Source organism: Haliotis rufescens, unplaced genomic scaffold (genome assembly GCF_023055435.1).
Source record: "Haliotis rufescens isolate VD_foot unplaced genomic scaffold, xgHalRufe1.0.p SCAF_105, whole genome shotgun sequence".
NCBI classification, from domain to species: domain Eukaryota; kingdom Metazoa; phylum Mollusca; class Gastropoda; order Lepetellida; family Haliotidae; genus Haliotis; species Haliotis rufescens.
The window spans coordinates 190,525-470,088 of NW_025963786.1; the positions used below are offsets into that span (position 1 = coordinate 190,525).

Sequence of the window (279,564 nt, forward strand, 5' to 3'; positions counted from 1 at the left end):
CTATGTCTAAATGGCTTTCACTTAGTGACCGCCTCCGTGGTCTAGTGGTAGAGCGTCCGCCCGGAGAGCGGAAGGTCCGGGGTTCGATACGTCATACCAAAAAGAAGTTAAAAGATGGTACTTGTTGTTACCCTGCCTGGCGCTCGGCAATAAGGGGCTAAAACAAGCACTGATCGGCTCGGAGTCAGTATACTGTGTCTGAGTGGGGTATTCATGTTAAACTGCGGCATGGTATCTCAGTGTGCTAGCACTATAAATCGGCATCAGTCCGGACTAGTCCAAGCAGCCACACACAAACACGTGCATGCACGTCGCTATATAAGTGCAATAATCTTGGACGCGACGTTAAACCCCATTTCACCTCACCTCACCTTTCACTTAGTCTTTTCTTACTTACACTTCCGAGTTGTTTACTTCTGGCATTATCCAATACATAGATGTGGCTACATTGAGTGAAATACGCCTATTTTCGAACTTCAAGAGTAAAGCGTATCCTGCCCGTTCAGTGTTACCGTCACAAACACATGCAAGGCAAGTCAACTGTTCACCTGCAAAAAGCGGGAACATATGGTACAAGTCAATATAGGGTATTGTATCGGACATCGTGTTGTTATTGATGCGTCAAACTTGGTGATTCCCTCCACATGACTTAATAAAACTTTTTGAAAGCTTTATTGTACTTGAATCCTGTAACCTTGATCAAACAGCTTTTGAGACTCGAATTATGCTTGTTACGACGTAAATTGTGATAAAAAGGTAAATTGTAATACTTGCAGCAAATTGTAATAATTTTGACCTAAATTGTAATAACAACGTAAATTGTAATAAAATTTGACATAAATTGTAATACGCAAATTGTAATAAAAATTGACGTAAATTGTAATAAACTCAACTTGCGGTAAAATGTAATAACTTTTTACGTAAATTGTAATAACCTTATAAGTTTAGTGAGGTCGTTATCGTACATTGTTGTATAATTATATGTATATATAAACGCATTGGAATTTCATTTCTATGGTTCTCCAGAAGAGGATTGATTACTAGAATGTACTTAGTTTTCTTATTTATTTGAGAAATACTCTGTGTGTTTTGTACTTAATTGTAATATATCCTATTGACGATTTTCATCATAATTGTTCATATCTAACCTAATTGAATCATATTTCAATTGGTAAAGTAGGTAGTAATATACACAATGGAATAATTATAACGTAACAAACTTACACAAATATATTGATGTGTAAATGTGGAAAGTCTGACTTTTACTGACTGAAGCAAATCTATTTATTTTACAACTGTATATTTGTTCATATTTTATGCGGAGAAGGGTTTACTAAGTTGCAAGAACTTGTCCCCAATACAGTTCTCATTTTGTTCTGTGAATAAAATATGTTTAAACTAAACTAAACTAGCAAATGGATGACATGTCATTCTGCAGTAGTCTGTGTGCAAGCTGATTTATACATGTTCATATACATAATATCAATTTATTATTATTCAAGTTTCAATTATTTTAACGTTGCTCGGAGGATGTAAAGCAAATAATGACAATGTCCTGGGCGATGTACATGTGGGTATGTGAACCCGCAAGGACTACCTTTATCAATTATTTTACGTGCAGCTTGTGTCATGTCTGTATTGTTAGAATGATACTCTAGCAACTGTACACATCGAATTTATGACCGAAAGATCCATCCTCGGGTTAAAAATGATGGATTACATTAGGTACGTCTATTCGACAAATAGGTTAATGGATTTATCATCCAATAGTAGCTTAGCTAGGTGTCCATTGCAATAACATTGAGTTACGAGTTACCGAAGAGAGCTCTGTGCAACCAGACCCTGAAATTATGTCGATTTGCATTGGAGGTTTACTTAATTTGATAAGGAGCACATGGCCGTTTCCTTGAAACAAACGAGACAATTCAATCGTTTTTATACATTATATTTTGACGAAGAATTCAAATACAACAGATGAGTGACAGATCTCCTGTCCAATGTCAAAGGAAAAAAAAACAGTCGTCAGCAAAGGCAGCATAGATTTTACATGCATGGGAAAGGAGAATACTTAATACATAACATTATATACAATGCTTTTATAAATATCAAAAGAGGGTCGTGGATATTCTTTACCTACATTGCATTTACTATTAGATATTGTGTATTCTCGATCTCTGTGAACTTCTCACAGATAAAGAAATAATAATAAATAAATGCAAACCATGTTAACTTATGCAATATTTGTAGCAATGTATGATTAACATATGGATCATTAATATAACATAAAATATTTCCTTTCATAGGAAGAAGTATATTTAATGAAATAAATGAATAAAAGTAACTGTCTGGATTCCTTTCATATGTCATGAAGAACTAACAACAACTTACTGACAACTTTTGCTGGGATAATAACTGCTTGCCCCAACAACAAAAACAGAATCCATCATGATAACGGCACGAAATCATAATTCAAAGCATACACAAATAATATCCGGTATCTTCGGGCATGTCTTGTTGAGTTTCAAAGAGCATCAGAATGTATGATAAATTTGTTGCAATCAATCATTGCTGAAATATATCTGTTTTGATCAAAATTGAAAGGATGGAAAATCTATAATGAAAAGGGTTTTGTCACTAACGTAAATATTCTCTTTGACCTTATACGAAGAGTATTCTAAGATCATTAAACTCGGCAATCGTTGGTGGATTGCGCCAAGCAACCTTGATACCAAATTTGGTACCTCACGTGTAATGCGGTACATAATTTTCGAAACAGATAATTACGTTTTTCATAAGTTATCACTAATTTGTGACATATATACGGACCAAAATTACCTCAGAGGATAATCTTCTCTGGAGGTTTAAGAGGATTAAAATAATTCCAGCTAACATCAAGCACTGTAATAAAATATTGAAATTATAGCATACCTTCTTAACATTCCAATGAAAGGAATAGTGACTAACTAAGAAACCAAATTATATTTATCTCCGATACTCTGCCCTCATCAGCACACACACACACACACACACACACACACACACACACACACACACACACACACACACACACACACACACTCACACTCACACACACACACACACACACACACACACACACACACACACACACACACACACACAAACACACACTCACACACACACACACACACACACACACACACACACACATACACATAGGTATGTATGTATGTGTGTGTTTGTGTGTGTGTTTATGCATGAATGTATGTATGTATGTATGTATGTATGTATGTATGTATGTATGTATGTATGTATGTATGTATGTATGTATGTATGTATGTATGTATGTATGTATGTATGTGCGCGCATGTAGGTGTGTATGTAATGAGCTGTGAGCTCTATGTCATTGGTATCACATATATGACTGCACTTCTACATACTCTAGATGACAGTATCATGTACGTAGATGAAAGTATGTAAGTGGACGATAGTATCTTGATGGCATACTATCATCTACGTAGAAGATACTATCATATACGTAGATGAAAGTATCTTCTACGTAGATGATAGTATGCCATAAACAAGTGTGTCAGCAGAAGTTGAAAAGAGCGATTCAGCATGAAACCAAATTTGAAATGGGGTAAAACAGTTGTTACATAGTGTATGAAATACCCTCTGAAGACATATATTGCAGTCTCAAATTTAGAAGTTTTAACTCAATTTCAGAAAAAAGTGATAAGGGTAGGCAATTAGAACTAGGTTAAAAAATCGGAGCAAAATATAATTTGACTTTTTGGTAAGTCACCAGTCATTTCATTGGAAGAGAGTATGTTATTACAGTGCTTGATGTTAGCCCAAATTACTTTAAACCTCTTAATCGTTCAGAGGAGGTTATGTTTTCACGGGATTATTGTACGTATATATTCGTATCAAGGTTTCTTGGCGCAATCCATCAACGATTGTCGAGATTAATGATCTTCAAGTACGTTTCAAGGTCAAAGAGAAAATATACTTTAGTGACAAACATATTTTCATTATAAATTTTCAATTCCTTTCTAGTTGGATACAAGCAGATATATTTCAGCAATTGATTGCAAGAAATTTATGATAATTCGTATACTCTTTGAAACTGTACAAAAGTTATCCGAAGATACCGGATGTTTTTTGTGTATGCACGTGATCTGTCAACTCATTTGTTGTATTTGAATTCTTCATCAAAATAAAATGAATTGTATAAATATGATTAAATTCCCTCGTTTGTTTCAAGAAAAGGATCATGTACTCCTTATCAACTCATATAGCGTTTCCACTGCAAATCGACACACTGGTTGACCAGCCTGTGTTTGTACCCTTCGTCATCACTCGTTCAGTCGTGTCGAACTGGTCAACGTACTGTTGAAGCAAGTCATGCAAAAAACATCTTGAATAGCCTTATAAGAGTATTGAACAATATGTCACAATTAAGTTATTTGTCGAATATACGCTTGTGTAACCCATCATTTTGAACCCGAGGATGGATCTTTCAGTCATGTAAATTTATCGATGTTGACACCACCCTTTAATTGACGATTGTACGATAAAGCCTATACCAACCATCCCTAACTTAACAGTTTTGTACGTTTGTCATCATACACAGTATTTCTCGAATTGTACATGTAAAACGCAAGCTCAACTGACAAAGCTCATTTCTAGTCAATTGGCGTCTTGGACACTACGGTAGTAAGGTTATTACAATTTACGTAAGAATTTATTACATTATTTTGCTTCTGTCAGTAAAAGTCAGACTTTCCACATTTACACATCAATATATTTGTGTAAGTTTGTTACGTTATAATTATTCCATTGTGTATATTACTACCTACTTTACCAATTGAAATATGATTCAATTAGGTTAGATATGAACAATTATGATGAAAATCGTCAATAGGATATATTACAATTAAGTACAAAACACACAGAGTATTTCTCAAATAAATAAGAAAACTAAGTTCATTCTAGTAATCAATCCTCTTCTGGAGAACCATAGAAATGAAATTCCAATGCGTTTATATATACATATAATTATACAACAATGTACGATAACGACCTCACTAAACTTATAAGGTTATTACAATTTACGTCAAAAAGTTATTACATTTTACCGCAAGTAGAGATTATTACAATTTACGTCAATTTTTATTACAATTTGCGTATTACAATTTACGTCAAATATTATTACAATTTACGTTGTTATTACAATTTAGGTCAAAATTATTACAATTTGCTGCAAGTATTACAATTTACCTTTTTGTTACAATTTACGTCGTAACAATGCTCTTTGAAATCATGGTGGACAGATCCGAGCATGCTCGATTGTACCTTAAAAGTTGTGAGATATAGACACCACAGGCTGGAGCTGCTGAAATATTCTACATGAAGGGAAAGGTGACTATTCGAAAGTTGACATCATCCCCCTTTTTCATACTGTCTTGTAAGGAGTATTTTGTTTTTCTTAATCTATATCAACTATGTGAAACAAACGAGGAAGTCTCACCGGCCCCCTTTATTTCTAGTTCAGGCGGGTACATAAGTTCAAGGAAATATGCTATTTGATGGTTATTAATCGATATCAGATCATCAACATGCCTGAAGATTAAGATAAACTTAAGTGAGCGAATGTGGTTAAACGCAATATTCCAGCAATACAGTGAGTGAGTGAGTTTGGTTTAACGCCGCTTTTACCAGTATTCCAGTTATATCACGGCGTGTCAGCTTAATGTGGGAGGAAAGCCCGAAGTGATGCAGGTTTCAGACGTTTACCACTTCGGTGAAACCCAGGAGCACGGGTATGGTGCTGACAAACCTAGAAACATACTCGGGGCGAACCGGGATTCGAACCCACAATCATAGGTTTCTGGCGTGCCCAAGGGACGCAACTCTGCATAGCGATTCGCGGCGCCTTAGACGACTTGGCCACACGTGCCCCCAGGAATACAGTAATCATCGCAGCTATGTGTCGGAAAATAATCGAATCTGGACCGGGGAAGCTATTCACTGAAAGCATAAGCAAAGATCTAGAATCTCACCAACCAATCCATTGCAATCGCCTTTTACGATAAACATTGGTTAATTGAATCAGTTTTTCACTTTTTGATTTTGGCTTCAATAAATCGTTCATAAAACATCAGTATGTCTTGATTTGTAAATGTTATTGCAGTCACGAAACGATTGTTTTTCAGCTCTCTAAGATGGTATCAGCTGACAAAAGTATGAGCTGAGGATGGTTAAGGATGACCTTTTTTTTTTTTGTGTGTGTGTGTGTGTGTGTGTGTGTGCGTGTGTGTGTGTGTGTGTGTTCGGGGGGGGGGGGGGGGGGGGGGGGGGGGGGGGTAGTTACTGTGTGAAAGCTCCTTGTCGGGAATCGAACCCCGGTCTTCGGCGTGACGAGCGAACGCTTTAACCACCAGGCTACCCCACCGCCTCTGATGACACTAGTACCAACTGTGACAGGACATTGCTTTCTTAAACAACAACCACGTCACAAAGATAAAACACGAGGTACATTGTTAGTGAATTAAATCGATTTATTGAATGCCGTGTTCAACATTATTTTCCTTCACAGATCTGAAACAAAATACAAAGTAATTTCTTATCTTAAAGATTTGTAAAAATATGGTCAAATAACGTCTACTCAAGTCTCGATTTAAAAATGGATTGTGCCTTCACACTTCCCAACTAAAATATCCTCTTTGTTTTATTGCTGTATGGATACTTATATACATTTTTAGGAAGGCTTCAACCTTAACAAAAATTCGTTATAAGGATACACCTACTGCTGTATTAATTACCGAAGAAAGATAAATTAACTGTAAATAAAATATAGACGTACATATAAAACGCACCATAGCATATCTGTACATAAGACACAGCTATAGGTCAACCATGATGGCGATGACGACGGTGACGTCTGTGACGATGGCGACGACATCGGCGATGACGATTAGCATCAGTCAAGTCAAATGCCAACAACGATCCTGAAAGTAAAACAAACATAATTTGGAGCTAGATCTGCAGGGTAGCAGTGTGCATTTAGGTAAAACGATGAAAACAGCAACCTAGAGTGGTTTTACGCCGCTTTTAGCAATATTCCAGCAATATCACGGCGGAGGACACACATTGTACCCATGTCGGGAATCGAACCCGGGTCTTCGGCGTGTCGAGCGAACGCTTTAACCACTAGGCTACCCGACCGCCCTATTTGGAGTTAGATCTGCAGGGTAGCGGTGTGCATCTTTTAGGTAACACGATGAAAACAGCAATCAACTTCATGTACTCACCCAACAAAAGCACCACTAACAGGGAAGATATCTTCATGTTGAGCAGAATAAAGCGTTGTTTGACTCAAACTTCAGGTTGGTGTGTTTAAGCTACCACCAAATACCATATATACCAGTGAACTCGGAAGTTATTAGAAAAATATTTTTTTTATCTTTTTATATCTATCATTTGGGGATTCCGTGCTGTTTGTTGATACTAACGATCATGTTAATTTAGTCGGCATGTCTTTCTGAAACAAGCTGGTCAGTGACAGTTGACGATGTTGGTGTGATGATGAAGATCAGGCACTGGGACGCTGTCGGTGTCGCTGATTCACAGCAGAGGTCACACCACGGAGGTCACGTGAAGTGGATGTTCAAGCAGCGTGGTTGCCAGCGTTAACAGGTAGAAAGTAGCCGTGGAAGGTATAGACACAAAAACGTTGGAAACAACAGATGAACGCCGAATTGTATGGTTCGAACTCTATATTTGATCCTGGTAAATCTATCAATTGCAATATGTTTTACCTCTGACAAGTCGAATTCACCGTATCAACCTTTGCTTGTTTTAAAATTATTTTGAAGTCGCAAATGGCAAATTAAGTACAGATTTGTCGTGTGCGAACCTATCCGATGTCAAAATCCAAATGCAAAGTTCCAACGGTCGAACATAACGGTGCTTTACAAGCTTGGACGCACGGTGTCGGGATAATGCTACTCAGACAAGTACTCCGTCATCTAGCTCAAGACAGAATATATACATAGTTGTGTCCCTTGGGCCTGCAAGGAACTGGTGATGGCGATGCCGGGTTCGAGTCAGATCTGCCATGACCATGTTTCTAGGTTTATCAAAACCATACCTGTGCTCCGGGATTGCACCAAAGATGTTAAGGTCTAAGAACTGCATCACTTCGGACATTCCTTCCACATTAAGCTGACACGCCGTGATATAACTGGAATACTGTTCAGAGCAATTATAACACCCAACAAACACATCCAAAACAGAATACTCATATATTTATAAAAACAAAACAGATGAAGTTATCCTCCCTGATGAAACGACTGGGTGAGCGGCTACTTTCCATAAATCTTTTGTAGTTATCTCACGATACAAACATTTTAACAATTGAGGAAACCAATAGCGACCCCATAATACTGAGCACAAAAGTGTTAATCAACCTCCTTTAGTCAAGCCCTACACATATTATGAACCGTGGACGTTATATGTTCACTATTGCCATTTGACCAGACGCCTGGAACTCATCTTCACCGAAGTAGTCGTCGCCATCATTACAAGCGTCTACGTCGTCATCGTCACCACTGCTGATTTGTAGAGGATGGATGACAAAAGCAACAACTGGAAAGGTACTGTACAGTAAAAAGTCCGTGTGGAGTGGATGTTACGCTATGACGACAACGATGACATCAAAGCTGACGTAAATTGGTATTCCAGGGCGGCTTCAGAAAAATGCTTCCGGGCTGGAATTGAAAAGTGTATTAAAAAGCAGGGAGATTATGCTGAAAAATAAAAGTAAAAACACGCTTCCACAATTGTTGGTTTTATTTGTTAGGCTTTTTGTCCGGCCCTCGTACATTGCACCCTGTGGTAAGTCTGGGTTAGTCCCCATCAGGCTATGCTGATCGTAAGAGACGGCCAAATGGATCGGGTGGTCATCTTCAGTGACTTGGTACCCCGACGGCTTGTATGTGTGGTGACAATATCAACCACTGGATTGTCTTGATCAAACTCGGTTATTCACAGGCCGCCGTTTGATAGCTGGAATATTGTGCACAACCTAAAACAAAAATACAAACAAAACTAAAACCGGTTTCAAATCAATCGGATAGGATGCTGTAGGAAATTATGTCACATGGAATTTGGCTTAAGACTCAGTTGATGACATGAGCAGAAAACAAAGTTGGCGATGGTGTGCCGTGGTCGATCACTTGCGACTGCAGCTGCTCCTTCAGAGACAACTTCTACAAACATTCTACGCACTATCTACCATAATCTATCCAATTTCAATCACCCCTTTCTGAAGCTTGATGATGATGGTAATATTTGAAGAGTTTACGATCGCTTCCAGTTGACCAGATTTCGCATTCGGCGTATACCAAGAAACATATAAATGAAATGATGAAACGTAAGTTCACTTGTATGGCCAAATATAACTACAGAGAAGGTGTTTATGGGAGTTAAGGATGTAATCTAATAACACAAGACTAATGGGGGAAATCGTGAAATAGGGACCTACGACGTTTACACTGAGGTGACGTATCTACATTGTTTTATTGTCTAGGGATGGTGTTGTGTTAGTTTTGTTAAATCCCACCATATAATTTTGATTTGATAAGGAAATTGGCTTGGTGGTAGTAGTTGGATGATTCAGTGAGTAGTTGCTGAATTATAGTGGTAAATTGTGCCAGTTTACGAAGGAGATAGTTTATGGTGTAGTATTTTCACTGAAATATCACGTGGTTAATGATCATCACTCAAGGGGTTATGTGTGTTTCGGGGTGGGTGGGGTGAGAGGGGCAGGTCTGGGGCTTACCTGCCATCTTGAAGCTTCTGTCACTATAGTCACAACACTCCGCTCAAAGCTACGTTCGTCGCTTTATGGCTGAAATAATGCCGATGCGACGTTAAATTTTAACTCACTGACTCACTCAAAAGCTATGTACCTAAGTCCGTCAATAGAAGTACAGAACTTAAATTTGATGTATTTGATGTTTAATTTGTATTTGTATTTGTAGAAGGAAATTGCCGTCTTCTTGCTCTTTCAAAGACCAGCAAAAGACGACAAAATTAATTAAAGCGTATTGAATTTCCAAATACACTTTGGTGTATTGATCAGTGTCAATAATCCTAGATAATTCCCTTTCAAGGTGGCCAGGTCGGTTAAGGTGACCAAATTTGCTGTGCACACCAATGATCGTGGGTTCGAATCCCGGTTTGATCTTATTATGCTTCTAACCCCAATACCTCTGCTCATGGGTTTCAGCGAAGCCATTGACCTTTAAGACCTCTTCAAGATGACACATTGTTGTATAACTGAAACACTATTCAAAGCAGCCCTTACCCAAACTCAGTCATTCACATCAAAGTAACATTTCTGTCCCAGTCCCATGTGCCGCCATTCACATATGGCCTATATAGGAGTCTTGTTTGCATCACATCCGTGCAAATGGGTACTGGTTCGAGCTCCCCTCCAACACTCACCCGACGCGCCTCGATATAACTCAAATAGTACCTCACTACCCCACTCAGTCACACACTCTTTTTCACTTCACATTTATGTCCTGAGTGAAAACCTCCTCAGTGAATATTCACCCATGTATATTTTGCATCTAGGGTAATAACTGTGTAATGTGAGTGAGTATGGTTTTATGCCGCTTTTAGCAATATTCCAGCAATATGACGACGGGGGACACCGGAAATTGGCTTCACACATTGCACCAATGTGGGTAATCGAACCTGCTTCTTCGGCGTGACGAGCGAACGCTTTAACCACTAGGCTACCCCACCGTCCCGTAATAACTATGTAATTTCATAAGGTCAACCATTGGCCAGGGTCCCTTCACCCTGTGAGGATGCAAGCATGGTTGATGGGTTTATCTGAATCCGTAATCCACGTTGATTAGGAGCCATGATCGTAATATATCCTCTCTGGGTACAAACCTTCTGCTATTTCCCTTCCATATATCTTGTAGTAGAACGTCCGCCCCGGGAAGCGAAAGGTCCGGGGTTTGATCCCCGTCGCGCCTTGCAAAAAGACGTTATCATATGGTTCTTGTTGTTACCCTGCCTATCGCTTGGCAATAAGGGGCTAAAATAAGGGCTGGTCGGCTCGGAGTATACTGTGTCTGAGTGGGGTATTCATGTTAAACTGAGGCATGGTATTTCAGTTGGGATAGCTCTATAACATTGGCATTAGTTTGGACTAGTACAAGCAGCCACACACACACAATAACACACTCACACTTCCATCAACGTCGCTATATACGTGCAATAATCTTGGACGTGGAGTTAAACCCCATTTCACCCCACCTAACCCAACAAAATGAGCTGAAAAGGCTAAGACTGACTGACATGGAGAAAAATGAAGAGAATAAGTGAAACTGTGACAGTACCTAGTTTACTCAACATGAAAACACATTGTCAGTCAAAACATGGTACGCTTAGATATGTTTTATTGAATATGTACATGTACATTGATCCGATGTATATTTAGAGTTCTTTTCGGACGAAGACCTGAAACAAACAAAAAGAAATATCTGTCAATATTGAAAAGGCAATATGAAATATGACTCCCTAAAATCCAATATAAAGATCTGCACAACTGGATGTTAATAATACAATGCCATGACTGGCATAGCGGACCTTCTTTTATACCCTCCCCATGATCAGTAATATACGTCCTAATTAAACGCCAATGTAGATATTTTTGTATTATGCTTTTAACTCTTCATGATTAATCGCGTCAAAGGCGTGTACGAAACTGTGATTGAGTGAGTGAGTGAGTATGGTTTTACGCCGCTTTTAGCAATATTCCAGCAATTTCACGGCGGGGCACACCAGAAATGGGCTTCACACATTTTACCCATGACGGGGATCGAACCTTGGTCTTCGGCGTGACGAGCGAACGCTTTAACCACTAGGCTACCCGACCGCCCCTGTGCCAAACTGTAACGATTATCTTCCAAAGTACTTACTGAGATGTACGTGTGAGGTGTTACATATGGAGTATGCACCTATAAGTCAACCATGGTGTCGATGACGACGGTGACGTCTGTGACGATGGCGACGACATCGGCGATGACGATGAGCGCCTGTCATGTCAAATGCCAACAAAGATCCTGGAAGAAAAATAACCTAATAGAAGAAATATTTTCTGAAGTAAAATTTATGTTGTTTTGTGAATGTACATTAATAACTTACAACAAAGGAGGGTTTATAACTCCACGAATCAGACAAGTATTTTGCCTTGACAAATAAATTGAAGGACCATATGAACCAGCACAATCTTCTTGGACTACTCGCCCATCAATAGTACGAAACAATGTCACTTCAAGCAGATAAGAGATCTTCAAGTTTGATCTATGGGGATTCAGATTTTAATTGTATTGTTTTCAATGTACTGGAACTACTCACCCAACAAAAGTACCACGAGCAGATACGAGATCTTCATGATGGAAAGAAAGAAGCGACTGAAGACGGACTGACTGCAGATTTGCCCCTGAAGACCCTGATAGTGTTTTGCCTACCACCTGGCCTTTTATATGCAAGTAAACTCGGAAGTTCATCAGGAAAAAAATGTATGGATGCCCTCTTGGTTGTTATCTTGGGACTACTTGCTGTTTGTTGACACTAGCAACCACGTCAATGTTCATAGACGTGTCTCCCTTCTACCAGCAGGCTAAAGGCGGCTGTTGCCGGTGTCGGTGTGATGATGTTAGAGAGTTCACGGGACGTCGTCGGGGGCACTGATGCACAGCGTGGTGGTGGTCACATGGCGAGTACATGCTCAATAAACGTGGTTATCAACATCAACAGTCGGCAGGCGTTATGAAAGCTATACACACGTATACTTCCAGGCAGTTTTGTATATATATAAAGTGTTTGTGAGGACATAGTATACCTTCACAACCTCGTCATCTTGTTCTATTAACGTTCAGGCAGCAGGATAGTTTTAGAAGTACAGGATGAAGATATCTTTCCTGATGGTACTTCTACTGCTGGGTGAGTTTAATCTGGAGTTAAATCTCGCATATTTGAAAAGACTGTAATTAACTCACTTCAATCAAACGATGCAAGCATTATTAACAGCAAAGAATGTAGCCATGAATTGTAAACTTAAGAAATCATGACTTTGTTTTCTTTATATTGAAGGTTCCCTCTTAGCATTTGACATGACAGGAGCACATCGTCACCGGAGATGTCGTCGTCATCGCCATAGGCGTCGTCGTCACCACGGATGATGATCAATGATGGATTACAGCCCTCGAGGTAGAGCACGAGAGCCATTTCTTATGCTTCGTATAATTTCTGTTACATATACCTCACTATTCTGAAATCCTAAAGGGCCATCATTTACAGAACCTTGTCCACTAGTATTAATGTATGGAAATAAATACGGATGTTCAAATCCACACAATATCGAGTTGTCACGTGGGTCCCAGTAGTTGAGACCATGTGTCTTATTGTACTTAACCTCAATGATAACCTCAATGGTAACCTCAATGATAACCCCCAGCTTGTAGAGCGATTACATGTCCAAATGTTCATCATGAATGGTTGATGATAGTTATTAGTTCAAATAAGCAGTTATCCAACGTTATAGGACGTGATGTTTAACGGTGATATTCTTACATTTGTCGATATAACTTATAGGGCGATGGAATAGCCTAATAGACAAAGCATCAGTACACCACACTGGAGATCAGAGTTCCAGCCATTTCACTGGTACAATGCATAAAGCCCATTCCCGATATCATATGGCCGGAGTTCTCTAATAAACTTCTGCGCACACACTAATGTATCCTATGTTTCTGTTTCAGAGGAATGATCTACACCAGAGCACCAACATGGAAATGAGAGAATGCTTTTAATAAATCATCTATAACAAATCCTATTGTGTGTTGATTTAACCAAGAGACTGGTAAGGTCAGGTCGATATTGAATCATGTAAAAATGAGTGAGTGAATAGAATTATATTTTAGGTATTTTATAGAACAGACAACGGCTGAAGACTTTGGGAAGCGATAACACTGACATAAGCAAGGTCACACATTGTAAGCACACGATTCCAATGCCCAAATATAAGTAAAAAAACGCTTCCACAATTGTTGGTTTTATTTGTTAGGCTTAGGACTTTTTGACCGGCCCTCGTACATTGCACCCCGTGGTAAGTCTGGGTTAGGATATGTCCCCTTCAGGCTCAGCTGATCGTTAGAGGCGGCCAAATGGATCGGGTGGTCATCTTCAGTGACTTGGTATCCCGACGGCTTGTGTTGTTGGTGACAATATCAACCACTGGATTGTCTTGACCAAACTCGGTTATTTACAGGCCGCTGTTTGATAGCTGGAATATTGTGTACAACGTAAAACAACAAACACACAAAACTAAAACCGGTTTCAAATCAATCGGATGGAATTTTGTAGGAAATTATGTTACATGGAATTTGGCTTAAGACTCTGATGATGACATGAGCAGAAAACAAAGTCGGCGATGGTGTGCCGTGGTCGATCACTTGCGACTGCAGCTGCTCCTACAGAGGCAACTTCTACAAACATTCTACACACCACGTACCCACCATCTACCCACCATATACCCACCATCTACCACAATGTATCCAATTTCAATCACCCCTTTCTGAAGCTTGATGATGATGGTAATATTTGGAGCTTTTACGATCGCTTCCGGTTGACCAGATTTCGCATTCGGCGCATACAAAGAAACAATTAAAATGAAATGATGAAACGTAAGTTTACTTGTATGGCCAAATATAACTACAGAGAAGGTGTTTAGGGGATTTAAGGACGTAATCTAATAACACAAGAGTAATGGGGGAAATCGTGAAATAGGGACCTACGATGTTTACGCTGAGGTGACGTATCTACATTGTTTTATTGTCTAGGGATGGTGTTGTGTTAGTTTTGTTAAATTCCACAATATAATTTGGATTTGATAAGGACATTGGCTTGGTGGCAGTAGTTGGATGATTCAGTGAGTAGTTGCAGAATTATAGTGGTAAATTGTGCCAGTTTACGAAGGAGATAGTTACGGTGTAGTATTTTCACTGAAATATCACGTGGTTAATGATCATCACTCAAGGGGTTATGTGTGTTTCGGGGTGGGGTGAGAGGGGCAGGTCTGGGGCTTACCTGCCATCTTGAAGCTTCTGTCACTATAGTCACAACACTCCGCTCAAAGCTACGGATATGGAGGAGGATCAATCCGTTAACAGAGGTACAGAAGTTTAATTTTATGTGGGGGCACGGGTGGCCCAGTTATCTAAGGCGCCGCGATTCGCTGTGCAGAGTTGCGTCCCTTGGGCACGCCAGAAACCTATGATTGTGGGTTCGAATCCCGGTTCGCCCCGATTATGTTTCTAGGTTTGTCAGTACCATATCCGTGCACTTGGGTTTCACCGAAGTGGTAAACGTCTGAAACCTGCATCACTTCGGGCTTTCCTCCCACATTAAGCTGACACGCCCTGATATGACTGGAATACTGTTAAAAGCGGCGTTAAACCCAACTCACTCACTCACTCACTTAATTTGATGTATTCATGCAATACTGGCGAATAATTTGTTAAATGAACAAGGTCGTGCAGAAATTATTGTGAAAGATTGACTTAAATACAATATTTCCTTATAGCGTAGCATTAATATTGACTGTTCTAATGTTGTTATTGACAGCTGGAATGCATCTAAGATTTGCATCATTTAAGAAAAGTTTGTTACAATGACAAATAAATGTACAAAGGTTTAGTATAATATCATACAGAGCTTACATTAGTTAATAATGTTTCGATTCAATCACCAGGTTAGAAGAGGCTGAGTTTAGATCTGACAACGGTAAACAATCATGTGAGTCACAAATCCGGGAAGTATGAAGATCAGATTGTTTGTTTTGGTTTGTTTGTTTGTTTGTTGTATAGCGCCGCACTCAACAATAGTCCAGCTATATGAGGGCGGTCTGTAAATAATCGAGTCTGGACCAGACAATCCAGTGATTGATATCATGAGTATCGATCCACGCAAATGGGATCGATGACATGCATCAACCAAGTCAGCGAGCCAGACCACCCGATCCCGTTGGTCGCCTTTTTACAACAAGCATACTCGCCTTTTACGGCAAGCATGGGTTGCTGAAGACCTATTCTAACCCGGATATGAACACAGATGAATGGCTTGAGAAAGTCTCGAATTATTTTGGGGTACAGGTAAGGAAATGAGATATTACATTTTTTTGGACATTCGGTCTTACGTCGGTTCCATATGTATTTATTGTCGTGACTAGGCAGTTTATATAAGAATTGGTGGTACGGGTTTTTTAAAGTTGTTGCTTTCCTAGTTAATGGAATTTTGTCAAATACGATGCATGTGGAGCTTAGTTGAACAGTCAACGGTTGTGATAACCTACATGAAGTGTGTTTTAATACGCCATCTTCATGTACAATGTACTACTGCTTCTTCTCAATGTGCCAGTTTACGCGAGCAATAAATGCTTCCGTACAATAGCCTTCTGTTACACATAGATACTGTTTTGATTATAACTGGTGTACATGTATCTAAAGAGTATCTTACTCGCGTTGTCTCCATTAGGGACTGTAAATGCACACGTATATCACAACAAAGGGTTCTAAACTTTTCTTTCTATTGACGGCACTCATAGATACTTGCGATGCAATAACTGTCACATTATTATTATTCAAACAGAGAAAAAAACAAATTAAGTATTCTCTTAACTGCAACTTTTAATATGTCACTCTTTTATCCATGTATTTGTATTTAGAGGGGGAAATTGCCGCCTTCTTGCTCTTTCAAAGACCAGCAAACGACGACAAAATTAACCAAAGCGTATTTAATTTCCAAATGCAATAAATGTATTCCAGTTATTCCTCCTTAATTTCCAAATACACTTTGGTGTGTTATTCAGTGCCAATAATCCTAGAAAATGTCCTTTCAAGGTGGCCAGGTAGGTTTAAGTGACCACATTTGCTGTGCACACCAATGATCGTGGGTTCGAATCCCGGTTCGATCTTTTTATCCGTCTAGCCCTATACCTGTGCTCATGGGTTTCAGCAAAGCCATTGACCTTTAAGACCACTACAAGGTGGCGCGCTATTGTATAACTGAAACACTGTTCAAAGCAGCCCTTACCCTAACTCAGTCATTCACATCAAAGTGACGTTTCTGTCCAAGTCCCATGTGCCGCCATTCACATATTGCCTATATAGGAGTTTTGTTTCCATCACATCCGTGCAAATGGGTACTGCTCCCCTCGAGCTCCCCTCCAACACTCACCCGAAGCGCCTCGATATAACTCAAATAGTACCTCATGATCACTACCCCACTCAGTCACACATTCTTTTTTACTTCACATTTATGTCCCAAGTGAAAACCTCCTCAGTGAATATTCACCCATGTATATTTTGCATCTAGGGTAATAACTGTGTAATGTGAGTGAGTATGGTTTTATGCCGCTTTTAGCAATATTCCAGCAATATGAAGACGGGGGACACCGGAAATGGGCTTTACACATTGCACCCATGTGGGTAATCGAACCTGCTTCTTTGGCGTGACGAGCGAACGCTTTAACCACTAGGCTACCCCACCGTCCCGTAATAACTATGTAATGTCATAAGGTCAACCTCACCCTGTGAGGATGCATGCATGGTTGATTGGTTTATATGAATCCGAAATCCACGTTGATTAGGAGCCTTGATCGTGATATATCCTCTCTGGGTACAAACCTTCCGTTATTTCCCTTCCACATATCTAGTGGTAGAACGTCCGCCCGGGAAGCGAAAGGTCCGGGGTTCGATCCCCGTCGCGCCTTGCCAAAAGACGTTAACATATGGTTCTTGCTGTTACCCTGCCTATCGCTCGGCAATAAGGGGCTAAAATAAGGGCTGGTCGGCTCGGAGTATACTGTGTCTGAGTGGGGTATTCATGTTAAACTGAGGCATGGTATTTCAGTTTGGATAGCTCTATAACATTGGCATTAGTTCGGACTAGTAGAAACAGCCACACACACACAATAACACACTCACACTTCCATCAACGTCGCTATATACGTGCAATAATCTTCGACGTGACGTTAAACCCCATTTCACCCCACCTCACCCTACAAAATGAGCTGAAATGGCTAAGACTGACTGACATGCAGAAAAATGAAGAGAATAAGTGAAACTGTGACAGTACCTAGTTTACTCAACATGAAAACACATTGTCAGTCAAAACATGGTACGCTTAGATGTGTTTTATTGAATATGTACATGTACATAGATCCGAAGTATATTTAGAGTTCTTTTCGGACGAAGACCTGAAACAAACAAAAAGAAATATCTGTCAATATTGAAAAGGCAATATGAAGTATGACTCCCTAATATCCAATATAAAGATCTGCACAACTGGAAGTAAATAATACAATGCCATGACTGGCATAGCGGACCTTCTTTTATACCCTCTCCATGATCAGTAATATACGTCCTAATTAAACGCCAATGTAGATATTTTGTATTATGCTTTTAACTCTTCATGATTAATCGCGTCGAAGGCATGTACGAAACTGTGAGTGATTGAGTGAGTATGGTTTTACGCCGCTTTTAGCAATATTCCAGCAATTTCACGGCGGGGCACACCAGAAATGGGCTTCACACATTTTACCCATGTTGGGATTCGAACCTTGGTCTTCGGCGTGACGAGCGAACGCTTTAACCACTAGGCTACCCGACCGCCCCTGTACAAACTGTAACGATTATCTTCCAAAGTACTTACTGACATGTACGTGTGAGGTGTTACATATGGAGTATGCACCAAATAGTCAACCATGGTGTCGATGACGACGGTGACGTCTGTGACGATGGCGACGACATCGGCGATGACGATGAGCGCCTGTCATGTCAAATGCCAGCAAAGATCCTGGAAGAAAAATAACCCAATAAAAGAAATATTTTCTGAAGTAAAATTTATGTTGTTTTGTGAATGTACATTAATTACTTACAACAAATGAGGGTTTATAACTCCACGAATCAGAGATGTATTTTGCCTTGACAATTAAATTGAAGGACCAGATGAACCAGCACAATCTTCTTGGATTACTCGCCCATTAAAAATACGAAACAATGTCACTTCAAGAAGATAAGAGATCTTCAAGTTTGATGTATTGGGATTCAAATTTTAATTTTATTGTTTTTAATGTACTGGAACTACTCACCCAACAAAAGTACCACGAGCAGATACGAGATCTTCATGATGGAAAGAAAGAAGCGTCCAGGTTTGACTGAAGACGGAGTGACTGCAGACTTGCCCCTGAAGACCCTGATGGTGTTTTGCCTACCTACTGGTCTTTTATATGCAAGTAAACTCGGAAGTTCATCAGGAAAAAGATGTATGGATGCACTCTTGGTTGTTATCTTGGGACTACTTGCTGTTTGTTGACACTAGCAACCACATCAATGTTCACAGACGTGTCTCCCCTCTACCAGCAAATAAAGGCGGCTGTTACCGGTGTCGGTGTGATGATGTAGAGAGTTCATGGAACGCCGTCGGGGGCACTGATGCACAGCGTGGTGGTGGTCACATGGAGAGTACATGCTCAATAAACGTGGTTGTCAACATCAGCAGTCGACAGGCGTTATGAAAGCTATACACACGTATACTTCCAGGCAGTTTTCTATATATATATAAAGTGTTTGTGATGACATAGTATACCTTTAACAACCTCGTCATCTTGTTCTATTAACGTTCAGGCAGCAGGCTTATTTTAGAAGTACAGGATGAAGATATCTTTCCTGATGGTACTTCTACTGCTGGGTGAGTTTAATCTGGAGTTAAATCTCGCATATTTGAAAAGACTATAATTAACTCACTTCAATCAAACGGTGCAAGCATTATTAACAGCAAAGAATGTAGCAATGACTTGTAAACTTAAGAAATCATGACTTTGTTTTCTTTATATTGAAGGTTCCCTCTTAGCATTTGACATGACAGGAGCACATCGTCACCGGAGATGTCGTCGTCATCGCCATAGGCGTCGTCGTCACCACGGATGAAGATCAATGATGGATTACAGCCCTCGAGGTAGAGCATCAGAGGCATTTCTTATGCTTCGTATAATTTCTGTGACATATACCTCACTATTCTGAAATCCTAAAGGGCAATCATTTGCAGCACCTTGTCCACTACTATTTATGTATGAAATAAATACGGATGTTCAAATCCACACAATATCGAGTTGTCACGTGGGTCCCAGTAGTTGACACCATGTGTCTTATTGTACTTAACCTTATTGATAACCTCCAGCTTGTAGGGCGATTACATGTCCAAATGTTCATCATGAATGGTTGATGATAGTTATTAGTTCAAATAAGGAGTTATCCAATGTTATAGGACGTGATGTTTAACGGTGATGTTCTTACATTTGTCCATGTAACTTATAGGGCGGTGGGGTAGCCTAATAGTCAAAGCATCAGTACACCACACTGGAGATCAGAGTTCGAGCCATTTCACTGGTACAATGCATAAAGCCCATTCCCGGTATCATATGGCCGGAGGTCTCTAATAAACTTCTGCGCACACACTAATGTATCCTATGTTTCTGTTTCAGAGGAATGATCTACACCAGAGCACCAACATGGAAATGAGAGAATGCTTTTAATAAATCATCTATAACAAATCCTATTGTGTGTTGATTTAACCAAGAGGCTGGTAAGGTCAGGTCGATATTGAATCATGTAAAAATGAGTGAGTGAATAGAGTTATATTCTAGGTATTTCATAGAACAGACAACGGCTGAAGACTTGAGGCAGCGATATCACTGACATAAGCAAGGTCACACATTGTAAGCACACGATTTCAATGCCCAAATATAAGTAAAAAAACGCTTCCACAATTGTTGGTTTTATTTGTTAGGCTTAGAACTTTTTGACCGGCCCTCGTACATTGCACCCCGTGGCAAGTCTGGGTTAGGATATATCCCCATCAGGCCATGCTGATCGTAAGAGACGGCCAAATGGATCGGGTGGTCATCTTCAGTGACTTGGTACCCCGACGGCTTGTGTTGTTGGTGACAATATCAACCATTGGATTCTCTTGATCAAACTCGGTTATTTACAGGCCGCTGTTTGATAGCTGGAATATTGTGTACAACGTAAAACAACAAACAAACAAAACTGAAACCGGTTTCAAATCAGTCGGATGAGAAACTGTAGGAAATTATGTCACATGGAATTTGGCTTAAGACTCTGATGATGACATGAGCAGAAAACAAATTCGGGGTTCGGGTGCCGTGGTCGATCTCTTGCGACTGCAGCTGCTCCTTCAGAGGCAACTTCTACACACATTCTACGGACCATCTACTAACCATCTACCATAATCTATCCAATTTCAATCACCCCTTTCTGAAGCTTGATGATGATGGTAATATTTGGAGAGTTTACGATCGCTTCCGGTGGAACAGATTTCGCATTCGGCGCATACCAAGAAACATATAAATGAAATGATAAAACGTAAGTTCACTTGTATGGACAAATATAACTACAGAGAAGGTGTTTATGGGAGTAAAGGATGTAAACATATAACACAAGAGTAATGGGGGAAATCGTGAAATAGGAACCTACGACGTTTACGCTGAGGTGACGTATCTGCATTGTTTTATTGTCTGGTGATGGTGTTGTGTTAATTTTGTTAAATCCTACCATATATTTTTGATTTGATAAGGAAATTGGCTTGGTGGCAGTAGTTGGATGATTCAGTGAGTAGTTGCTGAATTATAGTGGTAAATTGTGCCAGTTTACGAAGGAGATAGTTACGGTGTAGTATTTTCACTGAAATATCACGTGGTTAATGATCATCACTCAGGGGTTATGTGTGTTTCAGGGTGGGTGGCATGGGGTGAGAGGGGCAGGTCTGGGGCTTACCTGCCATCTTGAAGCTTCTGTCACTATAGTCACAACACTCCGCTCAAAGCTACGTTCGTCTCTTTATGGCTGAAATAATGCCGATGCGAAGTTAAATTTTAACTCCCTGAATCACCCAAAAGCTACGTACCTCAGTCCGTCAATAGAAGTACAGAACTTAAATTTGATGTATTTGATGTTTAATTTGTATTTGTATTTGTAGAAGGAAATTGCCGTCTTCTTGCTCCTTCAAAGATCAGCAAACGACGACAAAATTAACCAAAGCGTATTGAATTTCCAAATACACTTTGGTGTATTGATCAGTGTCAATAATCCTAGATAATTCCCTTTCAAGGTGGCCAGGTCGGTTTAGGTGACCAAATTTGCTGTACACACCAATGATCGTGGGTTCGAATCCCGGTTTGATCTTATTATGCTTCTAACCCCCATACCTCTGCTCATGGATTTCAGCGAAGACCTTTAAGCCCACTACAAGGTGACACGTTGTTGTATATGTAACTGAAATACTGTTTAAAGCAGCCCTTATCCAAACTCAGTCATTCACATCAAAGTGACATTTCTGTCCCAGTCCCATGTGCCGCCATTCACATATTGCCGATATAGGAGTCTTGTTTGCATCACATCCGTGCAAATGGGTTCTCCTTCGAGCTCCCCTCCAACACTCACCTGAAGCGCCTCGATATAAGTCAAATACCCCACTCAGTCACACACTCACTCTTTTTCACATCAAATTTATGTCCCGAGTTAAAACCTCCTCAGTGAATATTAGCCCATGTATATTTTGCATCTAGGGTAATAACTGTGTAATGTGAGTGAGTATGGTTTTACGCCGCTTTTAGCAATATTCCAGCAATATGAGGACGGGGGACACCAGAAATGGGCTTCACACATTGCACCCATGTGGGTTATCGAACCCGCTTCTACGGCGTGACGAGTGAACGCTTTAACCACTAGGCTACCCCACCGTCCCGTAATAACTATGTGATGTCATAAGGTCAACCATTGGTCAGGGTGACCTCACCCTGTGAGGATGCATGCATGGCTGATTGGTTTATCTGAATCCGAAATCCACGTTGATTAGGAGCCTTGATCGTGATATATCCTCTCTGAGTACAAACCTTCTGCTATTTCCCCTCCATATATCTAGTGGTAGAACGTCCGCCCGGGAAGCGAAAGGTCCCGCTGTTCGATCCCCGTCGCGTCTTGCCAAAAGACGTTAACATATGGTTCTTGTTGTTACCCTGACTGGCGTTCGGCAATAAGGGGCTAAAATAAGGGCTGGTCGGCTCGGAGTATACTGTGTCTGAGTGGGATATTTATGTTAAACTGAGGCATGGTATTTCAGTAGGGATAGCTCTATAACATTGGCATTAGTTCGGACTAGTACAAGCAGCCACACACACACAATAACACACTCACACTTCAATCAACGTCGCTATATACGTGCAATAATCTTCGACGTGACGTTAAACCTACAAAATGAGCTGAAAAGGCTAAGACTGACTGACATGGAGAAACATGAAGAGAAAAAGTGAAACTGTGACAGTACCTAGTTTACTCAACATGAAAACACATTGTCAGTCAAAACATGGTACGCTTAGATATGTTTTATTGAATATGTACATGTACATTGATCCGAAGTATATTTAGAGTTCTTTTCGGACGAAGACCTGAAACAAACAAAAAGAAATATTTGTCAATATTGAAAAGGCAATATGAAATATGACTCCCTAAAATCCGATATAAAGATCTGCACAACTGGATGTTAATAATACAATGCCATGACTGGCATAGCGGACCTTCTTTTATACCCTCTCCATGATCAGTAATATACGTCCTAATTAATCGCCAATGTAGATATTTTGTATTATGCTTTTAACTCTTCATGATTAATCGCGTCGAAGGCATGTACGAAACTGTGAGTGAGTGAGTGAGTATGGTTTTACGCCGCTTTTAGCAATATTCCAGCAATTTCACGGCGGGGCACACCAGAAATGGGCTTCACACATTTTACCCATGTTGGGATTCGAACCTTGGTCTTCGGCGTGACGAGCGAACGCTTTAACCACTAGGCTACCCGACCACCCCTGTACCAAACTGTAACGATTATCTTCCAAAGTACTTACTGACATGTACGTGTGAGGTGTTACATATAGAGTATGCACCTATAAGTCAACCATGGTGTCGATGACGACGGTGACGTCTGTGACGATGGCGACGACATCGGCGATGACGATGAGCGCCTGTCATGTCAAATGCCAGCAAAGATCCTGGAAGAAAAATAACCCAATAGAAGACATATTTTCTGAAGTAAAATTTATGTTGTTTTGTGAATGTACATTAATTACTTACAACAAAGGAGGGTTCATAACTCCACGAATCAGACAAGTATTTTGCCTTGACAAATAAATTGAAGGACCATATGAACCAGCACAATCTTCTTGGACTACGCGCCCATCAATACTACGAAACAATGTCACTTCAAGCAGAGAAGAGATCTTCAAGTTTGATCTATGGGGATTCAGATTTTAATTGTATTGTTTTCAATGTACTGGAACTACTCACCCAACAAAAGTACCACGAGCAGATACGAGATCTTCATGATGGAAAGAAAGAAGCGTCTGAAGACGGACTGACTGCAGATTTGCCCCTGAAGACCCTGATGGTGTTTTGCCTACCTACTGGCCTTTTATATGCAAGTAAACTCGGAAGTTCATCAGGGAAAAAGATGTATGGATGCCCTCTTGGTTGTTATCTTGGGACTACTTGCTGTTTGTTGACACTAGCAACCACGTCAATTTTCACAGACGTGTCTCACCTCTACCAGCAGGCTAAAGGCGGCTGTTGCCGATGTCGGTGTGATGATGTAGAGAGTTCACGGGACGTCGTCGGGGGCACTGATGCACAGCGTGGTGGTGGTCACATGGCGAGTACCTGGTCAATAAACGTGGTTGTCAACATCAACAGTCGACAGGCGTTATGAAAGGTATACACACGTTTACTTCGAGGCAGTTTTGTATATATATAAAGTGTTTGTGAGGACATAGTATACCTTCACAACCTCGTCATCTTGTTCTATTTACGTTCAGGCAGCAGGCTAGTTTTAGAAGTACAGGATGAAGATATCTTTCCTGATGGTACTTCTGCTGCTTGGTGAGTTAAATCGGGAGTTAAATCTCGCATATTTGAAAAGACTGTAATTAACTCAGCAATTAACAGCAAAGAATGTAGCCATGAATTGTAAACTTAAGAAATCAAGACTTTGTTTTCTTTATATTTAAGGTTCCCTGTTAGCATTTGACATGACAGGAGCACATCGTCACCGGAGATGTCGTCGTCATCGCCATAGACGTCGTCGTCACCACGGATGATTATCAATGATGGATTACTGCCCTCGAGGTAGAGCACCAGAGGCATTTCTTATGCTTCGTATAATTTCTGTTACATATACCTCACTATTCTGAAATCCTAAAGGGCAATCATTTGCAGCACCTTGTCCACTACTATTAATGTATGCAATAAATACGGATGTTCAAATCCACACAATATCGAGTTGTTACACAGGTCCCAGTAGTTGACCCCATGTGTCCTATTGTACTTAACCTCAATGATAACCTCCAGCTTACATGTCCAAATGTTCATCATGAATGGTTGATATAACGGTAACGCTTTTTTGCAGGGCGTTTCCATTTGCAGTAGCCCGAGGTCTTCCATTAACTGCCTGACGAAGGAGGGCAGTTGAAAAGACCGAGGGCTTCTGCAAATGATAATGCCCTGAAAAATAGCTTTACCGTTATTATAGCTAAATTGGATAGAATTTGTAATCAAATAAAAATAAACAATATCGGTTTTGAAACATTTAGTGCAATCAACACGAATTTCACTGACCAACTTTTACAAATATGGAAACGTCCTAGAACAAATCAGATGACGTCACTATTGAACGTGACGTCACCTTTCCTATCCCTGTGACGTCACCTAACAACGGGCGTGATAATGGCCCGTCGTCAAGCAATATGAGGGCATTATCAAGTTACAGTGGCCCGCTCATTTGTGATAACATGCGGGCGTTTTAATGATAATTCTATCCATTTTAGCTATAATGGTAGTTATTAGTTCAAATAAGCAGTTATCAAACGTTATAGGACGTGATGTTTAACGGTGATATTCTTTCATTTGTCCATGTAACTTATAGGGCGGTGGGGTAGCCTAATAGTCAAAGCATCAGTTCACCACAATGGAGATCAGAGTTCGAGCCATTTCACTGGTACAATGCATAAAGCCCATTCCCGGTATCATATGGCCGGAGGTCTCTAATAAACTTCTACGCACACACTAATGTATCCTATGTTTCTGTTTCAGGGGAATGATCTACACCAGAGCACCAATATGGAAATGAGAGAATGCTTTTAATAAATCATCTATAACAAATCCTATTGTGTGTTGATTTAACCAAGAGGCTGGTAAGGTCAGGTCGATATTGAATCATGTAAAAATGAGTGAGTGAATAGAGTTATACTTTAGGTATGTCTTTCATACAATAGTCAACGGCTGAAGACTTTGGGAAGCGATAACACTGACATAAGCAAGGTCACACATTGCAACCACACGATTCCAATGCCACTCAACTCATATGTGATGAGGGGGCACGGGTGGCCTAGTCGTCTAAGGCGCCGCGATTCGCTGTGCAGAGTTGCGTCCCTTGGGCACGCCAGAAACCTATGATTGTGGGTTCAAATCCCGGTTCGTCCCGATTATGTTTCTAGGCTTGTCAGCACCATACACGAGTTCGTGGGTTTCACCGACGTGGTAAACGTCTGAGACCTGCATCACTTCGGGCTTTCCTCCCACATGAAGCTGACACGCCGCGATATAACTGGAATACTGTTAAAAGCGGCGTTCAACCCACCTCACTCACTCACTCATATGTGATGAGAGACTACACGGACATGTCTTTTGCGGCAGTCAGCACCAATCTAGCTATGTCACGGCGATTTGTAAAAAAGTAGACTGGGACCAGACAAAACCAGTGAGGTGAGATGAAATAGGGTTTAACGTCGCTCCAAGATTATTGCACTTATATAGCGACGTGCATGCACGTGTATGTGTGTGTCTGCTTGTACTAGTCCGGACTGATGCCGATTTATAGTGCTAGCTCACTGAGATACCATGCCGCAGTTTAATATGAATACCCCACTCAGACACAGTATACTGACTCCGAGCCGACCAGTCCTTGTTTTAGCCCCTTAATGCCGAGCGCCAGACAGGGTAACAACAAGTACCATCTTTTAACATATTTTGGTATGACGCGGCTGGGGATCGAACCCCGGACCTCCCGCTCTCCGGCGGACACTCTACCACTTGACCACGGAGGTGGTCAGACAAAACCAGTGGTTGATATCATGCCCATGGAGTACGATGAGACGCAACAATCAGTCCACCTCTTACGCACTTTAGACACATCTCAAGATGACGACTTGCAATATTGCCGGGGACCACAGTTCAACTGAATAACAGCGTGGGCCAATAATCTTGGCGCACAAACAGTTCTGTGTGTTAGGTGATCTGAGGTAACGTCGCGTTTAAGGTTATTGCACTTGTATAGCAACGTGGTGTTAGGTAGTCAGGTGTACATATATAAGACAGATATAACGCTTTTCATATTCATAAGAAATCTCTGTCGAGTGTACGATTCCGACTACATCATAAGCATGTGTTTATGAAACACTATTAAATAGTGATAATACTAGGTTTTCACGAAAAGGTGAGCGTATCCTGCCCCACCGGTGGCACCCACCACACACATGCAACGGCAAGTCAATTTTCACCTGTAACACGGGAACATATGGCACAAATCAAAACAGGGAATTGTATTGGACATCATTCTTGCCACTGATGCCTAAAATTTGGAAATGTGCTCCACATGTCATAATTATTTTTGAAAGGTTTACTGAGGCCTTGAATGTTGTAACCTTGATCAAACAGCTATGGAGCAAGAGTCTAATGACGCCCTTTGAAATCCTCATAGAAAGAGCATTCTCGATTGTACCTCGAAAGTTGTGAAATGTAGACACCAAATGTTGAGGCTGCAGCAATATTGCTCGTCATAAATGAAAAGTTGAAAATTAGAAAGTTGAAGTCATCCCTCTTGTCATACAGTATTACGGAGAGTGTTCTGTCACTCTGAATCTTTATGCACAGATGCAAATGTGTCACTGATGAGGCGGTCTCACTGGTCTCCTTTATTTCTAGATCAGGTAAGTAAATCAGTGGAAGGGAATTGGCTATTTAATGGTTATTGAGGGATATCATATTATCGATATACCTAAAGCTTAAGTTAAACTTCATGGCCAAATTACCTCCTTTTGACTTTGCCAATCAGAGCAGAAATTCCGATTCATATTCATAAAGAAACATATGTACGGAGTGGTAATATATCGGCGATATAATTGCTTGTCAATGCAAATCTCCTAGCATCAGTAAATAAACGTCGTGGTTAACAACTGGAAGGGAATAAGGTGGGCCTCTGGAATTGGTTTAAGTGTTTAACTGTTGAAATCAAGTCTTAGTTTGATTTAGTACTAAGTAGAGGACGCAGGCTTAAAACGTTTAGGACTAACAAGTTCTTTATTGTTTGTGACGACTTTTCAAGGCTATTTCTTGCCCTTCATCCGCTGGAATCTTGACCATTAGTCAGCTCTTTGATATCACACCCAGCTCCATCACCCTGAGGGACAGTCGGGTAGCCTAGTGGTTAAAGCGTTCTCTCGTCACGCAACACGGGTTCGATTCCTGACATGGGTGCAATGTGTGAAGCCATTTCTGGTGTAATATTGCTGGAATATTGCTAAAAGCGGCGTAAAACCATATTCACTCACTTACTCCATCACCCTGATCGCACTACTTCACTATAGGCTCCCCTCGTTAATCATAGTGTGCTTTATATTTATTGCTGTCTTATAATTGTCAAGGACGGGTTAGGACAATGGGCCATTTTGGCCCACTGAAAATGTAAAATTTTAAAATTAAAAGAAACACTAAAAGATTAAAATATAAGTTATGTTCAAATGGCTTTCGACTAGCCTCATTCTTTCTTGCGAGTTGTTTACTTCTGACATTATGAAGTAAATAAATATGGATTAATAGGCCTCTTTTCGACCTTCAACAATAAAGCAGAAATTCCATGGCCAAGGATGTTTCCTGCCATATGCCTGTTCTGTTACTACCTAGACTCTCTAAGAAACTCAACGTCAAAGCCTTGCTCATGTTCACGTATTAGAAAAACGCTGCTTGAAAACCTCTAAAATCAACCTTTTTGACACATGTTAGCCTTACCTATGTACTTAGTGTTGTAGTAAGGCCCATACATACAACTCTTTCATTCTCATTGCAATTCTCTACTTCTAATTGATGTGATCAAATCTCATCAGTATAATGATGATGTGCAAAAGTTTTCCTCATTTTTTAAAATATGCATATGACTCTAACCCTACCCTTCTTTTTTATACTATCCCGTGTGGACCGCCTCCGTGGAGAGCGGAAGGTCCGGGGTTCGATCCCCAGCCGCGTCATACCAAAAGACGTTTAAAGATTGTACTTGTTGTTACCCTGTCTGGCGCTCGGCATTAAGAGGCTAAAACAAGGACTGGTCGGCTCGCAGTCAGTACACTGTGTCTTGGTGGGGTATTCATGTTAAACTGCGCATGGTATCTCAGTGACTAGTACAATCAGCCACACACACACGCGTGCATCACGTCTTGGACGCGACGTTTCACCTCACCTCACCTATCCCGTGTTAATATATTTACGGGATATTACAGGAACTCCAATTTACTATAAAGTGTTTTAATGAGTGAATTAATCTTCACCTTGCCCGAGTAAACATTCAGGCCAAACTGAAAATTATTTCTCGAAGGACATACAAGTTGATATTTGATTGTAGTTTGTGGAAATTTCTATTTATTATCAGAGTTGTCATTTCAAGATGAATTAACAAAACAGTTTCAGTACCGGCAGTACAGTAACTGAAAGAAAGGCCGATGTTGTTTTACCAAACCACGGCGGAAGTCAGTGATGTCATTGCGCTGTAGGGGCGGTCGGGTAGCCTAGTTGTTAAAGACCCGTGTTCGATTCCCGACATGGGTACAATGTGTGAAGCCCATTTCTGGTGCCCCCCCCCCCCCCCCCCCCCCCCCCCCGTGATATTGCTGGATTATTGCTAATAGCAGCTTAAAACCATACTCACTCACTCACTCACTCACTCACTCACTCATTGCGCTGTAAAAAATAGTTTCCCAAATTATATGTTATTGTCAAATTAAAAGGCCCTATTTGTGTTTTTTTAAATGCAGTAAGGCCTTATCATAACTGTGAAAGCGCTTATCTAACAAATTTAAATTGATCGTAATATCTCGTAAATGTCGCACTATGAACACGTACCTAAAGGTCAGGGTTCACAATGAGAGATATGTGCACCGATATGTTTTGCGCCATTGGTAATAAATGCATGGATATTAACTCAACATGCATTAGGTCAGTCATCGTCTGTTCATGCGTGTGACGTTTTTCACCATCTCGACAATTTTTTCAAGCAGTAGGTTTTGACCTCCAAGTGTGATGTTCAGGCATTGTCTCCCTTTGGTGAACAATTGGTCGCAAATGTCGAAATTTGGTTAGTTGTGTCACTTCTGGTTGTGTGGTTTTGAAACTTCAATTTTCCGTAAATTGTTATTTAATGAAGCTCAAGATGAATTAAGTAAAGCGAAATCAATGTTATTTACTTTCTTTACAATGTTATAACACTTTCTGATTCTGGTACTTTTTGGGGTTGAGTCCACCAAATATAACATTTGTTACATTTGACCACTTTCTAAATGGCATTGTGTGTTCATAGCTTTCGGCCATGGGAGCCGTGTCAATTTTCACTCGTCAGAGGGGTACACAAAGGACGTGATCTAGACTACCAGTCAGACTTTCATTTTTTTATTCAAGCCCCGGAGACTGAGTTGGTTAGATCGCTGACATTGTGTGCTGTCGATTGATGCCTCACTCTGGCAGTGTGGGTTCGAATCCATATGGGATTTAGCCCCCCACAAAGTAATAGAATCTGTAATTTACTAAGAAAGTGTTTTCCCAAATATATCATTTGATACATTTGACCACTTTCTAAATGGCATTGTGTGTTCACAGTCAGGAAATTTCAAGAGACCCACCCGACGGGTCATGATGGCTTCCCCCAAGTCACGCATCGTAACCTAAGGTCCCCATCACCATCTCTGGGATACTGTGGACCTACTTGTATTATTCTCGCTGGATAAACAAGTGTCGGCTCCATAAAAATATAACCGTCAGTAACATGTTGTCCGCGTTATTGCATGTGGCTCAAATCACAAATTCGCTTTAGTGTATTAAACAGTGTTTCTAATCCTTTATGCTTTCACATCAAGGTTGGGGCACAGATGCTCACAATAAATATATACTCAGTGAGTGATTGATTGATTGAGTGATTGATTGAGTGATTGATTGAGTGAGTGATTGAGTGAGTGATTGAGTGAGTGAGTGAGTGAGTGAGTGAGTGAGTGAGTGAGTGAGTATGGTTTTACGCCGCCTAAAGCAATATTCCAGTAATAATAACGAAACTGTGACAGTGTCTTGTTTACTTTAGAACGATTCTTAGTCCACATTATCTCGACAAAACATGAGACACTTAGATAGTTCAGTCTCTTTATTGAATAATATGTACATGCACATGAATCCGAAGTATATGGAGAATTGTTTTCTTCCGAAGGCCTGAAATAAAACCAAACTAATCTTTGAAATGATGAAAAATTGGAAAATATATCAAATATTAAATGTATTGATCATTAGATTTTCCATATATAAATATGTTCGCTGGGAACTTAATGAGAAAGGTCATAAATATATTTCTTTAATACACATTTCAGTTCATTTTATAACCAATGTAGGTATTTCATTTCTGGAAAATATACTGAAAGCGTTCAACCATTACTCGCAACGAAGGAGGGATTCAAGATTACCTTGGCTTGTTACATATACATATACATATAGAGTATGCATATATATGTCAACCGTGATGTCGATGGCGACGGTGACGTCTGTGACGATGGCGACGACATCGGCGATGTCGATAAGCTCCAGTCATGTCAAATGCAAGCAAAGATCCTGAAAGAAAAATAACCCAAATGAAGAACTATATTCGGGTGTCATTTCGTGAATTATGTACTTGCAGCATAAGACGTTTAATCAATTGCAGCATATATAAATTGAAAGTTTATCCAGACTGAGCGAATACTATCTACTGGGACTATTCGCCAAACAAAGTCACCATCAGCTTACAAGAGATCTAGAAGTTTAACCCGCGAGAATTTAGAATTAACATCAATCATCTGGAACGACTCACCCAACAAAAGCATCACCAGTAGATAAGAGATCTTCATGATGGACTGAGGGACCCGTTTATGTTTGATTGAAAGATCAGATTGTGTTGTTCTGGCTAGCACGATGTCCTTTATACACAACTAAACTCGGAAGTTCATCAGGAAATTACTTCAATCGATGCCATTTTGGTTGTGTTAAGTTTGGACTACTTGCTGTTTGTTGATCCTGAGAACCACGTCTAACTTCGTAGACGTGTCTCCCTTCAACCAGCGAACTAGCGGCGTTTGTTGATGGTTCTCGTTGTCAGCAGGTACCAGTGCGTCGTCGGGGACACTGATGCACAGCGAGGAGGTAGGTACTCGGAGAGTACGTGGTCAATAAACGTGTTTGTCAACATCAAAAGTCCGCAGGCGCAATAGGAGCGATACACACGTTTTAACTGGCGGTGTTTTATATATATTTTATATTTTATTTTAATTATTTTGAACATGTATGAACTTACTGTGAACGCTAAGCAGACATTCGCTACCTAGTGAGTAGGTTGTGAGAACATTGTGACTGCAGAATATTAGTACAGGATGAAGATTTCTTATCTAATATTTTTTTCTGCTGCTGGGTAAATTGTAACTGCGATTAAAATAAGTACCACACTTGTATCTATATAAACTCAGAAACAATATTAATCAACTTACATTCAAACGATGCAAGTATTATGAACATTAAAGTTTGCAGTCATGAATTTACAAAACTTTGGACTTCAATATTATAGGTTTCTCATTGGCATTTGGCATGACTGGAGCACATCGTCACCGAAGATGTAGATGTCACCGCCGCCATCGTCACCACGATTGAATTCATGATCAATGATGAGAGCTAAAGGCTATACAAATTCTGTTAATAATTTCATGGTCATCATTCTCTACGTTAAAGAAACATTTACCTAATTCTTCAGGCAATACTATGGGCTGGATTTTTTAATCAATAATCGTTCCCGAAAATACTTGAAAATATAACTTTTACCACAGTTTTACGTAAAATAAAAAAATGGAGGAAAGGGTAGTCATCTCATGTCCACTGTAGTTAAACGAACGTTATATGTAGACCACAGAAGAAAGATTCGGAGTGACAACCTCGACAAGATATGGCTGAAATATTGCCGATGTCATTCATTCAGAGTGACGAACAATTCTTTACAAGGCTGACTGTCAACGAAAGATGACTACAACATTCCAATAGTCAACTTTCCCTGTATTCATGCAATTCCAGCTCATGGCCACTACATTTCACAACTTTTGAGTTACAAACGAGCATGCTCTTTCTATGAAGTATGAACAGGATTACAAAAGTCCGCGGATACGCTCACCTTTTCGTGAACAGATTGTATCATCACCATTTGATAGTGATTCATAAACACATGATCATGATACAATCGGAATCGTCAATTCAATTTTCTTCATTCAAAACGATGAATATCATTCAGTTTCATAATTATTATTGTAACTACCTGATATACCTAAGATCCATATATATCCTTACTCTTTTTGCTTTCTGTCTCATTGGGTTGTCGAGTACAAACAATATGAACATCTTTTCACCTCCAGAATGGTAGGCATAACAGTAAATTCATATTTCCTACTTAAGAAATAAACGACTTGTGGTCGTTGTTTATCGTACAATAAAACACTGCAGGGAGAACTAACCATAAGGGGCGCAGCCCCGAGTAGTATATTCTCCCTGCAGTGTTTTATTATCAGGTAGCAACAATAATACTTATGAAACTATTTAAAGGTGTTTATAAAATGTACAAGCTTTAAACAATATTTACCCAAATTGTATTAATGATGAATCCCTGAATAGAATCCGACCTGGGAAATTTTAAAAGTCCATTTTAAGATGGTTGGTTAAGTTTGATTTTTCCCACATGTTCTCACAATAATCACGTCGATAATCTGTATCTTTTCTCCTCATGCCGATTGTCATATCTCTCCCACTCTTGGACGCCATCGTTCGGCCACTGCTATGTACATGGAGGACAACCTACTAGACACTGCCCTCTCAAAAATAACGTCGTCCAATATATAACGTCATCACGTTGCGAGCGCATATTCGAATCATCAGAAACGTTCACCACTGCTTTGTTCTTCGTTGTTCCTTGCGATTTATCGTGTAGCTATCCTGTATCCATACATCATCGACTGATAAGCAATTATATAAACATTGTTGCTTTCGGAAACCCGTTGAAGACATTTATTTCCCCAGTTGTACGCATTTGAGGTGAGTGATTGAGTATGGTTTTACGCCGCTTTTAGCAATATTCCAGCAATATCACGGCGGGGGACACCAGAAATGGGCTTCACACATTGTACCCATGTCGGGAATCGAACCCGGGTCTTCGGCGTGAAGAGCGAAAGCTTTAACCACTAGGTTACCCGACCGCCCCTACAGTGCAATGACATCACTGACTTCCGCCGTGGTTTGGTCAACAAACATTTGCCTTTCTTTCAGTTACTGCACAGACGGTACTGAAACTGTTCTGTTAATTCCCCTTGAAATGACATCTCTGATAATAAATAGAACATTTCCACGAACTACAATCAAATATCAAGTTTCATGTCCTTCGAGAAATAATTTTCAGTTTGGCCTCAATGTTTACTCGGGCAAGGTGAAGATTAATTCACTCGGAACACTTTATAGTAAATTGGAGTTCCTGTAATATCCCGTAAATATATAAACACAGGATAGGTGAGTTGAGGTGAAATTGGGTTCAACGTCGCGCCCAAGACGTGCATGCAGGTGTGTGTGTGGCTGCTTGTACTAGTCCGGACTGATGCCGATTTACAGTGCTAGCTCACTGAGATACCATGCCGCAGTTTAACATGAATACCCCACCCAGACACAGTGTACTGACTCCGAGCCGACCAGTCATTCTTTTAGCCTCTTAATGCCGTGCGCCAGACAGGGTAACAACAAAAAAACATCTTTAAACGTCCTTTGGTATGACGCGGCCGGGGATAGAACCCCGGACCTTCCGCTCTCCGGGCAGACTCTCTACCACTAGACCACGGAGGCGGTCCACACGGGATAGTATAAAGAAGAAGGGTAGGGTAAGATTCATCTGCATATTTTAAAAAATGAGGAAAACCTTTGCACATTATCATTATCAGATGTGATCACGTGAATTAGAAGTAGAGAATTGCAATGCGAATGAAAGAGTTGCATGTATTGGCCTTAATTCATAGGTACATATAGTACATAGGTAAGGCTAAAATGTGTCAAAAAGGCTGATTTTAGAGGTTTTCAAGCAGCGTTGTTCTAATATGTGAACATGAGCAAACCTTTGACGTTGAGTTTCTTAGAGAGTCTAGGTAGTAACAGAACAGGCATATGGCAAGAAACATCCTTGGCCATGGACTTTCTGCTTTATTGTTGAAGGTCAAAAAGAGGCCAATAATTCATATTTATGTACTTCATAATGTCAGAAGTAAACAACTCGCACGAAGGAATGAGGCTAGTCGAAGCCATTTGAACATAACTTATAATCTTTTAGTTTTTCTTTTAATTTTAAAATTTTACATTTTCAGTGGGCCAAAATGGCCCATTGTCCTACCCCGTCCTTGACAATTATAAGACAGCAATAAATATATAGCACACTATGATAAACGAGGGGAGCTGTTAGTGAAGTAGTGCGATCAGGGTGATGGGTTGAGTGAGTGAGTATGGTTTTACGCCGCTTTTAGCAATATTCCAGCAATATTACGGCAGGGTACACTAGAAATGGCTTCACACATTGTACCCATTTCAGGAATCGAACCCGTGTCTTCGGCGTGACGAGCGAACCTTTTAACCACTAGGCTACCCGACCGTCCCTCGGGGTGATGGAGCTGGGTGTGATATCAAAGAGCTGACTAATGGTCAAGATTCCAGCGGATGAAGGGCAAGAAATAGCCTTGAAAAGTCGTCACAAACAATAAAGAACTTGTTATTCCTAAACGTTTTAAGCCTGCGTCCTCTACTTAGTACTAAATCAAAATATAAGACTTGAATTCAACAGTTAAACACTTAAACCAATTCCAGAAGCCCACCTTATTCCCTTCCAGTTGTTAACCACCACGTTTATTTACTAATGCTAGGAGATTTGCATTGACAAGCAATTATATCGCCGATATATTACCAACCGTACATATGTTTATTTATGAATATGAATCGGAATTTCTGCTCTGATTGGCAAAGTCAAAAGGAGGTAATTTGGCCATGAAGTTTAACTTAAGCTTTAGGTATATCGATAATATGATATCCCTCAATAACCATTAAATAGCCAATTCCCTTCCACTGATTTACTTACCTGAACTAGAAAAAAAGGAGACCAGTGAGACCGCCTCATCAGTGTCACATTTGCATCTGTGCATAAAGATTCAGAGTGACAGAACACTCTCTGCAATATTGTATGACAAGAGGGATGACTTCAACTTTCTAATTTTCAACATTCAAGGCCTCAGTAAACCTTTCAAAAATAATTATGACATGTGGAGGACATTTACACATTTTAGGCATCAGTGGCAAGAATGATACCCAATACAATTTCCTGTTTTGATTTGTGCAATATGTTTCCGTGTTGTTACAGATGAAAATTGACTTGTCGTTGCATGTGTTTGTGACGGGTGCCACCGGTGGGGCAGGATACGCTCACCTTTTCGTGAAAACCTAGTATAATCACTATTTAATAGTGTTTCATAAACACATGCTTATGATGTAGTCGGAATCGTACACTCGACTCTGCTTTCGACAGAGATTTCTTATGAATATGAAAAGCGTTATATCTGTCTTATATATGTACACCTGACTAACTAACACCACGTTGCTATACAAGTGCAATAAGCTTAAACGCGACGCTACCTCACGTCACCTAACACACAGAACTGTTTGTGCGCCAAGATTATTGGCCCACGCTGTTATTCAGTTGAACTGTGGTCCCCGGCAATATTTCAAGTCGTCATGTTGAGATGTGTCTAAAGTGCGTAAGAGGTGAACTGGTTGTTGCGTCTCATCGCACTCCCTGCTCATGATATCAACCACTGTTTTTGTCTGGTCCCAGTCTACTTTTTTACAAATCGCCGTGACATGGCTAGATTGGTGCTGACTGCCGCAAAAGACATGTCCATGTAGTCTCTCATCACATATGAGTGAGTGAGTGAGTAAGTTGGGTTGAACGCCGATTTTAACAGTATTCCAGTTATATCGCGGCGTGTCAGCTTAATGTGGGAGGAAAGCCCCAAGTGATGCAGGTCTCAGACATTTACCACTTCGAACCCACAATCATAGGTTTCTGGCGTGCCCAAGGGACGCAACTCTGCACAGCGAATCGCGGCGCCTTAGACGACTCGGCCACCCGTACCTTGCTTATGTCAGTGTTATCGCTGCCCAAAGTCTCCAGCCGTTGACTTTTCTATGAAAGACATACCTAAAATATAACTCTATTCACTCACTCATTTTTACATCATTCAATATCGACCTGACCTTACCAGCCTCTTAGTTTAATCAACACACAATAGGATTTGTTTAAGATGATTTATTAAAAGCATTCTCTCATTTCCATGTTGGTGCTCTGGTGTAGATCATTCCTCTGAAACAGAAACATAGGATACATTAGTGTGTGCGCAGAATGTTATTGCAGAACTCCGGCCATATGATACCGGGAATGGGCTTTATGCATTGTAACATTGAAATGGCTCGAACTCTGATCTCCGGTGTGGTGTACTGATGCTTTGACTATTAGGCTACCGCACCGCCCTATCAGTTATATCGACAAATGTAAGAATATCACCGTTAAACATCACGTCCTGTAACGTTTGATAACTGCTTATTTGAACTAATAACTATCATCAACCATTCATGATGAACATTTGGACATGTAATCGCCCTAAAAGCTGGAGGTTATCATTGAGGTTAAGTACAATAGGACACCCGGTGTCACCTACTTGGGCCCATATAACAACTCGATATTGTGTGGATTTGAACATCCGTATTTATTTCATACATTGATAGTAGTGGACAAGGTTCTGTAAATGATGGCCCTTTAGGATTTCAGAATAGTGAGGTATATGTCACAGAAATTATACAAAGCATAACAAATGCCTCTGGTGCTCTACCTCGAGGGCAGTAATCCATCATTGATAATCATCCGTGGTGACGACGACGTCTATGACGATGACGACGACATCTCCGGTGACGATGTGCTCCTGTCATGTCAAATGCTAAGAGGGAACCTTCAATATAAAGAAAACAAAGACATGATTTCTTAAGTTTACAATTCATGGCTATATTCTTTGCTGTTAATAATGCTTGCATCGTTTGACTGAAGTGAGTTAATTACAGTCTGTTCAAATATGCGAGATTTAACTCCAGATTTAACTCACCCAGTAGTAGAAGTACCATCAGGAAAGATATCTTCATCCTGTACTTGTGAAACTATTCTGCTGCCTGAACGTTAATAGATCAAGATGACGAGGTTGTGAAGGTATCCTCACAAACACTTTATATATATATATACTAAACTGCCTCGAAGTAAACGTGTGTATACCTTTCATAACGCCTGCCGACTGTTGATGTTGACAGCCACGTTTATTGACCAGGTACTCTCCATGTAACCACCACCACGCTGTGCATCAGTGCCCCCGACGGCGTCCCGTGACCTCTCTACATCATCACACCGACACCGGCAACAGCCGCCTTCAGCTGCTGGTAGAGGGGAGACACGTCTGTGAACATTAACGTGGTTGCTAGTGTCAACAAACAGCAAGTAGTCCCAAGATAACAACCAAGAGGGCATCCATACAGCTTTTCCCCTGATGAACTTCCGAGTTTACTAACATATAAAAGACCAGTAGGTAGCCAAAACACCATCAGGGTCTTCAGGGGCAAGTCTGCAGTCAGTCCGTCTTCAGTCAAACCTGGACGCTTCTTTCTTTCCATCATGAAGATCTCGTATCTGCTCGTGGTACTTTTGTTGGGTGAGTAGTTCCAGTACATTAAAAACAAAAAAATTTAAATTTGAATCCCCATAGATCAAACTTGAAGATCTCTTATCTGCTTGACGTGACATTGTTTCGTAGTATTGATAGGCGAGTAGCCCAAGTAGATTGTGCTGGTTCATCTGGTCCTTCAATTTATTTGTCAAGGCAAAATACATGTCTGATTCATGGAGTTATAAACGCTCCTTTGTTGTAATTAATTAATGTACATTCACAAAACAACAGAAATTTTACTTCAGAAAATATTTCTTCTATTGGGTTATTTTTCTTCCAGGATCTTTGCTGGCATTTGACATGACAGGCGCTCATCGTCATCGCCGATGTCGTCGCCATCGTCACAGACGTCACCGTCGTCATCGACACCATGGTTGACTATTTGGTGCATACTCCATATGTAACACCTCACATGTCAGTAAGTACTTTGGAAGATAAAAGTTACAGTTTGGTACACGCCTTCGACGCGATTAATCATGAAGAGTCAAAAGCATAATACAAAATATCTGCATTGGAGTTTAATTAGGACGAATATTACTGATCATTGGGCGGGTATAAAGGAAAGTCCGCTATGCCAGTCATGACAATTTATTATTAACTCCCAGTTATGCGGATCTTTATATTTGATTACAAAAGGTAGTCATATTTCATATTGTTTTTTCAATATTGACAGATTTTGAGATCATTTCAAAGATAAGAGATTTCTTTTTGTTTGTTTCAGGTCTTCGTCCGAAAACAACTCTAAATATACTTCGGATTAATGTACATGTACATATTCAATAAAACATATCTAAGCGTATCATGTTTTGCCTGAGTATGTGTTTTCATGTTAAGTAAACTAGGTACTGTCACAGTTTCACTTATTCTCTTCATTTTTCACCATGTCGATCAGTCTTAGACATTTCAGCTTTACATGGCAGGGTGAGGTGGGGTGAAATGGGGTTTAACGTCGCGTCCAAGATTATTGCACGTATATAGCTACGTTCATGTGCGTGTGTGCGTGTGTGTGTGTGCGTGTGTGTGTGTGTGTGTGTGTGTGTGTGTGTGTGTGTGTGTGTGTGTGTGTGTGTGTGTGTGTGTGTGTGTGTGTGTGTGTGTGTGTGTGTGTGTGTCAGTTTGTACTAGTCCGAACTAATGCCAATTTTATAGAGCTATCCCAACTGAAATACCATGCCTCAGTTTAACCTGAATACTCCGCTCAGACACAGTATACTCCGACCCGACCAGCCCTTGTTTTAGCCCCTTATTTCCGAGCGACAGGCAGGGTAACAACAAGCACCATATGTTAACGTCTTTGTTAACACGTTGACAAGACGCGACGGGGATCGAACCCCGGACCTTTCGCTTCCCGGGCTGACGTTCTACCACTAGATATATGGTAGGGAAATAACGGAAGGTTCGTACCAGAGAGCATATATCACAATCAAGGCTCCTAATCAACGTGGATTTCAGATTCAGATAAACCCAGCAACCTTGCATGCATCCTCACAGGGTGAGGCCACCCTGACCAATGGTTGACCTCGTCACGCCGAAGAAGCGGGTTCGATTACCCACATGGGTGCAATGTGTGAAGCCCATTTCCGGTGTCCCCCGTCGTGATATTGCTGGATTATTGCTAAAAGCGGCGTAAAACCGAACTCACTCACATTACACAGTTATTACCTTACATGAAAAATATACATGGGTGAATATTCACTGAGGAGGTTTTCACTCGGGACATAAATTTGATGTGAAAAAGAGTGAGTGTGTGACTGAGTGGGGTATTTGAGTTATATCGAGGCGCTTCGGTTGAATGTTGGGGGGGAGCTCGATGCAATATCGGCAATATGTGAATTGCGGCACATGGGACTGGGACAGAAATGTCACTTTGATGTGAATGACTGAGTTTGGGTAAGGGCTGTTTTGAACAGTGTTTCAGTTATACAACAATGTGTCATCTTGAAGTAGTCTTAAAGGTCAATGGCTTCGCTGAAATCCATGAGCAGAGGTATGGGGGTTAGAAGCATAATAAGATCGAACCGGGATTCGAACCCACGATCATTGGTGTGCACAACAAATTTGGTCACCTTTACCGTCCAATATGGATTCGAACCCACACTGCCAGAGAGAGGCACCTAATCGACAGCACACAAAGTCAGCGATCTAACCCCATCAGGCTCCTGGGCTTGATCAAAACAAATGAAAGTCCGACAACTGGTAGTCTAGATCACGTACTTTGTGTACCCCTCTGAAAACTGAAAATTGCCACGGCTCCCATGGCCGAAAGCTATGAACACACAATGCCAGTTAGAAGTTGTGAAATGTAACAAATGTAGTATTTGGTGGACTCAACCCCAAAAACTACTAGAATCAGAAAGTGTTATCCCAAATATAACATTTGTTATATCTTACCGTTATGTAAATAACATTGATTTCGCTTTACTTAATTCATCTTGAGTTTCATTAAATAACAATTTACGGAAAAATGAAGTTTCAAAACCACACAACCATTGTCGCGTTGCCGTCCTTAGAAAAAAACAACCAGAAGTGACACAACTAACCAAATTGCGACATTTGCGACCAATTGTTCACCAAAGGGAGACAATGCCTGAACATCACATTTGGAGGTCAAAACCTACTGCTTGCCAAAATTGTCGAGATGGTGAAAAACGTCACACGCATGAACAGACGAATGACTGACCTAATGCATGTTGAGTTAATATCCATGCATTTATTACCAATGGCGCAAAACATATCGGTGCACATATCTCTCATTGTGAACCCTGACCTTTAGGTACTTGTTCATAGTGCGACATTTACGAGATGTTACGATCAATTTAAATTTCTTAAATAAGCGCTTCACAGTTATGATAAGGCCTTACTGCATTTAAAAAACACAAATAGGGCCTTTTAATTTGACAATAACACATCATTTGGGAAACTAGTTTTTACAGCGCGATGAGTGAGTGAGTGAGTATGGTTTTACGCCGCTTTTAGCAATATTCCAGCAATATCACGGCGGCGGACACCAGAAATGGGCTTCACACATTGTACCCATGTCGGGAATCGAACCCGGGTCGAACCCGGACGAGCGAACGCTTTAACCACTAGGCTACCCGACCGCCCCTACAGTACACAATGACATCACTGACTTCCGCCGTGGTTTGGTCAACAAACATCGGCCTTTCTTTCAGTTACTGTACAGACGGTACTGAAACTGTTCTGTAAATTCCCCTACAAATGACATCTCTGATAATAAATAGAACATTTCCACGAACTACAATCAAATATCAACTTGTATGTCCTTCGAGAAAAAAAATTCAGTTTGGCCTGAATGTTTACTCGGCTAACTAAAAATTTATTCACTCGGAACACTTTATAGTAAATTGGAGTTCCTGTAATATCCCGTAAATATATTAACACGGGATTTGTGAGTTGAGGTTAAATTGGGTTCAACGTCGCGTCCAAGACGTGCATGCAGGTGTGTGTGTGGCTGCTTGTACTAGTCCGGACTGATGACCGATTTATAGTGCTAGCTCACTGAGATACCATGCCGCAGTTTAACATGAAGAACCCACTCAGACACAGTGTTCTGACTCCGAGCCGACCAGTCATTCATTTAGCCTCTTAATGCAGTGCGCCAGACAGGGTAACAACACAATACCATCTTTAAACGTCCTTTAGTATGACGCGGCCGGGGATCGAACCCCGGACCTTCCGCTCTCCACGGAGGCGGTCCACACGGGATAGTAGAAAGAAGAAGGGTAGGGTCAGAGTCATATGCATACTTTAAAAAATGAGGAAAACTTTTGCACATCATCATTATACTTATCAGATGTGATCACTGAATTAGAAGTAGAGAATTGCAATGAGAACGACAGATGTATGTATGGGCCTTACTACAACACTAAGTACATAGGTAAGGCTAAAATGTGTCAAAAAGCCTGATTTCAGAGGTTTTTAAGCAGCGTTTTTCTAATACGTGAACATGAGCAAGCCTTTGACGTTGAGTTTCTTAGAGAGTCCAGGTAGTAACAGAACAGGCATATGGCAAGAAACATCCTTGGCCATGGACTTTCTGCTTTATTGTTGAAGGTTTTGACCTTCAAGAGGCCTATTAATCCATATTTATGTACTTCATAATGTCAGAAGTAAACAACTCGCAAGAAAGAATGAGGCTAGTCGAAAGCCATTTGAACATAACTTATAATCTTTTAGTTTTTCTTTTAATTTTAAAATTTGACATTTTCAGTGGGACAAAATGGCCCATTGTCCTACCCCGTCCTTGACAATTTTAAGAGGGCAATAAATATGGTGTCTACCTTTTCCAACTTTTGAGGTACAATCGAGAATGCTCTTTCTATGAGGATTTCAAAGGGCGTCATTAGACTCTTGCTCCGTAGCTGTTTGTTTAAGGTTACAACATTCAAGGCCTCAGTAAACCTTTCAAAAATAATTATGACACGTGGAGCACATTTCCAAATTTTAGGCATCAGTGGCAAGAATGATGTCCAATACAATTCCCTGTTTTGATTTATGCCATATGTTCCCGTGTTTTTACAGGTGAAAATTGACTTGTCGTTGCATGTGTTTGTGGCGGGCGCCACCGGTGGGGCAGGATGCAATTACATTTTCGTGAAAACCTAGTATTATTTATTTACTATTTAATAGTGTTTCATAAACACATGCTTATGATGTAGTCGGAATCGTACACTCGACAGAGATTTCTTATGAATATGAAAAGCGTTATATCTGTCTTATATATGTACACCTGACTACCTAACACCACGTTGCTATACAAGTGCAATAAGCTTAAACGCGACGTTACCTCACATCACTTAACACATGTACACAGAACTGTTATTGGCCCACGCTGTTATTCAGTTGAACTGTGGTCCCCGGCAATATTTCAAGTCGTCATGTTGAGATGTGTCTAAAGTGCGTAAGAGGTGAACTGATTGTTGCGTCTCATCGTACTTCCTGCAAGTGATATCAACCACTGGTTTTGTCTGGTCCCACTCTATTGTTAACAAATCGCCGTGACATAGCTAAATTGGTGCTGACTGCCGCAAAAGACATGTCCATGTAGTCTCTCATCACATATGAGCGAGTGAGTGAGTGAGTTGGGTTGAACGCCGCTTTTAACAGTATTCCAGTTATATCGCGGCGTGTCACCTTAATGTGGGAGGAAAGCCCCAAGTGATGCAGGTCTCAGACATTTACCACTTCAAACCCACAATCATAGGTTTCTGGCGTGCCCAAGGGACGCAACTCTGCAAAGCGAATCGCAGCGCCTTAGACGACTGGGCCACCCGTGCCCCCTCATCACATATGAGTTGAATGGCATTGGAATCGTGTGGTTGCAATGTGTGACCTTGCTTATGTCAGTGTTATCGCTGCCCAAAGTCTCCAGCCGTTGACTATTCTATGAAACATACCTAAAATATAACTCTATTCACTCACTCATTTTTACATGATTCAATATCGACCTGACCTTACCAGCCTCTTAGTTTAATCAACACACAATAGGATTTGTTATAGATGATTTATTAAAAGCATTCTCTCATTTCCATGTTGGTGCTCTGGTGTAGATCATTCCTCTGAAACAGAAACATAGGATACATTCGTGTGTGCGCAGAATTTTATTGGAGAACTCCGGCCATATGATACCGGGAATGGGCTTTATACATTGTACCAGTAAAATGGCTCGAACTCTGATCTCCAGTGTGGTGTACTGATGCTTTGACTATTAGGCTACCCCACCGCCCTATAAGTTATATGGACAAATGTAAGAATATCACCGTTAAACATCACGTCCTATAACGTTGGATAACTGCTTATTTGAACTAATAACTATCATCAACCATTCATGATGAGCATTTGGACATGTAATCGCCCTAAAAGCTGGAGGTTATCATTGAGGTTAAGTACAATAGGACACCCGGTGTCACCTACTTGGGCCCATATAACAACTCGATAGTGTGTGGATTTGAACATCCGTATTTATTTCATACATTGATAGTAGTGGACAAGGTTCTGTAAATGATGGCCCTTTAGGATTTCAGAATAGTGAGGTATATGTCACAAAAAATATACAAAGCATAACAAATGCCTCTGGTGCTCTACCTCGAGGGCAGTAATCCATCATTGATAATCATCCGTGGTGACGACGACGTCTATGACGATGACGACGACATCTCCGGTGACGATGTGCTCCTGTCATGTCAAATGCTAAGAGGGAACCTTCAATATAAAGAAAACAAAGTCATGATTTCTTAAGTTTACAATTCATGGCTACATTCTTTGCTGTTAATAATGCTTGCATCGTTTGACTGAAGTGAGTTAATTACAGTCTTTTCAAATATGCGAGATTTAACTCCCGATTTAACTCACCCAGTAGTAGAAGTACCATCAGGAAAGATATCTTCATCCTGTACTTGTGAAACGATTCTGCTGCCTGAACGTTAATAGAACAAGATGACGAGGTTGTGAAGGTATACTATGTCCTCACAAACACTTTATATATATACAAAACTGCCTGGAAGTATACGTGTGTATAGCTTTCATAACGCCTGCCGACTGTTGATGTTGACAACCACGTTTATTGAGCATGTAACCACCACCACGCTGTGCATCAGTGCCCCCGACGGCGTCCCGTGACCTCTCTACATCATCACACCGACACCGGCAACAGCCGCCTTCAGCTGCTGGTAGAGGGGAGACACGTCTGTGAACATTAACGTGGTTGCTAGTGTCAACAAACAGCAAGTAGTCCCAAGATAACGACCAAGAGGGCATCCATACATCTTTTTCCCTGATGAACTTCCGAGTTTACTTGCATATAAAAGACCAGTAGGTAGCCAAAACACCATCAGGGTTTTCAGGGGCAAGTCTGCAGTCAGCCCGTCTTCAGTCAAACGTGGACGCTTCTTTCTTTCCATCATGAAGATCTCGTATCTGCTCGTGGTACTTTTGTTGGGTGAGTAGTTCCAGTACATTAAAAACAAAAAAAATTAAATTTGAATCCCCATAGATCAAACTTGAAGATCTCTTATCTGCTTGAAGTGACATTGTTTCCTACTATTGATGGGCGCGTAGCCCAAGTAGATTGTGCTGGTTCATCTGGTCCTTCAATTTATTTGTCAAGGCAAAATACTTGTCTGATTCATGGAGTTAAAACCCTCCTTTGTTGTAAGTAATAAATGTACATTCACAAAACAATAGAAATTTTACTTCAGAAAATATTTCTTCTACTGGGTTATTTTTCTTCCAGGATCTTTGTTGGCATTTGACATGACAGGCGCTCATCGTCATCGCCGATGTCGTCGCCATCGTCACAGACGTCACCGTCGTCATCGACACCATGGTTGACTATTTGGTGCATACTCCATATGTAACACCTCACATGTCAGTAAGTACTTTGGAAGATAAAAGTTACAGTTTGGTACACGCCTTCGACGCGATTAATCACGAAGAGTCAAAAGCATAATACAAAATATCTGCATTGGCGTTTAATTAGGACGAATATTACTGATCATGGGGCGGGTATAAAGGAAAGTCCGCTATGCCAGTCATGACAATTTATTATTAACTCCCAGTTGTGCGGATCTTTATATTTGATTACAAAAGGTAGTCATATTTCATATTGTTTTTTCAATATTGACAGATTTTGAGATCATTTCAAAGATAAGAGATTTCTTTTTGTTTGTTTCAGGTCTTCGTCCGAAAACAACTCTAAATATACTTCGGATTAATGTACATGTACATATTCAATAAAACATATCTAAGCATATCATTTTTTGCCTGAGTATGTGTTTTCATGTTAAGTAAACTAGGTACTGTCACAGTTTCACTTATTCTCTTCATTTTTCACCATGTCGATCAGTCTTAGACATTTCAGCTTTACATGGCAGGGTGAGGTGGGGTGAAATGGGGTTAACGTCGCGTCCAAGATTATTGCACGTATATAGCTACGTTCATGTGCGTGTGTGCGTGTGTGTGTGTGCGTGTGTGTGTGTGTGTGTGTGTGTGTGTGTGTGTGTGTGTGTGTGTGTGTGTGTGTGTGTGTGTGTGTGTGTGTGTGTGTGTGTGTGTGTGTGTGTGTGTGTGTGTGTGTGTGTGTGTGTGTGTGTGTGTGTGAGTTTGTACTAGTCCGAACTAATGCCAATTTTATAGAGCTATCCCAACTGAAATACCATGCCTCAGTTTAACATGAATACTCCGCTCAGACACAGTATACTCCGACCCGACCAGCCCCTGTTTTAGCCCCTTATTTCCGAGCGACAGGCAGGGTAACAACAAGCACCATATGTTAACGTCTTTGTTAACACGTTGACAAGACGCGACGGGGATCGAACCCCGGACCTTTCGCTTCCCGGGCTGACGTTCTACCACTAGATATATGGTAGGGAAATAACGGAAGGTTCGTACCAGAGAGCATATATCACAATCAAGGCTCCTAATCAACGTGGATTTCAGATTCAGATAAACCCAGCAACCTTGCATGCATCCTCACAGGGTGAGGCCACCCTGACCAATGGTTGACCTCGTCACGCCGAAGAAGCGGGTTCGATTACCCACATGGGTGCAATGTGTGAAGCCCATTTCCGGTGTCCCCCGTCGTGATATTGCTGGATTATTGCTAAAAGCGGCGTAAAACCGAACTCACTCACATTACACAGTTATTACCTTACATGAAAAATATACATGGGTGAATATTCACTGAGGAGGTTTTCACTCGGGACATAAATTTGATGTGAAAAAGAGTGAGTGTGTGACTGAGTGGGGTATTTGAGTTATATCGAGGCGCTTCGGTTGAATGTTGGGGGGGAGCTCGATGCAATATCGGCAATATGTGAATTGCGGCACATGGGACTGGGACAGAAATGTCACTTTGATGTGAATGACTGAGTTTGGGTAAGGGCTGTTTTGAACAGTGTTTCAGTTATACAACAATGTGTCATCTTGAAGTAGTCTTAAAGGTCAATGGCTTCGCTGAAATCCATGAGCAGAGGTATTGGGGTTAGAAGCATAATAAGATCGAACCGGGATTCGAACCCACGATCATTGGTGTGCACAACAAATTTGGTCACCTTTACCGTCCAATATGGATTCGAACCCACACTGCCAGAGAGAGGCACCTAATCGACAGCACACAAAGTCAGCGATCTAACCCCATCAGGCTCCTGGGCTTGATCAAAACAAATGAAAGTCCGACAACTGGTAGTCTAGATCACGTACTTTGTGTACCCCTCTGAAAACTGAAAATTGCCACGGCTCCCATGGCCGAAAGCTATGAACACACAATGCCATTTAGAAGGTTGTGAAATGTAACAAATGTAGTATTTGGTGGACTCAACCCCAAAAACTACTAGAATCAGAAAGTGTTATCCCAAATATAACATTTGTTATATCTTACCGTTATGTAAATAACATTGATTTCGCTTTACTTAATTCATCTTGAGTTTCATTAAATAACAATTTACGGAAAAATGAAGTTTCAAAACCACACAACCATTGTCGCGTTGCCGTCCTTAGAAAAAACAACCAGAAGTGACACAACTAACCAAATTGCGACATTTGCGACCAATTGTTCACCAAAGGGAGACAATGCCTGAACATCACATTTGGAGGTCAAAACCTACTGCTTGCCAAAATTGTCGAGATGGTGAAAAACGTCACACGCATGAACAGACGAATGACTGACCTAATGCATGTTGAGTTAATATCCATGCATTTATTACCAATGGCGCAAAACATATCGGTGCACATATCTCTCATTGTGAACCCTGACCTTTAGGTACTTGTTCATAGTGCGACATTTACGAGATATTACGATCAATTTAAATTTCTTAAATAAGTGCTTTCACAGTTATGATAAGGCCGTACTGCATTTAAAAAACACAAATAGGGCCTTTTAATTTGACAATAACACATCATTTGGGAAACTATTTTTTACAGCGCAATGAGTGAGTGAGTGAGTGAGTGAGTATGGTTTTACGCCGCTTTTAGCAATAATCCAGCAATATCACGGCGGGGGACACCAGAAATGGGCTTCACACATTGTACCCATGTCGGGAATCGAACCCGGGTCTTCGGCGTGACGAGCGAACCTTTTAACCACTAGGCTACCCGACCGCCCCTACAGTGCAATGACATCACTGACTTCCGCCGTGGTTTGGTCAACAAACATTTGCCTTTCTTTCAGTTACTGCACTGACGGTACTGAAACTGTTCTGTTAATTCCCCTTGAAATGACATCTCTGATAAAAAATAGAACATTTCCACGAACTACAATCAAATATCAAGTTTCATGTCCTTCGAGAAATAATTTTCAGTTTGGCCTGAATGTTTTCTCGGGCAAACTGAAAAGTAATTCACTCGGAACACTTGATAGTAAAGTGGAGTTCCTGTAATATCCCGTAAATATATAAACACGGGATTTGTGAGTTGAGGTGAAATTGGGTTCAACGTCGCGCCCAAGACGTGCATGCACGTGTGTGTGTGGATGCTTGTACTAGTCCGGACTGATGGCCGATTTATAGTGCTAGTCACTGAGATACCATGCCGCAGTTTAACATGAATACCCAAATGGGCACAGTGTACTGACTCCGAGCCGACCAGTCATTCTTTTAGCCTCTTAATGCCGTGCGCCAGACAGGGTAACAACAAAAAAACATCTTTAAACGTCCTTTGGTATGACGCGGCCGTGGATAGAACCCCGGACCTTCCGCTCTCCGGGCAGACTCTCTACCACTAGACCACGGAGGCGGTCCACACGGGATAGTATAAAGAAGAAGGGTAGGGTAAGATTCATCTGCATATTTTAAAAAATGAGGAAAACCTTTGCACATCATCATTATACTTATCAGATGTGATCACTGAATTAGAAGTAGAGAATTGCAATGCGAATGAAAGAGTTGCATGTATTGGCCTTAAATCATAGGTACATATAAGTACATAGGTAAGGCTAAAAAATGTGTCAAAAAGGCTGATTTTAGAGGTTTTCAAGCAGCGTTGTTCTAATATGTGAACATGAGCAAACCTTTGACGTTGAGTTTCTTAGAGAGTCTAGGTAGTAACAGAACAGGCATATGGCAAGAAACATCCTTGGCCATGGACTTTCTGCTTTATTGTTGAAGGTCAAAAAGAGGCCAATAATTCATATTTATGTACTTCATAATGTCAGAAGTAAACAACTCGCACGAAGGAATGAGGCTAGTCGAAAGCCATTTGAACATAACTTATAATCTTTTAGTTTTTCTTTTAATTTTAAAATTTTACATTTTCAGTGGGCCAAAATGGCCCATTGTCCTACCCCGTCCTTGACAATTATAAGACAGCAATAAATATATAGCACACTATGAACGAGGGGAGCCTATAGTGAAGTAGTGCGATCAGGGTGATGGGTTGAGTGAGTGAGTATGGTTTTACGCCGCTTTTAGCAATATTCCAGCAATATTACGGCAGGGTACACTAGAAATGGCTTCACACATTGTACCCATGTCGGGAATCGAACCCGTGTCTTCGGCGTGACGAGAGAACGCTTTAACCACTAGGCTACCCGACTGTCCCTCAGGGTGATGGAGCTGGGTGTGATATCAAAGAGCTGACTAATGGTCAAGATTCCACCGGATGAAGGGCAAGAAATAGCCTTGAAAAGTCGTCACAAACAATAAAGAACTTGTTATTCCTAAACGTTTTAAGCCTGCGTCCTCTACTTAGTACTAAGTCAAACTAAGACTTGATTTCAACAGTTAAACACTTAAACCAATTCCAGAGTCCCACCTTATTCCCTTCCAGTTGTTAACCACCACGTTTATTTACTAATGCTAGGGGATTTGCATTGACAAGCAATTATATCGCCGATATATCACCACACCGTACATATGTTTATTTATGAATATGAATCGGAATTTCTGCTCTGATTGGCAAAGTCCAAAGGAGGTAATTTGGCCATGAAGTTTAACTTAAGCTTTAGGTATATCGATAATATGTTATCGCTCAATAACCATTAAATAGCCAATTCCCTTCCACTGATTTACTTAACTGATCTAGAAAGAAAGGAGACCAGTGAGACCGCCTCATCAGCGTCACATTTGCATCTGTGCTTAAAGATTCAGAGTGACAGAACTCTCTCTGCAATACTGTATAACACGAGGATGACTTTAGCTTTCAAATTTTCAACTTTTAACCTTTTACGAGCAATATTGGTGCAGCTTCAGCATTTGGTGTCTACATTTCACAACTTTCGAGGAACAATCGAGAATGCTCTTTCTATGAGGATTTCAAAGGGCGTCATTAGACTCTTGCTCCATAGCTGTTTGATCAAGGTTACAACATTCAAGGCCTCAGTAAACCTTTCAAAAATAATTATGACACGTGGAAAACATTTCCAAATTTTAGGCATCAGTGGCAATAATGATGTCCAATACAATTCCCTGTTTTGATTTGTGCCATATGTTCCCGTGTTTTTACAGATGAAAATTGACTTGTCGTTGCATGTGTTTGCGACGGGTGCCACCGGTGGGGCAGGATACGCTCACATTTTCGTGAAAACCTAGTATCATCACTATTTAATAGTGTTTCATAAACACATGCTTATGATGTAGTCGGAATCGTACACTCGACTCTGCTTTCGACAGATTTCTCATGAATATGAAAAGGGTTATAATTTCCTTATTTATGTACACCTGACTACCTAACACCACGTTGCTATACAAGTGCAATAAGCTTAAACGCGACGTTACCTCACATCACCTAACACATGTACACAGAACTGTTTGTGCGCCAAGATTATTGGCCCACGCTGTTATTCAGTTGAACTGTGGTCCCCGGCTACATTGCAAGTCGTCATGTTGAAATGTGTCTAAAGTGCGTAAGAGGTGAACTGGTTGTTGCATCTCATCGTACTCCCTGCTCATTATATCAACCACTGGTTTTGTCTGGTCCCACTCTTTTGTTTACAAATCGCCGTGACATAGCTAGATTGGTGCTGACTGCCGCAAAAGTCATGTCCGTGTAGTCTCTCATCACATATGAGTGAGTGAGTGAGTGAGTTGGGTTGAACGCCGCTTTTAACAGTATTCCAGTTATATCGCGGCGTGTCAGATTAATGTGGGAGGAAAGCCCGAAGTGATGCAGGTCTCAGACATTTACCACTTCGAACCCACAAGTATAGGTTTCTGGCGTGCCCGAGGGACGCAACTCTGCACAGCGAATCGCAGCGCCTTAGACGACTGGGTCACCCGTGCCCCCTCATCACATATGAATTGAGTGGCATTGGAATCGTGTGGTTACAATGTGTGACCTTGCTTATGTAAGTGTTATCGCTTCCCAAAGTCTTCAGCCGTTGACTATTCTATGAAAGACATACCTAAAATATAACTCTATTCACTCACTCATTTTTACATGATTCAATATCGACCTGACCTTACCAGCCTCCTAGTTTAATCAACACACAATAGGATTTGTTATAGATGATTTATTAAAAGCATTCTCTCATTTCCATGTTGGTGCTCTGGTATAGATCATTCCTCTGAAACAGAAACATAGGATACATTAGTGTGAGCGTAGAATTTTATTGGATAACTCCGGCCATATGATACCGGGAATGGGCTTTATGCATTGCACCATTGAAATGGCTCGAACTCTGATCTCCAGTGTGGTGTACTGATGCTTTGACTATTAGGCTACCCCACCGCCCTATAAGTTACATGGACAAATGTAAGAGTATCACCGTGAAACATCACGTCCTATAATGTTTGATAACTGCTTATTTGAACTAATAACTATCATCAACTATTCATGATGAACATTTGGACATGTAATCGCCCTACAAGCTGGAGGTTGTCATTGAGGTTAAGTACAATAGGACACATGGTGTCAACTACTGGGACCCATGTGACAACTCGATAGTGTGTGGATTTGAACATCCGTATTTATTTCATACATTAATACTAGTGGACAAGGTGCTGTAAATGATGGCCCTTTAGGATTTCAGAATAGTGAGGTATATGTCACAGAAATTATACAAAGAATAACAAATGCCTCTGATGATCTACCTCGAGGGCAGTAATCCATCATTGATCATCATCCGTGGTGACGACGACGCCTATGGCGATGACGACGACATCTCCGGTGACGATGTGCTCCTGTCATGTCAAATGCTAAGAGGGAACCTTCAATATAAAGAAAACAAAGACATGATTTCTTCTGTTAATAAGGCTTGCATCGTTTGACTGAAGTGAGTTAATTACAGTCTTTCAAATATACGAGATTTAACTCCCGATTTAACTCACCCAGTAGTAGAAGTACCATCAGGAAAGATATCTTCATCCTGTACTTGTGAAACGATTCTGCTGCCTGAACGTTAATAGAACAAGATGACGAGGTTGTGAAGGTATACTATGTCCTCACAAACACTTTATATATATACAAAACTGCCTGGAAGTAAACGTGTGTATAGCTTTCATAACGCCTGCCGACTGTTGATGTTGACAACCACGTTTATTGACCAGGTACTCTCCATGTAACCACCACCACGCTGTGCATCAGTGCCCCCGACGACGTCCCGTGAACACTCTACATCATCACACCGACACCAGCAACAGCTGCCTTTAGGTGCTGGTAGAAGGGAGACACGTCTATGAGCATTGACGTGGTTGCTAGTGTCAACAAACAGCAAGTAGTCCCAAGATAACAACCAAGAGGGCATCCATACATCTTTTTCCTGATGAACTTCCGAGTTTACTTGCATATAAAAGACCAGTAGGTAGGCAAAACACCATCAGGGTCTTCAGGGGCAAGTCTGCAGTCAGTCCGTCTTCAGTCAAACCTGGACGCTTCTTTCTTTCCATCATGAAGATCTCGTATCTGCTCGTGGTACTTTTGTTGGGTGAGTAGTTCCAGTACATTAAAAACAATAAAATTTAAATTTGAATCCCAATAGATCAAACTTGAAGATCTCTTATCTGCTTGAAGTGACATTGTTTCGTAGTATTGATGGGCGCGTAGCCCAAGAAGATTGTGCTGGTTCTTCTGGTCCTTCAATTTATTTGTCAAGGCAAAATACTTGTCTGATTCATGGAGTTATAAACCCTCCTTTGTTGTAAGTAATAAATGTACATTCACAAAACAACATAAATTTTACTTCAGAAAATATTTCTTCTATTGTGTTATTTTTCTTCCAGGATCTTTGCTGGCATTTGACATGACAGGCGCTCATCGTCATCGCCGATGTCGTCGCCATCGTCACAGACGTCACCGTCGTCATCGACACCATGGTTGACTTATAGGTGCATACTCCATTTGTAACACCTCACATGTCAGTAAGTACTTTGGAAGATAAAAGTTACAGTTTGGTACACGCCTTCGACGCGATTAATCATGAAGAGTTAAAATAATAATAGTATTACAAAATATCTACATTGGCGTTAAATTAGGATGTATGTTACTGAGGAGGGTATAAAGGAAAGTCCGCTATGCCAGTCATGGCATGTAAATTATAAACTCCCAGTTGTGCAGATGTTTATATTGGATTACAAAAGGTAGTCATATTTCATATTGGGTTTTTTTCAATGTTGACAGATTTTGACATCATTTCAAAGATAAGAGATTTCTTTTTGTTTGTTTCAGGTCTTCGTCCGAAAACAACTCTAAATATACTTCGGATTAATGTACATGTACATATTCAATAAAACATATCTGAGCGTATCATGTTTTGCCTCATCATGTGTTTTCATGTTAAGTAAACTAGGTACTGTCACAGTTTCACTCATTCTCTTCATTTTTCTCCATGTCAGTCAGTCTTAGACATTTCAGCTTTACATGGCAGGGTGAGGTGGGGTGAAATGGGTTTAACGTCGCGTCCAAGATTATTGCACGTATATAGCGACGTTCATGGAAGGTGTGTGTGTGTGTGTGTGTGTGTGTGTGTGTGTGTGTGTGTGTGTGTGTGTGTGTGTGTGTGTGTGTGTGTGTGTGTGTGTGTGTGTGTGAGTTTGTACTAGTCCGAACTAATGCCAATTTTATAGTGCTATCCCAACTGAAATACCATGCCTCAGTTTAACATGAATACCCCGCTCAGGCACAGTTTACTCCGACCCGACTAGCCCCTGTTTTAGCCCCTTATTTCAGAGCGCCAGGCAGGGTAACAACAAGAACCATATGTTAACGTCTTTGTTAACACGTTGACAAGACGCGACGGGGATCGAACCCCGGACCTTTCGCTTCCCGGGCGGACGTTCTACCACTAGATATATGGTAGGGAAATAACGGAAGGTTCGTACCAGAGAGTATATATCACAATCAAGGCTCCTAATCAACGAGGATTTCGGATTCAGATAAACCCATCAACCAAGCATGCATCCTCACAGGGTGAGGCCACCCTGACCAATGGTTGACCTTATGACATTACATATTAGTTATTACGGGACGGTGGGGTAGCCTATAGTTAGTGGTTAAAGCGTTCGCTCGTCACGCCGAAGAAACGGGTTCGATTACCCACATGGGTGCAATGTGTGAAGCCCATTTCCGGTGTCCCCTGTCGTGATATTGCTGGATTATTGCTAAAAGTGGCGTAAAACCGAACTCACTCACATTACACAGTGATTACCCTAGATGCATAATATACATGGATGAATATTCACTGAGGAGGTTTTCACTCGGGACATAAATTTGATGTGAAAAAGAGTGAGTGTGTGAGTGAGTGGAGTACTTGAGTTATATCGAGGCGCTTCAGATGAGTTTTGGAGGGGAGCTTGAAGCAGTACCCATTTGCACGGATGTGATGCAAACAAGACTCCTATAACGGCAATATGTGAAGTGCGGCACATGGGACTGGGACAGAAATGTCACTTTGATGTGAATGACTGAGTTTGGGTAAAGTCTGCTTTGAACAGTGTTTCAGTTATACAACAACGTGTCATCTTTTAGTGGTCTTAAAGGTCAATGGCTTCGCTGAAACCCATGAGCAGTGGTATGGGGGTTAGAAGCATAATAAGATCATACCGGGATTCGAACCCACGATCATTGGTGTGCACAGCAAATTTGGTCACCTTAACCGACCTGGCCACCTTGAAAGGGAATTATCTAGGATTATTGACACTGATTAATACAATAAAGCGCGAACTCTTTGGTGTTAGCAAATATACTGAGTGAAGCGGCATGGATTGAGTCCAGTGTTTTGAGTGGGTTATCGATCTGAATTACGGAATCACCGAACAAAATATGGCGCTGTATATACTCAGGCAGTTTGTTACACCGCAATACTTCACTTGAACATATGACAGGCATTGAAAGCATATAAGCACGGCAACTTTGTAAGCTAAAATGAGGTGGGCATCCCTTAAGAAAACAAAGCAAGCTTTGCAAGGCTTTCACTTTACCACTCTCCTACCCAGAGTTCCATGCGGCCGGCAGCCAGCTGGCATAGTACCTCTGCCACAGGCCGGCCCATGTGACGATTCTTATGCTTTTCATACCGTTTCATGTCTACACATTTTCATAAACAAATGTCAAAGAATGGTTAACTTTCATTGAGAAAGTATGCAAATACGTAAAAATCTACTTGTTTTTGCGTAGTTATCCTATGTTTACATTGGTTGTACGGCTCCACGTGCTGTCATCGAAGCCCAACAGATTGAAAGGGGGTTTATTGTGATTTGATAGCCTCTGATTGACCAATCAGTGTCGAGTAAATTCCAAATTCATGGTAGAATGTAATTGAATAAATATTAATATTGTTTCTGAGTATATTTAGATGCAAGTGTGGTACTAATTATAATCGCAGTTACAATTTATCCAGCAGCAGAAATAAAAAAACATTAGATAAGATATCTTCATCCTGTAATAATATCCTGAAGCCAAACATACGGGGTAGAGAACGTCTACCAATTGTTCATAATAAATTATGTATATTTATAAATACAATCCAGTTATGTCTATCTCCAATAACGCCTGCCGACTGTTGAAGTTGACAACCACGTTTAATGACCCTGTCTTGTCCGTGTGGCCACCACCTCGCTGTGCATCAGTGTCCCCGACGCCGCACTTCTTCCTGCTCACATGAACATCATGAACAACCGCCGCTCGTCCGCTAGTTGAAGAAAGACACGTCTACGGAACATGACGTGCTTGTCACGATCAGCAAACAGCAAGTAGTCCCTACATAACACATGTCAACCAAAATGGCATCAACTGAAGTACTTTCCTGATGAACTTCCGAGTTTAGTTGTGTATAAAGGACATCGTGCTAGCCAGAACAACACAATCTGATCTTTCAAACAAACATAAACGGGTTACGCTGTCCATCATGAACATCTCTTATCTACTGGTGATGCTTTTGTTGGGTGAGTTGTTCGTAAAGATTGGGGGACACGAGTGGCCCAGTCGTCTAAGGCCCTGGAATTCGCTGTGCAGAGTTGCGTCCCTTGGGCACGCCAGAAACCTATTTTTGTGGGTTCGAATCCCGGATATGTATCTAGGTTTGTCAGCACCATACCCGTGCTCGTGGATTTCACCGAAGTGGTAAACGTCTGAGACCTGCATCACTCCGTGATATAACTGGAACACTGTTGAACGTGGCGTTAACCCCAACTCACTCACTCACTCACTCACTCACTCACTCACTGAAGATTGTATTCACTCAGTCTGGGTCTCACTATTTCCTTCACAGAGAAAATCAATTTTTGATGTCATGGATAAACCATTTTAACTGCAGGTAGGTAAACAACACAAGTTTTACTCCCGAACATATTTCTCGTTTGATTATTATATTTCGTTGCAGGATCTTTGCTGGCATTTGACATGAGAGGCGCTCATCGCCACCGCCGATGTCGTCGCCATCGCCATAGACGTCACCGTCGTCATCGACACCATGGTTGATATATATGTGCATACCCTATATGTATATGTAACAAGCCAAGGTGATCTTGAATCCCTCCTTCGTTGCAATTAAAGGAGAACATAAATATTTTGGTTTTGCTCATTCAATTATTGGTAAAGAGGTTTTAGTTTATTTTCTTAATGCAAAATACTTATGTGTAAAATAGGAAAACACGAACTGAAATGTGTTTTCAAAGAAAGATAATTATGACATTTTCTATTGAGCTCCCAGTGGAGCATATCTCTGAAAATATAATGATCAATACATTTGATATTTGATATATTTTCTAATTTGTTCATGATTTCAAAGAGTTTCGTTTTGTTTTGTTTCAGGTCTTCGGAAAAAAAACAACTCTACATATAACTCGGATTAATGAACACATTATTCAATAAATAGAGTGAACTATCTCAGTGGATCATGTCTTGTCGTTATAATGTGGACGAAGGGTCGTTATAACGTGGACCAAGGGTCGTTATAATGTGGACCAAGGGTCGTTATAATGTGGACCAAGGGTCGTTTTAATGTGGACCAAGGGTCGTTATAATGTGGACGAAGGGTCGTTATAATGTGGACCAAGGGTCGTTATAATGTGGACGAAGGGTCGATATAATGTGGACGAAGGGTCGTTATAATGTGGACGAAGGGTCGTTATAATGTGGACCAAGGGTCGTTATAACGTGGACCAAGGGTCGTTATAACGTGGACCAAGGGTCGTTAAAACGTGGACCAAGGGTCGTTATAATGTGGACCAAGGGTCGTTATAATGTGGACCAAGGGTCGTTATGATGTGGACCAAGGGTCGTTATAACGTGGACCAAGGGTCGTTATAACGTGGACCAAGGGTCGTTATAATGTGGACAAAGGGTCTAACCAAAGCACCATCATTGTTTCAGTAATTCAGGGAGGGCACGGTTGGCCCAGTCGTCTAAGGCGCCGCGATTCGCTGTGCAGAGTTGCGTCCCCTGGGCACGCCAGAAACCTATGATTGTGGGTTCGAATCCCGGTTCGCCCCGATTATGTTTCTAGGTTTGTCAGCACCATACCCGTGCTCGTGGGTTTCACCGAAGAGGTAATTATAAACGTCTGAGACCTGCATCACTTCGGGCTTTCCTCCCACATTAAGTTGACACGCCGTGATATAACTGGAATACTGTTAAAAGCGGCGTTAAACCCAACTCACTCACTCACTCAGTTATTCAGACGTTTTCAGACGTTTTGCCATAGAAGCTTAACGCAGTTCCAGCTTAATATGGTTGGAACGCAAGTGGACATTAACCTCTGGTGAAACCCACAAGCACGGTTATTGGAGCTGACGAACCAAGAAACATAATCAGGTCGAACGTGGATTCGAACCCACGACCAAAGGTTTACGTAGAGAATTACAATTACATGTTTTAGACTTGTAGCACTGAATACATAGATAAGGCCAACAAGTGCAAATAAGGCTGAGTTTAGAGGTTTTCAAGAACTTCAAAAAAAATCGAATATAAATTATGAGCACGAGAAAATCTTAGATAATAACAGTTCGACCTTATGGCAAAAATATCACCTTTGGTCACGACCTTGTTCATATATTGCTTTGTTCAAAAGTACAAAAATAGGCCTTTTCACTCAGTTTAGCCATACTAATGAATTGATAATCTTGATAATTTCAAAAGTAAAAACTCGCATGTATAAAAAAGTGAAAAGGCTAGTTGAAAACCATCTGAACATTACTGATAAAAGTTAGCTTCTTACAACTCCAACATTTGACACTTCCGGTCAGTCAAACATGTCCAACCTCGTTCTTAACAATGATCAGACGATAATCAATTGGAAACACACCAGGATTAACGGGGGGAGCCTATGAAGACGTATTACAAACAGAGTGATGTAATTGGGTGTGATATTATAGGACTGAGAAAGGGTCAGAAAACTCCAAAACCTCTTTGGATGCAGTTGGATTTGAAATATTCTAAGGTTTCAGTAGAGAATATCACAGATGTACGCTATGCGTCAACAGCCTTGATGTACTGCGGAGTTTTTTTATTGATTTTTTTTACCAAACGTAATTCGCCAGTAATTCGCTATGCCGAGTCACGTCCCTTGGCCAGGCCAGGATCCTGTGATCGTTAGTTCCTTATGATTCTAGGTTTGTCAGGACTATACCCGGGCTTGTAAGTTACATCAAACTCATAACGTCAAAGACCTGCATCACTTAGAACCTTCCTCCCTATTTAGTTGACGCATGCGAAAATGGATGGGTTCCATACCATTGTATTACAACACTTGTCAATAGGGCGTTTTCACGGTACCTCATGTTTGTTGTAAGAGTCGTAGGGACAACAGGTGGTCCAGACGTCTTAGGTGTCGCCATTCGCTGTGCAAAGTTGCACAGGTTCGGCATAGGTTACAAAGGACCTATTTGTTTACCCGGAAGCCCCGCTGGTTCTACATTTGTGGAAGTCATGTGGGTTTTCCTGTTAATGTGTTCATGCAAGTCTACCAAAGACTCAGAACAAATGTCGGTGTAACATTGCCTTGACATGGTCTTGAAAAGATCATTTATATATGTATAATATACCTTTCCTAAAGTGGATAAGATTCACACTAGAGCGACAACAGCACAGTGATATGTACGTGGGCCTTTTATATACGGGGTCACGGGTGGCAAAGTTGTCTAAGGCCCTGGAATTCGCTGTGCAGAGCTGTGTCCCTTGGGCACGCCAGAAACCTATGATTGTGGGTTCGAATCCCGGCTCATCCCGATTATGTTTGTTGGTCTGTCAGAACCATACCCGTGCTCGTGGGTTTCACGAGGATGGTAAACGTCCGAGACATCCATCACATCGAGCTTTCCTCCCACATGAAGCTGACGTTAAATTAAACTCTCAATCACTCACTCACTCAGAAAATGTGGATCAGGTCATCCACAACATGAAACGTAAGGTTTTCGTTTTCCGGAACACGTCTGGATAACTGGATAATTTTCAATGGCGTCGTTTCTTTCTCTGATGTTGCGTTTGAGATTATTTAATGCCCTCACCATGACCGGTAGTGATGTTTCTAATCCGCCTCTATCTGTTACGTAGTCTATCTACATGCAACATGGCGACTATATACTTACGACACAAAGTAGTCACCATTAAACGTATCGTACTGATTTTGGTGTTACTCTTTAACTCACTTACATAAATAAGACAGATGACCCAATGTTAAATTGTCGCGCTTAACAACATGTGTCGTTGTTGTTGTTGTTGTTGTTGCTGTTGTTGTTGTTGTTGTTGTTGAGCGCGACTTCACAACATAACTTACGAGTAACTAGAGCGAGCGACCATAATGACTTTTATGCACTGTATCTACTAATGTATGAAAATTCCGCGTTGCCAATGTATGGATGTGTGAGCTTAAATAAAAACTAATATTTACTGTTACAATATATTCAGATAAGACAAATTGAATGCAACCTTGAAAGAAACATTTGATTGAATTTAAGGTCACAACAATGTAATAATGTCATAATTAAAAGAATATACTTTTCAAATTTAGTATATTTTGATTACTGTTTCATATTTCATAATCTATCTATCTATCTATCTATCTATCTATCTATCTATCTATCTATCTATCTATTTATTCCTAAAACAGGATATTTACCATTCCCAAAGACACAAGAGTGATAACCTCTTTATCATATAATGTCATTCTTCATTTCTGTACTCCAAAATCGCTTTCCATCTCGCACAAACATTACCTAAACATTGCAATGCTTCCATGAATGTGCGCATTAATATATATTACGTCAGAAGGTACGTGATGTGTCAGTCGGACAGTGACAGTAGCCAATATAGTTCCAACAGAAACCTGTTTCTTATACAGTGGCGTAACTACATATATGCAAAACAACAATTGCCTACACAAATTGTTTTACTTGCCTTTCGTGGCAATCCATCGGTCTGTCCGATAGAGTAACTGTCCTTTATCAAAGAGAAGCTACTCTAACCCTAGTCTATGAGACGTCACGGCCACAGTCTGACGTTGTTGACTGTCGGCCTGTCCGGTCATAACGTTACCAAGTGCAGTCAGATGTACACACAGCGATAAATCGAAACAAGGTAACAAATTGAACATATTTCGGCCAAATCCAACTGATTTAATTTGTGGAAAAGGTTCCAAACCGCAGAGGTCTACAAACACAGATATGGATCCCGGAAAGTGATCCCGCTTTGCTAGTGCCCTCGCTAAATTGTTTCGCAATTTATATATCCAAAGTTGCCAAAACTTGTAAAATACCTTAGTTACGTCACAGTTAGACACTGTTTTTCAGTATATTAGACTAATCTTTTCATAATGATAGCAATTATCCCAGCGGTTCTCCAGATTCCCGAGGGATAATTCTGACTCGATCACCGAATGACAAGGGCTACGCCATGTGTGTTTATAAACCGTGAAAGTTTGACCTTATATTTGCATCTCTAGCCGCATATGACCCCAACGGATATCGTTTTCATCCGTTGGCTTTATCCTGCCGAGAAACACACCCATTAGTCTAATACATGCCGACTGAACAAAAACAGTTATGTTTTTAATTTAACCTGAGACTAAATATCTCTTTTTATCTCATCTTGACACATGTATTTTTGTGGCAGACAATGTATTTTTCTGACAATAGTCTGAAGCATAGTATATCAAAAATATCAAATGTTCCGTCCCTATTAAGCCTTTGTTCCTTATAACCGGTATAACCAGCCGCTAAAAACACTTTCCATTAAAAAACAAATGTTGGCAGGGAGAGGAAGTGCGGAAGCTCCATGGAGGCCACACCGTGGGAAAGCATAGCCCATCATGTTGACATATTTAATGTCATATTTGATAAATTCAATAGAATGTCCGTCATGACTGTTAGGCTCGAGTCATTAATAACTGTCATCCATCACGAATATCCTACTTCTTACAATTGACATTGTTATCCAACAGAGACATAGGTCACCATCACAGCAGGCCAAGATTGCTATATTGTAAGATCATGGGCAGTCAACGCAGCTGCCAACATCTACAAACAGCAAGCAGTAGATTACAAACGCTTAAGGAATTAGTGAGTGAGTTGGATTTTATGCCAGAAATATCATGGCGAACTCATGGGGGGAATCGAACCCGGGCATTCGGCCTGACGAACTGTTGCTTTAAACCTCTAGGCTACCCCATGCCCCTCATTTAGGGAAGGTACAGATGGTCACTTGAATCAAATAAAATCACTGCTCAGAGCAGAGTCCATTGTACGAATTATGAATCACTCAAAAAAAAATATGATACCAGGTGTTCGCACAACCTGACACACGTGTTTGCATCCGTCACAAACACATGCAAAGGCAAGATAAGCAAAGAGATATATGGCATAAGTCGCGACTCGCTGTATAATAACACACTGACTAGCTGAGGAAATCCTTTCTCCTATTATTGCGGTCGGGCGGGTAGCCTTGTGGTTAAGACGTTCGCTCGTCACGCCGAACACCCGGGTTCGATTCCCGACATGGGTACAATGTGTGAAGCCCATTTCTAGTGTCCCCCGCCGTGATATAGTTGGAATATAGTTAAATGTGGCGTAAAACCAGACTCACTCACTGTTATTGCACATGGTTGTGGATAGCAACCGTCAAAGAATTAATACATATTATCTAAATGGATACAATTTAAGTCATTTGTGGGGAAGAAGTGTTGATGATATCACCTGATTAACAATTATTATTTTTTAAATATGCCTCGGATACAGGCTTCCCTTTCATTATGAATAATTTGATCAACATTGAGTATACGGTTATTTAACAAGATCATACCCTTAGTGGATTACGAATCAGAATGGCACAGTACAAGGACAAAATAGTTGGGTTCCCGAGCGTCTGGTACCCGCAAACACACGGATAGCAGTCGGGTATCCTGCATTTCGGGTAACTATCCAGTGGTGTCCACCCAGTGACCAGCTGACGGAAATCACCCATTGTCGTGCCGTGTAGGTTCCCAGTGCCCCAAGCCTGTCGGAAGAGCCGACTAAAGTCGGAATGGGGTGGTCAGGCTTTGCGATTTGGCTGGGTCATCTCATCTCCAATGCGTGCTCTCATCCACTGGTGTTCAAGCCAGAGCACAAGTATTTACAAGTATAATGGTATGGGATGGTACTGAGATACCATGAATTAGGCTGAATATGGGATTCAAACCCATCATCATCTGATGCTTGCTCGCCTAAGAGATTCAACTCTTCACAGCGAGGTCCCGTGCCTTCATGGCAACCGGTGCTATTTCCTTTACACGTATACACAAATGGTAAAATAATTAAGACAAGATGAGATTTGTAATAGATGATTTATTTCAACACTATCATAATGCGCCGCTGCAGATATAAAGGGTGACTATTTGCATGCTGCTCGCCTTAATCCCTGCTCTGAAAAAGGAAATAACAAAAGATGAATCAAAGTCATCGTGTCATATACTCACAATGTTTCAATAGGGACAGTCGATATATTTGTGTTAATGTTTGTTCTGGCTCCGAGATCTCACTAAGGATGTTCACGTAGGATATCTTAAGCCCATCCTAGTCATCCACAGAGCCTGTAGGGCAGTTTCATGGGGAAAGTCTTGATGAAGTTTATGCAATAATGTTGTAGCATGAACTATAAAATTGGTTGTATACTTAAATGCTAAAGGCAACCAACAGCGTTAATTACGCTAAACTTCAAGCAAGGTAATCTACCTTGACTATGTTGCAACAGACACCTTTCACTGATATTTCAGCCGTGGTGACGATGACGACGATGACGTCTGTGGCGATGACGACGGCATCTCCGGTGACGATGTGCTCCAGTCATGTCAAATGCCAATAAGGAACCTAGAAGATCAAGAATTCCATTCATTTTAACGAGTTGCCTCCTCATGCTTGCCAGAAATCTAATAGTATTATCTTAGGTTCGAATCACAGTTCGACCTTATGTTTCCAGGCTTGTCAACACCACACGTGTTCGTAGGGTTCACCAAAGACCTGCTTCTCTCCCACATCAAGCTGTGACATACCTTACCGTGACTTCCCATATTTAGGCCCACGCGGAAATACGCTGGTGGACTTAAAAACGGAAAAAAATCGTATTAAAGGCCATGGGCTTAAATTCGGCAATTAATTTGGAGTCATAAAGTTATTCCTTACACCCTTCGAAAGTTAATACGTTGCGATGCACTACACATGGCAAAACTTAATATACATTCAACAATACGTTTTGCATTCTATGAAGTTACTTCCTGTTCAAACGTAAAATCCATGTATTATATTTTCTCCTTTAAAACAACTTTCTTTTAGCAAAGGTCGTCCCCTATTTAGGTAGGAAAGTGTAAGCTTCCGAAATTGAGCCCTCGGCTTAATTTCGTATAAAATATTTTTCAAGTGAGAAAGTGGTTTTTTCCGTATTTAGGCACCGTAAATATTGTTTAAAGCGCAATTAATCCAAACTCGCTCACCCAGCAGCAGCAGAACCATCAAATAAGAAATCTTCATCCTCTTTCTGTAGAAACAATCTGCAAGGTGTATGATGCACAGATAGAATGTGTCAGTCTCAGGGCCTATAATAACTAGATATCATATATATATATACGAAAGTGCTCGGAGGTAAACGTGCGTATACCGTCCTTAACGCCTGCCGATAGTTGATGTTGACAACCACGTTTATTGAACATGTACTCTCCATGTGAGCACCACCACGCTGTGCACCAATGCCCCCGACGGCGTTCAGTGCTTGCTCTACACCATTACACCGACAGCATCATCAACAACCGTCACTATTGTGAGGGTGACACGTCTGTTAAACTTGACGTGATTGTGAGTATCAACAATCAGCAAGAAGTCCGAACATAACAAAATTAAAATGGCATCAATTGAAGTATTTTAATGATGACTTCCGAGTTCACTTGAATATATAAGACCTGTTGTCAGTCTACAGTCAAACATAAACAGGTCTGTCTGAAGTCTGTTAGTCTTCAATCAAAACTTCAACGCTTCTTTCTGTCAGTCATGAAGATCTCTTTTCTGCTGGTGGTGCTTTTGTTGGGTGAGTATAGTTTAAGAAAATTGCTGATTTCGATGTCATCTAGTTTTGTTTCATAAATTATCATTTTAAATTTCAATTCATCTTTTTATGTCATTTTCCGTAGGCTCTTTGTTGGCATTCGATTTGGGTGATGCTCATCGTCATCGCCGATGTCGTCGTCATCGTCACAGACGTCACCGTCGTCATCGACATCATGGTTGAGCTCTGCATAAAGGTCAATTTTCAATTAATGTTTTTACTGTCTCTTTCCACGAAAACTGGGTTCCAATCCGCAATTCACTGTGCAGAGTAACGTCCTCTGGGTCATCACTTTCCCTTCGTATCATGGTCCTACAATCGTTGATTATGAACCTTGTTTTCTCAGCTCCATTCCCTTGACGTTGATTTCACGAAAGCAATAATGTTTTACAGACTCCATCACTTTGCGATTTCGGCCAATATGAAACGGACACTCACTCACTCACTCAGTCACTCAGTCACTCACTCACTCACTCGCTCACTCACTCACTAGCTCACTCACTCACTCACTCACTCACTCACTGGTTAAAGCCCTTTTATGTCTATGTGTAATAGGTGCAAAAGCCTGTCATGTAAATCTTATAAGTTTTCATGATATTAGTCAAGACAAAGTGACTTTCTTTTTTTCAGGTTGACGAGAAAACGTCACTGCTTCGGCTCGATGTGTATTTGACTCAATAAACTCTGTTAGTTCAACGGCTACGTGTCTTGTGTTTTGCCTGTATTTGAACTGAACAAGGGGCAGGGGCTAGTCGTACATCACACACGTACAAGTGACGGTATGATTTATCGCATACCTTTCCATAATAATCGCATACCTTTCCATGAAGATAAATTCCCATTACCATAATAATAAGTACATCTATGCACGGATGCATGTGGGACGTTCATACATTTTTTTGGCAGATGTTAACATTTTATCAACTTAATTATTGATCACAAATGATTATAGGTTTCTATTTTACATTTTAGTATTTGTCACCTTGTTTTGCCATAGTGTAACGTTTAGTTTGGCTATTGCCATTACGGCCAGGATGCCGTACAGTTGGTTGGTTAGTTTGTTGTTTAATGCCACACTCAGCAATATTCCAGCTATATGACATCGGTCTGTAAATAATCGAGTCTGGACCAGACAATCCAGTAGTTGATATCATGAGCATCGATTCACGCAATTGGGATCGATGACATGCATCAACCAAGTCAGCGAGCCTGACTACCCGATCCCGTTAATCGCCTTTTACGACAAGCATAGTCGCCTTTTAAGGTAAGCATGGGTTGCTGAAGACCTATTCTACCCCGGAATCTTCACGGGTCGGATGCCGTACAGCCACAAACATCTGGAAATAACGAGGTGATATATCAGTGACTGGTCTCGTGATAGATTGGCTCGCACGTGCGACTCGCACTATATGACTAATTTGTCTAAAATGTCTTTATCCATAAGGCTAGCGCGCCGTTTCACGGACATCTTGACAGCTAGCGACGATGTTAACACATCCAGAGTTATCCCCCTTACATTACAATCGGCTATCATCGATTAAGTTCGCTAATCTATATTTGACAGGTGTTCAATATCGAGAGTAGAGTATCCATGTAAACATTGCCGCATGGTATCAAAGTGGGCGTGCATTTTAAAATCGGCATTAGTCCGGGCCCCTGCAAGCAGACTCAAGCACTCACTCACGCACACACGAACTCATGCACTAAACTCACTCACGCACTCACTCACTCACTCACTCACTCACTCACTCACTCACTCACTCACTCACTCACTCACGCACACAATTCGCTATATGAGTAAAATGATCTTGTAAGAGACGCTAAACTCCATGTTACCTCACCTGTAAAATATGTATAAAGAAACTCGGTACTTTGCATAGACGATGTTATAGAATGAAGTGCTTATAAAATATAGTAGCTCAACCTGACCCACGTGTTTGCACTCGTCACAAACACATGCAAAGGCAAGATAAGCACAGCGAGAGATATGGCATACGTCGAGACTCGCTGTTTAAAAACGCATTGACAAGCTAATAAATTCCTTTCTCCTTTCATTGTACATGGTTGTGGATAGCAACCGTCAAAGAATTAATACATGCTATCTAAATGGATAAAATTTAAGTCATTTCTGGGGGAAAAGTGTTGATTCTATCAACTGATTATCAATTATTACTTTTTAAATATGCCTCGGATACAGATTTCCCTTTCATTATGAATAATTTGATAAACATTGAGTATACGGTTATTTGACAAGATCATACCCTAAGTGGATTAAGAATCAGAATGGCAAGCACATGGGAAAATAGTTGGGTTCTCGAGGGTCTGGCATGGTATCCGCAAACACACGATACCAGTTGGGTATCCTGCATTTCGGGTAACTATCCAGTGGTGTCCACCCAGTGACCAGCTGACGGAAATCACCCATTGTCGTGCCGTGTAGGTTCCCAGTGCCCCAAGCCTGTCGGAAGAGCCGACTAAAGTCGGAATGGGGTGGTCAGGCTTTGCGATTCGGCTTGGTCATCTCATCTCCATTGCGTGCTCTCATCCACTGGTGTTCAAGCCAGAGCACAAGTCTTTACAAGTATAATGGTATGGGATGGTACTGAGAAACCAAGAATTAAGCTGAATATGGGATTCAAACCCATGATCAAAGAATGCTTGCTCGCCTAAGATATTCACCTCTTCACAGAGAGGTCCTGCGCCTTCATGGCAACCGGTGCTATTTCCTTTACACGTATACACAAATGGTAAAATAATTAAGACAAGATGAGATTATTAATAGATGATTTATTTCAACACTATCATAATGCGCCGCTGGAGATATAAAGGGTGACTATTTGCATGCTGCTTGTCTTAATCCCTGCTCTGAAAAAGGAAAGAACAAAAGATGAATCAAAGTCATCGTGTCATCATTTGCGTTAATGTTTATTCTGGCTCCGAGATCTCACTAAGGAGCCTGTATATCCACAGAGCCTGTAGGGCAGTTTCATGGGGAAAGTCTTGATAAAGTTTATACAATAATGTTGTAGCATGAACTATAAAATTGGTTGGATACTTAAATGCTAAAGGCAACCAACAGCGTTAATTACGCTAAACACTTCAAGCAAGGTAATCTACCTTGACTATGTTGCAACAGACACCTTTCACTGATATTTCAGCCGTGGTGACGATGACGACGATGACGTCTGTGGCGATGACGACGACATCTTCGGTGACGATGTGCTCCAGTCATGTCAAATGCCAATAAGGAACCTAGAAGATCAAGAATTCCATTCATTTTAACGAGTTGCCTCATCATGCTTGCCAGAAATCTAATAGTAATATCTTGGGTTCGAATCACAGTTCGACCTTATGTTTCCAGACTTGTCAACACCACACGTGTTCGTAGGGTTCACCAAAGACCTGCTTCCCTCCCACATCAAGCTGTGATATACCTTACCGTGACTTCCCATATTTAGGCCCGCGCGGAAATACGCTGGTGGACTTAAAAACGGAAACAAAATCGTATTAAAGCCAATGGGCTTAAATTCGGCTATTAATTTGGAGTCATAAAGTTATACCTTACCCCCTTCGAAAGTTTATACGTCGCGATGCACTACACATGGCAAAACTTAATGTACATTCAACAATACGTTTTGCATTCTATGAAGTTACTTCCTGTTCAAACGTAAAATCCATGTATTATATTTTCTCCTTTAAAACAACTTTCTTTTAGCAAAGGTCGTCACCTATTTAGGTAGGAAAGTGTAAGCTTCCGAAATTGAGCCCTAGGCTTAATTTCGAATAAAATATTTTTCAAGTGAGAAAGTGCTTTTTCCGTATTTAGGCACGGTAAATATTGTTCAAAGCGCAATTAATCTAAACTCGCTCACCCAGCAGCAGCAGAACCATCAGATAAGAAATCTTCATCCTCTTTCTGTAGAAACAATCTGCAAGGTGTATGATGCACAGATAGAATGTGTCAGTCTCAGGGCCTATAATAACTAGATATCATATATATACCAAAGTGCTCGGAGGTAAACGTGCGTATACCGTCCATAACGCCTGCCGATAGTTGATGTTGACAACCACGTTTATTGAGCATGTACACTCCATGTGACCACCACCACGCTGTGCACCAATGCCCCCGACGGCGTCCACTGCCTGCTCTACACCATTACACCGACAGCAGCATCAACAACCGTCACTATTGTGAGGGAGACACGTCTGTGAAACTTGACGTGATTGTGAGTATCAACAATCAGCAAGAAGTCCGAACATAACAAAATTAAATTGGCATCAATTGAACTATTTTAATGATGACTTCCGAGTTCACTTGAATATAAAAGACCTGTTGCGAGTCTACAGTCAAACATAAACAGGTCTGTCTGAAGTCCGTTAATCTTCAATCAAAACTTCAACGCTTCTTTCTGTCAGTCATGAAGATCTCTTATCTGCTGGTGGTGCTTTTGTTGGGTGAGTATAGTTTAAGAAAAGTGCTGATTTCGATGTCATCTAGTTTTGTTTCATAAATTAGCATTTTAAATTTCAATTGATCTTTTTATGTTATTTTCCGTAGGCTCTTTGTTGGCATTCGATTTGGGTGATGCTCATCGTCATCGCCGATGTCGTCGTCATCGTCACAGACGTCACCGTCGTCATCGACATCATGGTTGAGCTCTGCATAAAGGTCAATTTTCAATTAATGTTTTTACTGTTTCTTTCCACGAAAACTGGGTTCCAATCCGTAATTCACTGTGCAGAGTAACGTCCTCTGGGTCATCACTTTCCCTCCGTATCATGGTCCTACAATCGTTGATTATGAACCTTGTTTTCTCATCTCCATACCCTCGACGTTGATTTCACGAAAGCAATAATGTTTTATAGACTCCATCACTTTGCGATTTCGGCCAATATGAAACGGACACGAGATACACTCACTCACTCACTCACTAGCTCACTCACGCACCCACCCACTCACTCACTAGCTCACTCAGTCACCCACCCACTCACCCACTCACCCACTCACTCAGAACAGTTACAAACGATGAAACTACATTTTGGCTTTTGGCCTTGGATACGAAATCAATGTAAACTGGTTAAAGCCCTTTTATGTCTATGTGTAATAGGTACAAAAGCCTGTAATGTAAATCTTACAAGTTTTCATGATATTAGTCAAGACAAAGTGACTTTCTATTTTTCAGGTTGACGAGAAAACGTCACTGCTTCGACTCGATGTGTATTTGATTCAATAAACTCTGTTAGTTCAACGGCTACGTGTCTTGTGTTTTGCCTGCAAATGAACTGAACAAGGGGCAGGGGCTAGTCGTACATCACACACGTACAAGTGACGTTATGATTTTTCGCATACCTTTCCATAATGATAAATTCCAATTACCATAATAATAAGTACATCTATGCACGGATGCATGTGGGACGTTCATACATTATTTTGGCAGATGTTAACTTTTCATCAACGTAATTATTGATTACAAATAATTATGCAATACTATTTTACATTTTAGTATTTGTCACCTTGTTTTGCCATAGGGTAACGTTTTGTTTGGCTATTGCCATTACGGCCAGGATGCCGTACAGCCACAAACATCTGGAAATAACGAGGTGATATATCATTTACTGCAGCTGGTCTCGTGATGGATTGGCTCGCACGTGCGACTCGCACTATATGACTAATTTGTCTAAAATGTCTTTATCCATATGGCTAGTGAGCCGTTTCACGGACACCTTGACAGCTAGCGACGATGTTAACACATCCAGAGTTATCCCCCTCACATTACAATCGGCTATCATCGATTAAGTTCGCTAAACTATATTTGACAGGTGTTCAATTTCGAGATTAGAGTATCCATGTAAAATTGCGGTAAGGTATCAAAGTGGGCGAGCACTTTAAAATCGGCATTAGTCCGGGCCATTGCAAACAGACTCAAGCACGCACTCACGCACTCACTCCCTCACTCACTCACTCCCTCACTCACTCACTCACTCATTCACTCACTCACTCACTCCCTCCCTCACTCACTCACTCACTCACTCACTCACTCACGTCGCTATATGAGTAAAATAATCTTGAAAGAGACGCTAAACTCCATGTTACCTCACCTGTTAAATATGTATAAAGAAACACGGTACTTTGCATAGACGATCTTATAGAAAATATAGTGGCACAAACTGACCCACGTGTTTGCACTCATCACAAACACATGCAAGGGCAAAAGAGAGATATGGCATACGTCGAGACTCGCTGTGTTAAAACACATTAACTAGCTAATGAGTTCCTTTCTCCTTTTATTGCACATGGTTGTGGATAGCAAACGTCAAAGAATTAATACATATTATCTAAATGGATAAAATTTAAGTCATTTGTGGGGAAGAAGTGTTGATTATATCACCTGATTATCAATTTTTTTTTTAAATATTCCTCGAATACAGGCTTCCCTTTCATTATGAATTATTTGATCAACATTGAGTACACGGTTATTTGACCAGATCATACCCTAAGTGGATTACGAATCAGAATGGCATGCACACGGAAAAATAGTTGGGTTCCCGAGGGTCTGGCCTCGTATCCGCAAACACATGATAGCAGTCGGGTATCCTGCATTTCGGGTAACTATCCGGTGGTGTCCGCCCAGTGACCAGCTGACGGAAATCACCCATTGCCGTGCCGTGTAGGTTCCCAGTGCCCCAAGCCTGTCGGAAGAGCCGACTAAAGTCGGAATGGGGTGGTCAGGCTTTGCGATTTGGCTTGGTCATCTCATCTCCAATGCGTGCTCTCATCCACTGGTGTTCAAGCCAGAGCACAATTATTTACAAGTATAATGGTATGAGATAGGGTACTGAGAAACTAAGAATTAGGCTGAATATGGGATTCAAACCAATGATAATATAATGCTTGATCGCGTAAGAGATTCTACTCTTTACAGCGAGGTCCCGTGCCTTCATGGCAACCCGTGTTATTTCCTCCACACGTACACACAAATGGTGACAAAATCAAGACAAGATGAGATTTGTAATAGATGATTTATTTCAACACTATCATAATGCGCCCCTGGAGATATAAAGGATGACTATTTGCATGCTGCTCGTCTTAATCCTTGCTCTGAAAATGAAATCACAAAAGATGAATCAAAGTCATCGTGTCATATAATCACAATGTTTCAATAGGGACAGCCGATACATTTGTGTTAATGTTTATTCTGGCTCCGAGATCTCACTAAGGAGCCTGTATATCCACAGAGCCTGTTGGGCTGTTTCATGGGGAAAGTCTTGATAAAGTTTATGCAATAATGTTGTAGCATGAACTATAAAATTGGTCGGATACTTAAATGTTGAAGGCAACCAACAGCGTTAATTACACTAAATACTTCAAGCAAGGTAATCTACCTTGACTATGCTGCAACATACACCTTTCACTGATATTTCAGCCGTGGTGACGATGACGACGATGACGTCTGTGGCGATGACGACGACAACTTCGGTGACGATGTGCTCCAGTCATGTCAAATGCCAATAAGGAACCTAGAAGATCAAGAATTCCATTCATTTTAACGAGTTGCCTCCTCATGCTTGCCAGAAATCTAAATGTATAATCTTGGGTTCGAATCACAGTTCGACCTTATTATGTTTCCAGGCTTGTCAGCACCACACGTGTTCGTAGCATTCACCAAAGACCTGTTCCCTCCCACATCACGCTGTGATATACCTTACCGTGACGTTCAATATTTAGACCCACGCGGAAATACGCTCGTGGACTTAAAAACGGAAAAAAATATCGTATTAAAGCCCATGGGCTTAAATTCGGCTATTAATTTGGAGTCATAAAGTTATACCTTGCCCCCTTCGAAAGTTAATACGTTGCGATGCACTACACATGGCAAACCTCAATGTACATTCAACAATACGTTTTGCATTATATGAAGTTACTTCCTGTTCAAACGTAAAATCCATGTATTATATTTTCTCCTTTAAAACAACTTTCTTTCAGCAAAGGTCGTCTCCTATTTAGGTAAGAAAGTGTAAGCTTCCAAAATTGATCATGAGCCCTCGGCTTAATTTCGAATAAAATATTTTTCAAGTGAGAAAGTGTTATTTTCCGTATTTAGGCACAGTAAATATTGTTCAAAGCGCAATTAATCCAAACTCGCTCACCCAGCAGCAGCAGAACCATCATATAAGAAATCTTCATCCTCTTTCTGTAGAAACAATTTGCAAGGTGTATGATGCACAGATAGAATGTGTCAGTCTCAGGGCCTATAATAACTAGTTATCATATATATACGAAAGTGCTCGGAGGTAAACGTGCGTATACCGTCAGTAACGCCTGCCGATAGTTGATGTTGACAACCACGTTTATTGAGCATGTACACTCCATGTGACCACCACCACGCTGTGCACCAATGCCTCCAACGGCGTCCAGTTCCTTCTCTACACCATTACACCGACAGCAGCATCAACAACCGTCACTATTGTGAGGGAGACACGTCTGTGAAACTTGACGTGATTGTGAGTATCAACAATCAGCAAGAAGTCCGAACATAACAAAATTAAATTGGCATCAATTAAAGTATTTTAATGATGACTTCCGAGTTCACTTGAATATAAAAGACCTGTTGCCAGTCTACAGTCAAATATAAACAGGTCTGTCTGAAATCCTTCGTCGGGCACTTAATGGAAGACCTCGGGCTTCTGCAGATGACAATGACCTGAAAAATAGCGTTACCCTTTATAGTATTTGTCGCCTTCTTTTGCCATTGTGTAACGTTTTGTTTGGCTATTGCCATCACGGCCAGGATGCCGTACAGCCACACACATTTGGAAATAACGAGGTGATATATCAGTGACTGGTCTCGTGATAGATTGGCCCGCATGTGCGACTCGCACTTTATGACTAATTTGTCTAAAATGTCTTTATTCGCATAGCTAGCGAGCCGTTTCACGGACATCTTGACAGCAAGCGACGACGTTAACACATGAAGAGCAATCCCCCTTACATTACAATCGGCTATCATCGATTAAGTTCGCTAAACTATATTTGACAGATGTTCAATTTCGAGAGAAGAGTATCCATGTAAAATTGCGGTATGGTATCAAAGTGGGCGAGCACTTCACAATCGCCATTTGTCCGGGCCACTGCAAGCAGACTCAAGCATGCACTCACGCACTCACGCACTCATGCACTCACGCACTTACACACTCATGCGCTCACTCACTCTCTCACTCACGCACACAACTCGCTATATGAGTAAAATAATCTTGAAAAAGACGCTAAACCCCACTTTACCTCACCTGTAGAATATGTGTAAAAAAACACGGTACTTTGCACAGACGACGTTATAGAATGAAACGCTTATAAAATATAGTGGCTCAAACTGACCCACGTGTTTGCACTCGTCACAAACACATGCAAAGGCAAGATAAGGACAGAGAGATATGGCATACGTCGAGACTCGCTGTGTAAAAACACATTGACAAGCTGAGGAATTCCTTTCTCCTTTTATTGTACATGGTTGTGGATAGCAACCGTCAAAGAATTAATACATATTATCTAAATGAATTAAATTTAAGTCATTTGTGGGGAAGAAGTGTTGATTATATGACCTGATTATCAATTATTATTTTTTAAATATGAATCGGATACAGGCTTCCCTTTCATTATGAATTATTTGATCAACATTGAGTACACGGTTATTTGACAAGATCATACCCTAAGTGGATTACGAATCAGAATGGCAAGCACAGGGAAAGATTGTTGGGTTCCCGAGGGTCTGGTATCTGCAAACACACGATACCAGTCGGGTATCCTGCATTTCGGGTAACTATCCGGTGGTGTCTGCCCAGTGACCAGCTGACGGAAATCACCCATTTTCGTGCCGTGTAGGTTCCCAGTGTCCCAAGCCTTTCGGAAGAGCCGACTAAAGTCGGAATAGGGTGGTCAGGCTTTCCGATTTGGTTGGGTCATCTCATCTCCATTGCGTGCTCTCATCCACTGGTGTTCAAGCCAGAGCACAAATATATACAAGTATAATGGTATGGGATGGTGCTGAGATACCATGAATTAGGCTGAATATGGGATTCAAACCCATCATCATCTGATGCTTGCCCGCCTAAGAGATTCAACTCTTCACAGCGAGGTCCCGCGCCTTCATGGCAACCCGTGTTATTTCCTCTACACGTACACACAAATGGTGAAATGATCAAGACAAGATGAGATGTGTAATAGATGATTTATTTCAACACTATCATAATGCGCCCCTGGAGATATAAAGGATGACTATTTGCATGCTGCTTGTCTTAATCCTTGCTCTGAAAAATGAAATAACAAAAGAGGAATCAAAGTCATCGTGTCATATAATCACAATGTTTCAATAGGGACAGCCGATACATTTGTGTTAATGTTTATTCTTAATCCGAGATCTCACCAAGGAGCCTGTATATCCACAGAGCCTGTTGGACAGTTTCATGGGGAAAGTCTTGATACAGTTTATGCAATAATGTTGTAGCATGAACTATAAAATTGGGTTGGATACTTAAATGCTAAAGGCAACCAACAGCGTTAATTACGCTAAACACTTCAAGCAAGGTAATCTACCTTGACTATGTTGCAACAGACACCTTTCACTGATATTTCAGCCGTGGTGACGATGACGACGATGACGTCTGTGGCGATGACGACGACATCTTCTGTGACGATGTGCTCCAGTCATGTCAAATGCCAATAAGGAACCTAGAAGATCAAGAATTCCATTCATTTTAACGAGTTGCCTCATCATGCTTGCCAGAAATCTAACAGTATAATCTTGGGTTGGAATCACAGTTCGACCTTATTATATTTCCAGGCTTGCCAACACCACACGTGTTCGCAGGATTCACCCAAGACCTGCTTCCCTCCCACATCGAGCTGTGATATACCTTACCGTTACATCCCATATTTAGACCAACGCGGACATACGCTCGTGGATTTTAAAACGGAATATATTTTCCAATTAAAGCCCATGGGCTTAAATTCGGCTATTAATTTGGAGTCATAAAGTTATACCTTACCCCCTTCGAAAGTTAATACGCAGCGATGCACGACACATGGCAAACCTCAATGTACATTCAACAATACGTTTTGCATTCTATGAAGTAACTTCCTGTTCAAATGTAAAAACCATGTATTATATTTTCTCCGTATAAACAACTTTCTTTTAGCAAAGGTCGTCCCCTATTTAGGTAAGAAAGTGTAAGCTTCCGAAATTGAGCCCTCGGCTTAATTTCGAATAAAATATTTTTCAAGTGAGAAAGTGCTATTTCCGGATTTAGGGACGGTAAATATTGTTCAAAGCGCAATTAGTCCAAACTCGCTCACCCAGCAGCAGCAGAACCATCAGATAAGAAATCTTCATCCTCTTTCTGTAGAAACAATCTGCAAGGTGTATGATGCACAGATAGAATGTGTCAGTCTCAGGGCCTATAATAACTAGATATCATATATATATACCAAAGTGCTCGGAGGTAAACGTGCGTATACCGTCCATAACGCCTGCCGATAGTCGATGTTGACAACCACGTTTACTGAGCATGTACTCTCCATGTGACCACCACCACGCCGTGCACCAATGCCCCCGACGGCGTCCACTGCCAGCTCTACACCATTACACCGACAGCAGCATCAACAACCGTCACTATTGTGAGGGAGACACGTCTGTGAAACTTGACGTGATTGTGAGTATCAACAATCAGCAAGAAGTCCGAACATAACAAAATTAAAATGGCATCAATTGAAGTATTTTAATGATGACTTCCGAGTTCACTTGAATATATAAGACCTAATGTCAGTCTACAGTCAAACATAAACAGGTCTGTCTGAAGTCCGTTAGTCTTCAATCAAAACTTCAAGACTTTTTCTGCCGGTCATGAAGATCTCTTTTCTGCTGGTGGTGCTTTTGTTGGGTGAGTATAGTTGAAGAAAAGTGCTGATTTCGATGTAATCTAGTTTTGTTTCATAAATTATCATTTTTAATTTCAATTCATCTTTTTATGTGTTATTTTTCCGTAGGCTCTTTGCTGGCATTCGATTTGGGTGATGCTCATCGTCATCGCCGATGTCGTCGTCATCGTCACAGACGTCACCGTCGTCATCGACATCATGGTTGAGCTCTGCATAAAGGTCAATTTTCAATTAATGTTTTTACTGTCTCTTTCCACGAAAACTGGGTTCCAATCCGCAATTCACTGTGCAGAGTAACGACCTCTGGGTCATCACTTTCCCTTCGTATCATGGTCCTACAATCGTTGATTATGAACCTTGTTTTCTCATCTCCATACCCTCGACGTTGATTTCACGAAAGCAATAATGTTTTACAAGCTCCATCACTTTGCGATTTCGGCCAAAATGAAACGGACACGTGATACACTCAGTCACTCACTCACAAGCTCACTCACTCACCCAACTACTTACTCACTCACTCACCCACTCACTCACTTACTAGCTCACTCACTCACTTGAACAGTTACAAACGATAAAACTAAATTTTGGCTTTTGGCCTTGGATACGAAATCAATGTAAACTTGTTAAAGCCTTTTATGTCTATGTGTAATAGGTACAAAAGCCTGTCGTGTAAATCTTACAAGTTTTCATGATATTAGTCAAGACAAAGTGACTTTCTTTTTTTCAGGTTGACGAGAAAACGTCACTGCTTCGGCTCGATGTGTATTTGATTCAATAAACTCTGTTAGTTCAACGGCTACGTGTCTTGTGTTTTGCCTGCATATGAGCTGAACAAGGGGCAGGGGCTAGTCGTACATCACACACGTACAAGTGACGGTATGATTTATCGCATGCCTTTCCATAATAATTGCATACCTTTCCATAATGATAAATTCCCATGTACCATAATAATAAGTACATCTATGCACGGATGCATGTGGGACGTTCATACATTATTTTTGCAGATGTTAACATTTCATCAATTAATTATTGATTACAAATAATTATGCAATACTATTTTACATTTTAGTATTTGTCACCTTCTGTTGCCATAGTGTAACGTTTTGTTTGGCTATTGCCATCACGGCCAGGATGCCGTACAGCCACAAACATTTGGAAATAACGAGGTGATATATCAGTGACTGGTCTCGTGATAGATTGGCTCGCACGTGCGACTCGCACTATATGACTAATTTGTCTAAAATGTCTTTATCCATATGGCTAGCGAGCCGTTTCACGGACATCTTGACAACTAGCGACGAAGTTAACACATCTAGAGTTACCCCCCTTACATTACAATCGGCTATCATCGGTTAAGTTCGCTAAACTATATTTGACAGGTGTTCAATTTCGAGAGTAGAGTATCCATGTAAAATTGCGGTGTGGAATCTGTCTGGCCGAGCACTGTATAATCGGTAATTAGCACCCCAGATTATAAGTAAAATAATCTTGAACGAGACGTTAAACACCAATTACCCGACCTGTAGAATTAGCATAAAGAAACCCAGCTCCTTTACATGGGCGATGTGGGGCGGTCGGGTAGCGTAGTGGTTAAAGCGTTCGCTCGTCACGCAGAAGACCCGGGTTCGATTCCAGACATGGTTACATTGTGTGAAGCCCATTTCTGGTGTCCCCCGCCATGATATTGCTGGAATATTGCTAAAAGCGGCGTAAAACCATACTCTCTCACTCACTCACTACATGGGCGATGTCATAGAATGAAGCGCTTATAAAATATTAAAGTTGACATAAATATACATCTCATTTAACAACAACTCTTGTTATTAATCGTTGCTAGGGTTTTCTGTCTGTTCCGAGCTGATGGAAGACAGCCTGTTCACCGCCGAATGGGAAACGAACTGCGGCAAGAGAGAACACCACTGAACATCGTTAACGGAATTTTGAGAGCTGAGCGTTGCATGCATGACAGTCTTAGTCCGATTGGGGTCGGTCGGGTAGCCTAGTTGTTAAAGCGTTCGCTCGTCACGCCGACAGCCAGGGTTCGATGCCCCTCACGGGACAATGCGTGAATCCCCCACCTTGATATCACTGGAATATTGCTAACATAACCCACTCACTCTTATGAACATTACCTATACTACTGAACTGGCATGATCAGGGTAAAGCGGTATCAGAACAATGTCTGCTTTAATGATTACGGGCGGTCGGGTAGCCTAGTGGTTAAAGCGTTCGCTCGTCACGCCGAAAACCCGGGTTCGATTCCCGACATGGGTACAATGTGTGAAGCCCATTTCTGGTGTCCCCCGCCGTGATATTGCTGGAATATTGCTAAAAGCGGCGTAAAACCATACTCACACACTCACTCACTTAGTCCGATTGTCGCACTATTTCAACAACAGCTACCACGTGGTGTTCTTTATCAGCATGACAACGCGTTGCCGTGGCCTGCACGCTCCCCAGCCTTGTCCCCCATAGAACCCCTGGGATGTCATGGATCGCCGTGTTCGACTCCTCAAGGCAACCGACAAGAACTAGTCCAGACCCCCAAATAAGAATGGCGACGTATCCCACGTGATGTCATCAGACGACTGACTGTTTCACTGCACCGGGGAGCTTTTGCATGTTTTCTGGCAGGGGGTCGTCACATACGCTGTTAATGTGACGTGTCATTCAACTTCAGCGATTTTAGATGTTTGTGCCCTTTGTCCATTACACTGTAAGCTTGTTTTTGCCACCCAGCCTCAATTCGGGCAACTGTCATGCCAATATCGGAAGCTGTATGACGGTCATTTTAAATCATGTTGATTTTGTTGAGATTTTGATCTGCTCAATATATTTTACTTCATGCATCTATCTTTTGTAGTTTTGAAACTAGATTGATATAAAACTATGGTACAGTTTCTTTTGGCCGTAAGTTGACAATATGTGAAGCCCATCTGTGGAGTCCCCACTGTGATATTGCTGGAGTATTGCTGAAAATTAAGTAAACAATGCTCATTCATCATCAATATCGGTCGCGTCGTAATAACATTTCCTGTTCATCTATATCACTCCGAAAAGCAGTTTTATACGCCCACGCACACGCACACGCACACGCACACATACACACACCCATACAAGAATACTCCCCCACACACATACACACACACATTCACATAAACACACGCACGAACACACATGCACACAAACACACACGCACACATACACAAACCCATACAAGAATACTCCCACACACACATACACATTCACATAAACACACTCACACACGCACGAACACACATGCACACAAACACACACGCACACATACACAAACCCATACAAGAATACTCCCGCACACACATACACATTCACATAAACACACTCACACACGCACGAACACACATGCACACAAACACACACGCACACATACACAAACCCATACAAGAATACTCCCGCACACACATACACATTCACATAAACACACTCACACACGCACGAACACACATGCACACAAACACACACGCACACATACACAAACCCATACAAGAATACTCCCGCACACACATACACATTCACATAAACACACTCACACACGCACGAACACACATGCACACAAACACACACGCACACATACACAAACCCATACAAGAATACTCCCGCACACACATACACATTCACATAAACACACTCACACACGCACGAACACACATGCACACAAACACACACGCACACATACACAAACCCATACAAGAATACTCCCACACACACATACACACACACATTCACATAAACACACGCACGAACACACATGCACACAAACACACACGCACACATACACAAACCCATACAAGAATACTCCCGCACACACATACACATTCACATAAACACACTCACACACGCACGAACACACATGCACACAAACACACACGCACACATACACAAACCCATACAAGAATACTCCCGCACACACATACACATTCACATAAACACACTCACACACGCACGAACACACATGCACACAAACACACACGCACACATACACAAACCCATACAAGAATACTCCCGCACACACATACACATTCACATAAACACACTCACACACGCACGAACACACATGCACACAAACACACACGCACACATACACAAACCCATACAAGAATACTCCCACACACACATACACACACACATTCACATAAACACACGCACGAACACACATGCACACAAACACACACGCACTTACAGACACGCGCTTACACACACACGCACGTTTTCAAACCAATACTCAATATGTGTACGTTTAAGGAGTACCAGTTAATGAAATTATTTCATATTTTACATATTTTTTACATTTGAATATTGTAACGAAATTGTATGTTTGTAATTGTAAACATTAAATAAGGATGACTAACTGAAAACACACAAATCATCCCCCTACAGTTATTTCCCCTTAATCCATGTTTCAAAATGACCAAAAACGTGAAAGAAAAATAATTCAAGCAAATATTCAAAATGTTTCATTTACAAATATGATTCTTTTGAAGTTTTTACATCAAGTCAACCGTTTAGAAATATATGTCTTAAAGTACCTCCTGGTTTTGGCATTGACCAAAAACGTTTAATCAATAACTTCAACTTTCGTGCTTTCTATTAATACCCTTTGCGCAAGACACTACGTATGGGCGTCAACTGATGACGCCGCTGTTTTATGGATGTGTGAAACCTGCGAGAGTTGCCATGAGAAACCTACCACGTTGTATTTATCACACGATAGTTGCTATGGAGACCACACATTTTGTCAACGGAGTTGTCTCAACGGTAAAAATATTTCTGTAGAAATAAACAACCAAAGGACCATCAAGCTGGCAACAGCCACGGATATCGCAAAGGTAGGTGCGGGAGTAGCGTCCATAAAGGAATGTGAATCTTAAGAGGATATTCATCAATATCAAGTGATTTCTTAGTATTCGAAATTGTACTGTAATAATATTCTACAGTGGTCGGTTCTCTCAATTTTCTTTTCACTCAGTCAAAGTTTTCATTGTCTTCCTTTTTATAAAATCTCACATGAGGTAAGTTGAAATGGGGTTTAACGTCGCATTCAAGATTGTTGCACTTACATAGCGACGGGCTTATAAGTGTCTGTGTTACTGTTTGTCCAAGTCCACTGAAATACAACGTCGCTGTTTAACATAAATACCCTACTCAGAGACACTCACTCGGTCGGTTTGTTGTTTAACGCCGCACTCAGCAATATTCCAGCTATATGACGGCGGTCTGTAAATAATCGAGTCTGGACCAGACAATCCAGTGATTAATATCATGAGCATCGATCCACGCAATTAGGATCGATGACATGCTTCAACCAAGTCAGCGAGCCTGACCACCCGATCCCGTTAGTCGCCTTTTACGACAAGCATAGTCGCCTGTAACGGCAAGCATGGGTTGCTGAAGACCTATTCTACCCGGAATCTTCACGGGTCGTACCTCACTCGGAGCCGACCAGTCCTTGTTTTATTCCCTTAAGCCGAGCCCAAGAGACATGGAATGATTGGTTTGGGATTCACGTCTCTGATCAAAACAGTAAATTTGTGCCTATAATTTACATGTTATTTAGTACGTAAGTCGCGTATGTACTTTGTATGTAAAGGACAGTAAACACGAGAGGCTAATGGGAATTAATACAATGTATTCCTCTTCTTGGTAACAGATATTACGTGTCTTATTTAATCATTGGCGGCTAGGAGTGGGCATGTCTTTAGTCTCGCTACGAAGATGAGGGGAAAACCACCTAGATTGGGAAGAGCAACTTTAAGTTTCTTCATAGTCATATATGTACAACTGATTCAGAACCAGGCCTTAAACACTAGAGTGAGTGAGTATGACTTTTACGCCGCTTTTGGCAATATTCAAGCAATATCACGGCGGGGGACACCGGAAATGGGCTTAACACATTATACCCATGTCGGGAATCGAACCCGGGTTTTCGGCGTGACGAGCGAACGCTTTAACCACTAGGCTACCCGACCGCCTGTAATCATTAAAGCAGACCATGTTCTGATACCGCTTTGCCCTGACCATGCCAGTTCTGTTCATACGAGAGAGTAGGTAATGCTTTAGGCGGCTGTTAGCGATATTCCAGTGATATCAAGGCGGGGGATTCACGCATTGTCCTGTGTGGGGCATCGGACCCTGGCTGTCGGCGTGACGAGCGAATGCCTTTACCACTAGGCCTTACACTAATTAAACTGTGTTCTATATTTGTGTATGAATTGAATGACTTTGATACCATTCAGAGGATGCCATGGACGGCCAAATGGGGAGCGAGAGTAGGAACGACCGACAACACGGAGGGAGACACGGGTTCTCTAAACTCATCCCAGCTCAATCTGGCAATACGGGACATGCTACAGATGTACCCGGCGCGAAACCAGTGCGAACAGTTTTGTCGAGGTGAGCCTAAAGATGTTTTCAAGAAAAAGACTGTCAGTACGGGTCATTTAGAAAAATGTAATGTTAACGCTTTTGTTTCAAAGCCATCACTATTTTTTGGATTCTGTCCCATATTAACAACTGTTTTAATATAACACTACAGAAAGCGTCGGCATTCAAGGGAAGAAGAGTTATCTTTTCTTGTTGCCATGATAACGAATTTTTTTCTATTTGTTTGTTTGTCGTCTCTTGCTAAACCGGAGTTAAAATGAGATTTCTGCTTTTTATCATATATTTCAAATCAAATGAATACGAGTGAGTGAGTGAGTGAGTGAGTGGGTGAGTGAGTGGGTGAGTGAGTGAGTGAGTGAGTGAGTGAGTGAGTGAGTGAGTGAGTGAGTGAGTGAGTGAGTGAGTGAGTGAGTGAGTGAGTGGGTGGGTGGGTGGGTGAGTGAGTGAGTGAGTGAGTGAGTGAGTGAGTGGGTGGGTGAGTGAGTGAGTGAGTGGGTGGGTGAGTGAGTGAGTGAGTGAGTGAGTGAGTGAGTGGGTGAGTGAGTGAGTGAGTGAGTGAGTGGGTGGGTGAGTGAGTGAGTGAGTGAGTGAGTGAGTGAGTGAGTGAGTGGGTGAGTGAGTGAGTGCGGAGAATCGAACCCATGCCTTCCGCGTGGCAAACCAAATGCTTAAACCACCAGCCTACCTCATCGTTCCTATTTGGAAGAGAATTCATCATGTCAAAACATATGCTATGCAACCCTGGACTTTAATCGCTGTTTATCAATATTTCTTAATTAATTAGTAACAATACTATTTCGATATTGGTTTCAGTAATATTTCTTACACCATTACAGATATAATTAATTAATTCAGTTACAATGCAAAATCAAGACATTGACAAAATTGTTTCAATTGACTTACACTAACAATCGTTATTATTGCTTCAACAGACAGCCAAGCCCGGATCGCCGGCAAACCCAGACAACTGCTCAAGACAATTTCAATCGTCATCATCCCCGTTGCTGTGCTGACAGCCCTCATCGGCAACACTTTCTCCCACACGTTCACAAGGTACGTGCAGTCGTTCGGTATTCGCGCCACTTTGCTGTACAGTGTCGAACTGGGGACGGTCATCCATTCCCTTCAGGAAGAGCGGGACATTAGCGCTCTGTACCTCAGTTCCATCGAGGAAAAGACAAAGAGTCTACTTCTTCGTCGGTATCCAGAGACTGATAAGTCACTCGAGAAGCTGACATTCTGGACAACTGGTCCTACCCTCGTCCTTCCAGAGTTCCAGTCTAAGGACAAGTTCTTATCTTACCTCAACAGACACAGGTATGTCTAACTGTAACACAGTTCGCTTTCTGCTCAGATAGAGAGAGACGGAGAGAGAGAGAGAGAGAGAGAGAGAGAGAGAGAGAGAGAGAGAGAGAGAGACATAGAGAGTGAAAGGGAGAAAGAGAGAGAGAGAGAGAGAGAAAGAGGGAGATGGAGTGAGTGAGTGAGTGAGTGAGTATGGTTTTACGCCGCTTTTAGCAATATCCCAGCAATATCACGGCGGGGGACCCAAGAAATGGGCTTCACACATTGTACCCATATCGGGAATCGAACCCGGGTCTTCTGCGTGACGAGCGAACGCTTTAACAACTAGGCTACCCGACCGCCCCGAAAGAGGGAGAGAGTAACAGAGCGAGAGAAAAGAGAGAGAGAGAGAATCAGAAAAAGAAAGAGTCACACAGAGAGAAAGAGAGAGTCACACAGAGAGAGAGAGATTAAGAGAGAGACAAAGAGAGAGGCGAGAAAGAGGGGAAGAAAAAGATAGGTTTAAGGCGCCTTTGTGTGAGTCAGTATAGTTTTACGCTTCGCGAAGAAGACCAGAATGGGTTTCACACATTGTACCCATGTTGGGAGTGGAACCCTGACCTTTTGCGTGAGCCGCCATATAGAGTGCGGAGTGTCGGTCTGGACGTGGACATTTACATATAGTGCGACCAAAATTAAGAATTGAATAACGCTGTCTCAATGTGATTTCGAAATGATATATTAATACAAATATGAATCAGATCTACATTCATTATACATGATTCGAAATATAACTAGGCACTTGTTGCCCAGTCCCTGTGTAGAGTTGCGTCTCTGGTCGCGCCAGAAACCTATGATTGTGGGTTCGAATCCCATTTCGCCCCGATAATGTTTCTGCGTTTGTTAGCACCATACCTGTGTTCGTGGGTTTCACCAAAGTGGTGAACGTCTGAAACCTGCATCACTTCGGGCTTTCCTCCCAAATTAAGCTGACACGCCGTGACATAACTGGAATAATGTTAAATGCAGCGTAAAACACAACTCACTCACTCCCAAAATAACATGGTATACCAAGACCACGATTATGAAGAGAACAAAGATGACCATTTGCTGGGGCTTTTTTCTTTTTTGATTACCAAAGGTACGAGCTAGATACACTCAATCAGACAGTGACGATGGAGCTGGAGATGTACACCTCGCTGATCAGTGTGTTCATCTCGTGGTTGTACGACGCCGTCACTGAGGACCACTCAGGTGCAATCTGGAGAAGCTTGGTGGCCTACCAAGAGGTCATTGTGGCTAAGGAGTACATGGGGCTGGAGCGAGCCCTGGGCACAGTCTTCTACGCTACAGGCAGGTTCCCGTCCAGGGAAGCGCATCTGTGGTTCTCGGAGAGCCAGGATGTCACAAATGCTACTTTCCTGTCGGCTAGGCGATACTCTGGATTAGTTCATGCTTTGTACGAGAAGAATATCCATGTGAGTGGTTCATGATTCTATATACACAGTTATGGTATTTTTAACAAACTAAAGGTTTACTATCACAAGTGCCCCTTTTGCCAAATTCCAAACAGCAAAGTTGTGGAAAACTTTCACATTTATGATAAAATTATCTTTGAAATGACTGGCAACTGAGAATGTATTCTACCTCTTTGAAGTCTGGGACTTTGGAGCAATTCTTACAATAAGCAAAGATATGACCCAGGAGAAATCTGAATGAAAATGAAAATGAAAATGAATATGAAAATATCTGATCACCTTCTAAAAAGACTCAAAGGGGATCATTTAATGTGATAAGCTGGAATCATATGTCAGTGTACAATCTCTGAACATAATTTGCGACATTCTCTACTTCTGTAGAATCATACATCAATCATGACTGCAAATGTTAGAAGCTGGATAAAGTGATATTTACATACCTCCTAGCCATGGCAACTAGCATAGTAATTCCAGTCTAACAGAGACCTACATCTTTTACTGCAAGGAGATTGCTCAATCATACACTTCGCTGTCATGTGCTTCCACTGTGAAACGTAGCATTTCACAACACATTAATCTTTATGAAGCATGTCCAATGAACGATCTTTTGTATGTCAACTCTGAGGAACAAAAAAAAGAAATCCCAACCCTCACCCTCAATATCAAAGTTTCAGCCCATGAAGATGTTTAACCATCAGGTATTCTTCGTCACAGGGTAATGAGATGCTTCTGGACGTCTTGGGCAGGATGAGGGCCGAGATTCGCCGGAACGATCTGATGGGCAAGGGTTCGGTGAAGATGGCCCAGTGGTGGTTCAACAACATGACGATGTACATGGACCTTCTGCTGACGACCCAGACGGACTTGTCAGAGGAGATCACGCAGATCATGGACGAAGGACAGATCTACACCCTCAACAGAGTCATGGGGATTTCCTTCGTCCTTGCCTGTGTCTTCATCCTCTGCCCTGTAATCATCTACACCATGTATTCCCTGACGAACGAGATACAACAGTACTCCACGGCCCTAACTAAGAGGTAGGGCCAGAGTTTGATTGATGTTTTAGATTAAACATATGTTTTAGATTTAAACTTTTAATGTGAAGTTTACACAACATATAGGTTTACCATTGGACGAGAAGGCGATAACATGACCGCGAAACGATACTGCTGTGTTTGTTATCCGTGCCACGATCAGCTCTTAGGTTCGAATCCAAAAGTCGACAAATTAGGATCGATGGTCTGCCTGCACCAAATCCGTTCTTGTGAGTTTCTCGACATTGGCAACGTCAACTCCAATCCTTCCTGAAACATTAAGCTGATAATATTTATATAACTGACATACTGTTACGAGTAAATTCATCCATCCACTCTTCTCTTCAGAGCAAGAGCCCTGGATAAAGAACAGAAGCGAACCGAGATGCTGTTTTATCAAATGATCCCGAAATCCGTGGCCGAGAAAATGAAACATAATGAAATAGTTGGAGCGGAACATTACAGCGAGGCCACCATCCTCTTCTCTGACATCCAGGGTTTCACACTCATCACAGCCAGGAGTTCCCCTGTGCAAGTCGTGAACATGCTCAACAGCCTATATCTGTGTTTTAATGAACGCATAGCCAAGTATGATGTCTACACAGTGGAAACTATTGGAGATGCATACATGATTGTCTCGGGTTTGTTAATACAGTAAACTACGGTTATAACGAACTCAAAGGGACTACTAATTTTAGTTCGTTATAACCGTAATTCGTTATAAGCATATATACAGCATAACTACAGCATATAGTCGGGACTAAAAAGTTAGTTCGTTATATCCGTTAGTTCGTTATAAGCGTGTTCGTTATAACCGTAGTTTACTGTAGTCCAAAATATCCAATCTCGAACAAGAAGTTACTGTTGTATGTTGCAAGTGAGGTTACAGTAGCTGATACAGAAACGGAATGTTGCATTTGGGATCGCAATCTGCAAAGCGATATAATTAAATTTTCGTTGTGTTCATTGAAATTCCTGCATTCTGATAAGCTGAATTGGTCTTGGTTATTGCATTCATTTCCCAAATGAATGTACAAAATTAAGCCACGCCCAACGAAGCGGACTACTTTTATTACTACTGAATGTCGGGGAATCCAATATTACAGTCGAGGAAATTCCCTCTCTGCTCACGGGTATCGTCATTCACAGGACATTCAGTGAAATTAGTGCAATTTAATTGTCCAAACTACCCTTTGGGACCGAAGGCCGAGACGGAATGAAACAACAAACGTGCAGGCTCGGTCGACTGGGTTTTTCCCCCGCTCGCCTCGGTTCCACAACTTTCATGTCTTCGGGTTTCATTTCTAACTAGCATTTTTCCTGCTGTATCTTCCCGTTCTCTGGGAACTAATGTTCGAATCTGGCGGCGGAATCATACAGTTTGCACATCGTTTTTTCGATTCATACCTCAATGAACCGAAAAAAATACACAGTCAATCTTAATTGCATTTACCTGGTCACATATAAGCTACCTGTTTAGGAAAATATTAAGAATCTTTATAAAGGTATTGTGCACCTCTGCACCCCCTTCTGGATCCATATATGCTTTATTGGTCATTGGAGAAATATTTCATTATTCGCCATTCGCGTTTGAGTTACTAAATGATAAATGTCAAACTATACTGAACCGCAAAAGAAACGTCACCCCGAGTAACATTGCATGAAAAGTTGTCATTTTAATATCTGGGTAATTGTTGTCAATTTTCTCAATTTTAACATTATTTTGACGGAAACATGAAATTTGATGATAAAAAAACAAAGCAGATGACAATGAAACCGATCGCCCAAACGCATCACGGCAACGGCCATAGTAACCCGATGCACGTGAGTTCCGTGCAAATTGAAATGCACATGCGTGCCCTATAAAAATCCACCCAGATCGGATAACATTCATTCGTTATTGAATTGCTACCACATGCCAAGATTGACACGAAATTAGCGATTGCAAGCTGGACACACCGCCCGGCAAGTAGCCAATGCATTTCAAGTCCAAGTAAGGACCATATACAGGCTCAAGCAACGGTACCCGACCACCAACACTACAGATGACCGACCACGTAGTGGAAGACCAAGGGTCACCACCTGACGTCAGGATCGTCAGATTGTGCACAGAGGGTCGGCCCTGTGGTCTTCCAGAACATCGGTCCAGGGAGAGGCAATTGTGTCACAGCAGCTCGGTACATTGATCAAGTCTGGAGACCACACTCCATACCTCATTTGGCACGTCGCCGCAACCACGAGTTTCAGCATGAAAACGCCCGTGCCCACACAGCGAGAGCAATAAGAGACTTCCTCCAGCAGAATAGCATCAGACCCATGCAGTAGCCTGCCCTCAGTCCCGATTTAAATCCCATTGAGCACCTTTCGGACGGCATTCAAAGACGGCTGAATGACGTCCGACCAAGGCCGACAACTGCAGCTAAACTGCGTCAGGCGTTCCTCAGAGTGTAGGCTCAAGTGCCTATGGCCTTCATCAACCGCCTCATCCATTCCATGTATCGACGTTGCACGGCAGTCATCAATGCACATGGCGGACACACGAGTTACTGACTTGTGATGCCATTTTCTCAGAGACTAGTGTTGTGTTTAACTTTAAGAACATTTGTCACTTTAATTTCAACCTCGATGATCAGTTTTGCCAAGTTTAATCTTTTTAATATGTCGCAAAGTATGTTTACAGTGTTTGGACAAATAAGGTTTCTCATATATCTATCCATGGTGACGTTTCTTTTGCGGTTCAGTATATTTCATCGACATAATGCAACTTTCTTTCGTCCTCAACTGTTCTCTTTTACCACAGACAGTGATCCGCATGTACATTTCACAAAAATCATCCTCTAGTATCTCGTCTCAATACTGAGACGGTAACGCCAGATACCCCTGACCTTAAGTATATACCTACTAGGGGCGTCCGGGTAGCCTAGTGCTTAAATCATTCGCCCACCACGCCGAAAACCCGGGTTCGATTCCCGACAAGGGTACAAAGTGTGAAGCCCTTTCTGATGTCTCCCGCCGTGATATTGCTGGAAAATTGCTAAAAGCGGCGTAAAACCAAACTTACACACTCACTCATATACCAACTGCAAAACGTTAAAAAGACGAACACCGACATTACCGAGTGGCAAAGGAAACTATGCTTTTAATGCTTTTAATGCTTTTAATGCAATTGAAAATTTAAAGACCTGTTGTTAAATTTGAGTAAGTTTATTTAACCATCACTCATTCCTGCAACAGTTTGATTTTCAACGATAAGATGTCTAAGAAATGAATCAGTAGTTATGGATAATGCGGATGTTGTTTTTGAATTTTTTAAAGTTTTAAAACAAATGATAAAATTTAAAAATATAACCATGCATCCTTTAAGTGCTGACTAAGCGCCAGTAAGGCTCTGGATATAATATCGTTAACTAGCTATTTTCAACTGAAAATCAAACATGACAAATTTAGCTGAGAGGAATAGTTTCATTTGCTCATCAGTCTGGTACGTGATTCGTCTTTTAATTCAAACGTAATCAAACACACTATGCAGGTAAAACCAGCATAAGTCCAGACAATTACAAGCAGCCACACACTACTAACGGGGTCGGTTGGTCAGGCTCGATGACTTGGTTGATGCATGTCATCGTATCCCAACTTCGTGGATCGATGCTCATGATGTCAATCACTGGATTTTCTGGTCCAGACTCGATTATTCCAGACCGCCGTCATATAGCTAGAATATTGCTGATTGCGGCGTAAAACAACAAACAGTGTGGCGTTATATCCCAGTTCATCATACCTCATCACCTTAACGTGTTAAAGGTAGTGATTTATCCAGAGGGAACATGGCGTAACGCATATATACTTATGAAAAGAAATGTAGGAACATGTAAAATTACCATACTTGTATGCAAATATGCATTATTCTACCATGACTTTAACATACTTAATTCAGATTTGTCCATCAGAGGTTTCAAATAAAATTGAACACCTCTGAGTGAAACAGCTGATTTGAAAGTTTAGCTTTAGTCCTTGGTGTTTCGTTATTACAATGGTCAAAGTAAGTGTTGCATAAAATCGGTTTCAGCTGAAAGCACTCGTTTTCGTGGATTAATTTTCCGTCCGTACTCCTGAAAACTTCAAGACACTAAAGTAGAAGCAAAATTAGTGTGTGTTTTTTACATCCACAACTCATTTGGTACCTTTGCATCTAATGAACTTGATATACAGTAAAGTACGGTTATAACGAACTGAAGTTCGTTATAACCGTAGTTCGTTATAAGTATATATACAGCATAACTACAGCAAATAGTCGGGACCAAAAAAGTAAGTTCGTTATATCCGTCAGTTCGTTATAAGCGTGTTCGTTATAACCGTAGTTTACTGTATTTATTTTCCTAGTATGCCCCACGAATATCAAATAGTCCGCGTTTTCTCATGATAATGAAAGACGGTTTATACTTCTTGGTTGTCAGGGATACCGAACCGGAACGATCACAGTCACGCGGCTGAAATTGGCAAGATGGCGCTGGACATCATGGGTAATGTCGGACAACTTGAAATCCCTCACTTGCCGGGCACAAAGTTTAAACTGCGAGTGGGATGTCATACTGGTAAGCTATTATTTCATTCAGTTTGAATATACAACTCAAATGTACAATCAGACACTGACGCGAAACCAAAACATCATAAAAATGCAATTGAGGAAGCCAATGTATCGTGATGTATGAAAGCCTCTCCCGGCGCTAACCGACTGCAGTAAATCTAGATTGTCCAATGCAATACGTTCTTCTAAACATCCGCTGTGGTTGGGGTGGGGGCGTAACTCGAAATTGATTTATTAATTGAAGTCCATGGGCTAAAAACGAAAATAAATATTTTTGTACAGTGTTTTAAGCCGGTAGTTAATACTATTTCACATAGCTTTAAATCGTCATAGCGCCTAGAAAACAATGTGACTTGTGATAGAGGTTTTCATAGAGATCACGGCGTACCAGTTCAATACGAAAGGATACCTTTAAATGGCAATGGTGGTTAACGCTTCCGTTTACTCCACGAGCACGGGCACATTGAGTGAGTGAGTGAGTATGATATTGCTGGAATGTTGCTAAAAGCGGCGTAGAATCAAACTCACACACTCACTCCTCACCTCACAACATAAATAAATACAAATTACACTAAGGTTGAGTGTTAGTTCTTAGAAGCAGCATTTCTTAGTAGATGTCCAAATGGAACCAGAGGCGGTGCGGCAGCCTAGTGGTTGAAGCGTTCGCTCGTCACTCACTCACTCACTCGCTCACTCACTCACTCACTCACTCACTCACTCACTCACTCACTCACTCACTCACTCACTCACTCACTCACTCACTCACTCACTCACTCACTCACTCACTCACTCACTCACCCAACTGGAAGATAGATCCCAATAATGCCTGTTTTATCATGTTGTCAAAAATGTGTGTCCTGGCTGAAGACGAGGATCGAACCTGACCAGGGGCACGATAGTTCTTAGGCCGCCGTGATGTTACTGGAATATTACTGCGGTGTGAAACAGCATTTACTCACTCACTCACTCCACATTGCAGGTCCATGTCTTGCTGCAGTGGTGGGCCCGACCATGCCGAGATACTGTCTCTTTGGCAAGACTATCAGCATAGGAGCCAAGATGGAGTCACTCGGGAAACGTGAGTTGAGGACGCCGCTGGTCTGTAATAAGATCATTTAACTTTTTCTCAGAAAGGTCTTTTTCTAAAAGCTTTTATTAAATCAGCTGTCTAACAATAGAAAGACGGTAGTACGTGTGCATTGTTTTGCAAGGCGACTGAGTGCTCTCGTCTTTGCTTGTCGTTAGAGTCGACTAACGGGATCGGGTGGTCAGGCTCGCTGACTCGGTTGATGCATGTCATCGAATCCCATTTGCATGGATCGATGCCCATGATGTCAATCACTGGATTTTCTGGTCCAGACTCGATTATTTCAAGACCGCCGTCACATAGCTGGAATATTGCTGAGTGCGGCGTTAAACAACAAACAAACATAAACAGAAAGACAATCTCCACTATCGTTTCGTATCTAGTGCCGTGCTAAATCTCCATGAAAATATGCAATACTTGAAAAGAAAATAAACTTTCGTTTTAGACTACGAACATCAATAGTCTTAAGCCAATAACTGTACAGTGAGGAAAAGTAACTTTGTGACCAGATTTCTTTTCAAATTTGCTGCGGAGACAGAAAAAGTGGAGAAGCGTTGTGAGCACTTTACTAATCTCACCATATTTCGCATTCCGAAGCACTGTATAAAATATGAGTTACGCGATACTGAAGCTGAGATGATAGGGGTGATGAAGGATAAAACGTTGATCTTGCGCACTCATCTTTGACATCTTAATTCACGGTCGAAAAACACTTTCTCAGAACCATATATGGTCCCGTTGCCCGAAAGAGGGTGAATAGTGAGGGACCATATACACTCTTCAAAAAAAGAAACGCACAGGTAGTATATAGTTCATTGAACCTGACTACACAAAAAATCTGGTAAATACATTATATTGGAAAATGCTGGTGGCCTGATATTTGACAAACGGTGCGTCAAAACGCAGCCATTGGCGATTTGCAATGTCTTAAACGGCATTGTTTTCACACTTGTTCAAAATGCCATGGAGGAAAACAGTAAAGCAAAATGCAGGAGCACGTTATGGCATTCATAGCTCGTGGTAGTTGCTATAAAAAAGCAAGCATAAGCCTATAATTTGTCATTCAATTGTCAACATTTTTCATTTTGAAAATGCCGAGAGTCAGCGCTGCCAATCGGAACATCGCCATGGGTCGTATCCAAAGAGGGGAATCGCAGTCTTCTGTTGCGCTCCACTTACGTACACCACAGCACCATTTGCCGCCTTTTGGACTGATACACACAGTTCAATTCCACTGCAGACCGTAGACCTTGGAATTTCAGAAGCTGGAGACGAGTGTGGTTTTGAGATGAATCACGATTTCTTATTCACCGGCGAGATGGAAGACAACGTGTTTATCGTCTTCGAAATGAGCGTTTTGTCCCACATTGTGTACGTGAATTCGGCAATTTCGGTGGCGGTAGTGTCATGGTGTGTGTTTGTGTGTGTGTGTTGGGGGGGGGTGGCGTATCCTGCACCTCGAGAGCTGACTTGATTGTGGTTCTAGGAAATTTGACAGCTCGTGTCATGGTAGACTACCTTCATAATGCCCACATCAACGTCATGCCCTGGCCGTCGAGATCTCCAGACCTCAACCCAAACGAACACATCTGGGATGAACACGATCGACGTGTGCGTCAACGTCAGAACACGCCGCAGACACTCCCATAATTGGCAAACGCGTTACAAGCAGAATGGCTCAGAATTCCGCAGGACAGAATTCATACACTTATCCAGTCAGTGCCGAGGAGATGCAGAGCCGTGGTTGTTACCCGGGACGGTCACACGAACGAGATACTGAGTTCAGCGCAACCTTGTGGCCTTATGTGACATGACAATGAACAGTTTTCAATGCATTTGTACAACGACAACATGTGACTATCGAGCCCCAAAATTTCACATTTGTATCAATGATATTAAATAAAATATATCGACATTAGTAGGTACAATATATTTACTAAAACTCGACCTGTGCGTTTCTTTTTTTGAAGAGTGTATGTCGAGTGTTAACCCTCTTTCTGTCACCGAAAAGTGTATGGTCACTTACTAAGTGCACTGTTCAAGACACAACGCCAAGGTTCCACCAATCATAACATGGTTTTTGAATGTATATGTTTATAATTATTAATACGTATTGATTTGTTCAGGGTCAATGAATTAAAAAAAGCGTACACTGGCCTATATTATAGGGTCGATGATTCACATAAGCCCAACCACACACGATGCGCTGCACCTCACTGGAGGTTTTGTGACTGTGGAGCGAGAGGACCGAGTTGCTAAGGTGAGTTGCTGCTTGTTAAAATTAATTTATTGTTTCTCATGACTCCCACCCGTGAAATTTAAAAAAAAAATTTTTCAGGACTGTTAAACATTTTAACTCAAATTTAATTATTTCAACATACAGTAAACTACGGTTATAACGAACTCAAAGGGACTACAATCTTTAGTTCGTTATAACCGTAGTTCGTTATAAGCATATATACAGCATAACTACAGCAAATAGTCGTGAGTAAAATGTAAGTTCGTTATATACGTCAGTTCGTTATAAGCGTGTTCGTTATAACCGTAGTTGACTGTATTGCGATATTGTGGACACTTTTATAATATGTCAGTAGTCTGTATCACTGACCCTGAATCCTATCATTTTCCGTCCCGCCAGCTGTATATTATAGCTCTATATGAAGCAAGTCTAGATCTGAAACTCCCATCTCACGGGGGGGGGTCCATTTCAATTTAAATGTAGTTGCTTATTTCCATGAATAGTATTTATTTTCAGAGGCTAAGCGTTAGTTTAAGTGTGTCAGATTGGGGTGTGTGTGTGCGTGTGGGGGTGGGGGGGGGTGGGGGGTGGGGGGGTTAACCAAGCCATGGTCGTATGACCTAGGTCCCGCCCCTTCACAGCTGGAGCCGCAATGGGTGTGGCCAAAGATGGTCACGCGGTACGTTAGGGTTGTACAAGAATCACGTTTGGTTACATGCACAAAAGACATAAAAAGAGAAAATAATTTCCACCCGTACACAGACAGTTTTGGAAAAATAGTAATTAGAAACAGCAAAACATGAATGACAATTAAGTATTTGTTATGTATATAGATAATTAAGCGTACTTCCCAATTAGCATTTATGAGGGCTAATTTTTCACTATACCATACGTTTAGTTTTCTCGAAACTCAAATGATGAAGAATGAAGCAAGCGTTATATTTATGGTTTGAAATGATAGCTACTTAACATATGCTATCCGGCCCGCGGACTGTTAATGCATAATATACGGTATTCTCACGATAGACAATGAGATGAGCTTATGCCCACTTGATGACCCCAGCAACCCAGTCTGACGTCACATGGCATGGTTTCGCCGAAGGATCTTGCAACAAAATTCCACAAATTACGTCATCGGGTATTGTGACGTGATTGTAAACTTTGAGGTGCAAGGCCCCGTTCCACAAGGCGATCGTACTGTAGCGCAACGACAGTCGTTGGTCTAAGTTAAAGTATGTGAGTTGCGATAACCTTAACGCTACGATAATTTTGTGGAACGGACGCCTGAATTCTAAAGGTGGACGTTGTATGGTATTAAATTCATACGTTTCAACTTTTGACGTGTTTGAAGTATTACTCAACTCAATCCAACTCAATTGGATTATGCCGTGGATCGTGTAGGTGTCAGTCTATTCACACTCGACAGTATAATTCTAAAAATGTTATAAATGGCAAGTAATAAATAAAATACTAAACTCGCTCCCGTGTAATACCAATTTTATGAAACTCGTGAATACTTGTGGTATCTGACTCACTTTCGCTCGTCAGATACCACAACTATTCACTCGTTTCATAAAATTGGTATTACACGGACGCTCGTTTAGTATTCTATATATATCTCATTATATATATAATAACAGCATGGGTAAATCCCCAAATGAAGCTTTTTCAACATGCGTACAATGGAGCTAATTTCCGAAACACAATTAACGATCTAATTTACTTTCCGAATCAAGCCTGAAGGAAGAAGCCTTATATACGTCTAAAACATCATTAAAATTTATTATTATTTTGAAATCTCAAAACGTTTACTTATTTTGGACAAACCCCAATAGAGTGATTAAGAGATGAGTGAAAAAATATTGGTGACCCTATGAAAAATGTAATAACCCAATTTACATAGCGACCATCGAGTAAAAACTGAATTGCTCAAAAAGTTATCTGGAACTCTGGCAACTGTCGTGACCAGTAACAGGATTCCAAAACTTCAATCCTAGGCGATAAAACGTTGCACCTGCCATGACCAATAATAGAAGTTATTATTATTATTATTATTATTATTATTATTATTATTATTATTATCAATATCGCACAGGATGACTGGGAGTTGACGACAGTGTTCGGCGGTCGCATCAAGACCTACTGGCTCACCGGCCATGAAGACATACAACCGATCAACAGCAGATCAGACTCACTCAGTGACCTGTCGGATAAAGAATGTCACAATGATGACGGTAAGGTATTGCTGAGGGGCGGTCGGGTAGCCTAGTGGTTAAAGCGTTCGCTCGTCACGCCGAAGACCCGGGTTCGATTCCCGACATGGGTACAATGTGTGAAGCCCATTTCTGGTGTCCCCCGCCGTGATATTGCTGGAATATTGCTAAAAGCGGCGTAAAACCATACTCACTCACTCACTATTGCTGAAGTGCCGGGGCAAAAGAAAGCATACACTTGAAGATACCTGCTTCACTCTGCTCAATACTGTGTACCGTGAAATAAGTATTTTTCAAGTTTTTTCTTTGATCGGAACAACCAGTTATGGTGCATGTTTCGCGTACACCTGGTACACTAATTTTCAGTGATTTCTGCATAATATTTTCACCGTCATTTTGCTTTCTAGCCCAAAGGAATCTGTTTCGGCATGTAATCAAACCTGATTAGTCTCTGGCATTGACGTTATATAGATCCTTAATATTATTCCTTTGTGCATAATTACACAATATCCGCTGATATTGGTCTTTTTTGTCACAATTGTAATGTTTAAATAGTATCATGGCGAATCAAGGCGTTCATGTCATTAACCCATACCTGTCCTTCAAGCATACACATACCTGTCCCTTACACATACACATACCTGTCCCTTAAGCATACACATACCTGTCCCTTACGCATACACATACCTGTCCCTTAAGCATACACATACCTGTCCCTTAAGCATAGACATACCTGTCCCTTACGCATACACATACCTGTCCCTTACGCATACACATACCTGTCCCTTAAGCATAGACATACCTGTCCCTTAAGCGTTCACATACCTTCCCTTAAGCATACACATACCTGTTCCTTAAGCATACACACACCTATCCCTCAAGCATACACATACCTGTCCCTCAGGCATACACATACCTGTCCTTTTAGCATACACATACCTGTCCCTTAAGCAAACACACACCTGTCCCTTAAGCATAAACATACCTGCTTCTAAGCATAAACATACCTGTTCCTGAAGCATACACATACATTCCCTTAAGCATACACATACCTGTCCCTTAAGCATACACATACCTGTCCCTTAAGCATACACATACCTGTCCCTTAAGCATACACATACCTGTCCTTTAAGCATACACATTACTGTCATTTAAGCATACACATACCTGTCTCTAAGCATAAACATACCTGTTTCTAAGCATACACATACCTGTCCCTTAAGCATACACATACCTGTCCCTCAAGCATACACATATCTGTCCCTTAAGCATACACATACCTGTCCCTTAAGCATACATATACCTGTCCCTTAAGCATACACATACCTGTCCCTTAAGCATACACATACCTGTCCTTTAAGCATACACATTACTGTCATTTAAGCATACACATACCTGTCTCTAAGCATAAACATACCTGTTTCTAAGCATACACATACCTGTCCCTTAAGCATACACATACCTGTCCCTCAAGCATACACATACCTGTCCCTCAAGCATACACATACCTGTCCCTCAAGCATACACATACCTGTCCCTCAAGCATACACATACCTGTCCCTTAAGCATACACATACCTGTCCCTTAAGCATACACATACCTGTCCCTTAAGCATACACATACCTGTCCCTTAAGCATACACATACCTGTCCCTCAAGCATACACATACCTGTCCCTTAAGCATGAACATACCTGTCCCTCAAGCATACACATACCTGACCCTCAAGCATATACATACCTGTCCCTTATGCATACACATACCTGTCCCTTAAGCATACACATACATGTCCCTTAAGCATGTACTTACCTGTCCCTCAAGCATACACATACCTGTCCCTCAAGCATACACATACCTGTCCCTCAAGCATACACATACCTGTCCCTTAAGCATACACATACCTGTCCCTTAAGCATACACATACCTGTCCCTTAAGCATACACATACCTGTCCCTCAAGCATACACATACCTGTCCCTCAAGCATACACATACCAGTCCCTTAAGCATGTACATACCTGTCCCTTAAGCATACACATACCTTTCCCTTAAGCATACACATACTTGTCCGATAAAGCATGTACGATTCGACATCGGTCTCTTAGCAACAGTTTCACCAAAGATGTAAAAGCATGCACCTGTTCGAGCTTCGTCTCGCCTGTAGCTAATTAACACTCCGTGATGTAACTGAAATAGTGTTCAGAGTGACGTCAGTCCCGACAGGCAGTCACGGAGTCCTTGTTGTTTGCAGGTGATGACGTGGCGAGAGGGAAAACTGCCGATATCCTTGGCGGGCCGTCCATCAGTTCTGCGAATATGTTCTGGCTGAAGCAAGAATATTCTGATGGTAATGCGGGTCACGAGTGATGAAGTGCGATTTCTTACAACTTACCTATATCTTGGCGGAGATGAAGATTATATGTGATAGCTTTGCTGAGTATTTGGCTGTGGTTGGTGCCATGTATGTACAAAAGCACTTAAGAAGCATGTTGTTTGCAAATTGTAGGCGAGTGTAACTAAGCACCACGTTATTCTTCTTTGACCATTTTATCGTGGAGTTTTATATGGTTGCCGTCAAACATATTCGAATGGTATTTGTCATTTGCACAATTGTAATGTTTAAATAGTATCATGGCGAATCAAGGCGTTCATGCCATATACACATACCTGGTCAAGTTGTACAAGTCTTTATATTTGCTTTTCTCAAGCTAAAACATACCCTAATGACAATTACCTTAAAAATCGAGAAACGTGTTTTCAAAACATGCCCTTGTATGACAGTTATATTGAAAATAATATTCCAGAAGTCCTTATTAAATACTTTTGGTGACTAAGTATACCAGAGAGTGTTTATTGAAAAGTGAGTGAGTGAGTTAACATTTAACGTCGCGTCGGCATTATTTCAGCCATATAGCGATTGTTGAAATGTATATTTCGTGTATCAAACAATATGTTTTGCATCGTTGTTTTATTGTTCTATGAATTTGAGGTAACATTGTCTTAAATGACATTTCAGTTTGAATTGTACACCTGGTGATAACAAAAAAACGCATAATGTGAATAAAAAATGTCCACTTTATTGTACATATGTGACAAAAATATGTTATTTCTTTTTCACATTGTATTTGTAAAGAGCTCGCATATATGATTATTGTGTTTTAAAATTGTAATTTCTGTAATTCATCTATCATTATGTTTAAGGTACATTTTTACAGAAGCTATGCCTATCGTTCAAGCTCGAATTCCAAAGAGATAGGAATTGGAACACGCCATAGATTGGTTTGGCTCCACATTCCATGCTTACATGAACTATTATCGCCTCCGCTCCTTCCACTCTTTGCTTTGGGCCAGGATATTTGTTTGGTCACTGCTTCAAAATACGCACTTTTTTGTTCGTGAGAGAATGAGCCGAAAATTTTGTTTTTTTTCACAACACATTTCTTTTGAGGACATCCCACATATCCAGAAAACATTCCATTTTGGGCTCAGATTTTTTTTATTAAAACGACAAAAAGATTTGTCAAACCAAAAACGTCCGCTATTCATATATTCAGTGTTTCTACAAGCTGTGATTAGTGTTAGACACGAATGGACAGTGTCCATTAAGTACTTCAAGTGCTAAGGCACTGATATCAACAATCGATATTTCAATCTTTCATCGGTATATTACCAACTGACATTACATCGATCAAATAGTACATCCGTACCGTATGTAGAAGTGAAATATCGGTATATCGAACATGTCCGGCATTTAAACATCTGAAACTATTAGTTGCGATTTGCAATTAAATTAATATCGGAAACACGAAGTGAAGCATGCTGGTCGAATTTGTACCGAGTTATATAGATATGTTAAACACGACTGTCCTGTTTGCAATAGGTTGTTATGTGATGTGTCAATTACCCTTCTGTGCGTACTGCTTATCCTTCATTCATGATACCTGGGGGGGGGGGGGGGGGGGGGGGGGGGGTTGGTAGTGTACGGAGATGAGCATCCAATTTTATAAATTAATGGTTTCTTCTGTTCTGGTTTGGTTTGTAATGAATATTTTGTTGCCAGTTGTGACAAATAAGAATGGTTTGTTTTTGTAAAAAGTGGAAACAAAAAAAAAAGGTTGTTTAATAGTAAAAATGAATACATTGCTTCATGGTGCTCAGTAAAAAATAGTTTGCTGGATATAGCTGGGGGTGGGGTCGGGGTCGGGGTGGGGGTGGCGGGGGTGCGGGTAGATTGTTCTGACACCCAATAATACGAATGAAATGGATGCATCCTTGAGGAGTTTCAGATTCTCTGATCTAGTTTTGATTGCTCGTCTTCATTGGTAACGCTTCCAGGTTCTAATGTGTTTGGCCCAGACTCGGTTATATACGGGACACCGTGCTGAAGGTTGAATCTGTTGAAACGCATGTGATATCTATTTGGGGTGACAGATGTGACAAACTACTGTTGTTTGTATGTTTGTAACAATGCAATATTTTTTCTTTGGAAATAAAAAGTATGTCATTCGTTTCTGAGTTTAATCTAGTTGACTGTTTATTTTTCGTTCCGTTGAAGGCTGTGGTTTGGCTCTCAGAAACAGGTACAAGCCATGCCAAATATCATATTGAAAGTTACAGCGATTGACATGTACTATATCTGTATTGTCGTACTGTCCAGGGCCCACTTGCACAAAGCGATCTTAGCGCCATGACTTTCGTAAGGCTATGTTAAAGTATGGGTCAGTATGGGTAAAGTACGGTCACCTCAGGGCTAAGATACCTGTACACACACACACCCCTCCCCCCCCCCCCCCCCCCGCCACCTCCACCCCCCCACCCCCCCCCCCCCCACCCCCCCCCCCCCCCCCCCCCCCCCCCCACCCCCCACCCCACCCAAAGCCCCCTAGCTATTGTTATAAAAAAACATAATTGCGAACCAGTAGCCCCAATCTTATCTTTCATCACCAGTTTTCTCTGAAGCCGTCTCCTCAATTAAATCAATCAAGCAACATGACTGAGCAATCAGAAAGTCCGATGCGGTACAGAACAAGCCATTTGGACCGACAACATTATTTTAATCTGTCCTACCTTTATCAAACTGATATATGTTTCAAACATATTTTCGGCATTGTCACTCAGAAACATCAGTAATGTAACATGATTCATTGTAAGAAGTATGCAGATGTTTCATTCTTAAATACTAATATATACTAATTCATCCATATCGGCAGGGGTGATGTTATCTACGCTCTGGCGATGGGTTAATAAAAACGCCTCTGTGAGTTCCATTGTCAGATCCCCTGTTGTTAAGAGTGCATTAAGAGCAGCGAGGGTCTAACGAGCAGAGGGGTGGTCCCATGGAACAGCACAGCTTGACGTCGTGCCACTGGCACTCTATAATGTCTTCTAACGACACGGGAATACCGGCACTCTATAATGTCTTCTAACGACACGGGGATACCGGCACTCTGTAATGTCTTCTAACGACACGGGAATACCGGCACTCTATAATGTCTTCTAACGACACGGGGATACCGGCACTCTGTAATGTCTTCTAACGACACGGGGATACCGGCACTCTATAATGTCTTTTAACAACAAGGGGATACTGACACACTATAATGTCTTCTAACAACACGCGGATACTGGCATTCTATAATGTCTTCTAACAACACGGCGATACTGGCACTCTATAATGTATTCTAACAACAGGGGGATACTGGCGCTCTTTAATGTCTTCTAACAACAGGGGGTTACTGGCACTATACAATGTCTTGTAACAACAGGGATATACTGGCACTCTATAACGTCTTTTAACAACACGCGGATACTGGCATTCTATAATGTCTTCTATCAACACGGCGATACTGGCACTCTATAATGTATTCTAACAACAGGGGGATACTGGCACTCTTTAATGTCTTCTAACAACAGGGGGATACTGGCACTCTACAATGTCTTCTAACAACAGGGAGATACTGGCATTCCATAATGTCTTCTAACAACAAGGGGGTACTGGCACACTACAATGTCTTCTAACAACAGGGAGATACTGGCACTATACAATGTCTTGTAACAACAGGGATATACTGGCACTCTATAACGTCTTTTAACAACACGCGGATACTGGCACACAATAATGTCTTCTAACAACACGCGGATACCGGCACTCAATAATGTCTTGTAACAACAGGGGGATAGTGGCACTCTATAACGTCTTTTAACAACACGCGGATACTTGCACACAATAATGTCTTCTAACAACACGCGGATACAGGCACTCAATAATGTCTTCTAACAACAGGGGGATACTGGCGCTCTATAATGTCTTCTAACAACACGCGGATACTGGCACTCTATGGTATCTTCTAACAACAAGGGGATACTGGCACTCTATGATGTCTTGTAACAACGGGGAGATACTGGCACTCTATAATGTCTTTTAACAACACGCGGATACTGGCACTCTATAATGTCTTCTAACAACAAGGGGATACTGGCGCTCTATAATGTCTTCTAACATCAGGGGGCTACTGGCACACTATATTGTCTTGTAACAACAGGGAGATACTGGCGCTCTATAATGTCTTCTAACATCAGGGGGCTACTGGCGCTCTATAATGTCTTCTAACAACAAGGGGGATACTGGCACTCTATTGTGTCTTCTTACAACAGGGGGATAGTGGCACTCTATAATGTCTCCTAACAACAGGGGGATACTGGCGCTCTATAATGTCTCCTAACAACAGGGGGATACTGGCTCTCTATAATGTCTTGTAACAACAGGGGGATAGTGGCTCTCTATAATGTCTTCTTACAACAGATGGCTGCAGGCACTCTAATTATGTCTTGTAACAACAGGGGGCTACTGGCACTATATTCATGTCTTGTAACAACAGGGGCCTACTGGCACTATATTTATGCCTTGTAACAACAGGGGCCTACTGGCACTATATATATGTCTTTTAACAAAGGGGGACTACTGGCACTATATATATGTCTTTTAACAACAGGGGCCTACTGGCACTATATTTATGCCTTGTAACAACAGGGGTCTACTGGCACTATATATATGTCTTTTAACAACGGGGGACTACTGGCACTATATTTATGCCTTGTAACAACAGGGGCCTACTGGCACTATATATATGTCTTTTAACAACGGGGGACTACTGGCACTATATTTATGCCTTGTAACAACAGGGGCCTACTGGCACTATATTTATGCCTTGTCACAACAGGGACCTCCTGGCACTATATTTATGTCTTGTAACAACAGGGACCTCCTGGCACTATATTTATGCCTTGTAACAACAGGGGCCTCCTGGCATTATATTTATGTCTTATAACAACAGATGGCTGCAGGCACTCTATTTATGTCTTGTTACAACAGGGGGCTACTGGCACTATATATATGTCTTGTAACAACAGAAGCCTGTTACAAATAGTCTATGCATTACAGGTGAAGTGACTTGAAAGGGGCTTTAACGTCGCGTTTTTTATCCTTGCACTTATATAGCGACGTGATTGCGCGAGCGCTTGCTTGCTAGCGTGCGTGAGCGCCCTTGTATGTACTTGTACAAGACTGGACTTATGCCGATTTCATAGTGCTAGCCCACTGAGATACCATGCCGCAGTTTAACATGAATACCCCCCTCAGATACAGCAAACTGACTCTGAGCCGTCCAGTCCTTGTTAAATTTAGCCCCTTCATGCCGAGCGCCTTGGTATGATGCGGCCGGGGGTCCAACCACCGACCGTCAGCTCTCCGGGAAGACGCTCTTGATCACAAGACCACGGAGTCCATCAAAGGAGATATAATACGAAAGCAAATATCCTTGGTGGCTTCTCTGTGAGCCCACGGACCGAGCATTAAAACCTCTGGGCAGACGGGCCAGGGAATTCTATTTGAGACGGAATACGTTTATCCATTCACCTCAACACTGAAGTTTTTGTTTTATTTTTTGCTTTCGTTTTGTTGTTGTTGTTGTTGTTTGTTTTGTTGTTGTTGTTTTGGTGTGTGTTTGTTTGTTTGTTGTTGTTTGTTTTATTCTGTTTTTAGGGGGGGGGGGGGGGTATTGTTGTCAACGCCGCACTCAACAATATTCCAGCTATATGAGGGCAATATTTAAATAATCGAGTCTGGACCAGACATTCCAGTGATTGATTTCATCATCATCGACCCATAATGGTATATGATGACATGTATCAACCAAGTCACAGAGCCTGACCACACGATAAATTAATTGCCTCTGACAACCAACATAGGTTGCTGAAGTCCGATTCTAACATGATGTGGGAGAAGAGCCCACAATCACTGGTGTGGTTCTAACAAACCAGGGGGCACGGGTGGCCCAGTCGTCTCAGGCGCCGCGATTCGCTGTGCAGAGTTGCGTCCCTTGGGCACGCCAGAAACCTATGATTGTGGGTTCGAATCCCGGTTCGCCCCGATTATGTTTCTAGGTTTGTCAGCACCATACCCGTGCTCGTGGGTTTCACCGAACTGGTAAACGTCTGAGACCTGCATCACTTCGGGCTTTCCTCCCACATTAAGCTGACACGCCGCGATATAACTGGAATACTGTTAAAAGCGGCGTTAAACCCAACTCACTCACTCACTCACTCTAACAAACAAACATTCCTAAAGGCAACCGACCAGGCTGCAACCATAGCCCCAGCCACAGCCACGGCCTACCCCACCGTCCCGGTAACCACATCTTCCCGAGGCAAGAGAGTTAACTGACTTTAAAAGTCCAGTTTCCACCCTTGCCGAACTAGGCTGCAGTCATGGAGTTACATTTTGGCTGGACTAACGAGTCTATGCATAGTCCAATCAAAATCGCGCACTGAAATCGAAATCCGGTTCGTAAAGAGTCATGCAGATTTCGGTCGACTGCAGGATTTGCAAGCATGTGCACCGCTAACTCGTTGTCAATAGATATTTTCTAAATCTTTTCATGTTTTTAATCACGGTGCTCATGTGATTTGATGTACTTCGCGATGTGAGACTCGTTTTATCACAATATAGATCTTGATTATCGATCAGATCGTCTTGACTGGGCGCCACCGTTTTGTTTGAAGCAAATGCAAGTGATACGAGAGGTTGAATCTGATTGGTCAATAGGAGAGGCATAGAAAGGACATAACTCGTAATAGCCACTGGTGGCGCTACGATCGAGCCAAGGAATTCAAGCCTAGTTCGGCAAGGGTGGAAACTGGACTTTTATAGTCAGTTAACTAACTTGCCTCGGGAAGATGCGGTAACCAAGAGGGGATGCAACTTGTCAGTGTTTGTGTGAAGCTAGCACGGTGGTGGGTGCGATTGTTGATCACACTGAAGGTCCGGGTTCTACACCAGTCATGAGGCTGCTGTATGATTGGAGGGAAATCAAAGGCCCAAATTCCCACTAAATTGATTTGTTGACAAGAGCGATTTAACACAGAAACGATATCAATAAATTTATTCTTTGTAAATGTACACAAAAACACATTCAGAGACAGCGAGAAAGAAAAATCTTATAAATAAACACATCAAGACGTGATGAATTCTGGCGGTGAATGACAGCACAGAAGTCACGGAGCCTTGGAGCATGGGTCACCCGTTCCGTCCGTAATAGATGGATAATAAGTTTCAGGCTTTGTGACAGGGTGCTTCAACTCATTACATATACCAGATTACACCCTTTATAGGACACGATTATCGTACTTGGGTGCCGTTGTACAAAGAGATCTTAGCGCTAAGGCGAACGTAACTCCTATACCTTAACACAGACTTACGACAGTCGAGGTGCTATAATTGTTTTGTACAACGGCACGCTGTCCGCACTTCTCACGATATATTCCTTGCTGTATTGAGACCACTTAACGTTCTTTGACAATATTTAACAACAAGGTACATAACCGTCACTAAATAAAAGCAATCTATGTTAGGACTATTATAAACGTGATGAAAGATATGTTCTATCGTCATAATTGTATTTGAGATTACACAGTGCCATTAAAGAAAGACATCAAGCGATAACTAAAATCTGGACGATCTACTGCAACACGTGACCAAAATACAACAGAATGGAATTCCCTGCACAGGACACCAGTGTTATAACTACCAGTTAGGTCTGATTAGCTGAGGGGGCACGGGTGGCCCAGTCGTCTAAGGCGCCGCGATTCGCTGTGCAGAGTTGCGTCCCTTGGACACGCAAGAGTGTGGGTTCGAATCTCGGTTCGCCCCGATTATGTGTCTAGGTTTGTCAGCACCATACCCGTGCTCGTGGGTTTCACGGAGGTGGTAAACCTCTGAGACCTGCATCACTTCGGGCTTTCCTCCCACATTAAGCTGACACGCCGTGATATAACTGTAATAATGTTAAAAGTGGCGTTAAACCAAACTCACTCAACTCTCATGAGTTGAAAAATACCCCTGCGCCCAAAATAGCACTTTATTGTATAGCTCGCCTTGCGATAAGCAGCGACTGGGATGAGCGTTCGATGACTACCTATCAGATCGAGTGTTGTGTTGTTAATATTGACCTGATATAGTATTAGTCGATACAAGATAACCATTTGCCAGTCTCGTTCACGTTTTTACCTGTTATTTAAATACATGTAGAAGCTTTGCAGTTAACGTTTTATGTTTGAGTGAATGAGCGAGCTGGGTCTAACCCCGTTGACCTGTATTCCAGTTATATCACGGCGTGTCACCTTAATTAGGGTGGGGGGAGCCCGAAGTGAAAACAAACCGGGCCAAAACCTAGAAACCGGGATTCTGACATACTCAAGGTACGCAACTCTTCACAGCAAATTGCCTACCCGTGCCCCGGTATATGTTTGAAGGTGTAACGTAAAACGTACTCCCAATAAAACACATTTGCCTTGTTTGAATTATGAGCATATGTTCATGCAGTCTTTCAGAAATGGTCGCACTATACTTAAGGACTAAACACACCCAAGGACCAGGAAACAAGAAACTGTTCCAATAAAATGGAGTGAGACAGTTACGCTTAACACTGCTTTGAACAGTCTTGGGGTGAATCGTCATAACGTGACTGGAAAACCAAATGTGAGAGATCGCAGATATTTACTGCTTTGGTGAAACAACTCGAGGTCGCACAATGACTAAGATGGCGTGGCTACCTATGTCCTGTTCCAGAGGGTTTCTGATGCACTGGTTCTTATCATTGTTTCGTGATAACAGATCAAACGCGTGATGCCTTTAGTGAAACTCGCGGGTATGGTGCTGACAATCAAGAAAGTCACAGCGAATCTGGGTTCGAGTCCTTCCTAGAACTCTAAGGGACGCAACTTTGCACAACGAATAACGGAGCCTTAGACGACTGGGCCACCCGTGTCCCCCGACAAAGGAGTGATCAATGCAAGGCAAAAGGACCCGAACCCTTCGACGGTCCGACCTGCGGCCTCGGTCAGGTCCGACCACCTCAGGGGTTGGGTCCTCTGGTCCTTGTTTTCATTGGGTCCTCCGGGTCATTGATCTCGTCTGGAGTAATTATTTGTACAATGCTGATTTACTCTCTACTCAATACATAAACATGTCCAGGTTGGCATGGCCATTCGTGTACACAGTCTGTACATATGTCCAATAGGTATTCAACAAGATCAATTTTAATATAAATTATTTAAATGTACAGACACCACACTACACTACATCAAGTTATTTTTTCATGTACTTATACCACGAAGATATGACATTTTCAACAAACAGATACGTGACGTGTACACCATGAAAGATCTCTTCCAAAAAATGATGTGTAATTACTTCTCCTGCAATCAAAGATCTGATTGCAATTTTTAAAAACATTATGTTCAGATACGATGAAATATGTTGATGTCAATTTAATCCATGTCCGTCTTTTAAAACTTTGTCCGCGGCGTCTTCAGACAGTTAAAGGCGAAAGAGGCTCCTGGGTCAAATAATAGTCATTACAAGATGGATAAAATGTCATTCAAACTTTCAACTGTAATTATTATTATCATAATTGCAAAGCGACACCTCGGAGTTCGACACATATCACTGACTGCAATGTACTATAGACCTTTGGCCTCATAAGTACCATGAATAAAGATTGATTGACTACAGCTTCTGGACTCATGTTATTGGGCAGGTCCCCCTATAATGAGCACATGTATCATGGAGAGCCTTGTCTTAAATACCACTCCTCATTTAACATTCAGTGTGTGTATACCTGTTCAAACATCTAAGACTTGCCTGATAACATACACGCACACACGCACACACGCACACACACACGCACACAGACACACACACACACACACACACAAACACACACACACGCACGCACGCATGCACACACACACAAACACACACCGTTTGTATTTAAGTCATCAATAAATATCAAGGGTCATCGGCTACTAAACTGTTACTGATCAACATGCTGAGCTGGCGTTGTCTGATTCTGGGTCGGGAGTTGACCTCCAGAGCATTCAGAACCGTCCTTGAAGCCCAGCTGGTCAGCCAGCTTCTCCTGCAGGTGACCCATGGAAAACATCTCCAGCTTGCCCGCCTGGACCTGGGAGGGATAATACTGCTGTATCTCCCCCGGAAGCTCCTCGTTAGCGTCGCGTGCGTACGTGTTCTCGTCGTTCGCGGGGAGCTCGTCCGAGATCTTGCTGTCTCCGTCACAAGTGCCGACAAGCCAGAATGTCTTCATTGTTCCTTTGCCCTGCAATTATCACAAGTAACGTTACGTATTGTTGGCATCTATGTTAGTACATACGGCTAAGGGGACGGTGGGGTAGCCTGCTGGTTAAAGCGTTCGCTCGTCACGCCGAAGACCCGGTTCAATTCCCGACATGGGTACAATGTGTGAAGCCCATTTGCGGTGTCCCCGCCGTGATATTGCTGGAATATTGCTAAAAGCGGCGTTAAACCTCACTCACTTACTCACTCGAATAGCGACGTGTGTGTTTGTGTGTGTTTGTGTGTGTTATCTTTTAACGTTCTTGATATTGTGCGACCAGGGTATCCAACCACGGACTTTTCCCTCCCCGGGCAGACTCTCTATCCACGACACCCAGGAGGCGGTGTACTGACTCTATCCAGGGGTCCGACCATAGAACGTTTGTGTACTGTGTGTGTGTGTCTGTGCGTGCGTGTGTGTGTGTGTGGTCCATTGTACTAGTCCGGATTAATGCTAATTTAAAGGTGCTAGCCCACTTAGACACCATGCCGCAGTTTAGCATGGATACCGCACTCATACACGGTATACTAAGTCAGAGCCGACCAGTCCTTGTTTTAGCGCCAAGCAGGGTATCAACAAGTACCATCTATAAACGTTTTGGTTTGACACGGCCTGGGATCGAACCACCGACATTCCGTTTTCCGGGCATACCACATAAGCGCTCGTATGGACCAAGAATGCTTGTAATTGGCACTCGACAGTTGTTTGTTTGTTTGTTTGTTTGTGTGTTTGTTGTTTAACGCCGCACTTAGCAATATTCCAGCTATATGACAACGGTCGAGTCTGGACCAGACAATCCAGTGATTGACATCATGAGCATCGATCCACGCAGTTAGGATACGATGACATGCATCAACAAAGTCAGCGAGCCTGACCACCCGTTCCCGTTAGTTGCCTCTAACGACAAGCATAGTCGGCTTTTACGGCAAGCATGGGTTGTTGAAGACGTTTTCTACCCCGGATTTTCACGGGTCCACTCGACAGTGGAGCACAGCTGCCCTTTAAGGAAAGACAAAGTTTTTTGCAAAACAACCGCATATGGTACCCTTAACAACGACAGGGTGGTTGAATGACAAACATATTGATTCCAATCGTTATTGACCATCTTGTCATTCGTTGCATACTCAACCTCCTAGCGAAGATCCGGGTTAGAATTAGTCTTTATCAACCCCTGCGTGTTCCCCGTGAAGATCCGGGTTAGAGTTTGTCTTCATCAACCCATGCTTGTCGCAAGGTGACTAACGGGATTGGATGGTCAGACTCACTGATGTCAGTCACGTGATTGTCTGGTCTAGACACGATTACATACAGACCGCCGTCATATAGCTGGTATATTGCTGCGGCGTTGAACAACAAACACACAAACCAACAAACAAAACATAAACTCCTAAATTCTCCAAGATCGTACCTTGACTTGTATGTTTCCGCGATGTCTCATGACGAATGTTCCGTGTTTCTTCAAGGAACTGTGCGTGCTGGAGCTGATGTGAATCTTGTTGGCTGAAAGTGTACGTATTCAAACATAAAGTCACGATGCTTCAAATAGTTTGTTGTTTAACTCCGCACTCAGCAATATTCCAGCTATATGACGGCGGTCTGTAAATAATCGAGTCTGGACCAGACAATCCAGTGATGGACATCATGAGCATCAATCCACGCAGTTGGGATACGATGGCATGCATCAACCAACTCAGCGAGCCTGACCACCCGATCCCGTTAGTTGCCTCTTACGACAAGCATAGTCGGTTTTAACGGCAAGCATAGGTTGCTGAACAAAGCTGTCATATTGCGTGCTACAGAATATATGCTAATATTATTTCAACTATTATAGAGATCTTTGCCTATGTGTCTTTCACAGTGGTAATTGGGTGCTGATGACATTAAGTCGTACACAAAAGCGAAAAACACTTTCCATATTCATAAGAAATATATGCTAAAAGCAGAGTCCATTGTACGATTCCGACAATGTTATGATCATGTGTTTATAAATTACTATCAAATAGTGACGACACCGGGTGTTCACGAAAAGATTATTAAGGTGGTAATGAGTTAATAATGTTGCACTTTGTACATGAATAAAAGTTGTGGTATGTGAATCTTATTCTGCAAGTCCTCCACGATGGCAGTTTGGTCTTTTAAATGTGCCGTTGACAATTTTTCATGTTGGTTAATAAAAGTATTACTTATTCTCTTTAATATATATAAAAACTCAAAAGCTTGGATGACAGGTGAAATATTCACTGATTGGATTCGTGATCTTGATATGAGCATGGCCAAACAAAAGGGTAACTTTGTTTTGGAAAATGTAAATGAATTTAATGTTATTAAATGAATGTTATAAATTGTTAGCAATTGAATGATCACTGCTAATACTAATCAATGCTGCAATTACGTGTATTGTGTTTTTTTTCTTATCCAAGATGGCGGACGTTTCCGAGCGAAAACGTGTATAACGAACAACGGATATAACGAACTGATTTCTCTGGTCCCTTGTAGTTCGTTATATCCGTGTTCTACTTTCTACTGTATATATATATGTGTGTATATATATATATATATATAGAGAGAGAGAGAGAGAGAGAGAGAGAGAGAGAGAGCGAGAGAGGGAGAGAGAGAGAGAGAGAGGGAGAGAGAGAGAGAGAGAGAGAGTGAGAGAGAGAGCGAGAGAGAGAGAGAGAGAAAGAGAGTGAGAAAGAGAGAGAGAGAGAGAGAGAGAGAGAGAGAGAGAGAGAGAGAGAGAGAGAGAGAGAGAGAATAAGTAATACCATTATAACCAACATATACCATCCACAATCATTATTCACAATTTTCGAAGCATGGACATGTGAGTTTTGGCGTTTTTCAAGATGGCCGTCGTTCATCGTAGATTGTATAGATACTTACGCAGTCCGTAACTTTTCATTCGCGATGCGGTGTTAACTGTGTCGCCGAACAAACAATAGCGGGGCATGATTGTCCCGACAATACCAGCCATACAGGGACCTGCAATAGACAAACAGTGTGTGAGTGAGGGAGTTGGGGTTAAGGCCGCATTGGTTAGTGTCACAGTTATATCTCGGCGTGTCAGCTTGATGTTAGAGAAAGCCCCATGTGTTGCAACGATTTCATTGACACACATTGAGTTAGGGACCCTCCGTTTGATATTCGTGGGGAGGGGCGGGGAATTAAAACTGTTCACCTCCCCCTTTCAGATATGTCTTCAGTGAGTGAGTATGGTTTTACGCCGCTTTTAGCAATAATGCAGCAACATTACGACGGGGAACACCAAACATTGGCTTCACACATTGTACAAATGTGGGGCTTCGAACTCGGCTCTTCATCGTGACAAGCGAACGCTTTAACCACCAGGCTACTCACTACCCCATCTTGAAACAGTGGCCGATAATTATGTTATCTGTTATTATTTTATCTGTGTTGATGCCCCCAGAACTCGTCCCTCCTCCTCACCTGTGTTGATGCCCTAGAAGTCGTCCCTCTTTTTCACCTGTGTTGATGCCCCAGAACTCGTCCCTCCTCCTCACCTGTGTTGATGCCCCAGAACTCGTCCCTCCTCCTCACCTGTGTTGATGCCCCTGAACTAGTCCCTCCTCCTCACCTGTGTTGACGACCCAGAACTCGTCCCTCCTCCTCACCTGTTTTGATGCCCCAGGACTCGTCCCTCCTCCTCACCTGTGTTGACGTCCCCACAAATCGTCCCTGCGCCTAACCTAACCATTGTTGATTCCCCCACAAATCGTCTCTCCTCCTCACCTGTGTTGATGCCCCAGAAGTCGCCCCTCCTCCTCTACCCGCGAAGATCCGGGGTAGAATAGGTCTTCAGCAACCCATGCTGGCCGTAACAGGCGACAATGCTTGTCGTAAGAGGCGACTAACAGGATCGGGTGGTCAGGCTCGCTGACTTGTTTGATGCATGTCATCGTATTCTAATTGCGATGCTCATGATATCAATCACTGGATTGTCTGGTCCAGATACGATTATTTCCAAACCGCCATCACATAGCTGGAATATTGCTGATTGCGGCGTTAAACATCAAATAACAGCAAACCTTCTCACCTGTGTTGATGCCGATACGAAGTTGAATGAGTCTCTCGCCGGGCGTCGAGAAGCGCCTCTGGGCCATCATGTGCAGCAAGTCCAGGGCCAGTGCAGCGACTTCAGCAGAGTGGCGATTACCGATACGGTTCGGCAGGCCTGGAGATTATATAAGGGACAACGTCAGATTGATGTGATCAATGGGGAGGGTAACTGAGGGCTGCCAGCTTTTAACAATATTCCAGCTGGGGACATCATCAATGAAATTCTTGTTTTTACCAATATGGACAATATCTACAGATTCAACTTGACGAGGCAACGCGAGCCACTTAAAACCTTAAATCACCCTAACAGTGAGTGAGTGAGTATGGTTTTACGCCGCTTTTAGCAATATTCCAGCAATATCACGGCGGGGGACACCAGAAATGGGCTTCACACATTGTACCCATGTCGGGAATCGAACCCGGGTCTTCGGCGTGACGAGCGAACGCTTTAACCACTAGGCTACCCGACCGCCCCTCACCCGAACAGTGCTAGTATTATAAAATTATCGGCGTTCATGAATCCCTGTAGTGCGAATTATGAGAGAGTTTGTCGGTAAATGCCTCGTTTAGAAATCGCAGCCATATATAACCGCTTTCCAAGTCCCGCGTAGGTCTTCGCTCTTTAGCCAGTCTTTCATATATTGTACTATGGTAATTCTCAAGTAACAATCAGCTGTACAGCCACGTCAAAGTCAAAACGCGCTTTTGTTTGAATTTGTTTATTTATTTATTTGATCAGATTGCTTGGACGTTACAGACTAATGGAAACTCCAAGCTCCCCCTTAAATTCGCGCCATACTAATTACAGAATGGTTCAACTGAAATAATGATTCAAATTGACAAACAATTTACACAACGAACTTTCGATTGCGAGTTCAACTCATGATTGTAGTTGTTACTGATGGCGGAGATAGTATAGAGAGCTCAGCGAACGAGATATCGCTGTGAGAAGATTTACAAACTTTACGAAAGGGAGCTAACTCAGTGTTCACACGTACAGACCACTAGAAAATATTACGTTACACCTGTAAAGAAAGTTACCTGATGCGACCATGTAGGAATCGTTGATGGTCTCCACCTTGTACACCTCGTGGTTGTCGAGGCGTTCATCGATGGCCGTGTACAGATGGTTCAAGAGGCTAACGATCTCAAGAGGGGAACACTCCGTTGATATTCGAGTGAAGCCGAAAATATCCGAGAACATTATAGTCACTGATTTATAGTACTCAGCGTCAACGTCCTCTGCCATTTTCAGCTTGTCCGCAACCGGCCTGGGAACCATCTGATATAGCAAGCTGTCCGTCTTCTTTTTCTCTCTCGAAAGCTCCTTGGTCTTGTGGACAAGGGTGATGGCATACTTCTGGATGTCGCTTGTCAGAGCTTCAACAGAGTAGATGACGAGTGGACACATGAGTATGACCACCACGAGGAACGTTGCGCTGATGATCAGGTTCTTTTCTTCTCCTTTAATAATCTCTTCCAGCTGTCCGTTAATCAGCATGGCCAAATCCATCTGGATCACCAACAGTGTGTCGAGGTACAGCGTCATGTTGTCAAACCACCACTGGCCCTTGGTAATGGACGGTGCGATCTCCAATGTATGCTGGATCTCGAACCGGAAGCGTTCAATGACAGCGGTGAGGTTGGTACCGCTGCTGGTGACTCCCTCCTGGAAGATGGGGTCAATGATCTTGGAGTAGAGCACCGCAGATCTGTAGTTGGCTTTGAAGACGTGGACTTTGTTGTTGTAGTTTTCGTAATCGCTCTTTGTAGGGAAACCTCCGCTGACATAGTAAACAGCACCCAAAGCCCTCTCAATGCCAATCTGTTCCATACCTGTGACGATCTTCTGATAGGACACAAGGATCTTCCAAATGGACGCCATCTTGGATTCTCTAATGGCGTCGTACATCCACTCTACGAAACGTTCGATGAGGAAACTGTAGAACTCCATTTCGACGTAGATGTCGAAGTTGCTGGGATCGAGGCTCTTTCGGTGTTCTTTGAGGAAGTTGTGGAAGGCTTGCTTAGAGTGGAACATGGAGTTGACATCGTTCCTGACAGGCCAATCAGAGAGCTGGTCCAAAGCCTGGTCAGTTAAGAGATACTCGTTCATCAGAAAGGTCTTGGTTTCCGGTCCCAGGATACTCAGATACAGAACAGACATGTCTCGCTCACGCTGGATCCTGTCTAAGAACTTCCCAATCTCCACACTGAACTTTACAGCGTATTGCGTCTGAAAAACAAAGGCTATTGTACGTTTGTCTGTTCAGAGAAGAAATGTTTCGAAAATAATTTTGTCCAGAGTTAGTTTGTGAATATAAATTATGTAACAGTGAGTGAGTGAGTATTGTTTTGTGCCGCTTTTAGCAATATTCCAGCAATAACACGGCGGGGGACACAAGAAATGGGCTTCACACATTGTACCCATGTCGGGAATCAAACCCGGGTCTTCGGCGTGACGAGCGAACGCTTTAACCACTAGGCTACCCCACCGCCCTGTCACAAACAGAAACATTTAAACTGAAAATAACGTTCTAACGTTTATTATGATTGAATTGAAAATGTGTTCGATGGGTATTATCTATATACAAACTAGAAAGCTGAAGGTAGATTGTTTTCACGCACTTGTTCTATGTCAGCTTTGCCCTGGATGCTGTCCGACAAGCTGTACACGGTGAAGGCCCAGAGTCCGAGGATGGGCAGGAGGGTCAGCGCCAGAATCTTCAACAGCTGAAGTCGCTTACCTGAATCTGTCAGTGGCTCGCCTCGACATATCCCAACTATAAACAGGGCACACAACGATAAGTCAATGACAGTATTACGAATGACACTGGTATGAAGACTCGCGGATGAAGACTAATCCCTCAGCCCTCACCCACCGACACACACACACACACACACACACACACACACAAAATACACATAAATTGATATTATAATATTATTATTATTATTATTATCGTTTTAATTTTTATCATTATTATAATAATAACAACATTTTTTATCTGAACATACATGGCTAAATATTTTTATTTTTTATCTGAACATATATCTCTAAAGATTTTTATTTTTTATCTGAACATATATCGCTAGATATTCAATTGGTAATGGAAAAATTGGCAATCATCTAATGCCTTAAGTTTTATCTTCTCTACCGATACAATTGTAAGTCGATACTTACGGTTTAGTCGGTTTAAAGCTGTTTTGGGCAGTATTTAAGTTGTATCAAGGCGTGTAAACTTAACGCGGAGAAATGACAGTGGTGCAGGTCGTTGACGTTTACCGCTTTGGTGAAAACCACGGCTGTGGGTATATGTGGGTATTCGACCATGGATCATAATCATGTCGAATCGAGTGTCCGAGTGAATTCAAACATATTTTGCAAACAGTCGGATGTACAGAAAGTTATACGCCAAGAGTCTATTCCTGGCATTAAATAATCACTATTCTTATTAATTACAAAATAATGTTCATTTCAGATAAAGAGAATGTATATTATTGATATACCCTATTGCTGACGTTTTGCGATTTTCCGCGACATTTGTGTGATACAACAGATGACCATACATTAATTCCCCTACAATTTCCAACAGTTCCGCGGAAATCCCGTATACGTACTGGGTTCATTCTGCAAAAGTACCGCTGTAATTCAGCAAATGTTCCGCAATTCCGCTGGTATTTCCGGAATTGTTCCTTGATAAAGATGGAAGTAGTTGTGGGCAGTAATGTTTGAGTTTTAATCTCTTACTTACGTAATATCTCAGTTTTCCCAGTCTGTGGGTGCATGACGTCAATGATCTCCTGGCTGTTGAGGCTCTCGGCCGTCGACATGGATCGGGGTGAAGCCGTGCTCATCTTCTTGTCGAGGAAGGAATTGTCTTGTAAAAAGTCTGCAAACAGATAATGTCATGCTATACCTTCGTTAAATCTTTTTCAACATGGAAGAATTGTTTTTTGAAAAATAACTGTTCCACTCCCTTCAGAGAAAAAAGTGTTGTCGTGAAGCAGTGAAAATCTTTAGAAATATTTACGTATGACTTTTGTATTTATTATCCATAGGGTTAGAAATAATCGAGTTCATCAAAATCGTATGTGCACAAGTGCAAATAGCATTTCAAGCACACCAGTGTAATGTTTACGTCATCTGGACGGCATTGTTGACGTCATTCAAATCTTATTGTGACGTAATGTCTGAATGACTAGAAACGACGTCATAGCTGAAGATTGTTGTTTTCTACGACGGCTGTCGTGATCTTGCGACAAGCATAAGGTGATGAAGACCAATTCTAAAATGATGATGGCGAGGAGATTAAAGTGATGCAGGCCTTTGGTGAATCCCACGATCATGGGTATGGTTCTAACAAACCTAATGAGGACGTATCTGGTCATAGGTTTCTGGCACGCCTAAGGTACGCAACTCTGCATAAGGCAGTATTCAGTGTCAACACTGATCGTCTAAATAAGAAATTGCAGAATGAGCAAATGTCTCTACTGTATTTTGTACAAGTGCTGAGACCACCTCCGGAAAGACTGTCTGATTAAAAGATGGTACTTATTGTTACCCTGCCTGACGCTCTGCATTAAGGGGCTTAAACAAGGACTGGTCGGCTCGGAGTCAGTATACTGAGTCTGCGTTGGATATCATTCGCATTCTGTGCACATTGCGTTTATCAGAGGTGGCCATTTTGTTTGAAACACCTTCCTGATTAGACAAACTGTTATGTTGGTTTCCATGACAACAACATAAAAAAACGTGACGATAATATTTGCCGTCTTACGTCTTTCCTGTACAAGAAAAGTGGTTTGAACTTTTAAAGTAAAATACATAAATATATTTTTGTGTGATTCGTAAGGTCTTGACCAAAATACGTTAAAATATGGTACTTGTTGTTTCCCTGCCTGGCGCTTGGCATTGATGAGATAAAACAAGGACAGGTCGGCTCGGAGTCATACATGGACTAAAACAAGCAGACACACATACATACATACACGTCGCTCTATACGCGCCATAAACTTGCACACGACGTTAAAGACCATGGGCGGATACAGCTTTTTTTAAAAGGGGGGGGGGGGGGGGGGGGGGGGGTTGCACAATTAAGATCTATTTATTGTCTTTGGTGGTAATTTATACAGAAATAAAGATTTTTTTCGAAATAAAAAGCTACATTCCGTCTATAAATGCTCTAAACTATATATAAATCCCAATGCGTCTTATTCTGCGAATGAAATTACATAATTTTGAAAAGAAAATTCAATTATTTCTATGATAGAGGATTCCATTGAACTGTCAGTTCAATTCCAACCGGTATCGGGAGACATTACAAAGCGAAATGGCACAGGATTTCCGTTAAAGAAATCTAGTCATCAGTTATTTCAACACGATACTAAAACATTACCGTTTGCGAAATAACTCACTATATTAACCAACTAGCAAGTATGATTTAAAGTTTGAGATTCTAAAGGATAGTCTTTACCGCCTAGAAGTACGGATTTATTATCATAAGAATTGACATATGTATATTTCAAACCAAATGTGATTGAATACTCTTTTAAACAGATGACACTCTCATGACACTCTCGTCCAGTTATCGGATTTTCAAAATCGACAAATTAGCAACATAGTTGCATTGCCTAAGAAACGGAAAAATAAGGGTTTATAAAGAAAAAACACTTACGTAAAATTATTCACTTTGAATATGTTTAAGAAAAATATAAAGAAAATGGCGTACTACCTTCGTGACACAGGTCGCTCAGAATCGTCAAGCGTCTCCGGCCGGAGTGCGAGCCATCAAGTGTCAGCTGACATACTGGTGTGGACGGACTGTTTGGTTGCCCATGGCAACCGTTCTGTGTTTATGGCGGTGCGATGAGACACATCCATCTGAGACGGGTTTGTTTTTTACGCCTTTGTTATTGTTGCCAGGCAACATGTCATATGTGCAATCATCACATTATTCATATATTAAACATTTAGGTGCACATGTCTAGGTGGTACGGCAGTAGTGAGTGAGTGGGTTTAACGCCCGTTTAGCAGTAGTCTAGAAATATCACGTCGGGTGACACTAGAAATGTGCTTCATACATTGTACCCATGTAGGCAACGAACCCGGGTCTTCGGCGTGACGAGCGATGGCTTTTAACGATAGGCTATCCCGTCCCAGTAGTAGTAGTAGTAGTAGTAGCAGCAGAAGTAGTAGTAGTGGTAGTAGTAGAAGTTGTAGTAGCAGAAGTAGTAGTAGTAGTAGTAGTAGTAGTAGTTGTAGTAGCAGTGGTAGTAGTAGAGTAGTAGTAGTAGTAGTAGTAGTAGAAGTGAAAGTCGCACTACGAGTAGTACTAGAAGCAGTGGCAGTAGTTTTAGTAGTGGAAGTAGTAGCAGCAGAAGTAGTAGTGGTAGTAGCATCAGTAGTAGTAGTAGTAGAAGTAGTAGTAGTAGTAGTAGTAGTAGTAGTAGTAGTAGTAGTAGTAGTAGTAGTAGTAGTAAAGATGGGATTCAAGTTAACGGATAAACAAAAACTTGTCAGCTCGGAGTAATGTATTTAATTATACACATTTTAATTTACTATGATATATCAGTTTGGTGGCAAAACAAACCCGGCTTAAGTCCAGGCAAAATGAATACAACGTACCATCTTTTAACATCCGATGGCATGACGCGGCCGCAGATCGAACCACCGACTTTCCGCTCACCGGGCAGACACTCTATCCACTACACCACGGAGGCGCCCCTAATGGTGGGGCAGGATACGCTCACCTTTTTGCGAACACCTGGTGTCATCACTATCTGATATTGGTTCATAAACATCTTGATAGAATGGGAATCGTACAATGGACTCTGCCTTCAGTGGAGATATCTCATATATATAGAAAGGGTTTTGTCGCTTTTATTTATACATCGACGCCATGTAAACTTCTAGACAAAAGTGGGGGCACGGGTGGCCCAGTCGTCTAAGGCGCCGCGATTCGTTGTGCAGAGTTGCGTCCCTTGGGCACGCCAGAAACCTATGATTGGGGGTTCGAATCACGGTTCGCCCAGATTATGTTTCTAGGTTTGTCAGCACCATACCCGTGCTCGTGGGTTTCACCGAAGTGGTAAACGTCTGAGACCTGCATCACTTCGGGCTTTCCTCCCACATTAAGCTGACACGCCGTGATATAACTGGAATACCGCTAAAAGCGGCGTTAAACCCAACTCGCTCACTCACTCTAGACAAAAGTATGTATACACTTGACAATTGGATTTGACCAAAAGATTACAAACGTTATCAAAACTTTACTAGGCTAAAAACAGTCGCCGAAACACTGCAAACCTCATATTAAAAACATAGCTATGATTAAACACATTACCTTTGAATAACCATGTCTTGTTCGTTTACTATTTCCTGTGTACAACAGTTTACATACTGAGGACCGTCAGAAGTCCGCACTTGCGTCCCATACGTATTGAAATTATTCAATATGATACGTGTGTTCTTCTATATATAGCAGGGGCGGTCGGGTAGCCTAGTGGTTAAAGGGTTCGCTCGTCACGCTGAAGACCCGGGTTCGATTCCCGACCTGGGTACAATGTGTGAAGCCCATTTCTGGTGTCCCTCGCCGTGATATTGCTGGAATATTGCTAAAAGCGGCGTAAAACCATACTCACTCACTCACTATATATAGCATACGACTAGAACTTGAATTCGCATTGACTTATAATTTGGATTCATACTGCCAGTCATGAAAAATAAGTTGAAAACATTTAACAAAAAAAATCAATTATAAATTAGGACGGTGCTTAAAACCCAAATATTGAAAAAAATCGCTTCATTATGAGGTTAGGTGATGTGGCGCTTAACATTGCGTTCAAATTTTTGGCACTTATATAGCGACGCGCGTGTGTGTGTGTGCGTGTATGTGTGTGTGTGCGTGCGTGAATGTGTGCGTGTATGTTTGTGTATGTGTGGCTCCTTGTACTAGGTCTGACTCATGTTACAATGCCGATTCTCCATTCAGACACAGTATACTGACTCTGAGCTGACCAGCCCTTGAACAAGCTTATGTCATTAATGCATAGCAGACAGACAGACATACAGACAGACATGTTTATTCAGTAAAAGGCCAATGGCCCAAAATACAGACATGTGAGCATGACATTTACAGGGCACAGAATTTATCATGAATTATTGTGTGAGCATAATATAAGAATTTACAAATTAGAAATAATGTTTGCTCATTATAATTACTAACAATATTTATTACATGAGAATTACTGTAATGAGTAGGCATAGGAAGATTAACAAGGTATTTTTGTCTTAGGGCAGAATATAAATTACAATTAAAGAGTACATGAAATTCATCCTCAATGACATTAACTCCCTTACTACTACAATAGTTACAGAATCTGAGTGAACGGTCTGTTTTACTATATCTGCCAGTTTCTAAAGCTATTTTAAAATTTGAACATCTGAATTTAGTAAAAACAGTTCTTAAATGGGTAGGGAGTGGACATGACAAGAACCTTTCAACATTTAACATGGATTTAAAATGGTTATAAAGATCACATTTTGGAGAAGAGTTTGCAGAAGCACTCCAGAATTGCTGTAAATTATCTTTGAGCCTTTGCTTAAAATGGAGAATAAAAGCTTTAGAGTCACCCACCTCTTGATTGAGCCATACAAAACCAAACCCAAATTGGAATAAAATATTTCTTTATAAAATATAACTTCAGTCGCCCAAGTTACCCGCCAAACATCATCTAAAGATTTAAGCATTAAATAGCATTGGGGAGGTAATCTGTGGGGTTGAAGATGTAAGAGCCTGCACCAATATTTAATTACTTTAGTCATGTAAGTGAGTTGTAAAGGAAACCTCCCACATTCCCCTAAAACCTATTTGAGCAGGTTGATTTGTTTACTTTTAAATAATACTTACAAGAGGCGATAATAATAATAATTCATAGCGACGGGCAGGATAACAAACAAATATCATCTTTTTGTGTATTTTAGTCAACACACAATACAAGAAACAAACAACACATGTGTACATGATTTACGTTTACTTCTTGTACTGGAAACATCAAAGTTAGTTTGATAGACGTCCATTGTTAACGTCAAGTGTTTATATCTTGTTGTTATGGAAACCAACAGTTTGTTCTTTTTAGGAAGGTGTTGATTCAAACAAAATGTCAAAACAAAGAATTGCCCGGCGAGGAGAAGCTGAAGTAACATCCAAGGAGGAGAAGAATATTGTAAGGTACATGTAACATTCTAATTCTTGTTGTTGATTATAAACGTATATAAATTGAAAGTCGAGATCTAATGAGGGATACATTTTACATGAAAAGATCGAGGATTAGTTCAACAAAAGTCGGAGATGATATTTCTAGTAAGAGTGCCTGCATGGCTAACTACAATTAGGCGTTGATGTTATAGTAATCTAGGCAATTGTTGGCTCGTCATTTTAGTGTTGGTATGTGTATTTTTATAATTTATCACCGCTATTTGTTTACGTTCGTGGGGCTGGATTCTGACATGACCATTGTGAGACATGTCAAATTTATGAACTTCTAATGGAGCATATAAATAACACCCCTAAAATAACACCCTGATGCATCCGGTTTTTTAGATTGTGAAGAAGCCTCTTTTAACTTACATGTACAGAGACACCCGTCTTACCTGGACGTCCCTGCTCTCAGGGTTTAACGTCACGTTCAAGATTATTGCACTAATATAGCGACGTACGTTGTGTGTGTCGCTGCTTTTACTATTCAGGACTAATGGCGATTTTATAGTGCCGAGATACCATGCCGCAATTTTACATGAATTCCCCACTCGTCCTTGCTTTCCCTTGCTTCCCTTGAATTCCCCGGCCAGTCCTTGCTTTCGCCCCTTAATGCCAAGCGCCAGGTCGGGTAACTGTAGCATCTTTTAAATGATCGAACTCCGACCTTCCACTCTTCGAGCAGACGCTCCACCACTAGACCACGGAGGCGGTCAGTAGTAGTAGTTGTAGTAGCAGAAGCAACAGAATTAGCAGTAGCAGTAGAAGAAGTAGTAGCCGTAACAGTAGCTGCAGCAGTAGTTGCAGTTCGTCTGGGTGTTCCAGATTAACAGGGTCCGGACAGAGGAAGTTTCATTTTATTGTTACGTATCGTCACCAAATCAAGTCAACGACCCATTATTTGATATTATGGAAAGAAGGGCGGGGTTGGGTGATGGGGAATGGTGACTTTGTTCAATGTTCAAGCTCAGTGAACAATTAAAGTGTTTTTAATATTTGTTTAAATATTTTACCTGAGGACAAATTAATTTTTCCCTATTTTCCTTGGTACAAATGACTCTTGTACGCGAGTCCTAGCAACGCCAGTCCCCTGAATATGAAATTGTTGTTGGTGTAGTTAAAGAAATGCCAACAGCTAACAAAAGACTCAAATAAAATGACATTTCGAATGAATGGACACGCGTACAGAATAGTACTTACTGCAGCAAACCATTCTGTCTGGGTGATGTAAATGTCTTTTCAATGGTGTTACCGACTTCTGACCGGCGTCCTGTTTTCGTTCAATGGACAGTTATCTGCATAGCGTCCTCCTTCAACTCTGCTCGTTACGGAATGGCAGGGTTTCTTTCACAAACTACCTCTAATCCGATACATACACGAAACCGACTCACTGTCTGCATGATTGTGTCTATCGAACAGTTTTGTATTTCCAAACCACGGATTGCCCGTTATCATGATTAAGACGTCATGCTCCAGTGTACGGTTTAATGGTCGTGCTGCCATCTTTATACATATAAGATTAAGTCGTCAGTCATTCTCCGTCGCCTCTAGGACGATAGGGATTTTTTTTTCTTCAGATAAAGCTTTCTGGGGGTTGTTTTTTTAATCATCCAGATTCGGATTATTTTGTCGCTTAAGACGTGTATGATATTGTTCCTTCGGTATTATCATGCGTGATGATGGCACTTCGAAAATATTGGATGCATATTATGCTTTGGTAAAGACAGTTAACTGAGACACACATTCGGTGTTTTTACTTTTTACAAAGATACATTTACAACATATACTTACATAAAAAATGTGTGTTTTTTTTAATATTCATGATCGCTAACCTTTTTGTTCAGTATGTGTACGCAAAGGCGAAAGAGTCTGTGGCATTAGATGGGGTTGGGCTGTGGCGAGTAGCTACTCACTCACTCACTCACTCACTCACTCACGACAGGCCAGAAAACTTGATGCTGTTCTAATGCGTACTAGAGCTGGGAGTTACTCAAATATTCTTTACGCTATAATTTTTTAATAATAATCAAACATTTTAACGCAACACACAAGGAGCACAAAACTAACGCAAACACAAACAAGCAGATCCATGTTTCTGTCGAATTAAACATGTTCAGGTATGTGTTCTTCACTACATAAATATCAAATTAGAATGTCACGACGATGATACACAATACCCTTTCTTTTGTATTTGAGTATACTCACGCACACAAGGAGCAAGATATAGTCACACACCATCAATATTTCCACTGGTGGATTAGTGTTGGAAGCAAGACTTCACGATCCAGTTAATTTAATTATTGCTGTGCTTATTAAGGAGATACTTTCGCTGGGACATTAGTTGTTTAATCAGATCGTGACGTCAGTAACTACAACAGATATGTTGTTTTCCGAGCAATGCTCCGCATGGCACCAAGTCATTCGCCCGTCAGACATTGAGTGTGTTGTGCATAGACAAAACTTGCGCTCCACGGATAGGTTGAAACGGTAGGTTGAAACACTTGTCTTTAACATTTTTTTTGGTATGCATATTAATGCAAATATGCAAAAATGTAAAAGCAAAATATGTTTTTGATATAATGTTCTTATTTATCAGTTTGTATATCCTTAATAGAACTATGAATGTCTATCTTTTTCTGGGGGCATGGGTGGCCCAGTCGTCTGAGGAGACGCGATTCGCTGTGCAGAGCTGCGTCCCTTGGGCACGCCAAAAACCTATGACTGTGGGTTCGAATAATGTTTCTAGGTTTGTCAGCACCACACCCGTGCTCGTGGGGTTTTACCAAATTGGTAAACGTCTGAGACCTGCATCATTTCGGGCTTTCCTCCCACATTAAGCTGACATGCCGTGATATAACTGGAATACTGTTAAAAGCGGCGTTAAACCCACCTCACTCACTCACTCACTCACTATCTTTTTCTTTTAAATTTTAAGTGTAATGTAATCTATTGAACTGACGATGAACATAACAGGCTGAACTATTTTAAACAATTTCAATTTCAAATTCTTAACACATAAGTTAAAGTGAAAAGTTTTTTCTCTTTTTCAAATGTTGGTTTACATCAGTTTGAAACAGCAAAATAACATCAAATTTATGGAAGAGAATTTATGGATGTCAACTTCTTTATTATGAGGAACAGCGTTTGGGAGTATATACTTACTCCTTTATCAGGTGAGATGTGTGTATCATTTCTAAATCGCTTTCAAAGACTTGAACTTTAGATTTGAACATATTAATTAAATAGCAACATAGTCTCAGCAATAGGTTTGATGTATATACACAGAAGAAACATATTGTCAATATCATCATAAATTTCACATTTTGTAGGCATCATAAAAACTATTTGAACAGTTACTTTGACTGGGAGTCCATCAAACTTCACGAATCGCTTGCCAGATCAGTAAAAGTAATATTTGACACCAGAGGCGTTTTAAAACTGAGAAATTTCGTGTTTGGGGGATCGTTCTAAATTGTTCCAAACATATCGTTGAAAGCATCATATGAATCATAACTGTGTTGTTTTGGCATTTCAACATTTCAATAAGTTTACTTTTAGCAACACGACGTGTTCAGAGGTGACTTAACGTGTGTGGAAAGTTGCAGTTTCAGATTGATAGGTGTCCTCCCATTAGTAGGACGTCCCATCAGTCAGACAGCTTTAAGCAACAAAATAGTGCTGATAGAACAGACAATCCCCTCATGGTACTTAGTTTAAAAAGTTCCGTCCAAACGTTAGTGACAGAAAAACAGAAATGAGCATTGGTCTCTTCACAGTTTAATCTGATGTCATTTGCTTCAGAAGTTAAGATATCTCCCCTTTGCAACAGACATTGACTTTGGCATCGACTTATATCTTTGGTTCACAATACTAACAACAAACGATTTCCTTTTTAATCTCTCTCTGTTTCGCACAGTCATTGCTTTATGCCATGGTATAAATTATGTGTATTGCGATCCCTCACTATACTATCGGGATCTCGACCTTGTAGTATAACGTACAGAAAACAGAAAACATAAGCTTCTGATTATTTAATTATTTTCATATGTGCCATTCCAGAGAGAAATATGATCAACCGCTAGCATCGCATTGCATAATAATTAAGTGGTTTTGCTTTGTACGAGAAATATACCTGCAAAAGGACTGACCCGTGACGATCCGGGTTGGAATTGGTCTTCAGCAACCCATGCTTGCCGTAAGAGGCGCCTAACGGGATCTGGTGGTCAGGCTCAATAACTTGGTTGATGCATGTCATCGTATCCAATTGCGTGGATCGATGCTCATGATGTCAATCACTGGATTGCCTGGTGCAGAGTCGGTTATTTACAGACCGCCGTCATATAGCTGGAATATTGCTGAGTGTAGTGTTAAAGAACAAACGAACAAACAAAGCAGACACATTGTGATATAGCTGAACTATGTGTTCAAAGCAGCGTTTAATCAAACTCACTCACCTTTCCATACATGCAAACTGAAGCCTGGGGAACGGGTGTGGGTTCGAATCCCGGTTCGACCCGATTATGTTTCTAGCACCATACCCGTGCTCGTGGGTTTCACCGTCTTCGGGCTTTCCTCCCACATTAAGCTGACACGCCGCGATATAACTGTAATAGTGTTAAAAGCGGCTTTAAACCCAACTCACTCAATCTGAAACTAATGTGTTGGAAACAGAAGAGGACCAACTAAGATGAATAAGTGAGTGAGTGAGTATGGTTTTGCGTCGCTTTTAGAGCAATATAACAGCAATATCACGGCTGGGGACACCAGAAATGGGTTTCACATAGTGTACCCATGTGAATAGAACCCGGGTTTCGGCCTGACGAGCGAACGCCTTAACCACCAGGCTACCCGACCGTCCCTGAGATGAATAAACTTTTAATAGTTAGTAATAACGTTTAATATCTTGAAATAACATGTATCACGTCATTCATCATTCCTGGGGCGTAAACAAACAAACAAACAAACAAACAAACAAACAAAAATATAATGGGCTTTCCAAAGTGACAGAGTCGGGACACGGGAGGTTTGATCAGGTGTCTCTGTATATTAGAAATCATCTTTGTCGTTGCAGACAGTCAAGATGTCGTGGTTGCTCAACAAGAAGAAGGGCCAGATTGAGCCGATACGACGTAGTCAGACGTCCATGCAGTCGACCACCGGGTCCATGACGCCATCACAGTTGGACCTAGCCATCAGGGACATGCTGCAGACCAACCCTCCTCGCTTTGCATGGGAGAATTTCTGTCGAGGTGGGAAATTAACAGTGTCTGAGACCTTGTCATTCTCTTCCGTACAACGGCCATGAAAGTTAAAAATATTGTTTATATTGTGTTGTCATTCTCTTCCGTACAACGGCCATGAAAGTTAAAAATATTGTTTATATTGTGTTGTCAGTCTCTTCCGTACAACGGCCATGAAAGATAAAAATATTGTTTATATTGTGTTGTCATTCTCTTCCCTACAACGGCCATAAAAGTTTAAAATATTGTTTATATTGTGTCGTCATTCTCTTCCGTACAACGGGCATAAAAGTTAAAAATATTGTTTATATTGTGTCGTCATTCTCTTTGGTACAACGGCCAAAAAAGTTTAAAATATTGTTTATATTGTGTTGTCATTCTCTTCTCTTTAAGTCTGTCGTGTGAAAACATTCGACCTTTTGGTTTTGATCAGTGGGCAAAAGCTATGTGGATGTTGGTTTGATCAGATTTTGATAGACGAGTTATCATTTCTTGATCCAGTTCGACAAAACAATTTTAGCTGAACGACTGTCGGAAATATTAAATTTAATTAATCTTAGCTAAACAACTTTCGTCACTATTGAATTAAAGGAATTACTATCTGCATAGCTCTAAGATCGCTTTGTGGAACTGCCCTTATCTCAATTATATATGTGTTAAGGGAGCATAACTGGCCTCGTCCCAATCCGCTGTGCAGAGTTGCACCCCTTTAGATGGTGCGTGTTTGTACTTTCAAATCACATAATCGCCCTGATTATATTTCAAGGTTTTTCAGCACCATACCCGTGCTCGTGGGTTTTGCCAGAGTGGTAAAGGTCTCATGACTCAGACAAATGTTGCCATGGTTTCTGAAGAGTTTGAATTAATTTTCTGCCAGCCCCCGAAAAGCGGGGAAAATATACATGTTTTAATAAATCCCCATTACCCAAAGCTTCTCGTTAGAGCCGATTAATGAGGGTGGACAGGTATCAATACATGACAACCCGAGGATCATAATCAGGGCATAGAGATTCGAACCAACGATCATGTGATCCTGCCCTATCCAAGGGAAGTAACTTCTTCTGGACCTCCAATGCCCACAATCCCATACTCACTCACTCACTCACTCACTCACTCACTCACTCACACCTACTGTGTAGATAAGTAAGTATCCAAATATCTTTCCTTCCAGGGAACCCGATCACTTCTTCTGGCAAGAGGAAGCAGCTGTTTAAGATGGTGTCCATCGTGATGATCCCCGTGGCTGTGTTGACGGGGCTGACAGGGAACACCTTCTTCGCAACTTTCACCAACTACGTCCAGTCGTCCAAGATCAGAGCAACTCTCTTGTACAGTGTCGAGCTGGGAGCAGTTATCCATTATCTGCAGGTTGTTGCAACATTACTCCGAAGCAAAGTTGTCCTGCAATGATATGAAGTGAAACCTCGTAAAACCTTGTGAAACCTCGTAAAACCTTGTGAAACCTCGTGAAATCTTGTGAAACCTCGTCAATCCGGGCGGAATGGTTTCAAATGTGTTCGTCTTAAGAAATAAAAATAGATTCCAGATTTGTGAATAATTGGAACTAAGCAATGTTTTTTTGTGTACTCGTTTCACAATAGTGTAAGGGAGGCGGGGATTTTAGATTAACTGGGTTCGTTTCAACGAGGTTTCACTTTATTTCCATTTGATCACGTGGTATACGTACATATCCTATTAATTTATAACTCGTTAATCCAATGTGTGACATTAAATAAATTATGTTTTATGATAGCCACACATACAAATGATATTGGTGTGTAAATAGCTCGAATTGATGCAGGTCTCAGATGTAACTATACAAGCCAGGGTAGTGTTGACGATAGATTTCACTCTGTGTGAGTGTGAACCTTCAAAGAGTGGAGGCAAAGTATAGTCAATCAAGCTTCCTTGACTTATTTGTTTTTTCGTCTTTGAGAGGCATTTAGTTGGAGTACTAAGTCAGGACAAGATATATGGATGAACACGTCATCACTTGCTTGATAACGGTGTTAGAACCTACACTGAAACGTCATGACGTTCCTGATAACGGTGTTAGAACCTACACTGAAACGTCATCACTGGCCTGATAACGGTGTTAGAACCTACACTGAAACGTCATCACTGGCCTGATAACGGTGTTAGAACCTACACTGAAACGTCATCACTTGCCTGATAACGGTGTTAGAACCTACACTGAAACGTCATGACTTGCTTGATAACGGTGTTAGAACCAACACTGAAACGTCATTACTTGCCTGATAACGGTGTTAGAACCTACACTGAAACGTCATCACTGGCCTGATAACGGTGTTAGAACCTACACTGAAACGTCATGACGTGCTTGATAACGGTGTTAGAACCTACACTGAAACGTCATCACTTGCCTGATAACGGTGTTAGAACCTACACTGAAACGTCATCACTTGCTTGATAACGGTGTTAGAACCTACACTGAAACGTCATCACTTGCTTGATAACGGTGTTAGAACCTACACTGAAACGTCATCCCTTGCCTGAAAACGGTGTTAGAATCTTCACTGAAACGTCATCAGCTTCTTGATAACGGTGTTAGAACCTACACTGAAACGTCATCACTTGCTTGATAACGGTGTTAGAACCTATACTGAAACGTCATCACTTGCCTGATAACGGTGTTAGAACCTTCACTGAAACGTCATCACTTGCTTGATAACGGTGTTAGAACCTACACTACAACGTCACCACTTGCCTGATAACGGTGTTAGAACCTACACTAAAACGTCATCACTTGCTTGATAACGGTGTTAGAACCTACACTGAAACGTCATCACTTGCCTGATAACGGTGTTAGAACCTACACTAAAACGTCATCACTTGCCTGATAACGGTGTTAGAACCTTCACTGAAACGTCACAACTTGCTTGATAATGGTGTTAGAACCTACACTGAAACGTCATCACTTGCTTGATTACGGTGTTAGAACCTACACAGAAACGTCGCTCCAAATTGTAATAAAGAAGTTGTTCATCCATATTTCTTTCCTTACTTGTTGTTTGCTGTTAGTGTCTGCTTCATGGTGTTTCCGATGGTGTGCATGCAGGAGGAACGGGACATGAGTGCCCTGTACCTGAGCTCCATAGAGGAGAAGACAAAGACCTTGCTGTTACAACGGTACCCCGAGACTGACCGGTCCTTGGAGAAGCTGACCTTCTGGACCACAGGACCGACGCTCACCAGGACGGAGTTCCAGTCCAAGGACAAGTTTCTCTCCTACCTCAACAGGCACAGGTAGTCATAACTTCACTTATTTATCAAGTGTGTGAGTGAGATCAAATTTAACGTCACATCGGGTGTGTTTCACCCATTTATAATAAATACATTTAGACTATATAAAAAAAGGTTTCGACAAAGGTTTTGGTTTGTTGTTTTACGCCGCACTCAGCAATATTCAAGCTATATGATAGTCAGTTGGCCACCAAAGGAAAAGAGGCTTAGTTACGATTTTCGTTCCCACCTTTTCCTGTATGCCTAAAACTTGTTTTAGTGCATAAAGGACATATCTGCACACAATTTCCAGTTTTTAGTAATCTTGCAAGTGTGTGCATGAATTTTCAGGGGGTCAAAATTGAATAAATTGAGGAGGCAAAATATTATTTTTCTAAATTAGGTATAATATTTTAATTTAGTCATCAAAATATCCAAATTATGTCTCAGGTTAGAAATGATATGTTCGATTATCTGTTAAACATTTTGTTTCATTTAGCTGGTATTCTGACTCATATCGAAAACATTGACAAAAATCACGATTGCTCACTTCTTTTTTACATTTTTGGAACGTGCAAAACAATAATATAATTGAGGAGGGAAGTAAAAATCACTCTAACAGTATTTTAAAGTTTGCCTAAATCACTGTGCTATCCTATACAGAAAACAAAAAGAAAATGCTTTCAATAGCGGATGAGATATTGGAGAAAATGTTACCCCACCCCCCAAAAAATCAAATTTTACAAAAAGGCTGTAAACTTTGAAATCAAACAGCAGCTGGTTGACTGTTTCAGCTTTTGGTGTTTTCACATGGGTACATTGTATGAAGCCCATTTCTGGTGTCCCCCGTCGTGATCATACTGGAATGTTGCTAAGAGCGGCGTAAAAGCATACTCACTCACTCACTCCTAATATCGAGTTCTAACTATTCAATCCAGGGATTGATATCATGAGCATCGATCCATGCAATTGGGATCGATGACATGCTTCAACCAAGTCATCGAGCCTGACCACCAGATCCCGCCAGTCGCCTCTTACGACAAGCGGGGGCGCGGGTGGCCCAGTCGTCTAAGGCGCCGCGATTCGCTGTGCAGAGTTGCGTCCCTTTGGCACGCCACAAACCTATGATTGTGGGTTCGAATCCCGGTTTGCCCCAATTATGTTTCTAGGTTTGTCAGCACCATACCCGTACTCGTGGGTTTCACCGAAGTGGTAAACGTCTGAGACCTGCATCACGTCGGGCTTTCCTCCCACAGTAAGCTGACACGCCGCGATATAACTGTAATAGTGTTAAAAGCGGCATTAAACCCAACTCACTTACAATTACCCTGCAATAGCCAGCTTTAAGGGATTCTGGATAATTTTGACGACAAAATGTGAATAGATATGAGTTTGTTTTGGTGACTTCATCATCCTTTTAACTGTGACAGCAGTAACTCCTTGGGACTCTGTCACAATGTCAACCTCAGTCAAGTCTAAAAGACAACGTCCAATATCTAGTAAAATGCATTTACTACTATTCAATGTCCTGTTGGGAGAAACCTCACCACTAACATTAGCTAGTGATTTGACTGATAGGAGAATTTGAGATTGCTTTGGTTTTCTGCATTCAAACAACAGAGAACCAGATCGAAGGTTTTTTTAACTTCCTTTACGTGCCAGCCAAACTGTCAATGCGATTTGCTTTGGCAAACGGATTCAGTTTGTGAGGACCACCCACTGGAGCAGGCATAGCAAGAAATCGATGCAGAATAATCCTCATCCTACCATAAGAACGAATCATCGGTTTCGTATGAACGCTTTTTGAGTAGGGGTGCCATGGTAGTATCGATTATGATTCACCCTCCTAGCTACCCACCCACCAGAGTGTGTCTACATGGATGAGGCCTCAAGTCTGTGGATCTCCAAGGATACCAGGAGGGTTTACTCAAGCAGTCACATCTTGGAAAGCTATGTCCTCCCAGATTGGCCAATGGAACGTCCATATTGCTGGGGGTGACATTTCTTCTAACCAAAAACTCGTAAACCCGTCAGTTTCATAACCCGCTTAATTTATACTGTTATTGTACCGTCCGGTTTAACAAGGTTTTTCTACAGATCAGTTGTAAGTGGTTTATCATGTGAACTATCATAACAATTACGAGTATCATTGTTGATTGTTTTCTGTGTAGCAATACTCTTAGTTATAGTGTCTATTAGCCGTATACGGTGTCAACAATATCGAGCAAGGCGTCAATATTTTCCTGCTTACCTAATACCTAATATACGGCAACTGAAGACACCAAAACGAATTTATTATGCTGATTAGTTTACACTATCTGGTGTCAAAATGGAAAGTTGACACTTAGAACCGTTGACGTTAGGGCACAAAGGGAGACTACTCTTCAAACCTTAGAGGCCGTTACTGACGGTATATAGTCTCATATTAGGTCAGTAACAACCATTTTGGAATTTTACTGACGGTATACAGTCTGATATGTGATTAGTTCATATGGGGTGTTTGCCCGTCCCGCCGAAGCCAAGGGTTCGATTCCCCACATGGGTACAATGTGTGAAACACACATCTGATATCTCATGCCGTGAAATGTAAGGATTATTTTACAAAGCGGTATAAAAACTCACTCACTCACTCACTCCCTTACTCGCTCACTCACTCCCACACTCACTAACCTATTAGACCCGTGAAGATTCCGGGGTTGAATAGGTCTTCAGCAACCCATGCTTGCCGAAAAAGGTGACTATGCTTGTCGTAAAAGGCGACTAACGGGATCGGGTGGTCAGGCTCGCTGACTTGTTTGATGCACGTCATCGATCCCAATTGCGTGGATCGATGCTCATGATATCGATCACTGGATTGTCTGGTCCAGACTCGATTATTTACAGACCGCCGTCATATAGCTGGAATATTGCTGAGTGCGGCGTTAAACAACAAACCAACCACTAACCTATTACGTGTCCCTTTGCAGATACGAACTGGACACTTTGAACCAGACCGTTACGATGGAGTTACAGATGTACACGACTCTGATCCGGGTTTTCATCACCTGGCTGTACGATGCCGTGACAGAGGACCAGTCAGGCTCCATATGGCGCAGTCTGGTAGCATACCAGGAAATCATCATTGCCAAAGAGTACATGGGTCTTGAGCGAGCTTTGGGAACCATTTTCTATGCCTCGGGCAAGTTTCCGTCACGTGACGTGTACCTGTGGTTTTCCGAGAGCCAGGACGTGACAAATGCTACCTTCCTGTCTGCTAGGCGGTATTCGGATCTGGTGCATGCGTTGTACGAACGAAATATAAACGTAAGTAAAAAAATATAAAAAAATAAATAAAAAAATAAATAAATAAATATAAACGTAAGTATTAATCGGTTGGAACAACACTTTACCCGTCTCTTGTAATATCGACACAATAATATCTTCTGCTAAACAAACTTGAGTGAGTGAGTGAGTGAGTGAGTTTGGTTTTACGCCGCTTTTAACAGTATTCCAGTTATATCGCTGCGTGTCAGCTTAATGCGGGAGGAAACCCCCAAGGGATGCAGGTCTCAGGCGTTTACCACGTCGGTGAAACCCACGAGCACGGACATGGTGCTGACAAACCTAGAAACATAATCGGGGTGAACCGGGATTCGAACCCCCAATCATAGGTTTGTGGCGTGCCCAAGGGACGCAACTCTGCACAGCGAATCGCGGCGCCTTAGACGACTGGGCCACCCGTGCCCCCTAAACAAATTTAAGGACAATCGTTGTGAACGGTGGGTAGTGAGACCCTCGTGCAACGGGGAAAAACAATTACATGAATAGGGGACTGCAATGGAGTTTAGGGCGCTACGTGTATGTGTCAATGCGCCATGGCCACGTCTCATCGACATATGCATTTTCCTCCCCTGCTTTGTTTTGTTTGTTTGTTTGTTGTTTAACGGACTCAGCAATATTCCAGCTATATGACGGCGGTCTGTAAATAATCATGTCTAGAGCAGACAATCCAGTGATTGACATCATGAGCATCGATCCACGCATTTGGGATACGATGACGTGTATCAACCAAGTCAGCGAGTCTGACCACCCGATTCCGTTAGTCGCCGTTTACGCCCTGCTCTGTTATTGACTGCACTTTTGATACAGATCCGCGGGTTCAGTTACCAGGACGTGGCTCTGTGGCCTTTGGAAAATAGACAGACTTGAGGAACGTTCGATAATTTTCTAAGATGCTTCGCTAAAAGATCAAAGGCGCCGACTGTACCTTATCGTGCGATAAGATAGTTATCGTGGGTTGCGTCATAATTGACTGACGTCACATTACCTCCCCGTGATCTAACGTATCCTTGGTACCATCGTCCTTTCTTTCCTGTCAAGCAGGATCGCGCATCCACATTTTAATTTTAATAGTATTAGGGCGCACGGCTGGCCCAGTCGTCTAAGGCGCCGCGATTCGCTGTGCAGAGTTGCTTTCCTTAGGCACGCCAGAAACCTATGACTGTGGGTTCGAATCCCGGTTCGCCCCGATTATGTTTCTAGGTTTGTCAGCACCATGCCCGTGCTCGTGGGTTTCACCGAAGTGGTTAACGTCTGGGACCTGCATCACTTCGGGCTTTCCTCCCACATTAAGCTGACACGCTGTGATATAACTGGAATACTGTTAAAAGCGGCGTAAAACCCAACTCACTCACTCTCTGAATAGACGTAGCTTAGAAGAAATAAGGCAAGGTCTCTTTTCTGCCACTGTGTCCGTCTAAAATCTCTTAAACCACTGTGTCCGTCTACCATCTCTTAAACCACTGTGTCCGTCTACCATCTCTTAAACCACTGTGTCCGTCGACCATCTCTTAAACCACTGTGTCCGTCTACCATCTCTTCAACCACTGTGTCCGTCTACCATCTCATAAACCACTGTGTCCGTCGACCATCTCTTAAACCACTGTGTCCGTCGACCATCTCTTAAACCACTGCGTCCGTCTACCATCTCTTAAACCACTGTGTCCGTCGACCATCTCTTAAACCACTGTGTCCGTCGACCATCTCTTAAACCACTGCGTCCGTCTACCATCTCTTAAACCACTGTGTCCGTCGACCATCTCTTAAACCACTGTGTCCGTCTACCATCTCTTAAACCACTGTGTCCGTCTACCATCTCTTAAACCACTGTGTCCTTCTACCATCCCTTAAACCACTGTGTCCGTCTACCATCTCTTAAACCACTGTGTCCGTCGACCATCTCTTAAACCACTGTGTCCGTCTACCATCTCTATAACCACTGTGTCCTTCTACCACCTCTTAAACCACTGTGTCCGTCTACCGTCTCTTAAACCACAGTGTCCGTCTACCGTCTCTTAAACCACTGTGTCCGTCTACCATCTCTGAAACCGCTGTGTCCTTCTACCATCTCTGAAACCGCTGTGTCCGTCTACCATCTCTTAAACCACTGTGTCCGTCTACCATCTCTGAAACCGCTGTGTCCGCGCCACAGCAGTCACAGCATTGTCAGAGGTGGGAGTACGTGCCCTAGGAATTATGTACGTCTCTCACAACAAGGGGGATGAGCAATCCTTGAAAAGTGTCACAACCACATGTGCACCTGTTGCTCAGCGTACGGCATTTAACAATATACGGCAGTTAAATAAAACGGCCGCTGTTGCTCTTCAATATTCGTCCCACGCGACGCCATATCACGCCCCAGGCCGTCGAATCACGTCGGTGTACGGGTATCGGTACTGTACTAGTACAACAGAAAACACCTCAGCTCACAATAACCAGCGACACCGAACTTCGAATTCGGCTACAGTAAACTACGGTTATAACGAACTAAAAGGGACTACTAATTTTAGTTCGTCATAACCGTAGTTCGTTATAAGTACATATACAGCATGACTACAGCAAGAAACCGGGACCAAAAAGTAAGTTCGTTATATCCGTCAGTTTGTTATAAGCGTGTTCGTTATAACCGTGGTTTCATTGTTTTTTACATGTTAGCTCGGCCCCGCTCTGCACTTGGAGAATATTTTCGAATCAATGGATAACATTGAAGCAAAACGTTCTTATTCCTGCATGATAATATGGATAACTGCACACTTAACAGGGAATGAAATGTGACCTATTTAAATAATAAACAACACATTTTAGTAGTGTTATTTTGTGTTTAAAATGTAAATATGTCTCTTAACGTGAGAGTACAGGCAATTAGGTGGAACAGCCAATGAGATCGCCCTGTTGTCAACTTAGGGCACCTCTCATTGCAGGTTTCTTTATAACCCATCTCTAATAAAGCAAAAGACTAGTCTTAAATTCGGTATCTTAGAAAAGTAATAAAGTTTGCTCTAAACCCATGTATAGTGTAATAAAGCGTGCTTTTACTATAATATTTCAAGGCAATACTATACTTGATTACACTTAATATCAGTTTTCACGCATTTCTCTGGGCGGTCGGGTAGCCCAGTGGTTAAAGCGTTCGCTCGTCACGCCGCCGACGCGGATTCGATTCCCGATATGGGTGCAATGTGTGAAGCCCATTTCTGGTGTCCCCCGCCGTGATATTGCTGGATTATCACTCAAAACGGCGTAGAACCTCACTCACTCGCTTTAGCATTTCTCTTTCAAGGGTAACCGAATGTTGCTGGGTGTGCTTGGACGAATGAGAGCGGAGATCAGACGAAATGACCTGGCTGGTCGTGGGTCAGTCAAGATGGCGCAGTTGTGGTTCGGCAACATGACTCGCTACATGGACCTGCTGCTGGAGACCCAGAAGGAGCTCGCTGACGAGATCACACAGATGCTGGACGAAAGGCAGGCCACGAACTTGCAGAAGATGGTGGCGATCTCCATCGTGTTTGTCTGCGTCTTCATACTGTGTCCTGTCATAATATACGCAGTGTACTCTTTGACCAATGAGATTCAAAAGTATTCTATAACACTGGCGGAGAGGTAAGTTCCCATGTGTTTGTTTGCTTGTTTGTTTGTTTGTTTGTTTGTTGTTTAACGCCGCACTCAGCAATATTCCAGCTATATGACGGCCGTCTTTAAAATAATCGAGTCTGGTCCAGACAATCCAGTGATTGACATCATGAGCATCGATCCACGCGATTGGATCGATGACTTCTATTTCTTACTCAATATTAAAAGCATACTAGTAGTTTGTTAACAGAAACACAATGTGACACCACATCTTATGCTTGTCGTAAGAGGCGACTAACGGGATCGGGTGGTCAGGCTCGGTGATTTGGTTGATGCATGTCGTCGAGCCAAATTGCTTGATTAATGTTCATGATGTCAATCACTGGATTGTCTGGTCCAGGTTCTTACGACAGTATACTCGCCTTTTACGGCAGGCATTGGTTGCTGAAGATCTATTCTACCCCGGATCTTCACGGGTCGCAACTAAGATGTGTATCATGGAACATTGAGGTTGTATTATTACTATTTGGGAACTTAAAAATGGAAATGAGAAACTGCTTCATGGGTGGGAAAAAATGAGTAATTTAAGTTGATTAATTCATTATTTCGTCGACGAATTGCTCATTCCACGCACGAATTTACAGCATTGTTTGCGCACTCTCTAATTATATAATGAACTATTTTGGGAACTGCACATCGTACCATTGCACCTAAAAATGATAGTAAAATGAAAATGATGGTAGAATGTATTAGAAAGCGTACGATTTAGTGATAAGTGGCCCAATTTGTATCAGATAATTTTCGAAACCTTTAATATGTAATCGAAATAGTATTATACCCTTCAATTTTACTCTTATATTTTACCATTAAAATTACGGTCGGTAGGGTCAGAGAAACATGAAAAGAATTATTTTGTGGCACTTGACTATGCAAGCGGGGTACTAGTGTTGTTTGTTATCGACGGGTTCTGACGCATACACCGATATTTGTGGAGCCGGATAAAGTGCCTCCATCTGACGGACTCCGTGGTGTAGTGGATAGAGCATCTGGAAGATCGGTGGTTGGATCCCTCACGAAGAGATTATCCTGTTTCCTTGCTAGGCATGCCTATTTCTTGCCATTATGTCCTACTCCAATATGTCCTAATTTTACAAAGGTTATCCAGAACATAACAAACTTTATTACTTGCCCGTGAAGAGATCACCCGTTTAATAAACATACAGCTGTATTACACATTGTGTAATACCAAAACGCGTGCTTATGTACCCTCGGATCACGTTTTACGAACAAATATTGAAAGCCCTCGACATCCCTTGGCTTATTCAACGACATTGCGGGTGGAGATGATAGATCACTGAGAGGAGTTTATGCACACTCGATGACCCCAGCAACCTTGTTGCTAGGCTGACGTCACATGGCATTGTTTCGCCGATGGATCTTGCAACAAAATTCCACAAATTACGTCATCGGGTACTGTGACGTGATTGTCAACTTTGAGGTGCAAGGCCCCGTTCCACAAGGCGATCGTACTGTAGCGCAACGACAGTCGTTGGTCTAAGTTAAAGTATGTGAGTTGCGATAACCTTAACGCTACGATAATTTTGTGGAACGGACGCCTGAATTCTAAAGGTGGACCGTTGTATGGTATTAAATTCATACGTTTCCACTTTTGACGTGTTTGAAGTATTACTGTGTTAAACTCAGTTGGATTATGCCTAGGATCGTGTAGGTGTCAGCCTATTCACACTCAACAGTATAATTCTAAAAACGTTATAAATGGCCAGTAATAAATAAAATATTTAACGAGCTCCCGTGTAAAACCAATTTTATAAAACTCGTGAACAGTTGTGGTATCTGACTTGCTTTCGCTCGTCAGATACTAGAACTATTCACTCGTTCCATAAAATTGGTATTACACGGGAGCTCGTTTAGTATTCTATATTAATCAAATCGATATCGCGACAATATTCCTTTGTAGGACCCCATACATAACCCCCTTATCACTTTCATTCCAGGACGAAAGCTCTGAATAAAGAGAAACGACGGACGGACACGTTGCTGTATCAGATGTTACCGAAGTCAGTGGCTGACATCCTCAAAAGTGACGAGGAGTTTCATGCCGAAAACTACAGCGAGGCCACCATCTTCTTCTCCGACATCCAGGGCTTCACTCAGATCTCGGCTCGCAGCTCCCCCGTACAGGTGGTGCAGATGCTCAACAGCCTCTACTCCTGCTTCGACGACAGGATCGCCCAGTACGAGGTCTACAAGGTGGAGACAATCGGGGATGCCTACATGGTGGTGTCAGGTATGTGTTTTCGCTTTTCTTTGTTTGTTGTTTAACGTCACACTCAGCAATATTCCAGCTTTATGACGGCGGTCTGTAAATAATCGAGTCTGGACCAGCCAATCTAGTGATTGACATCATGAGCATCGATCAACCCGATTTTGGATATGATGACATGCATCAACCAAGTCAGCGCATCTGACCTCCCGAAGGTATGAGGCACGTGTGATGATTATATGTTGGTCACAGGTGTGTTGTATGCTTACATGAAGCTATGAGGCACGTGTGATTGTTATATTATGTTGGTCACAGGTGTGTTGTATGCTTACATGAAGCTATGAGGCACATGTGATTGTTATATGTTGGTCACAGGTGTGTTGTATGCTTACATGAAGCTATGAGGCACGTGTGATTGTTATATGTTGGTCACAGGTGTGTTGTATGCTTACATGAAGCTATGCGGCACGTGTGATTGTTATATTATGTTGGTCACAGGTGTGTTGTATGTTTACATGAAGGTATGAGGCACGTGTGATTGTTATATGTTGGTCACAGGTGTGTTGTGTGCTTACATGAAGCTATGAGGCACGTGTTATTGTTATATTATGTTGGTCACAGGTGTGTTGTATGCTTACATGAAGCTATGAGGCACGTGTGATTGTTATATGTTGGTGTCAGGTATGATATGCTTACATGAAGGTATGAGGCACGTGTGATTGTTATATGTTGGTGTCAGGTATGATATCCTTACATGAAGCCATGAGGCACGTGTGATTGTTATATTATGTTGGTCACAGGTGTGTTGTATGCTTACATGAAGGTATGAGGCACGTGTAATTGTTATATGTTGGTCACAGGTGTGTTGTGTGCTTACATGAAGCTATGAGGCACGTGTTATTGTTATATTATGTTGGTCACAGGTGTGTTGTATGCTTACATGAAGGTATGAAGCACGTGTGATTGTTATATGTTGGTCACAGGTGTGTTGTATGCTTACATGAAGGTATGAGGCACGTGTGATTGTTATATGTTGGTGTCAGGTATGATATGCTTACATGAAGCTATGAGGCACGTGTGATTGTTATATGTTGGTGTCAGGTATGATATGCTTACATGAAGCCATGAGGCACGTGTGATTGTTATATTATGTTGGTCACAGGTGTGTTGTATGCTTACATGAAGGTATGAGGCACGTGTGATTGTTATATTATGTTGGTCACAGGTGTGTTGTATGCTTACATGAAGGTATGAGGCACGTGTGATTGTTATATGTTGGTCACAGGTGTGTTGTGTGCTTACATGAAGCTATGAAGCACGTGTGATTGTTATATTATGTTGGTCACAGGTGTGTTGTATGCTTACATAAAGGTATGAGGCACGTGTGATTGTTATATGTTGGTGTCAGGTATGATATGCTTACATGAAGGTATGAGGCACGTGTGATTGTTATATGTTGGTGTCAGGTATGATATGCTTACATGAAGCCATGAGGCACGTGTGATTGTTATATTATGTTGGTCACAGGTGTGTTGTATGCTTACATGAAGGTATGAGGCACGTGTTATTGTTATATGTTGGTCACAGGTGTGTTGTGTGCTTACATGAAGGTATGAGGCACGTGTGAATGTTATATGTTGGTCACAGGTGTGTTGTGTGCTTACATGAAGCTATGAGGCACGTGTGATTGTTATATTATGTTGGTCACAGGTGTGTTGTATGCTTACATGAAGGTATGAGGCACGTGTGATTGTTATATGTTGGTCACAGGTGTGTTGTGTGCTTACATGAAGCTATGAGGCACGTGTGATTGTTATATTATGTTTGTCACAGGTGTGCTGTATGCTTATATGAAGCTATGAGGCACGTGTGATTGTTATATTATGTTGGTCACAGGTGTGTTGTATGCTTACATGAAGCCATGAGGCACGTGTGATTGTTATATGTTGGTCACAGGTGTGTTGTGTGCTTACATGAAGCTATGAGGCACGTGTGATTGTTATATTATGTTGGTCACAGGTGTGTTGTATGCTTACATGAAGCTATGAGGCACGTGTGATTGTTATATGTTGGTGTCAGGTATGATATGCTTACATGAAGGTATGAGGCACGTGTGATTGTTATATGTTGGTGTCAGGTATGATATGCTTACATGAAGGTATGAGGCACGTGTGATTATTATACGTTGGTGTCAGGTATGATATGCTTACATGAAGGTATGAGGCACGTGTGATTGTTATATGTTGGTCACAGGTGTGTTCTGTGCTTACATGAAGGTATGAGGCACGTGTGATTGTTATATGTTGGTGTCAGGTGTGTTGTGTGCTTACATGAAGGTATGAGGCACGTGTGATGGTTACATGGTGGTGTCAGGTTTGTGATACGCTTGCAAAAAAGGGTCATGTTTTCGGCACGTGTGGTGGTTACATGGTGGTGGTTACATGGTGGTGTCAGGTTTGTGATACGCTCCCAAAAAAGGGTCATGTTTTCGGCACGTGTGGTGGTTACATGGTGGTGTCAGGTTTGTGATACGCTTGCATAAAAGGGTCATGTTTTAGTCATGTGATGGTAAAACACAATGCCACATTTATGAGGGATAACAAGTAAAGGGGGTATTTCCAGGAATACCCAGGAGAAACGGACAGCGTCACGCGGCTGAGATCTGCACGATGGCCCTAGACTTGCTGCACCACATCAGTCGACTGGAGATTCCCCACCTTCCAGGCACGAAATTTAAACTGAGGATTGGTTGCCATTCAGGTCGGTGTAAATGTCGCCATGTTTGTTTCTTAATATTTATTTTTGAACACGCACTGCACACACTCTGCCCGTCTGTCGTGTACTTCCACCTATTTAACATGTACCTCCACCCCCCATAGTTTGTAGCTCCATCTCCTAAACCAAGCCTAGCCCAGGGGTTAAAGCGTTCGCTCGTCACGCCGAAGACCCGGGTTCGATTTCCCACATGGGTATAATGTGTGAAGCCAATTTCTGGTGTCCCCCGCCGTAATATTGCTGGAATATTGCTAAAAACGGCGTAAAATTATATTCACCCACTCATTCCGAAACATTTAGTTCCATTCCTGTAAAATATATGTTGCTCCAACCCTTTGACATGACAAGTCAACGGATACCCATATACAGTAAACTACGGTTATAACGAACACGCTTATAACGAACTAACGGATATAACGAACTTACTTTTTAGTCCCGACTATTTGCTGTAGTTATGCTATATATATGCTTATAACGAACTACGGTTATAACGAATTAAAATTAGTAGTCCCTATGAGTCCGTTATAACCGTAGTTTACTGTACATAACGTTCATAGCGATACGGAAAGTGGGAGTATACTTGAACTGTGTGTATTCCCCAGGTTCGGTAGTAGCTGGCGTCGTGGGAACTAAGATGCCGAGGTACTGTCTGTTTGGTGAAACCGTCAGCGTTGCCGCCAAAATGGAAGCTCTAGGGAAGCGTAAGTTCAACATTATCTCTTCATCCCTTTCGAAGTGAGTGATGTAAGATTCTGAATTATGTTTAGGGCGTAAATAAAAGCGACATCACCCTTTCCATACTCATCTTAACTCTTAGTCAGGCCAACCAATGGTTAAAGATTAAAGCCTTGTGGTCGTACACCCGCTACCATCCATACCCCACGTGACCACAAGTCCTCGTGTCAGTCGTCTTGTGCGGCAAGCTTGAAATACTTGGTATATAATCTGCATACATTATTTTTCTATAACCACTAATCATAATTATATGTGTTGTGGCTTATATGCGACTCCATAATTAATATATTTCTTACGGCATTAAGGTGCGATTTACTTGGACGATTATGGATAAGGTAGTATAAGGGTTCTTTTTGGCCCTATAGAAATCATTGTAAAGTTTGAAATAGTGACATGAAAATTATGTTCATGTTCATATTGCCGATAACTACACTGTGTTCGTTCTTGTGCTAGCGGGGGCACGGGTGGCCCAGTAGTCTAAGGCGCAGCAGTTCGCTGTACAGAGTTGCGTCCCTTGGGCACGCAAGAAACCTATGATTGTGGGTTCGAATCCCGGTTCACCCCGATTATGTTTTCTAGTTTTGTCAGCACCATACCCGTGCTCGTGGGTTTCACCAAAGTGGTAAACGTCTGAGAACTGCTTCACTTCGGGCTTTCCTCCCACATTAAGCTGACACGCCGGAATATAACTGGAATACTGTTAAAAAGCGGCGTTAAACCCAACTCACTCACTCACTCACTCTTCTCAAAGCAGACGATTTGTATGATTCTGATTCTGATGTAACATCAGCATGTGTTTAGGAATCACTATCAAATAGCGATGACACCAGGTGTTCGCGAAAAGGTAAGCGTATCCTGCTCCGCCGGTGGCGGCCGTCACAAACACATGCAATGGCAAGGCAAGTTGTAGATTTACAAATGCTGCTATGTGATGGAAACTATATTCATGTGGATTCTATGTCACGGGGTGTTATATTAGCTATTGGCTTAAGCTTCTGGAGAGACACCTCCATGTTATATTATGTTGAATAGTCTAGGCCTTGTTGATCGAGAAAGATTGGTGCACTTTCTTTAAAATATTGAGTTCTTGATCATTTGTGGATTTGGTTTTGCATGGGAGGCCAAAAAAGATGGTGACAAAGAAATGTTTTAAATAAATTCAATATCAGGGACGGCCATAAACAATCAATATCAATATGGCGCTCGGCATAAAGGGGCTAAAACAAGGACTGGTCGGCTCGGAGTCAGTATACTGTGTCTGGGTGGGGTATTCATGTTAAACTCAGTATCTCAGTGGGCTAGCACTATAAATCGGCATCAGTCCGGACTAGTACAAGCAGCCACACACGTACATGCACCACTCATGAGATTATACATATTGTATAAATATATCTAGGCTTCCCGACCGCCTTTGGACTAAAAATGAGCTGAATAGGTAGTTGTATCAGTAAGGTACGATGGCCAAGTTGGTTATTCTCCTTGCAGATTTAGCTCCCTTTATCGTCAATATATACTGGTCATGGGCACCACTCATGAGATTATACATATTGTATAAATATATCTAGGCTTCCCGACCGCCTTTGGACTAAAAATGAGCTGAATAGGTAGTTGTATCAGTGAGGTACGATGGCCAAGTTGGCTATTCTCTTTGCAGATTTAGCCCCCTTTATCGTCAAAATATACTGGTCATGGGTTCGAATCCAAGATTAGTCTTGATTTCATAGTCTTGGCGTGTCATCGCCAAACTCGTGATTGTAATTTTCCCAACATAGTTTCAATCGTCCACGACCTGTGGGAATTTTACACCTTCCCAAAGTCTGCAGACCTGACAGTACTCGTAGCCTAAATACCAGACTATCTAGGGGCGGCGAGGTAGCCTAGTGCTTAAAGCTTTCGCTCATCACGGGTAAAATGCATGAAGCCAATTTATTGTGTCCCCAGCCGTGATATTGCTAAAATATTTCCAAAATTGGCGTAAAACAATACTCTCTCACTAGTCTATCTCACAGTCCTTAAACCATATTAGTTTCCCTTTCGCCAAACCCTTTTTTGTTATGCGATAGTCCTAAATAAAACGGCCGTCATTCTAAGCGAACTATATGCGGCGGCAGTACATGGTTTACAATGAACTCCTGCAAAATCACTTCTCTACCCAAAGTGTTATGTAGACGGCGGAACAAGCCGAGTTTACCCGAGTTTACCCGAGTTTACCCGAGTTTTGTTAATGGTGTATTGGGTGTTTCAGCCGGTCGAATCCACCTGAGTCAAACTTCTCAAGACGCCCTGTTGGCATTTGGAGACTTCTATGTCGAAGAACGAGAAGACATGCTGGCTAAGGTTTGAAAACAACAGACACAACTCGAAGACTTTCACCTCAACACATCGTCCCAGATGACTCGCATAATGTTTACGAAAATTCGTTGTTGTCTCGCTTCAAGTTTGTGTTCATCGCTTAAGGACGCCATCACACTACATCTACTAAAGCTTTTGTTAAATATAGTATTACTTCTAATGTAAAGGACCCCTTTACTATCGTTTTTGCTTGATGTTTATTTGTTTGTTTGTTGTTTAACGCCGCACTCAGCAATATCCCAGCTATCGATATGACGGCGGTCTGTAAATAATCGAGTCTGGACCAGACAATCTAGTGATTGACATCACTGAAGTAAAGTCGATGCAGAACTTCAGTTTTACAATAGAATGTGTACGTTCCTTGCAGATGTATATATGTGTGTGTAGCGGGTATTATAAGGCGCCACAATAAGCTGTACATGGTCCCTTAAGGGAACGCTGCTCGTGCGTTTGAACCCAGATTCTCCCGACTATGATATGTATTGTGTCAGCACACCAGCACCATACCAGCACCATACCAGCACCATACCAGCACCAGTGGGCTTTAGCATAATGTTTTTGACCTCACTCACTCACTCACTTGTAGTAAGAGGCGACTAACGGGATCGGTGGTCAGAATCGCTGACTTGGTTGATGCATGTCATCGTATCCCAATTGCGTGGATCGATGCTCATAATGTCAATCACTAGATTGTCTGGTCCAGACCGATTATTTACAGACCGCCGTCATAGAGCTGAAATATTGCTGAGTGCGGCGTTAAACTCACTCACTCACTCACTCACTCACTCACTCACTCTGTTGTCAGGAGGACCGAGAGCTCCAGATGTTCCTCAAGGGAGATGTGCATACCTACTGGCTGACTGGGAAATCCGGGATGACTAACGCTAGTCCAAGTTCCAGATCCGGACAAAAATACTCCTCGGCGGAATCCACGGACAGTGAGGAAAAACTGCACCAGGACGGTTAGTATAGAGTAAATGAGTGAGTGAGTTGGGTAACGCCGCTTTGAACAGTGTTCCAGTTATATCACGGTGTGTCAGCTTATTGTGGGAGGAAAGCCTGAAGTGATGCAGGTCTCAGACGTTTACCACTTCGGTGAAACCCACGAGCACGGGTATGGTGCTGACAAACTAGAAACATAGTCGGGGCGAACCGGGATTCGAACCCACAATCATAGGTTTCTGACGTGCATTGCAATGTTAATTTAGTCATGAAAGATTAATATATATGAATATATGTCACTTAGAAACATCAATTACTTTTTTCCTCGTGTTTCAAAATATGATATATAAATAATCTCACCCGAGTGTCTTTTGATATCAAACATATCAACACGAGTTGATAAAAGTGGAAAAATTCCAAGGCTTGCAGAGGATTTTTGTCACTTTTATCAACGAGTGTTGATATACATTGTATTTGATATCAAAAGACACGAGGGTGAGATTCTGTTTATCATCCAACATCATTCTTCCAACTTTTTCAATTTGAAGACAGTAATTAGCAGTGTCTTCGGTGTAAAAAGTGCTGCTAACAGCTTCAGTAGCAGAGCTATTAGTGATGTCATTTGATTGTGACGTCATTGTAACAGTGACGTCACAATGGTCTGCAAAGCATTGTGATGTAATTTCATTTGCCAGTTTTGGATGATAAACGCGTATATAATATATGTGATCAGCCTTTAAAGTAATACCAAGTAGGATGATGGCCTTAACTCTACACTCACTAACTCAACAAACCAGCAAGATGGCATTCTACATTGTGTGTGTAAATTCTTATAGGTACTGCATTGTCATTGTCCGCGTTTGTTTTCAGCGAATTTTGGATTTCACTGATAGGTGGTAAAGTATATATTTATCTCAAAGCATTCTAATTCACAATTAGTTTATATTTTTGTTATAGTCTAGGAAGCTTATTACATTTATTTATATTTCAGTTCATATATATGATAAGTTTGACCTCACCACGTGCTGAAACTAGTTATAAGCTGAACACTTTCAACATTACTTGTTTTTCTCTCGTGAAACGTGCAGGGTTGTAAAAGGAGGATGTCAGCTGGTTTGCCAAAGACCATGTGCTTATATATCGAAACGTGTCAAAAAGCATAAGAATATCTGTTTGGAGACATGAAGACAAAGATGCAGGGAAACCTTTTTAACTCGAAAAAATGTTGACCATGCAAAATATATCGGGGAATCCGAAGTTCGAGACAAGAGTGAGTGAGTGAGTTGGGTTTAACGCCGCTTTTAACAGTATTCCAGTCACATCACGGCGTGTCAGCTTAATGTGGGAGGAAAGCCCGAAGTGATGCAGGTTTCAGACGTTTACCACTTCGGTGAAACCCACGAGCACGGGTATGGTGCTGACAAACCTAGAAACATAATTGGGGCGAACCGGGATTCGAACCCACAATCATAGGTTTGTGGCGTGCCCAAAGGGCGCAACTCTGCACAGCGAATCGCGGCGCCTGAGACGACTGGGCCACCAGTACCCCCTCGAGACAAGAGGTGAACATGTGCCCAAACTAGATATCTATGCCTATTACGGAATAGTACTGGGTTATAACGGTCAGGTGTATATTCTATATGAATTAAGTTTGACAACCAATGTATCACACATACCTTGAAACCATGAAAGGGTACGGAACAAGCGAACATGTTTACGAAATTTGACACAAGTATAAAGACCAGAGTAAGTGAATGAGTGAGTGAGTTTGATTTTACGCCGCTTTTAGCAATATTCCAGCAATATCACGGCGGGGGACACCAGAAATGGGCTTCACACATTGTACCCATGTCGGGAATCGAACCCGGGTCTTCAGCGTGACGAGCGAACGCTTTAACCACCAGGCTACCCGACCGCCCTATAAAGACCAGAGGTCCAAGCAGGACTTTCATTGGACCATACAGTTACATATTCTGAAACATATTTGAGATTTTAAGCACTGTAACCTGATATATTTTCTGAAGCCAACCGCCTCCGTGGTCTTGCTGATAGGGCTTCTGTCCGGAAAACGAAAGCCGGTGGTTCGATCCCCGGCCGCGTCATACCAAAAGACCTTAAGAGATGGTAGTTGTTGTTACCCTGCCTGTCGCAAGGCATACGTGGGATAAAACAAGGAGTCAGAGTCAGAATACAGGGTCTGGGGGTATGCATGTAAAACTGCGGCATGGTATTTCTCTCACAGTAGGCTAGCTCTACAAAAACGGGTATTAGTCCAGACTAGTACAGGCACACACGCACACACACACACACACACACTCACACTCACACTCACACACACACACACACACACACACACACACACACACACACACACACACACACACACGTGCGCGTCGCCATATAAATACGTTCATCTTGAACGCGATGTCAAACAGAAATCTAATTGATCTAAATCTAAATGAAAGTCCTGCTTGGACCTCTGGTCTTTATAGGGCGGTCGGGTAGCCTGGTGGTTAAAGCGTTCGCTCGTCACGCTGAAGACCCGGGTTCGATTCCCGACATGGGTACAATGTGTGAAGCCCATTTCTGGTGTCCCCCGCCGTGATATTGCTGGAATATTGCTAAAAGCGGCGTAAAATCAAACTCACTCACTCATTCACTTACTCTGGTCTTTATACTTGTGTCAAATTGTGGATTGTGGGTTGTCTGTCGATACCCATTGGGCGTAGAAGGCAAATAGTCGTGAAAATTATACGAATAGATATATCACTATAAATCACCTCACCTCACCTCACCCATGAAGTGACACCTTTGCTGCCATCCTCCCTTAAAATCAGTTAGTTACCATTATCAGTCATGTCCGAATACAATGTGTATAGAATATCGAATATGTTAACATGACACTGTAGAATGTTTCATACAAATCGATAACTAAAAAATCAATGTGTATTTTCACATCCAACAACGCCGATCTGGACTTATAAATGCTTATGTAATGATTTCAGTTTTTAGACGTAATTTCAGATCAATTGAAAGAACACGTATGCTGAAATATGTTTTAAAATAAATTTGTATTACATTACGATCTAACGAGAGAAAAATTAGATAATGTTGTACAGAACGCACACATGGCGAATTTTACGGAAGTAATTTGACGTCAAACGTTTTTCTTTATGACGTCACAGCACAATTGTATCCCAGCACCCGTAAGGTTATTTTGTTCTGGTGGCTCACGATTCTCGATAATACCTGCAGTTCATGCCAGTAACATACTTCGAGTTTAACGAGTTCGTTATATCCGAAGTTCACTGTGTTTCTTACCTTTGTTTAATTTATCAATTTACACTCGTTGCACATTGCATGTGTTTGTTTAAATCGTATGTTTATGCAATGTACACTAAGGTCAAATCTCTCTAAATTGTCTTAAACATTCGTCTTTATGAGTATTTCCTTAACCGATTTATTTGCTCTGAGCTATAAGGAAATATATTTTCTAAAACAACTGACTTTACACTCTTCACCAAGCTAATAAATTTAATAAAGTGTGTTAAACCAACATGAATAACTTATGCAGTACTTTATTAACTTCATTGCTTATATTTCAGGCAAGGAACACGTATGGGGCCACCATTAGGAAGAACTGCCTGTTGAAACAGCGGATAACGAAATACTTGCATGACTAGATCTCAACTGAACATATTTTGTGACTATTGTATTCTTTACGTCGTTTACGAAATGACAAGGTGGGATAAGGGTTGTTTTTTTGTCATAATTTCAATATTAAACGCCAACGCCAGAAAATGGCCAGTCTTGATTATCCAACCAAACAGATTCAAAGGGCGTAAAAGGAAAAGTAGCGAAGAAAATTAAATGAAGGGACAACAGAAAATCATCGATTAATTGTCACTGGTGAAAAATCAGTGACGCATGTGATGAAACTTGCTAGTACAAGAGTCAATGAGTTTGGTTTAACGCCGCTTTTAACAGTATTCCAGTTGTATCACGGCGTGTCAGCTTAATGTGGGAGGAAAGCCCAAAGTGCTGCAGGTCTCAGACGTTAACCACTTCGGTGAAACCCACGAGCACGGGTATGGTGCTGACAAACCTAGAAACATAATCGAGGCGAACCGGGATTCGAACCCACAATCATAGGTTTCTGGCGTGCCCAAGGGACGCAATTTTCATGTCATTATTTCAAACTTTACAATGATTTCTACAGGGCCAAAAAGAACCCTTATACTACCTTATCCATAATCGTCAAAGTAAATCGCACCTTAATGCCGCAGGAAATATATTAATTATCGAGTCGCACATAAGCCCCAACACATATAATTATGATTTGTGGTTATAGAAAAATAATGTATGCAGAATAACAAGTATCGCAAGCTTGCCGCACAAGACGACTGACACGAGGACATGTGGTCACGTGGGGTCTTGATGGTAGCGGGTGTACGACCACAAGGCTTTAATCTTTAACCAAAATCATACAGGTTGCCGTGGTATTGCTGGAAGATTGGTAACAACATTCACTCCCTCGCTTACTCACTTGTCTACGTACATGTCGTGAATGTATGTGTGTTGTATTGTGTTTCAAAATAGCTCATCGAAGCCAGCTGTGATTTGACGTTCTCCCAAAGAGGAGTTCGTATTAGTCTTAGTGCAAATGTAACGTCCTATTTATATTCTTTAAAGTATTTCAAATACGTTGTCATACTTGTGTGTACGATTCTGACTGTATCATGAGCTAGTGTTTATGAATTACTATTGTGTAGTGATGACACCAGGGCCCACTTGCAAAGCGATCTCAGCGCTACAACTATTGTAAGCCAATGTTAAAGTATGGGAGTTACGATCATCTTAGTGCTAACATCGCTTTGTGCAAGTGGGCCCTGGTGTTCACGAAAACGTGAAACCGAAACGAACTTGAATGTATTCGAGTTAAATATGTTCGAGAGAAGCGTTTACCCTTATTGTATGAAATAACTGCTTGATTCTCGCTTATGTACATTATACCTCCCATTATTTTTCTGTCACTTACTTCAAAGGCGTTTTCTAGATTTTGTGATCTCGTAGCTGTATTGTTTGAATAAAAGGCATCCAGTTTCAAAGGGAGCAAAAGCCACAACACATATATTTATGATTATCGGGGGTGGGGGGGGGGGGGGGGGGGAGCATGGGGATTTTTTACAGAAAACAGAAAACATTTTTCCTTGTGTATGTTAACTTGAACAAAAAATGAATAATCTTATTTGCCCCCCGTCAAAAAAAGTTAACTACGGCCTAGGTCTGGATAGTAGCGGGTGCACGAACTTTGCTTATGCTATCCGGTTTCAAAGGCATCCAGTTTCAAAGGCAGTCAAAGCAAAAAGTCGGTTGTAGCGAAGTACTGTTTTCCCGCTCGAGTGGATGCTTGTCGCGAGATCCTACTGATGGTGTTCGGTTTGTCATCGTGCCTCACTGACATGGACCGTTGTTCAAGCTTTTAATCACTGGATTGCCTGGTCCAGATTTGACTTTTTACAGGCCGTTGTGGTGTAACTGAAATATTGCAGACTGTGATGTATTCACCTCATCACTTACACAGAGGGATACTAAGAGGAATTTTGCAAGCCCCGAATCCTGAGAGTTATACCGTAATTCAAAGTTGTAAGTAGGTTATCGTTTGTATTACTCATTGTCACTATCGGAAAGACATAAGGTGACGTAATGCAATCCGTTTGGGACGTCATGAACAATTAATGACGTCATATATTAAAGCTATGTGACGTCATGTTGCAGATTGAGCTACAGCGTTTCTGTAACAATGGCGTTATGGACACTATATATCAACGATGCTATGTCACACTAGTTACCACTTGTTGCCAGTGGTTACCAGATACTGATGCCCACGAACACGGGCATGGTGTTGATAAAGAAATGGCCATTATCAAAGCGAATCGGGTATTCGGACTTTGATCCTGACACACCTAAGGGACGTTACTCTGCAAATACTTACACTAAAGAATTTTCTCAGTTGGACGCCATCTGTACAGTTCTTCAGACTCAGCAATATCGTACAGCATGTTGATCCAGCATTGTACACAGTCAGGTATATGAAGTCACTGACGGCTTCCCGTTTTTCTGAAATTTTCTCTAGTGGATCCTTCTGGATAGTTTTCCCTAAAATAGGTGGTAAGGTGAGATGAAATGGGGTTTAGCGGCGCGTCCAAGATCATTGCACTTTTATAGCGACGTGCATGCATATGTGTGTGTGTGGCTGCTTGTACTAGTCCGGGCTGATGCCGATTTATAGTGATAGCTCACTGAGATACCATGCGGCAGTTTAACACGACTACCCCACTCAGACAGTATACCGTGCCGACCAGTCCTTGTTTTAGCCCATTAATGACGAGCGTTAGACTGGGTAACAACAAGTGCCATCCTTTAACGTCTTTTGGTATGACGCTGCGGGGATCAAACCCCGGACCTTCCGCTCTCCGGGCGGATGCTCTACCTCTAGTACGCGGTCATCCCAAAATAGAAAACCTTAGGTGGTCCATTATGTTCAGTTACTTGTGAAAGACATTAAATAAAAGCGATTGTCGATTGTATGATTCCGACTATATAATGTCCTTGTGTTTATAAATCACTATTTAATGGTCATGGCACCAGGTGTTCGCCATTCGAGCGTATCCTGTCCCTCTGGTGCCACCGGTCACAAACACAAGCAAATAGAAATCTGAAATTGACTAAAACCTTCAAGGTTAATTATGCTTTTGAAGACGGAAATCAGAATTTGTATGCTGTTTTACCAATACGAGACTTCACATAATACGCCAGGAGATAGTAATAGGTGTGGCACGTCCCATAACAGAGGTTTCACATTTCTTCAAGACTCTTCAAGACTCTTTTATTCTGTAATAAAGACCTCTAGCCCAGGTTACATGTGTATATAATCAAGTCACAACAATTTTAAATTACAAACAACAATTACAATCATTAAGAAAAGATCTTCTATTATCATCAAAAGTAAGTGAAGCACTCGTAAACTATATCTAAACTTGTCTCCCTTTAACCTCTGAGATAAACCTGCCTTGCCTGTGTGCATTTTACAATATACAGTGCTAAAGATTCTGACAAAGAATTATCTGTCATAACTTTCTCAAATTTGTCGAGAGTACAAAGATTACTGGTGCAAATACTTGGTTTCACGTTTCTAAGTTGCAATGATGTTATTCCGTCATGTTGTACTGTTGTATTTTGGTGATGTATTTTCAGCACGGTGTGCCACGGTACAGTACGATTATCAACACACGAGTCCGCACGTGGTAGTGAATGTATTTGTTTTATTTGATATTGATGTTAAATATTAAGTATATGAATAAACCCCATCTGTAAGTATATAAAGTTGTGTTTTGTTTTCGTTTAACAACCATTTTCCTATTTTTTGACCACGACTTTGTCCTCTGTATTGTCATTTCCAATTACATACATAACTGCCGAAATAAAAATCAGTTTTTTTCCTCTCACTATTACTACTCCTCGCTTTTTGCCTGAAATATTGTGATATTTTTAATTGAGTAAATGTGGGCTATATCAAAAGTACCCCAAAATATCAAAAAGTACCCAAAAGTATCAAAAAGTACACTAGACGCACTTTAATTGATATTCTAGTCGAACAGGCGTTAACCCCAACTCACGTATTCAACGCTATCCCTAAACTGAGACACACTATCAATCTATGGGCCTGAACTTAAACAAGTAACTTATAAACAACGTATACGAAAACTAAAACATCAACGCCACAGAACAATCAGCCCGAGGATACACCGTGACATACTCCACAGATCGCAAAGGCAAAATAGTTTTGTTTCTTACTTGTTCAATGCCGTTCTCAGCAATATATCAGCTATTTGACGGCGGTCTGTAGATAATCGAGTCTGGACCAGACAATCCTGTGATTGACATCATGATCATCGATCCACGCAATTGGTATACGGTAACATTTTCTAGAAAGCGAAGTAAAGTGTGACTGCATCTGGTTGTGATGTACAGTATATTGCCCTTGATATACTGTATACTGCATGTGATGTACAGTATATTTCCTTTGATATACTGCATGTGATGTACAGTATATTGCCTTTGATATACTGTATACTGCATGTGATGTACAGTATATTGCCCTTGATATACTGTATACTGCGTGTGATGTACAGTATATTGCCCTTGATATACTGTATACTGCATGTGATGTACAGTATATTGCCCTTGATATACTGTATACTGCATGTGATGTACAGTATATTTCCTTTGATATACTGCATGTGATGTACAGTATATTGCCTTTGATATACTGTATACTGCATGTGATGTACAGTATATTGCCCTTGATATACTGTATACTGCGTGTGATGTACAGTATATTGCCCTTGATATACTGTATACTGCATGTGATGTACAGTATATTGCCCTTGATATACTGTATACTGCGTGTGATGTACAGTAGATTGCCCTTGGTATACTGTATACTGCATGTGACGTACAGTATATTACCCTTGATATACTGTATACTGCGTGTGATGTACAGTATATTGCCCTTGATATACTGTATACTGCATGTGATGTACAGTATATTGCCCTTGATATACTGTATACTGCGTGTGATGTACAGTAGATTGCCCTTGGTATACTGTATACTGCATGTGACGTACAGTATATTACCCTTGATATACTGTATACTGCGTGTGATGTACAGTATATTGCCCTTGATATACTGTATACTGCATGTGATGTACAGTATATTGCCCTTGATATACTGTATACTGCGTGTGATGTACAGTAGATTGCCCTTGGTATACTGTATACTGCATGTGACGTACAGTATATTACCCTTGATATACTGTATACTGCGTGTGATGTACAGTATATTGCCCTTGATATACTGTATACTGCATGTGATGTACAGTATATTGCCCTTGATATACTGTATACTGCATGTGATGTACAGTATATTGCCCTTGATATACTGTATACTGCATGTGATGTACAGTATATTGCCCTTGATATACTGTATACTGCGTGTGATGTACAGTATATTGCCCTTGATATACTGTTTACTGCATGTGATGTACAGTATATTGCCCTTGATATACTGTATACTGCATGTGATGTACAGTATATTTCCTTTGATATACTGCATGTGATGTACAGTATATTGCCTTTGATATACTGTATACTGCATGTGATGTACAGTATATTGCCCTTGATATACTGTATACTGCATGTGATGTACAGTATATTGCCCTTGATATACTGTATACTGCATGTGATGTACAGTATATTGCCCTTGATATACTGTATACTGCGTGTGATGTACAGTATATTGCCCTTGATATACTGTTTACTGCATGTGATGTACAGTATATTGCCCTTGATATACTGTATACTGCATGTGATGTACAGTATATTTCCTTTGATATACTGCATGTGATGTACAGTATATTGCCTTTGATATACTGTATACTGCATGTGATGTACAGTATATTGCCCTTGATATACTGTATACTGCATGTGATGTACAGTATATTGCCCTTGATATACTGTATACTACATGTGATGTACAGTATATTGCCCTTGATATACTGTATACTGCATGTGATGTACAGTATATTGCCCTTGATATACTGTATACTGCATGTGATGTACAGTATATTGCCCTTGATATACTGTATGCTGCGTGTGATGTACAGTATATTGCCCTTGATATACTGTATACTGCATGTGATGTACAGTATATTGCCCTCGATATACTGTATCCTTCAAGTGATGTACAGTATATTGCCTTTGATATACTGTATACTACATGTAATGTACAGTATATTGCCCTTGATATACTGTATACTGCTTGTGATGTACAGTATATTGCCCTTGATATACTGTTTACTGCATGTGATGTACAGTATATTACCCTTGGTATACTGTATACTTCATGTGATGTACAGTATATTGCCCTTGATATCCTGTATACAGCGTGTGAACCTGACATGGCCATAAAGTGAGTGAGTGAGTATGCTTTTACGCCGCTCTAAGCAATATTCCAGCAATATGACGGCGGGGGACACCAGAAATAGGCTTCACTTATTGTACCCATCTCGGGAATCGAACCCGGGTATTCGGCTTGACGAGCAAATGCTTTAACCACTAGGCTACCCGACCGCCACAATTGAAAATTAAAAGACATAATGTTAAAACACACTGTTGCAGTTTGTGACTTAATATCTCTTCAGAAGAAGATTGTCAATAATGGTGAGTGCAAATATATGCTGATAGGAGAGTCTAAACGTTCTGATAAACAATAATTTTCGGAATCAATACATTTTGCCAAATGTTTGACATATATTACGTTTAGGCATAGGAACACATTACATTGTACCTTTCCATGACTTATAAACTCATGCTAGGCAGTATAGTAGTGATGACTGTCAACATTGTGTTTGTACCATGTTTCCGTGGTTCGTTTAGGCGAGTAGTTGATTTGACTTTGCATGTGTTTGTGACGGGTGCCACCGGTGTGGAAGGATACCCTAACCTTTTTGCAAAAACATGGTTCACTTCGGGCTTTCATCCCACATGAGTTAGGTACGCCGCGATATAACTGAAATACTGTTCAAAGTGGTGCTTAACTCCCTCACTGTATTGTGTGCAACTGTCAAGATTATGTGTAGTGATTTCATGTGATATTGACGAGAAAGGATATTCACTTATCCAGTTGAAAGGATTAAAATATTCTTGCATCAGTGTGTATTATATCAAGGCCCCCAAACCATATTTTAAACACATTTATACAAGATCATGACAAGCATGGCACCATTTACTAATTACTTTATCCTCCAGTGGTCGGAATTTGCTTGGATCTGAGCAGCTACAGTACGTCCCAATCACAGGCCCTTGCTGACTCTTGCTGGCCCTTGCTGACTCTTATGCTGGCCCTTGCTGACTCTTATGCTGGCCCTTCCTGACTCTTATGCTGGACCTTGCTGACTCTTATGCTGGCCCTAGATGGCCCTTATGCTGGCCCTTGCTGACTCTTATGCTGGCCCTTGCTGACTCTTATGCTGGTCCTTGCTGGCCCTTATGCTGGCCCTTGCTGACTCTTATGCTGGCCCTTGCTGACTCTTATGCTGGCCCTTGCTGACTCTTATGGTGGACCATGACACATGGGGACAGCTGGTGTTTAATGCCCATACGATGACATGCAAGCGACGCATTTATAATTCCAAAATAGAGAAAATAAAAACATTAACACGAATAAATCTACTCAACTTTTAGTTGTAAGAGTTTAAAAGGTAACACCAAGATTTCAAATTACATTCAAGCCTATTAATTTAAACCTTAAGGTTTCCTTTCACTGGACGAGACATCTTCACGAGGCAAGGGAGTTAACTGACTATAAATGTCCCTTGCCGAACTAGGCTGGAATTATGGAGTTATATTTTGACTGGACTTCATGTTCTCAATCAAAGTGCTCAAGTGATTTGATGGACTTTGCAAAGTAAGTCCCGTTTTGTCACAATCGAACAGACATAATAGCCATTGGTGGCGCTACGATCGAGCCCTGAAATTCCAGATTCGGCAAGATTTTTACAGTCCGTTCCCTTTCCCAATTTCACCTCACCTCACCTTTTACGGTAAGCATGGGTTGCCGAAGTCCTATTCTCTACCCCGGATCTACACGGGTATTGCTTTAAACAAATCCAAGGCAACTAAAAATATCAGTGTTATAAATACATGTGTAATATTTTGAAATACTGATAAAATAAGTAATTAACTTTTTATTTCAACATATCCCTCCTATTTTCCTAATTTAACTATTTTTGTACATATTTCAATTGAAATTACTGGAACAATGCAAATTAAAATGTAAACTATTCTTGGTCACTGTATCTAACACCCTGCTACTATCTATTTAAAAAAACTAACATTAACCGGTTAAAGTTTGTTTGTTGTTTAACGCCGCACTCAGCACTAATCCAGCTATATGACGGCGGTTTGTAAATAATCGTGTTTGGACCAGACAATCCAGTGATGGACATCATGAGCATAGATCCACGCAAATGACCTATTCTACCCCGGATCTTCACGGGTCCCTTTTACGACAAGCATAGTCGCCTTATACGGCAAGCATGGGTTGCTAAAGACCTATTCTACCCCGGATCTTCACGGGTCCCTTTTACGACAAGCAGTCGCCTTTGACGGCAAGCATGGGTTGCTGAAGACCTATTCTAACCTGGATCTTCACGGGTCAACTGGTTAAAGTATCCATATCAAAATATCAAATTATCGTAATTCAGCGGAAAAAACTCTTTCCCCGTCAAAACTTAATACAAACTCACTTTTCGAAAACTCGAATCCAAATCCGGAACGGAATAATTCCACAAACTAAAAACAGTTATCATTGGATAACACCTATAATTATGCAAAAGTATACCCACCGTGTCACTGATATTTATTTATGGTTAGATGTAAACATAGTTTGCAGTCATGGTTCCAAATTGCAATTATACAGATTTCTTTCAGTTCTGGTCTTCCTTCCACAGACTTTTCAATCCTAGCAAAGTATACTAGTACGATATCATATTTTATGATTGTTTATATTTTGCAAAAGGTTTTGAAAGTTTGATGTAAAGGGATTGGCTTTTAATAAAGTATAATTGATGAAATGCTGTAATTATTGTATTTTATTTGAAATGTGAATAATTATTTTTTTTTTAAATGATTCCAAAAGAACGTTTGAAAGTTAGAGTTATTTATTTTATTTTATTTTTCTGTACGATAAATATTTCGTGTGTTTGAACTGCTTGTTACATATCCGGCACAACTCGATAGAAAAGCTTGAAAACAAGTAAACCTAGTGTATTGATTTATAAAAAGGTCAAATTCCGCGCGATTTCTCTGCAATACTGCGGTAAGTTATATTTACTGCAAATCTTCCTACGATCGCGGAATCGCAGAATTCGTCTTGGACTGAACTGTTAGGCAAGAATATGCAAAGTAACACGTTTTATATTTGAGAAAAAGTCGACACATACCAAAATATTCATATTTCATTTATTTCAACAGCGATCACCTGTAACCAAATACACAGAAGACATTTCAGATACCCAATTTAAAAGAACGTATTATCGTTAAAATCTTGTAACTCTTGATTGTTTGACGAAACATGTGAATTACCCCAACAATCAACATGCAGTTAAGTTTTGTTTGTTTGTTTGTTTGTTTATTTGTTGTTTAACGCCACTCTCAGCAATATTCCAGCTATATGACGGAGTTCTGTAAATAATCGAAACTGGACCATACAATCCAGTGATTAACATCATGAGCATCGATCAACGCAATTGGGATACGATGAAATGCACCAACTAAGTAAAGCGCCTTTTACGGCAAGCATGGGTTGCTGAAGACCTATTCTACAATGATCGTCTTCTTACCTACAGAATAATCTATTAGGCACGGAATTGTAAAGGATAAAGTGAGTGAGTTAGTGAGTTGGGTTTCACGCCGCTTTTAACAGTATTACAGTTATATCGCGGCGTGTCAGCTTAATGTGGGAGGAAAGCCCGAAGTGATGCAGGTCTCAGACGTTTACCACTTCGGTGAAACCCACGGTGAAACGGGTATGGTGCTGACAAACCTAGAAACGTAATCGGGGCGAACCGGGATTCGAACCCACAATCATAGGTTTCTGGCGTGCCCAAGGGACGCAACTCTGGACAGCGAATCGCGGCGCCTTAGACGACTGGGCCTCCCGTGCCCCCGTAAAGGATGAAGGCACAGATGACACTGGATCATTTCAAGTTTGAGCCAGTGAGTTCGGTTAAACAATATTTAAGACTTATCCCAATGTGTTGGCGCAATGTCATCGAGCTTGAAAGGTGAGTGTGTGACGTTTGACGCCGACCCATCTATATCACAGCGGCCACTAAATAATCGAGTCTAGGCCATGCAAAACAGTGACTAAAAGCATGAGAAAGGATCCGTGCTTTCGGGTTCTATGACAGTCGAAGAAAGATCATTTTAGCGGCAGAGACAAGACAATGCCAGGGACCTATTCTGACATTGATTCCCTACAGACAAACTTTTTTTTCTGAAATCCACGAGTTTAGTTCTTACAAATCTGTTTTCAAAATCAGGGCTTATCGAACCAACAATCACCGGTTCCTGACATAACTAAGGGGCGCAACTGACCACAACTTGACGCACAGAAATAATATTCAACTTTGAGAGTTCCGGTCGCTGTTATTAGAAGATCCGGACGTAGACGGCACAACTTCACGACATGCATGATTCACATGGCCAACTCTTCCTGCAGTTGCACCAACTGCAGCTGCATCATAAGCTGCTGTTAGGCGTCCTCTGTATCCAGCAGGGAGCGAGATGCTGACGTCCGGCATGCTTGCCCGCTTCCGGTGATTTAAGTGTCTCAGTGGCCTTGCTGTGGGACCGATAGCCCTTGCCGTGGGCCCTCTAGTGCCCCGATCGATGTAGCAGGTGATTTGGGGCGATCTGGGGACATATATGTTTTCCTCGGAATCATACCGGTACAAGGGATTGATCACCATGTCAATGTGTTCCTTCACGGACTGGGTGCTGAATGTGCTGCCTCGCTTGTCTGATTGTTCTAAGGATGAAACGCGCCTTCCCATCAACCAGTAACTTTCACACGTATAGCCATTCTGGAAACAAAACAGAATACGAATGAATGTTTATATGAACCGTTCCCAAAGAAAAATCAATCGTCAGCAGTCGTCCTGCTACATCACGGCGAGTTGTTAATAATCAAGTCTGGCTGGTCACACAATGGTCGATATTATGAACACCGAGTCATCGCCACAATCAAAGAAAGATATAAAGATAGGTGGAGATCACTAATACTTTGGAACACCTATTGGGTGCAAAATCAGCACTGCATGTAAGAATGAACTTTAGTAGTCCTGTCCAAGGACTAAAGAGGACCTGGTGGGCAGAATCTGTGGCCTTGCTGATATAGCGCCTAAGCGCTTTGATGTATCATGATATAACCCACTGGTGTCCTGAATAACAGTGACAGAACTATTTCCATAATTATACGAAATCTCTGCCAAAAGCAGAGTCTGTATCAGGATATAACCCACTGGTGTCCTGGTGTCCTGAATAACAGTAATCAGAACTATTTCCATTATAATAAGAAATCTCTGCTAAAAGCAGAGGCTGTATCATGATATAACCCACTGGTACCCTGAATAACAGTGACAGAACTATTTCCATAATAATAAGAAATATCTGCTATAAGCAGAGTCTGTATCAGGATATAACCCACTGGTGTCCTGAATAACAGTGACAGAACTAAACTAGTGTCCAAAAGAAACGATACCAACTTATTTTCAAAATTGTTTTTTACTAAGTGAATTGTCAAGTATGAAAACATGCCAATTCGTATTGCACATCCCAAACACAGCATAGTCGGGAACCGGGAACACGTGATCACTTCCGGGAAAAAACGTAAATTTCGTGAAAGTGACATTTCCCTCTCTAGCATGTTCTGCACGTGCAGAAAAACTGTATAAAACGGCTGATCAGACACGTTGGTATCAGAGCAACAAAAAGAACACAAGATATGCCACGTTTGACAGCCATCGAGAGAGAGAGAGAGCCGTTGGAATGGTCCAACAAGGAGCGTCACACGTCGACGTCGCCAGAAGGTTGGGCTGCGCACGCATCACTATCACCAGGTTGATGCAGCGGTTACGTCAGACAGGTCAGACGTCAGACAGGCCCAGGAGTGGAAGACCACGAGTAACCACGACCCGTGAAGATCGTTACATCCGGGTATTACACCTGAGGAACCGCACCGTAACAGCGACGTCCACGGCGGCTACAGCACTGGGACACAGGATCAGTCGACAGACCGTCTACAGGAGACTACGGCAGTATGGTATCCGGCCACGTCATCCCTACCGCGGACCGCTCCTGACACCTCGACACCGGAACAACAGACTGATCTGGGCCAGGCGAGTTCGACGTTGGCAACGGCGGGACTAGGCAGTGTTATGTTCTCTGATGAGAGCAGATTCCTCATCTTCAGAAACGATGGATGGCAGCTTGTATACCGACGATTTGGTGAACGTTTGGCGCCTAACTGTATCCAACAGGTCCGGCCGTTTGGAGGTGGAGGGTTAATGGTTTGGGATGGCATATGTGGTGACGTCAAAACGATGCTTGTCGTAATTCGTGGAAACCTGAATGCACAGCGTTATCTTGATGACATCCTACGGCCTGTTGTGGTGCCCTTTATTCAGCAACAGCCTCGTGGACTCCTTTTCCAACATGACAATGCAAGGCCACACACAGCAAGATTGACACAGAACTTCCTTGCCAACGCCAACGTACAGGTTTTGCCATGGCCCGCATGTTCACCGGACATGAATCCCATCGAGCACTTATGGGACCACCTCGATCGGCAAATCCGACGTCGCCGTGTGCCTCCAGTCAACGTCCAGGACTTGGAACGATGTCTCCTCGAGGAATGGCAACGCATCACTCCCAACGTCATCAGACGTTTGACGTCATCAGTCCGTAGGCGTGTTCTGGCATGTATTGATGCTCACGGTGGACATACCCGCTACTGACTTGACTTTGAGACGTGTGGTGTGACATTTCCCGTTGTTTCTGTGATCAGTGCTCTAACGAAATGTTCATTTTTCGACCCCACCGATCTTTAAAGGCTTGTCATATTGGTTGTACAGATTTTATTGAAATGAAATTTTTGTACAGATGTTGTGAAAGGATTTCTCAAAAGCATAACACCAATCCTAAACTTCTGCATTGTTTAGTTTTTCTTTTATGTCGTTGCAAACAGGTGGTATCGTTTCTTTTGGACACTAGTTTATTTCCATACTTATAAGAAAACTCTGCTAAAAGCAGAGTCTGTATCATGATATATCCCACTTTGTGTCCTGAATAACAGTGACAGAACTATTTCCATAATTATACGAAATCTCTGCCAAAAGCAGAGTCTGTATCATGATATAACCCACTGGTGTCCTGGGCCCACTTGCACAAAGCGATCTTAGCGCTATGACTATTGTAAGCCTATGTTTAAGTATGGGAGTTACGATCATCTTAGCGCTAAGATCGCTTTGTGCAAGTGGGTCCTGGTGTCCTGAATAACAGTGACAGAACTATTTCCATTATAAGAAGAAATCTCTGCTAAAAGCAGAGTCTGTATCATGATATAACCCACTTGTGTCCTGGTGTCCTGAATAACAGTGACAGAACTATTTCCATTATAATAAGAAATCTCTGCTAAAAGCAGAGTCTGTATCATGATATAACCCACTGGTGCCCTGAATAACAGTGACAGAACTATTTCCATAATTATACGAAATCTCTGCCAAAAGCAGAGTCTGTATCATGATATAACCCACTTGTGTCCTGGTGTCCTGAATAACAGTGACAGAACTATTTCCTTTATAATAAGAAATCTCTGCTAAAAGCAGAGTCTGTATCATGATATAACCCACTGGTGTCCTGAATAACAGTGACAGAACTATTTCCATAATTATAAGAAAACTCTGCTAAAAGCAGAGTCTGTTGTACAATTCCGACTATATCACATCAGGGCCCAATTGCACAAAGCGATCTTAGCGCTAAGACTATCGTAAGACTATGTTAAAGTATGGGAGTTAAGATAATCTTAGTGCTAAGATTGCTTTGTGCAAGTGGGCCCAGGTGTTCGCACTCACCACTAGCACCAGTATCATACACACGCAAAGGCAAGTCAACTGTCAAAAAGGGCAATGCATCAGACACCATTTTGGTCACTGATGAACGTGTCCTCCACATGTCTGCCATAAAACATGTTGAAGCCTTACTAAGGCCTTGAATGCTGTAAACCTGATCAAATAACTTTTAAGCAAGATTTGTGTCACCCTCTTTCAAATCTGAGAGAAATAACAGGCTCGGTTGAACCTCAAAAGATGTGAAATGTTGACACTAAGGCTGGAGCTGTTGGAATATTGCTGACATAAAGGGCAAAATGATTTAAAAGTTGAATTCCAGATATAATTATTTACAGGTAGGTGTTAAATTGGAAACTTACTGACAGCGGGGTAAAACAGAAAAACAGCAAATGATAGGTGAGGTGAGGTGAAATGGGGTTTAACGTCGCGTCCAAGATTATTGCACTTATATAGCGACGTGCATGTACGTGTGTGTGTTTGTGTGGCTGTTTGTACCAGTCCCTACTCCGGGCGGACGCCCTACCACTAGACCACGGAGGCGGTCTAGCAAATGATAAGCTAACGAAGCCACCTTGTTAACTCAACTGTAGTCGTTGGTTGGTTTAACGTTTGTATTTCAATTTTATCACGGCGTGTCATACAGGTCTTAAACGTTACTACTTTGGTGAAACCCACCAGCAAGTGCTGCCAAATAACGAAAAATCTAGGATTCGAATCCTCGATCATGAGCTTCAGGCACGACTTTTGGGAGGCAACTCTGCAACTGCTTCCTCTCCTATAGCTTAACGTCCCTATTTGTTGCAAGGACATTACATTGACCGTTCAATTGACAATTGACCTTCAAGTGTTGGTTACTACCTGAGTTATAACGTGACCTGTTTTCGCCAATCTGTAGAAGCCATAAGCTTCAAGTAGCTCCGCCGTAGTTTCACTTAGGTGGATAGCATTTACTGAAACATAACGACATGTAATAAATGTACAAGAAATAATTTCACAGGGACGATCACTGCCAATGCTTATTCTATCATGATACTGAAGAATGCCTGATTCTGATTGATCAAAATAAGATTAAAATCAGGTATCTAATTCCATTCGATACCTCCAAATTGACATGCCGTTTCACAAAAAAAAAACTTGCGCATGAAAAACATCGATCTTTCGAAAGACTTGCATCGATGTATGTAACAATGGATGCAGATAACCAATTAGAATTGCATACAATCAATATCAGAACAACAGCTTATCGAATCTATTTCACACAATTAAGTAAAACTCACACTAACCACTGTGTCACAAACAAAAGCTATCTCTCGGATTTCCTCATGTCGTACAATGCTAAATTCTCAATTTTAAACGTTCTTGTGGTATACGTTATTGTGGACTACGTAACTATGTGAACATCTAACCATAAATAAATCTCAGTGACACTATGTATATATATTTGCATAATATTCACTGATAACTGTTTAAAATGACACACACACACACACACACACACACACACACGTCAGTTACTTGTTTGAGGAAAACCGGAAGTGACGCAGGTCGGAGACCTTTACTTATTTGGTCCAATCTCATTAAAATCAGATCAGAGTTCTCGGTGCCGCTAAACAAAGATCTGATGACATCCCATTACGGGTCAGGTCAGAACGACCTTTCATCCAACCAATCAAAGCGTCGCTTACCAGATCATGAAAGTGACAGTCGGAATGTGTTGTCTCATCATGCAACCTCAAAAACGTTTACACGGGTTATTCCGAACGACAGTTACGGCCTGTACGACTGATTCCGTCAACATTATCGTCTATCTCTCGCTCCGTGGGATAAACATTTGAACAGAGGAGGCGTTGCACAGTACGTGGGAAGCACTGCCATACAATCGCAACAATATATTAGACATTCCGGAATGTTCGTTTGTTCAGTTTTCAAAATTTGAATCGAGAATTGTGTCAACATACGTTAGTCTGAAATTGAAGTCACCAGTTTGAAACGAGTGCCGTAAAGCTCGAGAAAGCTGCTTCCTAATTGGCTGACTTCTTGTTAGTCATTTCAGTGGTCGGTCAAGGTCGCGAAAGGTCGTTCTGGCGTGACACGTAATGGGATGTCCTCAGATCGTTGTTTAGCGATAGCGAGAACTAAGATCTGATTTTTATGAGATTGTGATTTGGTCGAACCGATGAAGCCTGGTGGTAAATTCATAAAAAAAACATCCATGAGGGTAAAGCTGGTATTTAAACCCATGAGCAACATGACCTGCCAGACTTTCGGGACGGAACTCCGCATATACTTACGCTGAGATGTTTTCTCTAGTTTCGCCGCCATCTGTACAGTTCTTCCAACCAGACAATATCGTATGGGACGTTGGTCAGGTATTGTACCTATACACGGCCCTGAAATTGTCAATTGTTATATTAATCATATTCGCACACATTTTAAGTCCATATTTTTGTAAAATTAATTATAAGGGGGGGGGAGGGGGGGGGGGGGGGGGGGGGGGGGCTAAATAACCAAAAACGTCTCGCTAATATCTATTTCCTATATACCCGCGAAGAGGATTACTCTTCAGCAACCCATGCTTGCCTTCAAAGACGACTGGGCTTGTCGTAAGAGGCGACTAACGGGATCGGGAGGTCAGGCTCGCTGACTTGCTTGATGTATGTTATCGTTATCGATGCTCATGATGTCAATCACTGGATTGTCTGGCGCAGACTTGATTATTTACGGACCGCCGTCATATAGCTGGAATATTGCTGAGTGCGGTGTCAAATAACAAACAAAAAACTTGTTTATATACTCATTGCAAAAAGGGTCCTTGCTTTAACAAAGAACATGGCAAGGAGGCTTATGCCAAATACACTACCGGTAGAGCAAAACATCCCTACCCTTTTCTCGAACACCTGGTGTCATTACTGTTTTTTCTGGAATCCATTCAAATACTTTTCAGCACTTTTTTGCCTGTAAGGTCCCATGGGATATTCTTTGGCGTTGACGTTTTAAATGTCAATTAATGGAAAGACACAACAGACTTGGGGTTTGATGTGGCATTAGAGACTGTTGTAAGTCTATGTGTAGTGATTGTCAACGGCAGCAAAATATTGAAGCATTCGTAAAATGTCGATTTCAGATTTCAGCTGTTCGCAGCAGCGAGTGTAATTACCACCCCTGGTTGTTGTTTACTAATGACGGGCTCGATCGCTCGAGACGTTTCGGGAGGGGACAGGTTGTACCTATGTAAGAGCTACGCGTGGGCGATTCCATGTCCTTTCCGATCAGACGTGCGTCTTATCTACTTGCCAAATACGGGAGGCTTAGGTTACCTATCTGCAAACACCGAATTCTTGACAGCTTTCAACACAATTCCGGATTCTAGAACAGTGAGTGAGGATTTACGCTGCTTTAAGCAATATTCCAGCAATGTCGCGGCGGGGGACACCAGCTACCCGACCGCCCCTTCAAGAACAGAGACAGGCTTGTTTCTTAAAATTCTGACTATTCGTGAGAGCGCTTGCTCATTCTGTCACGCATTGCGGTTGCCACTCATTTGTCCCAATGCGTTTTTTTGTGATTGTAATCCTAAACTGCGTGTTTTTATTATTTGTTAATTACTCCTTGACCGTCTCTGTCCATTCACTGATGTCACAATTTAGTTCTTTACTTACCGATTGCTGGCTTTACATTTGCGTTTCAGTTTGGAAACCTCGTAACACTTTGTTTACGGATCCGCCGACCCTAAAAATTTCACCACCGAGCCTGATTATGACCCTTAATGAGCTATAACAACCCATAAATGAATCAACAACCCATAAATGTACTCGAAAAGCACCTGAAGCAGATGCAATGGAGACTATTCATACCTTTACCAGTACTGTTAGTGGTTGTGTACGGTTTTGTTCCAATGTAAACACTATGCTAACTATTCAAAATAGAAAGGTATTGCTTTCAAAGAATACTTTGCCATTGGCGGGGGTGGGGGTGGGAGGGAGTGCTGGAGTAGATATTAATAATATGTTTTAAAGAAACAATTAAAACACCCAAGACCGAAGCTGAAAAGACTCACCTGTGCAGATTCCTATCTGCAACTGGACTCGGGAGTCTGGCACAATCTCTATCTCAAGGTCACTGCAGGAGTTGAGCAGGTCAAGGGCCATGTTTGCTATGTCCGTCACATGCCTCGCCCTACTGTGGACGTTCATTCCTGTAATACACGATCTTCCTCTTAAAATTTCTGACACAAAAGACTGTCAAATAGAACTGGTACTTTTAGTGGTGGAGTCAATCTCATTAAAATCAGATCTTAGTTTTCGCTATGCTAAACAAAGATCTGAGGACATCCCATTAAGGGTAACGTCAGAACGACCTTTCATCCAACCAATCAGAGCGTCGCTTACCACATCATGAAAGTGACGGTCGGAATGTGTTTTCTAATCATGCAACCACGAAATATTTAACACGGGGTATTCCGAATGACAGTTACGGGTTTTATGATTATATCCATACAAGCTAGGCCATCTATAAGCCATTCCAGAATGTTCTTCGTGTCAGTTTTAATTTTTTTAATCGAGAATACGTCAAAACAGTATCGTCAAGCTCGAGAAAGCTGCCTTCTGATTGGCTAATGTCGATTTCTTGTCAGTCATTTCATTGGTCGGTCAAAATTCGCGAAAGATCGTCCTGAAGTGACCCGTAACGGGATGTCCTCAGATCTTTGTTTCGCGGTAGCGAAAACTAAAATCTGATATTAATGAGATTGGTGATGGAGTTTGATTTTGATTTTGCCTTGTATTCTACTTTCCTTTGAATTATAACAGAATTGCTAGGAAAGTAATCACAAAAGTGCCTAAAAGTACACTGAGTGGACTACATGTATCTTCCCACTCTGTCTAGTTGAGATGTTTTTAACAGTATAATTTGTCCCAGAAAGTACTGAGGCATCAGGTTTTACACAAAACTGTAATAGTCCATTGGATGTCCTGAATAAGGTATGGCCTCACATTTCAGAGAAATCCATGTATCCCTTGAAGCGTTAATCGAAACACCAGTTTGTCTCTAACAAACAAATACTAGTACAGTAAACTACGGTTATAACGAACACGCCTATAACGAACTAACGGATATAACGAACTAACTTTTTAGTCCCGACTATATGCTGTAGTTATGCTGTATATATGCTTATAACGAATTACGGTTATAACGAACTAAAATTAGTAGTCCCTTTGAGTTCGTTATAACCGTAGTTTACTGTACAGTAAACTACAGTTATGACGAACACGCTTATAACGAACTCACGGATATAACGAACTAACTTTTTAGTCCCGACTATATGCTGTAGTTATGCTGTATATATGCTTATAACGGATTACGGTTATAACGAACTAAAATTAGTAGTCCCTTTGAGTTCGTTATAACCGTAGTTTACTGTACAGTAAACTACAGTTATGACGAACACGCTTATAACGAACTAACGGATATAACGAACTAACTTTTTAGTCCCGACCATATGCTGTAGTTATGCTGTATATATGCTTATAACGAATTATAAGTTTGAGTTCGTTATAACCGTAGTTTACTGTACATGATTCCCGGCACGCTCTTACCTGCAGCCACGGTATACGTGAAACTAGCCTTTTGTATGATATGGACATCATAGAGAGAAATCCTCTGTTCCACAAGTGTCAGGATGGAGGTCAGGATGTTTATTAGCAGTCCCGGTGTGCAAGCATTAGTCAACTTCTGAAGACTTGGAATCGATAAAGACAACACTGAAACACATTCATAGCTGTGTGTTCCGACTGAGGCCTTCTGCTGGCCAATAAATGGGGCATATCTGGCAGGAACCACTTTGCATAGGACAGAGTTAGATCGGTCGTTTTCGTCCACTGTTCTGGCAGCCAATTCCCCGAGAGCCTTGGTGAGCATTTGGATGTCGTTGGAAAACCTGATCATACAGAAGGGTAAGGGAAGAGTCCCTGCAAGGAAGCACAGAACTGCAACTGCGATGAAGGCTGCCAGCTCAATTTGATGTTTCAGGTGCTTGTTACCGAGTTCCGCCAAAGTGTTCCTGGTTTGTAGAACAGCAACGTTGTGCGTTTTCCTAATTATCTGGCTACTATAGGTTTGGATTTCTCTGCAGAACTGAACATTGGAATCATTATCTGAAAGATGAAATAACAGGGAGTCCTCATGTGTCCACCACGTTTTCTCACCTATGAAATACCTCGCCAGGTAGATATTGGACAGGAAAGTATTGGCAAGTCTCAAAGCTTCATCAGCATCAAATGCATCGTGTTCACAGTTAACAGGTAACCTGCCTGAGAGTTGGGACAGCTGAAGAATTGCGGAGATGAGATGCTGGTATCCCACATGGTTAATCCAGTTTTCCTGAACATCAAGCTCCCTGAATAAGTCTGTTGTACATTTGAAAGGTTGAAACACCAGTTCACCATAAAAGGCCACGATTTGAGATAATGTCTTTTTGCTATCTTGTCGAAATATATGTAGGTACTTCAACATTTCTGCTCCATTGGAAACAGGGAAACCATTATAGGCTAGACAATATTCCAAGTACTGCAAACCCTTTATTACCTCATCTGAACGTAAGAAAACTAAAAGTGTCTGGTTCCTGTCAATTGGTTGAACAAAGTGCCACTGAGACTGAATCCATTCCTGTGTCAGAGCCTCACCAAGAAGAAGCATTTCATTCGCCACTTGATACGCGTTAATGGCCTGAGAACATAAGACATGGTCAACGTTCCAGGTCATGTTTAGTTGTCTTAAATGCATATACATGTATTTCTCTTAGGTTTGACCAGAAAAACTTCATTCCAAACCTGCAATCGTCGGACATGACACCTCTCTCTCTCTCTCTGTCTCTCTCTCTCTCTGTCTCTCTCTCTCTCTCTCTGTCTCTCTCTCTCTCTCTCTCTCTCTCTCTCTCTCAGGTTTCACCAAACTATTTTCATTCAAAACTCCCATGTGTCGGACATGACACGAATTCCAGGCTCTCGTTACAAGAGTCGTATGACATTAAAACTTCGAATTCCAAAACTATTTTCATATTTGAATTCCAAAAGATTGCACGTGCTTGTTTTGAACTGTCTTGAATTGGTATAGACACGTTCAGGGAGATTCTTGTACTGATAAATAAGCAACATTTGAACACATGCAATTCAGTTATGTAATTCCTCATTTGTTAGGTTGAAGGATTTTGTAAGAATTTTTATTAATCCAATGATACGCCGACATCAAGGGTCCAAGCTTCTGGTCAGAAAATCATATTTTGGATATTCCGAGTATCCTAGCCTACATGGTAGGTCGTTTGTTTGTTTGTTTGTTTGTTTGTTGTTTAACGCCGCACTCCAGCTATGTGACGGCGGTCTGTAAATAGTGGAGTCTGGACCAGACAATCTAGCAGTTGACATCATGAGCATCGTTCCACGCAATTGGGATCGATCACATGCATCAACCAAGTCAGCGAGTGTGACCACCTGATCCCGTCAGTTCCCTCTTACGACAAGCATAGTCGCCTTTTACGACAAGCATGGGTTGCTGAAGACCTATTCTACCCCGGATCTTCACGAGTTCCTGGTAGGTTGTCGTACCAGGCGACTAAATAGATCGGGCGCTCAGACTTGATAACTTGGTTGATTGTCTGCCATTGTACCCCGGCGGCGTTGGACGTTGGTAATAAAATTAATGACTGTTTTGTCCCCGTAGATTATTTACATGTACCGTCATATAGCTGGAATATTGATGAGTTCGGTGTTAATCAACAAACAGGTTATTCAAAATGATAAATGCTACTGAATCCCTCACACACACATGGTAAAGGAGATTTACCATGTCTTGGTAAGTTTGGTAAGTGTGTTTCAGACTGGACTGACATATATAAGGTCGCCATCTGGATAGAGCCATATACTATCGTACACCGATTGTCCATGAACACGGGTGGTCAAGCCATCTAAGGCTCTGCAGTGTAGAGCTCATCTTCCCGAGGCAAGGGCGTTAACTGACTAAAAACGTCGAACTTAGCTGGAATTTCCAGGCTCGATCGTAGCGCCACCAGTGGCTATTACGTTTGAGTCCCTTCTATGTTCTTGCTACTGACCAATCAGATTCCATATCTCATATCACTTGCATATGCTTCAAACAAAATGGCGGCGCCCAGTCAAGACGATCTACTAAAAAATCAATATCTATATTGTTATAAAACGGGTCTTACCCCCCGAAATGCATCAAATCACGTGAGCACCTTGATTAAAAGCATAAAGCAATTTGCAAAATACCTCTCGACGCCAAGTTAGTGGTACACATTCAAATCCTGCAGTCAACCGAAATCTGCACTTGAAATCCATTTTGTTTACGAACCGGATGTCTTGTTCGTTAAGCGATTTGATTTGACTATGCATAGACTCGTTAGTCCAGCCAAAATATAACTCCATGACTGCAGCCTAGTTCTGCAAGGGTGGAAACTGGACTTTTATAGTCCGTTAACTTCCCCGCCTCGGGACGATGTGTAGAGCTGTGGCTCTTTGGCATGCCAGACACCTAGATCGTCGGCTCCGACCCTGGTTCGCACAGATTTAGATTCCTCATTCATGACCAACTCGTGTTATTCAGGGACAAGCCGAATAGCGACTCGTGCCCCTCACATGGCCATTTTTGCGACCGGGATCCGTCTTAGCGCAAATGGGCATACCAAAAACAATTGTCAACTAGTTGCGTAATGGTTCACATATATTTCCCCATATATTATATATATTTCAGATGCAATTTAAAGCACATCAGGACATGCGGAATTATACAGTATGATTGAACACATGAAACTGTGTCTTGGGTATATTTTTAGATGCAAGACATATGTAAAATCAAAAAAAATTTCTGAGGGATTCTTTGACGAAGAACTTGAAATCACACGCGCATTCTGATTGGTTTGTCGTATTTTCGCACATAACATTCATCGATAGGGGGACGAGTCATCATGCAGGTTACAGAAAGGGGCGAGCGGTGTTTCTAGGTCCGTCAGCACCATACCAGTACTCTGAACCCGTGACCATGGTTTCACCAAATTGGTAAATGGCTGGGACCTGCATCAGTTCGACCTTTCTTCCCATATAAAGCTGACATACAGAGCCATACCGTTCAAGGCGGCATTAAATGCAAGCGAACTCACTCGTTTCTCTCCCTACTCACCGCCTGAAGGTTCTCTACCCGTTCCCGTTTTGGACCAACGAAGTACATTGACGACCCAAACAGCAGCCAGATAGGAAACAGCATGAGTAGGGTATTCGTAATCAGGATGAACCGCCTCCTCACATGAGTCATCAGCTTGCTTCCTGTTCAGCATAAAATGATTCTTTTGTTTGTTTGTTTGTTTGTTTGTTTGTTGTTTAACGCCGCTTTCCGCAATATTGCAGCTATATCACGGCGGTCTGTAGATAATCGAGTCTGGGCCAGACAATACAGTGATTGACATCATGAACATCAATCCACGCAATCGGGATACGATGACATGCATCAACCAAGTCAGCGAGCCTGACCACCCGATACCGTTAGTCGCCTTTAACGGCAAGCATGGGTTGGTGAAAATTGGATTTTTGTTAGAGAACTTTTCGATCAGTGCTCTAAAGATAAACAATTAAACATGCATTCTTTCAGGTCACACTGCGTGTCCAGTAAGCAAATATTTGGTGGTGTTTGGGGGAGATAGATAGATAGATAGATAGATAGATAGATAGATAGATAGATAGATAGATGTAATGAACTAATAATGGACACTATACAAATGTTTTCATGTGGCTCATTCGAGTAGATCTACTCGTGAAGATTCGGGTTAGAATAGGTCGTCAGAAGCCCATGATTGTCGTAAAAGGCGACTATGCTTGTCGTAATTAAGAGGCGACTGACTTAGTTGATGCATGTCATCGATCCTATTTGCGTAGATCGATGCTCATGATGTCAATCACTGGACTGTCTGGTCCAGACTCGATTATTTACAGATCTCCATCATATAGCTGTAATATTGCTGAGAGCGGTGTTAAACAACAAAACAAAAAACAAACAAAAATTTAAGTAGCTCATTATCTTTAAATTTCAAGATCATTATCTTTATATTTCGACTCAAGTATCTTGAAATTTTAACATAACCTCTTGAAATTCAACTGAGTATCGTAAAATTCAGTAACAAAATAGCAGTTGGTCCAGACTCTATTATTTACAGACCGCCGTCATATAGCTGGAATATTGCTGAGTGCGGCGTTAAACAACAAACAAACAAACAAATCATACCTTTTCGTTCCCCCTTGCAGGATGATAATTCTTTCAAAACTCCCTCGAGTTCGTTCCGAATGCTCCCAGATCCCTGTTCTTCTTGTTCCGAGTATCCGGCCCAGCCCGGGTCTACCATCGTATGTGCCATGGCCGCCTGACGTAGTACCGACTGCCATACAAAGAATACACGAATATTGTAGCACAATGGTGATCGTAGTAATAGAATCTTTTTTTATTCTCAAGATAGTTGCCACGGCTTTACAATTAACCCTCAACATGGCGAGAGGTTGGCTTGGTGTGATAATAACATTACTTAGAATAATAACTTCCAAAATAACAGTTAATATATCACTTAACTTGTTCTAAAAATAAGTAATTTTTAATTAAATCTAAATTATCCTTAACTTAGTAAAAGAATCTTTATATGGCATTTGACCCGTGAAGATCCGGGTTACAATAGGTCTTCAGCAACCCATTCTTGCCGTAAAAGGCCACAATGCTTGTCGTTAGAGGCGACTAACGGGATCGCTGGTCAGGCTTGCTGACTTGGTTGATGCATGTCATCGTATCCCAATTGCGTGGATCGATGCTCATGATATCAATCACTGGATTGTCTGGTCCATACTCGATTATTAACAGACCGCCGTCATATAGCTGGAATATTGCTGAGTGCGGCGCTAAACAACAAACAAACAAAATCTAAATATAGAGATGTAACTAAACTGAAGGTCAAAAGAAAGTATACCGAGTTTGTTTATAATGTAATTGCAAATTGAAAGAACTGTTGCTAAATTGGAATAATTTATTTAACCATCACTCATTCCTGCAACAGTTTATAAAGTAATCTGTGACTGGGGAATTTTGTGTAAAAATAAATTCAATGAAGACTTTGGTGAGAAATGAATTTACAACCACATGACCCCTACCATGTATGGGGGGTCACGGGTGGCCCAGTCGTCTGAGGCACCGCGATTCGCTGTGCAGAGTTGCGTCCCTTGGGCACGCCAGAAATCAATGATTGTGGGTTCGAATCCCGGTTCGCGCCGATTATGTTTCTAGGTTTGTCAGCACCAAACCCGTGCTCCTGGGTTTCACCGAAGTGGTAAACGTCTGGGGCCTGCATCACTTCGGGCTTTCCTCCCACATTAAGCTGACACGCCGTGATATGACTGGAATACTGTTAAAAGCGGCGTTACGCCCAACTCACTCACTCACTCACTCACCTACCATGTGTGAACTGTTGGAAATGGGTACCCAAAAAATTGAAAATTTACTTATTTTCAAAGATAAGATGACCCGTGAAGATTCGGGTTAGAATAGGTCTTCACCAACCCATGATTGTCGTAAAAGGTGACTATGCGGGATCGGGTGGTCAGGCTCGCTGACTTGGTATCCAAATTGCGTGGATCGATGCTCATGATATTAATCACCGGATTGAATAGTTAGAGATCGATAATAGGAGTGAGTGTTTGAGTGGGTATGGTTTTACGCCGCTCTTAGCACCAGGGACACCAGAAATAGGCTTCATACATTGTACCCATGTCGGGAATCGAACCCGGGTCTTCGGCGTGACGAGAAAAACGCTTTAACCACGAGGCTGCCGCACCGCCCTTGATAAAAGGATGTCGCAGTCAAGTGTGCCATGTCTTGTTATGGGTAGGATAAAGCACGAGGGTTTTTATGATATTTAAAACCGAGGAGCCTCAAGGTTTTGTCCAAAGGGTAAGGGTTTAAAATATCATAAAAAGCCCAGAGGAAGTGTTTTATCTAACTTACAAACAGAAAAAGAAACTTAAAACAACTTTAATCAACATGTTAATGTTTCAAATATAGTGTCCATGAACCTTAGGAAGCGGGCGTAAAATATCTGTTGCTGGCGTACCGTACTTGAAACAGACATTCTTAAAAGCATTGTGATTTATCAGCCCTAGTCCTGCACCATGACCGTGGAATATATTTATTTATTATATTTATTTTACGAAAAAATAATAATTTAGAAATGCATACAAAAGCAAGTCTAGCCAGCTCAAGCTAGCTCTATTCCACAAATCAGCATAGGGATTTTTTTTATTTTTCGAGTCAAGAAGGATATTGTGTAATATAAGATTTCAGAGACTAAATGTTAGTCTATATCAGCCCCTCCGTAGCTGGTGGTACACTCACTGGGCTACAGAAACGAATGTAGCGTGTTCCTCGGGAATATAAAGAAAACATTTGTTATTTGATTTTACATTTCATTAAATTGCGTTCAACATCTTCCCGAGGCAAGAGCGCCCACTAGCCATTTCATCAAAGTCCTGTTTTCACCAAATGCAAAATAAATTTCTAGCGAGAAACAATGTAAACGAAAGTTGTGTTAATAAAATCTCCGGGATATTATATAAGATCCCCGAGATATTATAACATATTATATATTTCTGGGATATAACATAAAATCCAAGGGATATTACAACATCCGGGTTTTTTTATGAGATTTAACCCCACTCGAGAACAATAGGATGGTTTATAAAACTCGATAACAGGAAGTCGTATACAAGTGAGTCATCTCCTGAATATATACAAACGTGAACATTTGAATCCATCATCCAACATAGTCCTTCAAGTAACAACATCAGCTTATATAACGCAGTTCTTTTATCCGTGTGCGTTGCGGTGTGCAACTGACAATCTACATTTTTCTTGCGCTGTTTAGAATCATGGCGGCCATTGAGATGGGTACGAGCCCTTCTAGGTTGCGGAAAGATGCGAGTGGTGCCGAGTGGTGCCGAATGCACTGCCACATACGCGTGTGCCGTGGTTAGATATTTTCCCTACATCACGGAACAAAGAAAATGAATATCATTCGGAACAGTTTTATCAGTCGTATTTCGTGGGTTAAGCCCTGTCTACCAAGATTTCAAAGAGCGCCGTTCGTATCTTACTCAGAAGTTATTTGATGAAGGTTACAGCATTCAGGGCTCAGTGGACTATACATATGTAGAGGACATTTCCAAATTTGACGCATCAGTGATGAAAATCATATCCGATTTCAGTTCCTATTTTGACTTGTACCATATGATCCCGTGTTTTTTGGTGAACAGTTGACTTGCCTTTGCATGTGTTTGTGATGGGTGCCACATGTGGGGCAGGATGCGCTCACCTTTTCGCGAACACCTGGTACCATCACTATTTGACATGCTCATGAAATAGTCGGAATCGTACAATCGACTCGTTCTTATGAGTATGGAAAGGGTTTTGTCGCTTTTATTCTCTAAGTCTCAAAGTTGTTGTCGAAATCAATGTCTGTCTCCAACGCAACATAAGCCGTACGTATTTTAACACAGACAGGGTGAACAAAACACATGTATAAAATACCTATCAACTTGAAATAACAAACACACATACCATACGAGATTTCGTGTGATTTTACCACTTGCTCCATATTTCCTTGATGACCCGTGAAGATTCCGGGGTAGAATAGGTCTTCAACAACCCATGCTTGCCGTAAAAAGCGACTTTGCTTGTCCTTATAGGCGACTAACGGGATCGGGTGGTCAGGCTCGCTGACTTGGTTGATGTAATTCATCGTATCCGAATTGCGTGAATCGATGCTCATGATGTCAATCACTGTATTATCTGATCCAGACTCGATTATCAACAGGCCTCCGTCATAAAGCTGGAATATTGCTGATTGCGGCGTTAAACAACAAACAAACTTAACACTGATAAGCTTTAAGATCATTACACATAACCCTCCTGGTGACGATGTCAAACTTTCCCGATGATAATATAATATTATGTAATATATTTATTTTTCCAGTTCATTATGCATAATTGTCAAGATGTAAAATACATCCTTGTTTATATCATGTTAGTTTGTTGGTTTGTTGTTTAACGCCGCAATATTCCAGCTACATGACGGTGATCTGTAAATAATCCGAGTCTGACAAGGCAATCCATTGATTGACATCATTAGCATCGATCTTGTTTGTTTGTTTGTTTATTTGTTTATTTGTTGTTTAACACCGCAGTCAGCAATATTCCAGCTTTATAACATCGCTCTGTAAATAATCGAGACTGGACCTGACAATCCAGTGATTGATATCACGCGCATAGATCTACGCAATCGGGATACGGTGATATGCATCAACCAAGTTAGCGAGCCTGACCACCCGATCCCGTTACGACAAGCATAGTAGCCTCTTACGGCAAGCATGGGTTGCTGAAGACCTATTCTAACCCGGATCGTCACGGGTCGAGCATATGCATCGATCTACTCATTTGGGATAAAATGACATTCATCAAACAAGTCAGCCAGCCTGACCACCCTTACGACAGTTAGTCACCCCTTGCGATAAGCACAGTGGCCTCGTACGGTAAGCATAGTCGCTTCGCACAGATGAAGATGAAGATCAATTCTAACCCGGATCATATACTGAGGGAAATACATGCACTTTCAAGATCAAAATAAACTTTTAAGATAGTGGTAAACAACCTTCTAATCAACACAAACAACACTCTATGGGTGAACTCCTAGATAATAAGACCGCCTCCGTGGTCTAGTGGTAGAGCGTCCGCCCGGAGAGCGGAAGGTCCGGGGTTCGATACCCGGGCGTGTCATACCAAAAGACGTTAAAAGATGGTACTTGTTGTTACCCTGTCTGGCGCTCGGCTTTAAGAGGCCAAAACAAGACTGGTCGGCTCGGAGTCACTACACTGTGTCTGAGTGGGGTATTCATGTTAAACCACGGCATGGTATCTCAGTGGGCTAGCACTATAAACCGGCATCAGTCCGGACTAGTACAAGCACACACACGTGCATGCACGTCGCTAAATAAGTGCAATAATCTTGGACGCGACGTTAAACTCCATTTCACCTCACCTCACCTAGATAATAATATAACGTTCTTGATGAAAATGAATAATTTCATCGCTCTTAATAGATCTTTTGAATAATTTTGTTTGATAACTTCACAATTCTTCATAAATAACCTTCAGTTCACAATAAATAACTTTCAGTTCGATTTTTGATGTACAACGGATGACAGAAAAAAATATTTCGAACAATCATATTAAGGGACAGTTGGTCCTTAATCATTTAATAATTATGTTTATTAACTATTTCACATTCAAGCCTACGTTTGACAAGATAAGGAACATCATCTCTATCATATTACATGAACACAGTAAGGATCATTCAAACTTTAACGATTACAACCTTCAATGAAATAAACATAAAAAAAAGTACTCAACATCTAAGAACTAACCAAAACACTAACCTCCGTGATTGGGGCACAAACAGCATTCTGACCACTGAGACATTTCTGTGTTAAAACTTATCTTATGAAACGGCTTTATGTAAGCGAACGTGTCTAAAGTTACCATGGGACGTACTCAAACACGTCACGATTCCGTTGGTGTGGGTAACCATGGCAACGAAAGAGAAAGAAAGCGTGTTGATCACAGTATTTACACAATTTGTGAAAACTATTCACGTGCTCTATTATGATTAGGCCTAAGGTGAATGTTTGAAAAGCTAACTGTTGCAACTGTCGTGATAGCAACTTTCTCGTGTGTCCGGTCATTTTCGCCAATAGCTGAAATATTGCCGATGCTACGTTACATAGTACTTATAACTCGCTGCAGTTTTCAGATGAAAATATTATTTCCACATCTGTGACGTCAGTCTGTAACGTTGAGACCCGTGAGGATCCGGGTTAGAATAGGTCTTCGGCTACCCATGTTTGTCGTAAGAGGCTACTAACGGGGCTACTAGATCGAACATGATGTCAATCACTGGATTGTCTGGTCCAGACTTGATTATTTACAGACTCTCATCAAATAGCAGGAATATTGCTGAATGCGGCGTTAAACAACAAACAAACTTTAAGGATGAATTATATTTCCCGAATGGACAGCAGGTTGTCATTTTCATAATGTTCACGCATCTTGAACCAACGTTTCAGTTCAACTGACGGAACCAGTTTGGGTTTTGGCACACCAGCGAAAGATTCTACATTTTGTCGGAAACCCATTTTCCCGAGGCGGGAGTGTCCAGTTTTCACCCTTGACCTTTCGAGACGAAGTTTTTGCCGAAACAGACTCGCTCAGGAGAGGATCATCACACATAGATATCGATAGTCCAATCAGAGAACGTTCTGCTAAATCAACATCCGGGTTCCGATAGCATGCCTCTGCTGTGGCTTCGGTCGCCGTCAAACTTGCGCTGAAATTATTCTAACAATTAAGCGAAAACAAAAGTTTTCAATCAACTCAGCCAAGTACGTTTATGTATTTGCGTGCAAACTTCTTTGTAGACAAGACAAGACAATAATTTATTTGCGTCTCACCCATAAGGTGCATTGTACAGTATACATACAAATCAAAACATGCTTAAAACTTACGGCCAGTCGTAAAATGAATATACATACAATATATACATCATGAATATAAAATAGATCGGCGCTTCAATAAAATATCATAGCAGGTTTTGGCCACGTAAAAGGTGAGATCGGAGCTGGATAGAAGTAGTGTAAATTGCTCACAGTAGGAATAGCCTTTGAAATACGGATCGGTAAAAGTACATCGTTTAAGAAGATCTGTTCTCACATCATTATATAGTGGGCATAAAAGTAAGACGTGTATCTCGTCTTCCACACAGTCTCTACAGTTAAAACAAAATCGCTCTTCTGATGGAATATTAGAATAGCGGCCAGTTTCTAACTTTAATGGTGCTACGTATACCCCGCATCTAAATTTAGCGAGCGCACTTCTGTGGCAACGACTCAGCGGTTTCTTAACGTAATCTTCCGTATCGTAATGGTGTTTGAAACGCCTGTATGTTCTCAGTTTATTTCTTCCCCTCGCCCCTTGTATTGACTGTAGGTTGTCCCACCACTTTGTTTTATACTCTGACATCAGTCTTCCTCTTACTGCCGCGGCAAGGGGCCTCGGTCCAATGTGTGAGCTAGTAGATGTTAAGTGCCCAAGGTCTATTCTCTCAAGACACGACGTCACCCTGGAGTTCCAGTTTTTCTTGAACTTACTGGCCCATAAAAATATCTTCTTAGTGACTCTCCTGTTTGGTGTGTTGACAAGTCTGGCCCAGTGCCTTGAGACTGTGGTCCACGATCTGACACAAGGTGGGATCCAGCCAACCTCCCCATTTATTGCAACATTTGGTGCGTATTTGCCCAGTCCAAGGAAGAAGCGGATAGCACGGTGGTGAACAGCGTTTATCGTCGAATATTCTGTCGTGCCCCATATTGCCGAACCATAGTCCAGACAAGATCAAACCATTGTGTCGTAAAGTTTGCTAAAGTTTGTATGATAACTCGAACGACTGAACGCTTATCGCAGTGACTGGGGAGCAGTGCTATTTTTAGACGACCCAAGCTGGGCGTTCCATGTCACCGCGATATCCAGTGTTACTTGATACTGTGTGGTCTGTGAGCCTCTATTTATTTTAAAAGCGAAGTTAATATATATAATTACTGTTGTAATTTGTGATTAATACATGTTTAAAGGTTCAATATATGGTTTTGTTGGAGGAAAGTACCTCCAAAATTACACACTTGATCGCTCAAGCTACCTCCAGGGTACACGTTTTGCCCAGTCGTCTGAGGCGCCGCGATTCGCTGTGCAGAGTTGCGTCCCTTGGGCACACCAGAAATCAATGATTTAGGGTTCGAATCCCGGTTCGCCCCGATTATGTTTCTAGGTTTGTCAGCACCATACCCGTGCTCCTGGGTTTCACCGAAGTGGAAAACGTCAGAGACCTGCATCACTTCGGGCTTTCCTCCCACATTAAGCTGACACGCCGTGATATAACTGGAATACTGTTAAAAGCGGCGTTAAACCCAACTCACTATCAAAATTACACGCTGGATCACACAAGCCCGACCCTCTCTAGTAGGCAAGTAAAATAAACTCGATGTGTGAAGCATGTTATTTCTTCAGTTGCGTGTACTCATCTCATTTATTTGTGGTAAGACAAAATATTAGCTGATCTGCGTGTACACCGAGGAATCATATACAGTAAACTACGGTTATAACGAACTCAAAGGGACTACTATTTTTAGTTCGTTATAACCGTAGTTCGGTATAAGCATTTATACAGCATAACTACAGCAAATAGTCGGGCCTAAAAAGTTAGTTCGTTATATCCGTCAGTTCGTTATAAGCGTGCTCGTTATAACCGTAGTTTACTGTAGTACTTACTTCTTTCCTTTATACGATATCGTGAGCTCAAATCGATCATAAATTTCCGATATGTCCGACCCTGATACAGACATTAGTTAGAATGTGATTGTTTCTCGGAGATCGAATTGACTATTTCTGAGGAAGAAGTACAAGTGCGTGAGTGAGTATTGTTTTACGCCGCTTTTAGCAATATTCCAGCAATATCACGGCGGGGGACACCAGAAATGGGCTTCACACTATGTACCCATATCGGGAATCGAACCCATGTCGGGCATGACGAGCGAACGCTTTAACCACTGGGCTACCCGACCTCCCCGGAAGAAGTACAAGTGAACCCCTACATGTTGCTTGTCGTAAGAGGCGACTAACGGGATCGGGTGCTCAGGCTCGCTGACTTGGTTGATGCATGTCATCGATCCCAATTGCGTGGATCGATGCTCATGTTGTCAGTAACTGGATTGTCTGGTTCAGACTCGATTACTTACAGACTACCGTCACATAGCTGGAATATTGCGTAAAACAACCAACCCCACATGTTTGAACCTGTGACTGACAATAGTGACGAAAATTATCAGGATGCTCCCCATTTCTGACGCATGGATTACAAGTGATTCCAAAACACAGCTTGGTCCGTTTTTATAAAGTATTTTCTCCAAATCATATTATCCTGTTGCAGTCTTGAAATAGCATTACAAAGATGTCAAAGCGATATGACATAGACTCTGTGAACTCGAGTCACTTGCCAACGTGACACATTCAACTATACACATGGCTGAGTGTTTTATGACACCTGGACTGACTGCCGGTGTAAAGAAATATTTGGACTCCCATAGTATTTGTACCCCCCGGTACTTCTACGATAAAAAAAATCATAGTAATTGGACCCCCCATCCTATAGTACTATGGCCCGTCTGTGGCTATTGGACCCCCTCAATCTCTGTGGATCTTTTGCAGACAGTGTTGATTGTTATTTATTTACCTTTTTCTTGTGTGTGTGTGTGTGTGTGTGGGGGGGGGGGGGGGGGGGGGGGGGGGGGGGCTGGGGGGTTGATTGGTGTGTGTGTGTGTGTGTGTGTGTGTGTGTGTGTGGAACGCCCAGCCGATGGATACTAAAACCTGCTGACGGAGTGTGTCAGTATACAATGAAGTGTGTTAAAGCCTGAAAACACATCGTGGTCACTGATTAAATTTGTATATAACTCGAGGGGTCGGCGTGGCTATTTATGTTAGAGATTATATGTATGTCAAATATATGGATCAGCTTCTTTTAGTTGGCCTTGAGGCGATATGGTACATGTTAAATGCAAAACCCGTGATTATTTAATTGGTATTGTTTATCGTGCAGATAAGAGTGAAGCGCATTGGGAACTAATTGATCAATCAATGGGAAACGCAGTTGATATGAATATGTACACTGTAATTGCAGGAGACTTTAATATAAATATACTTCGAGAGAATAATCCATAAATCGAGTATTTGCAAATGGTGCATAGTCTTTAACAAATTATTAAAGAACCTACTAGGATCACCCAACATCCCAGTATGTTGATAGATTTACTTTTTGTGACGGACGTTGATAGTGTACGGGACACGGGAAAACTTAATCCAGTTTATAGTGACCACTGTCCAACTTTCGTAACCATCAAAGAAATTATTCCTAAATCTCATTCCTTTATACGTAAAGTTTATTATTATTATTCCATTACAGACCTAGATGGTTTCAAAACTAAGTTGCTGAATATTGATAGTGATTTATTATTCTCATCGGAGGATGTGAACACAATTACTGATGAACTTACATCTCGAGTAATACACGTTTGTGATACACATATTCCCAATACAATTTTTACCGTACGATCAAAGGATCCACAGTGGATAAAAATCATTCTTCCAACTTTTTCAACTTGGAGACAGTAATTAGCAGTGTCTTCAGTGTCAAAAGTACTGCTAACAGCTTCAGTAGCAGAGCCATTAGTGATGTCATTTGATTGTGACGTCATAGTAACCAGTGATGTCACAATGGTCTGCAAAGCATTGTGATGTAATTTCATTGCAGCGATATCTACAGTGTAGATATCGCTTGATCTCATCCCAGCGATATCTCCTGTGGGAGCCAGTTTTGGATGATAAACTGCTGTAAACCACAGTGTAATATTGTATCCTACCCTCGCGGAATATAAAACGAGTACCCACCAGGTACAGAGTTCCGGCGCCCTGGCCCAATAGCCACAGACGAGCCATAGTACTATGGAATGGGGGGTCCAATTACTATGATTTTTTTTATCGTAGAAGTACCGGGGGGTACAAATACTATGGGAGTCCAAATATTTCTTTACACCGGCATACGTTTCCTTAAGACGTGCGGATTGAGTGGCGTTGGGTGAAGCAGAAAATTATATACTCCACTTCAAATCCAGGTTACTTGACACGCCTCCTCTAGTCATACTCCAAACATGCATGCAACCCATGGTATTATATATATAACACAACTCCCCACTAATAATGAAACGACCCCGTATATTCTGTACCCACCTGGTGGTAAAACCCAACCACCCTGTATGCTGATGCGTGTTCATTAAGCCACGCCTCCTTGTTAGCGCTTTTAATTTTCTTTTTGGTTGTAAGAGATACAGAGCTCAAAATACGTACTTTTTATTAAGCGCAACTTTACGTTTTCACACCTTTTTCTCGGCCATCGTATTGTACATCATACTGGCAACATAATTATGTGACCCGTGAATAACCGGGGTATAATAGGTCTTCAGCAAACCATGCTTGCCATAAAAGGCGACTATACTTGTCCTTATAGGCGACTAACGGGATCAGGCTCGCTGACTTGGCTGATGCGTGTCATCGTATCACAATTACGTGGATCAATGCTCATGATGTCAATTACTGGATTGTCTGGTCCAGACTCGATTATATACAGACAGCCATCATATAGCTGTAATATTGCTGAGTGCGGCGTTAAACACCAACACAAACAAAACATAATTATGAATGAAAAATGTATCACTATATTTCATGATACTTGCACTTTAGATTTAAAAAAGTTATTTCATATTTCTGCATGGGCTTTTGGATAACCACACACTGAACGATAATGAAATGTGACCTATTTAAATAATACACAACCCATTTTAGTGGTGTTGTATTGTGTCTAATACGTAAACATGTCTCTTAACGTAAGGGTGCAGGCAAGTAGGTGGAACCGCCAATCAGTTGGCCCTGTTCGTGGATTTTCAACTTAGGACACCGCTCATTGAAGGTTTCTTTTTAAACCCACCTCTAATAAACCACAAGGTTAGTCTTACATTTGGCATCTTAGCAAACTAATCAAGTGTGCTCTACCCCCATGTATAGTGTGTAATAAAGTATAGTTTTGACCTGAATTATTATAACTTCAAAGCAGTCGAACGCAATCTATCAATTCTTCAACTCCTAGTATTATCTATGCATCTATTCTTCAACTCCTAGTATTATCTAGCTAGCTATTCTTCAACTCCTAATATTATCCATCTATCTATTCTTCAACTCCTAGTATTATCTATCCATCTATTCTTCAACTCCTAGTATTATCTATCCATCTATTCTTCAACTCCTAGTATTATCTATCCATCTATTCTTCAACTCCTAGTATTATCTATCCATCTATTCTTCAACCCCTAGTATTATCTATCTATTATTCAACTCCTAGTATGATCTATCCATCTATTCTTCAACTCCTAGTATTATCTACCCATCTATTCTTCAACTCCTAGTATTATCTAGCTATCTATTCTTCAACTCCTAGTATTATCTATCGATCTATTCTTCAACTCCTAGTATTATCTATCTATCTATTCTTCAACTCCTAGTATTATCTATCCATCTATTCTTCAACTCCTAGTACTATCTATCCATCTTTTCTTCAACTCCTAGTATTATCTACCCATCTATTCTTCAACTCCTAGTATTATCTAGCTATCTATTCTTCAACTCCTAGTATTATCTATCGATCTATTCTTCAACTCCTAGTATTATCTATCTATCTATTCTTCAACTCCTAGTATTATCTATCCATCTATTCTTCAACTCCTAGTACTATCTATCCATCTTTTCTTCAACTCCTAGTATTATCTACCCATCTATTCTTCAACTCCAAGTATTATCTATCTATCTCTTCTTCAACCCCAAGTGACCCAAAAGCGGAAGGTCCGGGGTTAGATCCCCGGTTGCATCATACCAAAAGACGTTAAAAGATGGTACTTGTTGTTACCCTGTCTGGCGCTCGGCATTAACGAGATAAAACAAGGACTGTTCGGCTCGGAGTCAGTATACTGTGTCTGAGTGGGGTATTCATGTTAAACTGCGGCATGGTATCTAATCGGCATCAGTCCAGACTAGTACAAGCACACACACACACACACACACACACACACACACACACACACACACATGCACGTGCATGTACCTCGCTATATAAGTGCAATAATCTTGAACGCGACGTTAAACCCAATTTCTCCTAGTATTACCTATCTATCTATTCTTCAACCCCTAGTGCTATCTATCTATCTATCTATCTATCTATCTATCTATCTATTAGTATTATCTATCTATGTATCTACATGTATCTATTCCCCCAAACTCAGTAATATTATTTATCATTCTATGTATTCTTCAACCCCTAGTGCTATCTATCTATCTATCTATCTATTAGTATTATCTATCGATGTATCTATCTATTCCCCCAAACCCAGTAATATTATCTATCATTCTATATATTCTTCAACCCCTAGTGCTATCTATCTATCTATCTATCTATCACACGCATTAAAACCACACAGATCACTGCCGCTGCCCTCAGTATGTATTGACATGTACATGTACAACGTTCACAGAAATGGGAATGAAAAGATTTAACATATGCCATATTTAATTAAATTAGACCCGTCAAAACTCCGGGCTAGAATAGTCCTTCAGCAACCCATGATTGTCGTAAAAGGCGACTATGCTTGTCGTAAAAGGCGACTAACGGGATCGGGTGGTCAGGCTCGCTGACTTGGTAGATACATGTCATCGATCCCAATTGCGTGGATCGATGCTTATGATGTCAATCACTGGATTGTCTGGTCCAGACTCGATAATTTTCCAGATCACCGTCATATAGCTGGAATATTGCCAAATGCGGCGTTAAACAACAAACAAACAAACATTAAATTAATCTGAACTTAGCATGTGTATCATTGTATAATATAATCCTTACATAAACTTACATGTATCACCGGATGACGGATTATGATTATTTTAACGTTTTTATTGGTCTAGTCTGTCTTACAGACCCTGATACAAAATATATATCAAATACAGCCCATGCAAGTCTATAATGTTTGGCAAGTCTAGATCACTGCAGTATCAGAAAATGAAGAGAGTCACTGGGCTCCTTTTTTATATATGTTTATTAACATAACTAAACAACTGTTTTTTTATGTACGATATGTTCATTTCAAAGACTAGATTTCAGTCTATTATTGGTCGTATTGGTATTTTTACACGATATGAAAATTTATTTCCAATTTTCAAAATTGTGCGAAATTCTGCACGAGCGAAAAACGATGGTCTAAATGTTGGAAATGGGTGGTGATTTCCAGGGTTAGCAAGATAACCCATTCCCTCCGGACCATCAATATAATGTGAGCTCTGTGAGTTAATATAGGTTGTATATCCACTTCTCGGGAAATTGTAGCAGTGCTAATTTGCATATAGATTGGGATTACCTCCCTTTGATAATTTCTGTTTGTCATGAGTACGATGTTATGTCGATCTGTTTGTGTTCCTGACTTGTACCCTAACGCTTATTGTATTAAGGCCTAAAGTGATGTTTGTCGCAGAAGCCAGGTGCGAGTGTTTTACAATAAAAACGGGAAAGACCGTCAGATGTAAACAAACGGAAATAACTCTATCGATATCGCGCTCACTTCGCGAGACAACTATAGTAAAACGAATTATATGTGACGGTTGAATAAGTATAGATCGTCTAAACTATTTCACATTTAAAATCTAATTCATATATATTGCTACATTTGATCATATGTTGAAAATTGAACCTGTATGTGAAAAATTAAGTATAATAAGATATTTTATGAACGCCCTCTATAGTCAAATTGTGAACGACAGTCAGTTTACCAAGGGAGACAACTCCATCGTAAGACGAGAAACACGAGCCTTGATCGTGCAGCAAGGCAATATATGCATCTGTCATACAATTCATAACCTTTTCATTTAGTTCCGCCCTTGAGATACATTTTACCACGTATAATGACTTTCGTTATGAATTACAAAATATATGAGTACGGTAGTGCATTTTTTAGGCTAAATCATCAGTTAGAAGAACAAGTGTGGATGATAAGCGATATTGCGGAGGAATATCGCGAGGTGCTATCTACCAGAGGAGACTTTTGCCGAGGAAGTTGAGAACGAAAATCGAGTGCTCACTGATCCATTGACCGGGGTAATAATAGTGTAGCGCTATGAGCATCCACTTGGTGAATGGAATCTGGCGCATTATAAATGCACTTATTATTATTATTATTATTATTATTTTTATTTTTATTTGTTGTTGTTGTTGTTGTTGTTGTTGTTATCTATAGCACTGAGTTATGAAGATCGCTGCATGTAGCAAGATCAACAAGGGGCCGACCTTTACAAGGGCAGGTGGGCATTGTGCGGCCAAGAGCCGCGATGGGGTCCTTCAGGGAAGACGTGACCCGACTGTAGGAGACCCGTGAAGATCCGGGATAGAATAGGTCTTCAGCAACCCATGCTTGCCGTAAAAGGCGACTATGCTTGTCGTCAGAGGCGACTAACAGTATCGGGTGGTCAGGCTTGTTGACTTGGTTGATGCATGTCGTATCCCAATTGCGTGGATCGATGCTCATGATGTCAATCACTGGATTTGTCGGTCCAAAATCGATTATTTACAGACCGTCGTCATATAGCTGGACTATTACTGAGTGCGGCGTTAAACAACAAACAACAGCAAACCTTACTTCTCACCTGTGTTGATGCCGATACGAAGTTGAATGATCATCGAGTCCCTCGCCGGTCGAGTTGCGGCGTTAAACAACAAACGGCAACCAACTTTGAGTACAAACAACATGTAATGTATACGAAAATAAACATTTGGTATTAATTGTATGTATTTTGCCTGATCATTTCAGACATCGTTTATACATTTAGATATTTAAATATTCTAAGGTTTTTTTCTCCAAGCAACTTATCCTCCCTTGAGCTTGTCATCAGATGTTTGTTGCATGTACATGCAACTTCAAGTTATGTATTTGATTCGTGTCAATCTCATGAAAATCAGATCTGAGTTCTCGCTGCCGCTAACTAAGATCTGATTTTAATTAGAATAGATTGGTGTTTACACTGTCGGTTTCCTGATAATGGACAACATTTAAGCCTCTGGGGGAGTGAGTGAGTGAGTTAGATTTTACGCCGCTTTTTAGCAATATTCCAGCAATATCACGGCGCGGAACACCAGAAATGGGCTTCACACATTGTACCCATGTCGGGAATCGAACCCGGGTTATGGCAAGAAGTCGACCTGGAACATATCTATCGAACAACTACATTTGTTGCAACCAAGAAACTGGTGCCTTCAACATGAAAAAGACAGAATCATTTGTCATCAAAGTGTACAATCCAGCATCGACTGCAACTAACATTAATACACTTACGGCTGACATGTTCCACAGAGTTGGAGACCTAGAGGAACTCCCTCCACACAACCTCTACTCAGATGTCAGCACCAGTGCATCACGTGGTGTTCTGCACACAAAGGAAAGGCTGACATTCCACCATCACAAGAGTATGTGGACGTCTACTGAGGATGTCATAGAACCCATCCCAATGACCAAGAAACGAATGCCAGCACTGTGTCTAGAATTGCTCACCTGTAAATGCACAACAGGCAGATACTCCTCATCCAGATGCAGCTGCGCCAAGAACGTCATGGGATGTTCCCTTGGATGCAGTTGTGCTATGTCATGCCTAAACAGTAACAACTTACCTACTTTGCCAGAAGAGATGGACTCTGACGGTGACTAGAGATGACATTATTTCACAGCCCTTGACTCTGTGATGTAATTTTTAATACTTAATTATACTACAAGTATTCTCATGGATTTTTTTGTCAATAAAATTCAAGATGGCCACCATAAATGCTCACAGAAAAACTTGAAACATCATTTTTCTTTATGAGTTTACTCTTTTCGTGTTTTTAAGCATTGTTGCAATTATTCCACTCATCCACTACATCAACATAATCTACCACCATATCTCAATAAGCAATTTTCGTCAAAATTGTTTTTTTGGGGGGGTGGGGTAACATTGTATACAATATCTCAGCCCCTATGTAATATATTTTCATTTTGTTTTTTGTATAGGATAGTACAATTATTCAGGCAGATTTTAATACCCATTTATAGTGGTTTTATTGTAAAAATTCAATGGAATTAGTGTTTTACCTACTAACAAGGTTTGAAAATGAAGGAAAAAATATGATTTTTACCAAAGTTTCCACTGAGAATTTGAATAACATTTATATGAAACAAAATGTTTGCCAAATTCAGATAACTGAACTCATTACCTGTAATCAAAGACATAATTTGGATAGTTTAATTACTTAATAAAAATGTTACAGCCAATTTTGTCAAATTATGCATTTTTCCTTCAATTTATGCAATTTTAACCTCCTGAAAACTCACGCACACACATGCAAGCTTACTACCCAATGAAAATTGTGTACAGATACCTCCTTTATGCAATAGAAAAGGTTTAAGGTAAACAGGAAAATGTGGGAACGAAAATCTAAACTAAGCCTCTTTTCCGCTGGAGGCCAACTGACTATTCGGCGTGACGAGCGAACGCTTTAAAAAAAATAATAACCACTAGGCTACCCGACTGTCCTGCCTCTGGGTGAACAAGCATATGACATGACAAGGTCCCATTTGAATATGCCTGTACAATAGGCCTTGTCAGTAACTACTACAGTCATGTAGCCCCAATAAACACAGAGACTGGGCGATACACAAATACACCGGTGGAGGAGAGAACGTGTTTTTACTGTAAGGATGAAGTTGAGGATGAAACCATGTTTTATTACACTGTCCCCTTTATAATGATGTACGTTCTACCCTCTTAAGTATATGTGTGGATAAATGTTGTACTTTTAATGATTTTACAGATGTACAGAAAGTTAGTTTCATCTTATCTCATCCGGATGTTGTTTTTTATTCCGCCAAAACCTGCAAACTTTTAATACAGAAGCGGAAACAAGATTTATACTGTAATCGGTAAAGGTTTTATTTTGTGTATATTTTATGATATTTCAATGGTATATTTTCTATGTTCTTAGTTTTGTAGTGATAACCTTTTATGTGTATATAGTTTTATGTTTTGTGCAGTTTTAGTTCATATACAGTCTCTCGTAACCCTTATAGGGCGGCTCACTTTTTATTGTATTTTGTATAGCATATTTTTACCCTGTACTTGTGAGGTGAGACTTAAATAAATTATCTGTCTGTCTGTCTGTAATTGTGTCTCTTGACACCCAATGTCATCTCATCGAATCCCGTTTACAAATCAGGAGTAAGGCTACGCCCACAGTAATTGCCACAGCAAGCAATGTTTTTTTTATGACGGTAAAGCTAAAGTTGAATAGATCTGTCCGATAGGCCTCAGTCGGTTAAATACATGAGAGCGGACATACTGAGAGTCCCCAGTTGAATAGACCTGCCCGAGAGGCATCGTTTAGTTGGTTAAGGTATCATTGTGTATCTCTCACTCTCTGTAAATTGTTGAAGATAAGGCCCTATTTGGACAGACACGTGGAAGAGGCCTACAGTAGACTACGGTTATAACGAACTCGAGGGGACCACTATTATTAGTTCGTAATAACCGTAGTTCGTTATAAGCATACATACAGCATATATACATCAAATGACCAGGACTAAAAATAAGTTCGTTATATCCGTCAGTTCGTTATAAGCGTGTTCGTTATAAACGTAGTTTACTGTAGTTTACTCAGTTAGGGTAAGTGTGCACACATCTCACAACCACTGCCCACTATATATAGCTACCCATTGAACAGACTATCCCAAGAGCCCTCACTTAATCGGTTAAATCCAAGTGTCACCCATCAAACTGATTGGAAATAAGTATTGCCGCTCCTGTTGTAGTTTGTTTAGAATGATAACCGTTTAGAGTGAGTGAGTGTGGTTTTACGCCGCTTTTAGCAATATGCCAGCAATATCACGGCGGGGGACACGTCTGGGCTTCACACATTGTACCCATGTCGGGAATCGAACCCGGGTCTTCGGCGTGACGAGCGAATGCTTTAACCACAAGGCTACCCACCGCCCCTGATAACCGTTTAGAAGCAAATGCAATTAACGAATGAAGCAGAACTTCTAATTATCTCTTGAAATACCACATGTCTATGGTGGCCGAGAGGGGACATCGCTTTCTCGCTTTCTCGCTTTCTCGCTCTATCGCTTTCTCGCTTTCTCGCTTTATCGCTTTATCGCTCTATCGCTTTCTCGCGGTTAAGCAATATCCCCTCTTGACCACTACAGGGGCCGCATGTGATATCTGCTGCAATTGGGAGGTAATGTTGAACTTTTCTCACTATTTACTTAAAACATAATGTAACTGTACAGACGTAGGTGATTTTAAAACAATCCACCGATTTTTGCGTAAAATGTAATTGATTTATTTATGGCCCTATTCAGTTGTTTGTGACCATCACGCCGAAAGCGCGTGGCAGATCATGGCAATACGCTCTAAATAAATCAGGTTAAAATCTAAATATATACTTTTCAAAAAAAGTTAAGAAGACTATGGTTAATTAGTCATGGCTGATTGTTTTGCAAAAATACAATCTTATAATTGTGAGTGTTCTATAACTTGTTTTCGGTAGTATATGATGTTACAGAGTGTCATAAGGTTGTCCGTAAATGTTCTTTTTGACATTTGATGTATGTTTAACTTGAATTGTGTTTCTTGTCTTGTGCAAATCTACAAATATATGTACTTGCATATAGTAATTTGATAAACACCGCTGTGAGTGAGTGAGAATGGTTTCACGTCGCTTTTAACAAAAATCCAGTAATATCACGGGTTACACCAAAAATGGACTTCACACATTGTACCCATGTGGGAAATCGAACTGGGTCTTCGGCTTGACGATCGAACGCTTTAACCACTAGACTACCCCACTGCTCCTATCGCTGTGGCGTTACCACAGTTGATATGTGTACTTGTGTTAACTACACATATGGAGAGACATAATTAGTGTGGCCACATAGTTAAGGTTGATTGTGTGTGTGTGTGTGTGTGTGTGTGTGTGTGTGTGTGTGTGTGTGTGTGTGTGTGTGTGTGTGTGTGTGTGTGTGTGTGTGTGTGTGTGTGTGTCCGACTCATTGTCTGTGTAAAAAGGTAGTAGATAACTACATAATTCACATCAGAACGCACAAATGTTAACCATACAGTTAAAATGGATAGAGAATTGCTACATAAATATGTATATTCCTGCCTGAGCCTATACTATAATTGGATATCTAATCTCTCCTGGCGGGAAAGTTAAACTTTATTTTACAAGCACTTTAGCATTAAATTTAATTCCTGAAGACAGTTTGATCGAGAGTCATTATAAGAAACGAGTTGTTTTTAAAAAATATTTACAACGCATTTCATTTATATTGTCCAAGGAATGGGTTTACGGGTTAATGACGCTCTTGAAAGTCGTATATGTGACTTAAGGTAGAGATATATATCTAATTCATCTGTATTTTGTAAGGGAAACATATCTGTGTACATGTATGCATAATGTACATGCAACTTAATGAATATAATTGTGATCCCGAAATCGGACGAGCACATATTCGGCTTCAATTCCAAATCTAATTACCGAAAAAAATAATTCTTTGGACTTTGCAAACAATACAAACTGGCTAATAAAACTGACATATATGATCTCCTTTTTATCAGTTTTAAGTTTGATGGAGGAATGGGAGGAGGGTGTGTGTGTGTGTGTGTGTGTGTGTGTGTGTGTGTGTGTGTGTGTGTGTGTGTGTGTGTGTGTGTGTGTGTGTGTGTGTACTATGAACAAAATGAAAATATGAACAGTGACTATCTGTATTCTTTGAATCTTGCTTATTTATTACACTACAAGAAAATATGCAAGCTAAACGAGAAAAAATTACGTGTGTATTTTGTAACATATTTATCTACTACAAGATGTTTCAAAAATCTAATCATAAGAGGCAAAATAGCGATGAGGATTACAGGATCACTAAATATCAGCAAAAACCGTTTTAATATACGGCATTATGGGAAATATCGCTTTCTCGCTCTATCGCTTTCTCGCTCTATCGCTTCCTCTAATGACTAACCATAGTCATATGAAGGAATCGGGTGTTCTTTAACTTCTTTTGTATAGTATGTACTATAAATCTTGAAACTAACGTTCGAGTTAATTATAAATGCGAAAAATAAGCGTAGACTTAATTACCGTATTCGACGTAATAAGCGCCCAGGGCGCTCTCAAAATTAGAATATTATTTTGGTGAAAAGAAAGTTGAGTTGAAAGATTAATTTCGTGGTTTATGCTGACAGCCTCAAATGTTTATGTACAACAGATATATTATTCCCGAATTTAATTGCCCATAATTAAGTGTGCATATAACGAGTGCGTTTTATACGCGAATAAATAAGTCTTGTGTACATTAATCAATCGGAAGGGGTGCTAATTGGGATTGTTCACTAGCCAATATATTAGCAAATATCGCCGTGGGTTTTTTTTAGAGCGGGGCGCTTATTACGTTGAATACGGTAATTATACTTTGCATTGATGTCTCAGAAATGACTGTTGATAAGACGGCCTCACTGAACACGTTGAATAGAGGAAATACCAACTTGAATATAAAACCAATCAACTATCTATCTGAGAACAATAAATATGTCATCCAAAAACTAGAAATTACATAATGGACATCCGGTAGTATTACCATTGCTTGGGTGAGGACTTCCACTTTGATGACATCTACTCCGCAAACAGAATAAACATTGATATAAACGTTGTTTTTAGGAAAACACTATTGCTTTTTAGGAAGTACGTACTACTCAGCGCTATTAAGCGGTGTGATTTGCTATTTGTTTTGATAACTTGGCCTGGGGGCGGGGGATCCAATAGCTAAATAGGGCCATAAATCAATCAAATTCTTTTTTACGCAGACATACTATCATTAAGTAGTCTGTTGTGTAGATATCAACATGAACAGCGAGGCCGGTTTTGTTGACATGGTAATGGCGGCCCCCGTGACGCCAGTGCTGGTTGAAGAAACTGAAGTAAATACTAGGAAAAGGGGTCACTCTAAGGTTGTGGAAGACAATTTAGAGCATTTAACTTCACAACACAAGAAATCCAAAAGCACTAGTGACACAACTAGATATGAAGTTGAAGTAATAGTACATTCAAGCAACGACAGTAATAAAAATGAAGTGCCGGCCAAAAATCTCTCTTCAGTACTTCACAACACTGACAATACAAAGCAGAACAATGAACTATTGATTTTAAATGCTGTTACTGAACTCTCTAAAGACCTAAAAGGGGCAGTTCAATCACTCAACAAACGTATGGATGATCTTGAAACCAATCTAGAAACAAGATTAGTGTCTTTGCTAAGTCACACCATTGAATCAGAAGTTAGTAAAGTTAGAAAATAATTTAAAAGAGACTTTGACAGGGTACAGGAGAGGATGGATAATATTGAGAAATCTTATGCAGAAATAGTTAAAAAAACTAGGGACTGTGAGAGAAAACAATACCATTGTCATAAAGGGATTAAAACCTCAAAAAGAAAATGAAACACAGCAAGAATTGACCAAGAACGTTGAAGCTCTGATTCATAAAACACTTGATTCAAAAGATGTACAAGTCAAGAAGTGCAATAGGAAGCCTCACTATAAAGGAGACAACCCTGGACATATCATGTGTGAATTAGAAAATGAAGAGCAAAAAATCCCAGTGCTGAAAAACAAACATAAACTGAAAAACACAGCGAATATGAAGAAGGTCTACATTGACTCATTTAAAACAAAAGAAGAATTGAAAATGGAAGGAAATATGAGATTGATGCTGAAAACTTCAACTGAGAACAGCAAATGAGACAACACAAGTAAAGCACAGATAGGGCCTTCGGCTTAGTATATAGAACTGTAGAGGTTTCACGAAAAATGACAAAAATATAGACAATTTTAATTTTAGATGTGATGTTGTTGATATTTTAGACTGTGATGTTTTGGGATTGTGTGAGACATTTTTACGTAAAGAAGACACCATAAATATTGAAAATTACAAATGGTTTGGTCAAAACAGGTCACATCTGCACAAAAAGGCCAAAAAGAGGATCTGGAGGGATTGGATTCTTAGTTAAAAACTACCTAGCCCCATATGTTGACAAGTTAGATGATTTTAATTATGAAGGACTACTATGGTTAAGAGTAAACCGAAAACAGACAGATGATATTTATCTATGTGTGTGCTATTTACCACCAAGTGGAAACAGTAGAATGATTGACAGTGATTTTTTCTTCTCTGAACTTCAGAAGCAATTCTACATTTATCAAAATAAGGGCTTAATATATCTCTGTGGAGACTTTAATGCACGATGTGGGCATCTTCAAGATATCATTGAGGGTGTTGATGAAGTGAAGCTAAGGCAGGTGGTAGACAGCGTTGTCAACAACAATGGTGAATCTTTCATATACTCCCTGTCTGCAAGTGGGCTATGCATGTTAAATGGACGGATAGGTAAACATGGTTATACATATGTGAGTAATCTGGGCACGTCTGTGGTTGACTACATTGTGACACCATATGAACAACTCCCGTTTGTAAGTGATTTCCTTGTACACAGGATGACTGAGTTGATCAATGTGAACAATCCGGAGGTACCAAGCAGCACACCTGGCCACTCAGTGGTAACATGTGTAAGTGATGTGAACTTGCAACTAGAACATGAAAGTACCACCACAAAATCAAATCTTCACTCAACCTAACATCTATTAAAAAATACAATATATGATGTGTCAAATACCCCATCCCTGTTTTTAGCTTGCAATGATAATGTAACACTGCTGCAGAATTGGATACGAAATATAGAAGATAACATGTTACAACAATCTGAGTTAGATGGAATGTATGACAGTTTTGTTGAGCTAGTGAAAGAAGAAATGAAGAACTCTCTACCCCACAAGCATGTCACCCGCAATTCAAACAGAAGAAATAATAAGTCCAGAAGAAAGCCCTACTGGTGTGATGATTTGCAACATAAATGGGACTTAGTCTGTAAGAATGAAACATTATGGGTTAAAAGTAAACACAGTTCAAAACAAGAAAGAAGAAAACTAAGGGAACAATTCTGTAATTCAAGGAAACAGTTTGATAGATTGCATAGAAGACACAAGAGAATGCATCAAAAGACTAAGCAAGATAAACTCACTGAATCATTATCAAATCCATCAATATTCTGGAAAGACATAGGAAAAATCGGAATACAAAATGAACGGAAGCCTATCATCCCAAATGAGGTAATACTTGACAACAAGGAAATCAGCACAGACCATGCGGAGATAATGAAGAAATGGAAGAATGGCTTCAGTGATCTGTATAATCCTTGTATAAATACTAGTAAGCAGTGTGAACTCAGTGTGACAAATGACAGTAATATCAGTGACAATGTAGTCAGTTGTGATGTTTTGAATCAACCAGTTAGCAGGTTTGAAGTCAGTACTGCTGTAATCTCAATGAAATCAAATAAGCTTCTGGTATGGACTGCATACCAGCTGAGGTGATAAAGAATCAGCCATCTATAGACATTTTAACCCGTTTTTACAATGTGATCTTTAAATCAGGTCTGGTCCCCAATATTTGGAAGAAGGGAGTCATTAATCCAATCCCCAAATCTGGGGCAGGTGACCCAAGATTACCAACTAATTATAGAGGCATCACTCTTCTATGTGTGACTTATAAAGCATATGCCAAAGTCCCCAACAACAGAATCAGCACCTGGCTGGAGACTAATGATCTGCTTCCACTTTACCAAAATGGTTTCCGCAACGGTAGATCATGTCAGGATCACCTAGAAACTCTCACTAAAATAATATACAATAGGAAGATGTCAAAACTATCTACTTATGTATGTTTTGTTGACACGCGTAAAGCCTTTGATTCTATACAGAGAAATATGTTGTGGCATAAACTACAACATCAATTTGGAGTTCAAGGATATATTTTGAGATCTATTCAATCTCTCTACCAGGATATGCAATGTTCTGTCAAGGTGAATACTGACAAAACTGACTGGTTTGATGTTACTGTTGGGGTCAAGCAAGGCTGTTGCTTGTCACCCACACTATTTTCTATGTATATAAATGATCTAGCAGATGCTTTAAGTGAACTTCAGTGTGGAATAAACATTGACTCTGTCAACATTTCGTTCCTAATGTATGCGGATGATATTGTCCTCATCGCACCTAATGAAGATAACTTACAAAAGCTTCTCGATTGTTTACATCAGTGGTCTACCAAATGGAAGCTAGCAGTGAATAGAGACAAAACAAACATCATGCACTGTAGAACAGCATCAACGCCTAGATGTGATATTCAGTTCAAATGTGGAAATGTCAATATCGGTTATTGTACAGAATATAAATATCTAGGAATGTGGATCAACGAACATTGTGACTATAGGAAAACAGTTAAAGAAATATGCAAAGCGGCAAACAGAGCACTTGGAGTTATTTTCATTAAGTTCAACCATTTGGGAGGTTTAAGCCATGCAGTGTACACAAAATTATTTGATAGTTATGTGCAACCAGCTCTTAACTATAGTGCAAGTGTGTGGGGCATAAATATGTACAAAGAAATAAGTTATATTCAGAATAAAGCCTCCAGATTCTTCTTGGGAGTGAGAAAGAATGCCTCTAATGTTGCCGTCAGAGGAGAGATGGGGTGGAGAAGCCAAAATACTAAAATTAAAATTGAAGTTCTTCGAAGTTTCCATAAAATCATCACCTCCTGTGAAACATCTGTGTGTTCCATAGTCCATAAATGGCCATTTAAAAGAAAATCCTCCTGGGATTATAGGGTGTGTGAATTTGTGAAAAAAATAGATATTCATTGAAATATGGACGTTTTAGATTTTTGTGTCAAGGCTAAACGTGCCTCATTTCTCAAAGCATGCCTTGAAGTGTTAGATACAAGAGACATACAAAAGTGGTTCTCGGATATATTTAATGACAAAGGTAATTGCAATGGAAATAAATTACGAACATATAGGAAATATAAAGAAACTATCCAAACTTCTCACTATGTGAAAATGTCTCTACCCAGACAACAAAGAAGTATATTAGCCTCATTACATTGTGGAAACCTTCCTCTGGCTATAGAAAGTGTCAGGTATACCAAGCCTGTGACTCCTTTGGTAAATAGACTTTGTCAACTATGTCAGGAACAGTTAATCGAAGATGAAGTACACTTTGTTGTGGTGTGCAAATTATACAGTGATTTAAGGAAATGTTTATTTGATACATGCAATAATCAGTTCAGAAGTTTCCGTGAACTGTCCACGTTAGATAAGTATAAGTGGTTGATGAACACTGAATGTATCCAGCTAGAATTGGCGAGATGTATTCAGAAAATGTATCACAAAAGGCTGCAAGGTGTACAATAACTATTCAATATGAATTTTATATGAAAATTGTAATTGAGTGTGTGAGGTTATGGGTCATGGGTGTGTGTGTAGAGGGGATTTTAATGTTGGTACGGTCAGAAGAAAGGATATGGAGTGTGTGTAGATGCAGGAATTTGGGTATGGGTATATTTGTGAGTGAGGTTGAGTGTGTGTGTGTGTGTGTGTGTGTGTGTGTGTGTGTGTGTGTGTGTGTGTGTGTGTGTGCGTGCGTGTATGTCTCGAGTGAGGGGGTGGGGGATATCTGAATGTGTTTGGGTGTCTGTTTAGTATGTGCGGGAGAATATTAGAATGATTGATTGTGTGCGTGCGTGCGTGAGTGCGTATGTATATATGTGCGTATGCATGCATGCATTATGTGATTGTGTTAGTGAATATGTGTTTATGTAGATATTAAGAATGTGCATGATTACTTTTTATATCTAATTGTATTTTAATATTTGTAATATCTTAAGGTGTCATTTCGGCCCTCTGAGGCCTGGTGTTTGTATTTTAAGTATGTGCTAAATGTTGTATTGCTTTGTAACACATGACACTGTAATAAACTATATTATTATTATTATTATTATAATTTGAAATGCAACTGGAAAAATCTCAGCTCTCATTTATGATTAAAGCCCACATCAGCCCCCCCCCCCCCCCCCCCCCACACACACACACACACACGAACACACACCCATACACCCCCACACACCCCCGAGCGAACGTTTTAACCAACCACTTGGCTACCCGACCGGCCCCGTTAAACAACAAACAGACAGACCTTGTAACATATTTTGACTGTAGCAATGAGACCGCAGGAAAGACATTATATTGTCCGTGAAAAGATTAAATGCGGGACAGAGTTCGTTCAGCCAATCACACCCACGATCCTATTTCAGATTATGCACACCCGAGCGTAACGCTGAGCCGTTCTCCAGCGCATTCACTAGCTTAGCTTCGCGATGGTGGCAAGACGCAGGAAGATGGGATTTGCATTGGTTCTTGTGTTTTTCGTTGGAATTCTGGGCTATATGTTTACAGCCCAGGAAGTGAATCAAAATCGTGGTAAGTAAAACTGTGAATTCCCGTACGTACACATGCACAACAATCTGAAAAATATATGCCGCGTTTGTGAAATTTGCCATCGATTGAATTGTTTATAGATTTTAGATTTCGCTTTAAGAGCACAACTTGAGAACCGTTCCATACCCTTCATAAAAAAATGGCAGATATACCAAACAGATCCTGAGGTGGTGCCGTTTGCTTTTTGTGATTTCATCATTTTTATTTTTCTCCATTTGCGAGGAAACAATTGGACTTTGTCTCGAGATAGGGTTGGATGTCGTTTTCAGAGCAGAGCTCGAAAATCATGAAACATGCTAGGTTTATCAATGATGTCCTGAAGTGGTGCATTTATTTTGAAATGACTTTGTTCATGCATCTCATCGTATCCCAATTGCGTGGATCGACTCCGCAGAATTGTTGTAAATTGTCTGTGTAGCTACGCACACACTCCTCGGAGGACAATGGTTTCATCGTACATAGCTTGGCATAGTGGCCGAGAGGGGACATTCCTTTCACACGTTCTCGCTCTTTTGGCTTCACCGGTCAAGCGATGTGTCCACTTGACAACTGAAGGGGTCGCAGGTGTTATCTGTTTCTGGGAGGGATTGTTGAAATTTTCTCACCATTTACTTACGCATAATTTAATTGTAAAGAAGTGGGTGATTTTGAAACATTCCACGGATTTCTGCGTGAATGTAATGGGTTGATTTATGTCCCTGTTTGGGGCTTTTAAAGGGGAAGTGTACACGCAAAAATCACTTTCTATCTTTTTCTAAACAAAACGCAATTTTAGAATGAATTAGTATCTGTGTTTGAAAATATACACTCATTTTTTTCACAGTGAAAGTAGGAAACTCACAATAGTGTGAAAATGATATGCCGTTTTTTTTATGAGGCCTTCGTTTTTCGAGCTAAACAGGCCTGAGTTATCCCCCTTAGATTATGACGTAATTGGTGCCAGTTCAACTGGGTCCCTGTCTATTCTCAATGCAAAAGATATCAAGTACCAGTTTGCGGTAAAACAACATGGCCTACGACACATTCCGGCGCAGTGGTGACTCAGCATAACACTATGCTGGCTGGCATCTGAGACGCTAGAATCACACACCTGTACCTACACCACGTGAAGCGGCTCTAATAAAGCATGATGACGTCATAATGTTTATCAATTGGCACCAATGACGTCATATTGCAAGGGGCATAAGCCATGGTGTTTTTGTTGTGGAAATAGAACACTTGGTAAATGTGAAAAATATAAATCGTTTTAATGCGAAAAATATGTTAATTAATTGTGATATTTTTATATTTTTGTCTATGACACTTCTAGGTTAACACTTTTAATGTGGAAAAAGTACAAGAAAAATAGGTTCATTTCCGTGTGAACTTGCCCTTTAAGAGACCATTATGCTGATATTTGATATGCGTCTAAGTTTTGAATATTACCTAAACATACTGCAGGAAAACGTTTGGTGAGTCTTAAGGGGCTTGTTACAATTTGTTGCATGCAACACATTGCATCGTGCTAACGGGTAAGTCGGGCCAACTTTTGACATACATGTATGCCACTTGTTGGACGTGAGTTGTACGAAATACGACATGTTCTATTTTATTGCAACAAGTTGTATGAACGCAGCCAATCAAAACGCGTATGACAATCACGGATATTTACACGTCAATATGGAAACAAAAATGGCGACACTGATTCACGTCGGTAACTTCTAACACGTCCCATTTTAATTCTGGAAACCCAATAGTCCAGAAACTCTACGGTCTTTGCTCAGACTCGGTCAAAGGTATTTACAAAATTAAACATGCTGTTTTCATGGGAACATACTAAGGAAGAAAAACTGAAAAAAAAATGTTCAAAAAATCAATATATACACAATGTGGCACATGGTCCTACCCATGGGCGAAAAGTGGCCCATGGGTAGGACCATGGGCGAGAATATGTTCCTTTGCTCAAAGCTCATGTTTTTGCCTCCCAAATATAAACAGGTGTTCTTACAAGTTTCATGACACATAATTTAACTCATTTTAACTTAATTCAACTATTGTACGACGTTATTGAAATATATCGCCTTGGACGAGAAAGTTTGGCCCATGGGCGAGAATATTTTCCTTTGCTCAATAGTTTCAGTTTCAAAAATACATAAAGGTGTGTCTACAAGCATGACACATGATTCAACTCATTTTACTTAAATCAACTAATTTGTGGCGTTATTAAAATATGAGTATCGATCCACGCAATTGGGATACGATGACATGCATCAACCAAGTCAGCGAGTCTGACCACCCAATCCCGGTAGTGGCCTCTTACGACAAGCGCAGTCGCCCTTTTACCCCGGATCTTCACGGGTCCATTGAAGCAGGGATTTGTGTAAAGTCATTCCTACAGCATACAATGCCAACTCAAAAATGATACTCAACTTACTTACTTGTATTGGAGATTTAACGTGCGCTTTCCGACTGCAAGCTTATGTCGCACACGGGATGATGATACTCAGCAGTGCAGTAATTTAGAGTTTAACGACCGCTTCAGCCTCTGGCTGTGTCGCAGTCGGGGCCGACGGAATATACTTGACAACAAATAGTGGGAATAATGATAAACGTCTAGCCCCCAAAAATATAAATGAATGGGGATAAAGTAGGAGAGGAGAGAGGTTGGGGGTATAGAGGCAGATGGTGCCTAAAGAGAGACATAAAGGGCTACTTTATCCTGGTTCTAATGCTAATATTGTGTAAAAAATAAAAAAAATAAAAAAATAAAAATATAAGTATAGTAGAATGGATGAGAGTGTAATCAGTTAGGCTGATAAGCTACATATAAGGAGGTATAAATGGGAAAAGAATAGTGTAATAGTAATGGGAAACCTTAGCTACTAAAGGTGGGTCCTATATGCCGGGGGGAGAGGTATGCTGTCAGGCCGTGGCGCGTGTGGTCGTGACAAGGGTGTCCTTGACCTTGGTTGAGAGGCTGGTTGAATGACTATTATCGTTAGAGTGTATGGTTATGGCGGAATTTGGAGCGCGGACGTCGGAGAAAGCAACTTGCGCTGTGAATTTCGATCCCGATCCGAACCTAGAAAGTTTGCAGAAATGATGATAGTTAAGGCTGGTAATTTATGTGGGATGGTCTAAAGTCTTGTTTGTAAGTGTGTTGTCTTCGGGAAAGTTTCTATTTGTTTGTGTATACTTGTTGGATTTGATGGTTTGAGAAGCAGTGTTATATTATTTTTGTAGTTGGAGGGGAGGGTGCTGTAGAGTGTTTGTTGTTGTTGTTGTTGTTTGTATTTCGTACAGCTGTTGAAAATGTGGTTTATGTTCTCTGGTGTGTTGCAGTGTGTGCAGTTTGGAGTTTGGGTGTCTGTTTTGAGTGTGTAGTATTTCATTTAGATTGACTTGGCCGCTGTGTATTCTGTTTATTAAATTACTTTATCTGTAAGGATTGAGTTGGTGAAGTTTCGACATTTATAGATCGGGCTATTTAATCCACTGGGACTTACATTTTTGTATATTAGTATTGAAATTTTGTTGTTTCGTGTTATATTTAATTAGTGTTTTGGTTTCGGACTTACTTGTATAGGGGTGGATCATAGGGGATGCTGTTTGATCTGCTATTTCATTACCTGGTATGCCTGAGTGACTGGGTACCCACAGTAGTGTTATTGTTTTGTTTTCTGTGTTTAATGTGGAATGAATGTTTACAATCTGGTTTATTAAGTCGGGACGGGTTTTGGAGTGTTTGTTTGCAATTTGTTGTATAGAGCTGAGTGAGTCTGAAATAAAAATGTGTTTTTTGTGTTTTGATTTGGTGATATGCATGTAGTGTGGCTAGTAACTCTGCTGTATTAGTATTGGTATAGTCAGTATAGTGGAAGTATTTGGTAGTGGTGAATGGTTGTGTTGTGTGGATACCCAGGCCTGTTTTTTTGTTTGTGGTGTTGTATGATGCATCTGTGTATATGTGTGTATGTTCCGGCCAGTTTTCTTGTATGTGCTTGACTGATATTGTGCATTTCTCCGTATTTGAGAGCTTATTGTGATTTTTGAACATTGTATGGAGGGATGTATCTGTGTCGGGGGGGGGGGGGGGAGGTTGATATGTTCTAGTTTGTGAATTTTGATTAAGTGGTACAGGTGAGTAACGAAGGGGGCCATGTGTTTGTTATTTGTGAATTTTTTTATTGTTGCGGGGCGAGCATTTTGGTATTTCTGTGTGATTTGCTTAAGGATTGGGTTATGTTGTGCCCCAGCCCAGTAATTGAGTACTGTTTGTTGTCGTCTTAGTGGTATAGATGTTATGCCTCTTAGTAATTGTAGTGTGTTGAGTGAGGTGCCAGCTCTGGTTCCCAGGGCTATTTTAAGGGCTTTATACTGAATTGAATTAAGTTTTTTTTCTTCTAGGTTTTCTGTTATTGAGTGGAGGACCGGGGCGGCGTAGTCAATTTTGGCTTGAATAAGTGTTTTATAGATGTTAACAAGTGTGTGTTTGTCGGCTCCCCAGTGAGAGCCGCTGATGGCTCTCATGAGGTTAATATCCTTTTGACATGAATTGACCACATTAGCAAAGTGGGGAGCCAATTTGAGGTGTTGGTCAAATGTAATACCTAGGAATTTGGCTTCTTTTTTTAAATTTGGTGGTTTCGTCGTTGAGTGTAAGTTTGGGTGTTAGATTTGGCGTAAACGGTTTTTTGAAAAGTAAGCCTATGGTTTTTTTAGTGTTAATTTTGAATCCCCACTGGGAAGCCCAGTATTCTAGGTTCGAGAGGATGGGTTTGCTTCTTTTTTCCATTTCTTTAAGTGATGTTGATGACGTCTAGTAATTATGCCAAACCATGTCGAACGCTTTTGAAAAATCAATGAATATGGTATTAGGTGGTCTGGGTCTGTCTTGCGGAAGGAAAACATAGCCTTTTTTTGGGGGGGGGGGGGGGGATTTTTGTTTCCTGTACGGCTATGATGAAGGGGTCAATTTTGTTTAGGGCAATGAGGGCCTTAAGTTCATGTCCATTGGCGTTAAGCCCATTACAGTTCCACTGTAGAAACACCAACACACGTCGGCCTTTTGAGGTTGACTATTTTATTTGGGAAGTTCTAAACATTTAGGTTAGGGGTATAGTTAGTGTTTTTTTAAGAGACGAAGGTGGCAAGGCGGTAGGAAGGGCACGTAGGGTTTAAGGAATGGAGGCAAGTGAGCCGCTGAGGAGAAATTTAGTAAGTTTATAGTCGTTTAGTGAGAGCGAGAGATAAGATTTTTTAGTGAAATGAGCCGTGGCGTTAGAAATGAATTGTGGGGTTAGCTGAATGCCCTGTTCTTGGATATCTATGAGAAAGGAATTTAGATCTTGGATTGTGGTGATTTCATGTTCGAAACGTTCTTTGTTTAGATACTGGATGATGGTGAATTTAACTCGTTCCTGAGTGGATTTGTAAATTTTGATTCCAGGGGCTTCAAGAGTTAGTGGTGTTGGTAGCAAATAGTGGGATGAGAGAATTTGCTCAGCTTGCTGTGTCAGATCAGATGTTAGTTGGGATTCAGAGATAAAAGTTTTTTGAAATGGGTCTGTTTGAGTAGGGGTGGTAGACAGATTAGTAGCCTTGATAGGCGAAGTGTGGGCGTCTATGGTGGTAACTTGGGGAGAGGGGGGGGGGGGGGGGGGGAGGGGGTTTCAATTACCAGAGTTTGAGTTGTTTGGTCAAAACAGGGGGTATTGGGAGTAGGTGTAACTTAAGTCTGGGTAGCATGGTCGGAGAGGGGTGGGGGGGGGGGGGGGGGGGGGGTGTTTATTCTTTTTCGTTTTTTCTCCTGGGTGGGAGCGGCAGAGGGGGTGGAGGTGGGGGTGGGCGGGAGGGGGGAAATGGGGCTAGAGGGGGAGGGGTCCATAGACTGTTCTGGCATGGTGGATACAGGTAAAGTTTGAGTGTTTATATTCACATGTGACGCGGAGTCATTGGCTTGAGCTTGGCTTGGTTGAGGGCGGGTGGAGTAGCGTGCCGGAGCCGTATCCATGGCTGGGTCCTGGGTAATCCGTTGGGGAGAGTGAGTGAGTGAGTGAGTGAGTGAGTGAGTGAGTTGGGTTTAACGCCGCTTTTAACAGTATTCCAGTTATATCACGGCGTGTCAGCTTAATGTGGGAGGAAAGCCCGAAGTGATGCAGGTCTCAGACGTTTACCACTTCGGTGAAACCCACGAGCACGGGTATGGTGCTCACAAACCTAGAAACATAATCGAGGCGAACCGGGATTCGAACCCACAATCATAGGTTTCTGGCGTGCCCAAGGGACGCAACTCTGCACAGCGAATCGCGGCGCCTTAGACGACTGGGCCACCCGTGCCCCCCGTTGGGAGAGAGGTGAGCGGGTACTCTCCTGTATCGGGGGAGTTTCGGTTGGTTGCCATCAAAGGTGATGGTAAGCACCTTAGTGCCGGCCGACAGATCGGCGTTTAGGGAGTAGTTGGCTATATGAAAGCAGAGGGAGGATTACTCCAACGAGTTCCCTGGGGAGGGACTTGTTAATCGTCCTGTCTGAGGATGACATAGCTAGGTTGATTATAGCGAGTGATCACGGTGAACGTGAATGACTGATTGTGTGAACGTGAATGACGACCACGACGAAACGACTTGTGGATACTCAATGTCTTACTTACTTACTTACTTACTTTAGAGATTTAACGTGCGCTTTCCGACTGATGCGTATTTCGCACACGGGCCCGGCCAGGCCATTTAATGTGTTTCCGAAAGGGGCGAAGGTGGTCTGTGCAACCCAAGAGGGGGGTTTTAGGGGTTGCTTATATAGAATTTGGGAATTTTGAGATTTGGAATAGATGCCGATGGGATTGGGGAGGAGAACTAAGGGAGCTGGGTATGGTGGATGTTTGTTTGTTTATGTGATTTTGATTTGGTGAGTTATTGTGTTTTTAGATGCGTTTTATTAGTTCCGTTTTGATTAAGAATACGCCTAAGGCCTTGAAGTTTTCTAGTTTATTTTGTGGGTTTAGTATTGCTTCTAGAGTTAGAGCCTTGTTTAGATTGAGGGTGGTTTGTAATGCGGTTCGATGTGTTAGGTAGTGTGTGCAGTGGATGAGTGCGTGTTCTGGGGTTTCTGGTTGTGTGCAATGTGGGCAGTTACCTGTAGTGTGTTTTTTAAAAAAATTTAGGTAGTTATTTAGGTTGGTGTGTCCTGTTTGGAGTTTAGTGATTACCCTGTCGATTTTTTTGGATGGATGGAGAATTTTTGGTTTGGTTAGTGGTTTGCTGAGCACTTTTTTGATTTGGCTATTTGAGTTTAGATATAGGTTATGCCATTTTTTGGTGATTTTTTGCTTGTTTAGCCTTTTAATATCTGATTTTGAGATGGGTAAGTTTAAGCTTATTTCTGGGATTTTGAGGGATAGTTTAGCTGCTTTATCGGCGTTTTCATTACCGTATATTCCTACGTGGGCGGGTATCCACAAGAAGGTTATTTGTTTGCCTGCCTTAGTTAGGTCGTTGGAGCTTTTAAGTACTGAATGTCTTACTTACTTACTTACTTACTTTGGAGATTTAACGTGCGCTTTCCGACTGATGCGTATTTCGCACACGGGCCCGGCCAGGCCATTTAATGTGTTTCCGAAAGGGGCGAAGGTGGTCTGTGCAACCCAAGAGGGGGGTTTTAGGGGTTGCTTATATAGAATTTGGGAATTTTGAGATTTGGAATAGATGCCGATGGGATTGGGGAGGAGAACTAAGGGAGCTGGGTATGGTGGATGTTTGTTTGTTTATGTGATTTTGATTTGGTGAGTTATTGTGTTTTTAGATGCGTTTTATTAGTTCCGTTTTGATTAAGAATACGCCTAAGGCCTTGAAGTTTTCTAGTTTATTTTGTGGGTTTAGTATTGCTTCTAGAGTTAGAGCCTTGTTTAGATTGAGGGTGGTTTGTAATGCGGTTCGATGTGTTAGGTAGTGTGTGCAGTGGATGAGTGCGTGTTCTGGGGTTTCTGGTTGTGTGCAATGTGGGCAGTTACCTGTAGTGTGTTTTTTAAAATTTTTTAGGTAGTTATTTAGGTTGGTGTGTCCTGTTTGGAGTTTAGTGATTACCCTGTCGATTTTTTTGGATGGATGGAGAATTTTTGGTTTGGTTAGTGGTTTGCTGAGCACTTTTTTGATTTGGCTATTTGAGTTTAGATATAGGTTATGCCATTTTTTGGTGATTTTTTGCTTGTTTAGCCTTTTAATTTCTGATTTTGAGATGGGTAAGTTTAAGCTTATTTCTGGGATTTTGAGGGATAGTTTAGCTGCTTTATCGGCGTTTTCATTACCGTATATTCCTACGTGGGCGGGTATCCACAAGAAGGTTATTTGTTTGCCTGCCTTAGTTAGGTCGTTGGAGCTTTTAAGTACTGAATGTCTTACTTACTTACTTACTTACTTTGGAGATTTAACGTGCGCTTTCCGACTGATGCGTATTTCGCACACGGGCCCGGCCAGGCCATTTAATGTGTTTCCGAAAGGGGCGAAGGTGGTCTGTGCAACCCAAGAGGGGGGTTTTAGGGGTTGCTTATATAGAATTTGGGAATTTTGAGATTTGGAATAGATGCCGATGGGATTGGGGAGGAGAACTAAGGGAGCTGGGTATGGTGGATGTTTGTTTGTTTATGTGATTTTGATTTGGTGAGTTATTGTGTTTTTAGATGCGTTTTATTAGTTCCGTTTTGATTAAGAATACGCCTAAGGCCTTGAAGTTTTCTAGTTTATTTTGTGGGTTTAGTATTGCTTCTAGAGTTAGAGCCTTGTTTAGATTGAGGGTGGTTTGTAATGCGGTTCGATGTGTTAGGTAGTGTGTGCAGTGGATGAGTGCGTGTTCTGGGGTTTCTGGTTGTGTGCAATGTGGGCAGTTACCTGTAGTGTGTTTTTTAAAAATTTTTAGGTAGTTATTTAGGTTGGTGTGTCCTGTTTGGAGTTTAGTGATTACCCTGTCGATTTTTTTGGATGGATGGAGAATTTTTGGTTTGGTTAGTGGTTTGCTGAGCACTTTTTTGATTTGGCTATTTGAGTTTAGATATAGGTTATGCCATTTTTTGGTGATTTTTTGCTTGTTTAGCCTTTTAATATCTGATTTTGAGATGGGTAAGTTTAAGCTTATTTCTGGGATTTTGAGGGATAGTTTAGCTGCTTTATCGGCGTTTTCATTACCGTATATTCCTACGTGGGCGGGTATCCACAAGAAGGTTATTTGTTTGCCTGCCTTAGTTAGGTCGTTGGAGCTTTTAAGTACTGAATGTCTTACTTACTTACTTACTTACTTTGGAGATTTAACGTGCGCTTTCCGACTGATGCGTATTTCGCACACGGGCCCGGCCAGGCCATTTAATGTGTTTCCGAAAGGGGCGAAGGTGGTCTGTGCAACCCAAGAGGGGGGTTTTAGGGGTTGCTTATATAGAATTTGGGAATTTTGAGATTTGGAATAGATGCCGATGGGATTGGGGAGGAGAACTAAGGGAGCTGGGTATGGTGGATGTTTGTTTGTTTATGTGATTTTGATTTGGTGAGTTATTGTGTTTTTAGATGCGTTTTATTAGTTCCGTTTTGATTAAGAATACGCCTAAGGCCTTGAAGTTTTCTAGTTTATTTTGTGGGTTTAGTATTGCTTCTAGAGTTAGAGCCTTGTTTAGATTGAGGGTGGTTTGTAATGCGGTTCGATGTGTTAGGTAGTGTGTGCAGTGGATGAGTGCGTGTTCTGGGGTTTCTGGTTGTTTGCAGTGTGGGCAGTTACCTGTAGTGTGTTTTTTAAATTTTTTTAGGTGGTTATTTAGGTTGGTGTGTCCTGTTTGGAGTTTAGTGATTACTCTGTCGATTTTTTTGGATGGATGGAGAATTTTTGGTTTGGTTAGTGGTTTGCTGAGCACTTTTTTGATTTGGCTATTTGAGTTTAGATATAGGTTATGCCATTTTTTGGTGATTTTTTGCTTGTTTACACTTTTAATTTCTGATTTTGAGATGGGTAAGTTTAAGCTTATTTCTGGGATTTTGAGGGATAGTTTAGCTGCTTTATCGGCGTTTTCATTACCGTATATTCCTACGTGGGCGGGTATCCACAAGAAGGTTATTTGTTTGCCTGCCTTAGTTAGGTCGTTGGAGCTTTTAAGTATTTGATTTATTAATTTAGGTCGGTTTTTGGTATTTTTGTTTTGGAGGGCTTGCAGTCCACTTAGGGAGTCGGTAAGTATCAGGATTTTTTTGTGGTTTTTGGATTCTTGATTATGGAGGGCTGAGGCCATGCCCATTAGTTCTGCCGTGAATATTGATTGGTTGTTTGGGAGTCGGAAGGATTGTGTGGTTTTAGTTGGTTGTGTGGTATGGACTCCGAAACCTGTGTGTTTGGAGGTCGGATCTGAGGATCCGTCCGTGTAAATGTGACACCAATTTGGCCAATTTTCGTGTATGTATGCTAGTGTGGTAGTTTTAGCTATGTTTGGGTCGGTTTGTTTATTTATTTGGCTAGCTAGTGTTGTGTCTATTTTGGGTATTTTAAGTTTAGGGGTGAAGATATTTGATTGTTTGCAGTTTTGTTTAAGATTTTTAATTTGGTGTTCATTTAGGTAGTTTGTTATTCTTTGGGATATTGGGGTAAGTAAGGGGTGTTTACGAGCTAGAGCTTGGTTTTTGGGGCTGATGTTTTGGTTTATTAAGTTTTGGATGAGAGGGTTTGATTGGGACGCGGCCCAGAAATTTAAGCTTAGCTGTTCCCTGCGTAGACTTAGTGGCATTTCTCCTGTTAAGGCCTGAAGTGAGGTGTAGGAGGTGCCATGTTGGGTGCGTGTAATTAGTTTGAGAGCCTGATATTGTATTGAGTCAAGTTTTTTAGATAGAGAGTTGTTTAGGGTGTTGTATATGGCGCAGCCGTAGTCTAGTTTTGATCTAATTAGTGATATGTAGAGAGAGAGGATAAAGTAATATATATAGCACGGTACTTAAGAGTACATGTGAGAATATACTCATATTAGGGAGATGTTTAATCTATATCACGCGTTATTATTCCACCTAACAATGTATTTAATGAAATTAATGCAAAACAAACTCAACGGTTAAAATGTTTCATTGAAAAAACTACTCCTGGTCTTGCCTAATAACACACCTGCAACCCGACACAGATCAAACGCAACTTACAAACACAATCATAATCTGGTTAATCTGTATTACTCAACGAGTTGGAGTAGCTTACTTTGCCCACAGTATAACAGTATTGGGCAGCTCAGTAATTAGTAGGTAAGACCAGGCAGGTACACTGGTCACACTTGACTGGTCTGTCTGATGATTAGGTCGTCTGACAATTGGGAGTGAACCATAGCAAGTACTGTACAGCGGAATATCTGCCAAACGAGTTGCTCCTTTTATGGGACCGATTAGTTTTATGACCATGGGCCTCGACACAAGCGTGGTGTTGGAAGACAAGTTATACATGTCCATACCATATGGTGACTGTTTTTCACTATTAATATTCTAAATTCATTCACAATTCCACAACATTTTACTACTCCTTAAAACTTTACAATGACTTCAAAATGTACAATAGATTGAACGAGAACAAATAATATATTGCGGATAATTCAATCATGGTCTGTCCTTTTTCAGATTTAGCCTCAGAATGTGCTCATTCGAATTATGAACTAATTATAAAGTATTTGCTTATCATGAATATATATGATACAATTAAAAGTTACTTGTACACTGTAGATGTATTCACTTTAAAGTAGTATAGGACCTTCGCGAGCGAGTTGAATGATCCAGAGTGTAGAACGGGTTAAAAATGTTTGTATTTGGTAATGTGTAGGGTTGTTAAATATGATTACACGTTTCGGTGTAGGTTCTATCACCGTTATCAAGCAAATTATATTATGTAGAGCCTCCACCGAAACGTCGCTCTTAATTGTAATAAAGAAGTTGTTTGATCCATAATTTCTTATCCTTACTTAGATACATGAGAGACAGTGACTACAGCTGCTGAACAAAAGTTTGTTACATTAATATCGCTATGTTTACATGGCTATTAAGACTTTACACACATATTACAAGTATATTAATACTTTTATTGCAGCACTATTTATTATCAGAAGAAAGTACATTCAATTAGGAGATTTACCCCCTTTTGCTTTTCATAGTGCCTTTATTCGTTTAGGCATCGATTCCAAGAGACTGCGACCGGTATCTTTGGAGACAGAATACCAAATTCCAGAGCTCCTGGCTTGATGTAGGCATTTCCCTAGCAACTCTCTTGCTAATAATGTCCCAGAGAGTCTCAATAGGGCTCATGTCAGGGGAATCACCAGGCCATTCCAATAACGGTATGTTTCTGACAGCCAAAAACATGAGTGCTCTTGGAAAAATGGGCAGGGGCTATATTTTGCTGAAATATGAATTTTTTACTCGGAAATACAAGGCTTTCTCACTGTGTTTTGAGGTCATTGATGATCTCAGTCTGATATTTCTGGGAATTAAAAATACCATGCACCTTTTTAAGAATTCCGGTACCATTTGCTGACATGAGTCCCCAAACATGAACCTGGGGTGGGTGTTTTACGGTCACCTGTGAACAATAACTGCGGTATCTCTCATTTTGGAGACGTCTTACTTTCAACCTACGCCTATTACTAAAACATCTGAAAATATATTCGTCGGAGAAAAGTACACGGTTCCAATCTGCCACTCTGAAATGTGCGTGTGCTCTTGCCCAGTCCCATCTCAGTATTCTCTGCCTTGCATTCAGAAGGGGTTTTCTACAAGGGACGTAACATTTTAACCCAAATTGTTGTAGACGTCTTCAGATTGTCATGTGAGTGATCCGCAAACCAACATTTTTCCGCACAATATCCCTCAAAATGTTGAGAGTTGAGAATCTGTTTATCATACACTGTTTGCGTATCAATCAGGCTTCTCTTTCTGTTGTGCATCTTGGTATGCCAGACCTGGGAGCATCAATAACATCTCCTGTGGCATCAAATGTTTTCCTAAACTTAATCATACCATGTATTGTGACACTGCAATTGTATTTTTCGGCCATTACTTTCTGAATTTCCTCCCATTTCAGTCCAGTGTGCCTGAGGGTGACAATCCGGGTTCTTTCACTAAAAGTTAAATTTCTTTGCTTTGTCATATTTGCTGAAGCAGATATTGGAAAAATCCGTTATGTAAGACAATCCTGCAAAAGAAAACAGATACAATCTTTTTTGGTTATACCAATTATTAATGACACCGGACATCAAGTCATGAAACCCTTTGTACAGTGTAGGAATATTGTAAGTATCTTTATATTAGATTTCATAATGAGTATATAACATTCAAAGGCAATTTATGTTTCGAAGAAATATGCAGTTTAATTGTGACATAAACATTTGAAAGTACATGTACAAAAAAAAATGTACACACCAAGACAGACTGGCGATACCTGAAGTATTTACCTCCGCAACTTAAGCAGAATCTAACTCAATGTTCTGCATAATACCAACATTTTTTTTATCTTATTTGCATGTACAATGTGTGGACTATCCTATTTTGACAAGAAAAGACCATCTTTAATACTTTTGGGGGAAACGAATGCAACAAATGTTACGAAATATGTGAATGTAACAAACTTTTGTTCAGCAGCTGTACATGTACGTAATCCGTATTAATCAAAGGTGTAAAAAAACAACCTGAAAATCATATCTGTCGGAGACCCACCAAATCACCAAGTTTTATTAATTACTCTATTTATTAAAATGCAAATCCTTTAGTGATACATTTTTCAGAGGGTAGGGCATACACACAAGTATATTGCTTCCATGTGTGAATGCAGGTTATACTTATGGGCCGGAAGAGCGAAACCTAGCCATAATCAACTCTAAAATCTCTTCGCTTTCGTGAAGCTACAGTAAGACTGGTCACGCTACAGTAAACACGGGATATTGCTGTACCAGGGACTCTCAAATTACAAGAAAAACACAGAAATGCGTATACCGTATTTACAGTAGTAATTTATTAGATGCTGAAGTATAGTATAGTTGCACAAAAGTACTTTACATTTAACAAATTTAATAACTCTAATACTTTAATGTTTCATAGATGTACATTATAATTCTAAATATTCTTGTTTGTGGTGAAGATGAAAATGTCGTTGTCGATGCGATGAAGGAAGTGTTCTCCTGCTTCGGTCAATGTCCACAGTCCTTCAAGATGAATCTCAGGTCGGGTGGCAGGAAGTTTAGGAAGGGTCTTGTGGCTGTTGTCGGTTCAGAATGGTCTTCAGGGATGCAAAGGAAGGAATTTCTTTAAGCAGGTCGTCTTGAACTACGTAGTGGTGACGGCGAAGTCTGGAAATCTCATCTCCGTATATGGTTGGAATCGGCGTTGTTTCCGTCTTAGCACGGTGGATGAGCTTGGACTTGAAAGATTCCACTTCCATCTCACATGGGATAGGTTGGTGGGTATGGTTCACCTGCAATTAAATAATTGCATTTTAACTAATATTAACTATAAACAAATACATACATGTGACAAATACCTGTGGTATCTAAAAATAAGTAATAATAATAAGTAAAATAAATAACTGAATAGGTTGTTAAGCAAAGTCTTTTGAGTCTATGTCTTTAAGATTATTATCATCATGATCATGTGCATTATTTTCTAACCTGCAAAGCCGCTTGAAGAATGCCGTTTTCAGTGATCACCGACGGTCTGCAGGCAGCAACAAAGCAGTTCCAATACTTCTTCTCACGGACCGTTTTCTTACAACGAAACTTGAATCTCTCATAAAACAAGTGCTGACCACCTCGCACGGTATCAACCATGGTTTCTCGAACTTGTGCATTAGCCATTTTGAAAATAGATAAATAAGTTGCAATCTTTATTTATACCATCAAATACATACTGTATGTATTCTTAAGAAACTCCTCTCCTCTCCTCTCCTCTCCTCTCCTCTCCTCTCCTCTCCTCTCCTCTCCTCTCCTCTGTTTGAACAGCACGGGCGCTAATCTAAACTACGGTAATCCGGTGTTTTTATAGCCATTACTCATTTCTCGCATTCGTGGGACAAATACCCCAACTTGGGTTTTTTACAATTAATATTTTAAATAAGCCGTTATAATATGCCAGTTGTGACAGGGATGATAGTATGGTGGCTGTAGCAGACAGATTGACAGCCGTTGTTATGTGCGTTACTAGGTTATTAGTACGGCATTGGCCTTGTTGATTGTTACTATACTTTGAGGATTTCTGTGGCCAGTGGCGGACGTAAGGGAACACCACGCTCTGCCCTCACCTATTGTTATAGGGTACAGGTGTAGTCAGCCGTGGTTAAGTGGGTAACAATAGGGGGATCACCTATAGTCTGTTGCACGTCTATATAGAGAAAATTAGGTGTCTAGCCGGGAGGGCCACATTTCAGAAATGGCTATTGCCGGTACAGCCACATTTTCAGCTGAGTGCATTTCACCTATTCTAGCGGGTAATTAATTAATCCGATTACCGATACCTTTAAATGAGTGTCCCACATTTAAATTACTTAGCGTGGTGTTCTTTAGAGATACCTTTAAATGAGTGTCCCACATTTAAATTGCCCCTCCTGACAGCAGACCCCAGATCCAGCTGGAGGAGAAGTACTCCCAGACTGAGGGAGGCGACCAGTTCCTACACCGTGTTAGTGACGACATCCTCATCTTCACTTCAGACAAGAACATTGTATCATGTATCTGGAAGAGGGTGCAGAAAGAAGGTCTGGTGATGGACTATAAGGAAGATGAGGAGGTGAAGAAGCTGGTGAGAAGAGCTGCTGCCCTCCCTCTAGTACCTCGTGACAAAGTGGATGATGTGTGACTTGATGCCATTGCTGACTCTCCTGCTGGCCCTAAAGTGACTGCCTTCATGGACTACGTGACAACCAGTTGGGTTCAAGGATGGGCCTTCATGCCAGAGATTTGGAACCATTTCGAAAACCAAGGCCACCGTACCAACAATCACCTGGAAGGGTGGCACAACAAGATAAAGAAACTTGCCAAGAAGTGCCACCCGAACATCTACGAGGTAGTGAAGCTATTTCAGCGAGAGCAGTCACTCAAAGAGGTTGCAGTCCTGAGACTCTCTCACCAGTGGTCAGAACCTTCACGAAGAAAGAAGTACAAGGCAATCGATGCACGTATTGCGTCCCTCAAGATCCAGCTCCTGAACCAACACCTGAGTGAGATGGAATATGCTGACCACGTGGGCGACCTCCTTCATCTGCAGTAATGACATTAAATCCCTTATGATATTCATATGCTATTCATATTCATCAATGTAAAGTTTTGATGAATATGTTATCCTTGTTGAATAAAAAATGAGAAAACAAGATTTGTTTTGTTATATACGGTAACCTGTTAGAATCACAAAGCATGTTTTGACAGCATAGCCACGAGAGCCACATTATACAATCACGCAACCATAACCATTGCCGCGAGAGCCACATCAATTTGGGCTATCTATTTTCGATAGCCGGCCGGCCTGTAACCGAAAATTACTATCTGTCAGACCTCATATATCTAAACGGACAGGTCCCATCACCTTGGAAACAAGCCCTGGTCATACCAATCCCCAAACCCAATAAACCAGCTGACCAGGCTAATTCATACAGACCAATCTCCCTAACTTCTAACTTATGCAAAGTAATGGAATCAATGGCAAAAAACAGGTTACAACACTACTTAGAACAAAACAACATAATAAATCCAAAGCGGTTTCACTCCTGGACGCTCGACCTTAGATAACCTCGCTCGACTAGAGCAGGACATTAAAACAGGCCAACTTAACAAACAATATACTACAGTCATCTTTCTAGACTTCTCCAAAGCATTCGACATGGTTTGGCATAACGGGCTAATAGAATCAATCCTAAATCCACAAAATGATTAGAAATTAGAAAGGCTTTGGCATATACCTAATTAAAACAGGATTAATTAGTCGCATTTAAACCCCAAATAAAATATTAAAACCAAAACTACCTTATCTAACAACCACCCAACACACAGCTCCCTTAGTTCGTCCCCCACCTACTCTTGGCATTCTTTCCAAATCTCATAATTTCAAAATTACTATATAAGCAACCCCTAAAGCCCCCCTCCTGGGTTACACAAAGTCACTTTTCCCCTTTTGGAAACACATTAAATGGCCTGGCCGGGCCCGTGTGCGACATACGCTTGCAGTCGGAAAGCGCACGTTAAATCTCCAATATAAGTAAGTAAGTAAGTAACTGTCATTCATAAAATTTCATATACATTTCAACATTTTACAGAAGCATATATTTCGTAAAATTTCACATTGATTGATTTCGTATTGCATAAATAAATATACATTTCAAATTCACTTTACAGCAGAAATATTCAGTTCACAATCCAACATATTCAGCCACAGCGTCAGCACATTCAATTGGTGCCAGTCTGCCAGTCAACAAGTTGTCCTTCTCTATCAGGATGTCGTCGTCAATATGGAGATATTTCCTTCGCTTTGGCGGCAGTCGTCCTCTGGCATGAATTTGCATCAATAATTTCTCTGAACGTGATTGTTCATTCTTGATCATGTCAATAAATTTAAAGATGTTTGGATGACTTGGACCCGAATTCTTCAGCTTGGAGTGCCAGCCTTCTAAGAGAATGGTTGTCCTGGAACCCAGGGTCCTAAATCGTTCCACACGTCCTTCCTGCAGCAACGCCAATGTACGGTGGTGTTTCTTCTGTTCTTAATTCGGAATCTGTGTCCGTTGAAAACTAAGTTCTGTCCACCTTGGGAGTTAGCAACAAATACAACTTGTTCATTGGCCATTTTGTTCTGGCAGTATGCTTACTTACTTTGAGATTTAACGTGCGCTTTCCGACTGATGCGTATTTCGCACACGGGCCCGGCCAGGCCATTTAATGTGTTTCCGAAAGGGGCGAAAGTGGTGTGTGCAACCCAAGAGGGGGCTTTAGGGGTTGCTTATATAGAATTTGGGAATTTTGAGATTTGGAATAGATGCCGATGGGGTAGGGGAGGAGAACTAAGGGAGCTGGGTATGGTGGATGTTTGTTTGTTTATGTGATTTTGATTTGGTAGATTATAGTGTTTTTAGATGCGTTTTATTAGTTCCGTTTTGATTAAGAATACGCCTAAGGCCTTGAAGTTTTCTAGTTTATTTTGTGGGTTTAGTATTGCTTCTAGAGTGAGAGCCTTGTTTAGATTGAGGGTGGTTTGTAATGCGGTTCGATGTGTTAGGTAGTGTGTGCAGTAGATGAGTGCATGTTCTGGGGTTTCTGGTTGTTTGCAGTGTGGGCAGTTACCTGTAGTGTGTTTTTTTTAAAAAAATTAGGTGGTTATTTATATTAGGTTGGTGTGTCCTGTATGACTTGCAGTATGACTTGCAAATGCCTGTTTATACATTTCCAAGATTGACATCAATCACTCATATATAATTTTAATCATCCCTATGCATTTCATCATCATTTAATCCCATGAGATAATTGTTCACCTATTATCATCAAATAATGTACATGAGAAAACTGTTCACCTATTATTATCAAATAATGTACATGAGAAAACTGTTCACCTATTATCATCAAATAATGTACATGAGAAAACTGTTCACCTATTATCATCAAATAATGTACATGAGAAAACTGTTCACCTATTATCATCAAATAATGTACATGAGAAAACTGTTCACCTATTATCATCAAATAATGTACATGAGAAAACTGTTCACCTATTATCATCAAATAATGTACATGAAAAAACTGTTCACCTATTATCATTAAATAATGTACATGAGAAAACTGTTCATCTATTATCATCAAATTGAACACCAATTGAACAGAGTTCACCCTCAGAGGGGGGTTCACTTTAGTGACACAGACTATACCAAGCGATTAAGTGATTATCCCCTATAATCCACTGTAACAACAGTTGGGGTGAAAGCACAATGAGGTAAAACCGGACGTAATTCAAACTCCTTCCACACTGACACTGCCTCAAAGATATTTGTGTACCGATTATATAATAATAATAATAATAATAATAATAATAATAATAATAATAATAATAATAATATAATATAGTTTTTTACAGTGTCATGTGGTACAAAGCAATACAACATTTACTGACATGGCACCAAACTCAAAATCTTAAACAAAACTGCAAAAAATCAAATATCTTCACCCCTAAACTCAAAATACCCCAAATAGACACAACGCTAGCTAACCAAATAAATAAACAAACCGACCCAAACATAGCTAAAACCACCACACTTGCATACATACACGAAAATTGGCCAAATTGGTGTCACATATACACTGACGGATCTTCAGACCCGACCTCCAACCACACAGGCTTCGGAGTCCATACCACACAACCAGTTATATCCACACAATCTTACCGACTCCCTAACAACCAATCTATATTCACGGCCGAACTTATGGGCATGGCCTCAGCCCTGCATAACCAACAATCTAAAAACAACACAAAAATCCTAATTCTCACCGACTCCCTTAGTGGACTAGAAGCCCTCCAAAACAAAAATACCAAAAAACGACCTAAATTAATAAACAAAATACTTAAAAGCTCCAACGACCTAACAAAAGCAGGCAAACAAATAACCTTCTTGTGGATCCCCGCCCACGTAGGAATTTACGGCGACGAAAGTGCCGATAAAGCAGCTAAATTATCTCTCAAAATACCAGAAATAAGCCTAAACCTACCCATCTCAAAATCAGAAATTAAAAGTGTAAACAAACCAAAAATAACCAAAAATGGCATAATCAATATCAAAACTCAAATAGCCAAATCAAAAAAGTGCCCAGAAAACCACTAGCAAACCTAAAATCCTACACCCCTCAAAAAAATTGACAGATTAATTACAAAACTCCAAACAGGACACACCAACCTAAATAACCACCTAAAACAACTTAAAAGACACACCACAGGAAACTGCCCCCACTGCAAACAACCAGAAACCACAGAACACGCACTCATCCACTGCACACACTACCTAACACATCGAACCGCATTACAAACCACCCTCAATCTAAACAAGGCTCTAACTCTAGAAGCAATACTAAACCCACAAAATAAACTAGAAAACTTCAAGGCCTTAGGCGTATTCTTAATAAAAACGGAACTAATAAAAACACAATAACCTACCAAATCAAAATCACATAAACAAACAAACATCCACCATACCCAGCTCCCTTAGTTCTCCTCCCCAATCCCATCGGCATCTATTCCAAATCTCAAAATTCCCAAATTCTATATAAGCAACCCCTAAAACCCCCCTCTTGGGTTGCACAGACCACTTTCGCCCCTTTCGGAAACACATTAAATGGCTTGGCCGGGCCCGTGTGCGAAATACGCCTCAGTCGGAAAGCGCACGTTAAATCTCCAAAGTAAGTAAGTACTGACATGGTGGGGCGGTAGTTCACCAGACGACACTGTGTATATTGGGCGGCGCCTTTGATATCGCCGCCAAACATACTTTTATTGAATGACCCATGAAACGATGATACACATCTCGTATAATATATCAAGGTACTAATTCATCTTTCATAAACGTTTTGTGTCTTTGTGCTTTATATATCCACATATTAACGAAAATATGAAATACACGTAAATATATATACAGGCTGGGTATTTGCCCACAGCAACACGTGCATAACTGTTTATTCACGCGTGGTGTGGTAGATTGTAGATGACGAGAGCAGGTATTGTAGAGTCACCTGTAAATAAGGCCGGTGTCCCGGTATAAACTCTCCCCCGTACAAATTCTCCCCCCGGAGATTTTATACCGGTACAGATTCTCCCCCGGCGAATCTGTTCTGAAATAAAATCTCCCCCGGGCGGATATATTTCGCGCCCCCCTCAGTATAAAGTCTCCCCCCTGATTATTCGGTTTGTTGCAATGTCTTTAAGTACTATATTCTTTAAAAAGTTATCTTTAATGTAAGGAGGGTTACTTTAAAAAATAGATTATGAAATATGGTCATAATGAATTGATATTTCAGAATATTTTATTTGGTAACTGTACCTTCCATCCTAAAATAATTATAAGACATAATCATACCAAACAAAGGATGGGAGACATGAGTCTCTACAGAACTTGTTGTTTCTAATACAGTTGTTGTTGTCTGTATACATTTTTTTAATATACCAGTTTGAGTCTACATGTGAACACAATCGATGGTTGAAATGTTAGTCTAAGAACAAAACATGAACTAATTCTAAAGAACTCTGATGTATAAAGTTACCTTCATCTTTGATTGACTGATGTATTTTCAATCTTTATTCAGCACTGAAGAGGCCACAGGCCCATAGTACGAAGCATTAAGTTTATGAATAAACTGTTATAAAGTATTCATAAAGTATCAGGGGTCATTTCAACTTACAAAATGATTGACATGGTCCTTTATAGAGCGAGGATTGGGCTGTTTTCCCATCCGATTGACTGATATTACAACATTCACATGGTTTAGAATGGTACAATGAATAAAGCATGCAAATTACACTAATACGCGATATTTCATAAGAAAATATCATATCTCCGTTGAAACATAAAACCAATATTTATGAGTCTACATATTGATATAAGACTTTATCACTGTATCCAATTCCAACATTTAAGATATAAACTTTCGGACAGTTCAGTTCAAAATTCTTCAACCTTTAATACATCACAGGGATTTGTAGCTAGACGACGGGAATCTACAGTCTTGACTGTGTGTGTTTTATTATGAGAATGTTTCTCACCGACCTTAGCGTGTAGGGGTGTGATGTCCTGGGCAGGAAATGACAGTGTTTTGACTACTCGTCTTTCATTAATTAACGTTATGGGCATCCCTAATTAACATTTACTAATTCATGTTAAACCAACACAGGATGTTTTCTGTAAGTGGACAATCGCGAATGTAATAGGGCTGACACGACATGTGTTAATAACTGTCCTAGAACTTCTTAAGTTACTAAACATTCTTTATATCTAACGGCTAATATTATATCCACCTATATAGCACTTTATTGTCTCATATTGCGGTAGTAAAGAAAACACAGTGCTCAAAGTGAAGCCCTTTTCACTCCACATTCTCAACATCGTCTCTATCAGAAGTGTTTGGCAACTATTGAACTGCATGGCAAGTATTTATAAAACGACCGGGGGAGGAAATATTCTGGGGGGAGATTTTATTTCGTAGGGTGGGGGAGAATTTATTTCGAGAGGGGCGGAACTGTACCGGTATAAATGACACCGGCCGCATGGAACTCTGGGTTGGAGAGTGTAGTTGTCGCAGCGCGCATTGATCCGGGAACCAGACCGGAAGTGACAGTTTGGACCGTCGCTTATATCATTTCAAAAGGAGAGTTATTTCCCTTTGGAACAAAAGATTGTCCAATAGTCAGTGTTGATAAGTCAATAATGATCGGTTAATCATCACACGAACAGTGATGATGGCGTTGAAATATGAGCACATACAGTCGTGCTGTGACTCGTTTGATTGAATTTGTTGTTATTTATTGTCAAAAAAGAAAGACGATATTTGCAATTGCAATAAGCTCCCAATTTATGCATCACACAATATGTTATTGCAAATTTCCATTTCATCTACCCTGAGCCTTTTTCCAATATTAAATGTTCAGCTCTTACAAGGAACGTCACAGAAAGTAGTATAGGTAATGGTGATTCTGCCGCAACCCCACTGGAGCCAGATTTATATACCTATACTGCTACAACAGGGGGAATTTTTTATGTGTAAACGCTGATGCGATTCAACGATCGTCATGAGATTAAGTTAAATTGACCCTAGCTCACCACTACCTTGAGTCAATCAATGATACCATAGAGGGAATTTTTAGCACAAAAACGATGATGAGACTAAACTAAATTGTAGTGAAAATATTCTCTATTATTTTTACTCATACGCATACCATAATTTTTTAACAAAGTGATATTCAACATTTTTACTAAGTTCTTCGTTCATTTTACTAGGAGACCAGACTATATACTCTTCTTGGTAATTGGAAAGAAACAATTGATGACCGTATTTGGTTGGTCTGACATCATTGATATAATATATACCTTGTGGTAATTCTCTCCATTTGATAATTTTGTCCCTGAGCATAAATGCTTCGATAGCTTTTTCGAGTTCTTCCTTTGTTGGTTTGTAATTCTCCATTATTATATATTTATGTAAGCATTCGTTTAAATGAATGTATGATTTGTTATGCGGTGCGATCCAATGATATGAAACAATCTATTTTAAATCTCCAACCAGTTCTTTGGTTTTGGCACGGAATAATTGACGCGCTTGTGTCCCCTGTTCTATGTACTTTTTTCTCGTCTTCGCTAATACCACTGATCTTACGATATTAAGATCGAATCTCCTGCTTTATTGTGTTGTATTTGGTGAGTTCTGACAACACTGAACGAAAATCCTCCTCGGATATCTTACAATCAGCCAGTGCTGTTGAAATATGATCCTCAATGCTGTTCAACTTTGCTTCGGCGAGTATCGGGGGCACGGGTGGCCCAGTCGTCTAAGGCGCCGCGATTCGCTGTGCAGAGTTGCGTCCCTTGGGCACGCCAGAAACCTATGATTGTGGGTTCGAATCCCGCTTCGCCCCGATTATGTTTCTAGGTTTGTCAGCACCATACCCGTGCTCGTGGCTTTCACCGAAGTGCTAAACGTCTGAGACCTGCATCACTTCGGGCTTTCCTCCCACATTAAGCTGACACGCCGTGATGTAACTGGAATACTTTTAAAAGCGGCGTTAAACACAACTCACTCACTCATTCGGCGAGTATCCGAATATTATCATGTTTTAATGCTTTCTTTGGCAACTTACGAGAAATAAATTTTATCGCTATTCCTGCCAGTCCAGAGACTCCAGCGGCTATTTCCATGTCAAGTACGTATACGATAGGCGTGGCGGTTATAGTTGATAGTAAACCAACACCGGCTACACCGAGTCCCATGCCAGCCTTTACAAGCATACGTTATCAATGTACCTCGAGTACAAGCAAGTAATATCCATGTACTGGTACAGCATAGCATTATTATGAATATGAAATCACAATAGCACATTTTCTTTTTAAAACAGACAAATTGTGCGTTGATAATGCTTTAATCTCTACATTAACAATCCAGGAAGAAAACTATCCCCTTTATTGCACCACTGTGCCCAAGCTTGTTCTATTATGCCAACAGTTCAAACTCGAGACCTAGCAACATATCCGATTACACTTGGCCCAGGCTGACCCTAGCGGGATTCCGTCAGTTCTCAATGCAATACTCACGCGGTAATCTGTCTCCTAGGCCTGGTCCTGCGCCATGACTGTGATATTTATATTTTTTAGGTATTCTGTTTTACTAAATTCCTAGGCAAGTCTAGATCATACTAACCAAGTCTAGTTTAGTCGATTCCATAACAGCAGAAGGAGAAAGGTTCTTCCGAATAAAAAAAATATATTTTAAAGAAATGTTTTCATTGACTATGTGTTACTCTATCTGTCCCCAGATCCTAGAGAATATATTTGAAACGGACTCCAAGTAAAGAATGATTTGACAAGTCTAGATTGCCTAAGTTCTGGTCCTGAAATCAAGCATCGTTCTGGGATCCATTTGTATTCTATTGAGTAGATTTATAATTTTAACTGCGTGAAATTGTATTTCTGGGATGTTGGTTGATTTTAGATGTGGGTATTTATAGATAACAAAAAAATATGAAATATATATTATTTATGATGTAGCTAAGGTATGTGCACGTGTAAAAACTGTAGTTTGTAGTCAACCAAAGAAGATATTCAACACTTTAGATTGTATATTGTTTTGAAATGTCTCGCCTCATGAACACGTTCCTTATTTCAATATTGTATTCAATTCCACCCATGACTGTACACAACATTTATATATTTACATGTATACGACGGCTACATGGGCAAGAATAACGGTAAACACAAACGTGTGTTTGTTTAACATTTTTGTGTGTTGAAACACTGTTATATTAAAGGGAAATATAACCATTTAGTCTGTTCGGGTAACCAATTCTAGCTATTATTTCCTGAATAAAATATTATCTACTTCAGGCATACACATATTATTTTGTGCCATGTGACACCAGATGTTGTTATCAACCAATACTCATAACGTAAACAACCATAGAAATGTGAAACATCAATGCTAGAGAATAACCAAGTTCGATTTTCCAACGAAAAAATTCCTTTTGGCGTGAACGTTGACAATAGCGGTACAAATATATTAATGGATCACTGAAAATCAGTGATGACGCAATTGTTTGCAAAAATCTGTTGCCTCTGATGAATAGATGAAGTTATGCCGAAACAGTAAGCTCTTGGAAGTCTTGTTTGCCAGCTGGGACCATGTCAGTATATCAGGTATGAAATGCATTTACACGTTGAACGCATTGACAGAGAGTATTAGTTATCTTGAACGGTTGGTGAAACCGCGCAAATCGAAACAGTTCATTTATGGTGTAGTATTTCCATTGGCAAATCGAAACAGTTCATTTATGGTGTAGTATTTCCATTGGCAAATCGAAACAGTTCTGGGGGCGAATATATTTCGTGACACCGGAACTACTGATGTAACTGATTTCAGAGATCTTATTAATCCTCGCAAACATTCGGTTTTAATACTAACTACGTCAAAACTGTCAACATACCCACGCCGTTATACTCTGGTTAAAGATCTAAAATATATTCCTTAATACAGGCTACCATTTGAAAATGGTATCAGTGTAATACCAGGGGCTAGAATATCATGGTGCAACCAGGTTTCTGTTAAACATACAACATCATAACTATCTAATTCAGCACTGATTAAATCTACTTTAAAATCTACTAAGACTGCGTACGTTTACATGTATAATCTTTATAAGCAAAGTAACCCAAAATATAGATAATGTGTATCATCTTCCCGAAATGATTAGCATGTAGAATAGATTCAAAAACACCTGTATTGAACAACATCAACCGGCATCGTCAAAGCAGATGTACATGTAATTGTTACAATGGGGCTGGCGGTGAATATTAATGAAGAACATCTTGTTAAAAAGACACACCGAAACTGATTTGCATAACTGATGAACACAACATATTGCAAAATATCAAAATAGTAAAAATGATACAGTTTAACCTCACACTGAAGAGAAAACAAGAACGACACAGAAAAGTAAAATAGTACGTCATATAGAACTGAGATAAAGTAATCTGAGAAGGGATTCATACGTTATATACAACTTAAAAATATATTATTATGAAAAACGAAAGGAAAGGTGGGACACCCCCCACCCCCCACCACACACCCCACACCCCACACAAGTAACTAAATGTATAATTCAGAAAAAAAAGGAGATAAAAAAAAAAATGAATAAAAAAACACATAAACAAATTAACATTAAAACTATTGGCAACTGCATGGCAAGTATTTATAAAACGACCGGGGGAGGAAATATTCTGGGGGGAGATTTTATTTCGTAGGGTGGGGGAGAGTTTATTTCGAGAGGGGCGGAACTGTACCGGTATAAATTCGCCGGGGGGAGATTTTATTCTGGGGGCGAATATATTTCGTGACACCGGCACTGTAATTAGATACAACGTACTAATGAGAATAAGAGAATTATTATAAGAATGCCGTTGTTTTTTTTCTGAACTGTTCCCATATTTATACCAAAAGTGGCAAAGCATTTAAAAGTTGCTTTCGTGTCACAATATTCACTCAAGTTTTCCTCAATCGCCCTTAAATATAATTCTCATTGGTCAGTTCGACACCGCATATAATGAAATAATTATTTCGAGATTTCATTAGAATGTGAGATATTCAGCCAGACGTTATGCAATGAAAGACGAATCGGTTTTTTTCCATTAAAATGCGCGCACGTGTACCTGTATTTTGCATACCTAGTGTCACTTAATTGCCCACTGTCATGTAACAACTAGACATAATGAAACATGTGAAATGATAAAGAAACTAACTAAACTTTAATGTTGTGGAAAATAACGCCAATTAATTGGAGTACACGCGCATGAATTCGTATGATAGACTATCAAAACGTTTTGAGAGTTAGGGCCGGGTTCATTAAAGATCCTTACAATATGAAAAAAAGGTAAAATTTGTAAAACTTCTATAAAGTAAACATCCAACCATAGGCCCTTTTTAAATAGTAGTGTAATGAAATAATATAAAGTAGTTTTCACATGATACAATATACTTTGCACACAATTAGTTCATGCTTTAAAGGGACTGACGAAATATTTCAATAACGCCGTAAAATAGTTGAATTGAGTTGAAATTAGTTAAATTATATGTCATGAAATCTCTAAGAACACCTTTACGCATTTGCGAAACAAAACCACGAGTTTTGAGCAAAGGGAAATATTCTCGTCAATGAGCCAAACCTTTTTCTCGCCCATGGGAGAAATATTTCAACATCGATATAAAATCGTTGAAATAGGTTAAAATAAGTTAAATTTTGTGTCATCATACTTGAAAGAACTACATTTATGTATTTGGCAAACAAAAACATGAGTTTTGAGCAAAGGAACATATTCTCGCCCATGGACCTACCCATTGACCACTCTTCGCCCATGGGCGACATAGTGTAAAAATTGAGTTTTTGAACAATTTTTATTTCATTTTTTCTTCCTTAGTATGTTCCCATGAAAACAGCATGTTTAATTTTGGAAATAACTTTGACCGAGACTGGGCAAAGACTGTAGAGTTTCTGGACTATTGGGTTTCCAGAATCAAAATGGGACGTGTTAATTTCATCAGAAGACGTTTAACAGGTTACACTGTTGTACGAAAACGTGTTTATTTCTTATGCGATAATTAAAGCGTGTTGTGATCACTAAATATGTCTATATCCTAAACATGTTTAGAATTGTATAAAACCAAAACTTCATGATTTAAATGTTTGTCAGTTTTGCTGAGACATTCGCCTGAAATAGTTTGCTTTGCGGTCGTAACAACAGGACCGCATCAATACTTTGGCTCCCAAGTTAGATGTCAGATCAAATAAGTACCTCTCTACACTTCACAACTCTTGCATGCTGATGTATTTATCAAAGCAAAATGAAGACCAACACCTTTCAGAGAATCCATTATGTAATATATTAATATGTTTAGATTTGAAGATATCAGCAATATAAGGTTGTGTGACTGATCATTTCAGACTAATTATTGATTTAATTCCCCGAAGAAATGTTCCCAAAAACCTTTGTAAATTTGATAGACCAATTGTTAGGACAGTTGACTGTTGAGTCGTGAAAGAGTTGGGTATGGAAATACCACTATTCAGTAAATTCCCAATCTCATTAAATCCAGATTTTAGTACCAGCTGCTGCTACACACTAATATATGCTACTAATATATTTCGCTGACCATGAAAGCCACGAGTATAGCCTTGGTGCTGTCAAACCTAAAACCTAAACCTACTCAGGGCGCCCAGTTTTGACTTACCAAGTGCCATAAAGTGAGTATATTCTGAGACATGTTAAAGGCGATTGATCCCACAAGATATAGCTGAGAACTGTCTCTCGGACGGCAATGGGTGATGCTGTCTTTGATAGTGTTACTGGGAAATGTTGACGCTTGGTACCATCATTTGCTCCAGCGTTCTAACTGTCACGCATCTCAACAGAGCCATGACTGTGCTTACATATCGACTCCCCGTATTTAGTTGTTAATCGGTAACATTCATTCTGCTGCGGTCCAAATTTATCAGCTTTTTCATCTATTGTTACAAGCTTGACTGATTTCTTTACACAATAAAAACTCTAATTGAAGACCACAGGGCCGACCCTCTGTGCAAGACCACTTCCACCCCACCATGATGCTCGGACCACCCCATGGGTCTCTCACAACAACACAAGCATCCGAATAACATCCTCCACGGCGTCGCCAGACTCTCTCTCTCTCTCTCTCTCTCTTTCTCTCTCTCACTCTCTCTCTCTCTCTGCCATCTGCTGTTGAGATACAGTAACGGCTCTCGTCTGAGAAGAGGACTCTTCTCCACTGCTGGTGCTGTGTTGCCCACTGAAGACGGTCCCAGCGATGACGTGATGTCAGAATGGGTCCTCGGTGTGGCCTGTGACAGTGGAAGTGTCTGCTGGTCAATCGTCGACGCACGATGTCCGCACTAATGTATCGCTGGTGTGTCCCCATGGTCTGTCGAGCAGTTTCCGCAGCAGTAACAAAGCGATCTTGAAGATGCTGTCGCACAATCTGACGATCCTGACGTCGGGTGGAGACCCTTAGTCTACCACTACGTGGTCGGTCATCTGTAGTGTTGGTGGTCTGGTACCGTTGCTGGAGCCTGTATATGGTCCTTACGTGGACTTGAAATGCATTGGCTACTTGCCGGGCGGTTTATCAAGCTTGCAATCATCCAAGGGCTTGGTGTCGCTGATTTCCTGTCAATCTTGGCATGTGGTAGCAATTCAATAACGAATGAATGTTATCCGATCTGGGTGGAATTTTATAGGGCAAGAAATGGGGCGACGCATGTGCATTTCAATTTGCACGGGTCTCACGTGCATCAGGTTACCATGGCCGTTGCCGTGATGCGTTTGGGCGATCGGTTATATTGTCATCTGCTTTGGGGGGTTTTTATCATCAAAATTCATTTTTCCGGACCAGGTAATGTTTAATTTTAGAAACTTTGATAAAAATGACCCGGACAAATGACAACTTTTCATGCAATGTTTCTTGGGGTGACGTTTCTTTGCGGTTCAGTATATATCAAATACATGTTCTGGGAACTTCATTGTAAATTGTCAAATGCACCTGTGATTGTCTAATTCATCCCTAACAATCGCGGTGTTTGGTGTTTTTTAGTTTGGTGAAGGTGGGAGTTTAACTTGGTGTGGCCTGTTTGTAGTTTAGTAACCATTGTCGTGACATTGACCGTTATATACGATAGTTGTGTGGAAATGCATTGCAAAAAATTATAACACGATTTAAGCCGAGCTGCGACGTCCATACGACCGCGCGCGACCGACTTAACACGAATGAACACGAATGAGTGCGCGACCTTCATACGTTCTAACACGATTTAAGGAAAAACGTTAAATCATTTTCATTCGTGTTCGGATTCGTGAAGGTGAGATAGGGGCTTTACAAACGCGCTGCACACCCGGTGCACACCCGTGTCACATGCATGTAAGGGGAATCAACATCTTGACAGTAGTGTACATGTACCTTCGTCTGGATCGGATTGCAATGTGTCGCAAGCTTCGGCATGCTCGGCCCAAGTTTTAAGATTCAAGTTTAATTTAACGTCATGCTCAGTAAACATTCTTCAGCATAATTATCTCGTGCACTTTGTTCACCCCATCCGGTGTGTAGTAATATACAAAGTTATAATTATTTTTTTCTTTTTCTCTTTTATATTTAAATGTACCATTATGTAATTAGTGTCTCGTAGGCCAACTGGCCGGGTGCAGTTTTTTTAATGAAATAATTATATGTCTATATATTTTGTACTGCAGCATGTGATACTCTAATAAAACAATTTCCTTTTTCCTTTACCTCTTCTGTAAATACAGCTTAATCCGGGCGTTCCGTGCTCGACAACTAATATCACCAAGGCTTGCTGATCATCGTTTACTGGCCATTTCATGAACATCTGGGTGTCTGCTTTGCAGTGTAAATATTGAGTTTTTGAACATTTTTTTCTGTTTTGCTTCCTTTGTATGTTCCCATGAAAACAGCATGTTTTATTTTGTAAATAACTTTGATCGAGACTGGGCAAATAGTTTCTGGACTATTGGGTTTCCAGAATTAAAATGGGACGTGTTTTCTGTTTTTCGGTATCCTAAGTGTCACTCCTCAATAAAGGACCTATGAAAAGTAGGGACGTATGTAGAAGAACCCTGTCACAAATTATATATTTTGACATTTGCATCGATCCATTTATCTAGGTTAAACTGTTAGTGACGAGATTAGGTCCATAATACGTTTCGAAAACTTAAAACACATCACACACACAAATACATGTCACAGTTTTGGATTCTGCGAGAAAGTTTCTATTATGTGATGCCACTAACAACTATTTTAAGCAAAGCATATGTACAATAAACGACATCTGAAAATAGTGTACAACGAAAATATCGCCATTTCCGCCTTTTCCCTGTTCCAAATGTAATTATTTATTATCCCCCGCCGCGCGAAAGCGCGAAGCGGGGTACATAGTATTCACGACCGTCCGTACGTCCGTCCGTCCGTCCGTACGTCCGTCCGTCCGTCCGTACGTCCGTCCGTCCGTTCGTACGTCCCACCTGTTTGTTGCCGCGATATCTCAAGAACTAAACACTGGATTGTCTTCATATTTGGAACTATGGTGTATATACAGACTCCGCAGACACCAGTCGGTTTTGGTGACCTTGATCCCATTTTCAAGGTCACAGCAGACAAATCTGCTTTTAGAGTTGGAAAACGGTGTTGTCGCGATATCTCAAGAACTAAACACTGGATTGTCTTCATATTTGGTACTATGGTGTATATGGCGGGGGATATTTCGTCACTCTGTGACAAATACTTGTTCAAATAACGTATAGCTACATGATAAGCTCAAATACAAAACTATCGGATGTATGCTTTTTGTCCAAACACCAATGATCATTCCGAAAAATACTCCAATAATCCTATAGTCCCATATAGAACCACCGCCGCCTTGGTCTAGTGGTAGAGTGTCCGCCCGGAGAGCGGAAGGTTGGGGGTTCGATCCCCGGCCGCGTCATACCAAGAAACATTAAAAGATGGTACTTGTTGTTACCCTGTCTGGCGCTCGGCATTAAGGGGATAAAACAAGGACTGGTCGGCTCGGAGTCAGTATACTGTGTCTTAGTGGGGTATTCATGTTAAACTGCGGCATGGTGCTAGCACTATAAATCGGCATCAGTACGGACTAGTACAAGCAGCCACACAAACACACACACGTACATGCACGTCGCTATATAAGTGCAATAATCTTGGACGCGACGTTAAACCCTATTCCACCTCACCCCACCCCATATAGAATCTCTATGTTGGATAGTGTTGTAAAATTACGATACTTTTCGCATCAGTCGAGATGCCTGTCACATCACATATTTTTCACTCAGCTACGTTACATACATCCCTGAATTCATCATACCATTAAAAGCTATCAACTGACAAATTGTCTAAGTCACTAATACAAACGGTTACTAATGAAATCAACCGAAATATTTAAGTGTTTAAACGAAACCTTCTCGTTTAAAAATGTAAACAAAGCAAATTTCTAGTTTCACATGTAAACATGTTCTACTATTCAGAGAGATTCAGTCATCAATTTGTTGCATACATTAGATCAGACTTTTACGAATTTGAACCTGTCGTTTATGGTTGCACGGATTGAAATACCGTATTCGACGTAATAAGCGCCCAGGGCGCTCTCAAAATAAGAAATAGGGGGATCTTATCAGAATGTTATTTTGGTTTGAAAAAACAGAGTTGAAATATAAATTTCGTGGTTTATGCCGACAGCCTGAAATGTTTATGCACAACAGATATATTTTTCTAGAATTAAATGCCCATAAGTAAGGGTGCATAAAACACACGAGTGCATATTATACGCGAATAAATAAGTCTTGTGTACATTGATCACTCGGAAGGGGTTCTGATTGGGATTGTTCAATAGCCGATATCTTAGCAAATGTCGCCGTGGGCGCTTATTACGTCGAATAAGGTACGTATATAGAACCGTCAACACCGTTCCGTAACTGTCGTTTGGAATACCCCCGTTAACGTTTTCGAGGTTGCATGATGAAACAACACATTCCGACTGTCACTTTCATGATCTGGTAAGCGACGCTTTGATTGTTTGGATTAAAGGTCCTCAGATCGTAGTTAAGCGATAGCGAGAACTAAGATCTGATTTTAATGAGATTGGGCGCGTCCCTTTCGAAGGCCGCCATGCCTCGAAACGACTTCCAACCATTCAGACCGCAGTGTATACGGAGAACAGAATTGTGTTATACTAATTGATGTTGTTACTTGTAGGGCCATGTTGGTTGACAGATTCAAATGTACAGGTGCGTTTCTGTACATACAGGAAACGGCTCCCTTGACTCCGCCATGCGGTCATTCGAGCCACCACAAGTCTTGGCTTTCCGTGAGTGAGTGAGTTGTGTTTAACGCCGCTTTTAACAGTATTCCAGTTATATCACGGCGTGTCAGCTTAATGTGGTTGGGAAAGCCCGAAGTGCTGCAGGTCTCAGACGTTTACCACTTCGGTGAAACCCACGAGCACGGGTATGGTGCTGACAAAACACAGAAACATAAGAAACATAGAAACATAATCGGGGCGAACCGGGATTCGAACCCACAATCATAGGTTTCTGGCGTACCCAAGGGACGCAACTCTGCACAGCGAATCGCGGCGCCTTAGACGACTGGGCCACCCGTGCCCCCCTTGGCTTTCCGAAACTACATTCAGTGTAAATATCCATTTTGATGGAATACCAAGACATTAACAATTAAATCAAAGTGGTTATCTAATCACCTATGCGTGGATCGATCCCCATGATGTTAATCAGTGGATTGTCTGGTCAAGACTCGATTATTTACAGACCGCCGTCATACAGCTGGACTATTGCTGAGTGCGGCATTACACAAGAAACCAACTACCTAAGCCTCTAAAATATGTGTCTGAGTATTGTTCTACTCCCCTGTTAGCAATATTCCGGTAATATCACGGGGGAAGACACCAGAAATGGGCTTCACACAGTGTGTGTGTGTGTGTGTGTGTGTGTGTGTGTGTGTGTGTGTGTGTGTGTGTGTGTTTAAAGTGGTATTCTGACAGTGTTGGACAGTGAAGAAACCTATATCTACCTAAATCTGATTATAACCAGCTCTTAAAATCCCGCATTAATAACCACAATTTACCAGTCGAGCCTGGTCGCTGGAATAATGTACCCAGAGAACAACGTCTATGTTCACTCTGTTTGTTTTGTTTGTTTGTTGTTTAACGCAGCACTCAGCAATATTCCGGCAATATGGCGGCGGTCTGTAAATAATCAAGTCTGAACCAGACAATCCACTGATTAAAATCATGAGCATCGATCCACGCATTTTGGATACGATGACATGCATCAACCAAGTCAGCGAGTCTGACCACCCGATCCCGTTTGTCGCCTCTTACGACAAGCCTGGGTTGCTGAAGACCTATTCTACCCCGGATCTTCACGGGTCGAATCTTTGCACAGCCGTCATATAGCTGGAATATTGCTGAGTGCGGCGTTAAACAACAAACAAACAAACTTATGCTGGATGTCAGTAAACAAAGCAGCACACAGTCACAGGGAAACAGTATATTGGCGACGTAAGGATCATACGAAGGGTTTGACCAGCCACAGTGAACACCCAGAATAAGTTTCCTATCATTTTTTTAAAGTCACATAACTACCAGTCAGGTCAGTTTGCATTGGGTAGACATCACACCGAGTCCAATTTTCATCCTTGCCGATCTTGGCTTGAATTACTAAAGTACTCACGGAAATGAAAAAAAAACTGTTTTTTTTCGACCTCATATCTTAAATAAATGCAGTTAATATACAAAATATGTAAATATTCAAACAACTAAATTAGTACTAATTGGGCCGTGGCACAAATACAGCGTATCAAATGTTTTTATGTCTTTTTACACGTAAAAGTGTGTAAAAATGTGAATAAAACAGACTATTGTGAAACAGGGCATAACCAGGTGTAAGTAGATCAAGGTGACCTATGACACCTTGACGACAGGTGATAACAGGTGCATAATGCCTATAGTCTGTTTCTGCTATGTCAATTTGGACTTAGTTTTATTTTTGAATGTTGAAAGTGCCGACAAATTACCTCCTGTAAAGTACATTGTGTATTGTTCACTGAGATCAAACTAGCAAATCCAGACTAGTACTTTTCGAGTTGTTTTGTTATTTTGTATTTACAGCTACATAACACTTTGTGTCGATTTTTAAATTGAGAAAAACAGGTTTTTTTCATTTCCGTGAGTACTTTTTTTTTTTTAGAGTTATGTTTTGGCACAACACAATTTCGGACGATTGCAGAATTTGCAAAGCATGTGTGCTGGCAACTGGGCCTCGACAGATATTTTCAAAATCCTTTTAAGTTTTCAATCAACCTGCTCAAGTGATTTTGACCCACTTCGCGACGTAAGACCCGTTTTATTACAGACAGACAGACAGATTATTTAATTTAGCCCCACCTCGTTACATTAACAATAGGACATAAACTCCTTAAAAATACCTTAGTAAAAAAGCATATCAAGTATCGAGCCACATCCTACGGAATTATGAGAGACTATGACATTGGTAAAAAAAATGAATACATTTGCACATATATTACATACGATAAAAAGGACTTTACCAGGCTATTCACCTATAGTACGACATGGTGTAGAGCATCCGATCTGGTTGTTAAAATATTCTTGCAGGTTTTGGCAGTTGTAAAAATCAATTCTGGGCTGGACAGTATATTTCTGTAAAAAAACTCAAACTCAAAATCAGAACAAACGTAACGCATTTCACGTCATACTATGAAGTAGATTTCCCGTTGAGTCTCACACAACACTGTACACTTTTGTAGAGTGACGTTATAGCATTAAACATTTTCCTTTTATGTTAACTTGGCCTCCAGTAGTTTAGTCCACATCTTGTGGCGGTCAATATAGCCATACGCTCTCCTAAAGTCTATGAATGCTGCGTATGTAGATTTCTTGAGGGATTTACGTGTTTCTACTATAGAAGTAATAGCTGCAATATGCTCCGTTATTGACCGACCTTTCCTGAATCCATTTTTATTATCTTCTAAAATTCCATTGTCCTCTACATATTTGGATAACCTGTTAGTTAAAATACCACAGTATATCTTGTAACTAGAAAGAGTAAGTCCTCTCCATAATAGCGGGTCTCTTCGATCGTCTGTTGAGGTCTTCAGGATAGGATTGACGACTCCTTTAGTCCAGGTACCTGGTATACAGCCAGTATTAAAACACACACAGTAACCTGTACTTTATATACGTGTCATTTCAAAGAACCTCCACCGGAATATTGTCTATATACTACTTGCCTTGCTCTTTTTAGCTTTGAATACTGCAAAACGAACTTCTTCTATGGTTTGTTTGTTGGTTTGTTGTTTAACACCGCACTCAGCAATATTCCAGCTATATGACGGCGGTCTGCAAATAATCGAGTCTGGACCAGACAACCCACTGATTAATATCATGAGCTTCGATCCACGCAATTGGGATCGATGACATGCATCAACCAAGTCCGCGAGCCTGACCACCCGATCCCGTTAGTCGCCTTTTACGACAAGCATAGTCACCTTTTACGGCAAGCATGGGTTGCTGAAGACTTACTCTACCCCGGAATCTTCATGGGTCCTTCACGAAATCAATTTTCCTTTCACGAAAGGAAAATCAATCTAGCCCACGAGTACTGAAAGGCTCTGGGGCTGAGTGAGGTAAAATGAAACGTCGCAGGGGCATATTTTTCAGGGGCAGGTGATGGGATTTAATTTTATCGAAAGAAATTAGTTTGTCTTGAAAAGGAAATTGCCTGCCACAAAAATGACATTGTTACAAGGTGTTTTTCTTTTCCCAAAATGTGTGTTAAAGTGATAAATAAAATCACATTGTCATCAAGAACGCTGGTATTTAGGGCAATTGTCATGTTGATGTGCACAAGACAGGACACACGATACAAGCTTGTCATAAATCAGGTATTCATTCATAAATCAATTTATGATCGAAATATTGTGAAATTCCGACAATTGTTGAATAGTCTAGATAAATTAATGGTGCAAAACTTAGCCATGTATATATTCCACGCACTGCTATATAGAACCAAATTTAAATAATAGTTAAAATTGAGTGCAACAGCTCTGTCATATGGACGTTTGACATGTGGCCTCTTGCGTGGGCACGGGTTGCCCAGTCGTCCAAGGCGCCGCAATTCCCCGAGCAGAGGTGCGTCCCTTGGGCACGCCAGAAATCTATGAGTGGGGGTTCGAATCTCGGTTTGTTCCGATTATGTTTCTAGGTTTGTCAGCACCCATCTTCCCGAGGCAAGAGAGTTAACTGAATATAAAAGTCCAGTTTCCACCCTTGCCGAAGTAGGCTAGTATTATGGAGTTACATTTTGGCTGGACTAACGAGTCTATGTATAGTCCAATCAAAATCGCGCACCGAAATCGAAATCCGGTTCGTACACTGTCGTACAGATTTCGGTCGATTGCAGGATTTGCAAAGCATGTTCACCGCCAACTCGTTGTCAGAAGATATTTTCCAAATGTTTTCATGTTTTTAATCAAGGTGCTCACGTGATTTGATGCATTTCGCGATGTAAGACCCGTTTTATCACAATATAGATCCTGATTGTCCATCAGATTTAACGGACCGGGCGCCACCATTTTGTGTGAAGCAAACGCAAGTGATACGAGAGGTGGAATCTGATTGGTGCATAGGAGAGGCTTAGAAGGGACGTGACTGGTAATAGCCACTGGTGGGGCTACGATCGAGCCCAGTAATTCCAGCCTAGTTCGGCAAGGGTTGAAACTGGACTTTTAAAGTCAGTTAACTCTCTTGCCTCGGGAAGATGGTCAGCACCATACCCGTGCTCGCTCGCACACCCATCCACCCACCAATTACTGACCCTACATGTCCTCATACATTTTCATTTGTTTTCAGACAGATACGGAAGGCAACACGTCGCCAAAGCGACACTGAAAAGAGCGGTGAGATTATTTTTTTAATTAAATATACCCGCATAATAAAACAATTGACTCTTTTCGCAAAAGAAACACATTAGCAGTCGAGCATCTATTCTATATGAGAGGGTCCGAATTAAGTTTTTAAAAATTGCTCAATACGAAAACATGCGGGGAACAAAACATAATTCTTCATCAGGTTTTAACCAAAGTTAGTATTGTTCAATGAATGTAAATACATGCTTCTTTCTATTTGATAACAACTTCTTTATTCTTAGTTACGACGTGTCAAGTATTCATCATCTGATGGGGGGCACAGTTGGCCCAGTCGTCTAAGGCGCCGCGATTCGCTGTGCAGAGTTGCGTCCCTTGGGCACGCCAGAAACCTATGATTGTGGGTTCGAATCCCGGTTCGCCCCAATTATGTTTCTAGGTTTGTCAGCACCATACCCGTGCTCGTGGGTTTCACCGAAGTGGCAAACGTCTGAGACCTGCATCACTTCGGGCTTTCCTCCCACATTAAGCTGACACGCCGCGATATAACTGGAATACCGTTAAAAGCGGCGTTAAACCCAACTCACTCACTCACTCATCATCTGATGAAGGGTGAATAAGTAGTCCTTAAACTTCGTTATCAATAAATAAGTTTGTTTGTTTATTGTTTAACGCCACACTATACAGTAATGGCGATTGTTAGGATTTAAAGTGCATTATATGTCTCTACATTAGTTCAAAAGAGTAGCAATCTCTCTTCCATTCAAAGTATATCTCAATATTGTTTCTGAAAATTTGGCAAATTAACGCTTCCTCACAAAAAGGTATGTTTGTTATATTTTCCGAAAGTTTACCTACAGTTTTGTCCTTCTCATGTGTCAATAGACTGTGTGGCTGTTTTTGTTGTTTTTTCAAACATTCGGAATACCAACTTCGTGAAAAATGGCATGATTATCAGGTATGATCGTGGTTATGTAGGCAATTTTGTCCTTCTCATGTGTCAATGGACTGTGTTCAAGTATTGCTGTTTTTGTTGTTTTTTCCAACATTCGGAATACCAACTTCGTGAAAAATGGCATGATTATCGGGTATGATCGTGGTTATGTAGGCAATTTTGTCCTTCTCATGTGTCAATAGATTGTGTTTAAGTATGGCTGTTTTTGTTGTTTTTTCCAACATTCGGAATACCAACTTCGTGAAAAATGGCATGATTATCAGGTATGATCGTGGCTATGTAGGCAATTTTGTCCTTCTCATGTGTCAATAGATTGTGTTTAAGTATGGCTGTTTTTGTTGTTTTTTCCAACATTCGGAATACCAACTTCGTGAAAAATGGCATGATTATCAGGTATGATCGTGGCTATGTAGGCAATTTTGTCCTTCTCATGTGTCAATAGATTGTGTTTAAGTATGGCTGTTTTTGTTGTTTTTTCCAACATTCGGAATACCAACTTTGTGAAAAATGGCATGATTATCAGGTATGATCGTGGCTATGTAGGCAATTTTGTCCTTCTCATGTGTCAATAGATTGTGTTTAAGTATGGCTGTTTTTGTTGTTTTTTCCAACATTCGGAATACCAACTTTGTGAAAAATGGCATGATTATCAGGTATGATCGTGGCTATGTAGGCAATTTTGTCCTTCTCATGTGTCAATAGATTGTGTTTAAGTATGGCTGTTTTTGTTGTTTTTTCCAACATTCGGAATACCAACTTCGTGAAAAATGGCATGATTATCAGGTATGATCGTGGCTATGTAGGCAATTTTGTCCTTCTCATGTGTCAATAGATTGTGTTTAAGTATGGCTGTTTTTGTTGTTTTTTCCAACATTCGGAATACCAACTTCGTGAAAAATGGCATGATTATCAGGTATGATCGTGGCTATGTAGGCAATTCTGTCCTTCTCATGTGTCAATAGATTGTGTTTAAGTATGGCTGTTTTTGTTGTTTTTTCCAACATTCGGAATACCAACTTCGTGAAAAATGGCATGATTATCAGGTATGATCGTGGTTATGTAGGCAATTTTGTCCTTCTCATGTGTCAATAGATTGTGTTTAAGTATGGCTGTTTTTGTTGTTTTTTCCAACATTCGGAATACCAACTTCGTGAAAAATGGCATGATTATCAGGTATGATCGTGGTTATGTAGGCAATTTTGTCCTTCTCATGTGTCAATAGATTGTGTTTAAGTATGGCTGTTTTTGTTGTTTTTTCCAACATTCGGAATACCAACTTCGTGAAAAATGGCATGATTATCAGGTATGATCGTGGCTATGTAGGCAATTTTGTCCTTCTCATGTGTCAATAGATTGTGTTTAAGTATGGCTGTTTTTGTTGTTTTTTCCAACATTCGGAATACCAACTTCGTGAAAAATGGCATGATTATCAGGTATGATCGTGGCTATGTAGGCAATTTTGTCCTTCTCATGTGTCAATAGATTGTGTTTAAGTATGGCTGTTTTTGTTGTTTTTTCCAACATTCGGAATACCAACTTCGTGAAAAATGGCATGATTATCAGGTATGATCGTGGTTATGTAGGCAATTTTGTCCTTCTCATGTGTCAATAGATTGTGTTTAAGTATGGCTGTTTTTGTTGTTTTTTCCAACATTCGGAATACCAACTTCGTGAAAAATGGCATGGTTATCAGGTATGATCGTGGCTATGTAGGCAATTTTGTCCTTCTCATGTGTCAATAGATTGTGTTTAAGTATGGCTGTTTTTGTTGTTTTTTCCAACATTCGGAATACCAACTTCGTGAAAAATGGCATGATTATCAGGTATGATCGTGGTTATGTAGGCAATTGAGAGTCAAACACTGCTATTGTTTTTTGCATATGTTTTGCAGTGTCCCTAATCCTATGTCTAGTTAAGTACCAAGCAATAGCCGACTGTCTTGTAGTTTATTTCACAGGTTATCCCAAGCTACTTATCCCTTGTGAAGTTGTTTGAATTACCTTGCATAGTGAGTGAGTGAGTGAGTATGGTTTTACGCCGCTTTAAGCAAAATTCCAGCAATATTACGGCGGGGGGACACCACAAATGGGCTTCTTACATTGTACCCATGTGGGGAATCGAACCCGGGTCTTCGGCGTGACGAGCGAACGCTTTAACCGCCAGGCTACCCCACTTCCCAACCTTGCATAGACAACTGAGAGATAGGAAAATAAATGTCCGCAGCCCTGTAGTGTCTGTAGCCCCTATTTTAATATCTCGTATTTGGACTGAACAGTTCAGTTAGTAACTTAACCAAAGGAAATATTTCATGTATGTAAGCCTACACTAATCGGACTCTTTCCTTTACTCTCTTCAACTGGTTTTGAATGTTTGGGACATTTTACCACACGTAGTGTCCGTAGCCACTGATTCATAGACATTTAGATATTGCTTTTTATTGAGCAGTTTCCGAAGATAAAAGTTATCTACCGTATTCGACGTAATAAGCGCCCCGCTCTAATAAGCGCCCCGCTCTAATAAACATCCACGGCGATATTTGCTCATATATTGGCCAGTGAACAATCCCAATTAGCACCCCTTCCGATTAATCAATGTACACAATACTTATTTATTCGCGTATAATACGCACTCATGTGTTATATGCATACTTAATTATGAGCAATTAAATTCTGGAAAAATATGTCTGTCGAACATAAACATTTCAGGCTGTCAGCATATTTCATATGTCACGATATTTATCTTTCAACTCTATTTTTTTCACTAAAATAATATTCCAATAAGAGCCCCCTATTTCTAATTTTAAAGCGCCCTAGGCGCTTAGTACGTCGAATACGGTATTTGTCATTTAACATTAGTTTTTATCTTGTTACAGTTTGTCTGTTCACTAATTAGTCATTTTGCAAAATGTAGTGTCCGTAACCCTATGGCAGGGCAAGTGAGTCAGTTGCCTCGATATTTATCTTTGCACTTGTTTTTACAACTTTGTCATGTACTACTTAGAAGTTTTTGAAAGGATTTTATAAAAGTTAGTTCATATTGATTACCATTTTTTTCAGAAGAGAAACTGATACTTTCAATTTATATACGTCATTTTCAATCATGTTTCGTCTGTTTTCTGAGACATGAATAAGGCGGTTTACTTTGCAGTAGTCCTATTGTGTCCATTCAAATAAAACACACACCTGTCCTCACTGTTTTGTTGAATAAACTTCAATGTTATATTGCATTTTGCAGCCCGTGGGATGTGTTTGAGACAAAACCGTATGAAAAAACCCACATTTTCAGGCATAAAATTGCTACTATAGACCTTTTATTTTCTTACACCACTAAGCACTTTAATTGCACTTGAGTTTTCAACAAAAGTGCAACAAAAACAAAAGTGCAAAAATATGACCCCTGATTTTGACCAGGCCGAAAGTCAAGGCAAACTGGAATTTAAACCCACAATCACTGGATTCTGGAAACCTAAGGGACGCAACTCTTCGCATAAACGTCTAAGCTGACATTACGTCATATAATTGAATTCAGACTGACTCGCTTCCTCGATTTAGTGTTATTTTGTACATGTATTGACCTGGGGGGCACGGGTGGCCCAGTCGTCTAAGGCGCCGCGATTCGCTGTGCAGAGTTGCGTCCCTTGGGCACGCCAGAAACCTATGATTGTGGGTTTCACCGAAGTAGTAAACGTCTGTGGCCTGCATCACATTAAGCTTTCCCTCCCACATTAAGCTGACACGCCGTGATATAACTGTAATACTGTTAAAAGCGGCGTTAAACCCAACTCACACACACTCACTCACTGTAAAGATCTGGGTTGGAATTGATTTTCAGCAACCCATGCTTGTGGTAAGAGGCGATTAACGGGAAAAGGTGGTCAGGCCCACTGACTTAGTTCCGTTCAAATCATGTCAATCACTGGATTGTCTAGTCCAGACAGATTATTTACAGACCGCCGTCATATAGCTGGAATATTGCTGAGTGCGGCGTTAAACAACAAACAAACACAAGTATTATCATGTTCGTCTTTTTCTTTTGTAAGGTTCACGAACAACCCGCGCGGGAGTCTTTGGTCCCAAATGAAGATCTGGAAGTATACGAGGCCAGGTTGAACACATTTCGTATCGCATGCGCTCAAATGGAACAACCAATCACATCAAGGAACCGCTTCATTCACTATGAGACAAACGACATTGACGTCAGTTACTGTTCAGTGCCGAAAGTTGGATGTACATTTTGGGGCAGAGTTTTTCAATTCCTTCTCAGAACTAATGGGTCTCGGGAAGTGTCAAGTCCTCTTGATATAACACGGTACCAAGTACATTTTCTTCCTCTGGTTCATATCAAGGAGATTAAAATAAATCAAAACATCATCGAACATTCAAAACGCTTCTTCTTTGTCAGAAATCCCTACACAAGACTGTTTTCTGCCTATGTAGATAAATTTGTGCTTCCGCAGTTTCTAAGCTTGGAAAATTATGGATTAAGAATAGCGAAGTTCAAAGGCCAAACTATCCCCAACCCTAATACCACATGTGTTAATGATCTCAGTTTCAAAGACTTTGTTCAACATCTCGTCATTGGGGACCCGATTGGCAACTATCATTGGAAGCCTATGTATTCATCCTGCAACCCATGCAAACTGTTCCCTCATTTTATTGGAAAACAAGAAAGTTTCAACAAAGATGCAAAATACATCCTACGGGAGGTTGGTCTGGGACATATTCTGGAGAAATACTCACATAAGAAGTACATTTCGGATGAAATTGCTCAAATGGTGGATTTCACGTTCTCCTTTCGTGACCGAATGACATCTTTGAGGAGATGTTTTGACGACATTTCCTTAACTGAAAAAATATGGACCACATTTCAAATAAATGGCCACTTAAAACCAGATATGAAGTTCCCGAAAGCAACATTCAAGCGTATTCTTGAAGGCAGTTTGTCAACGAAAGACGCGAAGAAGCGCGTGACAAAGGAATTCGTTAGAGTCAATGAAAATGCTCACATATCACATGAGCTCCATTCTACACTAAAGCTCAGATGGATGCTAAAAGCATTCAAATCACTTACAAGAGATACCATGGAACAAATTGCTAAATATTATGATATTGATTTTAAACTGTTTGGATATGAGAAATATCCGAAGGATTTATTTCCTTGGAGGTACACCAACTCCTCTGGATAACCGGAGTGCCTGGGAACGATCACCTATAGACTGCAATGTGAGGTACCGATGCTCATAACGTCAATCACAGGATTGTCTGTCCCAGACTTGATTATTTACAGACCGCCGTCATTTAGCTGGAATGTTGCTGAGTGCGGCGTAAAACATGAAACGTTTGTTCCCACTGACAAGGTCTCAAACAACATCATCATTCTATGTAAGCATCAGTACATTAATTGTTTGATCAAGGAACTCGGTATGAGTTACCAGATTTGACTTCAGATACAGCTGGCCTAGATCATCCCATTGCCAGGGCTGAGGTTGAATGTGCGATTGCACGTTCTAAACGTGGGAAGGCTGTAGGACTTAACCTACTTCCAGCGGAGTCCCTAAAGAATGCGAGCTGTACTGAAATTCTGTTTAGATTGTCATCCCACTGTTCGATATTTGGCGCACTAGTATTTAATTTATCAATCCAAAGGCAGATACTGATCCTCGTGATCCTCTTGGTTATCGCCTTTCAGTACCATTTAAGATTTATTCAGATATACGCAATACCCGACTTAATATACTGAACAACAAAAGTTCCTGTGACATTGAATGAGATTTAATGCAAAGTTACGTTTTACGTTTATGCCTACAAGTGAGTAGCGGTATGTTACTACCTGTATTGGTGTTTTGTCAAATAGGTTTCGATAATTCTTCGACTTAAGATACTATCTGAGAACTACGTATGATTTATAATGCCATTAGAAACATATTCTTGTGTTGACGTGTTATTCTCTCACATCAGCATGTTCACTCGTGAGATACCTCCCTTCCTTGGCCTAATTTGAAGACAGGTCAGTTTATGGCTTATGACACACCCAATTCTGGCCATGGTAATACTGTTTGATTTATAATACCCATGGTGGATATAGCTTGTGGAAACGCTACCCTTTCTATTTTGTTTTTATTATCATTGTGTGTTTTCATACAATCTGTTTTTCCCACAAAGTTTAAAAACATTCAATTCAGTAGGTGATGAACCAGTGTATGATGTATATAAAACAACCTTGACAACAATATGAATCTGTTTAGTTTGGAAAACACTGAATATGGATGACAAAATAAGAATAGTATCAGCAAACTGCAGGGGCCTAGCAGATAAAAGGAAACGTAAAGAAGTAATGAACCTATGGCGAAAGAAGAAATTTTCCATGATATGTTTACAGGACATTCATATTTCTAAAGAAGACGAAACATTAATGAGATATGAATGGGGACTTCAAAGTATAATAGCGCCTTACAAGTCAAATGCAAGAGGAGTTGCCATTTTGTTTTGTAATACTTTAGAACTAAAAATCCATAGATTTAAACAAAGATATTAATGGAAACTACATAATAGCAGATATCACCATAGAGGGCATAAGGTTAACTCTGACTAATATTTATGGGCCAAATCAAGATGAACCTGCTTTTTACAATACTTTGTTCAATAATATTGACGAATTTGAAAACGAATCAGTGGTTATATGCGGAGATTGGAACTTGGTTCTAAATCCAGATGTCGATTTGGAAAATTATAAACATATCAACAATCCCAAAGCAAGAAAGTTAGTTCTTGAAAAAAAAAGAAGCTTTGATCTAATTGATATTTGGAGAGAGAAAAATCTAAATGCAAAGAAATCCACATGGTGGAAGAAGAAGCCTAAACAACAAGCTAGACTTGACTTCGTTTTGGTCTCACAAGACATTGCAAATATAACTATTGACTCTACAATTATACCAGGATACAAATCTGATCACTCAGCAATAACTTTTTCAAATACACTTAGCAAAGAAAGAGGTAGGGGCTTATGGAAGCTGAATACATCTTTACTGTTTAACAATGAATATATCCAAATAGTGAAAGATACACTAGAAGAAACAAAGCTAGAATATTCAAGCAGTGAATGTTCCAAAGATGAAGCAAGAAAAACTAAAGATCTAAACTTAAAATTAGAAATCAGTGATACTCTTTTTTTAGAAACATTTTTGATGAAAGTGAGAGGCAAATCAATATCTTTTTCCACGTATTAAAAGAAAACCAAAAATGAAGAAAGTAAAAACTTAGGGGAAATTTTCAGAATATAAGTGAATCAAAGCTGTCAGACCTGTCTAATTATAAAGTACTTTTTGAAAAATTAAAAGAAGGAGAATCAAGGGGAATACAAATATGATTATTATATAATTATACCAGTAAACTAATTAACAGTATTATAAATGAAAAAGGGGAGTTAATAACCGATGGACAATCCATCTTAACTGAACAAAGATATTTTATGAGAAACTATACTCCTCAAGTGGAGAAATAACTAATGAAACCAAAAATTTATTACACAAACTTAACACACCAAAACTTAGTAAATCACAGTTTGATTATTTAGAAGATATAATTAACATAAATGAAATAACAAAGGCCGTAAAATCTTATAACAAATAACAAAAGCCCGGGTATCGATGGATTCCCTGTAGAGTTTTTCAAATTTTTCTGGAAAGATCTTTGAATATGGGTATACAGATATATTACAGAAACATTTAGAAATAACACTTAAAGTCTAACAATGAATAGAGGTGTCATTACCTGTTTACCCAAGGATTGTAAGGATAACATAAAATTTATATTCAGTTATAAACAATATGAAGATGTCGAGACAGTCTACTTATGCCTGTAACATTGATACCAATAAAACCTTTGAAGTTCGATAAATATAAATTTATAGTTATAACCCTTAACGTAAAAAAAATATTATCTATCACTTCAACCCTTAATGTAAACTTCTTTTACATTAAGAGTAATTTTTACATTAAGGGTTGTAACAAGGGTGAACCCGCAACCCTTAATGTAAAATAATTTTTCATAAAGAGTATTTTTTACATTAACGGTTGTAACAAGACCTAACCAGCAACCCTTAATATTATATTTTTTTACATTAAGAGTAATTTTTACATGAAGGGTTGTAACAGTGCTGTCACCAACACTTTTTTCAGTATATATTAATGACTTGGCTGATGAAATCACTAGCTTACATTCTGGAATTGAGCTGGACAACTCCATGTTGGGTATGTTATTGTATGCAGACGAAGTCGCGCTCATTGCGCCCAATGTGAATTTTTGCAGCGCAAGTTGGATTGATTCACTCGTTGGTCCACGCAGAGGCGACTCTTAATAAATATTAAGAAAACTAGCATTGTACACGACCGACCCCAGTCTGTTACAAGATATGGGTTTAATTTCACATTTGGTTGTGATCAAATTGAAATTATTCATCCTTATAAATATTAAGGTATTTGGTTGCAATAACATCTTGGCTTGAACTCTACTGCATCAGAAATAGCGAAATCTGACAGTAGAGCACTGATATGCAAGTCTAGATTAGCCGGTGGTATGGCTTATAATCTTATCTTATGGCTCTGCTATTTGGGGAACGAGACAGTTTAGTTGCAATAACTGTTTAAAATAGAGCTGCGTGATACTTTCTCTGTGTTTGTAAAAAAACTCCCAATTTAGCTGTCAGGGGAGAGATGGGCTAGTTGTTTTCTTTAACTAAACAGAGAATCGAAATGTTACGGTTTTCGCGAGGGCTCCACTCTGCCGATGTAAACAGATCTCTATGCTTTATTTGTAGATTCGTCATGATATGGCTGAAATACTGCCGGTGTGACGTTAAATATTCACTCACTCACTCACTCACTCACTCACTCACTCACTCACTCACTCACTCACTCACTCACTCACTCACTCACTCACTCACTCACTCACTCACTCACTCACTCACTCACTCACTCACTCACTCACTCACTCACTCACTCACTCACTTGTAGATGGTCTGTACACTTCCGCAAATCTTGGAATATGGAAATACTGATTGGTTAACAGGTCTGTGGAATGACTGCTGTCAAGTTAACGGCAGTAAGCCCCGTACTTACAGAAGTCTGTAGAACCCTATGTTAATACAGTCATGAATATAATTTTTTTATGATTTTATTTCATTTTGGAGTACACAAACAATAAGTTTACAGAATATGGTTCACATGCAATCTTAAACACATTCAAGTTTCAAAGTATATCTATAGATGATAATAAACTAAAACTATTCCAGTGTCATATTGATGGATTGTGCAAGTTCGTGGGTTTACACGAATACATGTAGGTAGTGACAGAGAGATCAAAATGTCATGAACTGTGTGTATTTACATTGTGAATATGATATATTTCTATCGATGTAATATGAATCGGTTATTTCTTTTTTGATGTGTGGGAAATTTAGTATTGAGTGGGAAATGTGTTTTTTTTTAATATGCTTTGCTTTGTTACAGTGATAATATATTTGATACACCATTTCATTTTTGTTGATATACCAATAAAAAATTGTCAATTTTGAAAATTCTAGTTCTACTCCAGTTTTGTCTATGAATAGGTCTTCAGCAACCCATTTTTGCCGTAAAAGGTGACAATGCTTGTCGTAAAAGGCGATTAACGGGATCGGGTGGTCAGGCTCGCTGACTTGGTTGATACATGTCATCGATCCCAAATGCGTGGATCGATGCTCATGATGTCAATCATTGGATTGTCTGGTCCAGACTCGATAATTGACAGACCGCCGTCATATAGCTGGAATATTGCTGCGGCGGCGTTAAACAATAAACCAACCAACCAAAGTCTGAATAGGTAAACTAAGGTATATCGATGATGTGATATTCGATGGTGATTCAATCAAATAGCCATTTCCCTTCCACTGAATATCCCACCTGAGCTGGAAATAATAGAGATCAGTGAAACCGCCCAATCTGTTTCTTAGTTAGATCGGGGCGGTCGGGTAGCCTAGTGGTTAAAGCGTTCGCTCGTCACACCGAAGACCCGGGTTCGATTCCCGACATGGGTACAATGTGTGAAGCCCATTTCTGGTGTCCCCGCTGTGATATTGCTGGAATATTGCTAAAAGCGGCGTAAAACCATACTCACTCACTTAGTTTACATAAAGATTCAGAGTGACGAAACACTTTCCATCCACTCTCTCGTCTTATGTCTCCGCTATAGTGTTGTATGCATATTGACTGAATTTGAAATTGTGAAATTTTTGTAAATACCAGGGAGAGGGCATTCTAAGTTGGAAAAACTGGTCCCTCAATCCCGTTCACTTCTTGTGAATAAATATGTTTAAATCACACAACAACAACAACAACAACAACAACAACAACAACAAAAAACAGAGGTATGAATTCAACTTTTCAATAGTCAACTTTCCCTTTATGTCGAGCAAACTTCTGACAGCTCCAGGCTTTGGTGTCCACATTTCACAAATGTTGAGGTACCATCGAGCATGTTCTTTCTACCAGGATTTTGAAGAGCGTCATTCCGCTCATGCTCAAAAGTGGCTCAGAGTTACAACATTCAAGGCCTTAACAAAGCCTTCAAAACGATTGGGCACTTCCAAATATTAAGCATCAGAGACAAAGGTTTTGTCTGGTGCAATGCCCTTCTTGTACCATATGTTCCCAAGTTTTCTAAGGGGGACAGGTGGAATATTGTCGAGCGTGGCGCCAAAACAACAAACAAATGAGGTAGACAATTGACTTGCCTTTGCATGTGTTTGTGACGGTTGCCACCTGTGAGGCTGGATAGCTCACCTTTTTTCCTGGTATCATCACTTTTGAAAGTGATTCAAAAACATTCAAAGTCGGAATCGTAAAATTGGCTTTGCTTTTGGAATTTATCTGAATTGGTTGAAGAACGTCTCTAAAATAATATTGAGAAGAGTAAACGTTCTGGATCCCACATTCGCCCCGATTATGATCCTTGGTCGTCTAAGATCAGCCTTACGGGCTTCCCTCCCACATTTAGCTGGCACGTTAACGGTACTTTCGCTCGGATAATGTCGGGTTATGATGACTTCTTTCGCGAACTTCCCGCCAGCCTCGTTTTGACGTTTCCCGTCAGAGGGATCACCGCAAACGCCACACTGATTGACTCTGAAATACAAATTGTGTATAAAAAGACTGATAGGTTCTCATTCGTGTCATTACAGGACAAGTCGAAATGCGATTCGCGCGCCTCTTGTGGTATTATATTTATTTATTTCGTCCTAGCGCAAGCGAGTCCAGGGAAATATAGTAAACTACGGTTATAACGAACTAGAAGGGACCACTAATGTTTGTTCGTTATAACCGTAGTTCGTTATAAGCATACATATACAGTATTTACAGCAAATGGACGAGACCAAAAGAGTTCGTTATATCCGCCAGTTCGTTATAAGCGTGTTCGTCATAAACGTAGTTTACTGTATACAGTTTTGACATTTGAGTGGAATAAGTATAGGGTAAAACGGATGGTTTCAATGGAGGGAGGGAGCGAGCGAGTCACTGGAAAATAATATAATCACTCTATGGAAATTTGTCCCAATCTCGATATAACAAGATATTATGATATATATAACTATTATAAACTGAGCACACTTTGGTGGAAAATACTTGCACATTCTGGTACACTAGGATGTGAATAGCATGCAGATCGCTGGACCAGAGGCAAGCAGGAAAATTAAATATTAAAAATTAATATTGACGTAGTGAGTTATTAATTAATGTCTGTGGATTACGGAATTGCAATTAAACGAAACCGGAACCGGAACAGTGAGTGAGTGAGTATGGTTTTACACCGCTTTTAGCAATATTCCAGCAATATCACAGCGGGGACAACAGAAATGGGCTTCACACATTGTACCCATGTCGGGAATCGAACCCGGGTCTTCGGCGTGACAAGCCAACGCTTTAACCACTAGGCTACCCGACCGCCCCGGAACCGGAACAATGTAATAACTACTTGTGAATCTGGATGCTTATCTCATATAGAAAATAATTCTCTAGGTTACCACAGTTGAATTTATTATTTCATACTGATTGAAATACTTCGCATTTGTTGATAGAAAATTAAACGAAAATATGCAAATTTGGACAGTAACAATTCAATATGTCTGGTATGCTATTGATTCCTATAAGGGACATTGTGCCGTTCTGAAATTGTCGCGTTGTCGCCCTTGCAAGTCCTGGCTAAAAAGCGCGACAAAGCGACAACGTGCCGTTATCGCATTGTCTCCCCTTGAATATTTCTTTTGCTTTTTAACCAAGGGCGACAATGCGACAGCACATTTTTGAAGGATAAAAAAAAATGTGTTGCGTTGTCAGATTGTCGCTCTCATTAAAATGTGTAAAAAGGCGTTACAATGACAACTTGACAGTGTTCCTTGTAGGATTTCATGGTATCCAGATATAAACGAAGGAAAGCATTCTTGCAGTAGGGTCTATCATTGCGGCAATAATGTTTTAAAAAATCAGTTTCGACGTTTCAGTTGAAATATGACACTAACACAGTATCCTACAGTTCTACCATCCTGAAGTGAACTAGCTTCGGAGAGCAATAATCACGTCGTTTCATGACAGTATAACTTTGGTAATGAACCTAGTCACAGAGCCTGGTCGCCCGATCGAACGAACATCGAACGGGAATCGAACGCATACTTTCTCAATGGTTATCTCACACACTGACGTCTTGGCTAACCAATGCAACCACAAAGCAAGGAAAAGTCTTTCACTGACATTATCTTTATTACGTCGTGTAACCCATTGTTAAACACTCAATAAATATACAACAGAATAGAAAGTATGACAAAAGTATTGTACTTACTTCAACAAATTGCATAAATTTAAAATCTCTTAAAAATAGTAGCTATACGGTTAGAAACACATGTAAGAGATATGTGTATCTGCACATTACAATATCTAGTATATAGAGTGTGAGATAGATTAATAGTGGCGCAATAACAAGAATCATTGGTACATTTAATGAGCGTTGCACACTCACAATAACATTGACATACGTTTATCACAGATTAACACATAGCGGTACCTATTTAAACATCATGATCAAGGAACATGATGATTAAGGAACATGATCAAGGAACGTGATGATCAAGGAACATGATCAAGGAACGTGATGATCAAGGAACATGATCAAGGAACGTGATGATCAAGGAACATGATCAAGGAACGTGATGATCAAGATACATGATCAAGGAACGTGATGATCAAGGAACATGATCGAGGAACGTGATGATCCAGGATCATGATGATCAAGGGACATGATCAAGGAACGTGGTGATCAAGGAACATGATCAAGGAACATGATGATAAAAGAACGTGATGATCAAGGAACGTGATGATCAAGGAACATGATCAAGGAACGTGATGATCAAGGACCATGATCAAGGAACGTGATGATCAAGGAAGATGATGATCAAGGAACGTGATGATCAAGGATCATGATGATCAAGGAACATGATCAAGGAACGTGAGGATTAAGGAACACCGTGATCAAGGAACATGATTATGGAACATCATGATTAAGAAGAATCATGACCAAGGGATGTGATGATCAAGGACCATGATTATCAAGGGACACAATGATCAGGGGCATGATCAAGGAATATGATGATCAAGGAACATGGTCAAGGAACATGATGATTAAGACACGTTGATCAAGAAACATATTCAAGGAACATAATCTTAGGATATGATTGAGTAGCATGGTGGTCAAGGAACATGAAGATTAAGACACATTGATCAAGGAACATGATCAAGGAACATAATCTTAGGATATGATTGAGTAGCATGATGGTCAAGGGAGAAGATTAAGGAACATCGTGATCAAGGAACAATCATTAGATAGGATGAACTCTTAGTTGATAAATTATTGCAGGCGGAAACATTTTGGCAACTGACGTCTTTTCTACAAATAAATATGTTGAAATAAATACCAATAAATAGCGTCGACATGCATTATGCATGGCGTTTGTTGAATGTTCAACGGTGAACATAACACAGAGCTCGTAAACAGAACACACTTCAACATTTGGTTGATGAGCAAAAAGCTATAATTAAGGTGCTAACATGTAGAATGTACATATACAATGGTTTCAACACCAAGAAAATGCATTACAAAAACGTTTCACCAGTTTGACAGCGTCTTACAATCGCAGTAACGTACAGGGCAATTTCCACTGTTGCAGACATTGTTACACCAGTCATGGTTGCTTTGCAATGCAATGCCAGATGTCATATACCTGCACTGAAGGCTATACTGATATGCACACTGACAGGTACAAACGTTACTCGGGCACTCCGCACCGGTGGGACAGTTTCGGTTACAGTACTGCTTAGCGCCCTGGTTATTGGCCAATGCTCCAAGTCCCTCGCACAGGAGCCGTTGATTTGCCTCGCATAACGGTAAATGAGCTGCTAGAGGACGCCTCTGTCCGGCCTGCCAGGAGACTGATGGCTGGCTGTTCCAAGAGTTAAGCTTATTACCCCACTGGTTATTCGAGCTTCCCGAAAGCCAGGAATTATGGTTCTGTGGCCAGGTGATTCCTGCTCCGGTCCACGAATTACCCATGGTATTCCCAGTGAAGGTATTAGCTCCACCCCATGCGTTTCCAGCACCACCCCAAGGACTTCCCCCAGCACCAAATAGACCGTGCGTTTTACCCCAGATACTCCCTGGCCACGCCCCTGTATTGCCACCCCACAGGCTCCCTCCCCACTTTTGCTTCTTCATCCCACCCCAGCCTCCCAAAGAAGGCCCCATACTCATCACCCCATGGCCTCCCCATATTTTGTTGGCCAGAAGCAACATTGGTGCTATTTGCAATTGACTAAGATCGCCCATAGTCCATCCAGTTCCTAATCCCCAACCACCCGATACAGAAGACTTAGTACTGCTCTTCACCGACCCCTTTGCCGGGCCTTCAACACTGTTACTACTAGCACTGTTACTAGATCCCTTGTCACCAACTGAGGACGATCCCACACTATCAGCATTATTTTCAATAGATGATACATGGTGCTCATCATTGACATGGCTGAACGGCTTTGCTCCTAATGTTGGGATCAACGGCTCTATACCACCATTGTCTGTGTTCCCGACAGTTCCTTCAGAGCCCTGTTGTGGTGTTCCCGTGTGGTTGAGATCATCCTGAGGTGAGGTAGATTCCACTGGTGTTTCGTTTACAATCGCAGGATCTGTCATGTGTTCGTTGTTGACATCTAGTTTTTCGCTTGGAGTTGGTAGTTCCGACTTCAGGTTGTTAACCACTGAGCCTTCCGCTGGCAGGTTGTCATGGGTCGTTTGTACAGAAGGAGTTTTAGTTGGTGTTAAGTCATCAAAAATCTGATCAGGAATCGGATCCAGAGATTCGTCTGGTTTTGGTGTGGCTTGAATATTGGTACCATCTGGAAGAAATGTTGGGCTGGGGTTATTGAATCCGGAGTTTTCATCTGCTGGCGAAGATACAGAAATGCCGTTTCCATGGCCACCGTGGTCATTAACTGTTTGGTCGAACTTTACATTAGCATCATTGAACAAATTTCCTGATTTTAATATTCCTCTGTCCATGTCAGTACCATGTGATGGAACTGTGGGAACGGCAGGTTGGGCACCAGAGGGTCCAGCTTCAGATGTCGGAGACACATAGTTCGTTTGATCACTGTTGTCATTGGGTGTGACCTCAAACCTTGGGAATATCAAGACTTTGGTTGGATCCTGTGGGTCTGATATACCAGTTGTTGATCCGCCATGTGGACCATTGTTAGATAGTCCTTGGGGACCATTATCAGGTGGACCATGTGGACCAGATGGAGCTACGATACCTGTTTCAGTAGGATGAGGATAGATGGAGCTCGGAGGACCACCTTGTCCGCCAGAACCTTCTACTCTTTCATCGTTTCTATTTCCTGAGGGAACAGTTTCAGTTGGGACAGGGTTCTCTAGTCCAGGTCCGCTGTCCCCAGAAGCTGACTTTGTCGTGTCTCCACCCACTAGTGTGGCTGTCCCTACCCCCAGCTGCCCATCTCCTGGCCAGATTGCGACATCAGCACAGTTGTACATTTCAAACTGAGGGCCACAGCCCCGGCACATGCGGCCATCAGAATTATGTCCCCATTCATTCCCTGAAAAAAAACCGAGTATGATATCAAAACGATGTTATGTCAGTCTCATCATTTTTGTATTTGCAAAAAACATAAAACTGTACCTCATAACCTTGAGTCCTTGGCCCAGAAAAACATATTCCGATTTCTTTGTATTATTTCTGAGGGCTGGGAATTCAACAGTGACCTGACAAACCAGAGTTATTTATATATGCACTCCCCGCACTGTCTGAATGCGCTGACGCACAAAAATTGACCTTAATTGTTGACTGATCGCTTAAGCTATTTTGTCGCCTCTTACGACCCCATAGGTTGAAGGGGATCTATTCTTTGCCTGAATCCCCACTGAGGACAGAATTGAGGGTTCCCATGCCCTTTTAATATATACAGTGCATTTCCCATCAACGACATGTGTGTATGCGTATAACTTCACAATCGATGGGTAAATAAAGACAAGCTGTTCCCCGGCCCCAAACCCCATCAATCTTGAGAACAATTATTACATTTTATAAAATCTGCACGTTGTCGGAATATCTTGGTTTCAGTTCGATTCAGAGACAGCAATAAATAAACATAGGATTTATGTTTGTCAACAATGAAATTATGATTGTTCGTACGATTTCATTCATGATCAGGCAAGCAAAAAACACAACTTTGTTCCAAGAAAAGCACGTTTTAAACTTTCGAGTATGTTTTCCTAATAAAAAATATATTAAAGCAATATTGGGAAATATCTGTTAATAATGCAGATTTTAACCATTTCAAAAATCAATCGGAAGTACAAAAAGTGAAAATAAAACAAAAAAGTAAACCTAAAACATTTATGAGACCCGTAAAGATCCGGGGTAGAATAGGTCTTCAGCAACCCATGCTTGCCGTAAAAGGCGACTATGCTTGTCGTGAGAGGCGACTAACGTGATCGGGTGGTCAGGCTCGCAGACCTGGTTGATGCATGTCATCGTCGATAGAAGTTCATGATGTCAATCACTGGATTGTCTGTTTCAGACTCGATTACTTACAGACCGCCGTCAAAAAGCTGGAATATTGCTGAGTGCGGCGTTAAACAACAAACAAACAAATGAAACATTTATGAATAACAATATCGTATTTTTTCAGTTCCTTCAGGATACAAAATAGATTTAATTAAGCTACTTTCAAAATATATCAGTCTTCATCGATCGATTCAGATAAATGATCCGATGCATCTTAAACATGAATAGTTTCGTCGTTCCACAAACTGAACATACCATATAATTAATCAGATTATGATATTGGATCGAATATCTATAAATTACACTTTTCACTTCCTGGATGACGCAGAGACCATATACCGGTATATGGTCTCTGGGTGACGTAAAAAACCCTAGGATCAGATGTAGGGTCAGCAAGTACAGTCTTCCTCTTCCCCCTCAGGTGGGTCACTTATACGAGGCTAATGAGAATCCAATCAGGTAAGTGGCTGTCCCTGGGGCACGGTGTAATTTCCAATACCAGTATATCTTGACTTTTTATACCTCAAATATCTTTGACGCATTTATGACGTGACGTTGAGTCATTAAGCGTTGATACTGATAGTAATTAGAAGTAATTAATTCCGCGAGGTAATCGATCATATTTAAGGTGAGTATTAAGTAATGTTTGAACAAAATATATCTAAAAAAATAAATTTGTCATACGTAAGGAAATACAGAAATACTGCCAAATTACCGTTACTTGTAAAAACGACCCGTGAATATTCCGGGGTAGAATAGGTCTCCAACAACTCATGCATGCCGTGAAAGGTGACTATGCTTGTCGTAAGAGGCGACTAACGGGATCGGGTGGTCAGGCTCGCTGACTTGGTTGATGCATGTCATTGATCCCAATAGCGTGGATCGATGCTCATGATGTCAATCATTGGATTGTATGGTCCAGACTCGATTATGTACAGACCGCCGTCATATAGCTGGAATATTGCTGAGTGCGGAGTTAAACAACAAACAAACAAACAAACAAAAACTTGTGAAAACATGACTTATACGTGTTTTTGGTGTCTGAGAGCGATGTTTATACTTGATCTTGCAATAATCGTGGAATATATCTGACAATAAATCAACATAACATGTACAACGTAACAAGAAAAAAATGAACTAACTCATTACAATAATATAATATGAACTTGAACCAGAGTATGTTCCGGAGCAGCGGATCATTTGCTATTTGCCAGACAATACGTAACAAAGGCCACATATATGCAACGGATTTTACTCAGTAAACATATTTATGGTTAGTGTTGACGAAATTCCCAGGGAACTGTGCCGGACGGATTAAAGGGATTTCGCTGTATGCTTGTTCGATTTGACGTGTTTTTTTAGCTTTCGAGATTTAACAAACGTACCTCTTCAGTACAGACAATGCCTTATAGGAAATGGGCAAATGTAACATGTAGGATTACAAATTCCAGCACTTTTGGGGGGTTGAGTCCCATCTGATCTGAACTAACTCTGAGAGTAAGGCACCTATTCTCCACTGCACAACTGGCGGTTTTGATCACGCTGTGTACCCCCGCTAATGTAAATTGAAACACACACACACACACACAGACACACACACACACACATACACACACACACACACACACACACACACACACACACACACACACACACACACACACACACACACACACACACACGCACACACGCACACACGCACGCACACACAACCCGTGAAGATTCCGGCGTAGAATATGTCTTCAGCAACCCATGCTTGCCGTAAAAGGCGACTCTGCTTGTCGTGATAGGCGACTAACGGGATCGGGTGGTCAGGCTCGCTGACCTGGTTGATGCATGTCATCAATCCCAATAGCGTGGATCGATGCTCATGATATCAACCACTGGATTGTCGATTAAATACAGACCGCCGTCATACAGCTGGAATATTGCTGAGTGAGGTGTTAAACAACAAACAGAGAAAGAAACACACACACACACACACACACACACACACACACACACACACACACACACACACCATCCGTTTATGCCGTTTAGAAAGTAATCAAATGTAACATGTGTTATGTTTGGGGTTACACTTTCTTAGTAAAAGTGGTCAAAACCAAAACAGTACCAGAATTTGCATATACTGAGAAAGTGTCATCTCAGATATAACATACGTTACTTACGTCTTCAGCGAAACAAGAAGCAATGTTAACACATGTGGAAGGAAGCTAGCCGGCCGAAGTTGCGCAAGGGCTATTTACCTGCGTGGTATTTCCACTGTATGACACAATGTGTGCACGTGACTTCCGCCGGAAGACGAACGATCAGTTCGTATTTCCCATGATGCTCCTCCTTCTCCCCCTCCACCGGATACCGTCTCCCCACTCCGTTTACTATCTCCAGGGGGTGCTGATTTAGACACTCCTGTGTCACTGGCAGGGTAGAGTCTGCTACAGAGCACAGCCGAAGTTCAAAATACCCCCCTCGTGGAGCAAGCATTTCGACGACCATTGTTACATCACTTCCGCTTGTGTAGTGCCGCGTTACAATTATTTCCTTTGCGAACTTCCCACCCGCCTCGTTTTCCCGTTGTCCGTCCCAGGGATCACCGCAAACGCCACACTTCCCGTCGTTTGATTCATGTTGCCTCTGAAATACAAATTGAGTATAAATAGACTGATAGGGTCTCATTAGTGTAAGTCGAAATGCGACCCGTGAAGATCTGGGTTAGAATAGGTCTTCAGCAACCCATGCTTACCGTAAAATGCGATTATGCTTGTCGTAAGAGGCGACTAACGGGATCGGGTGGTCAGAACCGCTGACTTGGTTGATGCATGTCATCGATCCCAATTGCGTGGATCGATGCTCATGATATTAATCACTGGATTGTCTGGTCCAGACTCGATTATTTACAGACCGCCGTCATATAGCTGGAATAGTGCTGAGTGCGGCGTTAAACAACAAACCAAGTCGAAATGCGATTTGTGCGCCTCTTGAGGGAGTTTATGTACTTGATTCCACAAGTCACAGTTTTCACCTTCTCTGATAGACACGAAATAGGCTTGACGCCTTCGTATTTGTATTGAATCCCAAAAGGGACATATCGACGATGCGAAATTTTGACCAATTCGCGATGTCACTCTATGGTTAATTATGTTACTATTTGCCTGATTTTGCAGAGGCGACAACACAACGTTGACCCTATTAAGATTCCATATACTGGCGTGCTTTGATGGTACGAAGTGGCGTTAAACCACTCACTCACCCACTCACTACGGGGCCTACCAGTTAATGTTCTAAACAACCGCCTCCGTGGTCTAGTGGTAGAGCGTGAGCCCGGAGAGCGGAAGATTCGGGGGCGTCATACCACAGGACGTTAAAAGATGGTACTTGTTGTTACTCTGCCTGGCGCTCGGCATCAATGGGGCGGTCGGGTAGCCTAGTGGTTAAAGCGTTCGCTCGTCACGCCGAAGACCCGGGTTCGATTCCCGACGTGGGTACAATGTGTGAAGCCCATTTCTGGTGTCCCCCGCCGTGATATTGCTGGAATATGGCTAAAAGCGGCGTTAAACCATACTCACTCAGTCGGCATCAAAGGGCTTAAACAAGGGCAGGTCGGCTCGGAGTCAGTATACTGTGTCTGAGTGGGGTATTTATGTTGAACTGCCGCATGGTATCACCATACAATCTAGTGCAAGCAGCCACACACACACACACACACACACACACACACACACACACACACACACACACACACACACACACACACAAACGTGCATACTCGTCGCTCTATTAAGTGCAATAATCTTAGGCGCGAAGTTAAACCCCATTTCACCTCGCCACCTCACCTAATATTCTTAATTGGAAAGGGGAAGCTGGAAAAATAATCTGTTTGGAAAAATGCTGGAAACAAATTAAAATCTGGCCATGCTTAATGCTTAGAAAGATGGTATGACGGGTGTCCCCTGAACAATTGTTTGATTCCTTCTTTCAATGAAAAAATGTACTTCTTGAGACTGTCTGAAACAGTTTTGCACTTTTGTTTGCTTATTTGTTTGTTTGTTTGTTTGTTTGAATAGCGAAATAGCGAACATAATTGTACTTACATAGAACCCCCCACAGTTGAGGGTGTGGTCGTTGTAGTTGATGGGTGCGTCGTAGCCCATCCTCCAAAGAGTGGATCTCATTGGGGGGTCCTTTAGTAGTCCGTTTCCATTGGATACGTCTATGAAACTTACTAACACGAATATCATAAACATGTCTTGTTGAATGTTTATCGGAAATTTCTTAAAATAAACTTATGTAACGACACAAATACTTTCTTATCAAACTAAGTTAAGATATTGATAATTTTCCGTTTTAAAAATATGAACTACTTCATGATTATCAAATATGGCCAAAACTAACGCTGTTTCTGTGTTGACGTTAAAAAGTGTTCCTGGTCAAGGGTGTTGAAAGTAATTTATACTTTCGAAGGCGGGAGGGTGACAACGTCATCAGCTGTCAATCAATCAAGTTTGACAGCTCTCGTCAATACTGATGCAATTCACGTGTACAGGTTGGTAAGAGATGACATGGGCGCAAGACAGCGCGTGGGCGTGGGATGGTGTCTATTTCCGACAATGATTAATCATTTATTTGACAATCCAGAACGGATATAAATGTTTTGGACGCTAAAAGAAGGCCAGTGAAGGAAGTAGTTGTAATGAATCATTAACATCATTATCAGTTCTTTTTTTAACCTGAAGCTAAACATACTTTGCTGAAAAAGTATTCAACTCGAAAAGGAGTTTTCGATGAGCAGACAGTCATAAATCATCATCTGACATACATTATAGATTTTACCAATCAATAGTGAGGTACGATTGGTTTTAATTGAAATATTTTATCAACGGATATCAATAGTGAGGTACGATTCGTTTAAACTGAATATTTTATCAACTGATATGAATAGTGAGGTACGCTTGGTTTTGATTGAATATTTTATCAACTGATATGAATAGTGAGGTACGATTGGTTTAAGTTGAATATTTTATCAGCTGATACAAATAGCAGTGAGGTACGATTGGTTTGAATAAAATATTTTATCACCTGATATGAATAGTGAGGTACGATTGGTTTAAATTGAATATTTTATCAACTGATATGAATAGTGAGGTACGATTGGTTTGAATATAATATTTTATCGCTGATATGAATAGTGAGGTACGATTGGTTTTAATTGAATATTTTATCAACTGATATGAATAGTGAGGTACGATTCGTTTTAATTGAATATGTTATCAGCTGATATGAATAGTGAGGTACGATTGGTTGAAATTGAATATTTTATCAGCTGATATGAATAGCAGTGAGGTTCGATTAATTTTAATTGAATATTTTATCAACTGTCATTAATAGTGAGGTACGATTGGTTTGAATATAATATTCCATCAGCTGACAAACATGTAATATGAAAAGTGACGTGTGATTACTATGAAATTTAGTACTTTATTAACTGTTCGAATGGAAATGATCAGCCAACACATGTAGGTATTTAAAATATCTGAGTAGTTGCAGACTTTCTTTTCGCAATTTTATCTTTGGGAAAAGAAAAGACATTTATATTCAAAGGCTAGACCCCTTGCTTTTGTCAGTGTGTACAACTGAAAAGTTTCACATAACGAAGTTTGAGGACCTGTGGATATATCATGACAAAATAGATCCCAATTCGATAAATGACTTATTCTTGAATACATGACACTTTCTAAAAGCTTTTTTTATTCTTTGTAACTGCGTTTGAGAGCGACTTCTTGTCCCTTCATCTTTTACCTAATGGTTAAGCATCTCTGTTGCTGAAGGCGGCGTTAAACGACAAACAAACACACAAACAAACAACAAACACAATCACTGTCCGTCACACCAGCACATTTTTTATATCTTTTTTTCAATTTCTCTGCACACGTAAAACGTGATACCCGTGCAACTCACGACTGTTCTTGTTGAACATGGGTGCATCTCGGTCTCCGCGCAGGCGCTGTCACAACAACTTAATGACCCCCTATGACAGGTACAACACTTCTCCCTGCTCCTTGACTCGAGACCTATAGCTAAGGCCAATCCCTCTACCTTGTGTCTCATTTTCAAACAAAACTTATTTTGTTTCTTGCTTAACGCCGCACTCAGCAATATTCCAGCTGCTTTTGTTCTTTGCTATTAGTATTGTTTTAGAGGCGGTATGGACCGGCGGACGATTCTAATATTTTTAGAAAACTTTTACACCTTTCTAAATTATTGATTGTCAGAATCAAATACCTGCTTATACATATTAAATACCTGCTTTAGATTTGTTCAGATGTTTAATGTTTCAGAAAAGTGGATCAAGGCAAATCCAAAGAAGATTCTGACAATTATATATATACATACATACATACATACATACATACATACATACATACATATTATATATATATACATCCAACTGAAAAGACAATATTCCATTTAAGATAACGTTTTATCAGTATTCTAACAACAATATATTTGTAGGTGTTGGTGGAAACATATTTTAATATTCATTCAGAGACAGATAAATTCTTGTGGTAACTATCAGGAACACCCAACCCACTTAACGGTGAGTGTCTCAATACAGATACAAATCCAATTCTTAGCATTAATTTAAAAGGCCACAAAACCATCAAAAGATACTTGATCTAGTAGCTCATGGTATTTAACAACAGTTTCTGCACATCATTCACAGCCCCTGGTATATTTGGTGTATTCCCCAATATACCTAACATTTCCGTGTGTATCTTCTGGAATGCTGTTGTCTCCTTTCCCCCCTGGCTGCAGCGAAAACAACAATGTTCCACATTATAACAAAGTAATAACTTGAACTATATTCAATAAGCACTATATTGTTAATCCAAAGATGAAATATATTATATAGGTTCATAACATTATTTTAATTCTGGAAACCCATTTGTCCAGAAACGCTCCATGCTGTGGCCAGTCTCGGACAAAAGTGTATCCAAATTTCAACATTGCTGTTTTCATGGGTACATACCAACAAGGAAGTAAAAAAGGCTTACCTTTAGAATACAGTACCACAAACGTTTCAAACACATGGCAATACCCTATGACGTAATGTGTAGTTTTTCTAGTCATTCGCACCGGCGAAACAATGCCCAGTGACGTCAGGGGTCGTCGAGTGTACATAAGCTCCTCCCAGTGATCAATTATCTCTACACGCAATGTCATTATATACGCCCAGCGACGTTGAGAGTTTTGAATATTTGTTTACTAAATATAGCCTGTGGTGGCGCATTTTATAGCAAGCGCTAGTTAACGAAAGCACTTTTAATTTTTATATATTTTTATTTCGTTTTTCTCGTAATTCAAGTGACTAAAATGGTTATAATGGGAACTAATATATACTTAACAACAAAAGTTCCTGTGACATTGAATAAGATTTAATGCAAAGTTATGTTTTTTACCAAATCAGAAACAATTTCGGTTTGCAACAGATAAAGACTCCTGTAAGTGTTCAAATGGTTTAATTTGCAATACTGACTAGAGAAAATGCGTGAGTTGCCAAAATGTCAATTTCCAAATGAATAGCGTGTGTGTCCACCTCTGGTTGCGATGCAAGCAACACATCTTCGTCTCATGGAATGGATATCTGTCCATATCTGCTGGAGCATGTTTCGAAGTTCCTGGAGTGTCTGTGGAACACGTGGTTGACGTCGAAGGCGCCGATCCATCTCATCCCACATGTGCTCGATTGGTGAGAGATCAGGGAACGAGCCGGCCAGGGGATGACATTCACCTTGTTTTGTTGAAGAGAATCCTTAACAAGTCGAGCAATATATATGAGGCCGGGCGTTGTCATGTTGAAAGGTAATGCCTGGGCCATGACGACGCAAAACCGGTAGAACAACAGGGCCGATGATCTCGTCGCGGTAGCGCTGTCCATTGAGATTTCCCTCTACCACTATCAAACGGGTCCTCTGTCTTGCTGTAATCCCTGCCCATACCATAACGCTGCCGCCCCCGAACCGATCTTCTTCCATGACACAATGACTGACGTGACGTTCACCTCGACGTCGGTACACTCGAATTCGTCCATCGCTGTGGCTGAGGTGAAAACGAGACACGTCAGTGAATAGAACTTGTCCCCACTGCATGGCCGTCCAGCGTAGACGCTGTCTGCACCACTGTAGACGTGCTTGACGGTGGTTTCCTGTCAAAATGGGACGTCTAGCGGGTCTTCTGGCGACAATCCCTGCACATCTAAGGCGGCGACGTACGGTTTGTGAAGATATTCGTCGAAGGCCAGGGATGCTTCTTGCAGTCACTGTTGCTGGCTGGAATCGATTTCGTAGGTGTGTTGTTCGAATCCAGTTGTCTTGTCGATTATTGGTTACGCGTGGCCTGCCACTCCGAGGATGGTCTCTGACTGCATTCGTCTGTTGCCAACGTTGCCATAAACACCAAATGGTGTTTCTGTGGACGTTAAATTGTCTTGCAACATCACGTTGACTCGATCCTTCTTCAAGCATACCAATGGCTCGCAGACGCTTATTTTCGGACAGGCGTGGCATTCCGTAATGTTGAATAATTGCGTAATTTTGTTGTTTTTCTGAGTGGTTGTTGTTAGCACGATGCTTAACAATGCATATTGAATCCCCTTAACGCACATGTTTTTCTATCCATTCTTGGGTAGTGAAATGCATGGGGCTTGCATATAAGTCAACTTTTGCATGGAATGCATGTTTTTCTATAGCAGTTGCGTTTTTGTGACTTGATTCCATATATGTACTACAATATTGAAAACCAAACTTTACTTGTTTGAAAAATACACTAAAATATTGCTGTCACAGGAACTTTTGTTGATGAGTATACATATATTATTTTTACGCACAAGAATGCAGTTTATTAGGGATATTATATTGGCGCTGAACACTGTCCTTAGCCCTTGGATCCCCTTTACGATCAATCACCCCTTTACGATCATGTTAGTGGCTATTATAGATTCTTTAGCGGCTCCTAATAGTCATCACACAAAAACGTCGAGTGAAAAGGATGAAATGGTTTTGTTTCGAATATTTTGGCTACTGGAAACTGTCCTGGGACATTCAGACAAGCCACTTTCACCCCTACATTTATTCAGTACTGATTCAAAAGGGAACTCACCGTTGTGTCGTCACTAGCCACGCTCATGCCTCCCTCTTTCCTTATTGTTATCCACATCATCCTTACAGTGTTCTCTACCCCACACTTTTCTGTCAGAAAAATCACCCGACGAATTATTAAATACCACGTCATTCATGCAAAACTCGCGAGTTCGACGTCTGACGACTGACGCCTGGAGCCGTTTTCAATTCGTGCCATATCGGCTCATTCCTTATCACTCGGTATCTTGTAGATTACGGAAGTGGAAGAGTGTGCCAAATGGCATCGGGATCACTCGTGAGTGTCCGTAGATTAAAGTCACGAGACACCATGCCTACCCGTAACTTTCGTAAGTGTCTGTCACCTATTCGACCCTTTTCGTTCAGTTCCGTACCGGCGTAGGCATGACTAGGTCAATTTGAACTTAGCTGATGAAAACAACTGTAATTTTAATGTGATATGCGAAGAAGAGAAATTTATTTACTTACTGAATTCAAATGTTTTACAAAAATTGCTTGTCGCAATGCTTTTTAAAATGTTTAAGAGACGACAGTCGTCGCCATGATTGTTAAATTACCTCTCTCTCTCTATCTATCCTTTCTTTTTCTGTTGATTGTTGAATCGAGGAGTTTGTTATTGTTTGCTGTGAGTCTTCCGAATTCGTAGCTAAATTTCCCACCTCTCACATTATATATAATACGTCCCATTTTAATTCTGGAAACCCATTTGTCCAGAAACTCTCCATGCTGTGGCCAGTCACTGTCAGAGGTATTAACAAAATTGAACATGCTGTTCTCATGGGTACATAAAAAGGAAGAAAAGGTTTAAAAAATATTTTGAAAAGTCAAAATTTGAACTATGTCGCCAATGAAGATTGGCCCATGGGCAGGCCCTTGGGCGAGAATATTTTCCTTTACACAAAACACATGTTTTTCTTTGGCAAATACATAAATGTTTGTCAACAAGCATCGTGACACATGATTCAACTAATTTTAACTTATTTCAACTAATTTGTGGCGTTATCAAAATATTTCGCCAATAGGCGAGAATATTTTCTTTTGCTCAAAACTCATGGCAAATACAATAAGGTTTGTCTACAAGCATCGTGACACATGATTCAACTAATTTCAACTCAATTCAACTAATTTGTGGCGTTATTAAAAATTAATATTTCGCCCATGTTTTCGCCAGTCCCTTTAAAGCATTAACTAATTGTGTGTAAAGTATATTGTATCGTGTGAAATATACTTTATATTATATCATTACATTACTATTTAAAAGGGCCTTTGGTTGGATGTTACCTCTAAAGAAGTTTTACAAATTTCACCTTTTGTACATATTGTAACGATCTTTAATGCACCCGGCCTTACCTCTCAAAACATATATATAGGGTATCATACGAATTCATACGAGTGTACTCCAATTCATTGGCGTTATTTTCCACAACATTAAAGTTTAGTTAGGGTTTTTTTCATTTCCCATTCTATGTCTCGTTGTTACATATCTATTCGTTACATTGTTTATGACGACTTACAAAGACGAGGCCACACAGCGGAAGAACCCGGCCTGTCGCATCTTTGGTTTGGTGTAATGTAGAAAAATGTTAACGGCCTGCGCTTTTAAGTGGTTTTTGCGTTCCATATACGTTCCATTATTCACACTGGGCAATTAAGTGACACTAGGTATGCAATATACAGGTACACGTGCGCGCATTTTAATGGGGAAAAAACTTATTCGTCCTTCATTGTATAAATTCTGGCTGAATATCTCACATTCTAACGAAATCTCGAAATAATTATTTAATTATATGCGGTGTCGAACTGACCAATGGGAATTATGTTAAAAGGCGATTGAGGAAAACTTGAATGAATATTGTGGTTTGAAACATGGGAACAGTTCAGAAAAAGCCCAGCCTTCTTATGATTATTCCCATATTCTCATTAGTACGTTGTATCTTATTACAGTGTCGGCCTTATTTACAGGTGATTCTACAATACCTCCTCTCGTTCAATTACAATCTGCCAAATCACGCGTGAATAAATAGTTATGCGGGTGTTGTTGTGGGCAAATACCTAGCCTGTATATATGTATTTGTGGATACATGTATTACATATTTTCGTTAATATGTGTATATATTAAGCACAAAGACAAAAAGTTTATGAAAGATGAATTGGTGCCTTGATATATTCAACGAGAACGAATCTTGTATTTTCTCCTCGATCCTGATGTGTATCATCGTTTAATGGGTAATTCAATATCAAAGGTGCCGCCCAATATGCACAGCGTCGTCCGTTTCGCGTGAACTACCACCACCCCATGCCACCCTGTCAGTAAGAGTTATTGATATGCAAATTCAAATCTGTTGGCGGTATGCCGTACGAGGTTTATAATCAACTCTATGTTAATTTAGTCTGCTGTCCGACGCAACCGCTGCATTAACCTGGTGACGGTTATGCGCGCGCATCCTTACCTTCTTGCGACGTTGCGGTGCGTAGCTCCCTGTTGGAGCATTCCTACGTGTCAAACGTGGCATTTCTTTTGTGTGCTTTTTGTTGCTGTGATCCTAACGTGTCGGGTCAGCAGTTTTATACAGAAGATGTGCACGTGCATATCGTGTTACGGGACGGAACGTCATTCGGGAAAATTGCACGCTTTTTTCTCAATTGATCAAATGTTCCCGGTTTTATCGACCGAAAACGTTTGATTTGGAACGTAGGATAAGCAAAAGTACCTTTTCAGACGAAAATTAACTCTTCATAATAAAATATTTAGAAAAATGAGTTGTATCGTTTCTTTTGGACATTAGTTTAGAACTTGGTAGATTAACTAGCTCTAAGACACCACTGCAAAATAGGACATGTAAGTTTTGTAATATTGATTGTTTGGAGGATGAAGTTCACTTTTTGATCTGTTGTAGTTTTTACTCAGATTTAAGGTACGACTTGTGGCTGGAAATAATTAGATCAGAGCCATTGTTTATTACTCTATCTCCTGCTAACCAGGCCGTGTTCCTTTAACAAAGCAAGAAGTTTATTAAACCCTTAGCCGCCCTAGTAAGGCAAATGTACTTGCGCCGTAGGAGTAGCCTTAGCAGGTAATATTTGCCTTATATATCCATAATATTAGTATCATATTACAGATTGTATTGCGATCAGGTCTTAGTATGTATCGTCTTTATTTTTTTCATATTATTATGTACTGTATTGTGCTGTGTGTCTCATAGGCCTGTTGGCCGGATGTTGTATATTTTATCAAAGTTTTTAATTTTTTCCTCTATATTGTTGCACATCATTAATATATAATATGTGACACATTAATAAACTATTTTTCTTCTTCTTCTTCTGTAATCGGTACACAAATATCTTTGATGTGGTGTCAGTGTGGAAGGAGTTTGAATTACGTCCGCCACAGAAATCCTCAAAGTATAGTAACAACCAACAAGACCAATGCTGTACTAATAACCTAGTGACGCACGTAACAACGGCTGTCAATCTGTCTGCTACAGCTACCATACTATTATCCCTGTGACAACTGGCGTATAAACGACTTTTTCAAAATATTAATTTAAAAGGTTCGTTAAAAGACTAACGTATGCCGTATACAGTCCTCTTGTTTGATAAAAAAAACAGTAAATACGTCAACTGGAAAATCAACTGGATGTTACATTCCTTGTATCAGCTAACGGCCCTGTTTGTGAAAATATGCACTGGACATAAGATTTAAGGACTAATAAAATCAATTTTAAGACCACATAGACCTCTTGTGTATTAGATGATGGTAATGACCTAAAATGTTATAACGTTAGATAAGGGAGGAGAAACATTAAAGTGTTTTATAATACTTTGGAACATGAGCAATAAGATGTAGCAACCTAAAGATGCATAAAAGGGTATAGGGAAAATGGTGAAAACAAATTGAAATGGATTTTGATACAAAATTATTTAACTAAACAACTTGCCTGTGCAAAAGCGGTACCCAAACTTGTTTGACAGTTTTTAGTGTGTTGTAGACTGTCGAGTGGGACTCATGTGTGTGCGTAGGGTACACATACCTATTGCGAGTTTTAGTATTCATAAACTGTCTTTTTGTGTTGATATGATTTCTATTTTCGTACATGATATGATTTCATTTTTATCTTTGGCTGCTCTGTTTATATTTGTTCGAGTAGCTGTCTGTCACTCATAAATCGCCATAAATCGGCCTCGCGATTGCACCTCTTGACTACAGGAGATCTACAACAGATTGCGGATCTAACTGCACTTCTTTTTTAGCCAAGCCCAGGCTTGACATTCCAGTAACTGGATTCAGGTTGATTGCATAGTGCTTGATGTGAATTCCTCAAAGTTTGGTTTGTTTGTTAGTTGTTTAACGCCGCACTCAGTAATATTCCAGCTATATGACAGCTGTCTGTAGATAATCGAGTCTGGAACAGACAATCCAGTGTTTGACATCATGAGCATTGATCCACACAATAGGGATACGATGACTTGCATCAAACGAGTCTGCCAGCCTGACCACCCGATCACGGTCGTCGCCTCTTACAACAAGCATTGTCGCCTTTTACGGCAAGGATGGATTGCTTAAGACCTGTTCTACCCAGAATCTTCACGGGTCCATTGACGCAGGGATTTGTGTGAAGTCATTCCGACAGCATACAATGCCAACTCAACCGTGATACTAAATTGTCTCCTCAAAGTGTTGTTGTTGTTGCTGCTGCATTAAGTGCTAAGAGGCCGCCTTCTGTCTAAGCAATTTCGGATGACTCATGTGTGTGAGCAGGGTACGCCTAAAGGTAATATAGTACGGTACTTATAGTACACGTGAGATTATACTCAGGTTATGGAGATGTTTAATGCAAAACAAAATCAAAGGTTAAAAGGTTTCATTGACAAAACTACTACTGGTCTTGCCTAATAAAACACCCGCAACCCGACACAGATCAAACGCAACTTACAAACACAATCATAATGGGGTTAATCTGAATCACTCAACGAGTAGGAGTAGCTTACTCTGCTTACTTACTTACTTACTTTGGAGATTTAACGTGCGCTTTCCGACTGATGCGTATTTCGCACACGGGCCCGGCCAGGCCATTTAATGTGTTTCCGAAAGGGGCGAAAGTGGTGTGTGCAACCCAAGAGGGGGGTTTAGGGGTTGCTTATATAGAATTTGGGAATTTTGAGATTTGGAATAGATGCCGATGGGATTGGGGAGGAGAACTAAGGGAGCTGGGTATGGTGGATGTTTGTTTGTTAATGTAATTTTGATTTGGTAGATTATGGTGTTTTTAGATGCGTTTTATTAGTTCCGTTTTGATTAAGAATACGCCTAAGGCCTTGAAGTTTTCTAGTTTATTTTGTGGGTTTAGTATTGCTTCTAGAGTGAGAGCCTTGTTTAGATTGAGGGTGGTTTGTAATGCGGTTCGATGTGTTAGGTAGTGTGTGCAGTGGATGAGTGCGTTTTCTGGGGTTTCTAGTTGTTTGCAGTGTGGGCAGTTACCTGTAGTATGTTTGTTTGTTTTTTTAGGTGGTTATTTAGGTTGGTGTGTCCTGTTTGGAGTTTAGTGATTACTCTGTCGATTTTTTTGATGGATGGAGAATTTTTGGTTTGGTTAGTGGTTTGCTGAGTACTTTTTTGATTTGGCTATTTGAGTTTAGACATAGGTTATGCCATTTTTGGGTGATTTTGCTTGTTTACGCTTTTAATTTCTGATTTTGAGATGGGTAAGCTTAAGCTTATTTCTGGGATTTTGAGGGATAGTTTAGCTGCCTTATCGGCGTTTTCATTACCGTATATTCCTACGTGGGCGGGTATCCACAAGAATGTTATTTGTTTGCCTGCCTTAGTTAGGTCGTTGGAGCTTTTAAGTATTTGAATTATTAATTTAGGTCGGTTTTTGGTATTTTTGTTTTGGAGGGCTTGTAGTCCACTTAGGGAGTCGGTAAGTATTATGATTTTTTTTGTGTTTTTTTTATTCTTGATTATGGAGGGCTGAGGCCATGCCCATTAGTTCTGCCGTGAATATTGATTGGTTGTTGAGGAGTCGGAAGATGTGTGGTTTCAGTTGGTTGTGTGGTATGGACTCCGAAACCTGTGTGTTTGGAGGTCGGATCTGAAGATCCATCCGTGTAAATGTGACACCAATTTGGCCATTTTTCGTGTATGTATGCTAGTGTGGTGGTTTTTAGCTATGTTTGGGTCGGTTTGTTTATTTATTTGGCTAGCTAGTGTTGTGTCTATTTTGGGTATTTTAAGTTTAGGGGTGAAGATATTTGATTGTTTGCAGTTTTGTTTAAGATTTTTAATTTGGTGTTCATTTAGGTAGTTTGTTATTCTTTGGGATATTGGGGTAAGTAAGGGGTGTTTACGAGCTAGAGCTTAGTTTTTGGGGCTGATATTTTGGTTTATTAAGTTTTGGATGAGAGGATTTGATTGGGACGCGGCCCAGAAATTTAAGCTTAGCTGTTCCCTGCGTAGACTTAGTGACATTTCTCCTGTTAAGGCCTGAAGTGAAGTGTAGGAGGTGCCATGTTGGGTGCGTGTAATTAGTTTGAGAGCCTGATATTGTATTGAGTTTTTTAGATAGAGAGTTGTTTAGGGTGTTGTATATGGCGCAGCCGAAGTCTAGTATTGATCTAATTAGTGATATGTAGAGATAGAGGAGGGTACCTTTGGAGGCTCCCCAGTTAGGCATCTTAGGGTGTTTAGGTCTTTACTGCATTTAGTTGTTAGGTTTTGGATGTGAGCATCCCAGGTGAGATGTTCATCGAAAATAAGTCCTAAGAATTTGGTTTGTTTTTGAAATTTGATTGTTTGGTATTTAAGCTGGAGGATTGGGGAGGCGAGTTTCATGTGTTTATGTTTGAATACTATTCCTGTTGTTTTTTCTGAGTTAAGGGAGAAGCCCCATTTGTCAGCCCATTGTTGTATTTTATTAAGAGATTTTGGAGTAAATTTTGGGCCATTTTAATGCTTTTAGTGCGGATCCAGAGGGCTCCATCATCCGCGAATTTTGATGTGTTTACTTTAGGGGATAGGCCCTCGAAGAGATCGTTTATCATTATATTGAAGAGGGTGGGGCTGAGGATACTGCCCTGGGGAGTGCCATTTTCTAGGGGACATTGGTCCGATAGTGTTTGGTCTATACCCACGGTTATTTTACGATTGTTTAGTAAGTCCTGGATGTAGTTTATTTTCTGACCTTTGAGTTCTATTTTTTGAAGTTTTTGTATTAGCCCGAGTAATGGATTGGGCAGCTCAGTAATTCTATAGTAGGTAAGACCAGGCAGGTACACTGGTCACACTTGGCTGGTCTGTCGGATGATTGGGTCGTCTGACAAAGGGAATGTCTGACAACTAGGAATGAACCATAGCAAGTACAGCGGAATATCAGCGAAACGAATTGCTCCTTTTATGGGGACCGATTAGTGTGAGAGAGAGAGAGAGAGAGAGAGAGAGAGAGAGAGAGAGAGAGAGAGAGAGAGAGAGAGAGAGAGAGAGAGAGAGAGAGAGAGAGAGAGAGAGAGTATTGTTTATTAAAGTGTCACATGTTATATACACTTCGTGATAAGATACATACAAAACAGTAAAATATAACATCCGGCAAAATGTGACCTACGATTCATCATTGTTAGGTCGGCAGGTAGGTGCGAACTTCAATCCTTTGGACATGACTTTGATGTTGACTTTGGTTGCTTAGGTTCTTACCGCTCTGCCTTCTCCAAATTTAGATCAGGTACTGCTCCTCTGAAGTTGGAAACAGGCAGATATACGAATATGAATGTGAATGAAAGAGTGTGTTTTCAGTGTAAGGAAAAAATTGAAGATGAATGTCATGTACTGCTGGAGTGCCCTGTGTACGATGATTTGCGTGAAAGTTTATACGAAAAGGTGAGTTTTAGCTATCCCAACTTTCTAGAGTTATGCAATACTGATAAACTTATTGTACTTTTTAAATATTATGTATATTTTACAGCCAAAACCTACTTTTTAATTCTCCAACGAAGAAAAAATATTTTCTATGGCTAGTGACGGGTATCATATTTTCATACCCCTTTTACACCAATATATTTATGCTGTACATACTGTGATATATTTTAAGTCTCTCGTAACCCTTAACGGGTGGCTCACTTTTATGTCCTTTTATATGTATTTATGTAATTATTTTTGTGAGGTGAGACTCAAATAAACAATCTGTCTGTCTGTCTGTCTGTCTACATACGGACATGGCAGCTGGCACAAAGGCCATTACTATCACATTCAACGCCAATCATCCGAAACGTACTAGGACACAGCCCGAGACACGCCGACTTGATCAACCATGCCGGCAAAACCAGGTCAACCAAACAGCTCAAGCCCTCGCCCTGGATGTTGAAAACGTAAATATGGACATTGCACCTGTAACTTCTACCACTGCTACCCCTGAACACTTGGTAATTCAAACTCCTGATGCTGAACCATCCCCCAATCCTTTTAGTAGCCCCCCCCCCCCCCCCCCCCCCACCCCCCTCCCCTCCCCCTACCTCATTCGACCACTCCCAATGACCAATCTACCCAGGTCAAAAAACCAAAACGCTTAACACCCACTCACCACCCTCTTCTAGAAAAGACCACACAAACTATAGATTACTCCCCCTCTCACACTGTCTGTTTAGACGCTATCACCCAAACTGACCAGCCAATAATTCCCTCTCCCCCCACGACTCCTGTCAAAGAGACCACCACCACTAATGAGACTGGTACCTCCCCCAGCCCTACCCCTCTCTATCAGAATCTCAAATCCAAACTGACCCCATCCCTACCACTTACATTATTGAACATCAGCTCACCACAGATCTTACCCAATGCGCAGCACAAATACTAACTGATCATTACCTTCTCCCAAACCCCTTCACGCTCCAAGCCCCCAGTAACCGTGGTTACAAAAGCATCCAGGAACGCCCCAAATTCACGGCATTCCAATTTATCGAACAAGAAAGATTCGAGCATGAAATCACCAGCCTCTACGACCTTAACTCACTCCTAACAGATATCCAGGACCAGGGCCTACAACTCACCCCACAGTTTATACAAAACACTGCTGCTCATTGTATCACCAAATCTTTTCATCCCCTGTCAGGCCATGACTACACAATAGCTAAACACCTCTTGGCGGGCACTCTGGTCCCCGGCACCTAAAAACAGATATACCAGCTAAATAGGACAATGCCCACCATATCCGCCTTACCGCCCTCCTCAGCAACAATTATTACTATGTACCATGTACAATTATCACCTTAATCATATTCTTTAGAACCTCCCAAGTAAACCCACTAAATGAACGGAGCTTCAGTGCCGAATTCGGTTTTCGATTACCACGCAGATGAAATGAAAAATTATTTTTAGATTGATGTTTTTTTCATGTCATAGTTACTTTAATTTTGAACATTTTTTTGCATAAAGGGCAAAATTAAAGGACAGTTCTTTTTGTAAACGATCACTATGTATTACAGGTCTGGGCAATTTTATCCAGATGTACCGGGATGCCATATAGACCTAGGCCTTTTAGCCTATATCGATCGGAAATCTTATACCGATGTATGGTATCTGTATCGATCGGATTGAAGTGTGATCATGCAGTTTCATTTCGAGATATGGATATTTCAGGATCGATTATTAGTTCATATTTAGCCGATAATGACGACCAGAGAGTTAAGGTAAAACTTAATAATTAATTTTTAATTAGGTTTATACCAGAACGGCTTCTACCGTACAGTTTTCCCCGACCTTGGGGAGACGTACGGTAGTCTTATCAGGTTAGGAAATTTATGTACATTTATGATGAAATACTGAATAAAATAGTTTTAAAAAACTATTTGCAGAGTACTATTTCAAAGGTGATTGATGATTAATATATACTGAACGGCAAAAGAAACGTCACCATGGATAGATATATGAGAAACCTTACTTGTCCAAACACTGTAAACATACTTTGAGACATATTAAAAAGATGAAACTTGGCAAAACTGATCATCAAGGTTGAAGTTAAAGTGTCAAATGTTCTTAATGTGAAACACAATACTAGTCTCTGAGGAAATGGCATCACAAGTCAGTATCTCGCGTGTCCGCCATGTGCATTGATGACTGCCGTGCAACGTCGGTATATGGAATGGATGAGGCGGTTGATGAAGGCCATAGGCACTTGAGCCCACACTCTGAGGAACGCCTGGAGCAGTTCAGCTGCAGTTGTCGGCCTTGGTCGGACATCATTATACCGTCTTTGAATCTCGTCCCACAGATGCTCCATGGGATTTAAATCGGGACTGAGGGCAGGCCACTGCATGGTTCTGATGCCATTCTGCTGGAGGAAGTCTCTTGTTGCTTTCGCAGTGTGGGCACGGGCGTTATCATGCTCTAAACTCGTGGTTGCAGCGACGGGCCAAATGAGGTATGGCGTGTGGTCTCAAGACTTGATCAATGTACCGAGCTGCTGTGACAC

At 40.8% G+C, this 279,564-nt stretch overlaps 5 protein-coding genes and 17 long non-coding RNA genes across 23 annotated transcripts; 11 read left to right on the forward strand and 11 right to left on the reverse strand.

Annotated features, from left to right (window-relative positions):
- Positions 1-11,451: 11,451 nt before the first annotated feature.
- LOC125377917 lies at positions 11,452-12,514 on the reverse strand. The gene is made up of 3 exons (XR_007219869.1): positions 12,427-12,514; positions 11,988-12,131; positions 11,452-11,526 (listed from the first exon to the last, which is right to left on the reverse strand). It is a non-coding gene; the product is annotated as an uncharacterized LOC125377917 (long non-coding RNA).
- Positions 12,515-12,909: 395 nt separating this feature from the next.
- On the forward strand, positions 12,910-13,890 carry LOC125377916. The gene is made up of 3 exons (XR_007219868.1): positions 12,910-13,014; positions 13,165-13,281; positions 13,833-13,890. It is a non-coding gene; the product is annotated as an uncharacterized LOC125377916 (long non-coding RNA).
- A 9,634-nt stretch (positions 13,891-23,524) lies between these two features.
- Positions 23,525-24,579, reverse strand: LOC125377918. Its single transcript, XR_007219870.1, has 3 exons — positions 24,492-24,579; positions 24,092-24,196; positions 23,525-23,596 (listed from the first exon to the last, which is right to left on the reverse strand). It is a non-coding gene; the product is annotated as an uncharacterized LOC125377918 (long non-coding RNA).
- A 410-nt stretch (positions 24,580-24,989) lies between these two features.
- On the forward strand, positions 24,990-26,400 carry LOC124112708. Its single transcript, XR_006857654.2, has 3 exons — positions 24,990-25,079; positions 25,209-25,325; positions 26,289-26,400. It is a non-coding gene; the product is annotated as an uncharacterized LOC124112708 (long non-coding RNA).
- A 5,234-nt stretch (positions 26,401-31,634) lies between these two features.
- Positions 31,635-32,414, reverse strand: LOC124112741. The gene is made up of 3 exons (XR_006857664.1): positions 32,347-32,414; positions 31,964-32,108; positions 31,635-31,715 (listed from the first exon to the last, which is right to left on the reverse strand). It is a non-coding gene; the product is annotated as an uncharacterized LOC124112741 (long non-coding RNA).
- A 5,474-nt stretch (positions 32,415-37,888) lies between these two features.
- Positions 37,889-39,018, reverse strand: LOC124112707. The gene is made up of 3 exons (XR_006857653.2): positions 38,738-39,018; positions 38,471-38,587; positions 37,889-37,944 (listed from the first exon to the last, which is right to left on the reverse strand). It is a non-coding gene; the product is annotated as an uncharacterized LOC124112707 (long non-coding RNA).
- A 213-nt stretch (positions 39,019-39,231) lies between these two features.
- Positions 39,232-40,143, forward strand: LOC125371627. Its single transcript, XR_006857651.2, has 3 exons — positions 39,232-39,331; positions 39,627-39,764; positions 40,068-40,143. It is a non-coding gene; the product is annotated as an uncharacterized LOC125371627 (long non-coding RNA).
- Positions 40,144-44,813: 4,670 nt separating this feature from the next.
- Positions 44,814-45,819, reverse strand: LOC125377920. Its single transcript, XR_007219872.1, has 3 exons — positions 45,719-45,819; positions 45,452-45,568; positions 44,814-44,925 (listed from the first exon to the last, which is right to left on the reverse strand). It is a non-coding gene; the product is annotated as an uncharacterized LOC125377920 (long non-coding RNA).
- Positions 45,820-46,208: 389 nt separating this feature from the next.
- On the forward strand, positions 46,209-47,114 carry LOC125377921. Its single transcript, XR_007219873.1, has 3 exons — positions 46,209-46,304; positions 46,599-46,736; positions 47,040-47,114. It is a non-coding gene; the product is annotated as an uncharacterized LOC125377921 (long non-coding RNA).
- Positions 47,115-52,806: 5,692 nt separating this feature from the next.
- On the reverse strand, positions 52,807-53,726 carry LOC125377919. The gene is made up of 3 exons (XR_007219871.1): positions 53,626-53,726; positions 53,389-53,505; positions 52,807-52,862 (listed from the first exon to the last, which is right to left on the reverse strand). It is a non-coding gene; the product is annotated as an uncharacterized LOC125377919 (long non-coding RNA).
- Positions 53,727-54,121: 395 nt separating this feature from the next.
- LOC124112683 lies at positions 54,122-55,037 on the forward strand. 2 transcript variants are annotated; one of them, XR_006857650.2, is made up of 3 exons: positions 54,122-54,221; positions 54,517-54,654; positions 54,962-55,037. It is a non-coding gene; the product is annotated as an uncharacterized LOC124112683 (long non-coding RNA). The 2 variants fall into 2 exon arrangements; XR_007219874.1 differs by having other exon boundaries at positions 54,517-54,621.
- A 9,514-nt stretch (positions 55,038-64,551) lies between these two features.
- Positions 64,552-65,781, reverse strand: LOC124112738. The gene is made up of 3 exons (XR_006857661.2): positions 65,691-65,781; positions 64,936-65,070; positions 64,552-64,626 (listed from the first exon to the last, which is right to left on the reverse strand). It is a non-coding gene; the product is annotated as an uncharacterized LOC124112738 (long non-coding RNA).
- A 406-nt stretch (positions 65,782-66,187) lies between these two features.
- On the forward strand, positions 66,188-66,978 carry LOC124112739. The gene is made up of 3 exons (XR_006857662.2): positions 66,188-66,277; positions 66,381-66,491; positions 66,926-66,978. It is a non-coding gene; the product is annotated as an uncharacterized LOC124112739 (long non-coding RNA).
- Positions 66,979-69,095: 2,117 nt separating this feature from the next.
- LOC124112740 lies at positions 69,096-70,258 on the reverse strand. The gene is made up of 3 exons (XR_006857663.2): positions 70,168-70,258; positions 69,413-69,547; positions 69,096-69,160 (listed from the first exon to the last, which is right to left on the reverse strand). It is a non-coding gene; the product is annotated as an uncharacterized LOC124112740 (long non-coding RNA).
- A 395-nt stretch (positions 70,259-70,653) lies between these two features.
- On the forward strand, positions 70,654-71,544 carry LOC124112709. Its single transcript, XR_006857655.2, has 3 exons — positions 70,654-70,750; positions 70,854-70,964; positions 71,479-71,544. It is a non-coding gene; the product is annotated as an uncharacterized LOC124112709 (long non-coding RNA).
- Positions 71,545-73,338: 1,794 nt separating this feature from the next.
- LOC124112737 lies at positions 73,339-74,534 on the reverse strand. Its single transcript, XR_007219876.1, has 3 exons — positions 74,444-74,534; positions 73,679-73,813; positions 73,339-73,394 (listed from the first exon to the last, which is right to left on the reverse strand). It is a non-coding gene; the product is annotated as an uncharacterized LOC124112737 (long non-coding RNA).
- Positions 74,535-78,133: 3,599 nt separating this feature from the next.
- LOC125377922 lies at positions 78,134-79,018 on the forward strand. The gene is made up of 3 exons (XR_007219875.1): positions 78,134-78,226; positions 78,333-78,443; positions 78,952-79,018. It is a non-coding gene; the product is annotated as an uncharacterized LOC125377922 (long non-coding RNA).
- Positions 79,019-85,698: 6,680 nt separating this feature from the next.
- Positions 85,699-95,762, forward strand: LOC124112688 (the record flags this gene model as incomplete). Its single annotated transcript, XM_048392017.1, has 7 exons — positions 85,699-85,961; positions 87,070-87,406; positions 88,121-88,443; positions 88,789-89,081; positions 92,895-93,032; positions 94,005-94,103; positions 95,599-95,762. Coding segments are annotated over 7 exons (1,617 nt in total), but the record flags the coding sequence as incomplete, so codon positions are not given.
- Positions 95,763-110,808: 15,046 nt separating this feature from the next.
- On the reverse strand, positions 110,809-125,870 carry LOC124112689. Its single transcript, XM_048392021.1, has 8 exons — positions 125,790-125,870; positions 119,085-119,222; positions 117,958-118,112; positions 116,371-117,565; positions 115,307-115,444; positions 114,136-114,234; positions 112,661-112,752; positions 110,809-111,234 (listed from the first exon to the last, which is right to left on the reverse strand). The coding sequence occupies exons 1-8, from the start codon at positions 125,800-125,802 to the stop codon at positions 110,932-110,934; spliced, it is 2,133 nt and encodes a 710-aa protein (XP_048247978.1). The 5' UTR covers positions 125,803-125,870; the 3' UTR covers positions 110,809-110,931.
- A 1,148-nt stretch (positions 125,871-127,018) lies between these two features.
- On the forward strand, positions 127,019-149,948 carry LOC124112690. Its single transcript, XM_046472820.2, has 12 exons — positions 127,019-127,076; positions 129,661-129,838; positions 131,001-131,197; positions 132,909-133,096; positions 136,039-136,375; positions 139,671-139,993; positions 141,979-142,271; positions 144,870-145,007; positions 145,625-145,723; positions 148,003-148,094; positions 148,915-149,071; positions 149,922-149,948. Exons 2-12 carry the CDS (start codon positions 129,670-129,672, stop codon positions 149,939-149,941), a joined length of 2,013 nt encoding a protein of 670 aa, XP_046328776.1. The 5' UTR covers positions 127,019-127,076; positions 129,661-129,669; the 3' UTR covers positions 149,942-149,948.
- A 54,047-nt stretch (positions 149,949-203,995) lies between these two features.
- On the forward strand, positions 203,996-249,771 carry LOC124112712 (carbohydrate sulfotransferase 8-like). Its single transcript, XM_046472839.2, has 3 exons — positions 203,996-204,099; positions 241,827-241,873; positions 246,835-249,771. Exons 1-3 carry the CDS (start codon positions 203,997-203,999, stop codon positions 247,978-247,980), a joined length of 1,296 nt encoding a protein of 431 aa, XP_046328795.2. The 5' UTR covers position 203,996; the 3' UTR covers positions 247,981-249,771.
- Positions 249,772-255,595: 5,824 nt separating this feature from the next.
- On the reverse strand, positions 255,596-264,320 carry LOC125377923 (nuclear pore complex protein Nup98-Nup96-like). The gene is made up of 3 exons (XM_048392022.1): positions 264,044-264,320; positions 262,199-262,586; positions 255,596-258,978 (listed from the first exon to the last, which is right to left on the reverse strand). Exons 1-3 carry the CDS (start codon positions 264,194-264,196, stop codon positions 256,982-256,984), a joined length of 2,538 nt encoding a protein of 845 aa, XP_048247979.1. The 5' UTR covers positions 264,197-264,320; the 3' UTR covers positions 255,596-256,981.
- Between the last annotated feature and the right edge of the window lie 15,244 nt (positions 264,321-279,564).

Excerpts from the sequence above, each read along its gene's own strand:
- LOC124112690 (XM_046472820.2), top strand. The coding sequence starts at position 129,670 with ATGTCGTGGTTGCTCAACAAGAAGAAGGGCCAGATTGAGCCGATACGA. Across the intron at positions 139,994-141,978 it reads TCTATAACACTGGCGGAGAG|GACGAAAGCTCTGAATAAAG; the intron begins GTAAGTTCCCAT and ends CTTTCATTCCAG. Across the intron at positions 148,095-148,914 it reads GAGAAGACATGCTGGCTAAG|GAGGACCGAGAGCTCCAGAT; the intron begins GTTTGAAAACAA and ends CTCTGTTGTCAG.
- LOC124112689 (XM_048392021.1), bottom strand. Across the intron at positions 114,235-115,306 it reads TCGTATCGGCATCAACACAG|GTCCCTGTATGGCTGGTATT; the intron begins GTGAGAAGGTTT and ends TGTCTATTGCAG. Across the intron at positions 111,235-112,660 it reads GCGGAAACATACAAGTCAAG|GGCAAAGGAACAATGAAGAC; the intron begins GTACGATCTTGG and ends TGATAATTGCAG.
- LOC125377923 (XM_048392022.1), bottom strand. The coding sequence starts at position 264,196 with ATGTTTATGATATTCGTGTTAGTAAGTTTCATAGACGTATCCAATGGA. Across the intron at positions 262,587-264,043 it reads TCAACTGTGGGGGGTTCTAT|AGGCAACATGAATCAAACGA; the intron begins GTAAGTACAATT and ends TTTGTATTTCAG. Across the intron at positions 258,979-262,198 it reads ACAGTGGAAATACCACGCAG|GGAATGAATGGGGACATAAT; the intron begins GTAAATAGCCCT and ends GTTTTTTTTCAG.
- LOC124112712 (XM_046472839.2), top strand. The coding sequence starts at position 203,997 with ATGGTGGCAAGACGCAGGAAGATGGGATTTGCATTGGTTCTTGTGTTT. Across the intron at positions 204,100-241,826 it reads GGAAGTGAATCAAAATCGTG|ACAGATACGGAAGGCAACAC; the intron begins GTAAGTAAAACT and ends ATTTGTTTTCAG. Across the intron at positions 241,874-246,834 it reads AAGCGACACTGAAAAGAGCG|GTTCACGAACAACCCGCGCG; the intron begins GTGAGATTATTT and ends TTCTTTTGTAAG.